We start from the raw sequence: 288,358 nt of genomic DNA, 5'->3' as shown, positions 1-288,358 counted from the left end.
AGTTAAGCCATTTAACAACTCTTCTTTAAAGACCTACTGAAGGAAAGGGTAGTTAAATACAAATATTGCCTTTCTCCAGCCCAATAGTAGGTTTTCCCATATGAATCACCTGATTTTTGCTGTACTTTTCATCTTAAAGTCTTGAGTTTCCTGTTGACTTTGGACCATCCTACAAGCTTTCCCAAGGGTAAGATGGTCTGCACATTAAAGTTTAGCTGCACAGCTTCACATATTCTAATGTAATTTGATATTTGATTTATTTGAAGTAAAATGCTGGCCAGAGCCTTAAAATGAGTTGTACAATTTTGTCTGCTTCTCTCCCAGAGCACGGGACTGCAATATGGGCCCTGCATCTGTCCTGGCAGCTTTTCCCACCTTGACATCCTCAGAGAAGAGTCTAGCATATAAGGGCCATTTAAAGTCTCATGATGAGGAAAATGAGAAGGGAAGGAATTGCAGGTCTTTGGAAACAGTAGCAATGCTCAGCTGTGCAAACTACAAGGATATGAACTTCTCTTGGCTGCTGCCTGCTCGTGAGCAAACATTTATCGCTTGCACACATACATGTCACATGCACAGTGTCCCACGGGCAGCAATGCAGCCCTGCTCATGCAAAAAGAGCAGGTAGAACTGCTCTAAGTCCTCAGTAGAAAGGAACTCAGAGGTCCCTGCAGCAGTGAAGCAACTGGGGATATTATATAAGATGTACAAGATAAATAAGAGACTATTTCCAAACCCACTAGTGATTTGATCCTCTGATGGTCTGAATTACCCCAACTAAGCAAGAGATAGATTGCTACCTTCTCTATACTGCTCATTTAAGCACCTGTCAGAAGAGATTATCATAGACACAAATCTAAAGGATTATATATACTGGTCACCTACAGCTGCACTAGTGGGGTAGCAGGACACACAGTGAGGGATGGCCATTCAAGGAGCATCCTTCCAGCTCCCACAAAGGAGAAGCAGGGATCTGATCCACTCACTTGAAAACCAAAATTTTAAAGCCTGAGCTTTGCTTCAGTGAAATAATAGTGGGGTTGGGATAATAATGGCAAGAAATATATCAGGTTCTTGGGTATCTTACGAGAAACACTGAGCTGAGTGATATACTTCAGCTTTTATTGAACCAACACCCACAAATAAATACACTTGTTCCCATGAATGGAGATTCATTCTTCAGTTGAATGAATCTATAATTTAATCTGTTACACCCCAACCAGAGCCAACATTTTATCTAATCAAGCTATAATTTAGTACTTTAAAATTTCTTTTAAATTGGTTGAAATCCTTTCATTTTTTCTTTTATGAAGGAAAGTTCTCCTTTTTGCCTATGATTGAGTTTGATCTGGCTTTGTTAGAGTCCTCTTAAAATATAGAGTACACATTTTTGTTCTTCTTATCTAAGTTTCCAGGACTTGATCAATAGCAGAGTATATTTTTCTATCCAGGAACTAACCAAATTTATTCAACAGATTATACATTAATTTTACCATTAGAACATAATATGACTAAGATAATCCACAAAAAATGCTTCAGATTTTTTGAAAGTGAATTTAATTATAACTAGTAATGTGCATTTGAGAATTATAATTATGAAAAGTCGTGTTCTATAAATCTGAAATGACAGATTATATTTCAAAGCCTTATTGCAGAGGAATTAGAGTACCGATTTATTAGTTGTAAATGTCTGATTATTGCAGCTTTGCTAAAAAACATGATCACAGCATATTCTATCTGGATTTAACATGTTTAATCCTTCTGACAAGAATCATATTCTGAACAGAAAGCAGCACTGTGTTAATTTGTTTATGAGACAGATTTAGACAACTAATCTTTGTCTTATGATCCCCGAACAGTAATAATTTGAAAACACTTTACAGACTTGTGTTTTTCCAGATGCAGTCTACAGATGATTATGAAATTTACATTCATCTATAAGCACCACAATTTGGCATTAAGAATAGTGTTTCACATTGTTTGCAATTTCTCTGCTACTGAGCAACATCCTATACATCTGAAGCCTGAATCACCTCTGCTAAGGATTCATCTGGTCACATGGAAAAAGCTGTGGAGGGCAATCATGATGTTTGACGTCTCTCTCCTGCCCCACATACAAGCACTACAATTTCTCAGCAAAATCCAGAGGTGACAAGCAAACTTAATGTGTAGGGATCGGCTGAAAGATCAAGTTCTGTGTTTAATTAACCAAACATAATGACTTGTGGTATAGGATGGGTTTCCCTCAAATCCACTAGTGTTACAGTTTCTAGTAAAGTTCCCCCAAGAGGAAGATGTGCTTAATTTTATAGTGAAAATTGACATTTCTGCATCTGTCAAGTAGTAAAGCTTTAAATGAGGCCATTTACCTGTCTAGAATGACTTGCTACTAAACTATTTGAGATAAATTTTCAAAAGTCTTCCTAGGGGACCACTGTAAAAGGATATTTCTTTTCATCACACAGCTGAGCAGGGTGAATCAACTGTTTCTCCAGATGCCCATTATCTGCATTTTTATTATGGATTAGAATTCATCCCAAGAGAAATTTGTTTACTCTTCTTTAAACAAACCCCTCTGGCAGTTATTTCCTCACTAGTGATGTCATGCCAGTTTGAGTACAACATCAATCATTTGTGGGGAGCTCTATCCCTCAGATTATCCAGCAGAAGTCCTTTGGACTGGCTGCACTGTGCAAAGGTTCTTGTTCTCCAAGGCAGAAACTGGTAACTGAATGGCACAGACCTTCCAGGGTTCCCAGAGACTCCCATCACCCACACACCCCTGTGGCCTGGGGAGGTGAGAAGGCCCCTAAAAGCTTTAAATATCCTTGTTAGTATATAGGTAAAACTAGAATAATAAAAAGGAAAGAAACCTCCTTTCTTCAGTTAGAACTGAAAGTTCCCATTACAGCCTTGTCATTCAGCCATCAACCTGTAGTACCCAGCACATGTTCACTTGTTCCTCAGTTTCTAAAAACAGGTGAATAAATAAAGAGAAAAAAAATCTGATGACAGCCTGAACTTCAAAAAAAAAAACCCACCTCACTTCACAGCAAGTATCATGTGGCAGCACTTGGCAATTGTTAATTTTGTTCATTTATTTGTTCTTTGCTCATTTGTTCAGTTTGCTCATAAGTGCTGCAAACTGAATTGCCAGAGGAGTAAGCTGATAGCAGGCTACAAGCACTCCAGCATGTTATTTAAAAACAGTATTGTAATATTTCATCAGCCAGCTGTTTTCAGTGAAAAATCAGAAGCAATAGACCAATTGCTGAAGAGAAAAACGTGAATATTCCTGGAAGCCTTTTCTACAGCATCTTTCCAATCTTGTGTTGCTTATCTCCAGTAGGGTACCTATTTGTTACAGTACTCCACATTTACTTGAGGTGGATTGCAATGTTTAAACCTTTCCATTAAGAACAAGCTGTCATGACAAAAGAAACACATCTCCTACTAGGTTTACAGATCATTGCAACTAATGTAAAAGAAGAAAATCCCATTGTTTACAGAAAAACCCCACACCTAAATCTCCACCTGTACAAAGGACAGGGCTTGGCAATCTGTATATACTTTATGTATACTCATGCACACAAGGTATTTAATTTGTGCTGTAATTAGGTCTGCTCCATCCCTGAGAGGGTTAACAAATGCAAAGGGTTTTCAACAGACCTGCTTGTCATTCATAATGACTGAATGTGTAGAGATATAGCTTGAAGAAACTTTTGCTGCCACAGTTTCACTGAGCCCATCAGGACTGCTCGAGAAGCGTGGTGCTCATGAAGGAGGTTAGCAAGGGTTGGATCCTCATCATCTAATACTCTTTCCTTGAAAAAGTGTTAACTGTACCCTTCACTTAAAGATTAACATATGCAATTAAAATGACAGAAACATCTTTCATGAATATTCCTTGTTATTTTTCTATCTACATATCGAGCCAGAGAGTGAAATCAAAAAGCCTGCATCCTCTTACAGACCAGTATAATCACTCTTCACACTCAAAGGAGAATCTTTTCAGTTTCTCTAATATAGAATAAATCTGAGACAGACCTTTTTTTTTTCCCTTATGATAAAGGTCCTTCAACATCCTTTAGCAAAGACAAAGGATACACACACACCTCAGCCAGCATAACACAGCAAAACCTACCTGAGAAACAGGGAAGTATGTTGTCCCATGCTGAGCTCCATGAGGCTATGCTTACATTTCTGATTGAAAGCTCAGAGGCATCTATATGAACTACAGTCCTGCCTGACTACAAAGCCATAGCCAAAGAAACACACTGAATTCTTTAGAGTCGCCAGTCCAATTCCTCTTAAATCAAGAGGTTTGCTGGCAAAAAAAGGAAGTTTAGAAAGTCTTATAGACCTACTTTTCTGGCAGGTTTAAGGCAAGCGCTCACCTACCGTCATTCAGAATCTGACCTTTTCTCATACTGGGAAGTTTAAAATAATTGGTACATTGTGAAGCAAGTAAAAATGTAGTAAACTGATTTTAACAAGGATTGTATATGATCCATATATTATATTCAGCATCTCTTGGAGCAAAAAAAAAAAATAGGATGGAGAAGCTGTTACAGTTTTTCTCAGTTCATGCAATTGGGTTACTCTGTTTCTCTTCAGAGAATCCAAATGTATGCATGGTAGGCCAAATTGCTCCCTGGGGTTATTTTATTTGCTTGAAGGGACAAACTTGGCCAGAAATATCTTAGGACACATTCCAAGTACTCTAATTCTGCTTGCATTATGTTCCATTTGCTTATTTCTGTGTTCAGTATTCATTTCATCTTTCTCCAGCTTCTTTTTCCAACTCAGCAGTTCTTACACTGAGCTGCCCAGCATTTTGCTGTGGTGCAAATATCCATCCCCTGATATCTTTACACAAGTCAACAGCTGAAAGAAGCAGTGGTGCTACAGCTTTATCCCCTCCTCAAGGGAATTCAAAGAACTAAAGCTGGTTTTGTGTGGGGATAGAAGCTATAGGGAAAGGGATCTTAGGGGCACCTCTTCCAGCCCCCTTGTTTTGTCAAATAAGCACCAATATGATACAAATTCTGGATGCTTTGTTGCCCTTTTTTTGTTCTACCCTTAACAGGCACACACACTTCCCTGTCACCAGGCTGCAGAAATATTTTTAGCAGCATTGTTACAACTGTACTATCCTTAGCTGGTGAGCAAAATAGATTGGAATATATTTGCTATACTATGCCTTACTCCAGGTAAGACAGAGTGGGACACAGTGTGCCCCGTGGGACAGCTTTTCACCTTGTGCAAGTCATCACAGTTCAGCTGAAATTAATGGCATTATCACATTTAATATGTGGTGGGGTGAGGCACCCAGCAAGTTAGCTGGTAAGAATTTCCTGAAAAACAGCATGCAGCTTTCACACAGGTCTCCTGTTTTGGAGGGTTTTTTAATGCACCCAAAGAACAGACAACAATTCAAATACAGTTGAAGGTACGTCTGAGTCTTACCCAAGTTGGTCTGAGGAAGACACATGCTGGTTTGGGAGCTAGCATGAACTCATGTAGATATCATAGAGTTGGTTTTCGAGGGTTTAGGGGAAACCATCTGTGTCCCTTATGCTTACTGCAACTACCAAAGGCACAGAGGTACCAGGGGATCACCAAAGACTGGAGAAACCACTATGAAGAGAAAAATACAGTCTTTTCTAGGAACTGCTTAATAATAAAGATGTTACATTACTGGCAATCCAGCATACATGCCAGGGAATGCCTCTTTTCCCTCTCTAACACTTTTGAGCAAAATCAGGCTCGTCAGCACAGCTAGATCCAAGGACTGCCTTTGGACACGTTTAACATCTTAGTTCAAGAGCAGGTTTGATTATTTGAAGCATAATAAATTATTCAAAAGCAACCTTTGAAGACATACAACCCTTAACACTTTAAAATTAAGACTAAATTCAATTTAGAAAAATTGTAAAACAGTTTCCCTGAAATTAATCTTAAATGAACTTTCTTGCTTGGCCTCTCACTTGCTGCAGATAATCAATCTCGATGCAGCTGTGTGAGAAACAGAAGCTACTGAAAACGAAGTGAAATTAAAGAGAGGAGCTAGGCCAGCAACATGAAAAGTGATATCTAATTATCAGCATTTTATTAGAAACAATTAACTAATATTCAATTAGTTGCCATCCCCAAAGCAAAGGGGCAGTTAGGAAAACAGAAAACAAACCTTGACAAGGTATTCATTTTCTACTAAATGGGAGATGAGGGGAATCATTTATTGGTATTTTACCCCTGGTCAGTGCCTTGGGGCAACTCACACAGCATGAGGCAATGGGACTGGCTGGTTGCCAACATTAACTGTACTTATTACATTCATCCCATGCAGAACACATCCATCTCCTGCTCTGCCTTGACATCCCATTTATTCTGAGATTCATTTGTCATGTCCCCAATCACCAAAATGAATAGAAACTTTCTAACATGATGGATTGTGGTTCTAATTAGGACTAAAGAAAAGATCCACACTCAAGTAAAGCCCTTCTTATTTTTCTTCTTCTCCTAATAAAATAGTTTTCTTAGCCAACTTTCTGACTAATGTGCTTTTGTGGTGATTGTCCACTGTAGGTCACCCAGTCAAAAAGAAACAGTAGTCCTTCCACAATATATTTTTCCTTCCCTAACAACTACACAAATTATTATAGAAAAGCCCAGACACGCTGAAAACCATGCACACAGAGTCTGTTGATGTGTGGCAGATGTGTAGAATACCAAACCTTGCAAAACATTTGTCCCTTGTTTGTCCCAGATTTTCCTTTAACAAAATGCAGATAAACAGAAACACTCAGAATGATGAAAAGGCTACAATTTTGTCAACTATTAAAATCATTGATAAAGAACTCTAACTGCTGTTACACAAGTTAAATTTGATGTGAGCATTTTAAAGTAATGGCATTAAACAAAACCCCGTTGTTTAAAATTCTAGACTACGTTTAACACTTGTTGCCTCTCACTATCAGCACATGTATCAGAAGCACATGTATGCCCTGATATAACAGACTATTTTAAAATGACATCTGAGGTCTTTCTGTTAAGTCATGTATCAGTACTTTCAATAATTTTGTCTTTTAATATGGTAAAAATGCAGTTCCTTTGCAGCACTCGTAGCATACTTTCTGTTCAATTGTATGTCACTGCTGTAGAATACCAAACCATGACAGTTCAAAGGACTCAACAGTATAGAGAGGGCAGCACAAATTATTTTGTTTGAAAAACTTTTAGTTAGGGATAACATCTTAGGCAGGGGTAAATAAAAAATGAGAATGCCACAAGCAGAGGACCTTCACCAAGAAAGAGATTTGCATGCACTGAAAAATCAACTAATTTGCATGTAAAAGTCATTAGAAAGTAGACTACAGTTACAAAACCATTCAGGAATTCAGACACATGAAGAATAATCCAAATCATTAAAATAATCTGATGACTATTTAAAAATATCAAGAAGGTTGTAGCTTTACTTACTACAAGACAGACTGTAAGTATTAAGTACCAACAATCTGCTATAAAATTGCTCTTATTTTGGAAGATGAGCACTCTGGTTTATTGTCTATACTGCCTTTACACAGCAAAACATAACACTTCCATTAGAAACAAAGGAAATGTTTCACAAGCAGTCTGTTTAGATACATGCTATTTAAAGCACAACAATTTTTGGATAGGAAAGAGAACAATTTCCTAACTCAAAACATTTCAGATTATCTTTAAATTTAACTTGGTTGTCTCTGTAAGGTTTAAATGAACTAGATTCCAAAAGAAATTTCAGTGCAAGAAAGCATATGAATTTGGAGAATACTTGATATCAGGGGTCAAATTTCTTTTGGCAGAACTCATGGAAGTACTATGACCTATAATAGGTCCCATTTCTCAGGGCTCTGTCCAGAAGTGCTATGCCCATGCAAATACACCTAGCCAAATAAAAACAGAGCGTATAGTAGCCCCTATACTATCACTGCAGGAGAGATATTGAACTGCTATTTGTAAAAACACGCTCCAATTGATTTTGGAGAGCAAAGCCCTTGTTTCCAGACATTTACCGTGACCAAATTATAGATCTCAAGTTTTTCTCCTAAAGCAAGTATAGCTAACTTGATGTGTTGGATATCCTGTATCTTTTTTTTACCATAAACACTCTTTATAAAGAAAGCCAGAGATGTTTTCCTTTTCCACTGTTAGAAGATAGGCACCAAGTGTGTGCACAAGCATGAAAACCATAGTTTGCTATGGAAAACATTCATCTGATGGGATGGAAAATAGGTAACTACATTATTTACTCTTACTTTATAGCCAAGTGAACTATGAATTTGGTTAAACATTTTCTAAAATGCCTATTCAAAATGCAGGAGTTAGGATAAACACACAGGAAATGAGATGGTTAGATATTGCTAAAATTCCACAAATTTAAGTGATGCTTTCAGTGACATTTGGATGTTTTTTTCTTCCATGCTTGCTTGAGCCTGTGCTCAAGGTACTGTATTGTTTCCCACTCAAGTATCTTCCAAAATGAGGATTTTATCCTTCCTATTTTCTCTCAATTGTTCTACGTAACTTTACAAACACGTGATGGAATTAACAACAATAATCCAGTCTGTAGCTAACTGCTGTATCATTCCATACAACTAAAATATTCCCAGAGACAACAAATAAGTCTAACTTTAAACAGTGCTCAAATAAAAAGCAGAGATTAATAGAATAGTTTAGGTCAGGAAAGATCCTTAAATTCATTCGGTCCAACTGTTAACCTAACACTACCAAGTCCACCACTAAACCACATTATATTGAAGAATTTTATCCAGATAGAATGGGAAAATATCCTCATAGCCCATTGATCTGATCCATCCTGTGTCACAGTTTCTACTTCCAGTGTAATCAGAGAGAGGTACCACCCTTGTCACATCAAGATAAAAAAAGTCAGCCCACATGGAGCATGGCGGCCCCCACAGAAAAATTAAGTGGAAATAATATAAAAGTGTCTATCAGTTGCTAAAGGCATTGGGGTCTTGATGGCTCCTGGGTGGGCTCTAGCAAGTTTCCCAGTATGTACAATCCAGTCTATTCTGAGAATAACACTCCTGCATAATTTAAGTGAGCACTATAAATTTTCATTTAAATTGCATGAGAATCTGTGATAAGGTTGGCAGAAAATCCAGAAAGAGCCCTTGAGTATCAGATTAACACAGCAGGCAAGAGACAAAACCAGGCATTTTCCTCTCTTTTTGACTAAAAAAAAAAATCTTTCCCAGAGAAGCTCAAAGCTTCTGTAATTCCTGACCTTTCATTTCAATGAAGAACAAGCAATCTTCAGTCTTCTGCTGTAATTGATCAGTGTTTAAAATGAACAAACTGTAGATTAATAGAATATACTCAGGCCAGAAAAGCAAGATCTTGAAGAGCACCCTTCGAAGAAGATCCCTCGCTTCCACAAAGATGGATAATTTAATCTTTGTCATTGGCCTGTCTCTGTCAAAGAGAACAATGGATAGTCTATTCACAATTGATGACTATATAGAAATTAATATTAGTAAAAGATGTCCATTTAGTGTCTCACCTTCTGTGCTAAAGGTGACATCCATGATGGATGCATCCCAAGACAATGGATTTATCTTTAAAATGGAGTAATTACACAGTGGATGCATGGGTGACATAATGACATTGTGGGTTTATATTAATAAAAGAAAGAAATATTCCTTCTGAGGAAGGAAAGAAATATGACTAACATGGCCATTTATGAGACTTTGGCAGGTATTTTTTTATTCCAATAAGTACTTTTGAATTGTTCAGTTATAAATTAGAGCCCTGCATAGTTTAAGGAACCAGCTTTCACCTGACAAACCCAGTTTACAAAATTTAAGGTGCTCCTGTACTTGTAACTCTCCCACCTGTGTATGGGGGTCTTTAAAATAAGTGGCCACAAGTTACAGAAATAAGCGGTAAAGCAGATAAAACATGAGGGCAGGAGTAAAGTGATGCCACTTCCAGCTCTATCACTGGCATGTCTTAGGGCTACTATTTTTTCTGTTTACCAAGTGAGTATCTCTGTGCTCCCTCTACTGTCCTGTGAAATCCAGACTTGCCTCAGACACGCACTTGAAAAATTACTGGTCACTGCAGGAACTGAGAATAAACTAATCTGGCACAGATATTCTACAAACATAGGCCTCAGGTTGCCAAGTCAACATTCTACCAGTATTAAAGAGCATCTGTTTACAGTGTTATTTATTACTGTACCGTGCTAATGCTTGGAAGAATGACACCAACTTGGTGAGGTGTGGTTTGTGATCCTGCCCCCGCTTCTCCAATGCATAATTTCTCCAATTAGTAACACAGTTACTAATTAGGAACACAGAAATATCCTGGATCTGATATTTCATTGTGGTCCAGATTACTGTTTCCTAAAACTTCAAAACAGAACTTAAAACATAGTATCTTGTACAGAAAAGTTTGAATTATCTTGTTTTGAAACTTTCTTTAAAACAGAAAACTAAATTTTGAACTAAACCCTGTCTCTCTTTATGATGGCCTCATAAAATATGTAACTTTACCTAAATAAGACTTGTTACTTTCCCCAGCTTCATCATTGAGAACAACCAGCATACTGAAAATAAACTCCCATTATTTGTACAGCCCTCAGTAATCCTGGGACTTCAAGTCCAAAACACAATCTTTGGTAGCTGTTTTCCCCATTGGAATCATTTAGATCCAGGGTTTGGTGTGGAGTTTTTATTTTATAAGACACATAGCAAAACATTCTCAATGTTAGTATTTTTAAACCTTAAAAATCTAAAAGCAAACCAAAATGAGTGTTCTTGTTAGGACTGATTATCATTTTATTCAAGTAGACTATTTATTGAAAAGCTAATTAAACATTCAATTTATACTGAGAAATAAAAATTCTCCCTCTGTAACTTTGCTAGGGTTTCAGTAAAAATTAATAGCAAACTTGAAATGCCAAAAATCATGCAATTCTGAAGAAAAATAAGGTTTATTTTTAATACTATATCATACTTGTTCTTGTTTATACACCAAGCTGTGAGATTTCAAGAATGAATACTAGTACACAAACAAACAATAAATCAATTTAAGTCTTCATTGTTAGGTACACCAGAAAGAAAACATCATCTCTTCTCATGAAAACCCTAAGTTTTGTGCATGCCAATCAAACTGATTGATACTCCTTTAATAAACTGCTGTTCAGTTACAAAGGTTTATCTATGCAGTCAGCCTTTACAACAACCTGTGAAACTGTGTTCTCTGGAGAGCTCCCATTCCCAGCTCCTAAATTCTATTAAAAAGCAGTTAAAAATGTGAAATACTTTCCAACTTTTACTTTTCTATTAATCCAAAGCTAGAGGTACAACAGGGATTATGTGAGTTAGGCAGTGAGATGGGAGTGATATACATTATGATGTACATTCACAGTTTGAAAGCATTTGAAGTCTAAATTTAAGAACAGAACAAATACTGCCTTTGAGTTTAAAGCAAAAATTCAATACTACTTCTCTTTTAATTCGAATTAATTTGCTGAACCATGCTTCATACACCTTCCTTTAAAGGATGACTGTTAATTTAGTAAAGGCACATCTTCAATTGCTCAAAGAGGAAACATTTCCAGCACCAGTTAGTCATTCAACCAACTCTTCCCAGGTCGTCAGGCTGGAAGTTAATGACTAAACCCATCAGCTTACTTGAGTTTTCTGACTTGTTAGGCAGAGGGATTTTCTTACAGGTTTTTCCTAAAATTCAATTCAGGAAGAAAAATATGTAACAAGACCAATAGGAGTTACTTGGTGTTCCTCTGAACAAATTGTCACTTTTTTCATGTGAACAAACTCAAGTAAAATTTGAAATATTATCTAGAGACATCTCTCCTACTTTCAATCCATTAAGTATTCTACTAATGCCAGTTATATAAATGCCAAGCAGTGGTTCAGGCCTTTAAAGGAGACAGTCAACAAGAGTAATTTGGGAACAATTTGCAAAGACAATTTCTGTTAAGATTATGAAGACCATGAACTACAAAATACATGCAAATAAAATGGTTTGTACAGCTGCAAGCAATAACTAAAAAGGCCATATCAAAGGAATACAAGGCATTGAGTTATTTGGAGGAACATATGAAGAGCTTACAAATCCTGGTTAAAATTATGCTGCTGTTATTATGAAAATGGTGCATCATGGCCTAATGATGCAGGAAAAACCACACTGTTGAGTGAGAAGAACAAAGCTTTACAGTAGGGAGAAATCAATTGATTTGAAGGATCAGCCAAAGTTGAACTAGTAGAACTGTAGGAAAACTAAGAGATGAAAGCCAGAAGTGCATTCTTAGCATCTTTTTCCTCACTCCCCAAGTTTCTCTTTCCCCAAACACTGAATAATTTTGCTCCCAAACATGCATCACATGTATTTTCAGAAGCAATCTCCTTCTCAAAGTGATGCCAGAATGTGGAGAGGAACTAGGAACTCCACAAAATTGTTTCTTGTTATCAAGTCTTATATATCCAGTATCAAAGGCAAGATTTTGACATTTAGGAAGTGGAAGCAAGCTTAAGGCTGTGATTTTGAAGGAACTTTAAAGCTTCAGTTCTATTGAGTCAAACTAATTCAATTCACCTACCAGAAAATATAGAAATAGCTGGGAGAAAACTAAGTGGGGTTTAACAATTACTATTATTTAAATGTAATATTCCAGGTTTCAATGCATTAGTCTGTTTATTTACATGACTCATTTAAGTGGTGTGTTTCTGCACATTTCTGGTACAGCTGATAGGATGTTAAGTGTCTACAAGATCCTGCCTTTTTCATTCAACTGGACTATGAAATGTATTACTTTTTCTTCATCTAAATCAATTTTGTTTTATTTGCAAGATAAATCCATTAAATAAATAAAACAGAGCTAAAGATCAGCGATTTTTTACTGGATTTTATTCTGAGCCTGCTTTTTTCTACTGAAGAGGGAAAAATACTGAAATATATATAAAAACAAGGAATAAGGTGACAATGTTGATCCCCTTCTGTGAGTTGTGTTACAAAGCCTGATGTGGTGCAGGGGTTCGCTTACCACTGAAAAAGGCAGCAACTCTGTTCCTGCTTTTGTGCTTCAAGGGTACTGCAGCCCATTTAGACATTAAAGGACCAAATAGTTTGAGGGACCTTCTTGTGCTGGCCAAACACAGACTAGCCACATCTTCCAAATCACAACAGTAAAGGGTCCTGCTTCCACTTGGAGAAACTCCTTGTATGGGGTCAATGCAATTCCTTTAACTTCCAGCAGCCCTCTACACTAAGGTCACTTTACTTGGAGCTTAGGTCTGGTGCACAAACACTCACGGTGCCTGTTGCCAAAGACCTTTAGATCTTTGGCAAAAGTGACAGGACATGTAGCTACTTAAGTCATACAATGGGTTCAAGCTGCCTTAGTATGTTCAAGAGAATATGGGCTGCACCTATTTTGGCTCTGTATCACAGTCCTTTAGAATGGTGATGATTTACACTCACTTTACCCTATTGGAATCAACAAAATGAGGTTTCATGCTATGAAAACACAGATCTTGACTCTTTTTAAATTCTACTTTCAGCCAAAAAGACATTGGAAAAAAATCAATCACTGATGAAGTTCTGCAGTCTCATTTTACTCACTCCTTTAAAAAGTTTTAATAAAGTAGTAGTTATCACAAACATTTGCCCCACAGAGACTTTTCTGCTTTGAAAAACACCAGAGTGCTCCCAGGTTGACTCTTATCCTGGTATTTCATATAAATATACAAAGCACAATCTGTGACACAGCACCAAGGGTCATTTAGAGGTCTTGTGCCATGTTGAACTAATTATTTTTCAATGGACGAGAAAGTAACACTGACAGTTTTATATATTTCAGAAGTACCTACAGAACTCTGAGAAAGAGTCCAAATAAACAAACAAACAAAAATAGATGACATAAGCCTATAAAGAAAATCTACTCTTAGTTTTATTTCTCAAGTTTTCATAATGACTATTTGTTCACTGTTAAGAACATTACCAGACTTTAGGCAGTTTATGATCTAAGCAGCATTATCTATCAGACTGCTATTCCCACTCTGCATTTCTGATGTTCCAGCCACACTGGATATAACTGTACATAATTCCCATTGACCTCACGTTAGCAAAGGTAAAGGTATAAAGAAAAAGCATCATCCTTTCTCATTGCCAAGTATGTTACCTCTCCCCCAGCTGCATTATTAGAGAAGTCAAGTCTGGCATGATTGCTGAAGATAATAGCTTTGTGCTCTGAGTTTTGGTTACTTCCTCCAGAACTAAATATTTTCACACTTTATGGTCATGGGTGGAAAGTTCTTTTTGTCAAAATACTGTTTTACCTGCTCTCTGTTTTACTATCATTTAAAAGCTCTTTGTTTCTTTAAAGCAAGAACCACACATAAAAGCTGCAGTTTAGCTGAGCTGCCTCACTGTCTATTGTGTAAAATACAGACAGTTGTAAACAGACTTTACAATCACCATCAAATGAATTGCCTGGCCCTGATGTCAGGTTTTCTGTTAACATCTTCCTGGACAGATGACCTCTGGGTTTGGACCTACACAGCTCAGATTTGTGGTGTTTCGGTGTCTGAACCAAAGCTTATCCACTTCAAATCCTTCCCCGTGTCAGAAGCAGCCTCCAAAAGGTTGGTTACTACTTGCCATTCACTGTGTCATTGAAGAAAAACTATGCTTTTCCACACAACAGCAAATAGATAAGTTTAATGGTCTCCAACCTTCTGATTCACAAACATCAATGTGTATTTCAGTGGAGATCCAGATCCCAGAAAAATTATGCTTTGAATTTGTTAATTACTTTTTGTGAGCACCCTAGAGATGACTCATACCCGACTGAAATCCACCAACTACATGGTTTATATAAGTATGTGGGTATATATATGGCTGTATCTATAATGTTGTGAGAGAATTAGTGTGTGAGCAAATTAGAGCAAAACCAGTGGGGTTCCACTAGATGGGGTTGGACTAGATGATATTTAGAGGTTCCTTCCAATTCCTACCATTCCAATCCCTACTAATCCCACAGATTCTGTGAAATATTTCAAGAGACTAGAAACTTTCATTGCAAGCAAATCACCAAATCTGTCTCAAAAATAGAGGCAGGGGTAATTAATGTGATCTAAAGACCAGCATTTAAAATTTTGATTCCTAAGAGTCAAAATCTCCCTGGTTTTCAGTGAAAATAAAATACTAATATTTTATTAGCGTATATTATACATTATTATCTTGTGATGTATATTATATGTATATTATATTCATAAACTAATACAGTTTCAATAAATAAAAAAAAGGCTTCAGTCAGAAGTCAAAGAACTAGTGACTTGGGAATATAGAACTCTTAAAAATAGGTTTGAGCTTTTCAACAGATATTCATGAAACAGTAAACGCCTTACCAGTTTTGCAGTTGTACAGGCTGAAATCAGAAAGTGAACATTGTATGACAGAAGGAAAAATAAGGTATTTTATATGGGACACATGTTAAGGTGATGCTTTTTTTTTGTCAATCCTTTCTCCTGTGATCATGTTTGCTTTTATACTGAGTGTAAGGCAAGCCAGCCCTTCTGAATACTGCTCAAAGCCCCTCTTCAGTCTACTGCTACATCTGCCATCCAGAACAGTCAGCATCTCAGAAACTATCCAAGTCATAAAAATTCACATATTTCACATTTTCAATCCCACCAGAACATCCAAGTTACATACAGATGGTTAGAGGAACAGAACAAATGAGACACCCAGGTCAATAAATGATAAAGCAAACACTCTCTCAAGAGAAATGTTTCTTTTCACCACTTCCATAGCAATTTCACTATGTTTGAATCTTCGTATTTTAATGGATGTGATTATATACACAATATGAAGCCATACATAGATAAGCAAAGGAGTAGTTGTAGAAAGACAATACTGGGTTGGTAGAGATGAAGAAATTGGGAGGTATAATGAATGCCCATTTATCTTGATGTTTTATACCTTTGAACTGAATGACATTACTAATAGGTAAAGGGCATATTGAACTCACAGTGAAATACTTATGGGTAGGAACTCAGTGCTGATCAGAGCAGCAATGACCTGTAAACACCCCTCTCAGTTTCCATCAATATTTAGACCCAGACCAGTGTTTGGATACAGTGTGTAAAAAGGATTTTCTCACCAGCAAAATACAGATGTAATCTGCAGAAAGATCAATGACATCACACATACACTAACTTCTCTGATAAACAATGCTAGCAGAGGCAATCCAAAAGGAATGACTGTACATACATTCCAACTGAATTCAGAACAAACATGTGATGACTCAACCATTTTTTTTTTTGGCATTTCTTCTCCATTTTCGCTTGTGTGACCAACAGGAGAGGAAGCTGAAAGTGAGGGAGGTTGCCTATCCCAAGATTGTCTTCCTGCTCCAAGAAGGCTGAAAGGCTACATTTGTTTTTCCTAGTTATACAAATTGCCTGTGAAGCCTTTAGACCTCACAGCTTCATAAGGATCTTAATTATGAAAGATGAAGCAATAATTCAAATGGACCTTACAAACTTTATTTCCACTTTGTTATTACCTATAAAAAGTTTGGATGTACTTGATGGAGACTGCTTGATGGTGTTTGCATCACTCAAAAAGGCCACATCAACAGGTATTTTTATGACATATGTGAAAATCCCGCTAACATGGAAGAGAAAACAAATTGCTTCAATTAAAACTTGAAACTGAGCATCCAACTTCATTTTTTTCTAGTGAACTCCCTTAGCATGCAATACAGAGATACAGCCATCAGGCAGAGTAGAAGAAAGCCATAATCATTTGTGGAAATACAACAGGTGCAAGTAGACTGACAGAAACACTCAGATTTGTAGTGTTTGTGGGAAGCACAGTTTCACTTTAGTGGTTCTGTTTGACTAGACTACCTGCACAGAAACCAAACTTGAGATGAGCTATAGTCCCAAGAAGTCGAGGTTTAACAGTATGGTGGTTTAACCATTGCTTAGTGCCAGATGCCTACCAGCTCATTCTATTACTCCCCCTCCTCAACTAGACAGGGGGAAAAGAAATATAACAGATGGCTCATGAGTCAAAGTAAAGACAGGGACATCCCTAAGCAATTATTGTCATGGGCAAAAGAGATTCAACTTCAAAAGAATTGGTTTGATTTATTAACAAACAATGAAAACAGAACATGGAAATAAGAAAGAAAAACTAAATCTTAAAGCACCTCCTCCCACCTCTCTTCTTCCCAGGACTCTCCCTCCACCCCTCCAGGGTTCAGGGGGATGGGGAATGGGAGTTAGTCAGTTCATTACAGATGGACCTTTCTGCTGCTCAGCTTTGGTCAGTGGCAGGTCCATCTTAGAACTGACTGGCAGTGTCCCAGTCAGATACAGGGGAAGCTTCTAGCAACTCTTTTTTAAAGAAGCCATCCCTGTAGCCCCCTGCTACCAAAACCTGGCCACACAAAACCACTGTAAGCAGTAACTCAGATAATAGTGAAAGCTCCATCATTTGATGAAAAAGTCATTCTGAAGTTGCAATGAAGAAATGAAGGTTTCTCCTCTGAGGACCAGGTGCTTACCCTTAAGTTTTACTTGATAATAAAAGTACTAAAGTCTTCATATAACTATAGTTGTAAGCAAACTGGTTCAGTTAACTTCTTAAATATGAGACATGACCTGAATGTTATCACAGTCAACTCCTATGTTTCCATTTTCATTTAACTTTGATACAAAGTAAAACAGACAAACATATAAAAAGAGAAGTGTACTATTAAAGTCATAAAATAATACACACAGTTTTGGATGGATAACACCATGTGCAAAGCTATAAAAATGGAATTAAGATAAATTTGAAATGGTCTTTTTTTTTCCTGTTGTTTTCATTTCCGTTCCTCATGTTTTTTCCAGAGGCTGGTTTTACTCTATTACACACAATACCTGTTTCTTGGCCTGTCAATCATCTGGCCGAATATTTCACTGTTCATTGATGCTTGCAGATTTTAAGGTTTTGTGTTCTGTAGCAAACAATATGAAATATATTTGTTTATTTTGAACAAAATAAGTCTTTCATAGACGTGTGCTCTAGTTAAATCAGACATACAGGTACTGAAATTTTTGCTGGCTTTGTGCAGCAGGGTACAGCATGGGAGTGTTTCAGATGCTAATGGGAAGCTGGTGGCAAGCCCAGCAACCATTACCCACAGCACATCAAGAGTTTTAAACACATCACTTCTTTTTCAGTCATTAGTGTCTTCTTAAAACAACATTGTGCTTTGTTTCCTTGATCAAAGCCCCAGACTTAGGAGTTAGAAAATAAACTTCACTTTGGTGTTTTCTTTTCAAAACACATCAGTCTCATAAGCAGGCTAATCTTCAGTGATGTATTATGATGGATTGCACTTATCCATGCAAATTGTCTAGATAGTTTGCCACTCATTAAACAGGATTATTCTCTCTCACACGTGCTAACACCACATGTGTGCCTGCTCACAGGTGAGAGCTAGATGGACCTAAGTGTTCACATGTGAGTCTTGAGGAAACACTGCCTTCCTTGTAGATTGATAGCAGGGCTTGGAGGAATAGTTTGACTGGGGCTTAGGAAATGGTCAGTGTATCCTAGGCACCTTATACCTGGGATAACTCCAATGCCTGCAAAACCACAAAATCCATTACCATGAGCAAATTGTGGCTCTGAAGGACTACCTTTGCAAGCCACTGCATCTCTATGACCTTCCCACCCATTTCCTGCCTCAGTAGCTCCATTTATAATGCACTTACACACAGACTATTATTCATTAATTTACTAAAACAATTCTCATTTCTAGGGCATGAACATCTTGGTTCTGGACTTTAATGGGAGTTTTGTTTCAGTAAAGGCACAGTATTATCCTACAACTTCAAGAGCTCAGGTATTTCTCTTCAAACATATTACAGCTCTGACTTAGTTTAAAAAAACTGGAAAGATTTAAACTATCCATATTTTTGCATAACTGAAAAATTCTTTCTTTTCTGTTTGTTTCCTATTTTCTATGGTGTACAAAAGAAAGACTCAACTTTATGTAAATTAGGACACAGTTTGATATCCCAGAAAAATGAAGAATACTTCATCTGGGGAAGGAAAAAAGCTATCAGTGAAATTACTAAACACAGCTGATCTCCTGTTAAATCCCTATGCAGTCATATTAGAACAAATACCCAATTAATTATATTTGTGTGTGCTGTGATCCAGAATACTTTATTTATGGCCTTAAACTGCATCTACAGCAAGACATCTAATGAGCAGTAGCTTTTCCCAGTAATACACATAATCCCTTTGCAGAGAATTAGTTCTTGGAAAGTAGAAATGCACCTTTCCTCAAATTCCATTTTATGCTTTCAATTCCCAGGCGAATGTGGAGTGGATCATAAGGAAGGAAGGGAAGAGGGAAAGACAGATTAAGGATGTTACTGTAATATTCTTTTATTCAACATCTGCATAGCAGAGAGATTACATATTGCACAATCTTCAGCAGATCAGCAAAAGAAGATTTGGAGCGACTAGTGCTAAACCTTCTGTGCAACTGAAGCAGTTCACCACCTCCTTTACCACCCACCTGTCCCAGGTAGAGAGCTAAGATGTATTCCAAATCCCACAAAGCTGTTACAATGTTCTTCCCATCCTTTAAAAACCACTGAGTGTCATACACTTGTGACCTTGGAGTAAACATGATGTTAGCAGCACAGACTCTTGAAAAGATCCAACACCTACTGGGAGAAGAGAAGGGCCCCTGTTCTACCCTCAGCAAGACCAAGTAAAATTCTAGGAAGGGTTTCAAAATTCCAGAAAGCACAACTAGCACGTTTATTTTGCATCATAAAGAGGAATATTTAACACAGTCCATCCAGAAAATGAAAAATGGTTGAGCTTGTGAAATCAAAAGAGGAGCTTTAAGCTTTTTTTTTTTCCCTCCACTATGCAGTGAACGTAGAGACAACAAACACTTTATAGCATCTGAAACAGGAGAAGTACAGATGATGCTGTACAAGAATTGTGGAGTAACACTGACCTGGTAGACATCTATCATGTTAAAACCAGCTTTCTAATGCTATAGAACTCTACAGCTCCCTTTTGCCTGACACTTCCAGGCAGGAGGCCTTTGCTCATACACCAAGATGCACATGAATTAATGTGGGACCTCTCTCCATTGAATCTTACACTGATTTGCTTTTTTTTCCCCCCATATTCTGTTTCTACAGCAACATAACTGGTCTGAATGGCACATGACAGGGCAAGGAGCTCATAACTCATAATCCTCTAATAACTATAAAGCAAGCAAAAAATCTTCAAAGATGGCTGGGCTCAGACCAGTGAAAACACTCTGATGCAATTCCCTTTCCTCCTAGGACCCCTTGCCAGTTTGCAGAGCTGGCTGCACCGGGCAGCAGCCCACCCTGACAGAGATCAATCCATCCCACAGCAGAACACCCGAACGTTACAACACAAGGATATTTTTACTTCTATTACATAGAGAGGTTTTTTAAATGCAAGGAAATCACCGGGAAACAAAAATACAGCATAAGGTATTGCTCAGCCTATGCAAGCCAAAGTACAAGAATGCAACGCTGCTGGGAAGTACTTTGTCATCTTCAGGATGGCAGCGACATAAATATTATATTCCATATGTTCAAACAAAGTCAGACAATGCAAAATCACTGTATGACTGGGATAGAACTTTTTCTTGTTGAGAATCCTGACAAAAGCACGAGTCTCAGCTGAGCACACGGAGGACATGAGCTAACATACGGCTCACCTCTATGCTTAGGCCATAAGGATACCAGTGAAGAAAGAGCAAATTTTTTCTTAAGGCAAAAATGGAGGTTTCATCAATTATCTACCATAATTCCAGACATAATTCAACGCAGTAATCCTGTGGAAGGCTACCCTTGACCTCGGTCAGTCATCCTATTTCCTTCACAGGCTGAGTTTTGGAGCAGGGATCAATACTTTGTGTCGAAATCTCAGTGGATTCAGCTGCAGTGGGACAAACTACTTATGTTCACTGTGGTAGATAAGGCCATAAGACATCAGTGTAGCGACCTCACTTTCTTGAATGCAAACAAAACCTTGAGCCTCCTAAAAGACACACCAAGCATGCCCTAAAGAGTGAGACAAGATTGATTTTACTACTTGCCTCAGAATCCATTGATTATATTCTTAAAGCATATTAATAAAGTATCATTCTACCAGAACAAATTCCCCAAGATTTACCATGCAAATGGCTCTTGCTAAATTTCTTGAGACTTTAATATTTGCCACCTAACATTTCCCATCTGACTAAAAAATAAGAAGTGCTACTTTGACCTGATGCATAGCAATGTGGTGTGAAGCTATGAGAGTCAATTTGCTGGGCATCACTGAGACATAATGTGGAGGAATACAATGTCGATTTGCAGAGTGAATCAAAATGCCTAAGCTTTCTCTTTTGTGCTATCTGCAAATCGCTGAATAATGTGGTTCACTGACCAAGTGAATTATTTTCAAGGAGTCTGGCACATCTTTAATTACAAGATATGTAAAGATGAAATGGAAACATGCTGTGCATATTTCTCTATGGCTGCTGAACTTTCCTTATGGAAAAGCACCTGTTTCTATTAAACTGTCTCTAGAAGGCATAAAATGTACAAGGTGTAGGTTGACAATATTATTTCTCAAAGCATATAACTTAGCAACCTTCTATAGTAGGGATCAACCATGTATACACCTCATACCTATACACACAAAGGTACACATTCATCAAAATACAAATATGTAGAAAATTGATTTCTTCCTCTTACAAATGTCCTTAAATGTAAGCAGAATACCAACAGCATTATAATATTTCTCTTGTAACTTAGGAAGACTCAAAAAAAAACAGAAAATCACATCAGGTCCTCTTTACTAAACATTTATATGCCCTTTATGCTTCAAAAAACCCAAGAATTTGCATGCTGACAATGATTATGTAAATGCCTTGTTTTGAGAATCAGGTCCCTGAGGATTTCCCCAGCTGAAAGTAATTCTCCTTTAAAGATTACATCCTGGTCCAAATGAGTGGTTCTGAAGACACCATTTTCAGTAATGCAATAAATAAGGCATTAAATGATTGCCATTTGCTTTTCTCTCAAGCAGCTAGTGACCTTCTTGCTTTGCAAGAGCAGCCCCCAGTAAAAGGTCCCCGTTGATTTTGAAGGGCTGTGACACATGACATACATGTTTTAAACCTCCATTTTGGGTAAAACGCTGCAGTCCTGACTTAACTGACCAAAATTCATAGCTGACCCTGCTTGGGGCACAGGGTGGGACTAGATGATCTCCTGAGATCAATTTTAACTCAAATTATTGCACAATCCTACAACTCTCACATATCTGAGCCCTCCAGGCTGGGGCAAGCACACTGCAGAAACATGTAACTAATAACAAAGTGACCTCATCCTGGGCAGCTGGACTATTTTGATCCTTTAAGTCAGGGCTGCAAGTTTTTTTCTGAAGTGAAGACTCAAAACCTCCATGCCATTAGTGTTACTGAAGTGTGCCTTAATTTGATAACAGGTATGACAAAGGAAGTGTAGTTTCTTGGCACTTGCTCTTTTAGATGTTCTGTGCTTGGAAATGTCAAAAGCTTATCACCAAGGCTTTATCCTAACCTATATGCTTAGAGTAGAAATAGATAGAGATTCAAAGCTCTGCTGAATTCTGTGTAACTTTGGCAACATACTCAAATTTGCATTCTAAAACATTAGTTTTAAAGAAAAGAAGCTGATGGACTTTTTTTCACACTTACAAGGCCTAATGTGAAAATGTATTTCTGAAATCTAGTTTTCTTTTTGCTGGAGTAGGAGAAGGGACATTAGAATGAATTATGAAGCTATAAACTTGCTCTGTATTAATTTGAGTGACCTATTACAAAATTTCTTTGTTTGATCAGGTAGCCAGAATTTGAAAGGGAAGAACAGCACTAGTCCACCTCAAGTAACAAAGTGAACAAATCGTTGTCTCTTCTTCTTTTATACAACTGTAATATTCTGTATTCCCATGAAAAGATAAGTGATGTGTTTCATTTACTAAAATCATTTTCCCAACATTCCTTTTACTTAAGATATATTTAAAAAGCTCTTTCAAAATTGAAAACTCAAACAAGCAAACCCCCATTCCCCATTATTGAAACACCTCTGAAACATCAAACTCCTGTTTTGAAGTGGTACAGAAAGTACAAACTAAAAAAAGCCCAAACTCGACCAGCTATTCTGTTTCTGCAACTGCTTTCTCTCCCTCCCTCAATGCCCAGTGCTACATGTAGATCCCAGTGCCAACAAGGAACCTTAACTGGCAACAAATGGTCCCATGGGCTTCTGCATTACCACCTGCAGAAAGTGCTCATATAGTGACCATCACTGCACAGAGCCGTTGGTACAGACTGCATGTGACTGCATGGAGCAGCTCAGCATTACCTGTGCCTTCACAGCCTGTCGCTGCTGCAAGCTGAGGAATGCCAAGCCCCAGTAGAACACAAGCTTGTAGCTCTTCATTTAAGAAATTAATAGATGCATACTTTTTTTTTTTAGTTCATTTGCACAAAACCTCTGGGTTTGGGTCCCACCAGCTGTACACTGGACTCTGAGACAGCAGCATTGAAAAAGTAACAGTAGGCACTAAAACTGCAAAAAAAAAAAAAAAATCAGTTCTGTATGTTTCAGTCCACATACACTTCAGGAATTTCTGCAGATGATGATGCAAAAGCAATTTCACACAGGAGAACTATGGAAACCCCTCTGTCTCAGACTCTAGAGTGAGCACCAGTAACAATAAAGATACATCCTCTCCTCACAAACAAACAGTGAACAATTACTGGGCAAAACAATTATTTCATCAACATCAATCTAAGATATATACTTCCTTCTTTCGTTCTTCCTGTCATTCATTTGTAACATTAACAGCACCACATACATAGTCTGCTAGAAAAATAATTGATCCCACTGCCCTGGATAGCAGCCACTTTATTGGCTGCTGGCAATGGTTACAGTTTCATGAGTACTATTTCCCTTTGCAGAAGGCTGACACCAATGCACACATGCCTGGATGTGAGAAGTTCACTGAAAGAATTAAAGAGAAACCAGAAAAATCATCATATGTAAGACTTGTTGATTTCTTTGCCAACTTGTGTGCTAAAGAAAATAAGTAATCGACTTGGTCAACATGTACTGATAAGAAACTAAGAAGCATTCCTCATCAGAATGGGAAAGAAGCCCAAGTTGGCTTCTGACGTTCAAAGTGACTAGCAGGAAGCTACTCAGCCAAGCAGAGATGCAAATCCTGCTTCTATTTCAGAAAGAAGAGGAGAAAAAAAGAAAAAGGTCACACTAGTTTTTCTCTACACAATGCCAGGACCCATAAGAAGGTAAGAGCATTGGTGTGAAAGCAGCATGACACCTCCATTTCTCTGAAACGGATTTCCTTCCCCATGTTGGTGGCTATTATGAAGTGCAAAGAAATAAAAACAACTGTTAATCCAAGGTGTTTTTAAGAGGTTGAAAATATCTACAGATAATATTATTTTTAGTTTTCAATCAGTCTGCCAATCAGCACAAGTGCCCATTGGCTTCAATGCTTTTAAAGCCTGTGCACTTGTAAATGATTCACAGTGAACAAAATCCTCTGGTCCAATAGCCTGGAAGTTGCATAAATCAGTTATGGACAGGTAGAGTAATCCTGTCCTTATTAACTATGCAAAGCTCTTGCCAAAAAACCCTCTAACAAACAAGTACAAGCCATTTAATTAAAATGGTTGTGTCCTATCACCCAGAATCTCAGGTTTATAAAGTAAAGATTAAAATCAAATTAATGGAGTCTTATGGTTGATTTGGGCCCCTACCGTTTGTTAGCACAGCTAACAGGGATCTTCTCTCCTTGCAAGAAAATGCATTTGTCTCAATTCCCACATGTAAACCTTTGGTACAGAAAACTCTGTCATCAGCATTGTGTAAGTCTGTAGTAAAGAGATTCACTATGGTACCAAGTTGTTGCAGGCATTTAGAAAATTTAGTTGGGGCAACTTCTGTTTGTTTGTTCATTTAAAGAGAGAGATGCAAGAATTTCATAAGAAAAGTCTGTTAACATAGATTAGTCACCATCAAATCATTGGGCATCAAAGATCACAGAACCACAGTATCTTAAGGATAGGAAGGGACCTCAAAAGCTCATCCAGTCCAATCCCCCTGCCAGCAGCACCACGTAGAGTAGGTCATACAGGAACTTGTCCAGCTGGGTTTGGAATGTCTCCAGAGAAGGAGACTCCACAGCCCATCTGGGCAGCCCCTGCCAGTGCTCCCTCACCTCAACAGAGAAGAAGTTTTTCCTTGTGTTTCTTTGGAACCTCTTGTGTTCCAGCTTGTACCCATTGCCCCTTGTCCTATCATTGGCCATCACTGAGAACAGCCTGGCTCCACCTCCTGACACCTACCTTTTATGTATTTGTAAACATAACCTTCTCCAAGCTAAAGAGCCCCAGCTCCCTCAGCCTTTCATCACAAGAGAGATGCTCCACTCCATCATCTTGGTGGCCCTGTGCTGAACTACCTCCAGCAGCTCCCTGTCCTTCTTGAACTGAGGGACCCAGAACTGGACACAATACTCTAGATGTGGTCTCATAAGGGCAGAGTAGATGGGGAGGAAAACCTCTCTTGACCTACTGCCCACAGCCCTTGTAATCCACACCAGGATGCTATTGGTCCTCTTGGCCATGAAGGTACGTTGCTGTCTCATGCTCATGCTGCTGCCCACCAGCATCCCCAGGTTCCTTTCGTCTACACTCCTCTCTGAGTTCATTCCCCAACCTGTGCTAGTACATGGGGTTATTCTTTCCTAGATGCAAAACTCCACACTTACCCTTGAATTTCATTAGATTTCTCCCCACTCAACCCTCCAGCCTGTCCAGGTCTCATTGAACAGTAGCACAGCCTTCTGGTGTGTCAGCCACTCCACCCAGTGTAGTACTGTCAACAAACTTGCTGACAGTGCACTCAGTACCCTCATCAAGGTCATTATTTCCTCTGACTTTCAATTAAAAGAAAGCATTAACTCCTCAGATTTGTCTTTATCTCCTAAAATAGTACAACTAACAAAACTGGAACTATCATTCTGGAGTGCAGGAAAGTAAAGTAATATTAAAACCAGCTTCTCTCACAAGGTAATGCATATAACTTAGTTCAAGGGAGGATTAACTTCTTCATGTTAAAAAAATAAACTAGGGCAAGCAGAAATGCAAGCATGGAAATCTAAAAATATTCTCTTAGTCCACAGAAAAGTAATTCTATATGAAATCTGTGAGATGAGTACAACATCTCTAAATGAAAAACTGCACACATTGGAGAGAAGGGAAGAAATATTTCTTTAAAATGGAAGTGTGGCTTGAAATCCACAGCTACATTACCTTAAATAAATAAGTGTTATTTTGGAGAACCCAAGATAGCTTTCCACACCCTACACATAATTAGACACCATCACTCAAGGAATGCATCCAACATGGAGCTGCAGCCTTGAAGACATAAGTCCACAGTGGAGGGAAATGCTAGTGAGCACATTTTTCCAGGGGTTGAAGGAAAAGAGGAGATATAAAATGACATAAATTGAATCTGAGGCAAAGATGCAAAAGCAAAGTTCATAACATTCAAAGACTCACACACGTATCACTCCAGACAGTAGTTGGAAAAGCAACAGACAACAGATTTCTACCTTTCCAGCTGACATACTGGGGAAAATAAACTTCTTGAAAACCAACAATGTCAGACTACACATCTCGTTAAGACTAATAGCATCCCATTCTGAAAAAAAGCCCAAAACAAAACAACCACCCACCAAACAACCAACCACCAAACTCACTTCATCCAACATGTATCTTCCTGTGGATAGGCAGTGATACAAGGTAAAGTGTGCTGGAAAGATAGTTCTTACTACAGACAGAAAACCCAGTTATGATTAACTTGGAATTTTATTCAACTCAAAATTGAGTTTTGTCACAAAGGAAAACAAGGCTCTGGTTTTAACATCTGTCTAATTTCTAGTTTAATCGTTTTCCCCTTGAAATAACTTTTCAGTAGATTCCTGGAGCACTAGTCATCCTCTCCCCCTAAACCTTAAGATAATGTAACTATAATGATTTTCCAAATAAAAAGTGAAAGGCTATCAGGACAAATATCTCAACTTTTATTCCATTGAGATATTATTATGGTGATGGGGGTAATTCCACAGAGGAATTACTTCGAATGCACACTCAGCTCTGACCTGACCCAGCTATAACTCAGATGGTACCTTTCTCAAGTTGAAAGAATTTATTTTCATTTTTAACTGAGCTCATCTAATCAAAATGCTTCATTGTGACAAAGAGTTCATTGTTCCTGTGCAAACTGAAGTTACCACTGAAGCCCAGCTACTAAGAACCAGACACTGCTACAACAAATTTAACCAATAACGAGCTCAACTTTGGAAGAGGATCTTCAGCAAAATAAACTGTAACTTATATTTCACTAAAAGTATACATTTAACACCCTCATTTGGTAATTGCTTGTATTAATTCAACATGAACAGAAACTGTGGACGTACATTAAGAGGATAAGACCACCTACTCCTAAATTCTGCCTGTTGCAAACTGCTGTAACACAGATGGTGAAGTGACCCTAGGCAAGGCTGGTAAAGAAAAGCAATGTGCTTTCTCAAGCCAGAATACAAGGTTTTCCCAAGGTCATGACTTCACAAGTTTTTACATGTCTAAAGACCTGTCTGTCTCTTGCAGCTATCTCAGTTGATTTAACAAAGTACATTATCCCTTCCTGTAGTGGTTTTGTGTGGCCAGCGTTTGGTAGCAGGGGGCTACAGCAGTGGCTTCTTTAAGAGACAGCTCCTAGAAGCTTCCCCTGTATCTGACAGGGCCAGTGCCAGTTGGCTCTGAGATGGATCCACCATTGACCAAGGCCAAGCCAATTAGCAATGGAGGCAACACGTCTGGGTAATGCATTGGAGAAGGCAAAGAGGTTACTTCACAGGTGCAAGACTGCAGCAGCAGCAGAAGAGAGCAAGAATGTGAGAACAACATCTCCACAGACACCAAGGTCAGTGGAGAAGGAGGGAAAGGAGGTGCCCAGGCACTGGAGGAGAGATTCCTCTGTGACTTGTGAAGACCATGGTGAGGTAGGTCATCTCCCTGCTGCCCATGGAGGACCACTGGAGAGCAGAGAACCACTCTCAGCCCGTGGAGGATTCCACATCAGAGTGAGTAGATGCCTGAGGGATGCTATGATCCTGCAAGAAGCCCACGCTGGAGCAAGTTTCTGGCAGGATCTGGCAATACATGGACAGAAGAGACCACATTGAACCAGGTTTGCTGTTCATTAAACCAAACTATTTATGCCCATAACACTAATTGGTGAGTGATCTTCCCTGTCCTCAGCTCACAAGCCCTTTGTTTTATTTCTCTCTTCTCTGTCCACTTGAGGATTGGGGAGTGATAGAATGACTTGGTGGGCATCTGGCACTCAGCAAGGGTTAAGGCACCACAGTTCCTATAAGCACTGTCTTATTTAAGATGTCATCTGTTAGATACTTGGGAAGTGAGGACTCAGTTCTGATCACAGTGTTTTCTATGTAATTTGGGACAAAGCACTTAATACTACTTGTGCATCAAGGGACTATCAGAAGAGAAAAATGTATTTTCCTCCTAGAAATACTGTTTAAGTCACCATCAAGATTAGTCTTAAGGTGAAATTTCACTAGAATCTAACAGCAGCAAGAATAACTCCAGCAACACCTGGCATCAGAAAAAGAATGGCTATTCTGAAAAAGAAAAAGATTATACACATTTTTGATTAGTCCTCAAATATATTGATAGACAATACATAGGGAGCCTAAGATTGATAAAAACTGACCTATTTGCATCCAAGTGAACACAATGGTAGTTGTCTCTGCCATACGTCACATACACAGCTCCTTACAGACATCCACAGTGGAGGCACGTTGCAAACACACAGCAAGAGGCCAGACTAGCAGATAAAGAACGGGGTGTTTTCCCGCTCAAATGGTACATCCGAGTCACATTTCTGCACTACAGAAATTCTTGTAGCACTGAAGTTATGATCTGAGCAAAAGATATCCTTCTACAACACAACCATAGATTTTTAAACCTACCAAAACACCCTCCCCCAACAGTGGCATGCAATTTGGGGGGCAAATTTTACTTTTCCTCTCTTTTGAAGACCAGCCATCCAACTCAAAAGAGTAATAAACTCTAGTAGGAAGAAATAAGGCAAAGCAACATGTCCAAATCTGCAAAACAAGTTAGCAGAAGGGAGTGTACTTCCCATCCTCTGCTTATTCAACCACTGTCATGTAATTGCTAGTTGGGTAGGTCAGAGCTACCATATCCTCATCCAAGAGGAGACAGGATTGTTACTGGGCTGACATCATTCTGATAAGGTGACTCACTCCTCCTTCAGATCTATCAATCCCAATGGACTCCTTTAGACAGTGAGAAAAAAATGATTAGTTCTTGGTATAGATCATGTCCTCTCCAAACAAGGTCCCATTTCAAACAAGGTATGAAAATAGTTTTAAGTTTTGCAGGTCATTTTATAACAAAATAAGGAGAGGAACATATTTTCATTTTCAGTTCTTCCTTGGTATGCCACAATGCCAGAACCAGTAAGTGGTCCCAGCTTTTGGGTGTTGATCCTCAGAACACAGAATATTCCCCAGCTCCAAGAAAACAAGGTCATTTTGTACCCTATACTCCAGCAGATGCACTTATAAATGAACAGTGCTGTGCTTGCTGATCATTTTATGGTTTGTTTACTTCTATAGTATGTAATATTCTCAGGTAATGTTTTTAATTAGTCTGAAGAACTATTGTTTCAGAAGGCTGAATGCGTTTGGCTAGCCAGGGGTCTTTATAAATACAATGAATGTTATTGATTATAACTTTACAGATGGGTATTGACACCTGCCAGCCAGTTCTGCTCATGCTCAGATTTGGACTGGACCCAAGCCAGCACCACTTGAGAAGCCATGTTGGTTGCATTAGCACAACGTTAGGCCCAAAATCCTCTTGGAAACATCTAACCTGAAAAATAGAAGAAAATTATGAAATTCACATTTCCTTCCTCTCAGGTTTATAAATACTTTGACCTAGTTCTTAGAGATGTTGGTCTGAATCTCAGTGCCTGATGTAGTTTACAACAAGAAATCAAGTGACAGGACATTGAAGCATGTGTGTGTTCTTCAGCGTAGCTCATCCTGGTCTGTATGTATTCATAGTAAACTCTCTCATGCATTTGTGGACTCCATTCTCTCTCAGTAAGGAAATAACCCACTGCTGGAGTCCAGACCTTCCTGGCAGCTTGGAAGACATGATAATGCAAGTTCTTTCTAAAGGCAAACATCTGGTACCCTCATATACAAAGTTTATGCTTTACAAAGAACAAGGAGGCATAAATACGTCTCCACATGGGAAAGGAACTATGACTGAGTGCCAGCTCACTCTTTGCGGGTCACAGTATGGGTACTCCATGCCAGGACTAATTCTACAGAACATGTGTTCACTCAGTAAAGGAGAGAGCAGAGAGATCAACAGAAGAGACTCTTGACTTCAGGGAAAATAACGTGGGTGCAACACCATCCTTGGAAACAATTACTACTACACAGAATAAGGTATACATCAGGAGGATTTATGTGGTAGGCTCAAGGTCTCCTCCACATTTTGTTTTCTGTGCAAGTATAAATTACCTTCTATTTCTGGAAAAAAGTTGGTATTTTAAGCACCCAGTTCATGGTGTTTACATCACTTTTGCTGCCCAGGAAACATTACATTATTGTGGGTGGTTGTCTGGAACACGTTTTCAATTTGTCTCTGCTAGAATACTTGTACTGTTATTAAATTCTTGATGTTATATTTCCCCAAATCAGAAAGCTAAGCAGAGATAACACAAAGGCGAGTTTCATGAACACATTCTTTAAGAAAAGCAGTATCCTACAAATCCACAACAAGCCCTTATTGGCACTTCCACTAATGTAAATAAAATCTATCAGGTTCTCAGAAAAACAATCACTTCAGTTTTGTTATCAGAGGGCAGAATCTGGGTCAACAGCTGCGTTTTGGATATGGACCAATTCTTAAATGGTTTAGTATTCTGATCTGTGGATACAAAAAGCAATTCCCAGTACCCTTAGCCCAATGTGCAATTTCATCCTACCACCTACACTGTTGCAATCATTAAATGTTATAAAACATCTCTGATAAAAGAAAAAAAATATTCTGATATATGACTATAATGTAAATCAGTGCTTTGGATTATGGTGTGATACTAGTTCAGTTATTTATATGTGTTTCAACTAAAAACATCCTGCTGGATTTCAACTATCACAAGATTAATCTCACTAATACTTTATATATACAGATGGTCAGACAAGAAAAATTAGACAAATATGAAAAATTAATATATTCTTCTTGTATAATATAAAATATGATTTGTTTCCTAGAAGATTATAGCTGGAGCTTCTAGTATCAAGAATAACTAGACTAACCAATATGGGCCCTCTGCTTTGTGGGAAGTTTTTCATTCTGTCCCAGCTCAAAAGTTACTGTAAGACATAGGAGATGTACAAAGCACACAAATACAATACCAAACACAAAACATAGGTTTGCTTTTGCTTTAATATAGCTTAGTAGCTAATCAGTTATTTAGAGCTGCAGTCTTATTCTCATTCATTCAACAAGCTCCAAAAACAAGAACAGGACAGTTCCATGAACTACATATTTCAGCATTGTAACCTGGTGTCTGAAATGATACTCTGCCCCAACATACTCTGATAACCAAATTTAATTAGCATCATACATCCCATAACATTTGCAGTGCTGAATATAGTCTCATCATTGAGCAGAAGCTCTTCATGTACCATCTATTGTCATGGTTTACAATTAATTCACATGTTTAAAACCAGAAACAGGTGTCTGAGAAACATACAGTCTTAAGCCCATCAAATCAGAAACCTTGATTCTCACTACCTGTGGCAAGATAGTTGATTTGTTAAAAAGGAGCATAGTCAGAGCAAATATTGCTGGCAGCATGGGGATCAAAGAGGCCTCAAATAGCCAGAAAAATAACAAAGGATGCTGACATCAAAATATTGGCAGCTTTCAGTGTTGCTTTTCCTTCCAAATAAAATGGGCAAAGAAAAGGACTAGCATTCCCATCCAAACTCAGTTCTCCAATGAGAAGCATTCTGTAGCTGTAATTATGATCTTGCATTTGTGTGCACACTAACTAATTTCCCAGGAAAGTTACATTTCAGCTTGAACATGTTGGCATGTAGACACCAACCTCGATAGCAAAAATAGCTGCTGAGTTCAGCAACCTGCAGCTTTTTATAGTTGACCTTCCAGCTCAGCAAGATAGTGACTCTGGGCCACTGGGTTATTTCAAAGAAGGAAATGTGGCTCTCAGTTTCATGGGGACTAACAAGACCCAAAAGATAAGTGGTTTCCTGGCTAAGTTCTTTTTGTTTATCTTGGTTGTTCTCATTTCAAAAGTATTTTTGTCCTCTTAATATGCAGCATTCTGTCTGTGATTGGTGGAGCTAACCTTGCTTGAATATTTTCATTTACTCCATGGACTTTTCCTTAGTTTATGCAGCTTATTGTGCAGCTGGTTGCATTTGAACTCTCTTCCATGTTGCACTCTGGCTACAGTAAGTAACCATCAGTGCAACTAATCATATGTCAGTTTGACATCAATCCCCAAAATGGCTATAGCAATAAAATAACATATATAGATTTAGAAGAATAAATGCTAAATAGTTGCATGACAGTCTGATTCTACATATTTTCTTGTGTGACACTGGCTATTAACATACCCAGCTGGCTGCAAATGTGAATGCAAATGGAGTATGTATACACTTTGCTACAGATCCTTCTCATTTGAGTTGCAAGAAAGTTAAAGAGAACTAATCTAACTTTCTACTAAAAGTCTGACTGCAGCAGGAGCTGGAGCTATTTGCTGTTGGCTGCTCCACTGCTTTCCCCTACCTGCCCCCATCAGCAGCAACTCTGGAAAATCATAGATTTCAAAGAGGAACAGGACTTGGGGCACCCACACTCCTGCAGTCACTAATTTACTCATTCCCACCTCCTTTTTCTTCATCATTAAAAAACTCCTTTGAAGCAATAAGAAAAACTGCTTTCCAGTCTGGTGGATGGCAAAAGAAACCACATCCTCAGCCACATAAGTAGAGATATTAGTCATTCATATAAACATCCACACTACAGTGTGCTGATGTTTACAAAAATACTTGCTCCGTCTGGCCACATCATACAGTGAAAAAGGAAAGGAGCAGCCTTTTCACTGCTTTTTTACATAGTTATTACAAAACGTTGCTGATACCAACCCCAGGCTTGCTGGCAAGAGATTAACTGTGGACACAATGCACAAGACATGCAGAGAGCTGACTAAGATGGAAAAATAACATATCTCCATGTTGTCTTAGAGGATTACCATTATGAGAGTCCCATTTAGGAGAAATGTTTATCTAGTGTGCTCTCTGCTTCTAGAAGAGGAGCTTCCCAGCTAGCAGGCCTGTGGAAAGGCGTATTTCCATTGTCCGAGCTCACAATGTTTCATTTGTGTAACACTGAATCCCATCTTAATTAAATAGCTCCAGAGACCAGGCAAATCTCAATATACACAGGCAAGTGGTCGAACAGCCCCATTTATGTGTGTCACAGCTCACTAGGTATCGCTCCAAAAAGCATCTGTCTCAACAGTCTCATCTGATTCTTTACAAACAAGCTACACTTTGCATTTTTGATTTTAACAAAGATCACACAGCTGCCAACATACTATCAAAGCCTAAAGACCAAATAACTGTTTGGCTTGCCTCCAACTGCCCTTGCTGCGGTATTATTACTGACAATGGAGCCAGAGCAGCAAAAGCAATGAGATGGCAAATTTACACATGTGCCGTGTTTTTACACATTGTCTACATTTGCTGCTACAAGACTGTAAGCTGAACACTGGTGAGCATCTTCTGGTTGCAAAACCTGACCTATTTTAGGGGTTTATGAAAAAGCTGCACAAAGTTCTTAATGTAGGAGAAAAATGCAGATGGGCAAAACTCAAGAAAAACAATTCAAAGGTGTTTTGTTTATTTTCCCATGTGGATAGTAGAAATAGATCAGAAATCTATACTCTCAGGGCTGCATTTTGCACTTTTTCAAGAAACAGTGTGATATCCATTAAAACTGGAGGCCAAACAGTTGGTGTTTCCCTTGGCATATGCTCATTCCACTTAAAGACACACTTTCCCTAGTCCTTGCAACAGAAGTAGCAAGTATTCAAGGGTAGAATTTGTATTTCACCTGGGTAGAGAAGCTCTGCTGTATTTTTCAGCTCAGATAGTATCCCAAGCACTCTCTCATCAACAGTCAATTATATCTGCAGATAAGAAGCCCTTCCTATAGGTAGTAATGTAAGTTCTTGATCTGTATTGGATGGTTAGGACAGCAAACAAAGAAAACTTCTCTTTTACTACCTCTCCTATTTGGTGAATTTCCACTGTATATGAAGACTCATAGGAAAAAAAAGTGGTTAGGAGCCAAAGACTAGAGGCAACTCACAGGACTCCTGAACTTCGGGCATGTCAAGCATGTAGCACCTTACTACTCTGCCCATGAACATCTGTGTTTTGGTCTCCTTCCCTTCACTTCAATCTATATATAGAGGTATCATGAAGACAAGGCACAGTTACAGCCCAAGAAGGCAGCAACGTGCTGTCATTCCCACTTGCAATCTCCTATTGCCAACATACAATGAAACAGTGAATTGCATTTACAATTATTAGGCTTTGGTGGCACAGGTTTAGCCATTTGCCACATTGTGCCTTGCTTCAATCCTCCCAGCACATTGTACATCTTCCCTTTCCTAGATTCCATCCCCTCACCCAAGCTGGGCCTGGCATACAGCCCCTGCACCTTCAGGATGGAGGGGTTCCTATTGCTTGACACTGCTCCAATTTCCAGATCTTCCCTTCCTCAGCAATTCTGACTCTCAACCCCCCTCTCCTTGATTTAAAGGCAGCTTGCCCTAGGCTTGGGGGCTGTAAAGACACCTCCTTCCAAAACAGAAAGAAAAAGGAGAAGCAATGGTTTTGCTCACAAGGTTGCATTGCCCCATGCTTTAGACTCACTTCACTGCATTTGGGAGGAGCAGCACTTAGAAAGAGGGTAAAATGGAGTAAAATATTTGTTAAAGAAATCCCATTGCCCCTGTAGATTTTCAAGCTTGGGATTTTTTTTTCCCCCCCTCCAAGGCTTCTTTTAATATATTCTTGCTTCAAAGTTTGTGATATCTGTGTAATTTTTCAATCAGAGATTAGAGAGGATTAAGCCCTTGCTAGCCTGCGTCTCCCAGGGTGTGTTGGCTTTACACGCACCATTTACACATATTTCCAGTGCAAGTGCTCACACTTGGCTCAATAGAGATGAATAGGGGCTTATTTTACCTTACAGAATAAAGGCAGCCCTGCTGTATGTTTAGTTCCTCTCTGGTCTGTCCTTCATGTCCTTTACCTCCTGTGTGGTTTTTTTACATAAAAAAACAATTCACGAAGTAATTGCCTTCATATCGTGCCAGCTGCCTCAGATGCAAGGGTTATTTACAAGCACCACTAAGCTCCAGCTACATAATATAATGAGGTCTCCCAGGTCCATCACATACTTATGCCAGGAGAGCATTCCCTATCTTTTCTAGGCTAGTGGATCCAAAAAGCTGACTTACTCTTGTTTGATTTGGACCATTCCTCCCTTACACATACAGTTTCAAAGAATATTGACAATCCAATACTTTGTCCTACCTTTGTGTATTTCCTCTATTAAATTCACAGGAATCCTTGATTCTGGTTTTAAGCAATACAGAAATAAACAGCAAAGAATATTTATATGGAGAAACTCAATTTCATTTGTGTTCTGTGCTGAACTTCCAAATAAGTGTGCAACTCCGGTAGAGACTTTCACACCAGCTGCATCCAGCCAAAACAGCCAACAGTATTAGTGGCAAGGCAGTCAAAATATCTAGATCAAGCCCACCAGCATTGCTGGAGATACCTTCTAGTCATTAGTTTACATGGAAGCCTGTCCTGCTATATCTACATTGCTCTGGTTAGCCCTGATGTCTAGATTAAAGCCAGCTTATGCTTATCTGCAGACATACCATATTCTCTGTTTCCCTGAGGAAATGTCATATTTCACATACACTGTAATCATACTCATCAGGAGTTTGTTAATTAGGTGCAATTGGTCAACTAAAAATCACATTTATGTATTATTGCCTGGCCCAAGCAGATGAGTGTATATCAATTCCTAGATAGACTGAGTTTGTTCCACATGGAAACATACAACAGTAAATTCAACAAGCAAAATATTTTCTGAAAGCAATCATAAATAATATTAGAATAGCCACATGAATTTCTGAAAGCAACCAGGTATTCATAAAAAGGGTCTGTATTCATCTATAGTGATTGGAAAAGACTAACATACTTAAAAACAACAATCTAAGGAGACTAACAGCAGTGTCAGGAATTAATGCCTGTGAATCTCTTCCAAGCTTCTTCATAACTTAACAAATATTAATTCAGAACCATGATGTTTTTAATAGGGGGGGGGAGGGGGTAGTTTAAATCATGTTAGGGGGGGGAAAAAATCAAGTTGTTCTTGTTGTGTTGCCCAGACTTGAATGCCTTTATCATTTGAGATCCTTATTAAGTCACTTGCATGGTATAGATTACAGTTCAATCCTAAAATTCCTCTACATTTATGTTTCTTATGTTTTTTACTTTGATATCCTGCCTGTTTTAATGAAGAACAGGATGTGCAAAAGCTTGTTACTTACGGCAGTACTTTGACAAGGAACCTGGATCTTAATAAAAAACAGGAAATAAAATCCTTCATATTAAATCAATTCTTTAAAAAATAAGCATGTGAATGTCATATTTAAGATTAAAGGTATTTCTCTTTCCAGGAAAGGATCATAATAAGGTGGGCATGTGGCTATTTCAGAAACTGCACACATTTGGTAAAGAGCTTATAGAAAACAGTGTCAAATCCCATATTGAACCCAGCTGCTGGTACTTACTTTTTGATGTAAGGCTTACTTCCTGCAGATATACATCAAATTAAATTCTTTACTAAGCTCACAATGGTGTTTTCCCTTTAAGGAGAAAGGCAATACTTACCTGAATGAAATATTATCTCTCTTTAATGGGTTTCTACAGTGAAGCCGCATTTTACATTTAAAAAGATGCAGTGACAGTAGGAACGAAGAGAGAAACTTGCTGTATATTAAACCAGTTTATTTTCTCAAAAATAGCTTTAATGAAGCCAATTGGGATTTGATACACTGATGATCTATCTGGTGTCCTAAGAGCAATTTTGATAGGACCATTCCTTTACTGTCACTTGGCCAATACCTCCTATTACAGGCAACTGATGATTTTAAGAGCATTCCTCTGAAGGGAAGCAGGGTGTTGCAATGCCAGATGCACCTAAAAATTAGGGCAATGGACAAGAATACTGAGGCCAAGGAAATGGACAGATTGATACAAGTTATGTGGTTGAACAGACTTTGTTTCAAAGGCTTGAAACATTCATCAGTGGTTTTGATTTCAAGAAAGAATTCCCACTAGATACAAACCAGAAAGGCTTAGCTTCTAATTTTGATTCAGTAACAGCTGCAAATGTTGATCTGGAGTGATAATACAGTGTGTGCTATGAAGAAAACAAATGAGTGAGAAATAATGGAACAGGATCAACTGAGAGGGGCAATATGTTATGTATTAAGCTCCCTTTCGTTTTGTCCATCTCCTTTGCCTCAGTAGATAGGAGATTATTAGTAGACCTCAAAAAGTTGTAAGATTATTCAAATGCTAGTTAAAATGCAGAGCAGAACTCACTCATCATTGCCTTAGTCAATACACACTCTTTCCATGTCCCTCAGTTTCAAGGACAGTCCATTTAAGATATTCATCTAAAATGGTCTTGTGGCGATGTGGAAGGAGGCATGTAAGCAATAAAACAAAGGGCAGGAATAAGTTGAACCATTCTAAGCAAATTATCCACAATTCCCAGCAGACTATTACAGGTGTGGAAGGCACTGGACAGAGGTCCCTCCATTTTACAATAGTACTTGTCTGAATCTTTTTCCAGATGTGTTAGTTGAGATAGAAGATGTCTGGTGGGTGCTGGGAATCCTCAACACTGCTATGTCACGATAAAAAACAGAAATGGTGAGAAAGGCAGTGCATTCCACTGAGAGTCTGTCACTTGCTGAAAGGTTTTAATAGTTTGAAAGGCATGGTCATTCTTAACATAGTGTTGATCATCTATAAAAGGCAACATAAAATCTTTTGGTAGATACATGCCTAGTAGTTTTCTGGGCACTTCTCTCCCTAACAGGCAGGTCTGGATTGAGCAGTGTTAAGAGGGCTCTTCCTAAACCAAAACCTGGCTCAGAAACCTCTCATGAATGCTATTTTTGGGTTCCAAATTCATCAGTTTGCAAACAGATGACCTCACTGTAAAAAATGTTTACTTCTGACATTAAGTCCCCATATCTTAACATTATATCAACCCACATTAAAACTACCTATCAAGGAACATCCACTCACAAGTGACGTCATTCTGCTCATGCTGTCCTTTGGATAAGAGACAGATTGTCATGTACCAAGTTCCTCCTGGAAATTGAGTCAAGTTCTAATACAAGGTCAGCTGATGGGAGTGTTTGACATATCCCATTGAAACTCCTGTTTTCGTGCCTAAAGCCAGTAACCCTCCCAAAGCACTAAGAACAAGCTTTAAACAAAGATACCAGTAAAAGCTACCCATCACTTGTTTGCTCATTTTTATCTACCATTGAGAAAAAAGCCTGCAAGATCAGATCAAAGCAAAAACAAGCATTCTAAAAGGTTCTCATCACTCATATCACTGAAAAGCCAAAAGCAAACCAGAACATCACAGCGATGGCAACTACCAGCTCTGACTTGCAAAGAAGCTTTACCAAACACCATGGCAAAACTGAAAACCTCACAAACTAAAAGATATTACTAAGAATTTCTGTATTTCACACCGAAGATGTCTTCATGGGATTTCAATCCCAGAATTCAACTTGAACTCTCCAAGTCAGAACAAATCGAACCAATCCTCCCAGTTGAGGATGGACTTGTCTCTTTACATGTTAGTTAACTTCACCATTTCTAGAACCAGCTTTCCAGTAGCGTTGGCTTCTAGCTGCACTGGAGACAAATGCCAGCTGGGTATAAGTCTACACGAAGCCAGGCAGATTTAAAAGGGCTTGGGGGCTTTCTGTGGATGAGCAGCTCTTAGCATAACCCAGCATCTCTCCCTCTCTTCCCTGCCCAAATTGCTTTGCTCAGATTGTTGTATGCAGTTGCATTTCTGTACAGTACACTGCTGAGGAGGAGGTTGATATCTGGCAAAACTGAACGTAGGCTTCATTGCACGTTTTTCTTGGGTTAGTTTGATTGATAGAGCAGACTTCTCTTAGCCCTATGGGCGTTTGGCTTCTTTAGCTAGAGGATTTCTGATAAGACTTCTCCAGCCTCTACTTATCTGTTACAGACAGCCATTTTTTATCCTCACAGCTACCTTCTCTTGTTTATTTACTTTGATCAGACCGAGCGTTATGGCTTCTACAATGCCAAAGATGCCTGAGTAATTTTTATCGCCTCTCTCTGTATGTACGGACTAATGCTAAAACAGCAGCCAAGGTCTTTCTCAAGGTGGTACACATAGATCTGGTTCCCCATCTCCAGCCTAACTCACAATGCTTTCTTCCAGGCAAGACCCACTTACTGGAGCTAATCTCATTTCATGTCTTCCAGATAGGCTGCTTGCCATGCACATGTCTGGGCAAAGGCAAAACTTAAGGCTTCTTGTTGCTCACAGGGGTGTATGCAAAACCTAAGCCAGAGCCCCACAGGGCAGTATTAGGCAGAAGCATGATTCATGCAATGGTGCCAAAAAAGCAAGCCCTGGGGAGAATCTGTGGTGAAGTTCACCCCAAAATAAGGAAAAGCATAATTTAGAAAAGGATGGGGCAAAACTGAGCACAAACAGAAGTGGAAGTCTCTGTTAAACCACTGACACACTTGAAAACAGTGGAGATTTAGAATTCTTTTAAAGCTTGACTTGACCAAAGTGGTATCAAGCAGCTCTGGCAAATCTTACTCCTGTTGCACTGTAGTATCACACTAATTTCAGCTGTGTGCTTGCAGCTTTTGTGCCTGTATTTTCTGTGCAATCTCTTGCTCAGAAAAGCTCAGGCTTTAAAGACATCAAGAAGATCCTTAGCACAACAGGACATTCATACCAGTAGACCACATAGAAATCCAGTCATAAATACCCCTTTCCAACACAAGTCATAGCATAGCACCAGCATATGACTGGGATGAAGAAGCCCATGCACAAGAGGTTACTCAGCAAGGACAGGCTGTTTACAAGCTACTTGGATTGCTTCATCATCACATTTCAGGGGGTAGATTGGAAAATTATGTAACCTGATCAGAAACCCCTTACAGTCTGCTCTCCAGTATGGGTAATTCAATTACTTATCTCAATCGACTTCAGACATAACTAAGAGTAAGGAGAGCGTTTTACCCAGAGATAGGATTTTCACAAGGCAGAAGACAGACCAACACTACCTGGTACAGCACTATGAGCTCCTCATCACAGAGTTCAGAGCCCCAAGCTCTGCAGCTCCCAGCCCCATCTCCATCAGTCGCATCCACCCACACACCAGGATTTGCTTGTGAGGCACCACATGGGAAGCTGTTAAGCTCTGGAGTAGAACCGTGTGTGAAACCACTTGTGCATCACAGGGCTGTGCAGAAATGTTTTTCTTTGGTTCCAATGCATTCAATATGGGCTTGACATCCTGATATTTCATGCTGAAATGAATCTAGACATCCAGAGTGGAGCCTTTGACATAAGAGCTCAGCCCAGAGTCACGCAAAGCTGGGACAGTCGTGTAACTCACAGATGTAAGATGTGATGTTTTCATTTATACAGTTAAGTTATTCAGAGCAGGTATTACTACTTTATTGCTCACCAGACAGCACTCTGTATGTGGTGTCCAGGCAACTTGGACATGAAATTGACAAACCAAAAGAGTTGAAACCACAGGAAAAATGAAAAGCCAAACACACACCTTTTTGACCAGACATCCTCACCAATGCTACCATTGAACTTCTCAACCATCATTAAAGAAGCTAAAAAGAAGATATGGTCCCTCAGGAACATTACAACATTACAAATTGTGCCTGCCCTTTATGAATTTGAAACAAAAACTTCTGCTGTCAAGGCAAAGCTGAGCAAAGAGGTTACATTTCATCAGCAGGATATGGCCAGGCCAGCCCAAGGGTATGTGCTATCTGTCAGCTCTTGTGCTGCTTCTGGGCACCTTCAGCTCCCCACAGCAACTCCATAGCCTGGGCAGCAGGAGCAGCAATAGCTACTGAGGTTTGATCACACTGACCTCACTCCTTTTCTCTTTCCCATTAGTCCATATAAAACAACAAATACAGACAAATATCCTCCCCCGTTCTTACTGATGATAGAGAAGTGAACTGGTAAAGGTCTTCATAAAACAGAAAAGAAAACAACAAAATAAAATGTAGGTGAGGTAAACTGAACATTATTTCTGGAAATGTTTCATTTTGATGCTTTGTTATTAATTCAAACTTCTAAGCCAAAAGGAATTGCAAACCCAGGTGAGAATTTTCCAACCTCAGCTGCTTAGAAGCAAGGTTAATCTCATGCAACACTTGATTTTACCTCCTTTAAAAGAATAGGAAACTCATTAAGCACTGTCCTAAAGACTTGTATTTTGGGTCACATGATCCTGTTTGGAAAAATATTCCATGAAGCTATTTCCAGCTGATGGTAACTCGTATTTCTCTCCACAACACAGCTACTGCTCTATCAATCCCAGAAACCTGCTACAGGGGAAAGAACTACTGGCAAAGAGAGTTTTCATCTCTTCTTAGAAAGTATCCTCCACTGAGCTGATCAGAAAATTAGATGGATCAGTAATTACAAAGACAAAACTCCTCCTACCTGTATGAATGCTTCAACACACACCTCGCTGAGCTTTGCAAATGTGACAGCAGCAACTTCCAAGACAAGAATACTTCTCCCACCACTCCATTCCCTAGCCCAAGAAATTAATAGGGGAAAGAACCAAACCTTCTCCCATTCCCAGGGTGCTTTACAAAGATAAAAGCTCACTAAGCTAGACTGCTCTGTACCATGACTGATACATGTTCTCAACAGAAACCAGCATCTTAGAATCTACTTTTCCCTCTTTCTGGCAGAGAAAGAGCAATGTTGGATGTACCTATTTCCTTTTAGCTGAGCTAGGAGCATGAAGTGATCCTGACTGATTTCCTGGGTGTTAATACCACTAGTTTGCAACTGTACAACTAGACTAAGATGAAGTTAATGTTAACTTGAGGAAACAGTCTATTTTATGTCACAAAACCTTTGAAATTTACATATTTCCTTAAAAATCACCCTTCAAAGGAAAGCACTGAAAACAGTGCAGTGTATGTGAAAGGACACAATTAGCATGACTTAAATTTGGCCTCTGGTTTTCTCAAAGAGGAATAAATCCTTTTAAATGATCCAGTTTCCACTGTAACCATAGCTTTATTACCCAGACTGGCCCCAAGATATTCTACATTGTGATAACAGAAATGCTTTGCAATACTTATTATCACAGCAACATGCAGAGTACTCAGGTTTTTTGCAAACTGAATTCAGGACTGTTTCTTACTCAGACAATCTTTAACCACTGACTTCTGTTGTTTATTAGCTAAAAGGTAAATTTGATTTTTGATGTTATCTTTTCTCAAAAAAGAAGAATAAGATACAAACATTAGAAATAAGAGAATGAAGGAGAACTACAATAATTGCTTAATTTGTGAAGCATTTGAAGAGCCTTAGATGAAAAGCACTATTTTATTACTAGTTACAGCAAGAAATAATGGTTACAGATCCTCAATAAATGTACATGAAGTCAAACAGTTGGAGAAAAAAAAAAGCCCTACAGTTTTCCTGTTGTTTCCCCATAATCTCTGTTTTCACAGCTAACTTACATGAAAGTTAACTGCCCTGTTTTCCTTAGGCTGTTACTCTGTATGCTTTGGCACGTGAGCTTCCCTAAGTAACATCTCACAAAACCCATAGGTGATTACATTAACCTAATTCTTATCTGTTTACACTTCAGCAACACTTCTACTCAAAGGTGTCTGATTTCTCACATTGCATGGAGAAGCTCAGCTATTATCATAGACAGGCAGATATAATTCAAACGTGCTTTTAGTATTATCTCTTGGGCAGTATCCCATTTCCAAGTGAGACTTGAACACACTGCAGGATGGTGCCTCTTGGCTTCTCAGAATGCATCCTCCCCACCTTTGACAGTTTGTGGCAAGCACAGCACCCGGTTCTCTACTTGTCTAGATGAGTTTCTCCGGGTACTTAGCAAACAGGAGCTGTGCTGGGCATCCGCGCCGGCGGAGAGCGGTGCCGGAATGAGGGGGAGCGCGGCGCCGGGTCGGGGGGAACCCGGGAGAGTGCTGGAGTGGGGGGTCGGGAAGGGAACTCGGGGGTAACACGAGCGGTGCCCTCCGGAGCATTTGGGTGTCTGTGACCAGCAGATGGCGCAAATGAAATGCAAATAAGAGCCTGGAACGCGCGGCTTAACGCCCGGTACCCTGAGAAAAGCTGTCCCAGGGATGCTTAGCTCTCGTTCTAGCTGATAAACATCATAAATAGTCTAATCATGCATTGCAATACTCTTATTAACGACTTATTCTGAAAACTGTCTTTAAAATAGACTAAATTCTACTATTCCTTCAACGTGAGCATTACAAAGTCTTCTTTTGCTTATTTTTGAGGACCCCATGGAGTAAATACTTCCAGTTGGAGCTTTCAGTATTAAAAGGCAGGTCTCAGAACAGACAGCATACAAGTAGTTCTTAAAGTAAGCACTGCAATACCAGCCCAGTAGCATCTAAGGGAATGGCTAATCCCTGCACCCTATGACTCTGCTCAGGAATTATTCCAAGGGTAAGACATCTCCATCCATGACTGCTAATGGCTCACAATTCACATGAGTCAGTCAGAGCTTCTGCCTCTGCCTTCTTTGGCACAGGTAAACCAGAAAAAATGTCCACCATTCACAAGAATATATGTGTATTTGCTTTGTAAAGTGTCCCAGTATGAATTTTATTGCACTGACAGCTATTATAAGAGGAAAATAGGCCCTTTGACATCCTTTCAATGAAACGTGAGCATGCATTTTATTTTGCTGCTCTCTGATGCTGCTATTTTCCCTATGTGTGTAAACACTGGCTGTAAGCAGAGGACTCACACAAGTAACTCACCTTAAAGATGTACCTCTGAAAACAAGTTATTTGAAATGAAGTAAAAGTCAGAAGGCAAAAAACTTGGAGCACAGTTCTCACATGATCATCCACAGTGGATAACACATTTCTCTCCTCTCCAGTCCATTCAGTTCACCAGTGTAATTTCCCAGGCAAAGAAAACTCATCAGCAATTCTGAAACCACACTTCTCTAACTCCACATAGGCATTGAGGCCCACTCTGAGATGTCTGTGTCAGCACTCCAGCAGCAACACCAGTGGAAAATGTGCTCTAGCTTTAGGCTTACCAGCAGCACCATGCAGCTTTGCAGAAATTTGGGAGCCACTCCACACCTTCCCCATTCTGACATCAAATTTCACATGCTAATCAAAGTAGCACCTTTCTGAACTGCAGCTGAGGAAGTTGACAGCTATAGCTTTTACATGGAAACATCTTCCTTCCTCAGCTGCAGTCAGAACACGGCCATGAGAAACCTTTGTATCGCTAGCTGCTTAGAGTTTCCCTTCTCACTGGATCTATTTACACAAGTTTCTCGTTTTGAGGGTACTTCCTTATATCTGCAAAGGATATATCCCAAAGGAACACCTGTCAAGTATTAGCCCATCCTGACATTGCAAACCTTAGTCCTGGTCTCTGTGCTTCCAGAGCAGTAATTCATATACCAGGGTAATAATGATCTTCGTCATTCTCAGAAGCTGAGCTAACTTGGAAGCTTATTTACCTTCCAACTGGTCTGATTTCATCCAAAATCCCATTCGCCACTAGAGGGCACTTCAAACCAAGCTGTCATTTCGTATTAGCGCAATTTATAAACCTGGAGCCTTAGATCCGGCCTAGAAAGAGTTGCTCTGGCTCCTGGCAAACTTGCACAGCATATCTAATAAAGCTTTTCTAATGTTAGACAAACAGGAATTCTGAAGAAAAGTGTCCTACATCTGCAAAGCCAGGCTGGATGCAGTCCTTGTCTTACAAGTCTAAAATGAAGTTGTAGGTAGTGTAGGTAGTATAAAACAACCTGTTTGATTTAATCTAATTTGCAGAAAAACAAGAACCAAACCTTTTTACTCACTACTGGGTAACAGATTTGGTCTTAAGTAAGATCCAGTCTTAAGTAAGCAGTGCTTTGTCTGTTTGCTTTTAACTTCTAAATCAGAGAGACTAAAAAACATGAGTCCAGAGTGAAAATAGCCTGGAAATAAATCTTACTGAAAGAAAAGCATAGAACCAATCAAAAACTACATGGAACAACACTGATTTGTTCATGTTTAAATAGCTGATGCCCTAATTTAGCACAAGCTACTTGCAGAGTGCTGCCTTCACTTCTTAACAACTGTAAGTGATCTGGTTTTGGTTTATGTATTGGATGTCATATTTGCCAAGTTCTTTAAAAGTCTGGTGTACAAGTGCATGAAAGTCCTGCCCAAGGTGTGTCACAGACAAAAGCTAAGACTTGAAGAAAGTAAAGATCTGTTTCAAAGTCTGTATGACATTTGACTTCTTGTCACTACATAAACAAGTGGTTTATTAATAAGCCAGTGGGATAGATAGATTGCTTGCCAGCCCTAAAGAGGTGGGAGTGACCAGCTCCCCGTGGTTTAGAAACATAAACAGCAGTTACCCAGTAGGCTGGAAATGTTAAGTAGGCTGTCACTTACTTATTGAGGGGGAGGAGAAGGAAAAAAAATGAAAAAGGAGAAAAAAAAGCATTCTTGTTCCTCTTGAAACCGATTTTGCAAGGAGCAGAAGCAGCTTTAGAAGCTCAAGCACACCCTTGATTAGAAGGAACAACTGTAAAATACACTGAAGTGAACTGCTGGTCTGAACACAGATGTAAAGCTGGCAGCTAATATCACGATTATCTGACTGCCTGTTTCTCTATTTATTTTGTAGGGGATCCAGCATATCACTCAATGCCTACACATAGATCTGGGAAGTGTTAAGTCAATGTCTCATCTCAATATTGCAAATTTGGATAAAACATCTTATTTATAATAAGAGGGGGGAAACAAAACTCACAAGAGACTTGAGAATACCGTTTGTGTTTCCATGCTCAATTCAGTCTTGTCCCCTCAAAAGGAAAACAACAAGCTGTTAGATTTGAACAATATGCAGAACATATATGATAGTTTTATCTATAGAAATAGTTTATACATACTGTTAATCTGCTTTAAGCCAAATCAAGTTGATTTTATTTTGAAGGCTTAATCAACATAAAACAATAAACATTCCTATCATTCCAGGTTATTAAAATGTAACTAACTTAAGATCCAGTTTGTGTTTTGCCATGTGCTTTGAAGATGTACTAATCAGCCTCAATAAATTCTAAAATTAAACTGGCCATTCTTATTCATTGGTCTCCCATGCCAGAAAACTGGACTGAGCAAATGGATAATCAATCCTGCAGAAGAATGGTTAACTGAAAATTAAAGTAAGTCCAGTAAATCCAGAAAATTAAAGTAAAAGTTCTGAGACCACATAACTTCATTGTCACTATAGCAATATTTGTTTTCTAAGACCACCTAGCTTCTACCCCTATGTGACTAGGCTCTGGTGTAGCTTTTTCAAGGCAATTAAAATGTCAGGATTTGTCAAAACAATTATTTGGGAATAATTAAAACCCAGAAACCAGTTACAAGATATAAACCCCTACTTTCCCATGATTTTTTGAGGTATTTTTTAAGAATGCCCTGAGTTGGCATTGACTTTATCACGTTTTCACCAACTGCATGATTAGTCCCAGATCCACCTACTGTGGATATACAGGATACTCTCAAACTTTACAACATAATAAAGTCCTTAAGGATATCCAAATGAATGTTCAGTATCAAATTTACAGAATCTGCTTCCTAATACCACTCAGTTACATTCAGATATTATATTCCTATTTGCTTCCACAAAATTGGCTGCCATCTACGTACCTTTCCTCAAACTCAGAAGTAATTTGATTCTGTACTTTCTGACAGTGCCCTTTAAAGTCCTGCCTGATTACAAGTAGGAAACAGTGAGCAAATCCAGACAAGGAGACAGCAGCCTGCTTATCTGATAAGGCCTCATTAGAAAAGGTAGCTGCATTTTGGGGCAGAAAATTCTATTCCAATTCCAAATGAAGTCACTTGAATCAAAAGAAAATAAGTTTAAAAAAAAAATCAAAACCCTAAACATAAGGTTCAGGGGAAGATGAAAATATTTTCAGTATAATATCAAAGAAATACATTGCAATTTTGTGTGAAACTTTGCAACTTGAAGACTGTTGTAAAGTGACAACAAAAAAAATAAACCACTGAGTTTAAATTCCAACTTCTTCACAAAAGTCCTTATTGAAAGATCTTATTGATTTTGAAGCCAAGTTGCAGTTCAAATTTTAGGGAAGATGGTTAATATTTTTTTCTATCAGCTTCACTTTTTGCTTCCCACTTGTCCAGAGCACAGAGCCAGGAACAGCGCTGGGGATCTGGTGATGTGTCAGCCAGGTCCCACCACTGTCTACTAGGGGAGAGCCATACTGCAGCCTCTTCCCCTGAAAGGGGTACAGGGGGGAAATTCTGAAAGGAAACAGATCTTGAGGAAAGAGCAGAAAGCATCTGCTGAAGGAAAACCTGGGAGGCCATACCTTAAGGGAATATTGGGAGGTTTTCAGAAGTAAGAGAAGGCCCTAGGGCAGAGGCAGCTCTGGCTGAGTCACTAGCCCTGTGGCCCTGGAGCACTGTATGTAGGGTTGCAAGCACAAGGAGGTGAGGTCCCCTTCAACTAAGAAAAGCCAGAAACAAAAGTTTCTTTCCCTCTCCACAGAGTAATTCTGGAAAAAACACTTTAGTAAGCCTGCAACATAAAATAGCCCATGAATTCTTGCTTCCTTGCATTTTTCATGCATCCCATCTCACGAGTTGCAAAGCTTGATGGCACCCTGGTTACCACTGCTGGTTAAAGATGTGTTTTAACACCTAGCCTAACCCTTCACATAGCCAGGGGACTCACATTTTTTCTCTATGTGGATGGGATTCTGAGATGGTGCTGTTCATTAGAAAGGTCATCATAACATAACCCAGGTTTTATATTCCCACTTTAGGTGCTGGGATTGCGAGCAGAGGCAAGTGCTCTCACGTCAGTGATGAACTTCAGGACTGGAAGTTAAGTAAGAGCGGCTGGAGTGGCTGCCTGCCAGTACTAATATGTACACAAAGGGTGTTGCTTCAGCTTCATCACATGCAACTTTTACCAGAGATACTGAAACAACAGCACTGCATAGTCCTTCAGAGATTGGGCTAGCCTTGCTGAAATCTTGACAGCAGTAAAAGATACTTAGGGCCAAGAAAAACATCATTGCACACATTTAAAACTTCAGAACATGTTTGTTTCTTGGCCAAAAGCCACAAGCCAATTGTTAAGCACCAAGAAAATTACAGTTTAAGAAAAGATTGAGTCCAAGCTGTGCTCAAGTCTGTCCAACTTCATGAAATCAGAGAAGCAAACAAAAAGATTTCAGCCTAAACACTTCCATTGTCTTTATGAACACAGCATTTAATGAAGGTTTATGGGGAGTGATGTTTCCTCTCTTATTCTTTTTACTTTTGCAATGACATAGCCAGAATATTCCCAGGTCTACCCTATGACCCAAAACAGCACAATGACAGTTAACCATTGCATGTTTTCAAACCCTAGATAGGATGATGGCAAAACTATGTAATCTTGGTTTTCTACTACACAGCAGTATGTGCTTCTGAAGAGCTAGTGAATGGTACACAGACACTTATTTAAAACGTGTGTTAGATGCTCTATGAGCTGTAATTTTGGTCCCGACTGTGAGGAGAAAATAATACATTTGAGAAAGCTGATGTAGCTCACTTAACTGGTTTTTGCTTTGGACTACACCTAAAGGCTCAGGCCTGCCTAAATAAACGCTGTGTGAGTCTTGCACTCAGAAGATCTACAGCACTGGGTCTATGCTTCCAAATAACAGCAGATAGTTTTGGTGAAGCTTTATAAAGAAATTCTGAAATCAACCTGCATAAACATCTAAAATTATTACTCTCTCACATATTCTCTTCCTGTCAAGGACTGATTCTATGACGCCCAAATTTCTCCCTGGTTTTCCTAAATTCAGGAGGAAATTGGATCAGATGCCATATAAATAAACAATAATCTCAAATGCTTGTTATCAATAAATCTGATATTGTCCTGTATTTAGACTAAAACAAAATATTACAATAGCTGAGCACTTTGCAAAAGATGAATCCTTTAAACAGGAAAAAAACCCCACTATAAGCCACACCATGCCTGGCTTTGCAGATACATTTGTGGTCTCATTATGGTTATTTAAGCAGAACATGTACATTACTGAGTCCTTCACTTTAGGAAGGAAATCAAGGAAGAATAAAAATTGATTTAGTGATATAAATAATGGAAGTAATAAAGGCTTCATGTGAAGTTTGACCTCCTGATAAACTGTTCTGCTAAATAATTCTTAGTTTCAGAATAGTGATAGCATGATTTGGTAAGGAAGAGATTGTTTCTATACCATACTCATGATTAAAATATTTTATTCACTGCAGACTTTTGGGAAAGTTCATAGACCAAAAGAGATCAGTCCTACACTTGTTTATCTGAGTCTCCATCCATGCAAAGGATGTAGTGATTGCTCTGATGTGACACAACTATGCAAATTGATAAGTCCAGTTGATTTCATTGCTTGAAAATGTAACTTCATAAAAATCTCTCCTAGTTTTTTTACAACAATCCTATGTTATACATAGTGGTGGAATACAGAAAGATGTTATACAGTCTCGTGCAAAATTGCTTCAACTCTTTATCTTCTACAGACCCTGCAACATTCTTGACAACATACAAAAGAAAAAGGTTACAATTTTCTTGACAAGGAAGGGAAGGTGGATTAAAATAGTAAAAGAATAAAGGCACAATGAGATATAAGTCAGAAAGTAACAAGATAGGATAAATTAGGTGTTCAATAGCACCAGGTCAGAGGAAATAGGGCATAGGATCAGTACTCTAGAGTTGCTTTTCCCCTGAAGATTTATGGGATCAGTAGTTTGTGTTCCCCAGGAGGCCCAAAGTACTGCTTTCAAGTGTGAAAACAGCACCTAGAAAAGGGAATAGTTCAGGAACAAACTTCACTCCTACAACTCAGTGAAACACAGTATGTAAACTTTTAAACAAGCTGGACCCCAAACTAGTTCTCCTGTGCCCACAAATCCTGTTACATAATCTTACTGTGGAACACAACTGCTATACGTGTACATATGGCAACATCTAGTCTGGATAGAAAATTTTCTGACAGAAAATCCCCCCCAATCAAGCACAAGCAGGACTGAGGCCAAACTTCCTCCCTATTCTCAGATTATTTTGAATTCCACCTATTTCAACACATAGATCCTACACTGCCTCATTCCAGCTGGACCCAAATTCTAGTGGATTTCAAACAGGGACTTTCAAAAGAAAACAAAATGTGTCCTCAATGGAAGCAGCAGAAACAATCTTAATAATATCCCTTGAAGATTCTTAAATATTTTCTACTATTCTGAAGGTCATAAAACTAGAGGCAGTGAGGTCTTTACCCTCTTAAAACATCTCTCTAGAGATTGAGCAGATCTGTCAGTTTAGGACTAGTTATTTGAGGGTTTGATAAATGCTTAGTGAAGGCTATAGGGGGCATGCAATGAAGAAAATGGGTTTATATAGAAAGATGTGAAATCTGTGCAATTAACCTTTGATCAAAGGCTGAAAAAGTCCAGTGTCATGATGTTGATTGAGGAATTACAGCACTTGATGTGCACACATTTGGATGACTTTAATACTGAATTTTACAAGCATTCTGAAGACAAAGTTATGCCATGCTTTGAGGTCTCTTTCATAATGATTTCCCTGAATTAATTTAGATGACCTTGATTTCTTTAACCTAAAAAAAGGCCAAAGTTCCATCCTATCTCTTTTTTTTAGCCCTGGCACATCACTGTTTTACATGATGTCATTTCAGTGGAGAACCCTTGGAAGACAAAAAAAACAAACCAAACCAAACAACCCTCATTTACTATTCCACAAATATCCTGACCAATCATTCCTTTATGGTAGGAATCAATTATGCAATATTTTACAGCAAGACTAACCTAGGAAATATCTTAAATCAGAGTTTTCTTCCCTTTTCTTCATAATGCCTTTCCCATAGGGACACACATGGTTTAAAAACTAGTAGGAAGCAACCTCCTTAACCTTTATTTCCATTCATGATAAAGCATTCCAAACTGTAACAAAGCCTTCATCACCGTTCAGGTAGTTAAGGATAAAGCATGAGCCTGATAATGAGGACGGAAAGCTCAGTACTGACATATATGGGAGCAGCCAGCAGAGATTTTTGCCACAGTGAGAGGAAACATAACAGATCTGGTGGAGCTTTTGTTAAGGGTTATGAGTGCTGGTTATATGGAGACTGCTCAACACAAAGGAGCATCTCTTGTGACACCTTTATCCATACAAATGAGCATTGTGATGCTCCTTCACTGTGTGTCCCTGGGCTTTAAATGTCACTCTCTCTCTGTCCCTCCTCGCAGATGGGGTACGCCAGAGTCACATGTCAGCACAGACCCTCATGACAAGTTTACAAGGCTATTAACAATATTAATGGGTTTTTTGCTGGTATGCCACATGGAGACAATTTTAAGAATGAGACAGTCACATTACAAGTTCTGATTTAGGTAAGAAGTAAAATCCCATTGACATCTTTGGGACAAACAAAAGTTTAAGCAATCTTTTACACCACACGTTGATGACTGACTGTCTTCACTCTTGAAATCAAAAGTCCTCCTGAAACTCTGTGGGTTTTCTAGTCAAGCTGTTTACACTTATGGGTGAAGCCTGAAGATAAAAGTGGGAGAGTGAGAGGAGGCTATTCACAGAAGGGTTTCCCTCTCACAGCTGGGGCAAGTGCCCATACAGCAGGGACTGCACCATCCTTCCAGCTGTCCACAGCAGTATCACTGCCTGAGCGAGTCCAAATCCTGCAGTCGTGTGCTAAGTACAGAAATGATCAAACATCACTTAAAATGAGACATCTAAACCTGGACTCAGTTCAAGATTCATGAACGTTTCTATCAGCTGTAGCCAGCTGGCAATATGAAAACCAAGAGAGTTGCTCTTACCCAGAGTTAATCCAGTGCCCAAAGCAATACTGCATCACACTTACTGGGAGTTATGGCTAATTGAGGCTACTAAAGCACTCTCAAAAACAGCCTTTTTCACATTCTTTCAGAATGTTTGTGAAATATAGCCTTGGAGTTGGCTGCAGATATTTGACCTTAGGAAGGACACTTTAGAGCATTTATGATGTGTTAAATAACACTGTACAGACCTGCCAAGCCATAGATTTTCTGTGCCACGCTCATACACAACTTCAAGTCAAATGAAAAGGTCCCAGCACTATTTCTTCCTCTCATTCAGCATTTACCCGCCTGCCTGCATTTTGCATCAAGAAGCTTATGGAACAGAAACGAACCATCATGACAAGAGGAAAGGAGAAAACGTTGCACTACAGTGTTTCAAATACTTAAAAAAAAAGCAAAGTAAAATGTAAGACAACCACAAATGCACACAATGGCTTTTGCTTTTAAAGAGAACGTAAATACACAGAAAGGCTCTTTGAAGGTCTCAGGAAAACACCCTAACAGAAAACAACTTTGGATCATAAATATTTACTGCAACAACTCTGTGGCTATATAATGTCTTTCAGCCTGGGATTTCAAAGTACTGGTTCCAATGGTGAGCATCATACTCTACAGCATTTTTTCATGCTCAACAGCATCCCTTTTTGAGCTCCCCAGTTTATACCAGGGTCAAACCATCATAACCATAAAATATCTTAAGTTTAAAATGCCCTTGTATCTTCTTAAATAGTTTTTCAAACAGACACAGAAGTCACAGGAGTCAATGCAACAAGATGACACTCAGGCACAGATGCCTCTACGTTTTGATTTCCATTAGAATTACTGTGCCAAATATTTTCCTCTGTGCTGCAGTAAAACATTTAAAGATAGCCTGTCCTTAAAGCCAAGGATATGCATAAAATAACCCTGCAGATAAACTAAATCCCTCTATCTAATACGAGTGTTACACCAGAAAAAGTCCCATCTGATTTAAGTTGTCTGATGGGCTGAAATAAAAAATTCCAGACACCCAAATACAAGGTCTAAATCAGAGTTAGGATTTGATGCAAAACAGACCCAAGGTTTAGTGTGTACATTACAGAACCCTGACCCATCAGGCACTGACCTAAATTTCAGAGAAGAGAGAGTTGCAGTTGCACGGGCCAATTACTGAAAATACACAAGTATTAGAAGCCCTCACCATTCCTCTATCCCTTCACACATGAGCAGACATGGATAAGTGCCATTTAATTTCCTTCTCACTTTTTTTTGTTGCTGTTGAAAATACAAACTTTTAACACTTTCCCAGGTTTGCAAGGGTACATTAAATTGCTTTGCAATCCTGGCAAGCATACAGCAATTTACTTAGCTAGACATTTGTCGCACATTATCTGAAAGCTGCTTCCCACTAGGACATTCCTTCTGGATGAAATACTGTCTTATGCCTCCCACCCTAAAAAGCCAAGTGCAACTGCAGGAGAGAGATGCTGCCATCTCATAACTGCAGCTGGTGGAAAGCCAGAAACCACTTCACAGGCTGTGGGACAGTGATCACCAGCATTAACCAGATCCTGGAGGACGTCTTCATGATACAGACTCAGAAAGGTTTAAATTTCTGGTGAACTCTTTGAGTCAAATTAATTTATTGGATTCCCTTTCTCTGATTATATATGTGGGCAGCTATAATCTAGAGTTTAGTTTCACTTGCAGAGAAATGCCCAGACTTTCTTAATGGATATGGCTATTTGACAAATTAACCTTTCCTTCCCCCCTTTTTCCTTGTGAATATAAAATCTTCCATGTTAGAAAGAAAAAAAATATCTACAGGACTTGTCACAGCATGTCATGGCCACTTAAACACCTCTAACATGCATCAGTAATAAAACCACACTACAGTGCACAACAACAGAGTAATTTACATGCAAGTCTAAATGGATTCATATGGAAAAAGCAAAAAAAAAGTTAAGATACAATGCAGAGAAGAGAAATGGCACAAGCTAGTATGCACAATCTGAGAAACACAACTACTAAGGACCCAGCAACAGCAATAAAAGAAGATGCAAAACATCCCAAAGGCCAAGCCAAATGCTTTGATGGACTGAGTTAACTTCCCCACACTATAGTGTCATTCATCTCTGTCCCTGAAAGGCCACAATTAACTCTCTAAAATAAAAATCTAAATATAGACAAGTACTGTAGAAGAGATGGGGTGGGGGTGGATTCCATGTTTTTGTCTGAAGAATGATTTTGAGCATTACTTCTCATGTGATTTCAGTGGACTTTTGATTACTACTTTTAGAAAGCTAATGTAGGGTTACAGGAGATGTAGGGTTTTGAGTTTGACCATTGTGTTCGAGAAATTGTGTGCTAACCTATTTTTGGTAGGCAAAAAGACCAATATATGCTAGGGAAACTATGTTTAGTTGAAATTAAATGTCCACATATGAAGTTGTAAATTAAACACAGCAAGAGAAATAATCCCCAGTAGTTACTAAGTTTCAGATGAGGATATCTGTCACCCCTCTGTGCTGGAGCACACTGGAGCATACCAGATTTGTTCAGGTCTAAGCTACGTATGTCTGCATAGCTCCAGGTACACTCCAGTGTTCAGTGATTCTGTAGCACTGAGAAGTGGAGAGGAGTGGTGACGGTTAACACAAACACACTCCCAAAACCCCAAAACAGTGAGTTAACTGAGTTAATTCACAGTGAAACTAAGAAATCTGTATAGAAATCCACATCTCAAGCTTGGCAGGGCTTAATATATTCTGTAAATTGCAAACTTAATAGTAACACAACAATAATAATGTTCAAGACCATTTCCAAGACAATGCCAGAAGTATTCTCGAGACATTCTGGTTGTCAAACTAAGCATTTCAGTTCCACAACTGTAGATACACAGTTACTGACAGGGGTTTACATAAAGTTTGCTTCATGAACAAGTGTTATCTTCCCTCACATATGTGCAATAAAACTGAAAACACTGTCAGGATTCCTCTCTGGTTTGTTCACATAGCAATGTCCATTTCATTCTGAGAATTCAGTCCCTTACAGTCAGTAGGAAATGTACATTAAATTTGTACTTCCCAAAATTCTGAAGTGATTTATTAGGTCTCTGTTCAGAAAATACTGTAGATCTCAAAAGCCAAGCTAGTTCTTAAAGGGATTTAGGCAGAGGGGTCTAGATTAAGGTTCGAGACAGTGAAAAAGTCACAATACCATAGTATCTTTTAAGTTACCCACATAAGCAGCCTAGTGTTGATACTTTTTATAATTAGAAGTAAATCAAATGAACTGCTTAGAGCAAATGAGGAATCATTGCCAATTAAAACACATGGGTTCAGAATCAGATGCTTTGACTAAAATCTGAACTTCTTTGTGTGGATATTACCTCAATCCCCACCACAAGATATTGTTTTTAAACAGGAACAAAATACTTGAGATACTATATTTCATTAGGAAACATTCCATCCCACATATTTGTTTTCTTACCTTCTCAAATGCTGAGAAGTCAGATACAGTGTCTACAGTCCATCCAGCATCTCCTGGCAGAACTGCAATGCATAATAGTAATAATCAGCCCAAGCTCAATCATAAGTTCATTAAATAAATGCCATGAACGTGGTTTATCTTTAATCAGACTTGCACATCTCAAAAGATTCAATTAACCTAACCAAAAAAACCTGCACATTTTCAGGTTGGCACATCAGAAGACTGGCTTTACATTCTGAGTTCTGTTTAAGTTCACCAGATGGTCAGATTAGTTCACTATTGAGCCATCCAAAAGCACAGAGACCCAGAAATGCACAATTTATCACCTCTTGTCTCTGACCTGTTAGGTAAAAGAAAGATACAAGATGCCTACAAACACAACCCACCAGAAAAAAACACTTCTTGTTGAGAGAGAAAATCATTAGCAAGTTCCTGTGAGCCCCAAAGGTGGCTGATTATTCAGTAGCCTGATACAAATAATTAACTGTCCACAAGTTTTGTCATGTTGATCCATAAAACTTCTTACATCTAAATTAAAGAAAGATGGCTAGTTACTTAATTTCTGTGCTTACTGTATACACTTAAAGCTTTGACTAGCATAAACCAGTAGAGGGCTGCTGCCTGGTGTATTATAACATAGTAATGGTGTGTTAGTTGGGTTTTTTTTCATAACACTTTTCACTACATTGTATTGACTCTCATTATTCCCAAATAAAAACAATTCTTTCTTCCATTAGAAACTGAACCCAACTAGCTATATATACTTAAACCAGAACATGAAGAATACTTCTGTTTGAAATGAGATTTTATATCAAAGATTTGTACAAGGCTTTTTTTCTCTAATGAGACAGGAGCCTGAGGAAAGAAAAAACACTCTAAAAAATTCTACATTACACATATAGCCTTTGAAACACTCAGGAAAAGAGATACTAAAACATATCCATCGTTGAGCAAACAGTGCTTTACCTTGTAGTGGGTAGAGCCTTCAAGAAAGCATCCAGAAAGCATCACTCCAGCATCCAGAAAGACTAACTCCTCTTAAGAGAAAGCAACCTTTGGGAAAACAGGGAGAAGCAACTTTACCTCCACAGCTGATAACCTTCATTTTCAGCTGCTACAAATCTATGTAGCTCAGGTGATTTCAGTTCCCTTTGACTTTAATAGATTTTGAGTTACACCAGCTGAGGACATCACTATAGATATATATACCTGTGGATAGCTAATAGAGTAAATAATTTAGGTAATGATGTTTCTGCCTGAGAGAACTGCAAAGCTGTAAGTCAGATGTCTATAAGTGACTATAGGAACAGGCAGAAGCTGAAGACACTTGTGCAGTTTAGCTCTTAGTCATGTTTGGTTTTCAAATGTCATGCTTAAAAATCAATGCTTTTTTGCCTTGTAAGAAGGTAATAAAGTTGCTTTACTAGTTCTCTAGAGAACAAGGTAGCAAAAAAAGGCACAGAAATAAGCACATCTGCTCCAGTGATTGCTGGATTCCTACGAGGCTCACTGGTCCAGTTTCATGCATCCAGCCAGCATTCATTGCTAGGAATGCTCTAGGCTTCCTAAGATAGAAGTGATTCTGGAAGCCACTGAGTTGCTCCACCAAATGGCTCTGCTATCCTTTACTGAGAAATTAGCTTTATTATTTTCTTAAATGAGTTTAATGATGATCAGACACCTAAATGGTTTTAATCTTCCCACGAAACTCCCCAAATAAAACAAACAGAAAAGATGTTTTGTTACATTTCAATAAACAAAAGACCTCCAAGGCTGAGTGATCAATTCTGCCTCCAATTATCCTGATGTAAATGAAGGAGCAGGGGTATTTGTATGACATGATTAAAAGTTATCCTTGATCTGATCAGATGTAACTGAGAACAGTATTTGGCCTACAGCTACAAAGTGTTTGAGTTTAAAAATCTAGCTTTATCTTCACAAGCAGTCTGCACTGCACAGACAAATGCAATAACATGTAGATTTGGCAAACAACGTACTACTGGAGAGAGAAATGTCCCAGAGCAGCCTGCAATAACAAATTGTCACTGTTCAGCCTAATAAGAACAAGCACTTAGCAAAGTTGATGCAGAGAACCAGACTGATCTTTACATGGTAGCAGGTGACAGCAGCGACAGAGACATTTATGGAATTTGGAACAGTACATGGAACAAGGGGACCGCTGTTCTCCCACTGTGAGAGTGCCTTAGGCTGTACACAGAATCACCAGGCTTTAATCTCCTGCATCCTGCTCAGAACTGAGACCACAATCAGTATTAAAGAGGCATTTTCATATTTATTTATGTTCTGGATGGCAGAGAAATACATGCCATTATTTGAAGCCTTAGAAATCAGATGTGCTGAGAGTTTTGTGCATGTGTCACCAAGCATTAAAGAAAAGGATCTCTCTCTAATTTACTAAAAGCTAAGCTATGCTGTTACAAAACAACTTTATAATCATCTGCTCCTTTTCCTCTTTGATGTTGCACCCCAGATAGTACCCGACAGCAGAATATCTAGTGGGATCATCATTCTACTGTGCACCTAGAGTTCATTTGCTCTCTTATCTCTCACTGCCAGTTACCAGTGTTAAGTCAGGCCTTTGTTTCATTCATTTCTTGCTCATGCTACCTGTCGCTGTCCATTAATTTCACTGAGCTTACATGGCAGAACAGAAGAGTCAAATAGAATATTTCTTACCACAGAAGACCTGTAAAGACTGTCGGTTCTCCATGTCTGAATCAGAAGTTGAGAAAGGAAAAGAATAAGGATGACAATGAGGGATGAGAGAGAAATGTTGTGATCATGGTTAGACAAGCACAAAAGGAACAGCAAGAGGTTATAAATGTTTTCAGTTTTTAATAGGGTACTGAAAGACATTTTGCAGATAAATGCAGCTATAAAGTCTGTGCTTTGAAGTGCTCAGAATCCAAACATTACATTTTGGCCAACGGTTCAGGGCAATGTTGGACTATTTTTCAGGTTTGCCTAAAACAAAAAAATCCTTTTTAATGACTGTTGATATGTACAAAATCTAAGAGCAGATCTCTTCTGTTGTCTCTCTGACCTGCACTAGTGAAAGCAGCAGAATTGTATGCCCATGCTGTAAAACGATAAGGCTGGAAATCTCAGAGTGCCCTCTGTAAGGCTGATCCTGTAAGTCAGCTTGAAGAGGCCCAGCTAGTGCAGAATGCTTCTATCAAACCAACATAGTATATAATACCTATCCTTTCAGTTCTGTTTCTGATTTACTGATTGGTGCAACAGAAAAATGATCTTGAGGTAAAAAGACTAGTCCAGTGGGTTTCTGCAAAGTCTGAGAAATTGAGTCCCTCTTCAAAGTAGTGACATTTCCAATGAAATTCTCCGGGACACACACAAGAACATTCCTGAGTTCATATCAAGAGGCATTTTCTGTTTCCCAACCCTTGCATTCACATCCCTTCTTGGACCTAAAGTTAAGTTTAGTGAGTGCCTTTAGCTTAAGAACGTAAGAAAGGCCATGATGGCTCAAAGAAAAAATCCCATCTAGCTCTGTTGTGGCTGTTGCTGAGGATCAGGAATACACATCTAGGGAAGAACATAAGAGACAATAAGCATGCTTTTTCCTTGCCTAAACTTTATAAGCTTCTAAGAGTTAGTGGCTCCAGGTGCTGCTGCTTTTGACAGCAACTGATTGATCTGTGAACTGGTCATTTTAGGATGAACTCCATGAGTTTAGTACTCGAGTTAGGATCACATCTGGCTTTATTCATCATGATTGTAAGTCTATTAATTGACATTAACATTTCCTACTCACCTGTGGGCTGTGAACACCGACTGTAGAAGTTGTATTTCAGTGCTTAATTCAAGTGAATGACACATAGTTAGCGAGCTTACCCTGGCAACCTCATTTTGAGGTTATACATAATCTTTCTTGCTTGTAACTCAGATCTGTAGTATAAGAGTTTTCACCACTATACATGCTCGTAGTAATGAGCAACTCAAGCACCTGAGAAAATATAGCCATAGCCTACTTGGCAGTTTTAAGCTTCCATCACTCTTAGCTGATCTTGTCGTGATTCAGTGATGTGACATTTGGCACACTCACTGTACACAGTCAAAAGAAGCACAGTTACCAATGGACCACATTGGGTATATGATAGCATTTGAGTGACAAGAAAGCTTGCAAAACTGAGGGGTATTGCTAGTTGCACTCCAAGTGTGTCCCCTTCACTATGTACAGCATATGTATGGGACTCTCATAACATTCTACTGTTGTTATAAGTAGAGTAAAAGTCTTGTTCATCTTGGATTAATTTTAAGTTTGAAATAAGGAGAATAAACTGTATTTTCCTTCTTTCACCCTATTTTGTTGTATCACAGTCCCATGCACACTTACAAAGGCTGATAACACTTCTGCAGAGCAAGAGAGAGAGAGAGGAAGGAATCTTTCCAGAAGAAAACCTAACTCAGATACCTCCAGAGTGGGAGCATTGATACTTTGCAGTTACATACAGTTCCAGGCAATGTGTACTGCACAAGTGTCTGAAAGTCACTCATAGCTGACTGTAACGAACTTTGATAGATCTTTGATAGCATCACTTCAGACATTTATGATGCCTTCATTAGTACTTTCTACCTACAGAGAGAAAACTCCCTTGCATTGGTTGACACAAAGGACACAAAATAGATTATAATGCCAAATCTTTAAGACGTCTATTATTTTTGTCCCTCCAATTAATATAGATGATCTTTAAGTAAATGCAAGTCTGGAAAATACATATTAACTGTCATTTCAGCAGATTCTGTTGTAAGAGAACAGAGAAATTAACTTTCTCTTTTTTTTACTTGCCAACTATCTTCACCCATGTGTTGGAAGTATTTAGATGAGTTTAACATTCTTAAATTATTTGGGCTCTATATGCTTGTAGATATTTATACTCAGTATGAATCCAAGACACTGACTCCATCTAAAAATAGCATTCTGATTTGCAGCTTTGCAAACTTGAGATGAGATGTCAGAGGATTACAAACTACATACAGCAAGGTTGTGTAATTATGCTCATTAAAATACTCTTAAGTGGAAAAATTTTCATTACCCTGGGGTTGAAGAGAAGCAGGGAAAATATTCTCTGGATCCCAGTTGCAAGCATCTTTTACCAAGACCATGTAATCTTGTATTTCTAGCAATTTGCTCAGACTCTCATGGACTTGCTTCTAACCATGAAGCTAGATCTGTCCATGCAGAGTTAGGGCAGATGCACAGCCACTTACTGTGTAAATCCCTGTAAAATTGCTCCATGGGTTTCTCAATGTCTAATGGGAGAACTATAGTGTGGACTTCCAAGTGTTAGAGTTGGAATTTGAAAAATGCCATGGAAAATCTCTAAGCAAGACATTTAGAGTCCTGGTTTTCCAAGATGTTACTGTTTAAAAAGCAATTTGCTTGACTGCAAACTGGATATTTAATGTTGCTACTCAGAGGCATCTGTTTACAAGTGGGATCTTCCAGAAGCAGAAGTATAAATGAAAATATCACCATCCCATAGTTGCCATCTGTCTGATATTCTGCAGCTGTCTTCATTAGAATGATGTTTAATCTTCATCCTACTGCTGTCTGGTTTAGCTTTGAAAGCATAAATCCTCAGTATCCCTCTTCACTCCCACACGTTTACACTTTCTCCTTTTCCCCTCCAAACACCTCACAATGTTTCCCAAAGATCCCAGTATGATTCTGCCCTACAGAAGGAGGGCGACCATGATCCTTTTCACTTCTTCTCTGAATGAAAGCACAGCAGGAAGAACTCTTGTAGTAATGTTTATTCAGCTGTGAAACAGTCTTCCAAAGGAAGTAGCAGAATTGCTAACACCTGAGTCATTTTATTACAGAGACCCAAAGTGCTGTGGAATGTATGTCCTCCACCAGCAGAGCAAAGCTGATCCTCTATTGTCAAAAGCCTCTGACCCCATGCTCCCTTGTTTGAAGAAAGCAAAATAAAATACAAATCAATAAAAGCTGTGCATTGATTCTATTTACTAGGAAATAAATGCTTTGTTAAGCTTGTGATTCTTGCTCCTCTCCCACCCATGTTGCATGCAAGTGTGTTCATTTTGTCTTTCCTCTTGATAGTTGACTGCATAGCTAACAGGAAAAGCACACTCTGGAGGACACACTCACTGAAGATTTAGAATAATGAAGTGACTGGAACTGAACAGTTTTAATCCTCCAACAAACTTTCCCTCCAAGTACTTGGTTATAAACCTGATCTTCTTGGTAAACTACTGTCATTTCTATTGCTCAGGATGTCAGCTACATTTTTAATATATTTACTCACTTCTTTGGCACAGAGGAAACATGACATTTACAATAAGAACAATCATAGTCCTAATACAAAGGTTCATTATATATCTACCATATCACAATTCTTTGACCTGCAGCAGAAGCAGAGATAAAAGATGGCAGATAAGGAAACAAATTCAGATGGCTCCATAATGTCCCTTGACTAACTTTTTCTCATGGTCTCACTCCTTCTCTGCATCTGTATGGTAATAATCCAAAGGAGTGTGCACTTATTGACAGGTCAGCCTGTAAATGAAGGTCCTGTTTGTGGTATGGGATTGCTATCACTGCAATGGAACACATTTTAATGACCTAAATATTAAATTTAAAAATTCATTTCATGTAGGTGTAAGTGCAGAAACTTTATGTCTTATTTTTTTCAATTTGAATCTTCAGAGCAAGACACGTCACCCAATTCTGCACTTGATGAGCCAGTTCAGCTTCCAAATGGTTAACCTCTTTTGGAAAAAAAAATAAGAAAGAGGGGAGTGGGAGGGCATTTTTCCTTCTGGGCTTCCTCACTATAGCTGAAACTGAAACCAGAAGTGCCAGAATACCACAGTAAAGCTGATCTTACTGTATTTTTGAACTGACTAGAAGAGACAGGAACATCAAGAAACCCTTGAGAGATAATAAAAGACAAGTGCTTGAAAACTGAATTGTGATGTGGCCACTAGAAATACCACTCTCAGAAGCAAAAATACTTGCAAGTACATCCCTAGAGAACGGATTGCCAAGCCCTGGCTCAGCAGCTCTGCTCTTTTTTTGAGGCAGATTAAGCAAGAATCTTCTGTGAGCACATGGAAGGAGAAAAGCAGCAATGGCTCTCGTCAGGCATCAAGCTATCATGAAAATCTATAAATTACCATATTAGATTAGGCTATGCCCCCTATCAAGTTCCTCTGAGCAGTCATTAGCCCCAGATGCTCCAGAGGAAGCCAAGACAGTTCTAGTGTATCATATTCCCCAGGAGATCTTCCCCATCCCGTTTCCCATAGTCAGCACTTGGACAAAGCCCCGACTCGTCAGAGCAGGACTGCCTCCCTCTGTGCTTGAAAGAACTCAGAGGAAATACTTATAACTTGGCCTCAAACTAGTAGGTCTCTGGATCTTTTCAGAAGGTTAGCTCTAGTCCAAAGAACATTTAATTTGTAAATGGTTTTAATAAAGCAATGGAAGCCACCCACATTCTTCTGGGACAGTGTGGGTTTGTGCTTCTGAGCTCTTGAAACATTTCAACAAAAAAAATGATGCACACCAGAATCCCTTTAAATGTCATATCAGGCAATAAATGATATTTTGCATAGTGAGCTAATTAATTTTTTAATAAAAAGGAGTCATCCAGCTAAATTTTTGCTATGAACACACACAACTGTGGCCCCAGCTCAAATGTTTATGCAAGATGAGTACACAGCTCAGTTTTTTCCCTATTACCTTTTGAGAGGCAGCTAGTCAGCCTCAAGCAGGCACTCCTTGGGAGTGTCACTGGGGAGCTGTACCACTTCAGATTTCTTCAAAATAGGAAAGCATTTCAAAACCAACAACACACTTTAATTACTGGCAATTAGAAATTCCTGGGTTTGTGTGTTTACAGCTGAAAAATGTTAATGTGTGCCAGTTGTGTCAGAAAGTTTGATTAAGCTCTTTAAACTGAACTTGAGAACACTCCACTCTATGATCAGAGTATCTTGGGGGGCTTTCTGAAGTGACATGTAGAAGTCTGAACTGCTTTAATAGACTCCTCACTATTCCCAGTGGGCTACAGCTTGCCTTGCAAAGATATACACCCAACATAGTTGGCAGAAGAGATTTCCATCTGGCATTTTAACAAAGACTAAGCAGCATCTTAATCACATCTAAGGTCACTATCTGAATGGTAAACTGGAGTTATAACTGAGGTCCAAATGACTATACCTGACGTGCAGGGGGATATATGAGCAGCTATGAAATGAGATAAAAGTGAGGCTGTATGGGTCAGCTTCTTTTTCAACATTCAGCAGAGCTGTGTTAGCATTTTCCTTAGAAAATGAAAGACTGGAAGAAACAGCATCAATAAGAAAGTGATGGTAGACTAAGTTCATAAGCAAAATACAAAGAGAACAAAAGGTACTTTTTCTGGACTACCAGAGATGATATTTCCATAGATATGTAAGGCTGATGATGAATGCTTGCTATAGAGCTCTCCATGTGTCATAAAACATGAGCAATAAAATAAAGTCAAAGAATTGAAAAGATAAATGACAAGCCTCTGTGCATTATTAATGAATGATGAGGGTAGAAAGGCAGAAGATAACCTTCCATGCATATAATAATGATGTCTTTGACTGGTGGTTGTTCTCTCTGCCTGCACCTTTAATAAGATGTGTTAGAAAGAAAAAAATTAAAAATCAAGTTCTCCATAAAATATGAGTAAAAAAGTAACTCTATGCTAAGTTAAGATCTTAGCATAGATCTTATTAAAGAATAAGATGCATTGATTCATGCAAATACTCATAAATGAAGCATGGCAGTATTCTAGTACTGGTCAAACTAGGCCTACAGTCAGTAATTTCACATTTCATTAAGGGAAGAATCTTGATACTTGACAAAGAGTTGGTAGTCTATAGGAAACTACCTGTTACTGCAGCAACTGAAATTTTGTCAGCTGCTTTTTAGCTGCAGCTGCTACAGACACCAGGCTAACTGGTAAGATACTGTATTTTTTCTTGAATATCATGCATTAGAGAGGACACTGTGAGTTCACATTTTATTTGTAACGCTGTCCATTGCAAAGGAACTGAACACACTGTTTAATGAGCAAATCCACATGGTGCAGCCCTTTCAGTATCACTGGCACTTCATAGTGGAGAAATTCAAGCGCTAAGAGTGAAAAACTTCCATTTTGCACATCTTTAGAAAGTGTTTTTATGCTATGCTCTCTATTCCACCAAGTATAACCTAATGAAATCCAATCCATTATACCTTCACTGGGAGTCCAAGATGCATTTCAAACCTTTTCCAGGACTAATGATGTAACAGGATTAATAATGGTCGTACCTGATGATCTTAAAGGTCCTTCTTTTCTCTTTTTTTTTTTTCTTTCTCCCATGTTGCCAGCTCTGCAAATGCAACCTGGAATCAAAAGCCTGATCCTAAGTGCTCAAATACCATCACTGACAATAAAAATCTGGCAACTGGCATTTACCCGAGAGTGATGCTGTTCATGTGCCAGACAGTGCAGAAAACCAGCTCACTTTCCCACAATTATATCATCTCTTCATTTTTAGCAAAAGCTCATTTCCATTAAGTAAGCAGATGTCAGACATATGGGGAGCAGGTCCAAGGGGTGAGTGTCATTGTTTGATAGTAATTTTCTTCACTGTAATGGTATTTAAGAAGTTACTTGCCGCATGTAAGCTAGAAGCAGGATCTACAAGTGGGCATTGTGTGAGATGGACTAAGAAAAGCATCTGGCTTCTATACAACAGAAATCTTAAACCTTAAAGCAATTAAAAGTCTTTAAAGTAAGGGACTCTGTTCTGTTCCCGAGTGTAGTGAATGGCCAGCTTTCCAAGTTTTGCAAGATAAAAGTTCACTATCAAAACTTTCAGGAGGAAAACAGTAGCTATTTGGGTTTGCTACACTTGAAAAGTTCTTGAACAAAATACAAAGGATTTTGTTGCCAAGAACTCATAATATTCAGGTTCTTACTTAAGTATTTTTCCTTAGGATATACAAATTCCAGTTTACTATATAATGAGAACAAACTTATTTTTAGCAGTATACCCTACACAAAAAATACCCCCAAAAAATCCATTCTCATGACTCACAACAGGGAGAGGAGAGGCAGCACCTTCAGCTTGCAGAGTCTGGGACAGGTAGAAGCATCACTGAGGCTGTATGATAAAAGGTTCTGCCCACACTTCAGGGGAGTATATCGCTCATCTTCTAAATACACATTGCTGCAGAGCTCTCAGAATAAGCAAGTAACTGACTTCACACCTAGTACTATTTGCCAGCAGTAGGGGAATGATAGGCTTGCCTGTTCCCATTTCTATTACAGCACTAACGCTGCACAAATTGACTTGGCCAGCCCAAACTTACTGTTTGGAGGAAGCGGAAAGCACAACGAATGCAGTAACATTAAAATCTAAGGCTTGGTGTTGTGGGAGAGAAAAAGGCAAACTTCTTATAAAAGGAAATTGGAGAATGGTGAGTAAGGGCTGTACTGAAATCATATTTTAAAATTATTTTTATCCAGCTGAATGGCAAAGCTTGTCATTCTTATGTAATATAAATGACTGAATAGTTGGGATGAGCAATAATACCATGGCAGATTGAGTCAAGCCGAGATTTGACTCTTCACACTGCTGCCAATTCATGCAGATAAATCATTCAAAGTCTTTGTGCTTTGACTTTCTCATCTTAGAAAGGAGATATTCAGCCTAGTTCACAGAGGTGTTGAAATGTTGATCATTTTTATGCACACAGCAATGTGAACTCATTGGGTGAAAGGTTCTTTGGAACTATTAAATATTCTTCTTGCTATTATGCCTGCCTTCTTCTTCATACTGTTTGTGAGTAGTGCTGTTCTTTTGACCGAACTCCAGCCCATTAGAATTTGACAGTATAGGATTTACGTTCCCTGCAATGATAAATGCATTTGATTATTTTTTCAAGGAAATACTTTCCAATCCAGCATTTAGGCATGTGACTAATCTCCTTTGTTTCACATGACTGTTGTATAAAAACAAGTGCTGAAGTGCTTTGTCAAATTGAGGCCACAAGAAGTTTTGCAAGAAGCAGCAGCAATTGGCAGTTGAATCCTGTGATTTGGAAAAAGTTCTCTTCAAAATCTTAAAGAAACTATCCATAATTTGTTTGCCATCCCAACAGAATGTGTCCTCACAGGTTAAAACAACCCAAATCAAAAACCAACAACCAGAAAATAATATATGAATTCCCCATTGTGGTCTCAACTCTTCCTGTAGAACTGTAATACCTCCTGTTACATCTTACTTCAACTTTGGAGGGGAAAGCAGCAGTAACTGCAGATCTAAGAAGTTTGAGGGAAGAGACAGCTTCTTCCCCTCACCATCCTTACAGAGACCAGGTTTTCTTTCACAGTTTTATCAAGTGTGGTGCATTTCCTAAAACTTTGTGAATCTAATACACTGACAACATCTCTCAGCACTTCTGCTGTCTTCCTGTTTTACACATCAGTAGTAGTTATATTTCTTACACAATCAAAAAAATGATCCAGAGTATAAGGAGGGTTGTGCAACCTCTGAGGTATAAACTCCTGAATTCATCTACAGTACACGCAGTGTAATGAGCTGTACACACACATATGTCATTGATTCAGATCAGTATAGTCACATTAATAACAAACAATTGCTATGAATCCATTCTCACACTCTCCTCAATAAGCCAGAAAGTAATATAGGCTGGTTTTCCTGAGATATTTTATTAGCCCAGAGACTCACTGTGATGAGAGTTGCAGTTTGTAATCTGTAATGTTGCAGATTATTAGGATTTCATCTGACCTTAGTATTAATAGGTTTTCTTGATTGGAATGAAATCCAGAAGGCAGAGGATGACCTTCCCCCTGCTCCTCCCTCCAACAAAACTTGGAAATTGTGAGATTTCAAAGCAACCATAGCCCCAGCTCTGCAGATGGTATTGGGGAACCCTAAAGAGCTTCTTGGAATGATCTCATTGGCTTTTCTTGAAAAGACACACCTGATGAACTTAAATGAAACAAAGGCAGACATTTTTGTGCATATGAGCTAATATACCTGAGAAATACCCTAGCAAAGAACAATATACAGGTAAGTCAGAGTAAGAGAGAAGTAATGAGCAACATACATGCAAATATTTATTGAAATGGTGAATTCAGAGAGGAAAATCTAGGGCTTTTCTTTCTGGAGCTGTAAATTGGAAGAGCTAATGTGTAAAAATCTCCAGTGGACGTGCAATGCAAAACCTAATAAAGCATTTGAGCAGCTGGGACATCTAAAGAGCCCTCCCTCTCTCCCTCCCTCCCTCAAACTCAGGTGTTATTAAGGTAAAGCTAAAACTATAGTCATTAAGAAAAGCATTGGATCAATTCTTGCAGAAATACGGTTAAGATTAATTTACATACAATTGGCAGCAGCAAATGCTGAGCATCACTATGCACAGAAAATGGTAGTGGAGAAGGAGTGGCTCTTGGACAAAGAGCGTGAAAAAGGTTCTTGTCTTAATTTCTGAGATCTCTGTAGATAAAAATAAATGCCAAATTACTTATTTCATACCCCAAAGAAGCTTAAATGTCCCAGCTCCCTCTTGGGAAGACAGAAAGTTGTTTTTTAAGGTTATGGGAAAGATTTGTAGACCTCACATACAAACACCGGAGGAGTGGACAAAAGCTCAGTCAAGTAGCATCCAGAATGAAAACAGTGTTCTGGTTAAAAAAACAGGTCTAAGGTGGCATGTGGACTACCATTCCCAAAGTTAAGCAGGAACTGAAGCAGAAAATACATTTAACTATGGCTGTTGAGGTTGCAAAGACTCTGAATGTGAAGAGTTGAAAGCAAGAGGATTTGTTGCATTTTGAAGTACATCCCCCTCCTGGAAGATGACTCCATCACAGGTGGTAATGCTACAAAAAAGAGAAATGAGACTTAGTAATACCATATAGGTATTGCTGCCCCATAGAAGATGCCATGTTCTGAGCAGTGCCTTTTAACTGTACACAGATGTTCCCATTGCTTTTTTTACTATTGTCAGAAAACATGTATTGATTTGTTTATGATCATAATTCCTGATTCAAATCTTTGTTACATCACAGTGAGGGGCAGGGAGGAGGTCATGGGAGAAGAAATTAAAACATGAAACCAAAGTAAATCTCCATTTAGATTTCAGAGTAAATCCTTCAGCACTTTATTCTTTGAAACGGAGAAAAAAAATGTGATCTGGATTTTGTGTGCAGCAATAGTAATACTACTTAATAACATCCTAAAATCAGGAACAAAAACCAGTATAAAACTTGTGCAAATGGCCCTAGAATCAGTCTTCCTGACAGGAAAATGTGGACATGCTGTATAGCCCATCGAGTTGGCTCTGGAAGTAGTTCAGCCGTTTATTTGCCCTGTATTAACAATGGTTGAGTATGAAAGAAATTAATGGCTCATAAAAGCACAGGAAGAGTAATAAAAATGTTAAAAGACAAAAAGTTGGAATTTAATCCCTTTATAGAAACATCCTCATTGATCATTAAAATGTTGCATTTATTCAGTCCTTCCCATTAACAGCTAACACAGACTGCAGAAGGACAGGCAGGTGGTGCCGCTGGTTCAGGCTTTCTCTCTAATGGAGGTTTTCCTTTGAACTCAATACTTCCTCCCCAGCCACTGAGCACAGCTCAACTCGCCTCACTTCTCCCCTTTGGGATTCCCATGGTGCCCTCAGATTTTTCTCTTTTTTGACATCTGTGAGGTTGTGATTCTGTTCCTGACATCTCCGTGATGGACCAACGACCTCGTGCGTCTTGTTAAAGGAAAAGAAGCTGACCTGGGTACCTAATTATACAAGAAAGGAAGTCACTAAAAAAAACCTGTGAGCCTGATTTACCTAACAGCCATCTCAAACGGGACCTGCTACACATGCAGTGCTAGTAACATGAACAGTCTTGGCATAGACACTGAACATACTTCTTCTGCACATCCCAGTTTGAAAGTAATCCAAAGCTTTTCCAGTATGCTGCTATAACACACAGTTCAACCAGAGGAGAGTCTGCAATTGAGATGACATTTTGGTTGAACATTCTGAAAATGACCCAAGCCCAGTCTCAGCTGCCCTAACAATGGCTGAACCTGCAGTAACAGCCCAGTGCTATGAAGACTCATGTATCTGCAGCCAAACAGCCTTAAATAACGAAATGCAAGTAACACTTTACTGTCACAAATTGACAATAAAAACAAATGAAAAAAATCCCATGATTGTGCCCAGGAATTCAATTTTAACAGTTTACAAATTGTAGTTTTACCAGTTGGTTGAAGTACTATGTGAAAAGTTGGCAATACAGAAACAAAACAGTTTTTGCAATATTACCAAGAGCAACCACTGAAGAAATGAAATAACGATTCCTTTTGGAATGTTATTTTATATTTATAAGATGTATTTATATTTTTATGTTTATAACTAAGAAATTATTGCCACTGTAAAGGTAAAGATGGTAACTACAGATGGCTCAATGACTTTCAAGATTTATCAAACACATTTTTCAGCAACTGTTGAAAAATTGTGGACCATATTTTCTAACCATTAAACCATTTCCATAGCTAGTAAATAAGACATTTCTGACTTTTTGCCAGCTTGCAGTGAGTAATTTATTCAAATGCATTTTTTTCCATTATTCATCTCCCTCTCAAGGCAATTTTTTTGACAAATCTTGATGTGACTTACTGACCAATTTTCTGTAGCTTTATTAAATAGTAAATTTTGTTTAATTTATTGCCTTTTGTATATGTATCAGGTAGTTACTCTTGTTGGCTGGTTTTGCTTGTTTGTTTTGGATGGCATGATCTTTGCTGGCCTCCACCCAGGATGGGGAAAGACAGGCAGACTCCTGTGCTTACCTCTGCCATCAGAGTGGTTCCAAAGAATGTTTATTAATATGGTGATAGGCTCTTTATATCTATAAATATAACCCCAACAATCAACTATTGCCACAGAAAGGAAGAGCCACTCCTTAGTAGACTTTACCAGATGTCAAAACTTAACATACAATCAAAAACTGTAAAATCAAAGCCACAAATGTCCTCTGGATTTTTACCCCGAGAAGGCAGAGTAACCTACTCAGTAAGACTATGAAGTGCAATCAAAGAACTTCATGGAAGTCACTGCAGAAGAGGATAGCAGTATAAGTCCTCTATACAAAAAACATTCTTTATAAAAAATTCAGGTGCATCCAGATGTACAGTAAGACTGAATAAACTGAAACAAATTCAACTGTCTTAAGGAAATCATGTTTCCTGCCCAATAGATTCAATCTACAGCAATATATTCTGCTACTTTTTTTGATTACATCCAGTTATCACAGTGTAGGCCAGAAAGAGATGTAATGGATAAGTGTGCCAGGCTTAACACTTAAAAACATGAATTTCCCCTACATTGTGTGAGTGAAAGCACTGCTTGACTTTCTCTGTATGTGAAATTAGAATACTCCTTCTGCCTTGACAAGAGTCCTGAAATGAGCACCACATACAGCCTTTTATCACACTATCTCTACAAATAATAAATGAGTATATAAGCATCACATGTGTTTCCTTTTTTACCAATGCAGACATTTAAAATATATGAGGATTTTAGAACAAGAAAAGGAGGGTAGGAGAGGGAATCAAATGATTGCAGGCCCCTTGGCCTTACCATTTTTCCAGAGTCTAAAACAACAGGGACCTGTCTGTTTCAAATATAGCCCATTCTGTTCTCTAAATCTGCTATGATGAAATGGAATTTGCATTTAACATCCAGCACTAGTGGTCAGAGGGAATCACTGTCTCCATCAAAGATTGTGCACTTTAAATCCTTTGCTACTTCAACTGCTATATATTTGATTTTAATTAAAGCTCTGTCATGAATTATAAAAGACCAGATCTTCAAAGTCATTAATTAAGGCCCCTTGGTGTCTGAATACTAACACTACAGTGACAAGTGAGATGTACAGTGCCTATCAACGAGTGGCTGCACAGCAGCAGCAGCAGCAAAGCAAGCAGAACTATTATTCTGACAGGTTCAGGATTGTACTTGCTGATTGTTACAGCAAAGAGATCTCCCATGAATACAAAGAGAACTGCAGCGGGGAACAGACAAGCTTTGGCATGGCACTGTTTGTAAGCAGTGTGACTTTTCCTAGAATTTGAGAAGTGGGTCACTCAGTGAGGTATTCTTTAGGCTCTGTCTCTGAAATGTGAAAAGCAGAATTCCCCAGCTCTGTACTATGGGGCTTTGGAGTTGATCACACAAACACAACAACTTACCTCTTGCTCTACTATGTGCGTAGCAGTGGCTCTGTTACTAGCTAAGGGGTAGATCCCATCATCCTTACATCTTTCACTGCAAGTTGCCTTATTACAATCAGCAGCCTCACTGACAAAATGTGATGCAAGCCAAGACCAATATGGATGGCAGGATCTGTCCCCAGTGCTACTAATGACCACACCAAGTTTACTACCTTAAGCAAATACAGCAGCATGGAGACCTCATTCTTCTGCTGAGCCATCAATGATGTGGAGTCTCTTTTAAAGGCAAATTTATTTTATACATTTTATCCACAAGATCCTGTTCAATTTCAAACAGAGAAGCCACTAGCCAGATTGTCCCTCCTTTTCCCTACAAGTAGCCTCACTTATTTATTTTTTTAGACACTTCACAAAGTAAAACACAAAGGAACACAAAACAGCTAGGTGTTTTTCATACATTGAAACCAACTGGGCAAATTCCAGTGGTAAGTGGTAAACTCGTTTGTAGATCACTGCAGAACTGGATGCTTGGAAATAAGGGTAAGACCCAATATGTGAAAAGGGGAAAAAAGGTGAGGTATAAAATCAGATGCTAATAGTGATGATGCTTTTCTTTGAAATAATACAAAGTGATATATTCCTTTATATTTTAAGCAAAGGGCTTGGGTTCACTATAGAAACAAGTGAGGTTTTCTGTGCCCTTTACAGTTGGTACCATCCTCAGAGAATACTGGTAACTCAAAACTAAGAAGTCATAGAATCATAGAATGGTAGGGGTTGGAAGAGACCTTTAGAGATCATCCAGTCCAATCCCCCTGCAGAAGCAGGGTCACCTAGATCAGGTCGCATAAGAACATGTCCAGGTGGGTCTTGAAGACCTCCAAGGAAGGAGACTCCACACCCTCCCTGGGCAGCCTGTGCCAGGGCTCCCTCACCCTCACAGCGAAATCGTTTTTTCTCGTGTTTAAATGGAACTTTTTGTGTTCCAGCTTCATCCCATCACCCCTTGTCCTGTTGCTAGGTATCGTTGAAAAAAGTGCTGATCCAACCTCCTGACATCCACCATTTAGATATTTGTAAATATTAATAAGATCCCCCCTCAGTCTGCTCTTCTCCAGACTAAACAGCCCCAAGTTCCTGCAGCCTTTCTTCATAAGGAAGATGTTCCAGTCCCCCAATCATCTTGGTGGCCCTGTGCTGGACTCTCTCCAGCAGTTCTCTGTCCATCTGTCTTTACTCAAAATCAGCCTGACTCATTTTCCAAACCAAAGTTTTCCCTTACTGTGCTACAGTTGAAAGCTTCACACTAAAACCTTTTTCTTACCTCACTGATGAGGAGCAATTTGAATTTTGTTTTCTCTTGGTGTAGCAGCCAGCCTGGTTGGAGCTGACAAGCAAAGCCCCTGAGAAAATCAGAGCCATCTCCTCACTCAAGCTCTTCTTTCCTTGAGCAGCTTATCTTAACCAATAAACCATCCTGATTTCCCTTAAATTCAACAGCCTTATAAGCTAGAAGGGAGCTCTTCAGACTCATGCTGAAAAACATCAATACACACTTCCACAATATTCCACACTAGTTGTCCAGTTTATGATCACTATTATTAATTGTTCTCGTCAAGAAACGATTTGACTATTTTTGCAGTTTTACCATAACGAACTGCCTTATATTGTGCTCCATTTACAGCCATTTAGGAATATTTCCCCATTCACATCCATTGCAATATTAAACCACATTATTTTAATGAAAGTGCTATACTTTCAATTTTACTGGCATAGTTTTCACTGAAGACACATTCCAATTAGTGACCTTAACAGTTACCAGTTGAAGTCCAAGCTGCATTCTATCTATAATCAGTCTCCAGACATACCTAAAATACTTCTTTTTTAATAAATCAATCTATTCTCTGTTCAGAGGTGACAACCAGGCAATGGCTAAATTCAAACAGAAGTGTTTGAAATTAGTTTCTAACCAAACCCCCATATGCTCAATGTGTCTAGCAGAATGCTCAACAGCAATGAGTGACCAGAACGCTTCAAATTCAAGATACAAGAACTCACCAGATGTCACTTTGTCCTACCAGATATTGGAAGTCAAAATATTTGAAACAGGTATGAATTACATTGTGAACATCAGTAGGGACAAGGAGATTGCATTTTAAACCTTCTCTAGAGTCCTTGGCAGGATTAAGAAGGCACAAAGAAGTTTGTTCTAGTGACACATGTAAACTTGGCCTGGGGTTTTGCCCAAAGTAGTTCCAAGTACTTCCGCTGCACTAATTCACCTAACAGAAGCTTTGCAATGCCAACTAACACCAGCTGAGGACACAGGCAGGAATTTCTGGTTCAGGCAGAAGCAGAATGAACAAATGCAATGGAAAATGCCTTGTCCAGAGTAACAGATTTACTTAAAATTCATTTCTAATTTAGTAGCAAGCTAACAAATGAAATCCATGTGTCAACGGAAGTTCACATCCTCAGGACCTAACTTCCCAAAACAGAAAGGACAAAAGAAACAAAAGCAGAAAAATAATTGCTACCTTAAATGCTGAAAAGTCACATCTGGTACCAACTGTTGACCCTTTGTACATTGTCCCGCTCTCCCCCTTCTGTGCACGCACACACACAAACCGATTTCCAACAGTTTAAAGACTCCCTCATGTGGTGGTCAGATATGGTGAATTAAATCACTGGAGTCTGAGCCAGCTGCTGAGCAGGCAGAGAGCATATCCAGGCAATAAAATGATGTGGATGTTTGAGGCTGTTAGGATCAACCCTTCAACATACATGGATGTCTTAGACGAGCTCACTTGCCTGCAATATGAATGAGGTCTTGCTAAAGTTATTAATCCTTTTAAACTCAAATAGAGACTGCTCTGACTAATCCTTGCTTCCTGGAGACAACTTTACTAAAACAGATAAACTGCCAATATTATGCCTTTTCCTATTGCTACAGGACACATGTCTCCATTAGTCAACTGCGACACCATGAATTTCATTATAGGTACCAGATGGTGGATACATAGATTTTAGTGTCTTGCCAGTGCCACACACCAGGAACAATGTAGAGCCTTAACATATTAATACTATTACTTGCATACATGGTCCATCTGCAGCAGAGGCATCAATAAGAGCGGTGAGTAGATATGCACCAGCACAGGCTGAGGTTGACCTGCTGGAGAGAAGCTCTGAGGAGAGGGACCTGGGAGTGTTGGTTGAAAGCAAATTAAACATGAGTCAATAACGTGCCCTCATGGCCAAGGAGGCCGATGCACCAAGAAAAGTGTGGCCAGCAGGTCAAGAGAGGTTCTGCTCCCTCTCTCCTCTGCCTTAGTGAGACCTCATCTGGAGTCCTGTGTCCAGTTATGGGCTCCTCAGCTCAAGAGGGATGGGGAACTGCTGGAGAGAGGCCAGTGCAGGGGACTGGAGCAACTTCTTTATGAGGAAGTTCTGTGGGAATTGGGGCTGTTCAGTCTGGAGGAGAGAGGGCTGAGGGGGGATCTTATTAATATTTACAGATATCTAAATGGTGGGTGTCAGGAGGTAGGGGCAGCACTTTTTTCTGTTGTATCCAGTGACAGAACAAGCTGGAACACAAAAAGTTCCATTTAAACATAAGGAAAAACTATTTTCACTGTGAATGTGAGGGAGCCCTGGCACAGGCTGCCCAGGGAGGGTGTGGAGTCTCCTTCTCTAGAGGTCTTCAAAATCTGCCTGGATGCATTCCTGTGACCTGATCTAGGTGGACCTGTTTTTAGCAGGGGGGTTTGACTAAATGATCTCTAAAGGTCCCTTCCAATTCCTATGATTCTTTGATTCTATGATTCTATAACATGCATCTCAGGTTCAGTGAGACTTCAATCTGGCACCATGCTATTAGCCTTGCTACTTTCTTACAGTGGTCTACAAGCCAGACCTATCTAAATGCACTAAAATCCCTTTTAGATTAGTCTAGTCCCAAGAAGGCACTGTGATTCTGTGAAATGATCCAGGAGAAGTTACAAAATAGGATCTGAGTCACAAGGCAATCCTGACAAACTGAGAAGAAGCCAAAGGTTGGGATAAACTGGATGTAAAACAGTCCCATAGGTACCTTTCCTGAAGCCCAGGCAAACTCCCCCATCACCTGAGCTTTAGGTTTTTCAGTCATTTAGAAGTTCTGAATGAAACACCCTGCAAATACCACAGTGGCCCTTTCTGACAATTTTAATCTCCTCTTTCTTTGTGAAGAACCCTGAAATCAAGGCAAGTCCATCTACACTAGTCAAATTGTTGATTTGTTTCCTATAGTTAAAGCTATACATTGGCAACTCAGAACCTGCAAGAAGTAGCAAATACAAGAGGAGGTTACATACATGTACCACGATAGTTTACTTGGAGACACACACATCCAGATGTACCCAGTTACAGCCAGCTGACTCTGTAATCAGATGGTCAGCTGCTTTCTTGGGATCTTAATTGCCCTGATGATTATTTATTTCTCTAGCCTAGCAACAGGTTACAATTTAAAACATGAAACCCCACTAAGAATAAATCCATCATTCTCCCATGGCCTCTCCTTACTGACACTCTGCCTAATTTATTCCTCTGGAACCACCAGGAAATCATCAGCTTTTGGAATTACTGACAGTAGGAATCACTACAGTGCATTTCTGGAGGGATGACTACTCTGTCAGCAAATTACCCAGGACAACATCTGAAGCCTAATCCTGAAACTGCTGAGTGCTTCAGAGTCATTTCAAAAATAATATTCTGAAAACAGAAAAATCCTTTGATGAAAACTGCACATTAATACATGCTCATGTGTCTCTTGTCATAGTCAGATCTACAGAGATATGTGGCTTACAGCTCACAAGACATCATGATTCCTGTTTTACTGTTATAACTGAAGTATGTTCTCAAAAGAGATATTTGCCATCTCAGACTGTGGTTTCTGTCATACAGTTGTTATTAATGGATGAAAGCAGGCACATAAAAATCAAATCTGGCATTTGCTCATAAAGTAGATGGTATAAAATTTTCAATATGAAGTGATTCTAGCTTGAAACAAACACAGTAACTAGAGAGGAGTTTTTTATGACTCAAGAGAGATAAACGTATATATCAAATACATGTCTTACCTAATATGGAAGTTATATGCAACATTGAAATGAATTTTTCCCACTAATCATAGAAGCATAGAATGGTAGGGGTTGGAAGGGACCTTTAGAGATCATCCAGTCCAATCCCCCTGCTAAAAACAGGTCCACCTAGATCTGGTCACGCAGGAACATGTCCAGGCAGGTCTTGAAGACCTCCCAAGAAGGAGCCTCCACACCCTCCCTGGGCAGCCTGGGCCAGGGCTCCCTCACCCTTACAGTTTTTCTCATTTTTAAATAAAATTTTTTAAGTTCCAACTTTTTCCCATCACCCCTTGTCCCATCACTGGATACAACAGAAAAAAGTGCTGCCCCAACCTCCTGACACCCACTATTTAGATATTTTGTAAATATTAATGAAGTCTTCCCTCAGTCTCTTCTCCAGACTGAACAGCTCCAGGTCCCACAGCCTTTTCTCATAAAGAAGATGTTCCAGTTCCCTGATGATCTTGGCGGCCGTCCACTGGACTCTCTCCAGCAGTTCCCCATCCCTCTTGAGCTGATTGCTCTATCAGCTCTTCCACAAAGTTGGTAGATGGCCTTATGTTCCCTTCTCAGAGGGACTTTTCCCTCTCTCTCTTTCCCTTGTGTTGCTTCATTCCTTACTTTTTAACTTCCAGGAAACTATTTAAAAGTCACTAATTAATCTTAGATGTAACCTCTTCAGCATATGGAGTGTTAAATGTTTACACACTAAACATTAATAGCAGTTAAACAGTCAATCTGTCAATGTCTAAGTACATCACTTCAAATGTTTGTCTTGTCTCCCTGATTTTAAGCTTATCTAGTCCAAGAACAAAAACCACATCATACCATGTCTTTTCAAATTAAGCATGAGTGGTAGGATCATGGTTGTAACAGAAGTCAACTAGATGATCTTTAAGGTCCCTTACAATACAAATTATTCTATGATTAAGCCCAATCTATGGCTCAAAAGCTGAGGCCTGCTAGCAGCAGAATTTCCCTACTTTCAGGATTTAGCATGCCTTCATTCCTAGCCTGAAAAAGCAGCACCTCTAGCCCACTGAGACTAGGATGATCCTATGGAGCTTAAAGAGAAATAGGAGATAAGAAATATTTTATCCCAAATTTAGTCATAATCTGATAGGACTCCAGCTCTCACAAAGCAATGTCACCAGTGTTTATTTTGCTTTGCTTATCTGAAAGAGGGCACCTCTGCTAGAATCTTGTAAACTGCTACTGATCTCATGTGCTAATGGAAGAGGATGCTTCACTGAATGGTCAGAAACTCAACATATGGGTTCACTCACAAGCCATAAACCAAATATTGCATTATGTGTATTTCCTAATGGAACACACTTAACAGCTCACTAGCTGAAATAGCACCAGCAAAGCAGCAAAACTGCAATCAAAGGTGAGGAATGCTACTTCACTGCAGGTGGGGATGATTTCTGCTACTTGGGGAGTTTTTTTGAGGAAATGTATTTAAGAAGGTGACCTCCACATATTCCCTCTGACAACAAAGAAACAAAATACAGAAAGATTTGAAAACTGCATGGATCTCACAGTCCAATCCTTACACCTCATCCATTTCTGATTCAATGTTCATTAGGATAGACCGAGAATTGAGCATTCATTAGACTTCAATGAGGCTTATGAGTGCAATGGGAATGTGCCAGGACACATTTGTCTTTAAATGGCTTCACTGCAGTATCTTTCTAAATGAAAGCCACTAAGGCATCATAAATTACATTTAAATTCTTATGAAAATGACATGTTTCATACATTTTAAGATTTACAGCAGTCCCCGACCTACTGCAAAGCACGACAATAACTGCAGAATCTTGCAACACAACATCAAATATTTTTACTTGCTTAATTAAGGATAAGTTAAGAGTAACTTGACACATTTAGCAAAGGCTTTCTTAGTCTTTTTTCTCTTACAGCCTCATGTAGCTGGACACAAATATGAGTTGTCATCACAAACAAAGCAAAAGAGTCATTCCCCACTACCAAGTGCAGGGCTGGGGAAAAACTGGAACATATTTTCAGAACTGCCATTTATTAAGGCACCTCTTAGAAATGACTGTGTGTTTTGCTGATAAAGAAAAGCTAAAAGAGATGTCATTTCAAAGCCAAACCATTAGGGGAAAGTGTTTCACTGTAACTCAAGTGCTGTTGGTGTCATACATGAAAGAATGAAAGGGCATAAATGCAAAGCTACTTGCTTACAATGAAAGCTCCATTCAGGTATGAAGCTCCTGTAACTCTTCTGTCTCTCTAGAGGACCAAGTGCTGTTTCCCACAGCTGATTCATCCAGTGGCTCTGCATACAGCTGCTATATTGGGTTGTCATTGGAACTGGATGGGCAGCAAAAGCTCCTGCTAATGCTTTGTCTCTGAAATCCTCAGCCTACTCTCTGAAATCTTTGTCTTTTATTAAGCTTATGGAAATGGGCTGCAGTTAACAAAATAACTTGATATTAGCATAAATCAGTCAATATTTACTATTTACAATCAAATATCAAAATATTATGAGCAAGTACCAAACACCAGCAAAGTATTCCCTTTTCATTAACAGCCCTATTAGGTAACAAGAGTCTAGAAAGTTTTAATTTAACATTCAGTGGAAAGCTGTGACAACCTTTCTGCTGACATACAGCCCAGAGGAACTGTGATGGCTGGACTCATGTTTAATAAAAACTGTTCTGTGACACATGGCTGGCCAGAACACAGTTTGCATTCATGCAGAATTGCCAGCCCCCCATCTTAAAAAGCCATGAGCCAAGCCTCTACTTTAAGGATATTCAGCTAAAAAAAATAATAATATTCTGCTGCTTGTAATTTCTCAAAGCTGGCAACATTATGAATGACAATAAAAAGACTCCCCATAACACTGTGGCCTTATTTATGCCAGAATTTCAGACTATTTTTTACAATTCCCTCAGTGCCAATTATTGAGGTTAATTTCTATTGCTGAATCTGCTTCATGTTCTCTTACCCTGTAGATAAAGGTGATTGTGTCTGTTGGTGGCAAAGTCTCAAGCTGATTCCAAATCCAAACATACCACAAGAACCTCTATACCTTCTGCACAGAGCAAGGAAGGAGAGACACTCAAGCTGAGAGCCCTAAGCACACAGACCTGTAGTTTGTGTAGGCTAAGCAGGAGTGGCACCAGAAGCCTCACTGGGCTGCACTGGGCTATGCAGAGTCTGTCTCAAAATCCATAATCAAAATAGTTACTGTAAGGCATGGTGTAGGAGTGCAATCACATATGACTAAAATACATTATTATGCCTGTGGCAAAAATATAGGCTAAAAAACAATAAAAACACTCAGCCAGGAAAATAATGTTTAGGAATTTGTATCTTTTTAAAAATGTGAAATGTATGTGGGACACTTTTCAAGATTATGTGAGATTTGGGTTTTTCTGCTCTCTGGCATAACTAAACACTTTCATACATGCAAATGAGGCTAAAACGTGGTCTCTTTCAGCAGTAATAAGTATCTGCCTGTTGCTACCTTAAAATCACAGCAATCACATCTGGTAACTGCCCTTTTCTCATGTTTCCACTAGTTCTCAGACTTCCTCTTGTGGTAGCTTGAGACTGCGCATCTGGATGTTTTAAACATACAAAGGAATTGCTAGAGCAAGCAAAAGAGAAAACGGTGCAGAGAGTTAAGATGTGCAGATAAACAACTGGTGTACTGTGCAGCTAAAGTCACGGGCAGGCAGTTGAGGAAAAGCTTTTTCCAAAGAGGAGAGCACAAGTTTAGACAGAATGAAGACTCACACTGTCTGTGGCTTCGTTTTTAAAGTACTGTTATTCCAAGTATATCTTTTTAACAGAACTTTAGCTGCACCGTCACCAATCATTAAGTTTCCTGGAGACAGCACTCCCAAAACAGACAAAGAACTAGCAGTGGTAAGTGTTGGTTTCATCTTTGTTTAAGATTTATATTGTTGTTTCATAAGCAGATGTTTCTTTCTTGTTTCAGCTGAGGCTAAGGAATGACTGTAGCATTCTCTCCCTAGAGTCTCTGGAAGTGCTAGTTAGCTAGCAAAGGTATCAGCTTTCAAAAGTTAAACTAGAGCCAAGTAATGCTTCCCATCTTAAATTTTTTAAAGCCAGCAGAGAAAGGTTTGGGTGGGTTTGGAGTGTTTTTTTCCTTAAGTCTGAACATACAAAATAATGTAATTAAATCATCACAACTCTAATCAAAGGACTGCAATGGTAAAAGGGGAGAAGGGCAAATAAAAGACATCTAACTTTTTTAGTTAAATCAAGTAAAAGTGAGGGCTGTTGAGACTCAATGCATGTAGCACAGCTTTCAGAAGTTTGTTTTCCAGATTGTTTATCATGTGTTGCATAAACACAACTTTAAGGGACAACTGCAATCAAAAGCTGGCTCAAGTTTCAGAAGCTATTGTGATCAGTTTTCACTTTGGAAAAAAAGCTTATCAGAGGATCAAAGTTGTTTTATTTCCAAATTTAACCTGTAACAAAAAAAAGGAGTTTGAATTTTTGTGACATTAGCAAATTATAGCTATAACTCTACAGCATTTTATTCTAACCTTATTTTAGCCCTGTGGACCTTCAAAAATGACATTATGGGGAAGTCCATTTAAGGGAAGATTGAGATGGATTATCCTTATTTTAGCATGTAAATTATAGACATTTCTCTTCCTCAGCAGTAAGTCCATTTTAAGGAAGATTGAGATAAATTATTCTTATTTTAGGACACAGAGATTTGAAAGTTGGTCACTTTTCTTTAGGAGCTGGGAAAGCTTGCCAGGTTGAAGAAGGTCTGGGGGAGGGTAGAGAGAGAATTTCCAGATGGGAGTTGTGGAAAGTTTAGGGAAAACAGACAAACTGACCCAAAAAGGGCACTCCTCAGCCTTCAGCAAAACAAACTCACCCAATGTTTTGCCTTAGCAGCACAGCAGCCAGGGGATGGGGGGATGGGGAGGGGGGAGTGCAGTGCATGTGAGAGGGGAGAGTTGTGGTCACACTTGTCTAATGGTAATTTAACTACTCTTAATCTATTTTCTTAGACACAGTCAGGCTTTTATTCTACAACAGCAATCCACATCTCCCCTCATCTCTATTTCTTTCAAAAAATCTATTTGTTATGTGTTCTCAGAGAAAAATTACAAAGCAGTTTAACACTGTAGTTCTTCTTTGTCTTTCCTGTAGTATTCTTGGGTAACGTTAACTGGCTGCCTTTCCCTCATACCCTCCATCAGAACAGCCCCAACACTCAGCATCAGAACACAAATTGCTGTGTTGCAGCTGGACTCTGTTTCATTAATGGTCTGGATCAAAATTCCAGATCACCACAGCTCCCTGCTGACTCTGGAGAAACTGAATTTTGCAGCCTAGGCCAAGATGTGGTTTACATAGACATTACATTTTCTTCAAGATTCTCTTCTCATAGAACAGCTGGTTATGTCTGGTTATGTTCATTTCTCATCTTGGGTAAAATCTCCATTTTAGGAAAAGCTGAGAAATATTAGCTTTTTACTTAAAATCCTAGCAAGTAAAATTCTTTACCATGCAACATTTTATGGTTTTGGTTGTATATCTTACTCCTAAATCTAAAATGGCAAGAGCAGCACCCTACTTCTTCAGTAACTTCAGTTGTGATGTATAGTCTAAGTTATAGCCTGGTATCCCATTGGTACATTCAAATAGAAGAACAAAATCTATCAAACTACATTAAAATTCATATTGGCATAAGAACACATACTCTAAACAGGCTTGCTTTGATTATGTTCTTACTGCATTTCACATCATTTCCACCAGGCCCCAATAACTATGAGGCTTGGCAATAGTCAAGGTGAAACCATTCTGTGTCCATTGTTTGCCATGTCACAGTCTCCACTGGAGAAATACCCCATCATAAGCTATAAAAATCAAAACTAGGCATAGTCTGTGCTTAGTCAGTGAGATGGAATATCTTCTGAAGAAAATGGTGTAATATTTGAGTACATTCCTTTTCTGAGTAAGCTCTGGACCATTTTCTATGCAGAATAGATGAGGTATGCCTGGACTTAATGAGGAAAGTGGTGAAATCCAGGCTGGACCAACTGCAGTCATCCAAAATCCTTCACTAGAGTTTGCTGATGTAGAGGTCTCATCCCCAGTCTCCTGGGTGAACTTCAGTCAATTAAGTCAATTAAATTACATAAAGTAAGGTTTCCCTCAGGAATACTTCCTGGCACCAGAACTGAAATATGCAATCATTCTGTCAAGCTTCTTGTAATCCTGTTAGAAATAATTCTCCCTGATATTTCTGATACATTTTTGGCAAGTATACCTTCACCTTATTTATGGTGTTTTCCTACCTTAGATTTGTAGGTAATATTTTGGATGCAATACCTGAAGGATGCTTCTTTCTCTTCTACAGACTGTTTTACTGGAAAGATCAGTAATTTGCAACCTTCTTGTCTAATGGCATCATTGACAAGGCCATTTGTCAGCTCTGTGCTGTGCTAAGCACCAGTTTGGGTAGCCTACATATCAGTTTGAGAACACCTGCCATTGGATATGGCTGTAGCTTTTCTTTTAGGAGCTTGGCATAAAGTATTGAAAACCCAGAACTGACTGTGGAGCTCCTGAAATCTCTGCACAAGAGAACCATAAGATTTACTTTATTGGATAAAGTGTACAACTCCAGATAGTTTAGTCAAGCTGATTAGAACCTGTGAATGAAAATAATTAGATCATGATAGGTTATTATCTTATAGAAGTAACCACCTTCATCATAATCCACTTATCTGGTCCTCAATGAGGACAAACTCAACAGTCTAAAGCTGTATGCAATCCAAACAGTGTGACAGCCTAGCTGTGCAACAGCCCAAGCTAAGGCAACAGCTTGAGCTACAGTTTTTCTCCAGTTCAGTCTGGATCCAAACATTGAATTCAAAACCTTTATCTAACCAGCCATATTCATTCATAAAGGGTTTTCTACAGTTGCTGAAGTTGTATCTGGGACTTTTCTCATTTGCTTCTTGTAACTTTTTCATTTGAATGCCTGTGTTTTTATGTCAGGTTACACCACATGCTACAGACGGCCAGGCATTCTCTCACCTGGAGTCTCTACCCCAGGAAACTCACAATTATTCTGCCAGTCAATGGAAACAATCTTAAACACTAAGTTGTTTAGGTGATCTCACTTGTGTATTGTGTAGAAGCTGGAGATCACGATCCTGTACGGACAACTATGACCACAGCTGTTTATCTATAGTTTAACATAAACGTGGAACTTCTCAGCACATATCTGAAAGCCACAGCTGCTTAACTGCAACAATTCTTAGGGAACAGACAAACTCATTGTGACCCCAGGATTAGAGGCAGCAGGAAAGAACAGATTTGGGGTTTTTTTTAACTGTACTACACCTGCTAAATAGGGAATACTGTGCAAAATGGAAAGTGGAGGAGACTGTGGCGTGTATTACTGTATGAATGAAAAGAATGGATTTTTGTTGCCTTTTTGATCCCTTATGACCAATGTTTTTTAAGGAAAGATGATCTGGCGATCTGGTTGTATCAGAAACATCAGCCTAGAATAATCTGCTGGAGCATTCAATGAAGTCTTAAGTATGCAGGTACTGATTGTCTGCAGTGCTCAGGTGACTAAGATGTTACCAAAGATGATCTTCCTCACCTCTTTGAAATGGTTGACACAAAAACAAACTCATACAACATGCAAAAAGCTCTATGCAGTTTGAATAAACAATGTGGGGTTTTTTTCCTTTCAATTTACATGGGCTCATTTGTGTGGTTGCTTTGATACTTTGACAAGTTTCTCAAGAATCCATAGGGTCTTCCAAGAAAACAAAATACACAAAATCTAAAATTTTAAACAGGTTTATACCTCATAAAGAAACCAAAAAAGATAAACTCATTTTCACTTTGTAGTTCTGCATTAAAGCTCTACTTACTAATAAAGCAATTCAATAAGAAAAGGTGATAGCTAATAGTGGCAATGTTTGTTTAATTGGCAACGTGGTGTGATCAAGGATGGTTTTTGTCAATTAAGAAGATTCTGCCGGTCTCTCACTTACTAATAATAGTATTTTGAAAAGAAAACTTGCAAATTACAGAAGGGAAACTAACTTGGAAATAGAGCATTTACTTGTAATGATCAACTATTTCTTTAATGAATTTTAAAGTCTCTGTTTGTGCTTTTTTTTCAAGCAATACCTGAACAAATACTATGGGTGCCCAAAAGACAACTGCAATTTATTTGTCCTGAAAGATACTTTGAAGAAAATGCAGAAATTTTTTGGGCTGCCTGAAACAGGAGATTTGGATCAAAATACTATTGAGACAATGAAGAAACCCCGCTGTGGCAACCCAGATGTAGCCAATTACAACTTCTTTCCAAGAAAGCCAAAATGGGAAAAGAATCATATCACATACAGGTACTGGGTGGTGATGTTGGGGTTTGCTCATACATAACCTTATAAGAACCAATCAAATAAGACACTTAGAAGTAGACTAACTGCTTAGAGGGCTAAACAGGACTTCCTTAGTTTAAGTAACAACTAGATGCTTTAGCAAACACACTTTAGCAAATTTCAATAATAATCATCTAAAGCTCCAATTGATGGTTCTGGTTGAGACTAAAGAGATTTTGGGTTTGTTCTCTGCTCTGCTACAAGCATCCTGAGGAAACTAGAGCAGGAGACCTCACTTGCTCATCTGCTCAGCAAGGACCACAATACTTAGTGACTGCAGGGGTAATGTAGGAGAACAAACTCCTCTGCATTTAGCAGTCAGTCATAAAAATGTAGGTCATCAAATGCATTTTAAAATAAACCAATCATATTTCAGAATCATATAGACATGATTTAAAGCAAATCTATTGCAAAAGGTTTGGCATGCTTCAATTTCTTACCCTTATCTGAATGAGAGTTAGGGGCCAATGTAGCTCTTACTAAAGTCAATAATAATAGTTTAAAAAAAATCTCATCACCTTATGTGGTCCAGAAACAAACTTCTAGCACCAATAAGAACACAAAGCAGAATTTTCATAGCTGCTTGCCTTGTTCTGCTGCTTCCTCACAACCTACGACTCAAAGCAACCCTTATTCTGTAATTAGCCTAATCACCACTGAAAAAAGCCACGGCAGCTCTTACAATCTGCTGCTTGCTGATGTGCTTCCTCTAATTCTTCCTCAGTCTCCTTAGGCAAAAATTAGTTTTCCTCACTATGCACAGCCCCAATAGCAATGAAGTAGAAACTTGTCTTTACATGGAGGTTAGCTGGCTATAATATGAGGCACTAAGAAGGCTGATTCAAATATATGACGGAGGAAGCAATGCACTTCAGAGTTTGTCCCTTCCCGTGTCAGGTCTGTGGCTCTATCTTATGTGCCTTTGTCTCCTCTTTCCCCAAGTATCCCATTGCCAACGTAACTGACACACTGGTAAACGATTATTCAATTGAGATGAAACAATATACAACTCACTACAAAGGTGAGGAAGAAGGGTTGGTTTTCTGATATGATTAACAAGGAAAACAATCCACATTTGAAACTTTCAGAACATTATTGATCTCTTTTTCTGGCAAATCAATCTTAGCAATCAAGGTGTGCTTGTATGTAAAGTGACAACATGACTTGCAAGCTAGGTAGTCTACAAGAATGTAAATCTCAAACCTTACAGAGCAAAAGAACACAAGGTGACGTCTTGCCAGTCCCTCGGCTCTGATGCAAAACCCTGAGTATTTTGTAGAAGGCCCAGGACCATGCAGGCTTTACAGCCTCTGGCTCTATAGTTTTCTTCATGCTGTTGCAGCTATACCAAAGGAAAATAAACAGTACACATCACATCTAAACATATCTCTAAATCAAAGCAAAGCATCTAGATCTCACATGGAGCAATGTTACCTCTTAACCGGTTTATTCAGCATTTTGAGGAGTAAACAAAAGATGGGAGGGGGGTTATGTGTTACTTAACTCTTCCTTTTACCTCTAAGGATTATAGGCTATACCCCAGATTTGGATCCTGAAACAGTAGATGATGCCTTTGCTCGAGCCTTTCAAGTCTGGAGTGATGTCACACCGCTGCGGTTTAACCGGATCAGCGATGGAGAAGCAGATATCATGATTAATTTTGGCCGATGGGGTACATATTTCTATTTTTACATCTTTTCTTTCTTTTATTCCTTTCATTAATTCTTAGAATGATCTACCTTCAATAACTAGTACCCATGAGCCTTTCTGGCAAACCTTGTCCTAGTTTGCACTTGGCTTATATAGGCTAAGATCTAGTTTCACTAAGAATTTTTTCCTTCCTTGCTCATGCATGAGAGAGAGAAATATTTATACAATATCTTTCTACTATATTTGTCTTTCCAAAAGAGAATTGCTAGGGGCAACATTTTATTTTTATATTTTCAAAACTGAAATAGAACTGGGAAATATTGGTATAGATCTTCAGACATGTAAAAGCTGGCTTTCTGCCACGGAGGAGAAGAGAATGCCATCACACTGGTTATTTACAGCCCCATACTCAGATTTCTAGTGATAGCGGTGGAAGTCCTAACTCATTGGAGTTTAACAAAATGGTTTGTGGCATTGAATTTTGGCTCCATAACTGATATCTGTCCTTTAGCAAGCAGAATGCAGGATTTCAACGCTTTCTTTGGTCTTGAGGAGTTAGAAAATAGGGATCATAAGCTGAATTATAGTTTGAGTCCAGCTGGTGATAGGTGACTTGATTCATTTTTGTTATACATGCCTTTTCAATTAATTTTGGTTTCCTCTGAAAGAATGTTCATTGCTTTTCAGTATAAATCTATGGCATCTTAACTTACAGAATTTTTAATACTAATGAAGATACTTGTGCAGCCAGTCACTGGGAGGTAGACTTTGGAAGTGAACAATTCAAATACCCAAGCTCTTTGTGGAAGATTCCATTGCAAGTTGGTTTTCTTTGCTTTAGCTGGTGATGAATTGACCTCGAAAGATTCAGAGATTCTGAAGAGAACTCAGAACTTCAAATCCTTCTGCACACTGGCTTGGTTTGCAGAGAAAAAAAAACAAGTCTTACAAAAGTAGAAGTGTTTCTGCTGGGTTTAGTACTTGCCGGTTCTAGTTAGTTCAGAAATGGTGGGAGAACTTTTTCCATGTTCATTTATTCTTATCCCTTCGCTGCATGTCATTCACAAGAGCTGGGACATCCACAAGGTCTTTCATTTTCAAGCTTTCTTTTAAGCAGAGGATCTACTTTGAAATAAATGGGTGCAAAGTATCAAATCTATGTCAAGGTTTTCTCCTTGACAATCTACACACTAGTTTACTGAAATGCATGAACTGAACTAGTATTAGGAGTGTGAAGTTACCAGCATGAAATCGGTGTAACAAAGTAGAGAATTGGGCCTGTGTATTTAGGGTTTCTGTTACATGGCAAGACATCAGACCAAAAGGCCTTAAATGATGCAACTGGAGAGGCTGGCAGCCAGCTTTGATGCACAGGTCAGTGTGGTGGGAAAACTATGAATACCAGGGTTATGCCCTTGCCAGGCAGCCTTACCCACATGCGGTGTACTTCCAAGAAAAGCCTACAGTGTAATAACAGGAGAGCTACTTAACCTGCTGTTGTCCTGTGAGCTGCCTGAGTCCTTGAGCAGTTGATGTGGAGAAGGAATAGGCTCATACACAGGACTTGGGGCACTGAATAACAGCAAGTTTTCCAGAGGCTCACTGCTGAGACACTCAACTGATTTGCTTTCCTGCTTAAAGTAGTTAGTATCCTGCACAGAGAAAAGAGTATGGCAGTGTGAGATGCAGCAGCAAAGAGCAATCTGCAAAAAGAAATCTGCCTTTACTTTCCAGTCTCTGTGTTGGGGACTGATTCTAGTTATCTGAAAATACCTCTCGATGTTTATTTTACAGCTCCTACCAGTCTCTATTGAGAAACAGCACTGTGTATGCAGTTCAACATCTAATGTACAATACTTTGCTGTTTTTCACTGTCTTTGATTCCTTCCCATTATACTTATGAGACAGAAAAATAACACGCTGTGACAACTGCAATACTGACACAATGTTCTTTGTAAGAACTGGGGTTTTTCCCTCTTTTGATTCAGTCTTGCTAGCACAACCCATACCAATAAAGTCATTCACCAAAGTATTCTGCTGCTGTCTTGGATAGGAAAATACACACTATAATCATTCATGTATAGACTCTGACAGAGTTGAGATCATTAAAAACTGCTCTTTTTTGTCTGCTTCCTCCTGCAGAACACGGTGATGGCTATCCCTTTGATGGCAAAGACGGTCTCCTGGCTCATGCCTTTGCACCAGGGCCAGGAATTGGAGGAGACTCCCATTTTGATGATGATGAACTGTGGACTCTTGGAGAGGGACAAGGTAGAGGGCTTTTTTATGTTTCAGAACACGTGGCTTGCTGGCTGCTACGCTTTAACATTGTTTCAGTCTCTGCACTAAATGTTTTCATTGATATGTCAATAAATGTTAGGGGATGAAAAAATAATTTATATCATTTATATTGTTCTGAACAAAGTGCTTATGTCTTATCTAAATAAATGCTACCTAGAGATTTGCCCTTCTGTTCCTCTATTGTTGTCCCTTGAAAAAGTGAATTAATAATGGACCTGATGCTGCACAACTTTCATAAATTATGGGAAAAGATAAAGCCATGACTGCAATTTTGAATGCTCCAGTTCTCACATACCCAAACTACATCTTTTAGTTTGTTTGTAAGAGGTAGACTGGCCAGTGTTTTTCTGCTGATATCCCTTTTCAAGTTGCCTTAAGCTGTGCCTCCAGTTTTTAAAAATGGAACCATCCACCTGAATAAGGATATATATACTCATAGTATATTTCAAAACCTCATGCTGATGACAAACAAAATCAACGTCAAACAGCAGATTAAGAACATTTCCAAGAATGTTTGACAGGCAGTAGGCCATAAGCTTTAGAAGAAAACAGCTGATGTCCAGGTAATATCATCCCAACTAGACAAACAAGGCCAATTATTTGGAACCTCTTTTTTTCCTTCTTGGACTTTATCATAGTCATGTATTTCTAATTATAATTCTTCTACTGGAAAATAATCTGGAAAACTTAGAATAGGAATTTAAACTTATGTTTGCCTTTCATTTCAAATTCTAGGTTTCTCAACTGTCCTCACATTGAAAAAAATCCCAACCTTTAGAACCTAAACAGTCAATTTCAATCTGTTTGGATTTCTTTTCATTTTAGCAGAAGCACTAACCAGTGCACATAGTTACTGGAGTGGATCCATCCCTGCCTCAGACCAACAATGAACAGAAGGAAACTGTTTTCCATATTAGTGGAAATAGGGCACAAGCATCCAGTTACTATCATTGAAATGCTATGGTTAAGTGAATTAGCTATACATAGGCACATGTTAGAGCCCCAGAACTGTAGCCTTAGGACTACACATGACAAAGTTAAATCAGCTCCAGGATCTGGGTGTGTCTGCACTAACATGCTGTCCCCCAGAGCTATAGCAGATCTCACTCAAGTCAAACTGGAAATATTGAAGTGGCTTATGAGGCACGAGGCCTGTTGAAGCTCATGCCTAACTGGTGCCTGGAACTTTTCAAACTATACTGAACATTTTAGACCATATTACCAAAGAAACTAAATTACTAAATGTATTAACAGCATCTTGGTAAGTTTACATTGCCATAGTAACAACAACATTGGGGTTTTTTCTGGGCTGATTCTAAGGACTGTTCATTCTAACACTTCACCATGTGTAATATCCATGTAACTAATTCAAAGTTACCAGTTATTTCAGCTATGATCATCTTGCCAATATAGAAACTAGCAGCATACTGAATTTCAAAGTGGAAATTCAGACAGCCTTTCTATACCAATGCCATCCAGGAAAAGAAGATGTCGAGAAACTGCTTTTTCTGTGTCAGTTGGTGGCTAATTTCACCTCTACATTTGTTCTCTTTACAGTGGTTAGAGTGAAGTATGGAAATGCAGATGGTGAATACTGCAAATTTCCCTTCTGGTTCAACGGCAAGGAATATAACAGCTGCACAGATGCAGGACGCAACGATGGATTCCTCTGGTGTTCCACAACCCAAGACTTTGATGCAGATGGCAAATATGGCTTTTGTCCCCATGAGTGTAAGTAGATCATTTTCTAAGTAAATTGTTTTGCCCATCCACCTCTCTCTCTCAGTTCCTTTCCGGTAGGTTTAGATTTAACACTCTTCAACATCTCCTGAGTATCTAAGCAGACAAAACTCCTTGGTGTAGGAGAGTTTTTAACTAATGACAACCCAGGCCAAGGCATTTCTCTAAAAACAACACCATATTGAAGATACATCATAAGTAATGTTGGCCCCATATATACATCAAACACACTATAGGTTCAGTTTCATGATCCAGGAAAGTCAACCATTTTTTAGAGTAAGGATAGGGCCAAATCTGGAGATGGAGCACATTCAACAACAGAAACATCTCCCTAAATTGCAGGCTATTCCACCAACAATTACAATTGCATCTCCTTCAAGAGCAGTAACTGACAAAAACTAGCAGTTAAGGATGAATCCTACTAATCCAGTCCTTCACAACTTTACCTACAAATTTTACCATCTGGTGGCACAGGTCCTCTGAGTCTGGGAGTCCTTTTAGTACAACATGGCAATATCATTGACACAAGTCACCCTTTAAATGATCTCATACTGCTTTTCCAAATAAAAAATGATTGAAATTTAAGTACCTACGCTGGGACAGAGTTATTGATATGTGTATACTTTGCAAACTGCTAGCCAGGAGAGAACTCACATTGAATTCTTACTCATAAAATAGTTCCAATAGCTCATTTTAAATGCAAGAATGACACTGTATTTCAGAAATCATAACTGTATCAGTATCTGCACAAAATTTAGAGGGTCTAGAAAAGCTAAGATTGTACTTAATTTCTCACTTTTTTTAAGGGAAACAGCATCTTCTGTTCCACCAGCAATTTATCTCATATTTTAAAGCACTCATTTACAGGTCAAACAACGTGTATAATGCTTTCACACGGCCATAGCTTTTTAAAAATATACACAATATTACTAGCATCTCTCTAATGAAATTATTACAATGTTTCCTGTTAAACATTTGGAATACCTATTTATATGCTTGAATATTTTGATAAGTCTACTTGATATAAGATTTCAGACAATTTATTACTATTATATGAGTGTTAATTTGATCTCCTGTATATCACACAGCAGGAAACCTTTAGAGAAGGAAAAAAGTATAGCTGGCTGTAGCCTACTGTGTTCATTTATTAGCTCTGGGAAGGTAAGGGGCTTCCAGCCACTTGTTCCATGTCCTGTTCACCAGCTCTGCTGCTGGCATCTATATTCACAGATATTCCTGAAACTGCAGGTTCCCATAGTCCTTTACCACCATTGTACAAAAGCAATTGCTATAAGCTACTGGCAGCAGGGAGTGTTTCATCACTCTTGTTACCTATGTCTTAAGCAGCAGATCCACAAGGTCACTTAAACTCCTGCCTGCTACTGCTGTGTCAGAACAAATAATAAGAGAGCTAGGAAGGAGAAAGAAACTCAACACAACAAAGCTTTTGTTGGACATGTGCTAATCCTGTTTGGAACAATAGTACTAAACATATTTATAACATTAGGATGACGTGCAGTCAGTACAAGGAAAGAAAATGCAGTTTGCTGAAAGAAAACTAGTGATGTTTGAGATACAAGCATAGCCCATCAAGCCCCAGGCAAGCCTCAAGAAGTACTGTACAAACACATGTGTGTTAATATGTGTGTGTAAGTTAAAGTACACATACTTTTCAAAAGACTACAGATGTGTCTGTTTAGAAGATGTTCAGATACCCTGTCTTCAAAACTTCTCTGGTATTCTACTGTAGCTAAACTTTAAGTGGATTCCTGTTTGACATATTTTGGGGATTTCTCGAGTTCATTTGCAAGACCATAGAGTTTCCAGTACAAGATTCCAAATTTCCTGCATCTGAATGCTAGTGGTTTGCAAATAGAATCTGTTGTAGAACACACCAGTCTTCTAGCTCTAATGTTATGAAGATATAGTCTTTAATTTTCTTAACTGACCATTAAAGATTCTCATCAGTTACATGGGTTTTGGAACTAGTCTCTTCAGCCTGACATTTCCTTCAGTGGCAACATGTGTGTACACCTGCATACACACATAATCATTATTTTCCTAAAACTTTGCCATTGCCTTCATTCCCCATCTTTCTCAAATCTCCTCTCCCTCAGGTTAATCCATCCAGCTGAAAAAGGGCAACATTGGTCTTATTTCTTTAAAATACCTCAAATGCTCAGATACAGATAAAACAAAGCCTGAATTGTTGGACAAACCAAGATCCATATACCCTGGCTGATACCTTTGTAAAATCCCAAACTCTTACAAAACCAAAAAAGAAAGCAGTAAAGCACTCTCAAGGAGAGCTGGTTCTGGAAGTTGATGTTCCTGAAAATGCTTGTGTCAAGGTTTCTGAAAAAGAACAGAAAGATTTCAGCCCTTTGTTTCTGATGTAATTGTTTCGCAAGACCCTTGAACAGTTATGCACAGATGTTTCTTATTAAATTCACAGCAACATTGTTCACTTATTATTCCAAGACACCATTTTCTAAAACTCAGCTAATAAATTCAATTCAATATGCATAGAGTCTGTGTTGGGGGCAACATTATTAATTGGCAGCATTTGTTTCTCCCCCATTTAACTCACTCAGGTTAGTTTGTTGTTACAGAGCCGTGCTGCATATTTGGAAACATTTTTAAAGCTATGGTACTGCACCATGCTTTTATAAAGTTAACTTCAGATCCGTACCTCAGTTTTGTAGACTGATTGAAAAAGCAGAAAGTTATATATAACTTTAGCAGTTATATCTTCTACAGAAATCTTATGCAGCTGTGCTGAAACTCCCTTTGCCAAATGGGATCAAGGGATCTTGAATCTCTCTCTTTACCAGACTTCACTGACACTACAGGAAGCTTAAGCTCCTTTGGTCTTGCTATCTAATGCTACTGCTACCTGTACTCTGCCTGTATCTCCCTCACACCAACCACAGTTCTAGGCTTAACTGTTCTCCCAGTCAGAGCCCTCATGTAGCTGCAGCTACCTCCACCTTGGATCTGTGCCACAAAGGTTTTAGCAGCCTTCCAGTCTGAGGTTTCCTTACATCACAACTGGCTGAATTTTCTGGGAAGAGCTAACAGTGCAGCACAGCTCACAGATTAGCAATGTCTAGTCTGAATCTGCTCTCACATCAGCCTATGCTTCCTGATTTTCAAATTGCTGAGCTTACCATGATGCAGAACAATAGCCAGGCCCTTTAAGGTCCCCTTACAAGTAAATAAAGCTTTTGTTTTGGGAGAAGTGACTTAGTCTCTGCCTTTTTCATTTACATTAAAGCAAAGAATTTTTTAGTTAAGGCGTATGTGTGTGTTTGGAATAAACCATTGTTGTTACCATCACATGATGTTACCTCAAGCAAAATGAAAAACTGCATTTTGACTGTGACTCAGAAAACCTCTATGCAAAGCAGTAAGGATTGACTTTCCATACAGTTTTTGCAACTTAGCCACATTTAAACCAATAAAAAAGGCTCTTAACATACAGAGTTTGCCAGATCTAGGGCTGGAAGTAGCTCATGTGGTAAATGACTCATCTAAACATCTCCGTTTAACTTTGCCTTCGTAGTCTATCATTTCTTTACAAAAGAAATCAAGTCTTTCACTAGTTACAATAGCCACAGTCCTAGTTAATGCATGTTTCCTAACTTATTACAGCATCTGAGACAAATACAGACATTTACAGCTTGCCCTCTGGGGAGACACAATACGCTGCCGTTACATTTTGCCTAGAGGTATGACTTCTGTGTGGCTGCTTCCATGTCCAGAATGCAGAGGGATACAGATGAGAGCTCAAACACATCAGAAATTCAGCAAACTTTCACATGAGCCCAGTGTGCAAAGCACCAATTCCTTAGCAGGACTGGAACTTACTTCAGCAACTTACTGGTTCATGGCCCTGATACTACAGTCAATTGCTGATTTAAGTGGAAAAGGCAAAATGAATCATCTGTGTCACAATACCCCATCATTAGAACCCTTAAGCCAGAGGTCTTGGGTTTTTATTTATTACTATCCTAAGAAGTGAAGCACACTCATAAACAATGTCTCTTTCCCATCAATGTTTCAGACTAAGCAAAGGAAAAAATCTTAAACCTTACATAAAGACGCTGAGGCTGTGATGTCTTTTTGTCATCAAAACTGAAAACAGTGACATTAGAAATATCTTGCCAAACATTCTCACAAATACATTTGGGTTTTAGCTGTAGCTTTAAACTAGGGGAAGGAGAGTGAAAAAGGTGCCCCTTTGGGCACCTTAAAAATGCCAAATCATGCATACTTTACACTGCAAACTCAGACATGTTTCATTCTGACGCACTGTTCTTAAATCTCAAGGGGAATTAGCCATGGCTTCGTGAAGCTTTTTTTGTCTCTGTTCTGTGCTTAGTTTGTTACCCTCACAGTTTCACCACCACATGGCACCCAAAGACATTGTTCTACCATTGAGGATTCCCACAGATAGAGCAGCCAAGAGATGACACAAGCAGATTCACAAGATGTCAGATGCTCCAAGCCACCTGCATTTTCATGTCATTCAATTTGGACACACGTTTCTTTTTAAATATCACCATGAGAGATTTTTTTCTGTCTTCTAGTTACTCCAAAAGTTTACTCAAATCCTAAAACATATCCCAGAACTCCTGAGTCAGTTTCATCTGAACTCCCTCATGCACGAGAGAGATTTCTTGTTCTCAGGGTTGAGCCATAGGCCCTTGTTTGTGTATGTGGACAGACAATAAACAATCTCTAGAAGGCAAATACTCTACCTTCAGAACATTAATGAAGCAAAAGAGAAGCCTCCAGTGTTCAGCTTTGTCAGAGAAGTCACATTTGTCTTCTTTTGTTTATCTGTTGAGTGCCTGAACCCAAGTGGCAGCAATTCTCTGAAATAAGAAGCAAAGCCTAGAGGAAAAGCCTGTGGGTTATTATCTGGCTTTAACTCTACTGTATGTCAGCATCTTAAAGAAACTGAAAATGTACACAGATGGCCATTAGGAAAAAACAAGCTGACCTGTCTGTACAAAGTTTGCCATCTAGCTAACATTTTTGATGCATTGTAAATGAATCAGCAGAACACTAAAAAAAGTGAGTGATTTACTTTTCTCAATATTGTTTCAAGAAGAGATAGAAATTTCATGTTATGAGGTACATTATAAAGGATATACACATTTCAAACAGGTTGGTAGAATTTTCTTCATTCCCAGTTCATTTATAAAGATCAACCAGTCACTCCTTTCTATACACTTGTGAGATTGCAACATCATTGTTTATCGTGCCAAAGCATTTAATTGCTGGTGTAAAATAGAGATGCTAAGTGTGAACTGCTCTACTGTCTAGTCTCTGTCAAGACCTTCACAAGTTACCATTGGCACACTATGATTCCTTCTTGATACAGAGTATTGTGTATTGATATCTCTCTCTCTTGTTTTCCCTACAGCACTTTTTACAATGGGTGGCAATGGTGATGGGCAGCCATGCAAATTTCCCTTCAAATTCCAAGGCCAATCCTATGACCAGTGCACAACAGAAGGCAGGACAGATGGATACCGATGGTGTGGAACCACTGAAGACTATGACAGAGATAAGAAATACGGATTCTGTCCAGAGACTGGTATGAAAAATGTTGCTTGCATAATACCTAAAATATTACAGTTACCTAAAGGGCAGGTGACAAGAAGATGAGGCCAGTCTTTTTTCTGTAGTGCCCAGTGACAGGACAAGGAGTAACAGGGACAAGCTGGAACACAGGAAGTTCCACTTGAACATGAGGAAAAACTTCTCTCCTGTGAGGGTGAGGGAGTCCTGGCACAGGCTGCCCAGGGATGGTGTGGAATCTCTTTCTCTAGAGGTTTCCAATCCCATCTGGACACATTTGTAAGCAACCTGATCTAGCTGTAAATGTTGGACTAGATGACCTTTAAAGGTCCCTTCCAGCCCAAATTATCTTTGATTCTTTGAACACCATCTAATTTGTTGTTGCTTTAAGCAACAAAAGTCTTTTCAACACAGAGTACACAAAAGTTGATAAATAAGGCACAATTTGAACACAAGTGGACAAGGACGGAACTGGAATGGGAATGATGTATGTAAACAGCAAGGTATGCCACAGGACACCATTGTGTATCAGGGATACACAAATGTCATTGAACCCTAGGACTAAATATCTACCACTGCAGGATAATTACATTTAGATTACAATTTGTTAATAGCTCTGGAAGAGAAGTCTCTTGTGACAGAATAAAGCATGAACAATGTTTTAGCTTAATACTTACCATTTACACTAGAAAAAAGAAATCCTGTTTAGTATGTTAAGCTTGAGTTAATAGACCTTTTCAGCAATTCAAAAGAACCAAGTAGAATGATTTAGTCAGGAAGCTAGGTTTCTCCTTTCTTCACAATATATTATAGCTTTTAACTTGGGTTTTATTATTTAAATGAACAAAAATTAATTTATAGCCTTGTATAACTTGGCAAGTGTTCAATTTTAGGATGCAGACTAGAGCCATAAGTATTTAGACTGTGTAAGTTAACTATGGCAGTTCTAAATATAAATATTAAAATAAAGATACATTTATATAAATATATAAAGATATATTTATATTATTTATATATTTCTATATAAAATATATTCTTTACATTTGATTACACCTTCTTCCCTCTAGAAAATACTTGTAAGTGCACAAACAAATGTTATTTCTTATATGTTACTGCCATATGTAACACAGATAAGAATACAAGGGAAAAATTTTCAAGTTTTTGAAAAATATTGGTTAAAAAAAAATTGAAGTCATCCACATTTGATATCTTTTTTTTTAGAAAATGTTTAAACCAATATGCTTGTAAACTACACCTTGCTTTCAGCATAAATTTATTTGATCTGACTCCTGGGCCCTTTTGGATTTTTTCACTTCAAAGGTTACAGGTCAGTAGGACTCTATTGACCAGGTAGATACTCAACAGTCCTTTAACCTTTCTGATACTAAACCTACCTTTGACCTATTTGAGACAGCCTTTAAAACATTGCCAGGAAAGACCATCAAAAGATACTTGCTCCACAATTCCCTTCCACAAAAGACTGCTAACTCCTGCTTTCTCAGAGCTGGGAATGTAAGTCTGAGGCTCACTTTTCTCCCCACTAAAACTACTGTAATGGCAGTGTCTTCTTTTTTCTGTCAGAAAATTTTCTTTTCAATTATTCCTTCTAATCTTTCTCCTTCTGCTCTCACAGACAATTGCAGGTTTTCTGCTTGCTTTCTGGTTTTAAGATGTAGTTCAGGATAAGTTCCACCACCTTAATCTCACAACAGGGATTCCATTCTCACTGTGTTTTTCTGCCATTTTCCACAGCGATGTCAACAGTTGGTGGAAATTCAGAGGGAGCTCCTTGTGTATTCCCCTTCATCTTCCTTGGGAATAAATACGAGTCCTGTACGAGTGCGGGTCGCAATGATGGCAAGATGTGGTGTGCTTCTACCAGTAGCTATGACGATGACCGCAAGTGGGGCTTTTGTCCAGATCAAGGTAATACAGGGTGTCAGACAATGGTAACAGTATACCAGCCTCACTGATGACATCACTCTTGCCATGATTCTCATGGTTAAAGTAATTCTCCCCAGCCTGAAATCTGAGCAAAACCCCTGCATTTAAAAGTGAGACTAATGTTAAAGAGTCAATCCCAAAACTTACCTGCCTGAAACAGTCAGATTTTCTAAAACTGTAATGATGAAGTATTACAAGGTATAAAAAACCAAAAGTATTTTAAAAATAAGTGAATAAATTCAAGATTTCTCATCACCAGTTTTTCTTTCCAAGGCTAAAAGCCACAAGTACTATAGTATTGCACTAGCATGCAATTATTGTGCTCCTATATTGGCTAAATTAGGAACAAATGCTAAATATGAAAAAATAATACATTTTTCACTGACATTGCTGGAGAATAAAAACAGGTTTAGAAAATAACAGAGACAGAAAATTTCTATGGTGAACATCAGGGTTTATCATTATTTTTGGTTAATCTCTGTAACATGGGTAAAATTAAATATAGTCAATGGCTTTTTAAATGTTTACAAACAAGTACTTGATTCAAGATTTTCTTTTAGGAGGAAAGTAACTGCCACATTTCAGAGACTGTTTGGGCACAATTGATAAACCTATGATGAAAGATTTTTTTTTTAACCTAATAATATTTGGTACAGCAGTACTGATGCTGGCTCTGCTCACAGATACACAAATATACAGACCTGTTTATCACTTGTCATGCCATTTCATGATGAAAAGTAAGATTTGAGGTCTAGATTCTAAGTTTATTTCTGTGCTTAAAAAAAGAAGTCTGATTTAATTTGCCATACTTCCTCTTTTTTACAGAAGTATTAAGACTACAGTCAGTCATTTGCATGTGAGACAGCAGCAAACATCTGCTGCAAAACAGGTTTTAGAATCTCTACTGAAATGTGATTTCTGGCAATAAATATGACATTCAGCACTGGAGGCTGTAAATACTCGTTTTATTATAGGGACATTTGTGATGCCTAGCAAAGAAAACAAAATTATAAGACTATGAATAACCTGTGGGGTACAATTCTATTAGATGCAAACAGCTAATACTGTGTTGCTGTGTTGTTTAGGATACAGTCTCTTCTTGGTTGCTGCTCATGAATTTGGCCATGCTATGGGACTCGAGCACTCTGAGGATCCAGGAGCTCTTATGGCCCCTATCTACACCTACACCAAGAACTTCCGACTTTCTCAGGATGACATTAAAGGGATTCAGGAGCTATATGGTAAAGTTCTCCCTTGTCAGCAGAACTCACCAGAAAAGCAAGCAGCCCAGGTTGACATTTGTGACTTAGAACTTGCAACAAATTACATACTGTATGATAGCACCAATACCAGAAACATTTTCTGTTTACTTCTCCCTGCTTTCCCCATGTTCTTACCAGGGTTCATCCTCAACCAAAGATCACAATTTAAGGATAAAGGGTAATTAAATTTAGTGAATGAACAGGAATCCTAAAACTCCCCATAACGAAACCTTTAGATGAAAATTTCTAATGCCTTTTCTGGGACAATGAAATGCCTTACTCTAGTTCGAAACACCTGACGTGGGTGGTTTTGGGTGTTATTGTCTACAACACTGAGCTTCTCAAATGGCAACTCCTTGGAAGACGGGAAGGACACTGTTTCTTGTCCCAATTTGGACACAGTTCACTTTGCCTTCCCAAAACAATTCAGGCTGTACTGCCACAATAACATTTGCAGAGAGTGTGTGGGAGTTGATATTTGGATGTATTTGGCAAGCTCCTGGAGAAAAAAGTGGATTTAAGTATTTTTATATTGGTAAAGCTTTAAAATTTGTTCTTTTCCTCTTAGTAAAATGCATAAATGTTATTACAATTAAAATTCCTTCTGTGTATATTTTCTGTCATGTAGTCTGCCATGAAGTAGTCATAGAAAATCTATACCATTTCTCTTTCTGTGCTTTTCACTTTTCTACTGGGATATCTTCCTAATTTTAAGTGACTGTATTCTACAGTATTCAACACAGCAGAAATGGTAATAAGAATATACCAAAATGATTACCACAAGACACATTTTTATAAAAAATCTGATGTGAATCTTCATTTTTTTTCCTTGTTCTTCACTTTAATTGAGACTGGGAATTGAGACATAGACAAGGTTAAGCCAATTTTCTAAGCTCACACATCCTGTCTTTGACAGAGTTCAGAATTCAACCCACCTCTCTCAAAGCATACTCCAAAACCTGAGACAAAACTATCTTTCTTGCCTCTTAATAATTGACATAACCTATTACAAACTGCTTTCTATATAAAACAAGTATTCAAAAAAATCCTTTGATGTTTCCACTATTATTTCAAACCAGCTACACTGCACTTTGTTTCATACAGTAAATCAACCTGATGGCTAAGCAAAAAGGCAAATGCTTCATAAGGCAATACAACAGCAGCCAAATAATAAAACCAAATAAAATAAACCAGATGACAAAATGCATGTTCTGAAAAGCACATTTTGATTATTGATGAGAGTGAAAAGATCATTTTGTAACTTGCAAAATATTGGCATTCCTAGAAAGAAAATAAATCCACATTGATACTGACAACTCAGCTGAGCTGTGGATAATTCTTGATTCAATGCATTTCTTGTCTTTTGAGAAGGCAATAAAATAGAAGTTGTAATGCCAACATTTAAAATCAGTCACTTTTGAATCATTTTCAGGTTAAATAAGCAGCTCCACATGGACGGACACTCACATAGGCATAGTGTCTTGAATGAGGCCAACAGCAGAAAAAAGCAGGACTGGAAGCTAAGACCTTCTCAGCTGTACCTGACCACATTTCTTCTGAAAAGATTCTATTATAAGCCTTTTCTTCTTCAAGCATTGCCTCCAAATAACTCCCCTTCTAGAAATTATGATAGTTCATGTTCTCTATGTAACCTGTGCAGCACTCTATTTCAGTGTAACAGATTACCTCTGTTCACTATTACAGAAGTATCAACTGATGTTGAACCTGGACCAGGGCCAGGACCAGGACCAGGCCCACGTCCAACCCTGGGACCTGTCACTCCAGAGCTCTGCAAGCATGACATTGTGTTTGATGGAGTTGCACAAATTAGAGGAGAAACGTTTTTCTTCAAAGATAGGTGAGTGAGATAAATGGCTTACCAATGGGGCTTCATGTGGACAATCTGTCAGACCTATTCACCGAAATCTACCAAAATAACCTGTTTTCTTTATATTCTCTGCTCTAATTTTAAATAGTGGTTAACAAAAATTAACCCTGGTTAATTTTGGTAAAATTACCAGTTAACCTGGTAACTCTGCTGGTTTACAGGCTGAAGTAGCTTGGAGACAAATCCCAACGTCTAAATGCTTATGCAAACCTTTAGAGATTTACCCACCTGTAATGTTAATCACAAAATTAGCAAGGCAACAGAAGTATTAGCTGCCAAAGAAGGATAATTGTAAAATACTATTGTTATTATAAAATACTTCTGGATGCCTTTTGTAGCAAAGCCTATAAGGATTGCAATTCAGCAATGGAAATCCCACCACTTTGGTTGAGTAGCACCCTGGAAGCACTATCCCTCCTGATTTCACTTCAGAGAGTCATCATTCTGGGGGAAAACTTCTAATGTGATTGCAGGAAAATTTCCAATAACACATCAAGGACAATGGTGATTGGGATAGGCTCCATGTGTGCAAGGTTTCCAGGGCAGAAGACACTGTAGGCATTTTTGATGCAAAAGTATAGACATTGCTGATACAATAAGGTGGCCACATAACTGCAGCTCCCACTGCCTTTGCCAGGACCCATATTACCCAGCTGCTCAGCAATGAAGGGCTGTGGTGGTTTAGCCCTGAGTGGCAGATGCCTACCAAGTCATTCTATCACTTCTCCTCCTGAACTGGACAGGGAGAAAGAAATATAACAAGAGGTTCATGAGTTGAAATAAGGACAGGGAGATCACTTGGTAATTAGTGTCATGGGCAAAAGAAACTCAACCTGGGGAGAAAAGGTTTGATTTATTAATGAGCAACCAAACAGAGCAAGGAAAAGGAGAAATAAAACCAAATCTTAAAACACTTGCACCCACCCCTCCCTCTTCCCAGGACTCTCCTTCCTTCCCTCACCAATGGTACAGGGAAAGGGGGTTACAGTCAGTCCATTACAGATGGACTCGGACTCTGCCTCTTCTCAGGGGGAGGCCTCCTCACACTTCCCACTGCTACAGTGTGGAGTCCCTCCCACTGGAGATAGTCTTCCACAGACTTCTCCAACGTAAGTCCTTTCTTGACCACAAAATGGCCTCATAGTACCAACAGATCAGGCTCACAGAAAGCCAGCACTACATCCTCCCACCAACAAGCTGCACAGAGCTGGCTCCACTACCCCAGTTTAACAAGCTTGCCCAAACCGATGCTCACTTTTGCCAGCACAGTCATCAGAGAGCTAAAGTATTCACCTCAGTTCAGTATCTTCAAAAGGAAAAACATACTCTTACAGCAGCAGAAAATCTTTCAAGTTCCTCACTATTCACAGCATAGTGATGTTTGTTTTCTCATTGTGGGCCTTGGTTTGCAGCCAGACCTCCACCTTGCTGCTGTTTTTGAAAACTGGTAACAATCACTCAAGGCCTGATCCAACAATGAACCATTTAAAATCTATTCCTAAATCTATTCTCTATAATCCAAACAAAAGAGAAGTATTTTGCTTTTAGAAAGTCGGTCAAAGAACTATGCAAATACCAACATGATCTGTTCAAACTGACTCATGCTTTGTCTAACGTGTAGCTAAAGCAGACAGTTGTTGAATTGTTTTGCTCTGGAATGGGTTTGCCTGTCAATCTTGTAGCTTTCCAAATATCAGGCAAGCAGCATGACTCACTTTTGGGATTCAAAAAACAAATGTCTATCATGTGTCGTGTGACTTTTATGATTCATGAAAATGACCACAGCATCCAACTGTCATATTACATAGACAATAGGCAAAAGTAGCAAAAACGAGGTCAGATCAGATTAATTCTTTCCAAAAAGTATTTTTCCCTTCCTCCTCCAACCAAAGAAGTAAAAGGGAATTGCTGGAGGTGCTGTTGAACACAAAACATCTGAGCTTTTCCACTGGGCACAGAATCTTCCAAGCAACCAGAATGCCTGAGCATAGCATTTACACACATGTTTTTGTTCTCAAAGTGAACAAATTCAAACTTCTAAAGATTTCCAAGACAATGGAAAAGACCCACTGATTTTGTCCCTTTACATAACTGTGTGTGATAATACTGTAATGAAGAATTAAATCTTTCTATAAATCTAGTATTAAATTTAACCTGAATTAATTAAAATACCTTTGGTTTGGGGCATTCCTTTTTTCAATGGCATCTAGCAACAGGACAAGGGGTGATGGGATGAAGCTGGAACACAACAAGTTCCATTTAAAAATAAGAAAAAACTATTTCACTGTGAGGTGAGGGAGCCCTGGCACAGGCTGCCCAGGGAGGGTGTGGAGGCTCCTTCCTTGGAGGGCTTCAAGACCAGCCTGGACATGTTCCTATGCAATCTGATCTAGCTGGACTTGCTTCTGCAAGAGCGTTGGACCAGACGATCTCTAAAGGTCCCTTCCAATCCCTACCATTCTATGATTTTAACATGTTCAAAGTGAAATAAGAAAGCCAAATAATTAATTTCACTGCTTCCTCAATGAGATGAGTAGAAATAAAAATTCAGCTTTGCCAAAGTTTCCTTTTCCTCACCATTTTAACAAGTCCATGGAAATGTTCTTTAACAAAAACCCAGCACTCAAGTCTCTATTGTCTCTAGAAAGTTCGGAATTCATGCAGATAGTAATTATTAGTGCTGACTCAGCCATAAATCAGGTCCAAATTTGAGAATTTTTAGATTTTTAAAGCACCTGCTTTTATGAATGCAGTGTTAGAAACATATGTTACATAAAACCATTTCACTGTGAGGGTGAGGGAGCCTTGACACAGGCTGCCCAGGGAGGGTGTGGAGGCTTCTTCAAAACCTGCCTGGACACATTCCTGTGTGACCTGATCTAGGTGGACCTGCTTCTGCAGGGGGGTTGGACTAAATGATCTCTAAAGGTCCCTTCCAACCCTCACCATTCTATGATTCCATGATATCACATTGGATCATATTTTTCTGAAAGAGATGCATGAAACAAATGTTATTATCTTTTACAGCATTTTGTATGCATTTAACAGTCAAGGACAAGAGCAATTAGCTAAATGCCTTATTCCTTGCCTCCCTTTTATAATAAAATTATGAGGAGTTGTGCTCAGAGATATTTTTGTACATGTTAAAAATAGATATATGTATGCAAAACGAGTTTAAGTTATCATATTAATTACCCTGTTAATTATTTGTATCGTATGTCAGGTTAAATTAAGAGACAAAAAACCCACTTGCCAGTTGTACTCTCTCATACTAAATACTATAGATTATCATAATTCAGTGTACAGCAACTAAATTTGCAAATTCATTTCAAAGTGTTTTATTTGTCCTAGTTAGCTCTGTTCAGTGAAACTTCTGTTGACAAAGACATAGCAATTTTTTCAATTCATTTAGGAGTGCTGCTCTAGGTTTTAGGCAAAATCAAAACTCCATTTCAGATGCTGGGTTTCTCAAAGGTAGAGTTATTCTAGGTGGAAATGGGTAATGCCTATTTATAGTCTGCAAAAAATAAGATGCCAGTAGCACCTTGAGCTTCAGCAATGTAATAATGGTAAAAGGTGTTTGAGTTGAGAATTTAATAGCTACAGCTTGGTGCAAGAGGGATCCCACCAGCCTGACGACTTTTCATTTTATAACCACGGCAAAACTTTTGTTCTGTTGGAGAAAAAAGGTTGCTTGTGCTCTGGAGGAGGAAAGAAGAATGCCATTTTTAATACCAAGCTCTGCCATTTAAAGGTAATTACAGCTTTTTAAAGCTTAAATCAAATGATGGTCCTTCTTTTACATAAAATAGCCAATAAATTAGCCTTTGCATTTCTCTAACGACCATTTTTAGTGCTAGCAGTTTCTCCAACAGCCAAGCTCACTTCCAAGCAGTTTGATATACTGTTATTAAATTTGAACTTTTAGTCACTACAATAGTAATTGCCAGAGCGATTCACAGCATACAAATCTCTGCTTTTGTCAAAAGCTTATCTATCTGCTCCAGACACAACAGTAGGAGAGCTCTAATAGTTCAGATGCCTTGTAAGTGAGTTTATTCCTACGCTTGAAGCACAGAATACATATTGCCCTGATGCAAAAAAACAACAGGAACTCAATGGCAATCAGTGCAAGCCATTTCACCTGTAGCTAATTGTGCTACTGGTTTAGCAACATCCTTCAAAATGAATTATTTGGCTTTCCAGTCACCTTTAAAGGAACAGTCCAAGTGTGTGCTGCTGCTGTGTGCTTGCGCATGTGTGTATGCACACACGGCTGTGGCCTTTGCCAGAAATGATGAGAAACAGATGTGCTGGTGAATTAGTTCATTGTAAATCTTGTACAATTTTCTGTTCTGCTCAGATTCATGTGGAGGACTGTAAATCCCCGAGGAAAACCCACAGGTCCTCTTCTTGTTGCTACATTCTGGCCTGATCTGCCAGAGAAAATTGATGCTGTCTACGAGGCCCCTCAGGATGAGAAGGCTGTATTTTTTTCAGGTATTCCTTTAAAGTTTTTAAATATCAGTAGCTATTTGCATAATTGTTGCACTTGAGCTCAGTTTCCTCTGAGTTGTAAATGGACCAGGCAATGGCCTGCCTAAGAGCCAGCAAAAATGGGTGATAGAACTCAAACTTCTCATGCTGAGGGTTTTGGGAAAAAGCCTGGATCTGAAAGACTCTGAACAGCATTCAGCCTCCATTACAATGAAGAGGAGCTATAAGCAACTAGACAGATACATTTGACAATAAGCAAGACTAAATAAGAGTCATTACTTCAAAATAAAAAGCAGCAACAGTAAGAGCTCAGTTTCATCTGTTATTGCTCTGTTTTTCTTCTGTTTTCTCTCATTTTAAGCTGTTCTCTCCAAATATGTTGTTTGAGAAGGTCACATCTTTTTAACTCCTTGCTCTTTTCATGTCTTCTCTTTTGCCAAAGGACACCTTTCATTTTCCAAATATCACCTTGGTGGCTCATCAGGCAGAGGATGCAGGTGGCTGAGAGAGCTGCCTCCATGGCAGAGGAGGAGAACAGGAAACACTGCTCTGTCACACATATGGCTCAGTTGTACGGTCCAAATTAGTGGAGCTGGGAGGCTGTTTTCAACATGAAAAACTGAGCCAGCAAAAACTGGGCTCTAGTATCTACTAAAGACATGACTAAACATCTCAATCATGTAAAAACCAATGCTGCTGTACATTTTCTGTACAGGAGGAAAAAAAGTAATGATAAACTATCCCACCTATCTCAAAGGGCCATTTGCTTTAGTTTATTTGGATGGGGAGAAAGAAAAAGCTTAAAAAATAAAAAGCTTAAAGAAGTTTTATTTCAGGAAAGCCAAAATACTTAAAATACTGCATATCTCATCTCTAAATCTCTCTCTCTCTTCTTTATCATTTCCAGGAAAATGTAACTAACCTGCCTTTAAAATCAACAAAACAAACAAGAGACAAAAACTCTATCAAACAAAGATTGATTTGAAAGTTATGTGTAACCTAAATATCTTAAAACACTTACTACTGCTACCCACCCTTTGCTCCTGAATGATTAAACAGGAACTTCTCAGGAACTTAAATATCACACTTTACACTATTTTCATATTATACAGCACTTTCCCACTAGCACAGACCCAGTAAGGGCATTCACTGATTATAATTCTATGTAAAGAATGCAGAATACTAGTACATCTTCCATTAGATGTATTTGGAGAGAGATTTGAAAATGTAATACGACAAAAGACAACATAAAGGAACTCTGGGCAAAAATGTCCTGTTCATCACTCAAAAATCAATCAATAGAAAAAATGCAAGGTGAACACGAGCTTCTGCATTTGACCTTCAGGTGCCTGTGCCTTGTTTCAGACCATCTTCATCATTGCCAATATTAACTATTGGTTTTAACACAACCCCAACTGTACTAAGACAGTATCCACCTCAGACATGAAACAGACAAGAGCTGAAGCAAGAGCATGCTGAGGTGACATCTTTTGCTGAGAGCCAAGCAACACTTAAGAGGCAAAAGAAGAATCTGTAATCACAGTATACTTGCACTCTAATCTAGTGCTTCACGGATGGTACGATACTAGAAAGTCTAGTAGTACAAGTTAGTGCAGTAATAAGTCACACAACAAAGCATACAAGTAGAAATATTCCTTTGTATCTGATTAATTAACAGTGTTTGTTTGCTTTGTTTCCTACTTAGGAAATGAATACTGGGTTTATTCGGCCAGTAACCTGGATAGGGGCTATCCAAAGAAACTCACCAACTTAGGACTACCTCCTGATGTGCAACGTGTTGATGCAGCTTTCAACTGGGGCAGAAACAAGAAGACATACATTTTTGCTGGAGACAGATACTGGAAGTAAGATGCATTGAAGTGGTAGTGGTATGCTCTTAGCCAAGCCATGTCTCTAGGGATGAACACCCACTGAGGTTCAGAAGGCAGGAACCAAATGCAGCTGGTTCACCCTTTGAGAATATAAAATGAGGGCTATCAGGACAGTGCTGACAGCAGTGGTGAGATAGGATGATGGAGCAGGGAGTATATGGCTAGGAAAGCACTTCATTACAGCAGCAGGAAGCCAGCACATATCTGAGAAAACAGCTTGCAATGGAAGAGGATATCTAGGAGTTTCTTTCAGGCTGCTCACCGCTAACAACCCATCCTTCAACACTTATGTACCAGCAACTGCCCCACATCAGTCTCAGGCTCTTGAGGGGCAAGCTATCCATGCTCTCAGCTCACAACTGCTGGGAGAACACTCTAAAAGAAGTTCCTTAAAAATGGGCTGACTTCCAGTCACTTGAAGCCAAAGACTGACTAGATTGCCTGTGAAATTCTTTCACTAAGCCATCAAATTTGGAGGTACTCGATGTAAAAGAAACAGAAGAGTGTTTAGCAAAGCATGCTGAGGATGACTGTAAATCCTTTCAGCACTGATATACCAGTCACTCACACATTTGCTACTAATTAAAGTTGGCACTGAGGGAGACGTGAACAAACCACAAGAAGTCTATCTGTTATTACCTTGAGAAAAAAATCTCAGCTTCAACTCATTCTGACAGTCTGTATAATCCTTTACATGTTTCCTGTACATTCTGAGAGAAGCTTCTGTTACAAAGAAAGAACACCACAAATGTGGTATTCCACAAATGCATGTAACTGGATTTGCACTAAGGTTCCAGTTCCAAAAACTGTATGAGAAGCAAACATGATGCAACATAAGCAACCAAACTCAGGTGACCTGCTACCATGCTCTGTCCAGGAAAGAGCCCGGAGTCTTTGAACATCCTTAAAATGTCTCAAGACTATTACTGTGGTAGAAATACATATCCTACATCACAATTGCTATAGAATCTACTAATTATATTTAATAGAATTTCCTTATCATAACTGGCAGGAAGATCTGGCACAAAAGATCATCTTAAAAAGCAGAGGCACTTTGGTGCTTTGATGAACTTTGAGTTACCACTATGCTGCCTTATAAGAATAGCACAAGAACAAAACAGAGGCACCAGCTGCTTTCAACCATCAGAGATCTCCAAGAAACAGGACTTTACTTGAGGAATGCAGACATTACACAAGAGGCTGAAAGTCAAACTGATCATTCACTGACAGTTTAAAGTTAAATATCAGAAACACCCACCAGTAATCTGAAATATTCTCCAAGCTATAAGGGTTCCTTCTGAGAGATGTTCTATATAAAATATCAAAGGAGGTCTCAATAGAATTGAGTCCATTCTATGTGAACATTAATGTTGTGCTATGATCAAACTGGGTGAGTGTCTTTATTATATCCTAATGGCTGTGGATTCCTTTAAGCTAATAAAATATCCTTTCACAATTGCCACTTGATCATAACTTTCAATTACTTCAAGGATGGTAGTCTTTGCCATTATCTAGAGAAAAAAAAACCTTGAAAGCTAAAGAATGTTACCAAATTTTTAATGTCATATTGTAGAGACCACCTTAAACATTTGCAAGTTGTTCTAATACAGCCATTTACAATACTTCAGATTCCTACATAAACCTAAAGACTATGAGTTCACAAAGCTGCTGGTCTCCTCTGTACCAACTACTGTTTTGATTAACTGTACTCCAAGGCCTTCAAGTAACACATCACAGACAGTATTTCTATCACAGTATCTTTTCAGTTGCAGTCACTGCAGAATGCATATGTTGTTGTTAATGAATCAAAATAAGTTTAAATGATTTCTGTCTGAAAGGAAGCAGTTGACATGTTTCAGGGAAAAAATGTCTTTCTGTTTAACACAGATGCCATAGCCCTTAAATATGCAGCTGTTTCATTTTACACAAGGACTCTGCCACATGGAATCAAAACAGTTACATACCATAGTCCTTTCTGTGCCATTATCACACTTACTTTAAATGGGTTTTTTGGAAGCCTTCCCCTCTCATGCCTTCCAGCCCCAAGCTATTTTAGTGTTATTATAACAAGATTGCTAAGCAAAGCAAAGTTTTGTGAGGGAGAGGAAAAGGAGCTGGCTCAGATTCCACAGCTGAAGTTTTAAAGCTACCCAGAAGGATACAAGATTTTTTTAAGTACTGAAGGGAAAAAAAAAACAGAAGGTAATTTAAAGTTATTTTGAGCAACCTACTTCTCATTTGTACTGGTGTAACTTTGGATAGAATCCAAATAGCTCCATACAGCAATGAGGGAAAAGTAACTTGAAATACATACAGCTGTGGAGAAATACAACCCAAGAACATAAATGCTTCTCTCCACCCAGTACTAGTCAGACAACCTCTCTGAAGTCCATTGCTCCTGAAGAGGTGCTGCTAGGCTGACTGAGACCTCACATGCGTTTGAAGACTGGTTCAAACTATATCCATGTCACTGCTCCTCAGGACATCTCCACTCCTCCTACTCAGCACTGACTTCCATCTATGAATCAGAGAAATGGAGAAGCCAGGCCACAATCTTCCTCCTTTCATCTTCACTCTCAGGGACATCCTTGACACATTTATTCCCTATGTGTGGAAAGGGAGATCCTGGATAACTTGTGGGAATGTAAAACTGGCTTTGTACAAACCTATCTTTGCACTCTACAGTAGAAAAAACACAGAGTAAATGAAACAACTGATCATCTGCAGATCTGGACACAGACAGATCCAGCCTGCTCTGAAGGACACTGTACACTAGATCCAGCTTTCATGGAGTTAGGTGGTCCTTTGAGTTTTACCTCTTTAAAGCACAGATTGTGAAAGCCATTGTGGTTTGGGGGTTTTTCCCCCTCAAAGAGAAACATCTATTTTTAACTTGGCATTTATATGTTGATCATCACTGAGAAAGGAACTGTGTAAATATAACAGGGGTGTTCAATAAAATGTTAGGGAAAGTAATTAGCAATAGCAATCCATCAATTACATGGACTGCAAGCATCTCTCAAGGAAGATGTTAAGGAGATTGCCATTTGACATTAAAATCTGCACTCTTCAGCTATTGACTGGTACCTGAAAAAAGTTCCCGTCCTAGAATTATTTTGGGAACTTTAAAGATACATTTCTACAAAGTGTTTTGCTTAGTAAGCATATTTTCAATTCAGCAAGAATTGCACTTCCAAAAGGAAAAATGTAAGATCTCACAGGGTTTTAAAGGAGTCAGGAATTATTACAGTGAAATAAGAACAATGTCACAATCTCAGTGGGTTTTTGTTTTGTTTTATGTGCTGACATTTGCTGAGGGCTCCCTGAAAAATTATATTGGAGTTTAACATGAAATACAGATTTGTAATGCAGGGATATAATTTCCTTCAGGTACAATGAGGAAAAGAAGAAAATGGAACTTGCATCCCCTAAATTCATTGCTGACTCTTGGAATGGTGTGCCAGATAATCTCGATGCTGTCCTGGGTCTTGGTGACAGTGGTAAGCTGTAATTCTGATTTAAATACTAATAAGCTCTCTTATTTTTCTGCTATGAAACATATTGGAGACTTTAGCTTCATGTGGTTCAGAAGCAGGTGCCAAATTGAGCCAAATTCCCATTCAGCTTTGCAGACATAGTTTGAACAACTTTCCTTTGTCTCTTCATTTTTCCATTGAATATCAGTTGATAAATACCCTACTAATCACAAATTGAACTTTTCATAATTAAATATTTAGGAAATATTACCTCTCTTGAATATTTTTATGCAAACAAATAACAGTGACAGTTATGCTAATTTTTCTCTTCACGAAAGTCATTTCAGTCTGCTACTACTCTCTATCTACTTCCTTGATGCTGAATACTGTCTTGTTTAAGTGTCTTTAAACACTTTTCCAGTGCTGCGTTGTACAGGTCTAGAGACCTGCTACACTGATGTCAGATCAGACATGGAGAAAAGTAATCCAGTCACTTTTATGTCAAGATATCCCTGAGGCTCAGATCTGAGTTCATGTTGGTTTTCTAGTTTGGGCACTGGGAGAATGAGCTCTGTGGAGAATCCTCTTTCTAGTGCAGTTTGAGACAGACTTAAGTGACTCCTGTCACCCCATACCTAATGCAAAGGATATTGTAACAGCAGAAAGCATAACTGGGACAGTCTCTATGGCTTGAAAATTTCCCAGCTCCTTGACAGCTCCATAGATTCCTTGGTAGCAGCATGCAGTCATGGCACTATTTTAGCCCCATCTTGCTCTAACATAGCTCAAGTATAATTATCTCCTTGATAACAGAAACAAATCAGTTGTATTTTGCTCTTTTAAAACTTTCTATCAACTGCAGCCCAGAGCCCATCCCATGGTTTTAAGTAGCCTCATATTTCACACAAATAAACATAAATGTCTGGAAGCATCACTGAAATCACATGAGCCTTGGCTGATTACACTTTCAACATCTATTTTGCCAGCAAAGATTTCATTCCAGAAAATTCTGACTCATAAAATAGCAACCTGACTTTAGGCTCCATTTAACAAGACCTCTCTTCTCCAGGATGGGAATTTGAATGTATTTTTCAAGTAAATCCTGTTTTGTATCTGCAAACATTCTGGGAAATAAGCCTTCTAGTTCATTAGCAGCATGAAATCAAACAAACAGAAAAGTCTTGATCAAGGATTATGTGCTCCATGATCTGAGTATGCTTTTTTTTCATTTCCCTTCACAGGTTACACCTACTTTTTCAAAGATCAGTACTATCTACAAATGGAAGACAAGAGTTTGAAGATTGTTAAAATTGGCAAGATAAATTCTGACTGGTTGGGTTGCTGAGCTGTATGAGATATTAATAACCAAATATTTACTTTTTTGTTATATGCCTTATCTGTAATTAGAAATAGATCTGAAAGCTAATTACTGGACCAGTCTGGTACTGGCACCAAAACATTAAGTACCAGTACTGTATACATCAGATAATTTAAGAGTGTTTGCCTTCTCAGTATACAAAAGATGTTTACGTATATATTCTGGTACAATTTTTCAGTTTTCATGCTAGTCATAGTAATGCCAGTAACAGAACATCCACCATTCTTGATTCCCTTGGTGCTTTTAAACAAAGCATTGAAACCATTGGAGACTGGATCACATCCCCATGTTATACACACCCCAAAGAGGCTCAAATGAGATGTACCAGCAGTGCACTTTGATTTTTTTAATGTTTTTAAATACAATTCTGTTATAAATAGATGCATTGTCTTGATGTTTTTCACCCTTTTGCAGAGTTTGATCATTACTTCCATGTATTTACATAATAATACAGAAAGACTGTCAAAGGCACAGGCTGCCTCAGGATTGATTTGTGTTGATGCATGATGGAATCATGGCAAAAAAACTGTGTTAAAGTATTGTTTTAAAGTACTTTTAATTTTAATACCTTAGTTAAATTTAGCAATTTGCTTCATGCACTTTGTTACTACTATATAACTTGTTTATATGGACAGAATGACTCAGATTTTGGAAGTCAATGAGTTATACATAAAAGTCAAGTATTATTGTTTATCTTGGTTTATTTTTCCGTTCCTTATAATATTGGGGTTTTGTTTGGTTAGGTTTTTTTGCTTATGCATTGGGCAACAGAAAAAATGTTCTTTTCACTATTTGATGGAATGTTTCTCATTAAAAAATAAAACAGAAAAGAATGTCCCACATATGAAGTGCCAACAATACAAATAAAATCAAATTACACTGTCAACACTTCTCACGGCCAGGCTGCTTTGTATCATTTGAAATTAGAAATTCAGTAGCATGTTACAGTGAAATATCTGTCAAAAGAAAGGCAATGTCACTCCAGTGTACAACTGTATACTGGATTTATTTAGACACCTAGGTTATCTTCTTTGTTCTAAGATGTAGCTGCAGCAACTTATATTAAAGGGATGATGTGGTCTCACACCTCATCAAAGCCTGTTGCCTTCTCAGAACAGTTTACGTTCCTTTCCATCATCCACACCCTTTCTCCTTATCAGCACACTACCTCACCACAACCCAGACTGGAAGAGTCAGTATAGACCCATCAGTATACATATCCTATAGGGAACGTGAGCTTGAGATAAAACCTTGCATCTGCCCATGAGATCAGACACCATTTGACCAAGGATCTTACCCAGCTCTATGCATGTGACATACTTGCGAGGGTCTATGGATTGCACCATGCAAGTGGTCAAACCAGATCCTTCTCAACACATCCCTCACTTTAATCCATGATTCATACAACTGCTAAGTAACCAACTAATACCCGAGCCAATGATCAGTCGCTTTCTTCTGATAGAATCACAGAATGGTAGGGTTTGGAAGGGACGTCTGGAGATCATCCAGGCCAACCTCCTACTGAAGCATGTTCCCCTCAATTAGGTCATACAGGAATGCATCCAGGCAGGTTGGAAACCTCCATAGAAGACTCCACAATCTCTCTGGGCATCCTATGCCAGGGCTCCCTCATCCTCACAGTGAACAAATTTCTATTCAAGTGGAACTTCCTATGTTCCAGGTCATGTCCGTTACCCTTTGTCCTGTCACTGAGTGCTACGGACAAAAAGACTCTTCCCATCCTCTCAACCCCTGCCCTTTAAGTATTTATAAGTATTTATTGGCCTTCTTCCAGTCCTCAGGATCCTCACAATTAAGTAAAAATGATGGAAAGTGAAACTACTTCCACAGTTTTTATTAAATGGAAGTCAGGCTCACTTAAGATTTTCTGGTATCAGGGTAGAGTTGCACACACGTTGCAGCAAGAGCTCAGACTTTCTTGCTCTTTGAACTGAAGGAAAATTTGTATTAGTTATGAGCAGGATAGGCTGTGTGCACCCAGCAGGACAGTTCCAATCCAAAAGAGTAAAGTGTAACCACTCTGTCACAAACGTCCCTCGTTCCTCCTTCTCTCCTTGAGTTTATATTGCTGAGCTGATGTCATATAGTATGGAATATCTCTTTGGTCAGTTTGGGTCAGCTGCCCTAGCCATGTCTCCTCCCAGGACCCTGCCTGCTGGTGAAGGTGGGGGGAAGAAATATTGGAGAGACACTTGATACTGTGTGAGTGGTAGCCAAAACACTGATGTGCTATCAAACTCATTTCTAGCTACCAAGAGAACACACAGCACTATAAGAGCTACTACAGAAAATTACCACTACCTTAGTCAGACCCAATACAACCCTAATTGACCTTAACTTGCTTTGCACATCACACCAGCTTTTTCTTCTGCATAAAATATGCCACATGCTGAGAAAAAGACAATATGGTGAGGTAAAAGTGCAAAAAAAGGTGTTCTTCCTTGTAGCACTGGTGGAGGTAATACTCAAGAATTTCAAAATCATTGGTTTTATTGCTCAAATGGTAAGTAATTTCTCCATAGCTTCAATAACTGAATTCAATAGCTCATAGCAGCTTCTACCAACACAATCAGATTGGTCAGCCTAATAAATGACAGGGGGGCTGCATTCACATTACGTGCAGATAGAATATCCAGATCATTCTTTTACCTCTTTTTGCAAATCTCCAAATTCCTGGTATTCTTCTAAAGTTCAGCTTCAATCAGCTTCACCACATGCATGCTCAGACTCTACCAGAGAACCAACCAATCACTCTGAAGGTAAGAATAAAAGGCCTCACATCACTACAAGTCTGCATTTCCCTTGCTAACCCTGCTGTGGATTTTCTGCACAAAGAACCACACTGTGAAGAAGAAAACTAAATGTTGAGCCTTCAGCTGTCTGTTATTGTCCAGTGCTCTCCTTTGGGACTTCTCAGAACTTCTGAGTGACCAACTTACTTTGCTCCTCAGAATTTTCTAGCATTGCCAAAATAAATTGAAAATTATAAGAGCCTAATTGTTTTCATTTACATTTGCATGGAGCTGGGCAGCCTGTTCCTGGAGTTATTTGAAGGTGGTCTCTGCTTCCTAAATAACAGGAATTCACAATATTAAGCTATCCAAGTGAGTTTGGTTTTGTGTCTCTAACCACTCCTCTAGCCTTGAACTTAGTCATAGCTTTATTCTGTCTCCCCTATGCCTATTACAGCACTCACAATGCTGCTGCCAAAAAGGCTGAAGCTAGAAAGCAGCTTCACATTCTGCAGTTGGGTGCCAGGAAACGATGAAGACCCAGCACCTCCACTGCACAAAGTTTCTCACCACCAGTAGCCAAGGAATCGGGAAATTCAACCACAGCTCTCCTGATCCAGCATCACACAATACAGTTAGTTAAGCCACAGAGATGTTATTTCTTCTGCAGTTTCACTTATAATGGACAAATCTGGCTGAGGCCTCTCTCCATTGCTCTCCTTTTCAAGTCCCTTAATCTGACTTAGGCAGAGTCCCACTGCAGCAGAGTTCACGGATACAGGACAGCAGCTGGCTATCCTATTAGACAAACCAAGTTGAAACAATTTACTGAGAGGCAAGCCCTGCATGCAAAAGGAAGACAATCAGTATGCTTTCTCTCTGTGGTCAATGCACTAACTGTTGAACCTCATCCTCTAAAGAGAGAAAGTGATTTCTCACCATTTGAAGCCTTTGCAAGGCTCATTAAATTCTTGCATTTTCATGATTTTCTTTTCCATTAAGAAATATGTACTTTTCAAGAGAACTGACAATTCTTTTGTTCAACAGCTCAAAGGCACAAAGTAAGAAGACATAGCCTGAAAATCTCTTCCCATGTGGTCAAAGATATTTCTATTTATGCCCTTTTAAAATTCACATTTGTAGGACTTTGCAGGATTCTTCTTCATGAATAATGCCTTTCATACGTTCTTACATTTAGATGCCTTCCTATGTAATATTTCATACCAGTGTCTCAATCCTCTATCTCTTCTATCACTGATCAGAAGTGTAGGATTATGGCTCAAGCAGGTAAATTCCAGTTCCTCTCACTTTCATGTAGCACTTTTGATTGTAAGAATATCCTAGAGCTGAAAGGGAATAAGTTTTCAACCCAAAAGGCAGGGCACCTGCCTAACTGGAACTTCAGCTTTCAGGTTTTGCCTTGGTTTTTCCTTCAAGCAAGTCCTTTGAGGGAATGCATAATATATCAAAGCATTCCTGGCCTTTACAGATTTTGTTTTGGTTTCACAGCACCTCTTTACTCTTTTGTTCTTTCAGCTTTGTTTCTCACATGAACAACTAGACACTGAGACCAAAAATAGAAATTGGCAGGGAGGAGTTAGCCATTACCTGTAAATCACCAGTTCAAACCCTCTCTAGGAAACAAGACCATGTCACCTTTCAATGTTTTTGTCTACAGACGTGTTTTATTTTTGGATCCAAATTCTGTAGTATGGGTAGAAAAAAATGGGAATGATCAGACAGCAGAAGTTGCAAGCACATTCTGTGCTTGATTTACTGTATTTGTTTAGTGAAATAAAATAGAGCTTAAATAGAGGTCTCCTATTTAAACCTCAGAACTCACCTGGCTGTTAATACATTTGCTACATATATTCTTATCCTTTCAATTTTGAGTTCAGGATAAGGGAGTTTCATCTGTATGTATACAAGCCAGAGAGGCCACATATGAATTTTAATGCCAACTATTTTATTATATATTTATCTTCATAAATGTGACTAGATATTTATGTCTATCTGCATAAAATACTGTATCACAGGATCTTAAGGATTGGAAGGGACTTCAAATGATCACCCAGTCCAACTCCACTGCCAGAGCAGCACCACCTAGAGGAGGTCACACAGGAACTCATCCAGCTGGGTCTGAATGTCTCCAGAGAAGGAGACTCCACAGCCCATCTGGGCAGCTACTTCCAGTGCTCCCTCACCTCAGCAGGGAAGAAGTTTTACCTTGTGTTTCTTTGGAACCTCTTCTGTTCCAGCTAGTACCCACTGCCCCTTGTCCTATCCTTGGCCATAACTGAGAACACCCTGGCTCCAGCCTCCTGACATCCATTCTTTATGTATTTGTAAACATTAAGCAGAATTTCACATGCTAAAGCTAATAATCAAACCATGCAAAAGCACTTCATCAGTTTCAATAAGACATTATGACAGAAAACACAACTAGATAGGCAGAGTAAAACTATACAAGCAAACTCTTATCCTGACAAAGTGGGAAGTCTGCCTGGCCAGCATGACATGCCTTGGTGATCTTGTCTACAATGTTATTTTACCAACTGCTAGCTCCTTACCTGACACCCTTCAGTGAAGGTGGCAATAAGAGAAGATGTAGGCACACTTTTTTCGGTAGTGCAGTACTAACCTCCCACAACATACAAGATTTCTTTTTTCCTACCAAGAAAATCCTACAAGAGTTCTAAGTTTCCTACCAAGGTATGTCCCTTCATTTGGGACTGGCAGAAGTTCCTTTTTCTGGAAAAGAAAAACCCAAACAACAACAACAAAATAACAAAACCAGAACAAAGAAGAACATGGGCTGCAAAGGTTACCCAGAAAACTGGTCAAGGAAGCCTCTGTAACCTGACAATGCCAACAACCCAAGCACTGTGGGCTCCCCATGCTGCACACTGGCCAAGGACCCCCATCTTGGTAGCTCTGCTGCTTTCAGAGAGAAGGAAACCCACAATTTTTGATAAAAGGATTCCATACACTTTTTCCCAACTGTCCCTAGGAGAACAGTGAGTCTGTGCCACCATCCTTCCAAGCCACACAGAGCAAGCAGGCTCAAAGTTACAGTGCATTAAGCATCCAAGGCTGCTTTGATCCAGCCAGCGGTATGTTGACTAGAGGCAGAGGGACCCACACAGTGGGCAACTCCAAGAAAGAAAAGCTGCATAACTAATTCTGCTGCTGGACCATCATCAGAAAAGCACCTTGAAGGCCAGCTGAGCATAACTGCTGACTGGTACTAAGCAATTAACTTCCCCAATGGTAAACATTTCTCCTGTAATCCACTTGGAAAGCTTACAAGTATAAACATCCCAGTATCATTTGCATATGTGACAAAATACATGGAAGACAGTGCTACAGACAGTGCTACATAAAAGCTATTTGCACCCAACTAAATGAATTCAGAGAACTTACTTGTACTACTTGACAGAATGCACAACTCCAGCATTTAAGCCCGGATTCAATTAGAGGAAAATCCCATAACTAGATTCAAGAATGTGAAAAGTTCTTGAAAACACAGGAAAGAATCCTCCTAAAATTAAAAGCTGTGAGGATTCTGAAACCTTACAGGGCCTCTGTGCATGACAAATGAAAATAGTTCTTTTAAAATAATTCTAGGCCTTGAAAAATTCTGCTCCACAGATTCTAGCCATGCAAAACTGGATGTGGTCTCTGGAAATTAAAACTAATATCATAATAAATATTGTTAAAATATGTTCTGTTTCTAGGGCACACTGGCAGCTCTTAGTGTTCCTGAGAAAACTGTCTATTCAAAGGTTGTTACACACAGGTAGTGCAGCCCTGAATTCACCAGGAAACTCACTTATGAAGTTGAAATGGTCTTGAGTTAAAGGAACACATCGTTTTTCACCTTGTTAAACTTTACAAGTAAACATCAAGCCTAATTCACCTTCCTCATCTCTCTTTGGATTATTTTATCCTTCCTCATCAGTACCTTAATCACTGCTGGAAAAGGCTGTTCTCTATGGAACCTAAAGGGCTTAAGAACACACATATTACAACATCCATTTAGGTCCTCATATTTGAAATTAACTTCAGCTTCTTTTCATCTGTTGAATTGGTTCTCACTTCTTTACTTCAAAAAGTAATGATTTGCACTTTGTCTGTAAGTGTACTGTGAATCCCAACTAAATATTTTGCTATATAAGTGCAAAGATCTCATAAAAGCACCCAGACTCCCAGCTCCACCTCCCTTCCTCAGTAAAATACATCCCCATAAGACAACCACCTTCCTACATTTCCTAATCAACATTTTATGAGAAAAGAGGCTTTTTTGAGTTTCACCCTTTGTGGGAATACACTCTAGTTTTTCAAAAGTGAAAAAAATCACCCAAAATGGACCAACAGGAAATGATCTGCTGTTTGCAGGTGTATCTGGATGTGACCTGCTGTTTGCAAGTAGGTCTGGAATGCCATGATTAGCAAACTATTCAGAACTTCTATTCCATTTGCTCATAGAGGAGATGAGTAAAACTAACTGCAGCAGGTGAAGCAGCTTCCAGAAACAAAGGAACTGTTTTAATAACTGTACCTTCATAGAAGATGTAGCTCTCTTGCTTGCTAATGCTATTTTTTTTAAATCACATTTAAATAATGGAGTATGACTTTAACAACTGTGGCATGAGCTGAGCCACTGTAGACACCACCTGGCATACTGTGAAAATGCCAAAGGAGCCTCTACAGAAATTACAGTGGAAATAATACAACCAAAGTTCATGAGACTTACATAGTCTTACTTTTTTTCTTGGAATTAGACTGCATCTTCACTAGATTCCCACATAAAATCCCAAGATAAGCAGCTTATTCAGAAGCACATTTGGGGACATAAACTTGAAGTGTTCCTGAAGTTCAAGAAGAGAAAAGCCTCTGCAGTGCTAAGAAGTGGCTTTACGATAATTGATGGGTTTAGAGCAAACCGAGCGAGAGTTATTGCAGTTGACACAGCACTGCTTCTAGTTTGATTTTATTTCCAGAGTCAGCAAACAGGCTGTCATAGACAAACAGTTGAAAAGGAAGAGCAATTCTGAAATCCTTCACTTCAGGTAAGGTTTTCAGGGAAACCAGAGTACCGAGGCCGGTAACCGGACAAACAATGCCACTTGCCGGCTAAAATGAATCACTGCACCAGCCACCCTCGAGCTCGTTCAGTGGGAACTCGGGAAAAGTACCCTCACCAAGCCCACGACCACTCCTCCTCCACAGCAAAATCATAGCTCCAGAACAAGCCTGTGCACCAAAGGCAGCACAGAAAACAGCTGCATCCCTCTGAGCTCTCGATGCTGAGCAAGAGGCTGCCAAGCAACAGGCCTGCAGGATTTTGTTCCCTTTATGTCAGTTAGTTTGGGGTAATACCAAGCTATTCAGAAAGAACACATCAAAAGGATGTATTTTGGAGGAAATAATTGCAGATGCATTTACAAAGGCATTTCTTTAAAGAGAGGGAGAACTGTTGTACTGTATTCCACAACTCCCACATATACTCTGCTACATTTATTCAGCTACACATCCTCTGCACTTATTTAGGGGAAGCTTTTTGCTCCAGTTTGTCCCTCCCTCCCTCCTCCCCATGTCCCTTGGGGTCTGCATTTTAGTGACCATCCCTCCAAGTCAAAGGAGGAAAGTCATTCAAAGCCAAATAGCCTTCAGCCAGAAGAGAGTGGGGAGAGATTGAGACTGGTTCAAGGCATTTCCTCCTTGTAGGAGGTAAGTCCCCCACAACAATTCCTGCCAGTCTGAAGAACAAAGATCGTCTTTATAGCAGCACAGTGTCTGCCAGTAAGCCTCTGCTCTAGCCCACATCTCAGCAGTATCTCAGCCATACACTATTTATATTCCAACCCATTATCCGTATTTTTTCCAGACATGCAGATTGTGAAATTCTTTGTTCTTTAATACCACCTGAATGTAATTTTAACTGGTCACCTTAATGCAATTCTCTAGTATATTTCAACATATGAAACTGTTTATTTAGCTCTAAATTTCCTTCTGAAAAGGTCTTTTTTTAGAGATTTTGGCATGTGACTAGCATGCCAACTTCTCAGCCCTGAGAACAGGAAATTAGGCAGGCCTTGCCTCTGCAAATAAAAGATATGGCCCAACTACAACATCACAGTGAAAATACAGTCTGAACTTTTCTTGTGTCCTTGAGAATAGACACAATGAGAAATCCTGCTAATTAGGAGCAACAACTGCTGCACACTCATGTTTCTAACTCATGTCTTTGGAGAATGACAGAGGAGGAAGGGCTGGAAGTCTGATTAATGACAAAAGTACAGAGCTAACAGCCAATAACTTCATAGGATTAACCAAGAGGCGTGAGTGAGGATGACCACAGAAAAATAGCAAAGGAAGTGGTAGACTAAATGGATATCTGAGATAAGCAGCCATGTGGTTCATCTTGACAGAGGTTATGGATCTGTTTCATCCTTGGAAAGTCAGCACAGGTCTTGTCTCGCCCATCTCATCTCTCCCTGTACCTCACCCAGTGTTTGCTGTCAGATCCTCAGCGGCAGCAATGTGAAGCTACACTTTGCATCTAACAATTATTCTTCTCGACCAAACAGCTTTCTGTCACTGCAATTGGGCAAATACTGAAGCTTCAAGCATCATGGAAATATCAGCAAAGTACTAACAGTATGAAATAAATATTCAGGCACCTCAAAACTGAGATGAACTACCTTGTCATTAAAGGGGCAAAGCAGAGCTCCTCCTGCTATTACTTGAGGGTGAGAGGAGTGTGTGTCCCCAGAAGAGGAATAATCATACACAAGGTAACAGATAAATTATCACTATAGACACAACTAGTGAATTCCATTCCAGCATTTGGGCATGTTTCATACAACTATAGAGAGTTACCAGGAAATAAAATCGATTCAAAACATAGACCATGCTCCTGGCAGGCTCTTTACTGCAGCAGATGTTTGTCAATAAACAGAAATTTAACTGTGCCTTGATGGCATTTCATTATCTGGAGCTGAAGAATACCATTAAATATTTCACATTTATATAGATTAATCTATTCTCCCTTACTGTCTAGCATCCATCATGATCTAATCTATATTGGCAAGATCTCTCTGTTTCTCTGATGGGATTGGTGCATGCTATTAACACAAAGGCCTGTTATCTGTATCCCAGCACTAGTGGCTATTTGCAATCACACTTCTAGTTTATCAACATGCAATATTATCTTGTTCATTAGGGTTAAAAGAAAAAAGATTGACCTAGGAGTTAGCATTGCATTATGGATAAAGGAAGAAGGTTCTTTTCTTCAGTCTTCACGCCAACTGTGGGAAGGGAGAGTTAAACTGAAGGACCCTTGTTCTCCCCCTCCGAGTGCTTTAGAAGAGCAGATACCCATTTAATACTCATTTCAACATAAATAGGGTACACAAAATTCTGATTGTGCATATGCTCAGTATCACTTTTGTAGCTTCTCCTCTTGAAGGAACATTCAGCCTGATGTCCTTAAATGTCCCCTCAAATTTCAGCCACTGATAACTTCATTTATTACAGTCAGTTTTAGATAGGCAACAAATCTTTAAAGGCTATAAACAACAGAAAATTTACCACATCCAGTAACCGTCTTTATAAGCAGCTCTGTTTCCACAATGCCATGAATGACAGTTTACTTTTCATCCAACTTGAAGGATATGAGGAAACCACAGGACATGACTGGGTTCCAAATCATGCTGTTTACAAACTATGTTCAAATGTACAAACCCTGGTAGCTGATTGTCTGTCCAAAGCTCTGTATCAGGCCTCCAGAGCTCGAGAAGTATGCTGTTTATACATGTGCACAAGACTTTAAATCAAATCTAGAATATGCTTTCAATGAATTTGTCCATAATGCTCTTTACCCTTCAAGATCATTGATTGCAGATGTGTTTCTCAAAATGTGGTTCACTTTAGTTCACTGATGGCAACTCCATCTTGTAATATTCATCAACTCTGACTACCACTGGTGCCCTGAACAGAACCTGGAACTATGTGGTCTTCCTAGAATCAAAGCATTTGACAAGATCTACTACATATTTTCACAAGTTCAGTTAGAATACATTAAATAACACAGCTATTCATATTGATTCTTTTTTTAAAAAAGTGTTTCCATCATATTACTGTGTCCATCTTTTTAGGCAAAGATATGTATGAAGTCTTGACTTCATTCTCTCCAGTGAGACTCAGAGTCAAGGAAATGATTCCTCATTGAAGGAAGCTCTTGCTTTCATCACCTTGCAGTATTATACGTGACTGAGTGGTAGCAGAATAAATAACTTTAAAATAGATGACTGTTGAGGGAGGTTCTCCTTCCCCTCTACTCTGCCCTGGTGAGGCCTCATCTGGAATCCTGTGTCCAGTTCTGGGCTCCCCAGCTCAAGAGGAACTGCTGGAGAGAGGCCAGTGCAGAACCACCCAGATGATCAGGAGACTGAAGCATCTTCCTTATGAGGAAAGGCTGTGGGAACTAGGGCTGTTTAGTCTAGAGAAGAGGAGACTAAAGGGGGATCTCATTCATATTTACAAATATCTAAATAGTGGCTGTCAGGAGGTTGGGGCAGCACTTTTTTCAGTGGTATCTAGCAAGAGGACAAGGGGTAATGGGATGAAGCTGGAACACAACAAGTTCCATTTAAATGTAAGAAAAAAACTATTTTACTGTGAGGTGAGGGAGCCCTGGCACAGGCTGCCCAGGGAGGGTGTGGAGGCTCCTTCCTTGGAGGTCTTCAAGACCAGCCTGGACATGTACCTGTGTGATGTGATCTGATCTAGCTGGACTTGCTTCTGCAGGGGGGTTGGACTAGATGATCTCTAAAGGTTCCTTCCAACCCCTACCATTCTATGACTCTGTGATTCAATTACTCCATATTAATGCCTGTTCATTTTATCAGTTACATTCTTTGCCCACAGCAAAACCTACTTCTAACTTTTCCAAGACTTCTGATGCAAAGCAATACAGTGAATGAGAAATGATAGAGCATATATGAAAATTAGTTTACACTTTTCTTTCTTCTTTAGATTTACTCTAAAAAAAAAAAACCAAACACCACCACAAAGCTGTTTTCATGAAGTACATTAAAGCCAAGCAACAGAGGCAGACAAGCAATTTCCTGAAGAGTTGAGAACAAATACAAATACAGTCTACTGGCATGGGCTTTGTCAGTCCAAATATTTTCAATCAAAGCAACTCTGTATGCAAGTAAAAATAAAATCAGAATAAATCTAAATATTTTTACATCAGGAAACATCCAGTCTGAAAACAAATAAATAAATAAATGACTTTAAAAATCACATGTTCTCAAAAGTCAACTAGATGGCAACAGGAAACCACAAAGAAAAACTCACTGGAATTCAGACAATGGGATTGTGTTTCCCAATATACATATTTTTTGTAATGAAAATCTATTTTTCTTGCACCTCTACATTGAGGAGTAGCTTAAGAGCTTTATACAGTAATAAGAACACTTTCTACATCAAGGCACTTTATAAACATGAACAAATTAATTCATAGAGCACTTCTGGGAACCGAGGAGTTTACTGTGGAGCTGAGCAGTTTGAGCTGCCACTTTCTCTGAAGAACTGCAGACCAACCACAGGCATCTGCTAGTCAGGCAAGGCAGGGTAGAAAAAACCATGACTGTACTCTCCATAATTTTGGAGCTTCTTAATTTTGGTTTAATTAAAAGCAGCTAGTGGCACATTGCTACTGCTAGCCCAAAAGCCAGTAGCTTTCCAATCCAGCAGCACTACCTACCTCTGCAAAATGTGGAGGAACAACGCAATATAGTCTCCCTTTCAGAAGGACAAGGTCAGAGTTCTTAGCACTCAGAGTTATTAATAGAAATTGTACAATTATTTATTGGACTTCTCCCCAGAAAATTTGATAGTAACTTCTGCACCTGCAGCATTATGTTCTAGTTTATGTACAACGTTCCCAAATGGCCATGGCAATCAAGCCAGCATGCAACAGAATGGCCCAAAAGAGCAATTAGTTTTTTCTTTATTTCAGTAAGACTTCAACCCTAGCTGTACCAAGGATTTGCTCAGTGGCATTTAATTATATGACTGTATCACAGGACATTGGCAACTCTTCACATTGTGCTTCATTAAAGAGAAGCAAGCTGGAATTCTGTTGCACAGCTGTGCATGCTAAAAATCCCTGCCCTTTATTTCAAAGTTCCTTCAATGTGTTTATTCTCTCCTCAGAAGCATTTAAACTCAGCCACAAACTTTGTGCTCAACCACGTTATGACATAGTCTCTTCATTTTAAGCTACCCAAGCACGTTCAGAGGCATTGACACACCATTCAACTTTTTCATGCAAAGACTAAATATTTACTTTGAGATAGAGAACAGGGAGACAAAAATCTCAAAAAATAATCAACTATTTCTCCAATGTTTCCATTCTTCCTTTATTAAACTACTTTCTTCCGTGATGTTATCTCCAAGGAAGATGTGCCTTAGGTCTGTATAAAAGCAAGCAACTTGGCTTTCACGAGTAAGCACTGTGACTGACAGTTTTTACCACAGTGAAACAGATCTCCCAAAGCAGCTTGAGAACTGATTCAACCTCACCGAATAAACCACCAGTAGACTGAAGAACACTGCAACTCTAGCCTTGTTCTAGTCCATGACAAACTAAGCAGTCACCACAACACTCAATATACTACAAGTAGCAATACTGTTATTATACCACTCCCTTGCAACAATCCTCTTTGGAAACAAGGATGAGACAAAGAGAGATCTTCTTGGCCACTAGGGCATGTTGCTGGCTCATGCTCATCCTGGTGCCCACCAGCACCTTCGGGTCCCTTTCCCTTACACTACTCTCCAACAGTTCATTTCCCAATCTGTACTGGTACAAGGGGTTGTTCTTTCCCAGATGGAAGACTCTACACTTCTCCCTGTTGTATTTCAATAGATTTCTCTCTGCCCAGCCCTCCAGCCTGTCCAGGTCTCAATGAATGGCAGCACAGCCTTCTGGTGTGTATTATTATACATACATTTTTAAACTTTCAAGGCTCCAAGTTGGACTTCTTGGTAAACTACAAGTGGTGACTGGGAGGGTTAGTATAGTTCATTGATTAAGATTTCAGGCAAGGACAACACAGACCTTGTATTTAGGAAAGCAAGTCCTTTGACACTAGAGACAGCTAGCACTAAAACAAACTGTCAGCAAAGCATTAACACCTCCAGCATCCAACTTTAATGCATTAATGGTTACACTGACCTTTGCTAACCTCTGGGCAGCATCCTAGGTGATACTTCAGGGATAAAAATGCTAACAAGGAGGAGCTGAATAGAAAGCATTCTTATGGAAAAAATTCAATGCTTTCTACTAAGGAGTGATAAGCACTCAGAAACAAATCTTGTACTACCATTTCTGCCAAGAGAGAAGTTACAAGATCTGGAGCAAGACATAAAACAAGGAAGAGACAAAATGAGCTTATTACCACCCCTGTGAAGGTTTTGGCTTCCTCACTTATTTTCAAAACTTGGATGTACGTAAAAGCATTGTGAAAAACAGTTCTCTAAAGCACTCTTACTCAATGACCACAAGTGGCAATCCAACAAACACAGAGAGAGTTTTCAGAGATTTTATTCTATGTCTCACGGCCTAAACTCTGTTTTAACCTGCTTGTAGACTTTACCATTGTGGCGAGAATATATTTTTTTAAAGAAAAGACAGATAGTGCTATTTCCATAGAAAAAACCTTTCCCTGCCTAGTGAAACACAAGTTCTTGAGAAAAGTGTTTATTGACATTTAAGTGTAATAAATCAGTGGTTCCATAGATTTCAGGTATTCATGGCAGCACATTTTCCTTCACAGGTTCTTTGTTTTGCTTTATCATTCTTGATAGCTCATATAGCACGTTATGAGCTTTTGCAGAGGAATAACACTTTTACCAGAGCAGCAAACTGCAGGGGCAGAGGAGGCTGGTGCTAAATATTTTTAAAAGATCTTCCTTTCCAAAATAAGAAGTTAATGCAAAGGCATAAAATCATCTGGAAGCACAAATCCTTTTGAAGAATGAGGGATATCCTGGTTTTTAACAAGAGGATCACTTGTGCACCTGTCAGTTAGCTCTACTTACTATATAGGTGTTCAATGGTCACATGAAGCACTGCACTGTGATTTAACAGGACTGTACATATAGTTCAGAAAACTTTCCAAATTTCTGTCTTTATATGTCAAAAGACTCCAGCTGACATGGATAGAGCATGGTTTTCCAATACCATTTCCAAGCAGTTCTAAGCCTCCATACCAAAATCAAAATCAGGTTTTATTTAAAACACAGACGTTAACATTCACTTTTGTAACAACACTGAGATTAACATTACCTTTAAATGCTGATAATGGCAGCTTCTGGAAATGATTTGTTGCTCTGTCTCTCTAGCCCCTTTGGTGACTGCTTTGATATATAAATTGTTAGCAGATCTATACACTCAAACACTTCAGAGCAAAAACCATGCTTCTTGTTTGACTTCAGAACTGTCAGAGGCATCTCCCAAACATCAATTCGTTTTAAACTTGATTTATGTTGAGGTAAACCTCCACAAATCCCCACACTGTCTTTTTTTTGTGTGTGTTTTTGTAGAGTTTTTTTCTAGCTATCTTTGTTTCCATTGGTTTCTCCCCATCTGTTGTCACTTCATGATTTCCAACAAGTGGTGTACAGTTGAGGTGGTTTAGCCCCGGCAGACAATAACCAAACCACACAGTTACTCACTCCACCCCACCTCAGCAGGATGGGGATGAGAATCAAGCTTCCTTAAAATTTCAAGTTAATAAAACCCCAAGTAATTCATTGACAAAGTGTCTATTAATTGGACTACCATTGTCTATCATTGCACTACCAAGGTGAGGAAACACACCACATAATTTACCCTTCCAAATGTCCCAGATCCTTAGTTTTGGAAACTCTTGTATTTAGCTAATACTTCCTGATCAAGTGGCCTGATCCTCCTCCAGATGAAATCAATGACAGAACTGCCAGTGTCCTCAATAAGAACAAGATTCCAACACCATTAACCCAAGGCTATATTATTTCTGATTGTTTTGGTACAAATCACAGGCATTAAGAAATGTGTCTCCACCTCAAAATTAAATCCTTTGGGTGTGCAGTAGTAGATAAAACCACTTTGCACTGAGATAGCACTTTCTGTTTCAACACATTTTACAATTGATTATGCCTTTCAATCCCTTCAGTCAGATAACCCCATCATACTACAGGCTGGAAAATCAGCACAGAGTTGCTATCATTTGCCCAGTGAAGCATAAGTGAGATTCCAACACCCAGACCCTGCAGGTCCATGGCCCTCAGCTGCTGAAGAAGTAAGCTCACAAGTCTCTGTAACTAATCACCGTGTCTCTCTGAGAACTGAGCTACAGCTCCATAATCCTTTGTTAACATTTGCATCTGTGATCTGATTCCACAGAAGAAAAAGAGGTTATTGTCTGATTGTTCAAGGCCCAATCCTAGTCTGTTGAACCTGCCTCAAATATTAGTGTCCAAAAGCTTCTCCAAGCCAGCTGGGCAGAGCTTAGGCAGTGTTTCTAACCTTAAAGCATGTGTCCAGACTCAACCCTTCTTTGAAATAAGGACATCCAATGCTCTGGCAAACTACATGCAATCAGCATCTGAAAGTGCCCTGTTACATGTGTGCTCTTCCTCAGAGCTTCCCCTGCTTTTTCACTTGCCATTCACTTTGGCTACAGTCAGCAGAAAAGGCAGAACGTTTATTCTTCAAACCTGACTATCAACAGTTCCCTGAAAACCATCAAGTTGTATCAAGTATTTTTCCTAGTATTCCTTTCTTGCAAGACTCTTACTGTTTCTACTCTTTCTCCCCTTTGCCTCTAAAAAATACATTTCTTTTAACCTGTGCACCAATGTTTACAACACATCTCTGTTATGTGTCTCATAACAAAGTTCTAGGCTCATCCCTATGTTTTATCAACCATATCTATAAATACCTGTGTAGAAAAGATACTGATGTGGTCTTCATTGGTCCTGACTGGCAAATAATAGGAACATCTGGTCTTCCTTTAAATTACTCAGCTTTCTCACCATCAGCAACACACCTGCAGCATTTGCAAGGATGGAAAGTGTTAATTGAGCTCACACACCTGAATTTTGCTGTACTGTTTACAATCTAGCAGCTGCACCTGTCTTAAAGGCATTGGGATGGTTTCAGAGTTAGCATTTTAAAAGGCATCCAGAAAGTTGTTTGAGCAAAGCAGCTGTTAATAATACAGAATAAACAATCTCTGCCTATGACCAGACTTACATCAACACATAAGGTAAAATGAGCTTCATGGTTTGATGCAATCCATGCTGCGTACTGTGCTACCCACTGGGTTTTTTTCAGTCAGTGGAACCGCTGAACCCTCAGCTTTCTGCTGCTAAAGCAAGTTCTTGATGATTTTCTCATCCTACTGACTACTTTAGTAGTTCAACAAAAGTTATACAAAGTTCAACAAAATTATCTAAAGCTAGAGGCCATCTTGCTAGTTACTAGATAAAAAAGGCTTTTCATATCCCTTTGCCTACCTTAATTATAGTTATCTATGTCTTTCTTCAGATACCTGAGTCACAGTTGACTGGAAATGTCTCATTTGCTCTTCCTTTTTCTCTCTTAATTCTTATTTCTTGCAAATATATAAAATGAATTGGCCCATCTGTATTCTTGCTCTCCTACTATGTACTTAAAACTTTAATTTGACAAAAATATGACTTTAATATCCTTCTGATACATTGATGGAGTTCTGGAAGGTGCATAGTGGTGGTAAGAAGAGTGTGTTTTCCTTAGCTGGATACACAAGTCATACATTCCAGTGATTCATATAATATTTACAATTGAATTTGCCCTGTTCAGATTTTCATACTCTCTGAAGCATAGCAGAATTGGGGCTGTATCTACCAAATAAATTTGGAGATGTTAACGAAGCACACAGAATTCTGCTGCTGTCAGGAGGAAAGCTGATGGTAAACCAGAAGACACAGTCACAAGGTTTTGTTATAATTTTAGTCTTAACTAAAATAGCCAAAATACTGTACTAAGATTGTATAGAGAATCTCTGTGAAGGAATTTGTGTTTAAAGTGGAACTTCCAACCTAGGAACTACTGACTGTGGCAAGACACTCATTAAAACCCTTAGGCTTTGAAGCTGAGAAAAAGCAATGAAGAGGCCATAGACCTTATCTGATGATTAGGAAGGGAAAAAGGAAGGCTCTAATTTCACTTAAACACATTAAGTAAGATAAAGCTTTTTCTCTCCAAAATTTCAATCTGCATCTTTCCCAAGCTCCATGTGTTGCCCAGTCACACTCCCATTTGCATTACAGTTGCAGTAGCACAGGAGAACTGATGCTACTCTCAAAGGACAGCTCTGCCCTTATGCTAGCGCTGCCCTTGGAGAAACCAGAGGCGAGGCAAGGGTGGAAGTGAATTTTGAAGGTTGTTACAGGCAAGATAATATCAAAATAAATAAGCTAAGGGTAGCCTGGCTTTCTAGCAGCTCCCTCCTACCATAGGCCTGAGGTAGCTGGAGATTAAGCAAGCAGCCAGGCAAGACTGTAACTCTGCAAACAAAGGCTGCTGACGTTATTGAAAGACAGTATAAATGTAGTTTTGTCTCAGCTGAAACATCCCCAGAACCCCATGCAGATTGCAGACAGAGCCTCAAGAGTCCTAGACTTGTCTTACTATTTAAAGGATATATTGGAAGTCACATCATTTGAGGCTCTTAAACAACTTGAGCAAATGCCTCAGTGCCTTAATGGAGACTTTGAGCATTTACTTACTTTTCATATTAAAACAGAGTGAAAACATTCCTCAGAGACCATACTATACCATAAATTATTAAGAAATTGTTCCAATATTGATAGCTTAAAAATTGCATGGGCTAGGTAGTGGGACATCAGAGCTGGAAGGAATCCAGCTCCTTCCAACACAGGAGCTGGAATGAACTCAGGTAATATCGAGACATGAAATTTAGTATACTGAATCAGTTGTTCTTTTTTCTTTCCCTTTGTCTTTATTCTGTGTAAAACTCCTTAAATTATTCTTACTATATAATGTAAGTAAAAAAACTATTTAAGAGAGACAATGGATGTGAAAGTGAACATATGTGTTTTTAAATATAATAGCATGCTAATAAATTATAGAATTGTCCATAAAAATACTGAAATCATAGTGGTAATGGCAGCTTCCCAAACTGACACTGTCACCAGAAAAAGGCTTAAAGGTGTGGGCTTTGTATTTAGATGAAATAACACTGCATTTAAAGAGGAGGTTCAAGAGGTGAGATAGTTTAGCTGAAGCAAAGGAGTAAAGCTTAGAAATGGAAAAATCTGATAACCAAAGAAATAGTTTCACTATGAGAAAGAAATAAACATACACAACAACCTTTAGGCTATGGGAAATTCTACCAAAGAATATGCTGAAAATCATATTATTTGAGGCACTCGACATTCATTTGAATTCAATACTTGCAGGTGTACATGGAAGAAAACACTTGCACTTATAGTGGAGGGAAATATTATAAATAGCTTTTCTACTTCGAGTTTCTACCAACAACAAGATCTACAGTGGCATGAAATGAACAGAAGTTAGCCTCAACTTCCCATAAAACAAAAGTAGTCATAATATTTTATACAGATCAGTTTATATATATCACTTCTCTGACAGCAAGCTGCTTCTCGTGACGTATCATGTAATAGAGGCCAGATAAAGATGACTAGGAATTTATCGCCCTCTTGTGAAAAAGAAGAAACTTGCAGTTTGTCAGAAAATAAAGGTGCAGTTGTTGTTTCAACTAAAGAATCCTGTAGTAAAAACACACCCGTACAATTAATAAACAAAAACTTGATTAGCAAAGGTAGGACCACTGACTACCGTAATAATCTGTAAGAATTTTATCAGAAAAGGATAAATTGCAAGATTAAAAACCTTTAAATATCAAATCAGACCAAATAAGGTATTTTTTCCACTGAAGCAGGAAAATAGCAATGCAAACTGCACAAAACCACTGCATATATCGCTGATGTCAAATGGCACAGAATAGCTCAAATGTGTGCTAACCCCCTGTGACTGCAGACCCAAAATATCATTCCATTTCAAAGGGAGCAGAAGGGTAAAAACATAGATTTTTGCTACACAGAAGAAGAGGTAGCCTTTCAGATGCAATGATTAACTCATGGGCAGGACTAAATGTTCTCAAAAGAACTTTCCCAGCAGAAACATGTCTGTGATCACTTACTCCCCTCCTGCTTCTCTATGTCCCTTCCCAAGACGAAGTGGCCACTGTCTGCTACCAGTGTCCTCTTAGACTCAGCCTGTCACATAGCTGTAGGCTTTCCCACACAGGCACAGGTTCTTCCTGGGTGCCTGCACAGCATATCCATTGTGTTAACACATATTCATTCTGTTCTTCTGCCACCATATCTAATAACAGGATAGCTTTCTCCTGTACCTCTTCAGCAACGAAACTTCAGCGATACTCTCTCCTGAGCTTATGATCAAGTCATAATACTAAGAAGTCAAGTCCTATTTGATCATGAGTACCAGAGGACTTTCATTATGAGAAGCAACACTATCTTACAGTAATCTGAGAGCTCCCATCTTGGTTATGCTGCCTTCTCTAATTTATAATAAATAAGCCATAAATCCTATCCAAATGAAGGCGTCACAAAGTCCTACTAGCACAACATCATAACCATTGCCAGGAAAAGCTATGTATTAATACCACTTAGCATAATAAATATTTTAAATGGTACTGCAGTAAAGAATACAAATTCACCTATATCTTTCCTGTTCTTCGTAGTGACACTTAATAAACACAGTTTTATAGCTACTATATTTAAATGCAATTAGTTCCATACATTTCCAGCTTAATAAGAAATAATACATATTCATTTCTGCTCATTAACAGTCAGTATATAACTCTTAGCTAATGAACATTCAATTATGTTCCCTGAATACATTGTGGGATAAATTCTCTTTTTGTTGCTTATATCAGTTCACTTCAATTCAGTTGCTTCTAATTAAAATTCTTTTGCCCCATGTAGACAAAACTGGGTTTTTTGGAGTCTCTGGAGACTTCTTTAAGAGTTCTGTTTTATCTTTATGTACAGTCAGCTCCCTAATTAATGCTTTAAATAGGGTAAACTTTACTGAGGCTCCTGGGTTCAGTTCAAAGGAAAAAAAAAAAAAAAAGCAGTTAATTTTATATCTCATTCTCACACAATTCACTGGAGTCTCTCTTTTTCTTGTAAATCTACTTTTTTCTTTTATTTTCAAGTGAATTCAATAATCAGGGAAGGTGCTAGTTTGAGAGCACTGGGAGTTGGAGATCCCCCATCATCAGTCTAGAGCTTTCCTTTCCTAGAGAAACAGATGATAAACTCTTGTCAAGTTGTCCAGTTCTGCAGCCAGCTCAGTTGAGAAAGCAGGATTCTCCAAGGAGACATACCCAAAGGATTCCCTGAGGTAATACTACTTTTATTTTCACACAGAATCAGCAAGACCCAATGCTATTTTTTCCTAATTTGTTAACTGAGCTAGCTCAGCAATCTATCTGCCTCTCTAGGACCTAAAATCTAACACAAGTCCTACGTACTCCACTAGGACTAACAACGTGCAAGCTAAGCATTTACTTAAGTGCTTTCCTTTGCAAAGGTCATTATCAGGCAATACTTGCCAACTGAAGTGTCCAGGTTCTTGCCTCTGATTTACTTGGCTTCTGTCTGTTCAACTGTGTAAAAAGAAAGGAATCCAGCAGAAGTAGCTTCCAGGAACTCCTGGCATGAGGTTTCCCTCTTTGGTGCAGCATCCTAGGACATGTTCTTGGGCTGTTCCATACCTATGGGCTAGACTCTCACACTTAGCAAAGTGAGGACAGTAACTTCCTTCTAGTAACAGCTAGAAATAACTCTCAAATGGAGTGAATCATTTGAAAACATACTAGGCAAACACCGTGTGAACCCTATGTGTAACAATATAAGGGACACAACACTAGCACAGAAAGTTCAACATTTAGGGAAGAAGAGAAAGCGGCAGAAAAAGAAGTTTCTGTAGGAGGAAACATCTAGGAATACCCAAGAGAAAGCTCAGCTTTAGGGGTGTTTCAGTTCTATTTAACATTAAATGAAAACTCCAAGGTGCACATACCTCTACAACTGTCTTAGAAGAAAGCGTGTCTAGGTTTGTGTACACACGCACACGTGTGCCTGCTGGCATGGATACATGTACACCAGCAAGCACATCTTCCAGTACCTAAGCACTATGAAATGAACAGTCCAGAATTGCTCTTCTTGTCTGAAGTCACACTAAGTCAATAAATTCTACCAAGGGACAGGCAGAGCTAGACTCCCAGTAGACTGAAATTGATTGATGGAGCCCTAATGAGCCACACAACATGTTATCCAGCCCACTGAACATTCCCATGGATGACATGTTTTATTCAGTGATAAAAAGATGCTAGTTCTAAAGACTGTGAAGTAATGCTTGTTTCATTACTTTCTGTAATCAGATTTTTCCCCAAAAGGTCTGCCATTTAATTTGCCATTTATCAGTACAGATCTTGAAATAGTAGGAGGCAATTGTAACTCCCTTTCCATAGTATTTTGTCTACTACTGCAGCTGATACTGCCTGCACAACAACCCATGTTTATCCCTGTCAACTTCATCAAGACATGTCTGCACTGCTTAGCCCTGGGCTGGTACCTTCTCAGAGCCTCACACACCTTTCTGATACACCTATCAATGTTTATGGGGTTTTAGTTCAAATCACCCATGGCAGCCTGCCACAGTGCCATTTACACATCATGATACTGAGATTATATGTTGCATAGCCATGGCATGAAGACCTTTGTGGGTACAGGGCTTACCAGGATAACACTGGAAGAGTATCCCAGGTGGAGAAAGACAAATGTTGTGACTTGTGTTACAATGTTTAGCTGCACTGGTCCCTGTGTGGCCCGAAAAGTAGATTTAGGTCCGGTGTGCAGTAAGCCAGTCTACATACAGAGCCAAGATACTGCTTTATTTCGTGACTGCACAGAGCCAAGTGCTGGGCAGTAGCTCCACAAAGCAGCACACTCAACAGTACATCCAGTACATCCATTTATACAAAACCTTATATAACACGTATTCTGTTCCACTTACTGAGTTCTCAACCTGCCATGTAGATTGATTATCCAGCCTCTAGCATCTGGGAAGGCAGGAGGTTCCATCCTTACCAATACAAGTCATGCATATAAAGTAACCAGGCCCACCCCATCAAGTTGTTGATGATGGTCAGAGTACAGTTGTTGGCAAGTCACACACATAACGTGACAGGAGCTACCTCATCCACCTGATTATAACAGGTCTCTTCCCCCTCAGGCAGGCAAACATTATTATTCCAGGACACATGTATACATGTCTGTCCTGAGTCCCTTCATGTTAATTTTGATCAGTACCATCTTAATGTTAGTTCTAACTACAAAGCATCTATGCATTAGATCTAGTACACACTATTTTAATCTATCTCCTATGATCTTTTATCTGGTTACACCTGGAGGGAAGGTGCTGTCAGCTGTACCCAGATGGCTTGGATAACATTAGCTGGCACTGTTCCAGGAGGGAAGCAGAGACTTAAGCAGCATTAGAGAACAGAGAGGAGAGAAGGGAAGTTAAACTGACAATGGAAACACATTAGGAATCTGCTTCTCATACACATTTTGCACACATAATTCACATTTAATGTGGTAGAAAAAGGAAAATCAGAAGGGTATTTTGCGTGAAGAAGTTTTGTTGCTAGTCTTTGAGAAAGGGTGATTGATTTTCTTCTAGGGAGTTAGAGATGCTGCCGTGTTCCGTGCAACTGTATGACATGACTGTGGCCACAAGATGGCAGATTTTGTCAAATGCAAGCAGGGAGCAATTAAAACACGAAGCAGGTTCTCGATTTCCTATCACAAAATGCCTCCGGGAGCAGGTTTCGTGTAAGACAACAGCCCTAATCAGAAGAATGAAATAGGGAAATGCTTAAAAGGGCAATTGCTTTTAGCTTCTGTTTCAGATTGGGAATTACTGATCAAAGATTTTTTTTTTAGATGTTTGCAAGAATTTAATGTTCTGCAGTGTATGATTTTGTCTACTCAATGTTAATAAAATTGATACATACTGGAATTACTTTGAAATTACTATAGCTTTATTAAATCATTATGATAAGAAGGTATGCTTGAGTATATTTTTACAAATACTAGGAAAGAGAGAGTAAACTGTGCCAAAGACAGCTACAAGCATATACAGAAACTATGCTTGTTCCAGAGCCACTTTCCATACAAGTTCTAGGCAGAATCAAGGCAATAAAGAATAAAGCTCTTCAGGCAAAGCATACATCGTCCTAGCGATCTGCAGAACCGAAGCTGTAGCTTCAACCTAGGAAAATGATTAGCAGCAAGCTAATGATGTTGTTCCCTCAGAGGCCATCTCTAGATGCATATGCTCCTTCTGGTGAAGGAAACATATTGAGGTGACTCCAGACAACAGTTTCACAAAAGACTGATGCTGTTTTGTGTTAGTGGACCATTGATCAAGGTTCATTTTACCACAGATTCACAGACTAAAAAGAAACTATTATTCAAAAAAAAGATGCTGGCATAAATGTAGCGAAAGACTCACACGTGATGGTACCTCCTCTCATGTTCTGGACATTTAAACTTCTTTTTGCACTGTGTTTACGTCTTGTTGCCTGCCACATTAAGTCCTTTTGATGATGGCATAGCTAATCAGCCTTAAAACAGTGAAATATTTATGATCGCTATTATTGTATTTAACAAACATACAAACCATCAGAAACATTCTTCTGCCTAATACAAGTGTCATGTGTGTAAAGACAGGTGTTTAAATAGTCTCCACTTCTATAGAGGTAAATTTCTGTAACCATTTGGTAAGAACAAATACAGTGTTTCTTAGGACAGAAATTGATACAAGTGTTGACAAGCATCACAGTGCAAATCACAAGCTCAAGCTAGTCACAAAAAAAAACCCAAATACTATATAGAGATACATAAATATTATGTGTTAGACAAATTAATCCTTCCTGCCCACTCAGTAAGAGTGGTCAGTCCTCCTAGGAAGTAGTAGTTCCTGTTTTGGTAATTCAAGAAATGTATGGACTCACCAAAGGAAACCATTAGGAATACTCAGATATCTAGAAACTGTGATCTGGGAGAGAAACCCTGAAAACACTAGATTGTTTAGTTTAGTGAAAGCTTGACAGAATCGTAACACTACACAAGCATGCAAAAATTAGCTGCAAAGAGGAAAGCCAACAGTTCTCATATACACTGAGAGTGGATATAAATTGCAATGGATATAAAGTGCTCAGACACAGAAAAAAAATCATTTCAAGATATTACCAGAGAAGCAATGGAACAGATCAGCTAAGGAAGTCACAGGGTTTTAAGAAGGGCCTGTACAATCATTTGTCAAGGATGATGGAGGGAGAATTGATCTTTCTGCTTTGGAGTTCTGCCCCCCTCCACCTTTTTCTCCATTACAATTGTGCTGATCTGGTTTGTACACAGCTCTCTGGTTTTACAGAGCTCAGTGCTGGTTGTAAGGACCAGTAATCATAGAGAGACCCTGGAAATCAGCCAAGGGAAATCCTACACTCATCAAGGTTCTATTATGGACAGGCTTCAGTTAGCCCCAATGTGCCATAATGATTACTCCTGAGCCACCTGCAGCTGCAAAACACAAACAATAATTTTATAGTAACTACATTTTATTAACTCTGATGTTATCTTTGTGGAAGCAATCACATCAAACTGGGAACCGAACTATGAGGCATTTCTTTTTGTTAGAGCAATAAACCGTCCAGCAACATACAAACTGATACTATGTTAGGAAGTGTCAATATTTTTATGTGAAGAACAGATGTGAGAAAGAGGAAAGAGCCATAACAAAACAAAGTATCTGAACCAATGTCATGTAAGAGGCCAGGAGGCTGCAGCCATGGACCAGTGCTCTCCGTGCAGACTGGCAGCTCATCCCCCTGTTGAAACAGATTACCGTGAGAACCTACAAGTGTGTTTCCTAAATATGGCCAGGCTGAAACTTCCGTTTGCATTGAAACCAGAAGCAGGGGCAGCGCCTGTGAAGCAGTCGGGCGGTGAGGAACTGTGTGTTTTAACCTGCCCCTGTGCCGGCCCTGCGCAGCGGCTGCTCCCGGCACGGGAAACCAGATCCCATCATCAATATCAGAATCTCCCTATCGGTTTTCCGCAGTGGTAGAAATGCATCCCTCTCCTGGAAACGACCTCAGTTGCACGCTATGATCACCGTAGGCTGTTTTCTAACAGAGCACCCTGAGTACTGCCAGTGCAGGCGATACATGATGATGGCCATCGCGCAGCAGCCGCGGAGGGCGGGCAGGGCTGCCGGGGCTGCCCGGCCATGGCAGCTCCTCCCGCAGTTTCTGCCTGACAGCTCACGCCTCGGCCCGTCCCCTCCAGAAGCCCGCGGCGGGGCGGCGGCGACACCGGCCGCGGCCAAGCGCAGCCCGGCCCGCCCTCACCTGTCCGGAGCGGCGCGCCCGAGGCGGGGCTGCCCGCGCGGGACAGGGCAGGGCGGCCGGAGCCGTGCCGTGCCGGGCCGCCGCGGCCCCCCCGCCTCGGCTCTGCCGGCGGCTCATGCGCAATCGCCCGGGGCGGCGGCGGGAGCATGGCGCGGCGGGTGCTGCCGCTGCCCAGGCAGCAGTCCTTCACCCCGCCATCCGTCCCCAACCCCTTCGTGCACCCGCGGCGCCTGAGCGCCAGGGAGAAGCTGCGGGTAAGGCTGACGGGGCGGGCGTGAGAGGGGCCGGGGCCGGGCTAAGGTGCGGGGCGCGCATCGGTGCGGCCGGGACGCGGCCGGCGGGGCGCTGCGGGGGCTGTGCACTGCCCGCACACAGTGGATGCGCCGCGGCGGGCGCCGGCGCCAGCCCACTTGTCTAAAGCAGCGTTACTTTCGCCGCTCCCTACCGAGGGGCTGTCCGCAATGCGATGTGAAGGTCAACGCTGGCTTTGGAAAGACAGATCTCCGTCCGATAGCAGAATGCGACCGTGTCAGTAAATTTCTGCGGGAAGCTGCCGCTTCCTCCGCCGAAAGCGCTGCGCGTCGGAGCGGAGCGCGGGCGCTGCGAGCCTGCCCTGCAGCCCTGTCCCTGTCCGCTGCCGAGCGGGGAAGGGGCAGGGGCAAGCCTGACGCTCAGTTAAACATCTGTGCCTCCCCTCTTTGCTAGGAAAAAGCATCTAGAAAGACCTTCCTTCACAAGTAACGGCACAGTATTCCTGATCTATTCAAGTGATGAATAGGTGACCTGATCGAGGTGAACCAGTTTTAGCAGGGGGTTGAACTGGATGATCTCTAAGAGATCTCTGAACATCTACCATTCTGTGATCCTATGTTAATGTAAGCAGTCAAAGCAAAGATGCAGAAGTATTCAGTGTTTAAAAAAGTCAATTTTTTTGCAATGAGGTTCTTCAAGCCATTGCTTCTGAGGGTCCACAAACTGCATGCTTGCTCTGCACACACACAGGCTTATAGGCTTCAATCTTAAACTTCTAACACAAGATTTGTAACACGCTTTTGAAAATATTTGCATGATCATTACAGGAAACACATTTTTCCTAGAGAAAACAGGAGTCCTGTTTGACTCCAGTTTGCGTCCTCTTTGAATTGCAAGAGTGCAATACTCTCCTCTCCATCCTGTCAGATGCCTCAGCTCTAGATCAAAGATAATGGTAACTTCTCTCTGATACAATAAGTGAAAACACAGAGTAACTTTTTATGGTGATCCTGTTTCAGACACTTAACTCACTTTAGGCTGATTTAAGCCTGCATTTATGGGGGCAGTTAACCTCTTCATTCCATGTTGTAGCAGGGACAACAGAAAAGGTGTCCCCAGTTCCACTGGGTTGCTACTGACTTGTGTCACTGGGTGAACTGAATTAGGCTTTTAAGCCGAATACTGTCCCAGTACAGCTTGGGTACAAGCTCACACAAGACTTACAGGGTACTTCTACAATCCAGAAAGCAAACAGTACTTATGGGCTTTGATTTTTTAAAACCATTCCCTTTAAAAATTGAGCTGACAAACGAAACCTGAACTGACATCTCTGGACAATGAGGATGTCAGTATGTAGGTGAACTTGCAACATTTTCTGCTGATTGTTATCAATATCTGAGAAGCTGATATGCAACTACATATTTCATGTTTCATATAGCTCTTCCTCAAGTTATAAATAATGTTTGCCCTGAAGGTAGATGGGTGGAGGAAATGTAAGAAAACTGGAAAACCGTTTAAAATCCTTTATCCCCTATGTTTTACTAGAAGCCTGAAATATATTGCAAGTGAACCTGAATCAGTCGCTGTAGGCATGAAGCCCAAGGTAAAGAGACCAGTTTCTTAATAAGGTTCATAAATGGAGAGCTGTCTATGCTGGCTGTTCATTCTAGATAATGCACAGACTACTCTCTCAAAAGCTTGCAGTCATATCCTACTTTTTTCCTTCAGGAAAAATATGGTATCCTCTTAAAGCAAGATACACTTCATACACACCACAATGCATATGGAAGGAGAAGCACTCATCTGGGTCAGGGCCTGGTGCTAGTAAGCCTTGGAGCACAATTGCAGTAGTCACAGATTTTAAAGCAGAAGGAAACAAGACAGATAACTTTTTCTCTTTCCCCTATGGTCATAGAGACTGGGATACTTCCTATTGTCTGCTTTATCCAGTATCAGAGACTTACCAGAGAATGTTACAATAAACTTCAAAAGAGGGAAGTGTCCCTTCTGTTTCCACTGAAATCAAATGTAGTGTACCTCCATTCTGGCATGTTCAAGGATTGTTTTGTTGCAGTCCCTCTATTTTATACTATTCCTTTAATATACTGTGATAAAAACAGGTAAGACTGAAAAACCCTCTCTGGGAGCCCAAAGCTGGATTTTCATATGTTGGTGAACTCCTTGAATGTAAAGGCTGCTGTCCTCTGATGAATGGCACTTGAAAGTGACACAGGCTAGCTGTTTTCATTTCATTCAGCTTCAGATATAAAAATAGGCTGTAGCCAAACTGCAAAGTGGAAGAAGAATTTACAACATGTTGCTAATAATTTACCAGCCAATAAGATTTCTGTCTTTCTTTAGAATGTGCAAAACAAGGATCAGTTGTGCTGTGCTAAAAATCTCTGTGTGCCAAACAATGTTTTTTAAATAGTTGTTTAAATACCTCTGGGTTCGATCCTCAGCCTGGAGCTGGCTGCAATTCATTGTTGGGACGTTTTGTTGGATTTTGTTTTCATCCTGATTGCTCACCTGATCTCCTAACTGCCAAACTACAACTTCAAAGCACAAATAGTAGTTGTCATTACTAGATTTCCCTTTATTTAGAAGAGATGCTTAGTGGGTATATGTAATGGTGAACTATGTAATGTCAGAACCAACATAATGCTGAAAGCATAATTTTTAACTCTATGCCTAGAAGCAAGCAGCTAGACTGCCCATCAGAGCTGTGATATACCCAAATGCTCATGGAAGACCCTGCCTTGCTATGTGTGTGCTGCTTTGGGGGGTAGTCTGTCTGATCACAGTTTCAGATGTCAGGGGAGTTCAGCTGGAGCTGAGCTTCATTCTGGTCCCTATCCCACACTCCTCCACTGCTTCTTAGATAACTTGTCAGCAGCCAAAGTTGAACAAAATGCCAAACTGAACTCTGTGGCTGATAGACCTGCATTTCCTCTCCTTTATTCCTAACATCATTAACAGTATAATCCCATGTATTGCTCAAGGGCCCATAACCTGTGGGAGTGTGACCTGGACTGCAAGGACTACTGCAGGTGCCTGTAACAACTGAATAGCCTGTCACTGCAGTTATTGCAGACACCTTAAATAGAAAGTACACAGGTTATTCCAAATGTGGGAAAAGGTTCTTTGGATGACTCAGAGGAATTCTGTCTTTGTGATTACTGCATACATAACCTGCAGTGGCTCTGATCCTGCCCAGTAGTTACTAAACTTTGAACCTGTATTTTCTTCGGTATGTTTCTCTCCTGTACTACTTCTTTTCGATCCTACCTTAACCTTTCTCTTTTCTGTCCTTTTCTTGCCTTGCTCTGCAGCTGATGGAGCAGAAATCAACTCTGCCTCATTACACAGTGACCTAGAAAGCCAATAGCTTGCATCAGCAAATCAGTACCACCTGCACATCTGCCTAAAATAGATTAATGAATTTATTAAAGCTTTGAGGAAGGGATTGTTTTGCTATTGCATCCTTTATTTTTCATTGTAGGTCAGTGCATATATATTCTTTTTTTCATAAAGAAAAAAAGTTATTTTAAGTGAAAACACACAGATTTATGCTTATGCTGCCCATTCTGAATAACTGAAAGCAGCTGAAGTGTTCAACTGGGACTAGAGATCGTAGAACAAGAGGATACATATTAAGAAAAAAAAGACACATCTGATTTTGAGACAAGCAAGGGGTCTTGGTTGGTTTAATTTGCTACCTGACTTTTTCAGATTCTCCATGACTGGCACCAAAGAGAGTGGGAGCAATAGATCTTGAGGGCCAGATCTCTCATACCTAGCTACTATTTCTGTGATCCAGAGCAGTCCTTTTCCTGTCATCCATGAAGTTATGGTTAAAAATCCACAGCTAGTTATATATAACTGTTATATAAAAGACGGAAATAATCATATATGAATGTTCAAATCTCTCCTGGAAACATGTTATACGGCAGTGCTTACAGAACATAAGCATCAACACCGTGCTTATGGTAATTTACACTGCGCATCCCCTGTTACTTTTGGTCTGTTGTCACTATTCTTTTTATAACCTAGAACCATGTCCAAAGGCCCAAAATTCCTCTTAATCTTTGTCAGTGTCACAGGGTTTAGAGCCAGATGCCAGAGCCTCTCCTGAATACTGACAAGGGGCCATAAGAGGATATTGTGTGAAGATGAAGGAGATTTTGATAAAGAGGGAAAGGACCATGTTGATGAAAGGAAAATTAGAACCAATGTACTATATGAAAGAATTGGATAAATAATACTAAGAAGTGCTTATATTCCAAATGTACTATAAGCATGAGTTTGTTTTTTGAAGAAAAGGGACAAATTATAACTCACTGTATTTCTCACTAATCATAGCACAAGTATGTAAGATGTAAACTTAAAATGACTACTCAAGTTTTGAGGGGCTTTTAGAAATGTAGCCCAAATACAAACAATTCACTATTACAATTCTGTTTGAGTGTGTGTTGTCTTGTGCATAGGTATGCACAGCAAGCTGATCCACATCAGTGAGGAGCTGAGCTGGATTAGGTTCCAAAGGAGCTGAGCCTTTTACTCCCTTACCAGGAATGGTCAGCCATGGCTGCCTCAAGCTAACTCAGTTAACCTGTCTCCCAGACTTGTGCTTGCTCAATCTGCCCAGTGCTGTGTTGCATCATAAGCACCAACCTTCAGGATATCATTTCTAACATAATTTCCTGGTGTAAAACAACTACGAGTTTCTTCCTGCCCTGCCCTGTATCGCAGCTGACTTACCAACCTTGTGCCAATACACTTGTTTCTTGGAGCTGTGCATGAAAAAATGTAAGCTAAAAATTCCTTGGCGGGGCTGGAGATAATATTTGAGGATTATCTGCAGCCAGGTCATGTTAGTTTTTCTACTTCCCTCCACTCCACTTACAAACATGTATGAAGAGCTGAAGAAGCAGTAAAAGGCTCTGATCTGGGTTATACTGGTTTTGTTACCAGCTTGGCTGTCTATGACTGTAGCAGAGCTCTGTCAATTGTTTCATTTGCTTCAAGTGAAACCAAACTAGTAACAGTTTCCTGATTGCAGGGAGGAAAGGGAACTGAGCTTTCTCAATTTATTCTGAAAAAGTCAAGGTTGAAGCATAGAGGGTACTCTCCAAGATGCTTCAAACAGCAGGCAACAAGTTAATCTTTATAATCAGAAGGGTTCTGCTGTATGTGTACAGTGAGCAAACCACTTCCAAAGGCAACGAGCCAAGAGCTGCTACAGCAGCTTTGACAGCAAAGTCTGAAACTTTGCCTGAAACCACAAGTTCAGTTTTACTGAAAACTCCTTTTTGCTGAAGTCCAAACTGGGGGAAATCAAGCTGTTGTTGCATGTGCATTTCTCCAAGCAGCAGTAGTGAGGATCACATGCAGCAGTACTATGACTCAACACAAGATTTGTCATTTTGAAAGGGCAAGAGTACATTTTCATCATCTTAACAATCCCACTTGGGTTCTAGACAGGTAGCTAGTGACAGAAGGCTTTGTATGCGTTAGCTGGGCAGACTCATCCGAGCTGGTTATGTGCTGCAGATCAAGTCTAAGTATAAACCAAAGCCAGCAAACTCTTTACCCTCTCTAACAATATCCAAGCCAAAAACTCATACTTTGATGCTTCAGTTCTACCGAAATTGGGAACCCTAAAGTGCAAATGAAACGTGAATGACTGACTTCCCCATATGAACACTGGAATCATTAACGCTTTCCTTACTAAATCATGTAACAGTAATGTTAGTATCTTGAATTCCATATAATGTAACTACACAGATAGAAGTGTCATTCCTTTTGATACCATTTCTTAAGATTTTCCCCTCCTTTTCTTCCCAGACTGTTCTTCAAGGGATTATTTTGCTACCCCTCCGTGTCATATGCATCACATTCATTTTACTGCTAGCATGGCTGTTTGCATCAATTGCAACTTTCCGTCACCCTGAAAAAGGATCTGTACCACTTAAAGGATGGAGAAGGTAAAAAGTGACTGATATTTGTGAAAACTGTGCCTTTTTTTGTTTTGTAACACAAAGCCAGGATCTAAAACTGTTTTTCTTTCTCCCTCCCTCCTTTCCTCCTTTTGATGAGAGTCCTCAGTCAAATCTTCGTTTCACTCTTATAAGCGAAGCAACTTTGTGATGAATGTCTTTTACAACAGTAGTGGAGCTTTTTAAATGGGTAATTTTCAATTGCCTCAGGCTAAACAGATCTGTATAACAATCTTTATGGACTATTTGTAAGCCAGGACTTATTTTAATACAAATATCAATGGGAATATTTCAGAAAAGAAACTCAGTAAGGAAAGTATTTGGTAACGTTAAATAGGCTGAGTTTCTGTGTAGCCCCTGCATTCTTGCTGTGCTATAGTTTATGACAAAATCAGCTTTGACAGCTCCTCTCTGACCCGAAGGAGTATTTTACAGCTGCCTCTGTGGGTTCTGGGTTTCAGTTGCTCAGCTTCTGGCTTCAGAGTAATGAAGTTCCCTTGTCACTGTGATGCATTGCAGCTGCATGCAGGAGGAGGAGACACAGGAAGTGAATTCTACCAAGAATACAGAGAGCCCCATGAAGGAAACATATTGCCTAGTAAGGAAACGCATTCCAGGAAGGGAACACTGTTGTTTAATCATTTAAAACTGATAGTAAAAAAACAGTCTCAGAGTTACACAAGTTTGCACAAAAAGAACACGGAATCTGCTAATTACCCACCCTGCTCTTGCAGTGGTGTTATGCTACAATGCTGTAAAATGTGGCAAGAGAATAGATATACTTATAAGGAGAATTTAGCAAGGTGCTACATTGTCTTATCTCTAAAATTATAATCTGGTTTCAACATGAAAAAGTGATGTTTCTTTCCCTACTCCTGCTTCTTCCCCTTTAGCTCTGTACCCTTCCAATGAGTAGTATCGCTACCCTGGCCTTGGCTCCAGTGCTAGTGAGAACTTGGAAGCCCCATAAAGGGCTTTACTTTTCTTGTACAATAGATACACTAACTGTAAGATGGATGCTATTTTTGTCTTTCTGTTTACAAGGAGGATGATCCAGACAACCCTCTCATGCCTAACTCGTACCTTGTTCTTCATAATGGGTTTCCAAGTTAAAGTAAAAGGAAAAATCGCAAGTCGACTGGAAGCTCCAATCTTTGTTGCAGCTCCTCATTCCAGCTTTTTCGATGCCATTATTTCTGCCCTAACTGGAATGCCATCAATAGTGTCAAGAGCAGAGAACCTGTCAACTCCAATATTTGGCAGTAAGTATTTATGAAAAAATAAAGTGTTCGAAGCCTGCGATTTGACACAAGGTGAAAAATCTGATCTCTGAAAGAGATTTAGGAGCAGACTTTTAAATATACTTAGATTCCAGAGATATTGACAGATTATTCAGTGAAACCTTTGTTACAATTCATCTTTCTGATTTGGTCAAACTGTCTAAAAGGATGCCAGCTCTTTTCAGCTGTGAAACATAACATTCCTACGCAATCTGATCTAAGTGAACCTGCTTCTGCAGGTGGGTTGGACTAGATGATCTCTAAAGGTCCCTTCCAACCCTACCATCCTATGATTCTGTGATTAATTTTGCTTTATACCAAAAATATGTTTTGGAACTGCTCAGCTTTCTCTTAAAATTCTCACAACAGGTAGCTTGAAAAATCGATTCAGTTGCTGTCTTTTAACAGTGTGGCCCACAAATGTAGAACATGGATTAGTGGAAATTATTTCAAAATAGACCCAAACTACAGCAGTTGAGAAAATACCATATTTATAAGTTTAAACTTCCATCCATTGTTATAGATTTTATGTTTTTAAGTGGGAGTCAAACTGTGAAAGAATAAAAGCAAAGTTCCTCAAAAAGGAAATGCAGAGAACAGAAAGGATCGGGTGACTCATGCTTCTGTTATTTTCTCCTCTTTTTGGCACAAAAAGAATCTCTGCTTGTATTATTACTAGAATCAGCTGTAGACTTTCTGCTGGCCATACAGTAACTCAAAACTAAAGTCAGCAGACAACATATAAAAGTGTATTTGTAGGAAATAAACTAACTGATAATATATTGATCTTCCCTTAGGAGTGGGACATAGAAGATAATTCTTATATGAGTTTCTCGTCACATCTTAACAAGTCCATGTATTCTGATGTAGACTTCTCATTAAATGAGGAGTTTCCTATAAGTTACATGTTTTATAACTAAAAGGGACATCTTTCTTCTTCAGCATAGGCTCAAACTACTTGTTGGTTGCAGTCTCCATGAGTTAGGCCTGAGTTTAGCCCAAGAGCAGAGACCTAATCAGATCTTTTCCTTAGAATTGTGAGGAAATGTTCAGTGAAAACTGACAGCAATAGTACTAGAATGTGCTTGGGAGAATTTTGCACGTTTATAACTACTGTAAAGCTCCTCAGCTGGCAGAATAGATATATCTTCTGTCTTACTTCCTATTCTGCAGAATGAGGACAATGACACTTATCTATTTTATTCTGAAAACTGTTTGTGCAGTCTGTCTCCTAGCATAAGAATAACAAGTTTTTGATACAAGGAAGCCTTGAACCTGTATGCTTTCTAAGCACTAGTATAAGCCAAGAATATTTCTCTTTCTCCCAGCAATTTTAAGTTCCCTTCAGCCTGTATCAGTTTCTCGCCAAGACCCTGATTCACGGAAGAACACGGTCACCGAGATAACGAAGCGGGCATTATCAAGAGGCCAGTGGCCACAGGTAATAAATATACTACCACTCTTCTGTCACATATTCATATTCCATATTCACTGTGCATCATAATAAAGAGTGCCCAGCTCAATAGGATTCTGTTGATGTATGAAGCTGAAGTGATCTCTCAGGTATATGACTGATTTAGGAAAGGAAGACAATGGGCTGATGCCAAGAGAGAGTTTTGTTGCAACTCAAGGTCAGTTAACATCCAGCCAGTACCAACTGTTGTTCTAACTGCATATGCTCTTGACTTTCTCTTTTCCCTGTTCAAGACTCCACATGCACTTTTGAGTGTGGCAGATGATTTGCATTGGTATATGTGAATCTGCTCTCAAGCTAGCTCATGTGTGAGAAGCTGTATAGCAAAGCTGTGTTCACAACAGAGGATGAGCAGCTGATAAGATGGGTTACCCAGGCTGTCCAAACTCCACCATGAGTAGTACTTAAGCTTAGAATATCAATTTCATATGTGGAGAACAGCTGAAGCGAAGCTCAGTTTGCCCATTAGGTTTATAGTGCACTCAAGCCAAGACTATTAGATGTCTACATGATCTAAGATTTTAACATGGAAGCTTTAATTACTGATTCTGCACAGTGTTTCCTGTGGTCATTCCTCAGCAGCAAACTGCTGTTGTGTATCTAGGCCCCAAGTGGCTTTCCATCCTGAAGAGCTAATGGTGCAGGGGTTGCTCAGAAAGGAGAAAAGTACTGAAGCAGCAGTTCTGCTGCTTTTATGACAGGCAGAGGGCTAGGATGAAAATCTGCATCCTTTGCAAGAAGGAAGACCTAGAGCAGTGTGCTGTTATATACCTCATTTGGCAGTGCCTCTGCTTTCTTCCGTTGCGTTGACTCTGGTCTCAGATACTACAAATACAGTGTCATTTCCATGTGCTGCTGAGCAAATACAATCAGTTGTAGAAGACCTTTCTCCAAAGATCCCCAGTGCAGGTTTGTGTATGAACTCATGCTTTGTCTTTTGAACTAATTTTTGACTTGTTTTCTTCAGGGTTAATTTACTTCAAATGAAAACTCAAAGAAGTGACTGGTTCAGTAGCTAAAGCCACAAAATCTCTTTAGTCATAGTTGGGCATCTCCTAAATGACTGAAGAAAGTCAACTTTTTCTTGACTTTTGTTCCAGTGAAGGGCTCTTCACTGTGGAAAGTTAAAAGAGGCAGTGAGAATACAGACTTCAGTAGCGGGTGTCACTATGACAGCTATGCACTTCTCTACAGAATGCACTGCTCTACTTTCTGAATAATCTCTAGAAACAGAGAACATTCAAGTAGGGAAGACCAACACGTTGCCACTTCTTTGGAAATGGCATTATTTTAACTTAGCATGTACCCCATGAAAAGCTTTTTAGTTAGTTAGTGGTTATGCTACTTAAATTTGACCCATAAATTCATTTTTCCAAACTGCTGTAAATATATTTAGAGCCTCCATTGGTTTTTTTTTCAATTTGACAGTTGTATGGAGGATTTACTTTAAATTAGCATAGGTAGTACAACGTGGGGTGTCACTGAGTGATTTCTAGTCCCATGTCCTGGCCATACCTTCCTCCTACTCATTTTTTTCATTTGAGAAAATTGACCACAAGATGATGTCAGTCATATCCTCATCGGAGTGCCTGAGCTGAATTCTCTTGGCATGATAGAAAAGAAAGAGTAGCTGGATTCCCCATTCCCTCCTCCTAAAACCAAAACACTACTGTCTGGGCAGCACTTGTGCTTATCATTCTGATTAGTGCTTCTCCCAACCCTGGACCAAAACAAAGGAGAAGGAAGGAACAATTACTTACTCTTTGGTCAGTCACTAATGTTTTCTGGGGCTTATGACATGCTAAGCAGAAATATACCCATTTTTGTGTCCATAGCACCAGCAAACAATTTCTGAACTGTAAATCAGTATATGCAGCTGTCTCTGCTGTACCTTAGAACAGCCTGTGTCTCTTGGGTGTGATTTAGTGATGCCCTCTTTCATCTACCTGTTCATTTGAACTAAAGTGGAAGCACGCCTTCAACACTCTTTTGATCCAGACCAGTTCTGCTGAGGTTTTCTTGGAATGCTGCTTATGATCCTACAGTGATAAGAGAAACCCAAAGCTTCCTTGTATTGCTTAGGAGGCTGGATTCAGTGTGTCACAGTGCAGCTCTCTGTGCATTCAGAAACCTTCTGGCTATTTGGTGTGTGTCATTCAGGTTCAGAGGCTATGCAGTCATGTGTAAGGCCTTCAGAGCACTGCATCACAGATGCATGTGCTCTCTCTGCCTTTTGCTACTACCCCTCAAGCTGTGATCTTCTCATCACAGCTAGGCTTTTGACTCATGTTGATAGCATCTGTGCCTGTAAACGCTCAAGTATCTTATGCACTTGACTCTTGTTAGCCCAGACCCTTGATGGTTATACACTCAGCAGTTCAATAAGGAGCTGCTGGCAGAGGAACAATCTCGTATTACCAACACTAAACGTTTCAGGAGAAATATTTGAAGGCTTTTGTACCATTTTTCTGAACTGATAAAGGCCTTACCCCAGAACTCCTTTCTTACAAAACATCTTTCTAAATCAAGATGGATCAGGTTAATATTACTGTAAGCATCCTTCACTTATTTGTTCATTTCTTTTTGAAACAGTAATGATGTTCTTGTGATGCATTGTAACATGTCACAGAGCTTGCATAAAAAGTCAGCCTTTATTTAACTGATGCTGAAGGAAAATCTTTTAAATAAAATATGTGTATATATTTATTTCTTTCTCTTTAAACCTAGATACTGATTTTCCCAGAAGGCACCTGCACAAACCGATCTTGCCTGATCACATTTAAACAAGGTGAGAGATTTTGTGCATTGTTGTTGTAAAATAATGCCTTAAAGGCTAATTTAGTAGTTATAGTAAGATCTGTATTTCTGCAGGTACATCACTCACAACAGCACTGTAATAATGTCTTATGTCAATAAAGTTTCAGTGGCATTAAAGCCATTCTTTTTACACTAGTCAGTTTACTTTTGGGTATTTTGTAGGTTGTGAAATATGTATGATGTATACAGTTAGTTGGGTGGGTTTTTCCAGGGTGGTTTTCATCTAATTTATTTACCCGGAAACTTGACTCTGATTATTATGAGATGAACTACCAAAATACACACTACTTGTGTTCTTTTAGCTCAACTTACACTCATGCCATTGACCTCATTAATGTTTACAAATATGTCAAGGGCGAGTGTCAGGAGGCTGGAGCCAGGCTGTTCTCAATGACGGCCAAGGATAGGACAAGGGGCAATGGGTATAAACGGGAACACAAGAGGTTCCAAAGAAATACAAGGAAGAATTTCTTCCCTGTTGAGGTGAAGGAGCACTGGAAAGAGCTGCTCAGATGGGTTGTGGCATCTCCTTCTCTAGAGACATTCAAACCGAGCTGGATGAGTTCCTGTGTGACCTACTCTAGGTGCTGCTGCTCTGGCAGGGGGTTGGACTGGATGAGCTTTCAAGGTCCCTTCCAGCCCTTAAGATTCTGTGATGCCATCTTAGATTCCTGTAAATTTTGCCATGCAAGGCTTTGCAGCAAAGTTATGAAATCTGTTTGTGTAATGCATAGCAAAGCAGGCCAATAGATTTTTGGAAAGGTATTGATAGCATCATTGATCACTACATTGTTGTGCTGTACTTAAAGCCAGGCTGCTCTGCTTTCTGGCTGTTGTACAGTGTCTTGGGTAACAAAGTTGCAACATCAGTACTATGTGCTCAGATAACTTATGACCCTTATGAAGATGACCAGAACAGAGGAGGGGTCAGGAAATGCTCAACAGCCTTGTGAATATGTGAATATCTAATCTTTTGAAATGAATAACAAGCAATGGAGAGATAGTACACAGAAAATGAACAGTCCTGGAATCTTAGGCAGCTTTCTCCTTGAAATGCAGACTAAAACCCTTGTCTGTCCTGACACTTTGTTGGTTTTATTGCTGATTTAAAACAAACAAACCCCAGGGAAAAAAACAAACCACAACTCACAATCAAAAAAACCCAAACCCACAACTAAAAGAACACTTCAAATATTTCTTGCCTTTTGAAAAATTTCTCCTTCCAGATACCATGTCTTACATGAATTATTGAAAACTCCCAACTGCTTTATTAAGTGTTAACAATCAATTGTAATTTGTGGTTGCAGGTGCCTTTGTTCCACGAGTCCCTGTACAACCTGTGTTGCTCCGATACCCTAACAAGCTGGTAAGCAAAACGTTCTTTTGTCACTAACTAGTAATAGGGAAGACAAAATCCTGACTTAAATGGTACCTACATATTTTGCATTGTCATTGAAGAATCTTGTCCTGAGCTTTAGAGTTGCAGTGTTCCTGGAAGCAGCCAGGCTTCCCAAGTGTCACAATGACGTAGTTGCTATTCTGATTGTGGAAAATTTCCTGTTGGGCTTTTTAGCTATGAAGTAAGAGAAAGCATAGGAAAGTATTGCAGCAGAAGTTAGAAACTTCCTGCATAGCCACAGAACCTGTATTTCACACTCTGAAATTCACACAATTTCCATACTAGTCATCATTTTTTAACCTCAGAATACTCTTACTGCAAACAGGTTTGTAGATCACAGAACAAAAGCAAAGCTGAGCCATGCATTATCTCCAATACCCTCTCCTGCAGGTACCTCAGGAGGGCAGCTTTGCAGATGGTTCCTTTCATGCAACTTCCCCTTGTTTTGCTGAGTAAATGGTTACACTTTCATGCATGCATAGGGGTGCAGACATTTGGCTCTGCTTCACTGGCAGCTGGAAGGCTGGGTCATCAGTCTAGCCAGTTAACTTTTTCTTTTATTATTATCTGATTATCCAACAAATCCAGAAAAGACCAAACCCTTCATCCCTAATGGTTTTTAAGATGAAAAACAAGTGTTTGGTGGTGATGCTATTTACAAAGATTCCTTTGTAAAGTCCTTCTACAGGTCAATTTCAAAACTGAAGGGAACCACTGAAGGGGACTGATATTGCATTTCACTGATTTGAGAATCTGCAGTATACCTCATAAAAACCTATACATAAGAAGCAGTAAACTTAGAATAAGAAAAATGAAAGAAAGCAAAAAAAAAAGCCAAGAAAAACCATGATATGCAGATATGTCCTTAAAAACCAACCCAAACATATTTCTGAGAGTGTCTTTCTAAAGGGACTCTGAAAAAGTCTTACTAGATTTTTTTCCTACTTCTATTTTCTACATCAGAATGACTTAAAATATCAAAGTAACTAAAGGTTATTCCCAATTGCTGATATTACCAAAAGTCTGCCATACTTATTTACAACTGTTTAAAGCAAGGAATCCTAGTCTCCTTGACACCTTTATTTATTTGTCACTACAGGACTATAAAACCATCATCTACTTTTACTAAATTTGTGCCTGTTTTATATTGTAACTCAGCTGCTGTCTAACCTTCATCTGTTTTTGTCATACATTTCTGTTTAATTTTTTTCCATAGGACACTGTGACCTGGACATGGCAGGGCTATTCATTGTAAGTTTTGTAGTCTTACTGAAAATTACCTATGGGTTTTTTTTTTCCCCCTCTGTTGCTAAACAGTCTGCCAAACAGATTCATCTAAGCCAAGACACATGTTCTTCTAGATCTGTTTTTATGAGGGGGAAATACTTGGGGATAATACTGTCATGCAGTAGCTTTCATATCTGAATGGCTAGAGAAAGCGTTTGCAAACGTGGAGAGATTCTTTCCAGTTCTGCCACTGTTTTGTTTCATTTTCTCCTACATTTTGCATGTTTAGCCTAGAGCAAAAGAAACATTTGAAATTCTTTTTCTCTGGGAAACAATAACAGTCACCAAAATACAGAGATATTTACAGTTTTCTATGTGGTATACAAACAAGAAAAACTAAATATTATTTTATTCCCTCCATCTCATTTGAAGGAAATGAAGAAAATGGGCAAAACAAGTACTGATTTTCACCATCTTTCCCCATTCAAACATCTAGGATTCTTCTTTAGTTTTTGTAGTTTGTCCTGACTCAACAAAAACAATTGTTTTGAGATCCCAGTGAAGAGGCTACATATATACTGAAAAATATTTCAATAAACCAGTTAGACAAGGATGTTTCCATTTTTAAAACACAGGAAGCCTTCTAATATGCTAAAAGATTTTATTAAAGTATTAAAAACCTTTATAGCTGCACTGAAAATATGCCTGGAAAATACTTTTCACCTTGTAAACATTCATTAAAATGTAGATTTGAAGAAGCCACATATCATGTTTTCCTGTGGAAGATGTAGTGTACCTAAGTACAATAGTATCAATTTAATGACTAAACTTTTTAAGGCAACTGACTTTGAAACGTGTCTTAACTAGTGGAGCAGATCGTAAGCACCTTTTCAGTTATCATTTCTAATCCTAGCCCCTGCATACTTCTAGAATGAACATTGTAAAAGCTGACCTAGATGAAAACGTCCATCTCGATTTCTCAGTGGTGATGGTGCTGTTATTACTGCTGTTACAGTTACCAGCGTACTGAGAGTAATGGACATTCCAAATTCAGTGGCATACTACACATTTCCCCTATGAAGGATTTGTACTGAAAGATTGAAAAGGAGCTGTCTTCAATCCTCCAGAGAGATAATGCAGGAATAAGTGAAGAAAAAATGAAATCAGAGATATTCCTCTAGAAGGGAAGGCGCTGCTTGTTGACTAAACATAGAGAAATGCTCTAAGCCTGGGTGTCTGGATGGCTCAAGTTGAAACAGCCTGCGAGAAGATGAAAGGAACACCTTGGCAAAAATCATAGGAAAAGAAGGGATGGATGGGGTAGAACATCTCCTGCCATAAACCTGCAGATCACAAAATGCAGAACTGTCACAGTTTTTGTAAAACTTCCTGGATATTTCAGCCAGGATGGAACAGTAACAATTTTCTTCTCAGTAACCTCCTGACCTGGTTTCTGCTTTCACTTACTACTTCTTTCTTACTTTTGTGCCTTCCTGAGAGGAATACCTAATGTTATGTGTTAGAAAGCATTAAGAGTCGATTCCTGCAGAAAACAGAAAGGATCCCATAGTTGTTGCCTTTTCCTCTCCTCTTTATTTTTCCCAAACAAGAATAGAAGAAAGACTGTTGGAAAGTTTTCTTTTACAATTTCCCTGATTTAAAGTAAAGAGCTGATGTATGTGCATTTCTGCTTAACAACCATCATGAAAAGAACAAATGGAACTAATGACATTTATCTTTCACAGTTTCTTCCTCCCCTTACCTGTTAATACTAACACTTGTGACTTCTTTGTCATACACTGAAACTTCATTAACACATTTATGTCAACACTGCTATAATTTGAAAAATGGTCAGCAAATAACAACTCCTTGCTTCAGTTCTGCAGAAGGAAGTTACTGGTCCCATTTTGCAGATAAGAATAGGAGATAAAGTTACTTCTCAGAATCAAAGCTCTTAAAGCTTTAAAATCCAGTATGTATTCACCTCTTTAAAGATAAAGTAACATACATATATATATATATAGCTGGCCAAATAACTGTGCAGTATTATTAATGTACATGACATCCAAGTTGTCTGCCCAGTGACCAAGCAGCAGGTATATGCAGAAGCCCTGTAGAAAAAAATGTCAAAAGCAGTATTTCAGGGAACTTCACTACAAGGTAATTAAAAACCTTACCCAATATTGGCTGTGGTTTTGTCAATGTTTTTAAAAGTTTCACCTATTAATATGCAAATACTTTGGTTTTAAGTAAAATGTATCTTTCTTCTTTCTCTTTGCTTGCAGAAAAGAGCTGTGCATTATGACACTATGTCAGCTCTTCACAAGAGTAGAAGTTGAGGTAAGAATTGGAAGTATTTTTGTACTAAGATTCAGCAGGCAAGGAATTTATACTCAAATCTAAATGTATGATTCACCTTGTTAGTTACTGTCAGTGAAAGATAAGTGAATGTCACGGTGAGTAATATATTTAGATTTGTTGATCGTATCTGTGAATCACTTCATCTGATGAGTTCCTAGAAGGAAGCTGTCAGAAGTGTCTTTCTTTTTAAAGCATTGTAAAAATCATTGCTAATTATAACCACATGCATTTTACTCATCACCACATTAAAAGTAGGAAAATACTGAAAGTATAATGCTATAAAAAGTAATATTAAAAGTAAGAAGTCACAGTCTTTTCCACCTTCTCATTTCCCTGCTCCCACCAAAGTATCCTCATCTTCCTCACCATCTTCTGAGACTGAACTCTAAAACGTTTCTATAACTAAGAGCTTACTTAAGGACTCTAATACTTGCACTGAGCCTTGTATAGTGAACTGGTTCCCTTGATCATTAAAATCAGCTGTACAGCACAAAGACAGATGAATGACAACTGAAATAACATAGTGAAACAGCATAGTATCAGTTCATATACTCTTAACTGCTGCCTGTCAAGTAGTCAACATCCAAAACACAATAGTGAGGAGTCAGATAGCTGAAGTGTGATTGTCAGCATGGACTAAGTTGTTTTAGGAGCCTGAGGAGTGGGAGAAATTCAGACAGGTTTTGCAGTTTATTTGCAAAACACAGAATTTAACAAAGTTGTGCAGAACTTTGTGAATACAAGCAGTGTTGTTACTACTGACAATATAGTCTTTGTTGTGAAACAATGGCATTCGGTTTAAGGGAAGACATTTTTCCTGTATAGTAGACATATAAGATGTACTAATGTGCTAATTCCCCTAATGATTTTGAGCAGAAGGACATATGTATGTAATTTATATACATGGGAGACAGAAATAGTTAATGTAGCCCTTCTGGTAGAAGAGAGACTAAGTCAAAAGCAGCTGAGAGGTATTTTTGCTACTGAAATTGCTGGCAAGAATTTTTCTAACACTGCAATTTGACAGGGAAGGTATAGTTTGTAGTCTTCACCAGATAAGCAGCAGTGTGTGTGTGTGAGGTCATGCATGCCACTTCAAGGAAGCCAAGAAACCAAATTCTTCATCCCCAGCTGTGGTTTCTGGCAAACTGGTTTTATGAGTAATTGTAGGTGGGTTTTTTTAAGGGGATGGACATGTTGTTTAACCTGCCAGAAGTTTAGATTGCTGTCTGAGCAAGACCTCAACCTCCCACATTCCAGACCATCACCCATGTTTGCATAGATAAACTTCTCAGAGTCATGACTTCATCTCACAGTTCTCTGTGTCTGTACAGTGTGCCAGTGCTTCTTTGCTTTAAGAGTTACGTGACTTCTGAAGAGGCGTTTTAATAGGCAGGGCCTATGTCAAACCTTGAACAGAGCTGGCAACTGCTTCTAGAAAGAATGAAACCTGAAAGCTTCATGTGCACAGCTGGACCCCTGGTGTCCTTACAGGGGAGAAAACCTTTTAGCTATAAACAGAAAATTGTAATGGCTATTTGACAGATAACTGATCCCATAAATTTACTGGGTTCAATCATAGAAAGGCAGCATTCCTTAAAAACAAATGCAAAAAGGCTGTTCAAGAGAGTGTGGATTTATAGGGGACAGTTAGTACTACAGTAGTGCATCACCAGCAGCTGCAACATAACTGAAGAAACATACTGATACACAATTAACAACCGTGTCTTCCAATGAACCATGAGCAACACCTTAATCTAGGATTGCTCTGTGCTAGGATTTAAGGGCAAGATTGCAGGGTGAGGAGTAGCAGAATTCAGATAAATCATACTTATAATCAAGGAAAAGCACAGTAAAAAGAGCTGCAAGGGAACACTGTGGACTGAAGCAGAAAGAACAAATACTCCTCCACAGACACGACTTTGCAAGCAGACAGACACCGATTCATGCCATGTCAAATAAAGCCAGCTATAGTACATTTTTAGTGTAATTACTTCCAATTTCTTACACAGTAACACTGAATAAATCCTCAACAGTAAATTCCTTGTTATTTAGCTATCTGGGAGTTGCTAGGTTTAGGAGGAGAGGAAGTTATTCTGTTAGACTTTTTTACTCTCTGCTTAGGAGTTCCAAAATATTACAGTATTTGCATCCTGTTAGTGCTCTACAACTAAGATTCCTGAACATTTTTATCATGGAAGAATAACTTACAGGAAACTTTATTGGTCATACGCTGACAGATATAATTCACAGGTACAAGATGAGACTACAGCAGGTATTTTAAAACATTCAAAGCCTTACACAGGCCATTCCAAGATATAACTTCACTCATAAAGGATCTTTGAAAAGCAGTAGATGGCATTTCAGACTCACATTCTTACCAATGTAGCACTTACTTTTCTAACTAAGTATGCATTTATTTTGAGAGTTTGATTTTTCATGTTAAATCAGCTTCTGCCAATTTTTAAGAGGTAAGTTAGGACTAAATCTTTTTGTGTGGCTAAGGCAGAAGAGCCTGAGTGGTTTCTAAAGCAGTTGAGACCTCTAGTGTCCATTTCCTTCATTGCATGGCTGGGTTTTTTTTCTATTTTTCTCCCATTCCAAACAATAACTAAGAAATTGTCCATGTTGCTAATAAAGTGGTGCCTACTGAATTGATTGTTTAACTCATCTCTTTCAGTTTCTGCCTGTTCACATTCCTACTGAGGAAGAAAAGAATGATCCCATTCTTTTTGCCAACAGAGTCCGACAAACCATGGCAACGTATGTAAACAGTCATGAATAAAACCTTTGAGAACTTTTCTAGTCTGCAATTCCATATATATCCCAACCATAAAGCACAATTTCTTCAAGCCCCAGGAACTACATGTTGAAACTGCTTTATTCCTATACTAAAATACCTGGATTGTTTTTACATTAAGCATAAAGTTGTCTTACATTGGAACATAGCATGTTCATGGAAAGCTGGAATAAATTGCTCCCTTATTTGCTTGGCAAGAATAAGTGAGTGGTTTGTTCTCCAAGGTTACTGGGCTCCATTTACAAGACTGTAAATCTTGAAACATCATGGCTCTACCATAATGTAGTTTCATACAATGATATGTTGCTTTATCCTACTTGCAGCAGTGCAAGAACACATTGTTTTGTGTGTTAGTGTAAAGTCAAATGGAGACTGAGAAGAGAAATAGTCAACTAAAGTAATTTTCATATTAGAAACTGATTTTTATTTTTCCTTAATTTTGTTTCAGAGCTTTGAATGTGCCAGTCACTGATCACACGTTTGAAGACTGCAGACTGATGATTTCAGCAGGACAGCTGACATTACCCATGGAAGCTGGGCTGGTGGAGTTCACCAAAATTAGCAAGAAACTGAAGTAAGGGAAGTTTAGCTTTAGCAGCATAATTACTGCAGTGGTGCAGTTGTTGATGGCCACCTCATAAACTTGTAAGAACTAGCCCAAAGTCATTTTGTGTGCGGTGTTACAAGAAGAAAAATGCATTTTTCTAATCTGTTATGGATTAATCTCACTATAAAATAAAACAGGTACTGCTCTACCTTCCTTAAGTACTTAATGTTAAGCTTGAGCCCAATTTAAATTGCTTTTGGGGGGATTCACAGGCAGTACGTGGTAGGAGGTAAAAACTTACTTCCAGCCTGAAGCTTCAGCCAGTGGCTTGCTGTTATTAGGTGTACTGTGCAGCTATGTTTCAGTAGTGGTGTTGACTTTTCTGTCTAGATACAGTGGAATTTAACCACTGAACCACTTAGTCATGCAGTCACTCCATCAAATAACCTGGCATAGCTGTGGTCAAATCTGAAGTATGTGCACAGTGAACCTTGACTTACTACATATGTGCTATGTATCCATTTATAGAACTCTGGAACAATCTTCAGTAGTTGCATGGCAATCCTAATTGCTCTTACTGAGGCACCATGGTGTATTTATGCAGAGATGAGATACTTCTCGGGTTGTAGTGATACTAGCATTTGAGTAGAGTTAGCTAACAGAGCTGAGATCTGTTCCTTTCTGTTAAGGAAATATTCACCCTAGAGCATGATGTGAATTTATGATAATGGAAAGCTCTCTGCTAGACTAGCCTAGCTGCTGGACAGATGATGTTAGGTTTTGGGAAGTTACTCTAGGAAAGTCTGATATATCCAAAAATAGAACTGTCTGCTTTTAATATTAATAACCAGAGAGAAGTCCTTAAATGCTGATTTCATACAAAATGTCCATTTAGAAGTATAGCATTTCTAACGCTGTACACACATGCTTTGTTTGGCTGTTTTTCATCTTTGAACACTGTAATAACTCCCACTGAAATTCCATCTGTCCAAGATCTGCTGTATAGAAACATCTCCTCTCCCTCATGTTTGCCTAGCCTAAAATGGAATCATGTCAGAGAGCAGTTGGATACCTTTGCTGCGATTGCAAGCGCTTCCAAAGGGGGGAGAATTGGAATCGAGGAGTTTGCAGAGTACTTGAAGCTGCCTATTTCAGATGTCCTCAAAGAGCTGTTTCTACTCTTCGACAGGGTAAGTGCATGGTTAACTAGGAGATCTTGTTGACAATGTTTTGCTAACAATCATATCCCAAGGGCATATTTAATTAATTATTTAAAGCTTAATAAATACTTCTTGGTTAGCAATTTCTGGAGGCAAGATACGTGACTCTTACAGTTTCCTTCTTCAGTTTCCATGGGAAAAAGGTTGGTAAGTTTGTAGCTTGTGAGATGACAGCTAACTCTTGGATCAAGTTGCTGCATCACCATCAGATGATAATAATTCTGGTAATGGCTGAATATTTCCTTGTGCCTACCCCAGATATTGTACACTCTGACAGCTTAATTAAACTATCTACTTACAAGTGCATCAGTTAAGGTAGATTGAAGCTGACTAGAAACTGCTGTGTTTAAGGGTGCTATTAGACATTATAAGAATTCCTCTTGCCTATCTGCAGCTGTAGAAGAAGCTATCTGACCATTTAGGCTTTCCTCCATAACCAGGGGTGATCTCTCCCTTTTTCCACTTCTCCCTGAAGATGAGAGAAAGTTGCTCTGTGGATGCATCCCTCTGACTACACCAAAAGTGTCATGGACTAGGGTGTAGCATAGAATCATCTTTCTTACTTCTCAGCATCCACTGTGTGGTTCAGTGCAAGCAGCCTGTTTTATTGCAAGTGCTTATGAACTGGAGTTTGTTTCTTATCTTAGAAGCCTTCTCAACTCAGCATCCACTCTGCTGTGGTTGACTTAGCTTTTAGCAGTATTGCTGTCCTTGGGAGGCCGTTGCATTGTATATACTGATTAAAACTGCTTCAGGACTTTTACAGATAAAAAGGTTTTACAAGGTCTAAAGTAGAGTCAAGGTTATGTCCTTAATTACTGAATGCATTGTTCTAGGAGAGCTAGGTACTCATCCTTTTTTCTTGCCTTTCCACCTTGGAACATGTAGTCCAAGCCCTGAAGCACAATACATAAATAGAAATCTGGTGTGGCAAGTAAAATAATTAAGGGCAATCAAGACTCCTTTCACTTTCCTTATCTGGCACAACAGTTTCAGTGACTAGAATTAGTAGTGTAATGCTCAATTCACTAAAAAAAGCTGGAAGCATGAAAGAATTGCAAAGACAAGACTGTAATAAGCTTTTACTGCACGTATCTTTAAGAAGATCTTATGTGAGGGACAGTCACACTAACGGGGCAGGGCTTGTTTCAAACTGCATCAGTTATGAGCACAGGTATTTTGAGGCTTCTGCTGTATGCCTTTCAGCCTCATCATTAATTGGTTTTCTAAAAAGATTCCTCAAATCACATACAGCTAATTATGCAGAGAAGAAAACAAATAAGAGGCGTATCTACAACTGACAGGAGCTACTGAGATCTGAGGTAACTCTGGCAACTGGAGACATGCACAGGCATGGGGAAGTCTAAGCATGCAGATAAAACCATGTTTTATCCACACCCAGCTCAGAGACAAAACAGCTTCACATAGCGAGAGCAGCACTGGATCTCTGAGCAGCTGCCTTCCCAAAACCTTCACCATGTTCCTCGCTAAAGCTTTGCTGAGTGGAGGAAGTGGTAGTGGTCATGGAGGAAGCCTTGCACGTGGCCTTGGAGGCCTCCTAACTGGAGGTGGACGTGGAGGAAATCTTGGAGGACTTGTTGGAGGTCTCGTCAATCTTATCAGTGAAGCAGCAGCTCAGTATAATCCAGAGCCACCTCCACCTCCTCACCACCATTTGACAAACGTGGAAGCTTATGAGAGTGAGGAGATCAGACACTTCCGTCGCCTTTTTGCCCAGCTGGCTGGAGATGATATGGAAGTGTGTGCCACGGAGCTAAGGGACATCCTGAACAAAGTGGTTTCCAGGCACCAGGATTTGAAGACAGATGGTTTCAGCTTAGACACGTGCCGCAGCATGGTAGCTGTCATGGACAGCGACACAAATGGCAAACTGGGCTTTGAAGAGTTTAAATATCTGTGGAACAACATCAAGAAATGGCAATGCGTGTACAAGCAGTATGACACCGATCAGTCAGGTACTATTGGGAGAGCTCAGCTGCCAGATGCCTTGAAGGCTGCAGGGTTCCACCTGAAGGAAGAACTCTGCCAGGTAGTCGTGCGCAGATACGCCAATGAGGACGGCAGCATGGATTTCAACAACTTCATTAGCTGCTTGGTACGACTGGACAGCATGTTCCGGGCCTTCAAGTCCCTGGATCGAGATGGAAATGGACGCATCAAAGTGACCATTGAAGACTGGCTGCAGCTGACCATGTATTCATGAAGGCATGGCAGAGAAGGAGCTTTGTCTGGAAGATACACATGGAAGACCACAATCCTGTACAATTACACTGTAGCCTTTTCCTTCTTTTAAGGCAGATATAGCTAGTGATAGCTCAGCTTAAAGTGATGTTATTCCTCTTCTGCATTCATTAGTCTGCTCTTCCAAAGGGTTTGTGTAAATTGTGGGTTGGACATCTGCATAAGTCTGTCTCAAAACTCTCTGTAGACTCTGAAGTGAGGGAATGTGTTGAAGGATCAAAGCATAGTTATTTCTTCACATAAAGTGGCTTGTATAGGCATATAACTGTTACATAAAGAGCTTGTAAGTTTGGCACTGATGTTACTGTTCCACTTTGTCAGCATTTGCTAACTGGAATAAAGCTCGTTTGCCTGAAGGCAATCGCTCATAAGGAGTTGTGCACTTATTTCTAACAAGGAGAAAACCACAAGAGTTTCATTGATAGTTATTGCATTTATAGAACCATTTCCTTCCTACTTCTGCTTTTTTCATGCATGTCTGCTGAAGCAAAACTTGAGTGGTATTGTCAGTTCTACCTGCTGGCCAGAACAAAACTGCAGACTTATGTATGGCTACTTTTACAACCTTTTTCTCTTTCCTAGAATTCTGCTAACTAATTTATTCTTTCCTCCAAGCTTTGTAACAGTTAGAATGAAAACAACTTAAAATACTACGTTTCTATTTAGAGAAGCTTGCTGTAATAATGCAGTCGCATAGCAGCCAGCCAGCCAAAATCAGCCTCTGGCTGGCTGAGTCATATTTTACCAGGGTGCAGCGTCTCACTCAAGCCTGGTTGTGCAGTTCTAAGACATCAACTTTTGAGTAAAAGAAAAAGGAGTAACATGAACTATCAAAGGTACATTTCTGTGAATTAAGGATTACACGGTTGATGAGAACAGCTCTTGCACTGCAATGTAACAAGGCTGATTTCTCGGCAGGACTGTGCTGCTTTAAAAGAAAATTGTCTAGGGTGTGTGCTAGCTGACTGGAATGTGAAAAGATGAGTTAAGTAGTGCAGGCTACACACAGTGGAATGGAAGAGTCCACATGCCTCTGCCCCTCCCAGGTAAACATCAGTGACTAATTGAAGAATACCACCCAATACCCGCAGGACATCTGAATGCTAATGGAGTCCTGTGGTACAACATCAGTTGTGGTACCTTTGATTTCTAAATCTTGTAGTTATACTTGGCAAACAATGTTTCCCAGACTGATGAAATCTCCTCCTTGGTATACTTGCAGAAGCCTTTTACTTGCAACTTAAGAAAAAGTCACTTAGAAGTTTCTCTTAGACTCATTTCTTCCTGTACTTTGATTAATCAAAGTCTGGGTGATTGAAATGGGAAAAATAATCTTATTGCCCCTAATTGTGAAGGGAGAGCTCAGTTCCCTCTTAAAGGCTTTCACCTTCCTCCCTGTCAGTCAATGGAGAAGCACAGTTATCTACAGTGACATTTGGGCTTTGAGTAACAGAAAAGTGAGCACAAGGGAAAGTGATACCTCCAGGTGGGCTCCATCCTACCAAGTTTGATTCAGAATTTCCCTAACTAGTTAGGATTTTCATGTAGTAACAGACAGTGGGAGAATGCACATTAACAGGAGAAGTGCATCTGCAGTTCTTCCCTGGCTGGCCCAGTTGTAGCTTCCCTGTGACTCAGGCTTTACTGTGAGTGCTACACACACGTACACACTTGATTTTTCCCATGGTCTTCCATAGAGCGAAAAAAAGGTTTGAGGCAGTGGTACTTCAAACTTTACCAGCTGAATCTGTCTTGCAGCCCTTGTACAACCCTAAGAGGAGGCTACTTATGACAATACAATTTTTCATGTTTCTCAAAGTGTAAGATTTATTGTTACATGAAAAAAAACAATGGAACCCCAGTTCCTCCAGCATGCTATAGTGAAAACAGTAGCAGAAAGTCAACTTCCTTAAACAAAGGTTGTTGAGGCTACACTACACCTTGATTATATGTAACAAATGCAAATATCTAAATATTGATGTTCCACTTTGCTATTTAGAGAATTTGAGCTCAGCTCATGTGTTGTTTCCTTAAAATATTCTTGTGTGCACAGGCTGAGAATACAGCTAGATACGTGGAAAAGGGCTGTTTGCAAGTGCTTCTTTGCAGAGATTCTACACAAACACTGGAGGTTTTCCTGCATTTTTAGTTTAACTCCTATCTCTTTTTCCAGGCAACAATCCTACAGTTTCTCCCTAACAAAAACACCAGAGCATCTGGACCTTAGCCAGCATCCTAAGGTTTAGTAGAACTAGTCACAACATGAGCTTGCAAGTATAGTAAGTTTATTTCCTACTCAGATGGTTGGAGTTCTGTGTATCAGATTGCACTCAGTTTTGATTACTGGGTTTCAGCACTTTCATTAAAGTAGTATGACCCTTTATTAGCTGCTATAGTTTTTCCATGTGCAGCCAAAGCTGTGTTAATGGATTTCAGAGGTTGTTTTTTAATGAAACTATTCCATTTAAAGTTCACTTCCCAATTTATTTTCCTGTGATACTTATTTGTATCTTTAAAAAAATATATAATGGTCTCAACAACACTTTGCTAAGAATACAGTCAATAAAACTGACCAAAAATAGTATTCTATGGAACTTGGAACAACTATTATCTGCACTCAGTTGTTTTAAAGGTTTAGGTTTATGACAGTAACATTTTTAAATTAGAGTTATTATTATGAGAACTATGATGTAGCCAAAATACTTAAAGTCAAACTCTGTAGCACAATGAGAGCACAGATTTGTAAATAGCCTTTATAAAAGAGCACTGTCCTTCTCTAATCATTAAAATCTGTTCAAAGTTACACCCGTAGACACACATGAAAATAACTTAAAGACTATTATTTTTGCTAAAAAATTTCCTGAAAATTCACAGGCCTGTAAAGTAGAGGATGCTGAAAGGTTAAATGTCTCCAAAAAGGATTGGTTAGACCATCGAGATAAAGAAAATAAGTTGCCCGTGCAAAACAGTCCTGAATTGGTTTGGAAGGCTAAATAAAATTGTATGTTAGCAGTATTAAGTCTTGTCAAATATATAGCTTAATAGAGACTAGTTAGTACTGAACACATTATTACACATATTTTGTTAATCAAGGGCTGTCTTGAGACCTAAATCCTATAACAGAAATCCCTCTTTCATAGAGCCCAAGGTTTCCCAAGTGCTCTGCACAGCAGCCTTAGCATTTCTCCATTGGCAAGCTCCATATTCCACCATACAACAGCAGAAAACCAAGAACAGAAAGGGTAAGGTTGGAATGCTCAAGTAGGCATTAGAAGTTGGTAGAAGAGCCAGAAGTAGAATCTAGATGTCTCTTCACTACAGATTTATCCAGGAGACCCATCCCTCTTGCTTGTTTGAAATGTGTTGTACTGTTCTCAGTCCACATTTTCAAAGCTCTTTCTCTTACTAAAATGTACAACACCATCCACAAAAGGAACTCCACTTTACACTTTGCTTTTAAAAAGGTTTTGATGAATGCCCTTATTCTGAGTGTTCTGGACTATGAGCTACTAGTCATCTCTATTGTGCTTTCATTAACTATGCTGTGTGCCTTCATCTAACATTTGTATACCGCTTCTTCCCCAGACTGGATTCCCAAAATCCTCAAGAAACTTGCAATGTGGTCACAGGAACACTACTGACCTAAGCATGTCTTTCAACGAGCCATTTTCCTTATCTGCAAATATAATGTAGCTTACATAGAACTAATCACAAAACACATCAAAGCGAGCTTCAAATGTTTTATTGATGTAGCTTTGTAGTTAACACATTAAAATATTGACTCAGATCAAAACTAAAATGAACAGAGAGGCTGCTGTAATGAATTCAGTGTATTTCTAACTTACACGGTAGGATGGTGTGTTTGCTTCCAAAGAGCACATAGGGCAATGCATTTGCTTCAAAGAAAGGCTGAACACAGACTATGTGGATTTACTGCATCATCAGGCTCTACTTACACTGGTATGAAGGTAATTGCTGAACAACCTTGAGAAGAATTAAGTCCAGGCAATACCCTCACTCTTGGCCTGTTTATTCTGGGAAGTTGCACTTGTCTCTGAACTTTAGCAAATGCCAGTGCTACATGTCCTGTTACAGTTACCTTAAACTCAGACAACTCCAAGTCTTGTTAGAAGCTTTTTGGAGGTCATATACTAAAGAACAACTTGCAAGTTGTTTGAAATATTTCTTGTTTGGATGTTTACAAGATAGAATTTGATACCCAGTTTCTAGCTATTGAAGATACATATCTTGTTACTTCAGCCCTGGTGTTATTTATACTTAGCAAGCTGTTACTGTTCTTTCAAGAAGAACAAGTACCTCCAGTGTTGTAAACTGTCTTAGTGCATGTTTTACAGTTCATTTATACAACAGCTTTTAAAGTGATTTGCAGTATTAACTATAACTCCTGCCATGTGGATTTTGGTTACAGAATGGAGATGGCACCATTGACTTCAGAGAATATGTAATTGGTTTGTCTATTCTTTGTAACCCAGCCAACACAGAAGAGACTATTCGGATGGCATTTAAAGTAAGTTCCATTTAGTGTAAATCTACAAACCTGATAAACCAAAGCTGACTGTAAATCTGTTAGCTTTCCAATCATAAGTTTATAGCTTCAATCTGTAATGCAAATGTGAGTAATAGTCTTAAACCAATTGACATTTATAATGTGAAGGGGAAGGGGAGAAATGCAGGCATCAGCTTCATAGGAAAGGGTTTCAAAAGCCATGTGAAGGCACTAATGAATATGTAAGTTGGCAGGCTAACTCTAAAAATGATTCAGCAGCACTTGCAGGTTTTTTGCCTGAGGTTTTCTTCAGCTGTGATTCTTCAATGTCACAAGTAGACAATAGATGGAGCAATATCCTCCTGTGAGTCAAGCACTCAGTAGAGCTACTGTTGTTAACAAATGGGGGGGGGGGGGGGGGGGGTGGAAATCAAGAAGGGCTATTCAAGACTGACATCCAAAATTAGGCTACATCTAGAATCATCTGTTACCTTGAACTATGGTGTCCTAATAGCACAAGCAGTCAAGGAGCAGTAGCTTCTTTCAGATCTCAGGTACAGGCAGGCACTGTCATCAGAGATGCCCAGGTTGTGAATCTCTCAATGGGAAGATGCTCAAATGACTTCTTTTTTAGTAGATCTTTGACACAGATTCAGTTATTTTACCCACTAATCTGCTCTTATAAAGCATATTGAATATATTGAGATAGGAGTCATGTTCATCTTAAACTGAGTACTTTTTAGGACTGATGCATATTCAGGAAGCACTGTGATTTGTATGGCAATCCATTATATGCCCTGGCTGCTTCACAGATAAGCACCACAGCTGGTCCAAGTGATTTGTGCTTTTTTTAAGGACATTTTCTCAACACAGGCTCCTATGAAGAATCAAGCCTAGCAGCTATTGTTGCTGTTTCATTGTTTTGTTTTGTAGACCATACTCTTCAGTATCTTGACAGTTGTGCTGACCAGTAATGTGTTTCAATTCCCACTTTGAGCAGGAAATGACTAGTTCAGCTGGTAAAAGCTGCTTCAGTCTAAAACAGAACTACAGGGTTCTTTTTACTACCTCTTTTCTCTGCCACTAAATCTACTTTCCTTCCAGTGGGCAAGCTTGCCTGTTGCAAGTACTTCAGAATGGATCCCTTATATTTCTCAAGGGCAGATGTTTACTGTCACTGCTCTGGGAGGGATGGGGTGATCAGTGTACATCTACTGCCTGCATTCCAGTCACCAAAATTCTTTGTTAATTACAACAATTCCTTAAGGGATGACAGAGCAAGATACTCTGATATAAAAATTTCAGTGTAAGTTTAACCTGATGGGACATGTGGCATAACTTAATGAAAATGAAGACTAAAACCTAAGATGTTCCAGTATAAAGCAGCTGAATCCAGTAGACCCTTAACATAGCTCATGGTGCTAATTAACATCAACCTTTGTTTACATTTTGGTTTTATATGAGTTCTATTACTGAAGGAGGGAGGTTTGTTGTTGTTGCAGGTTTGCTACATAATTTTCCTATTAGAGAATATTCTAATCCCAACTGGAGCACGAACATTGCTTTGTTTAGCGTCTGCTTAGTCTTATTCTGGAGGAAAAAAACAACTTTTTCAAGAGAAAGTACCTGAGATGCAACCAGGCTCTTCAAATCCCAAAAGGCACTGTTTGTAGATCACCTCTTGAATACTAGAAACCTACTGTAGGTGGATAATATGCACAGAAGGTTCATAGGCAAAGTGGTGCTTAAGTATTTCTATATGTATTGTCTTTTGCAGCTCTTTGACATGGATGAGGACGGCACTATAACGGAAGATGAGTTTGCTTCTATAATTCAGTCAGCTCTGGGAGTGCCTGAGCTTGATGTTTCTATGCTCTTTAAAGAAATAGATGCAGATGAAACTGGGAAGCTGTCCTATGGTAAGTTATGTCCTTTGGTAACAGAGAGAACTCTGATAGTCACCTTAACACCTGAAATTATCTGATGGTTGTCATACCACGTTACTGAGGACAGCTGTTGGAAGCACAGACCTAGATATTGTGTGATATGCCTGAGATGCTTCAAAGGAAAGTAACTGGAGATCAGCTTCAGTAAAAGGAGCAGGCACTGAAATTTTCTTGGATTCTGTAGCTGCACTATAGTATCCATGTTTTTTGTGTTTTTCAGATGAGTTCAAGAACTTTGCACTCAAGCATCCAGAATATGCCAAGTTGTTTACTACCTACCTAGAGCTACAGAGATACCATTTGCATATGTTGGAGGAGGAAGACATTGAGTCACCTGAAGTCAAACACAGTCCCCGTAGAAAGAGTACGGTCCCAGCCTCAGAAACAACACCAATTGCAAGAAATAAAGTCTGTCCTGAAGGCAATGAAGAGGACAACTCAAGTACCTCTGACAAAAAGGACGACTGAGAAGAGCTAAAGAATTCAGCTCATGAGTTCTACAGATTTTTTTTCCCTAGCTATTCATAAGCACAACTGATATAAAATAGACACAGAAGTTTCAGTTTTGCAGAAAAGTGTGTCTTAATTTTCATATCAGGAGGAATGTAAGGGAAAAACCACTGTAACTATTCTATCCTTGATGTCAGTTTCACTGTACTGGGAATGTTGTTCACTGTCTTCCAATTTCAGGCTTCCACACGAGTAATAGATGTGCTAAGAGGAATAAGAGGATCCAGCACTGCAGTGACCTCTCAGAATGGAGACTGAGGAGTTCACTTGTGTAAAAACAAGTGGAATTTTTTTGTGCTGCTCAATTCCTCTACATCCTTGACATGAATTAAGGGAAAAAAAAAAGGTTGGCAGTATTTTAATTTGCAATATCCCTCAGCCTTTCTCAGTTTTGAGAGACACACAAATGAGTTACAAGAAGCTGAGAGCTGAAGCTGTTATTTTCTTTCAGCTGTCTTTTGATTTCCTTATCTACTTGTCAACTATAAAGCTTAAGCTTCTGAATAAGACATGCAGATTCACTGATGTTAACAGAAAGGGCTTTAGGCTTAAAGGCTAGTTAAAGAAGGAAACCACCACACTTCTAACAACAAAAAAACTGGAATTCCAAGACAGCAGCTCACAGTCTAAGGAAAAACGCAGACAATATGACTTAAGAATTAATGGACTATGTAAAAATAAACAGAATGTGTTTAGAGTAACAACTGTTCAGGATCACATTAAGAGGAACATTTCAAACTTCAGCATATTTTTATTCTAGTAATTATCAACACAGAAACGTGATCTTGCTCTGCAAAACTTAAAAGGCAAATATGCTGTCAAGTCATAGTTCTGATAGTCAGTATCTACTCTAAAGTTGTTTCCTGGAAACCATGTTTGCATTACTGTGCCATTACTCAATGTGTTTTTAAGGTTTGATTCAAAACCAAACTTCATCTAGTCAATGATTTGAGTATGTTTTCCTCAGTCCCCTCTATAGTCCACTGGAAATTGGGCCTTTACTTTTTTCCCCCCATCCTGCTTTTGAATGCACTTTACTCAGTATTTAAGATGTATATCTATTTATGCAAGTACTTCTAAAGAAAAACTCAGGAGTGGAGTGACCAGGTATTTTCAAGTAAAAGATTGGCAAAAGTCTGAATGTCTAGTACCAAAAATAATCAACTTTCAGTATGTTCTCATATATGAAATGGTAACCTCTGCCTCTAAGTTATTGCTTGCATCGCCTGTCTGCAAGCTCATTGCCGTGGTTAATCTTTCTGTATTTATAATTGTGCCTATCCTGATGTTTCCTGTGCTTAAAATAAATCTATATTTTTGAAAGACTTCACTTGAACAGCTAAGGCTTTTTAGGACAGCAGGAATAGTAAGTACTCTGTCTAGCTCAAGGGGCTGGGGGGATTTTCAGGAAACCATCCTTTCAATATTTTATCTTGATAAACACAATGCAACCTGAAGTGACATTTTTAGTTCTGACTTTTCTTTATGGCAAGGCTAGAAAAGTAAGACAGGACTGATGCTCTTACAAAGAGTTACTTCTGTTAATTGCCTCAGCCAAATGAGATATGATATCAAGAAGACTTTCAGTAAGTGGAGAGATACCTCCATTTTCTGATAGAAAATCAGACATCACCATTTACAGGTAAAATGAGTGACCTCAACCACAGCTGAGAAGTAACAATCATGGCTTTGTGTAATACAAACACTGAGAGAACTTTCTTTCCTTCTAGAGAAAGAGAAGCAGGATTCCCCCTAACCTGGCTGAACAGTTAGCTGGAATACATGTTGATTCCTTGGCAAGGGCACTTTTACTTAGCATGTTAACCAAAGTAATCTTTGATGTCAGCCATCAGTAATCTTTTCAAAGATGCCTTCTGTTCCAACTAGTAAGAAAAAGGTGTGTGGTCAAAGGTGACAAAGACAACCACTTTAAGATCTGGGAATGCCAAGGGTGCCTTACACACCAGGTCCTGTTGAATCCAGCCACATTCAACATCCAGAACACTGCTGCCCAGTAGCGTAGCACATGTGGGACTCACGGCTTCATAAAGAACTGCAAGTCATACAAGCATTTTGCAATTAAAGCTAAAAATATTGTGTATATAAATCTACATATCCCAATAGTTTAAGGAGGAAAGGCTACAAATGGGTTTGGTATGTAGCAGTGATTCAACTATGTTCTGAAAAGAGATCAGCTAAACGTTAGAGACACTAACTCAATATACACACATCTGCTTGATGTGCAGGAAGGGAATACATTAATTTCTAGGCATCATTGTGCCTCAGGGAGCTTTTAAAAGGACCAAACTAAAAGCAGCCTGCAATAAACAAGCATTACATTAAGTGGCAGAGCAGGAACTAAACAGAAGGAGAAGGTTACTAAACAGAAAATGATTCTTGATCGGGCATTGAGGGATGACACTTCTCTGCCTGAGACTTCCTAAGGTGTGATTTCTTAAGTCTGCGGGCTGTTAAAGATCACTTAAGAGTCCTCCACAGTAGGGCCAGCAGAAAGGTGTATTTGGCCCTACGTCACCACAGGAAACCTCATTGATTTAGTCAGTACTTCTGTCACGTTATAACATGGATTTGATGATAAAGTCTTCACAGATACCAAAAGGACTGCTCGGAGGAAAGGACTGCTTGGCCATACCTCTCGTCTACCAATTCCCATCTAAAACAGAGCATTCCTTGTGTATCATAAGTCTGAGAAACATCTGTTGAGATATTTTCTTTCTGTGGTGGTCAGCATACCCAGGCCTTAGTCCTGGGTAATTCCTCAGGCATTATGCCAATGCAAATAAATATGCCATTATGCCTGAGCAGGTTTCTGGTGCTGTTTGCATGGGTACTGAGGGTGACTCAGAATGCATGAGTGGAAAACCAAGGCCTCAAACTTAGAGACTAAACATTAAAAATGTCACTACATACACAAACACATCCACACTCCTGTGTGGACAGTCTGCCTGTGAACTGTTTGACCACAGCCTTCAACAAAGAACACAGCCTAAAATTTCATGCTGAGAATTCCATAGCTCTCACTTTGAGAACGCCACAGGAAAATTTAAGGCTTGAGTGCTTTGTAGTTAATACTCTGTATGATTTGCTAGGAAGGTTGGACTCTGGTCAGTGTCCTCTGGATTACTTTTTGCCCATCAGTTTTGCATTCCTTGGAACAGCTTACCTTTCCCTTTACTGTTTCCCACTATGTTTCCACCTAAACCATAGCTCCTGCCGTTGAAAGCTGTATTCTACAATGATTAAAGTTAAGAAATGGTAAGATTAAAACATAAGAATCACTAGATGGGGGGAGATTCAGGTGGCACAGACAGTATTCAGGTAACTACTTTTACTGGTCTGTAATAAGAGCAAACTTGTCAAAGGTTGCAAGGGATTTTAATGACATTTAATTAATTATTTTTAAATCTTTACTCAATGAAATAACATTTATTAGACTGACTAGCAGTAGGGAGACATTTGTCAGCAGTGCTTAAGTTGGCAGACTCTCTGTTACTATACATAGCCAGAGAGGCAGAAAGTAAACATCTTATAGGATTAGCAGCTATGTTCACAGCTGAGATGAAATTTGGACATTTCATTAGTATAAGATTGATTCTGACATTTCATAAAGCCAAAATGCAAACAAAAAAATGTGTCTGATATAAATACAGTATGCGGCTGGTACTCAGATAAAGTTCAAGAAGTGCAGCAGCTTTAGTGCCATGACAAAGGAAATACAGAAGGGTCATTTAAGGACCCAACTTCTGCTGAGCATTTCAGCATCTGCTTAATCCTATAGGCATCAACCAGATACTTTGTACTTATTAAAAGCACACAATAATACTAATCATTAGAAAACAGGACAAATTGCCATGGCTAGTTATTGTTAATGGTGGGAGGAATTACACCATCCTCACCCAGGGAAACAATATCACAACTGATATTTTATGGAAGCTTTCATTCCTTGTGCCATTCTCTTAGTTTAAGCTAACCACAGCTTGGCTGGTGAGACTTGAGACACACATGACATGCCACAGTAGGAAACACTCCATTACCCTATTACTTAATGTTGTTTTCTTTTAACCTCGCCATGCTACAATAGGTTGAAAGTAAATATATGCCCCTCTTCTATTCTCACATCATGGCTACTCTACCTTTTCATGCTACTACATGCTTTAATGTGATTAAAGTGATTCAATGTGATTAAAATGATATTAACTTCTTTCATCAGTTAATTTTTATTAGGCTATCTAGAAAATATTTTACTGAAAAATCTTCTTTTGCATGTTAAAACAAAGTTTAAGCAAGGCTCATCTCTAAAGCTCTGCCTGCATGCACATTGCTATGTTCTGAACTGAGTGTAGGTAAGAACACTTTCCCCTAGTTTCTATAAGTCTCCGTGAGCATGTTCTCTCTTGAGGTTATACAATGGCTGCATGAAACTCAATTTAGTAATGTAAGAGTACAGTGTAACAGGAATCATCCAAACCACTTGCAGTTTTTGTAAAGTAGATTGAGGAATTGGTATTTTCTATTAATTGTGAGCAAAAGTCAGGAATTTTAAGAATGTTACTCAGTTCATTTTTCATTGTGTGCTTGGTATGAGCTACAATAGCCAACAAACATGCACAAAAAAGATTCCTTGCCTACAAACCCAGTAAATATCATTTGTTTGCAGAAGTGAGAATTCATTAGATGAGACCTGATATTAAAGGTCTCTGCAGAGGAAGATTGCACAGCCTTGCCAGACAATCTAGCTCATTGTTGAACTATTTCTACTGTTAAAAAAGTTTTCCTCAGGCTCAGCATGTATACTCCTGCAGCTGAAGTCACTGGACTTTGTGCTCACTTTCTTCAAGGAGAAGTAATTTCTATTTCTCCATAGGGTAACTATTTCTATCCATACATACATATATCCACACCTTATCTTGATGCCCTTTTCAGTCTTTTATCATCCAGCCTCTCTTTCTTAAGCCAAATTCCCTCCTTTCTTCCTTCTCTCCTGTCTTTCCTCCCTCCCAGGTTGCACTTCCTAGCCTACTGATTATTTTCACTTAGGTTCTCCAGAGATAGCACATGAGCTCCAGCCCTTCCATGCCTCAGCAGATTAGGAGGCGTTCTCTCCAAGGTTTGCAGTCAATATTCCTACTCATACACATCTGGCCTAAGGCTTCCCTGTTCCAAAACAACACAACATTACCCATTTAGATATGGCTATGGCCAATCTGTAAGCCCTAGATCCTTTTCTAACTGCTCCTTAACCAGCTTCCTCCTTCCTCTCTTCCTACAACTGCTCATTCCTGCCTACTACTATCTTAGCTTTTTCCTCACTGAATTTAAAAGATCAGTTCATCAAGAACACTTTGGTCAGCTCAGATTATTGTTAAAAAGAGCTTTCTTCTAACTTCCCTTTTGTAAAGGACATTATCTTCCTACAAACTTCACTAAACATCTGACATTGCACTAGTAGTAAAGCACTACAAATCAGAGACATGATGAAAGCTTAGAGGCTATAATTGTTCAAAAAGAATAATTTCCTTTTCAAAGGTAAACATCGGCCTTGCAGACAAAGATAAGGCCAAGTGCACAATTAGATATGCAAGTCTGTGTTTCTGCTCCTATCTCCTGATATCAAAGATTGCAGGAAAATTCAAAATGTTTTCCTAAAATGTTAAAAAGAAATGAACAGGAAAAAGTGTAGGAGACTAGCAGGAGTCACAGCAGAACTGCCAGAGCTTTTAGGAAAGCTGTTTTCCTCAATGCAGGAAGTCTTTGAAACGGGAGATAACCAGCCATGAACTACGGCAGCCATTCAAAGCAGAAACCATCCCAAACGTTTACATTGTGTACACTGCTCTTGCAAATGAAAGCATGCCAACCTCCATCATGGTCTTTAATTACATGTCTTTGGCAGTCTGTCTCTTGTAAGCAGAAAAGTATATTGTCTATATATACTGGAGGGAGAAACAACATTTTCACCTAGGCAGTGAACTATTGCAGGTTTGAACTATCACTAACACAAAGCTACACTAAACCTAGAACAAACTTTGAAATAAATACAAGCAGAAGCCACTCTTTCTACCTTTGCTATTTCTTTTAAAATCAGCAAAGTCTATGCTTTATACAGTGGAAACTTCTCTTTATGTAAAAAAAGGTACACTGTGGACCAAAGAGAATCAGCCCTTGAATGACAAGTAATAGGAAACACCTTTGACAAAACTCTCCGTGATTCATTTTATTACAATGGACCTCACAGCAGCAGAAGTAGCCACGGAACTAAGTATTGTATAAACCACACAATAAGGGTTTCTACCTTTCCTGGATATTTAACAGATTATAAATAGACAAGGCAAAAGGAAAGTGACTACCTTGGCAAAAGTTACACAAGAAGGTCAGCACAGCAGAGATAGAAATGCAAGAGTTCTTATCCCTAATTAACTGAATTACCCATGAGCACTCATGGTGTCCCAAACCCCATGATCAAATTTGACATTCTTTGCTTTAACACTCCCACTAATTCTTTTTTTTTCCAGATGCAAAAAGGTGACCTCAGCATCAGATCACAGCAAGCACAGATTAAACAGAATTGATCATTTAGACTCTTTCAGCATCTTTTTCTCTATCAAAAGATTTCTTATCTTCAGCTACCTCTGACCAGGCATTTTCAGTGATATCAAGTCAGATTCTTTCTGCCATGACTTGGTGCATGCTAAGGTGTAAAAAAAGACATCTCAGGTCTCCATACACACAGGGGTATGTAGGCAAGCTCTGCCCTAGCAGACACCAGCCTGCCAGTACCAGTCAGTGTCTGACGTTCTAGTGGAGTCAGTCAGTCTCAATTTACTCTTCTTCCAGCCTAATGTGAACAATTTTACAGTAGACAAAAAACCCCTCCCCTCCACCTAATCTCTTATTAGTTTCCCAAGTGGAGTCCATCTAGCTTACATCAAAGAAGTGCTCTCGTTAAGCCATTGTTTTATAATCTGCTAATATTTTTCCTGCCCATAATACAGAAGACACTGGTGATAGAAATATGTCAGCAGAAAAACAAAAAGGCAGCATTTGACATGCTATTAGTCCAGGTCTGGGTGGATAAATAAATCATAGATCAAATATTCATACGGGGGGAAACACTGTTTATTTCCACTGGCTTCATTACGCACACATCTGCCATACAGCACAGTGGCAAACATCCCACAAAAAGAACGTCACAATGTACCCAAGAAAGGACTGTTGATGCAAAGGGGACAATGTATTCCCTCCTTAGAAAGTGCCTCAGTCTCTTGGGGATGTATCATAGTGGTCATACAAAATGAAGCCAGCTAGATGCATCCTTTAGCTATATCACAGTGTAAGGCCAGGTAATTCATCAAGACTGAATCATTTCCAGTCTCTGGATGTTTCTCAAAGTCATTTCTGCTGTAAGTGCACTAAGTATTTCATCCCTCTCTTTAAAATATTGAAACCCACACACTACTGTTAGATGAAAACTGTTTTCTAACCCTATTCTGATCCTACTTCAGGCCTACCCATTAGGGTATTCCCATCATCTTCTAGGAAATTATAAAATAAGAACATTAAGTTGGTAGATGTATATATATAGATATATATATAATGTATATGTTTTAGCTCACAAGGCTCTCCATAATAAATTACACCAATGCTGCAAAACTGAACCCAATTTATTTTGATGATGCTCCAAATTAAAAACATCAGTAAAGAAACCACCTTGGCAATTGATTCAGATGCAACCTTAACTACAATGATCACTCTCTCCTAAAAATAGTGCCACTGAAATCAGGTCACCCAGACTCTAAGAAATAAAACACACATAGATATGTGGAGTCTTCAGTTACTAGAACTCTATAGCTTGGGTCTTTAGTAGTGAAATGAACCATTCAACAACAACAAGCATTTTGGGTTAGAAGTCTGCCACTAGGCAGATGCCTGTGACCCACATGTGACAACCCCTTTCAGATGGTGGGGAATGATTAAAAACAAAAATCAAGAGCTCTTTTCTATATCTTCAGAAAGCAGTTAACTCCAGAAGCAGCATCTCAGGATAAAATTCACCTTGGTCTCTAGACAAATGCTGTGTGGAAACACTCAGAGACAGAAGGTCATGTTGTTTAAAGCTCAAAGGTGCCTCTGGTACTCTTAAAGTACCATTTTCCAAAAAACACTTACAGTGTAGAGGACCAAGTGTTGCTAAAATACAGTCTCAGTTTGTTTCTTCAGAAAACACAGCCTAAACAAGCGCTGAGCACAAAGAATGAGAGATAGGAGAGAAAAAATCCCCATCAACTCCATTTTAATTGTGAAAATAAGTTTTCTGGAGGCCCTAAGCACAGGACTGGTAAAAAAAAGTACAAGTTACACTCCCCACATGTCATTCCCGGGGCAAAGAAAGACTAATGAGAAGCCAGGAAGCACTCACAGTACTGGCAGAGGAGCAACTCATGTCCTGGTAATTAAGCAGCTACAACTAGAGGCACAGCAGCAGCATGACACTGTCTCTTTGGCTTATAGCAGTAATCCAAGTCATTTCCAGTCAGCCTTGTTTCGGGGAAAATGGAAGCTGTTTGCCACCCAGTGCAACAAACCCCTTTAATGAAAGCTTCATTTATACACAAGGAAGCTCATCTCATTTTTATGGCACAGTATCACATTGACTTCGTTATTGCTACTGAAAGGCAGTGCTGGCTCACAAGGCACGTGTCTGTATAGAGGCTTTCTTCCCCCTCAACAACAGCAATTTCTATTCAATTGTTTCATTATTCATGGCTGAGCGAGGAAACACTGCCATGGTGCCATATTTTGCTATGGTCTCTTTTTGCTTACAGGCTTATACTACAACTAGTTAATGTTCATCACCATACCCATTACAACTCTGGTATCTCATTAATTGATCAAGAGTTCAAAAGCAAGTGCTTACGTTCTCTGCATCCACTCATCGTGAGAGAGCAACTAAGGAATAGTTGTAACTGAACACCTCCAGCCCTGGGTTACACCACACCATCTTCCACAGCTTCAGCCTTACCACTCCTGCTATCCTGCAATCACATTGTGTGTTCTCTACTACTTGATTGGACAAAAATATTATTAAAAATTCCAAGTTATCCCCAAAAAAGGAAGGGAAAACAAAGATCTAACCTAAACCTCAGCTGTCCAGGAAATACTAATGCTCTTCCCCACAATATTAATGGTAATGCTAAAATCCAGGTAACTTTAGTTACATCATAGTTTCAATTAATGTCTGGCAACTAGCAATCTGAATTTAATTTGTTCCTACACAACACACAAAGCCAAACCATTCTTTTAATCACTGAACACTTCCCAAACAAGTGCCTATTCCTCCCAGACTTAGTCAGCATTTACACTTAAGCCACAAAAACACTTAGATTGTACCACTTACCTCTTCTCTTTTACCTTCATGTTCTCAGTTTCTGTCTCTTCTCTGTACAGAACATTAAACACTAGCAGTAACACAGATACGTTTTCATCTCAAATAACTACACTTACCAACTGGAGACAAAGAGACTATAGAGTCTTAACAAAAAAGCCTGCATTCAAATCACATCTGCATGTTGCAATAGTCTGTGAAAAACAAAAAATGAACCAACAAGAGCTACACCTAAGGTTAAACAAATGAAAATCCACTCTTACCTCTTCCTTGGGCCTTACTAAGTAAGTTTCTGGGAGAAGCAGAGCAGCTGAGGCTTTCTCAGAGACAGATGAAATGAGATGGGCTCACTTCAGGAACAGGTGTCCCTCATTCGCTCCTTTTCACAATCATGGAACAATCCTGAAACAAATTAAGTTCAGCTGCTTCCCTGTAGAGAAACATTAAGGGTGATGTTTTTAGATATTATAGGTAAATGCTCACCATTAAAAACTCACGTGTGGGAAATTCCTACAAAGCTCCATATTAAAGTCATACATGCAATACATTATCAAGGTCATTCCCTTGCTACAGTTCAGTAAAGGATGCATTTCCTACAGGAGATAGCACAGCAGACTTTAACTCCAAGGGACATTCAAAGAATGGCTGCTTCATTCCTGCAAAAGGAACCAATTAAAGACTCAGTGCTAAAAGGAATTTTGAATGTATTGCTCTTGAATGAAACAATGTTTGAAGAAGGAAATGAATTTGTTTATGAGATGCATTGTTGCCTTTGCAGAGTTTTACCACCACAGTTTTCCTCCAAGAGGAAATAACATTATTAAACAAGAAGGAAGAAACTCCATAAATCCCAGTAAGGCAGCTTAACATTACGGTCAACAATGACATGGTAAGGTCCCTACCACAGTTTTATTCATTACTTTTAATTATAAACCCTCCAGAGATGCTAAAGGTCGGTCTAGATCCAAATTCCTTTCAAATGGTTGAGATTTTAACTTGAGCCTGATACATATTGTTACCTGTTTGAATTGTTTTTAAACATGAATCCTTTAGAGCTTGGATTAGCCTTATGTTGGACATTTCACAGAGCCTATCAAAACAGGGCCCCAAACCCCACCTAATACAAATATAATGTATTCAGCACAGCAATCTAACTCTTTAATGTACATTTTTGGAAGCTGCATTATCAGGTAGATCTGCCAAGACAGAACAGGCCCCAGAAAATAGGTTCTCCAAACTGTATACCAGAATCAGGTAATTACATTGTATGATAATGAACCAGCCCAGTTACGGAAGCATCAATACTGCCTTAGTAGTTCCTGAAAGTAAAACAACTGAATTAGTGTGCCATCAGAACTGTGTTATTATACTACACAAACACAGCACAAAGCTTCCAGCATTTCCCTGCTCCTGGCCTCATACTCATTCCAGTAAGAAAATTGTGTCTTGTTGCTGCTTTCTCTGCAGCTCTCATCCATTTTCTCCTCTCTGGAGCTGCACAGACTGACCCAAACAGCAGGGACTGGAACAAAGTTTTGTTGAGACCACCTCAGAAGAAGGGAAAAAAAAGAATGAAGGTATGGAGAAACAAGGAAAAGTATGAGATACATAACATGGGAATCAGTGGCCCATCCTAATGATTAATTCATCACAAGAACACTGAAGTTCTGTTGCTGCATTAAACCCTGCTTATGCCTCTACAGACACGTAGATCAAGTATTGTGAGGATTGAAGCCCATAGGAAATGGGAGATGTTGAAGACAACTGCAGCAATTCTAGAACTGAAAGAAGATGAACAGATGCTAATCTGTATGTAGTAAAATAAAGACAATTTTACCTTCAGCAGCCCTCTCCCTGATAAAGTTATTGACCATATCAACTTAATTTGGTTCTACTTATTTTCTCTTTTCTAGTCCTGTTAAGTCAGAATATCCTGACATAACTAAATACACAACATTCCTTCCAAGTGCAGTTGGCCTTACAAATTTGACCTAGGGTCTCCTAGAGCATAGCTGTGATGGAAAAAAAAAGATGCAGGAAGCTTCAGAGAAGTCACACACTCAAACAACTCATCTTCTTAAGTTCCCATAGTTTCTTCTGTACTTGTTAATTTATTGAAAGGTCTCCTGTGCTAACCAGAGATCAACCTAGCTAGCCTATTCCTTCTTGCAATGGAAAAAAACAAACCAGCCTTTAGCTGCCAGCACAGGCAAGTCCTAACCAAGCAGTATCTATACTGGTCTCTTTTTGGTTTCTTTTATTCTCTCACATAGAAAAAATAGAAGGAAAAAAAAAAAGAGAAACCACATTTCCCAAGTTCCTCTGAAAGCTCTGAGTCCAGCTCAACTCATCTGCATCAGACTGCCTTGGGTCAGAGCCCTTGCTGGAAGGACTCTGAACTCCTGGCTGGAGTGGAATTCAAGGCAAACCACACTGCTTTGTGGCCCAGCAGGAGCCTGAGCCCCCCACAAAGAGGTATGGAAAACATCTGACACTCCCTTCTCCTGAAAATCTACAAACTGCTAATAAGATGCAGAAGCTGGACATGAGACAGGCCAGTATTTCTTGACTTTGCATAATAATATGCTACTTTGCTTTTGCTTTGACATCTTTTCAAATACATTCAGTTTACTCCCTCCTCTCATCTTTATGTTTTACTTTTCATGTGCTCCTTTGAGCAGGAACCTTCTGCACTGTACACTTACAGGACAGCACAACTGAGTAGAACATTATGTAATTAGGGCCTGATCCCATTTGTTTCCCCATCTCTACCTTCCTACTATGGTAGAGCTGCAGAAGGTGAAGTATGCTAGAAAGGTTCTGAGATGTCTCCCTGAAGGCAAAGAGTGGTTTTTCTCTCCTGAAGATATTAAAAAAGCACACTAGAAAACCCTCCCAAATTCATCTTTTCTTCAAAAAAAAATAGTATGGCATTTATTCTGGATTTAAGCCCCTATGGCTCACATTTTCAAGCTTATGAGATAGAAATGTATCTTTATCCTTGAATGGAAGTTGAGTTTCTAACAGAATCACATGAATTCAGGAATGTGGGGCTTTTTGAAAATGCCCTAAATATCATGAGGTATGGACAAACTGGCAGCCCTGGGCCCACCCACAAAGGCAGAGGATCCCTGAGGAGCTGCAGTACCTCAGCCCATCTGCACCCTGCCACACCACCCACCAGCCCTCCCCAGCTCTGTTCCAACTCAATCTTGCTGCCAGGCACACCCTGGGGCTGGCACTCTCTCAGATTCACTTCAGAAAAAGATATTCCCTTCTGTGGGAGATCCTTTCAGAGAATGCACTGCTGTTCCACCTTGTGCTCATTTTTCTGGGTTCCTCTCTATGGCCAGAAGAGTGACTCTGTTTTCATCATCACAGTTCCTTCTCCTCCCAGTTCCTGCAGTGAAGGCAGGTTCCCCATTTCCACTGCACTGTCCTTGGCATGCAAAAGGTGTCACTTAAACCAGGAGTGAATGGTGCCATTTGAGTTCCCATTCTGTACCCAGACTCTGAAAGAACCATGGCCACAGTTCACCACAGGCAAAAGCACAGATGGAGGGTAAACAGGTGTGTAGCACAATGTTGTGCCATGCTTGGAGATAAGCTGTGTAGCAACTTATTTTACCTTTCCAGTGCACAGTCATATTATTTTTGTCTAAATTTGAAAAACCCAAATCACAGACACAAGGAAAGCAGGCAGAATACTCTTCTACTGTGATTACATGGACTCAATAGTTAATAATGATGTCTCATTAGTTAATAATCATGATCTGGGAAGGGATATAAGAGACCATCAGTGGGACAGAGAATGGGAAGGCTGCAAATGTAGGTGTTCTCAAAAAATGAAAAGGAGCATAGCTGCCAGTTCTTCTTAACAGGGCAAGACCTCCTTATACTTCATAATCTGAGCCCCTGTTTAGGTATCTCTTCTCCCCCTCTAATCTGTTGTGTTTGTAATCTTCTGTTCCTATGTAACTGTGCATGAGCACAGGATGAAGTCCACTGCAGACTGCTATTAGAACAGAGTTCTAGACTCTGCTGTCAAACAAATCACAGAATTCTCTCAGAAACATCACAGAAACTGTTAATGACAACACAGAGGTGAGTACATGCAACTTCCCCAGCACAGGTTCCCAACAAATGATAATTTTTGACCTTGACCACAAGGAATGATACACTCATCATAACATGGACATCAAGACAATGCAACATGCAAGTCTTCATGAAGGAGAGATGATTGCATGTTTACCTGCTGGTTACATCTCAGGTCATTAATTTGAAATCTACAAAGAAATGACTGATTCTTCAAATCTACATCTAGCGTCAAAATCAGCATTTCTGTTCCCCTTCCTTTTATGTCGAAGATGCTTGTCTGCTCAGGACATGGAGCAATCAGGCAAAATTTTGTATGAGCTTTAGGAAACCTACATGAAATTGGTAGGTCACACAGGTTTCAATTCCTGGAAATGGCAGAGAGACAGAAGAGCATCTGGTGGGCTTAAAGGGCTGACTGTCAGAGGAACGTCAGGGGCACAGCCATGTTCTAAGATCTAATGTCAGCTCTTCCATTTGATTTTGCCACAGCAAAATCTTAACTAAAATATCATCTTGGCAATATTGCCTAAACTTTGACTACCTGACTTTGCAGCTGGGACTGCCTTTAAACACTGTCGTCCGTAGGTCTCAAGTAGATCCTTTGAATGAGGACGTTTGCTTTGTCATTAAGCAACTCTGTGTCTTCCTTATTTTCAAAGGTGCAGAAAACCTCTGAGTTCTGTTCTTTCCAGAGGTGCTCAGTGTTTGACAGGGGCATGAGTGCCAGCACAGCCCCCATGGTCCTGCTGCCCCACAGACCCCTTCCCCATGGCTCCACTGCCCCACTGCCCCCCTCCCCACAGCCCCCCCTTCCCCACAGCTGCCTTCCCCACAGCCCTACAGCCACCTTCCCCACAGTAACCTTTCCCCATAGCCGCCTTCTCCACAATACCCCTTCCCCACTGCCCCACAGCCGCCTTCCCCACGGCACGGTGCCATCGGCAGCGGAAGCGCTGCGAGGTGCCGGCGCGGCAGCGCTGCCTGTGCCCGCTCCTTCGCTCTCATCAGCAGGAGCCCTGCGAGTGTCTGTACACTCAAAGCAACGGTGCAAGGATTCTTCTCTAGATCTTTCCATTCTTTGCAAAAGAAGGTTAATGCCTACGAAACCATTTGGGCATAGTCTGGAAACGCAGAGAAGGAATTAGAAGTAACAACAGAGAAATCCTGTGTTCTCCTATGCCTTGGTAAATACGTTAAATAAACAGAACAGTTTATTTGAAGCTGCTCTTACTGTGCAAAGTTTGTCTCTGACTTTTCAAAAGAACAGATATAGCTAGAAAATGATCTTTTTTTCTTTGTTCTATAGCCTCCCACAGCCCAATACCACTGCACTTGCTCATGTCCAGGCAGCCTATCTCCACCTACATTACTGGCCAACGATTCAGGTTCACCTGATCCTTTTAAGACCAACAGACACACATCACACATACCTCCTCCCCCACCACCCCCACCAAAAAAACCCTCAACTCCCTTGTATAATAGGGTTGTCACAGTGCAGTCTTTCCTTTTAATCCCTGAGTTGAAATGCAGTGATAGACGTAGATACATCTGTCTGAGAGCTTGAGGGCTGTGGGTCATCTAGGGTTTTCGGTGATGACTGATTTCAGATGCACAAATTAACATTAATAGAGATGGCTAATTACATTTTCTTTTTCCTCACATAGAAAATATGTCCTTTCTGTGAGAATGTGCATTTGGTATCCCCTCCTTTGCTCTCCCCCAACACCCCCCAGTGTTCCTCCTGATTTAGAAACTCATAGTCACTGTACTTCCAGATCTGCTCAAGTGTCCCCAGCCCTGACCACATTTAGGACCTAAAAGTTAGTTTGTTTTATCTAGACTTGCTTTTTCCTAGGTCCACCTTCCTTCAATTCAGCTTCTTGCTTCTAACCTTTCAGCTTATCAGCATTGATTTATTTAATATAAAGTAGTAAGGTTACCTTAGATCAATTATACCTTTTTTTCTGTGCAATTTCCAATGCTTAATACATCTGTTAGTGCTCAGCCGCAGGGACAACTTGTCCAGCTGCATCCTAAATTATTTCAATCCTTAATTCAATTGTATTTTTGTCACAGCCCAGCCAATGAGCATAATTCTTTTATGGCTAAGAAGCCTCTTTAGAAATAATCCAATAGCCCATATTAAAATATTGGTCCTTGTGAAAACTGCCAAGTGCCTGACTTGTCATAACTTTGAAGACAGGCTCTGAGTCTCTTTCGGCATTGCTGATTCTTTGGTGCTTGGAGGCTTAATTTTAAAACAATCAGCTCAACAAAACCAATTTACTTATAACTGTCTGAACTAGTCAATGTTAGCTGGGAAGCTAATTTGCTCTTTGGTGCTGCACTTGGACAAATGCTGCAACTGAGGGCAACTGGAGGTTTCTAAGTACTAAATCAGTTCACAACTTGATGGACCTGTTGCTATAGAATTGCAAAGGCTCTGGACAGTAAAAGTAAAACCCATTCAACCCTATACATGAGGTGACCACATGAAAACACTCTAAGATGAATGCATAAACTTACATTAGGCAAAACATACACAGACGTTCTCAAACGTTGAGAAGACATTATTTTTGGCCCTTCAACTAACACCCATGATGAAACCTGGATCCTTCTGAATGTTTCTATTTACAGATTAACTTTGTTTTTAAAAGAAACAAAGACTTGGTGTTGTCAGTGCTTTAGTGACTATTTTCAATTAGCTACTGGGGTTGGTTTTTTTCTCCTGTCTCAAAGAGATGGAATCACAATATCAAAAGCTTAAGGAAATAGTTGCCTTAGGAACACTGACAGATAGAGTGGTCCATTCTATCAAGCTACCATCAATGGAAAGCTAATTGCTTTTAGTTAGGTAAGGTGAATCTGACTTCTTGCTGTGCTTGTGTCTAGCACAACAGAATTCTGATCTGGATATAACTGCAGTGTAAGCCTTGGGCAACAGCAGTGTGAGCTGCTGCTTGCATGCCTTCCATTATTGAAAAGACAACTTTATTGAGCACAATTCATTTGTTTCTGAGTACTCTTAGAAAAGCCAAAAATTACAAACAGAATTTTGACAAGTGAGGCTTTCATTTCCACATCTCTCCATCTGTGCAGGTCATTCGCACTGGCCACAGAAGGAGTTCTCTTTTCTACACCAAAAGAAATAATTTGGTAGGAAGCACCAACAGCAAATAATTTCAATGTTGTCAGTGTTTAGGCTTTAGTGAAATCAAATGGTTTGTATTTGGAAAACGAATCATTCCTGTTGTGTCTTGAGATACAGGTGCATGACGCCTCTTAAAATTAATAAGGCTCCATAATGATGGGCTTTGAATGTGTTCAATAATAAGTGTAGTAGACAATAAACTTAAGCTCAGAAGCTCACGTTTAGGTGCCTATTTATAATTAAGCAAAATATCAGTGCTCATTCTCAGTCTTTTTTGCAGCCTGCACAATTGGACAGATTTTACTTGCTGTACAAGCAGAGATACCAGCAAGAGACTGGCACCTAGAGAAAGGACAGGTCTTCCCAGCAAGAGAGGACAGATTGCTTCTGGGTTTTTGTTTAGTCTTTCAACAGGAGGAAAATAATATCCATCCAGCACCTTACTGTCAGCAGTGCAGTAAAAAAAATGGTCTTAAGATCATCCAAAATTCCATGAATTTTCATATTGTGATATATTTTGGATCATCTCCCAGTCTACCTTTGGACATCAAGCAAGGTGTCTTGTTCTGGGTCTGCAGGTAACTGAGGTTATGAAGTAGCTTACAAAACCCTTGATTTAAGGAGATGGATATAATCCTATAACTGGATGGAGGTACCAAATTAAAACATGCTTCACGGATTCTACCATAGGCATATAAGCACAGAAGACTGCTAGATGAAAAACAAGCTTCCCAAAGGATGCCAGGTTAATCTAGTACCATATTCTGATAACTGCCTTCCATAAAAGCAAGGAAAAAGTGGTAGATTTTAATCTATCATGACCTCACAAAAGCAGCTGCTACAATGGCTCTTGGAATTGTTAGTCTGAGCAGAAAAGATGTAGATAAATAGGACTGTTAAGACAGGAAAGGAACTGACTAAAGAGAATATAATACTAACTTGTGTTGTAAGGATAATTACAGGCTTAGAGATTACCCATCCTGAAAGATCTGTTACTGGGATTAAACTTATTAAATATTTGCATTAATAATATACATCCAAAAGTTTGTAGTTGCTCGTGAAATTTAGAGATCATGAATTTGGGAGGTAATATTAAATCACTGAATAACAGGACTCAAAGAAAAAAATTCTTACACTAGAATCCCAGAGTAATAGAAATGGGATGGAAGCAAACAGAATAAAATGTTAAACTTGGCCTTTAAGAATTAGAGAAATAACAGAGCAGAATGACTTGGGTGGTTATAACCTGTCTGTGGACAAACATTTAATACAGGTGTGAAAAATGCAAGCGAAATCCCCTTCTCATTAAAGTCTTGTCTGATAATCCTGGGAATTACTACTGTTTCACTAAATGTTGGTAAGACTTCTTCTGAAATCTAGGCTATTTTTGCTCAGGAAAGGTTTATTCCAACTAGAAAAGAGAAAGATTATATGAATACGTGACGTGGTGAACCCAGTGGGCTACAGTGGATCCAAGCGTGTTGGTTCTCTTACTCTTCAAAGTAGGGACTAGGCCAGTGTGTGCCCTTGTTTCCTTCTGGACCCTGCACCTGGATTCTCTCCTGTACAAGCCAAGATGAAGACAGGAGGATGGCGTGCACCTTATGCACAGCCAGACTGGAACTAGGCATGTTCCCAGCTTCACTGCACTTACACACAGAGAGCAAATTACTCTCATACAACTATCTCTGAGACAGAACAAACCTGATGCTAAAGCAGTAGCAAGAGCCAGTTAGCAAGAAAGAATACTGTTCAAGCTAGAACTTAACTACTTCTGGTGTCAAATGTCTCAAAGATTCATAGCCTTTAAAAGATAAGAAGTGCTAGTAAGCTGGAAAGAGGCCAAAGTGAAGAGTGTCTATAGAGAGGAAGCAGTGGCAAAACCATGAGAAATAAAATTCCTGGAATTCAACATCATCCTCTCCACACACACATATTCTGCATGTGATCAAATGAAAAAGACTCCATGAGACAGCTTGCTTGGGCTCCCTTGAACAAGATCACCTGATGCCAGGGGTAGTAGATCCCAGGTAAAATGAAGTGTGTAACTGACAAGCTCAAGCAACTTGATAAAAAAAATACAGATGCTACTACTATCACAGCTTTTAAATGCTAAGTAAACACTATATTTGGAATGGCAATATGATTTTAGAGACACTTTGGCACAAACCTGCCCAACGCACTCATAGCAGTCCAAGAAGCTGGAGCTGATATATCTACCACCTTCAAAGGTGTCTGACACAGTCAATAGCGTGGTATCCTTTACCTGCTAACCTAGAAAGATGGGCATCACTGTCATGTGAAATCACTGTGAAATTGGTTTAACATTGATTCAGTCAGAAGGCTGTTGTCTACTTTGTTCCCACTTCCTGCAGCAACTGGCTGTTCCCCAAGTTTCTTCCATTACAGAATAACCAAACCTAACTTCATTCAGCTTGTGCACTCTGTTTGAAAAATGTTTAGTCTTTCAGTGCCAGTGGACCTCAAGGCCAGAATGAGCTTGGAGTTTCTGTGGATGTACCAGGACCTGAAATATATACATTGGTGTATATATTCTTTACCCCCTTTTACTCTTTTTGTTATATCTTGAATAAGAAAATGATGTTCTGGATCTTCAAGTCCAAATCCTAGCTTTTCCAAGCAACTTCATCATACACCATGACTCATAAAACAATATCTTAAAATCCAGGTCTTCAGTTACCAATGTACTCACCACTTTAATAAAATTATTCTCCTTCTCCAACTAAATTGATCATGATTCTTTTGTACTTTGGTTTAAATGGTAATGGTGGTAGTGGTAGGTTTTTTCTCAGTGACAATTACCTCAATTTATTTATAAAGCAATCATACACCCCCTCAGTCACTGTTTGTTTGATTCAACTGCCAAGGTCTTTCATCAGGGTTATTGGACATAATATGAAGCAAGCCTGTTGTGGTTTAGTGAGGAGCTGCTTTTGCTCAGTAACAGGGGGACGGGGCTGCAGTGCAGGCCCAGAAAGAACTTCTTGGGCTTTCCCCTGGCTCTGAGGTTCAGACCCACCTCCAGCCTGGCTGGGCTAATCTAATGCCTCTGCCAACACTATTTAAGGACAGGAATTTGAAATGCATGGAGGCAGATGGAAGAGAAGGACAAGATGGTAACGACCACGCGGAGCCCGCAGCCAGGAAAAGGCAGAAGGAAGGATGCCAGAGCAGAGACATCCTTGTAGCTCAAGATGAGAAGTAGAGAACCCGTGACACAGGGAGTGAGAGTTGGAGACTCCAGGTCAGAGGGAGTGAGCAGTTTAGACCCCAGCCCAGAGAAGATGAACTGTTGTAGCATCCCATCAGAGTGGCTCAGCGTGTGGGAGTCCCCAAGCTGGAGCAAGGGAGGACTGTTGAGGAGCATCATTCACCCTACTCTGTATTATTTTTCCTTTGACTATTCCTGTTTGTTATGTTTTAATTCAAGGCAGATTAAGTTTCATTTTCTTCCCCAAGCTGAGTAGCCTTGTCTGCTTCGTCCAAGACCATAAGTGGCAATCCTCCCTGTACTTCAGGAGTTCCAAAGTCTGTGGTACTTAAGTCTAATCATGATCTTTTGTCCCTGGATGGGCCTAAACCATGACAAAACCTCTTTCAGATGTCCCAAGTTCTAACATATTTGAACACTGCTAGATAGATCCAAAAGCTGGTTCACAGCAAGGACAGTAACCAGCTCCTGTAGCTTTGTAATACCAGTGGCAAAGGGCTGTGCTGCCGAAGATGGAGAATTCAAACCCTGCTGCCAACAAGCACAGTGAGCCTTCACACCAGTAGTAAATGGAAATCTGGAAGTACACACTAAATTGCTGTTCACTGGGGCTTTTTTTTCTTCATAGACACTAACATGTGACAATCCCAGCTTACTCTTACAGCACACAGTATATTGTCCTATATGTTGCAAAGAGAAAGACAGACAAGAATTCAAACAACTGATGACTAACCCAGTAACACCTGATTTTTCTAAAGTAAATTATAGCCTATTTCCCAGTCAACATTGGAGTACCACCAACACCTTGCCATCTTGCCTGGCTCCATTGAGGTTTCTAAATACAATATTCCTTCCTCTGACTTCAACTCTACCCGCTGTCAGGCTCCATTAGGCATAACAAGATCCAGGCAGATTCAAGGTTAAGCAACTTTTTCATAAAATCCAATTGAGGACTTTCTTACCTTGAGGGTGCAGCAGCTATTACATTAACCTGATTGTGCACATTTTCCATGCAAGAACTAAAGGCATATATGTATATGCACAGTGACTTAATTCTCTTAGGAAATAAGCGGGGGCTTTCTAGATTCCTCCCACCATAGCCATCATGATCTAGCTCAGCTAATTGAGATCTTGTGGGGAAAAAGGGTGTTCCTTAGTAAGGCCTTATTTTTCCAGAAGCAATATAGGAGTGCTGTTGTCTAGCGTAGGAAGTGTGTGCAGATTATTAAGGCTGTAATAGTCACGTGGAGAGAGGGGAACCAGGTTTAAAAAGCTCCTACTGGCTAGACTACAGCTTCAGCTCCCAGAGATACTGCAGTTCCAGAGTGGTGGCATCAAGGAGGAATCCCCTTTCAGTCATCTTTCCTCTCTCCACAGGTACCAGGGAATGGGACAGAGGCATCCCCAGTGCTACTTGGTGAGTCTGTCAGCAAGATGGCTTCAGGGCTCTGCAGGTGGGAGCAGAGGCTCTTCTTACACCCAGAGCAGAACTTTTCTTGTACTTGCTATGAGAGGATGGGTGTTAGGACTCCCTGAAATGCGGGGGGGGGGGGGGGGGGGGGGGAACATATGGGGGGGCACTGCATGTAACATGGGTATGTATTTGATGCATGTGATGGCAATGACTGCTGGATGGTATGAGGAGTAGGCAGTAGTGTAGCTATACATGAATGTAAAGTGTACTGTATGGGCAAAGAACAAGTGTTTACAGGGTACTAGGTAAAGACTGTGTGCAGGGGAAGTATCTGCAGCATATATGGCATGAAGTGTCCAAAAGAATAGAGAAAACGGGGGCAGAAAACGACAGTAGTTGAAAGAGAACATATAAGCTGCATGTTCTATGTGTACAACTGCTTTGAAACAGTATAGCCACTGTTCAATCACTTCACCCAGATAAAGGCTTTAGGATCCAAGTCACAACTGGGATCTTGGAGCTTGAACCAAAATCTTTTTGTGAAGCCAGAAAATCTGCAAATTGTCAATAGCTATCTTACTAGCACCTTGCAGTCTGTGGCCTACAGAGAGAAGGGAAGGATACCAATATGCAAGCTTTAGCTTTAAGCTGGGTTTCCTTTTCACATTCCATGTTAGCAGTGGAAGCTGCTATTCCTTGCAAACTCTGACTATAGCACCTCTTCACATATTTACAGTTACAACACTGTATTATCAGTCCTAGCAGAGCAAATAAGAATGGTAGGCTGTAACACCACTGAGAATCCTCTGTGCTCTGACCTGTTCTCATTGATGGCAGGCAGAAGGGAAGCTATTTAACACTGGGGAGCAGAAGGCAGTTTCTGTCTTTTGTGCTCAATTTTATTCCCTTCACAGACACTGAATGTAGAGTTGCTGCTTACGGCTGTAACAGGAAAAGCCCCCCCAAACCCCTTTCTGCAGCTGTATTTAGCCAACTTTTGGCACCAGTCGTTCTGCCAGCTAACTCACTGTTCATTTTACACATAAGACTCAGGTCCCGTTTGGAATAGCAGCAAATAGTTAATGTCCTGCAAATACTTCAACCTGACAACTGAATCCTACCAGCCCCACACTTGCCAGGACACAAAAAGCCAGGCATTCATCAGTCCTGGCGTAGGAGTATTAGCAGTGTCCAGCTCTGTCATCCAATCTGCACCTCACCAAGTTCTAACGTCAAAAGGCAAATTCTACCGTTTAACTAAAGGCACGCTAGCAGACAGGGGAAAGCTGCCCTTGTCCTGCAGCTCAGCTGCGAAAGCAGGGAAGCAGGCAATCCAAATTAGCTCTACCTGTTGCCCGCGAACGGCACTTTCAGGTCGCTTTGCGGGGGACGCGCATCTCGCCTGGCGAGAAGGAGCAGCTCCGAGCGCCTGGCGCTCCGCGGCACGGCGAGCCGCAGGTGTCCGGCCCGGGGGGACGTGCCGCCGCTGGATGCGGGGCTCCGGCCGGCTCCCCGCAGCCGTGCGCGGTGCGCCCGCGGCTCGGCAGGCTGCGGCGCCCGGCTGCCGGCCGCTTCCCCGCGGAGGAAGGGCGCGGGAAGCCCCGCTCCCCGGGGGCACCCCGGCGGGCGCGGGCGCCGCGGTCCCCCCTCTCCCGCCTCATTTGCATGGCTCTTATTACGGCCGTGCCTCGCTCCTGCCGCGCTGACACCGGCGGGCTGGAGCGCGGACTCGCCTCCAGCGGGAAGTGCACTTCCGTTATCTGCGCTCCCACACCCCGCCTCGCCCGCTCCCCCGCCTTAGCTCGCTCTCTCTGGATGTTTAAGGCAAGGATGAACAAACAGGCAAGGATGAACAAACAGATCCAGCCCGACCGCAAAGTGTCGGTGGTGGCCCCCTTGCCGGAGCGCGCGGGGCCGCCGCCCCCGAGGAAGGACGTGGAGCTGATCCTGGTGAAGGAGCACAACGGGGTGCAATACACCAGCAGCAGCCTCCTGCCCGCCGCCCCCGCGCCGCGCTACGGCACCCAGGACCGGGAGACCTGGGGCAAGAAGATCGACTTCCTCCTCTCCGTCATCGGCTTCGCCGTGGACCTGGCCAACGTCTGGCGATTTCCCTACCTCTGCTACAAAAATGGAGGGGGTAAGAGCACCGCTCGTTTTTCCCCGGCCCCGCACCCCAAAGCCGCACCGCCGCGAGGGCGGGATCCCCTTCTACTTCCCGGAGTTCCAGCGGGAAAGCCGGGAGCCGAGGCTTGCCCCGCGGCTCCCGGGAGCGGTGCCGGACGGCGAAGGGAGGAGCGGCGGCGGTGCCGCTGTGCCCCAGCGGCTGCCCCGCTCCCCGCGCCGCCAGCCGGCCCCGCGCGTCCCGGCCGGTGGCCTCCCGCCCGGCCCCGCCGTGCAGCTCCGGTCCCGCACGGTAAGGATCGCTTGCGCGTCCCTCGGAGTTTAACTTAGTTTTGAGCACAGGCACATTTGCCTTCTGCTGCTACTTCAGCTTGCTTAACGCTTTTTTCGTTCGCAAAAAAATAGCATCAAAAGGGGGGGAAAAACTCGAACCAAAACCATTTGAGCAGAAAAACAGCATCTAGAAAAGTTAGCGCCAGACGACTGAAAGGTTCCTTGGGGGCAGTTTTAACGGGGAATCGGGATTTCTACCCTTTCTTCTGCCGTTTGAGAGTTCTTCCCCCTCCGAAGTAGGTATGAGACGTTATAAACAAAACCTCACCTCCTGCACGGTTTGGCAATGACAGCAGCAACGACAACAAAATTATACACCGTAACTACAGTTAGCTCAGATTGTCTGGGACAGCTTCAGTAAGACCTTAACTCCATCATCCCCTTTCATGTCCTTGAAATACGCTGTGTTGTCAGGGATGACTCCACACTGCGATGGAGTAACACCATCTGCAAGGTGGGCAGGTGCTTTCAAATCACACATGGGAAGCATAGACCCTGCCTTGCAGATGGAGGGCTGTCTGTGTGAACAGGGAACGGCAAAGAGAGAAGAGCTGCTAGATAGAAGGCATGTTCTTTAAGACAGATATGTATGTCTTGATAGTGTGGTTGCCTGGTGATAAAGGCTAATGGTTCACACTTATAGCATGAAATACTTGCTTCCCATGGAAAGAGGAATGCAGGATGGGAAAATCCTTATCAATTAGTATGGAATAACACCCATCCTTGGAACTTCCCAGGATACTAGAAAGGGCTGGTACACTTAGTCTAGTTTGGTACCTCCAAAACTTCTGAGGTGAGTCAGAAAATCTCTCTGCTCACCATCCAGACAGGCTGAAGAAAGCAGCTAGTAGTGAAAAATAACCTCCAGCCTCATTTCATTAGGTCCAAAAATAATTCTGGCAATTCATACTACAGTAGCACAATGCATCACAAACTCAGCAGGGACCCACGGTGTCAAGTGCAGGTGTAGCAGCAGCATTCATGCCACTCAGTACATAGGTACCACTGTCAGATCTCCAGGTTTTTTTAGGGGAAGAGATATATTCCTCTATCTCACATTGCACGAAGTGACACTCAGAGACCTTGACTCCTTTTCTATCAGATTTTGAGTCACAGTTTCCTCACGTGCTTCCTTTAGCATTTGCTGCTAGCTCTGGCACAGTAGGCAGCAGTCTGCAACTCTCTTGCATTTTGCTTAGTCCCTATGTATTACATCAGTTCAGCTGGAGAAATCTGGGTCTTCATTAACATCTTTTAATTCAAATACTTACAAATTGTAGTGGAGAGAAAGCTATTTCATAGCTACAAGGGGCACCTTTCAGTGAGAAGTTTGCACTAGTTATTCCATACTAAGAGAGTGAAATCAGACCTTTACAATAAAAGTAGAGAGGCCCTACACTGTCAAAGTCTATAGAATGACTGAGAACTGCTTACTGATACAGAGAGCATAAACACTCACTTATTGTGCTTTTTAATAGAGAACAAACTGCAGTATGAAACATCTCAATCAACACCTAGGATGCCATTCTTAACACATACTTAATATTAGAACTTCCTTTATTGGTGCTTAAAAGACTTATTTTACCATAAAATGAAAGATGAGATAACCCTGATGGTCACAACCCATCAACAATGGGCTCTTCTAAGGACATGTTCTCATGGAGGACGTCAGCTGGCTAACCTGGACAAAGACACATCAGCTCTGGCTAATGGGGGAGCAAACTAATTTTTACATTTTGGTCATGTTTGGCTTAATGGAGTTCAATCATTAAGATTGGTTTTCTGTGCTGTTTGATGGAGTGTGGCCATCAGGGTATCAGCTGATAGTATTCAGTAGGGCAGAATTTCCAGGATAGACCCTGTGCTGAGAAGCAGGGAATGGAAATGCCACCAAGGACTGGTTAACAGTTCTCTCCCTTCTCTTTCCAACAGTTGTCTCTACAGTATCTTAAAAGTTTTCCACCCATTACCTCCCATGTTGGACAATATACATCAATATCAATATCAATTCTGTTTGGCAGAAACTCCTGTAAGAGAATCAGGCTCAAAAAAATACTTTGCTGACTTTCAAGCCAACTCAGTCTCTTTTGTCTTTCAAACTGGGTTTGGGCTATGGGTAAATTTTCCTACAAGACCAAAGAAAATGAGGCAATAGCAGAGCTCTGGAATATTATTTGATTTCATTGATATCTTTCCAATCTTAAATCACAGATATTCTTAAATGTTTTGTTGGTTGGTTGTTTTTTCCCCACACTGCAACTGCAGGAGAGAATCCTTTTAGCACTAGAGTAATTTTTGCTCCCTCAAAAGAATAACCCAATAGGTTTCATATAGCTGCTGGCTTACCTATCTCCATACAGAAGACGTAATAAAAATGAAGGTATTAATAGACATGGAGAAAATTTTATTTCATTATCTTGGTAGGTTTACTGGACTACCAAGCAAGTGAAAGAGACAAAATCAGGTGGCTTTTCCATAGCATGTTCAGACTTGCTCTTTAAAAACAGTTTTATAAGGTGATCAAAAGACAATAACAGTTTACCTTTTGATATTTATGAGGAGTTAGTAGATTAAGGGGAAAAAACCCAAAACATTTTAAACTTGAATTGGATGTCGTGTATAAAGTAAAGCAGTGGAAGGAAAAAGGTTTCCTTTCCTCTTCCTCCCTCAGTTTCAATTTGTTCTGAGAGCCTCAGCAATTTCACTAGAGCAGACTTTAGACAAAGATAGTCAAATGTAAGTTATGAACTTGTATGTCTGCAACAGATTGATACAAATAGGCAGTGAAAATGAAGCACGTTGCAGTGCTGTAAGTCCTAAGCCACTGAGGTATTTTAACATTTGCTCTCAGCGTAGCTAGTCCCATCTAGCAAAAGAAATTCTGTTATCCTTCTAAAATCTACACCCAGAATGATTCTACAAATGCTCTGAAATGTTGAAGAACTGTGTCAAGAACATGAAAGTAGTTGAAAATGCAATAACTAATGGATTTACGTCTGAAAAAAAGTGGTGTGAGTGACATGTGGACTGTTACATTCCTAGACCAGCTATGATTAATTTAAGATGCCAGCAAAGACACCAAGGGCCTTTCCATGTAAGTAAAAATAGGTGGTTCTCAATAAACCATGAGAACTTACAGGAACTCAGAAATAAAGTATAAATACATACTGTATTCCCTCACTTAAATCTGAATTTTACAAGGATATGTATGCATATACACCCCCATTTTCATACTAGCCAGACTCTTAAGTTTCTTTCTTTTATAAACTCTAGGGAAATTTCCTGATTAAAAACCAGACATACAGGCTTTTGGGTTAGATATTGAAGTCCCACACATACAAAACTCTGGTAGTTTACTTCAATGGGTTTTACTTACGTATGGTACACACCACCCAGCAGTAGATAGATAGACTTTTGTATGTTAGGGAACTGGAGACAGCACTGGTTGCATTAGGAAAAAAAGTGTTTGTATTTTAACAAGCTCCCAGTAACAGAAGGCTGGAGAGTAAGAAGCATCCAGAAGCACTAAAATACTGAATGAATAGCCAGAAACATCTGTGTTTTGGGAGCAGCCTGCTGAGAGACCCCAAAGGGACTTCTGCACAAAGATAGATGGCAGAATGTAACCCTTCTGTGAACAGCTATAATTTTTGGAAACATTCTTCTGCTATTAAAAAAATATAATCCCCAATCTTACATGATATAAAAAGCTAGAGCACTTCCATAGGACTTGCCTGCCTTCCAAGGGCAGAAACAGGTCCAGTAACTGTACTATAATATGAAATGGGCCACAGAAAACTTTCAGGACTATTTAGTGTGAACAGACTCGATGAGATCTTGCCCCCACTGACTACTTGGAAGCAAAATATGCCCACTATGTGCCCTAAACCACTTTGTAAGATGATAAGGAGTCTCTGTAGAGATGGTAAAATTTTGCAAGCTCTCATTAAGCAGATAAGAATACACTCCAGAAGGGGGAATTCTCAACCAGCACCTTGTCAAGTTTGGCTGTTCAATAAACTCCACAATTTACATGTATTTGACAGCTGCTCACAGCACAAGGAAAAGCACAGTTTGCAGCAAACCAAATACTTCTGTGCAGTCCAAATGTTGTGGATGTTTCAAGAAGCAGGGTAAGTCACTGGAGAAATCATCAACTACAGTAATTTCTACTGGCTGTTCTCACATCGTAACACATTTCTGGCAAAAGCTCAGTTTTCTTTCTTGAAAAAAAGAAACTCCCTAGTTGCATGAGTCTCTAAGTGGTCAACATCAAAACAAGCCTTTGGAACACATGCAACCTTTTAAGTCCTCCCCAGTTCTGTAAGAGGCTATGCTGAAGTAAAGAATGAGACAGGTATTAGACTCTAATCAACTTAGGAAAAGATTTACCCTGATATTTGGATTACATCTGAAATTTTACTGATGCCAAATGAAGTTGAGTAATGCCTCGTATGATTAACTGATGTGCTCACAGTGGGAGAGGATGGTGCTGTCTTAGTTAACAAAGCTATTCTAGTTTTTGTACAAGACACTTTTAGTGTTAATGGTCATTTTTATCTTGTTTTCCTGCATCATCACAGGCAAAATTAATATTTTCCATATAAATTTGGGGAAAAAGAATTTATCAACATACTTTTTTTTTGCTGAGAGTATTTGCAAGGTCAGTCATGCTCAGACCACTTACTAGGAAGCATTTAATTGCCAGATTAGTCACTGGAGACTTACTGTATCATAAGAATCAGATTAAGCTTTTAATGAATTTACAAATAGCTACAGATAAATACTTTAACAGTTCTGTAGCTATTGTCATATAGACTTTTAATCTCCTCCGAAATATTATTTTTGAAGTGTTTTTAGACCACATTATTTTGAAATCTGTTTCAAAGAACAGTTCCTCATCACTCAATAAACTTTAGAAGTATTTTACAAATAATCCTAATGCTCCTTTTTCTCTTTGTACTTTCATAAGCTGTAATATAGGTCTGAGCAAACCACAGCACGGGTACCAAAGAAACATACAACTGAACCCAAATATCCCCAAACAGAGCCAGCACAAAGCCAGGAGCCAAGAGCTGTTGCACAATGAAAATGACACCTGTGAAAGTGTCATCTGCCAGAGAGCTGGGAGCCTGACTAGTGCATTGCTTCAGCAAAAGCCAGCTATGATGCTGACCGGCAGCACTTTGCTTTTCTACTAGGCTCTGCACCCTGCATTTCACCAAGTGTTTGCCACCCAATTTTACTACTATTTTGAAAAGGAATATAAGCTGGCAGTTTACACTTCAAAGGTGGATGACCCTATCAGGATTTACATTCCAAAATAGCATTGATGGTGATAATAAGTCAATTTTCAGGTAATTTCACGGCAAAGCCTACGCCAAGAGTTTGACTCATCAGTCAATCAAAGCTCAGATGCAAATCTAGTGATTTTGGTTTCCTAACAAGGGGGTTTAAGTTCCCATTAGCACATTAAATCAGCGACCTCAGACAAGTTAAACTGTTAACACCTATCTCCGCACTGTGGATAATGTTCGGCTGGTCGGTGTGATAGTACCTCTTCCCCAGAATTGGATTCAGAGCCAGCTCACAGTTGCTCTCTTTCCCAAGTAATTTTATCACCTCTCTTTCTTTTCCTTGATCAGCCACTACACATCTGGTGTACACAGCATAGATTCACCCGGTTCACCAGCGCTGTAGCTCATGCGCCAGTTGCCAGCTGTTTCTTTGAAATTCTGCTCTCTCCTACATCTTGTTGGCTCTGTAAAATCTTCAGAACTGTAATGTCTGCAGGGTTATAAGCTATTATGTCAAACATCTGCTACATATGAAGCATTGTGAATAGCTGATAAGGAAGAATTGATTGTTCTCACCCAAACCTTTCATTAATTCTAACACTCTAGTTTCGGATTCTGGTGTAAGATACCATGAAACAGTGTGTAAGTGGTACTCTGTGTGGACTCTCAGCTAAATACCTGGCTGAGCAGATAAGTTATTTGTCCCTGAACAATCCCAGCAACTCTTACACTGACAATTTTACAAAACTTCTAGAGATATACAGCATAGAAAGGTTCTAGACAAGACTCACAGGATTTAGCTTGACATCATACCTAAGAGGAACATCCTATGGTTAATGTGGGGCGAGCATTCAGAACTGATCTGAGGGGTGCTCCAATCAATCACCAAAACTGCCTTTCCACCTTTGCTCCTCTGTGTTACCAAGATGATAAAAAAGCTGGTGGTAACCAAATGAGTTGTTCTGACAAAAGCAAAGACATCCCTTTCTAAGCATGTTGAATTAACACATTTTGATTCCTACTTAGAAGCACTTGATTCTATAGTAACAGGCAGAAAAGACATCAAGTGGTAAACTTCATTCCATTTGGAAATTGAAAATCTCTGCTTAAGGTCTTTCTCCCCTTCATTCCTGTATGCCCTTCTTAGTTCTGCCAAGAAACTGAAGTACTGAAATATCCCTAGAAAACCATTCCATTTGGTTATATATTCCTCCTGGACAAGTCAATTCTGAAAGGCACAATAGGAAGCCTTCTACATTCATATTAACACCTTTTAAAACAGATACAGGAGTTTCTCATAGTTTGGCTAGTGATCTCCAGTTTTGGCTACTTGTTCAAGTTGAAATAGCAGGCACTTAAGCTTTGTCTGTTTCTAGTCTGTTTTCTCACTACTATCTTTTTAAGCTCTTGGTTAAACTCACTGGGAGCAATGGCAAATAGAAAGGCTATACTAGAAGTGTAGCAGCCAACAGCTCTTCTTTACAAAAGAAACCAAAATATCTCTAAGGAAACTGAGACATGGTCTACATGGTTTTGGAACAGAATTTCCTTTTCATCTTCTGTCAAAATATCACAGAGCTCTCTGTCAGTCCAGTGAATTCGTGAATACAGCTTCAGTGGTTTAATGATATTATTTCAAGGCAGATACTTTCCTCCTCATACTTAAACTGATATGAAACAAAACACTAATACAACCACTTTCACATAAGATCAGATGGAACATACAGCTTTAGTGAGTGTTTAGATATGCTGTGACAGAAATGATGATTAAACTCTGTCTACAATTACTGAACCTCCTGCTGTGAATTAAAATGGAAACAAATGGTTGAAAGAATTTTGAGCAGTTATGAGGAGCAACATCCAATAGCTCATGCCTTCATTTTTGCTAGGAAGCACATCAGCAACTCCCAGTTCTAAAGTCTTTGTTCCACCTTAACCAATTGATTAAATAGTTAAGATTTGTAATATGGGTCTCTAGTGTAATTTGCACTGAAAACTCCATAGCTTTTACTTGCATTGTAATTATTAGGTGATGTATCTAACTGCTCTCAGCACTATTACAAAATCATAAACATAACCAAAGACATTTTATACTTGGAGATGTATCTATATTGAAACACTGTAATTCAGAAGGCAGGAGACAAATTTGAATGGAGTGTCTTTGTGATGCAGTTCTAGATCTTTCAGTACTACCTTGACTTTTAGTACTTTCCACTCTCCTTGTATATATTCTTCATATACAATACACAAAACCATGATAATGGATATGGGGGAGTCTTGCAACTGACTCTTCTTGACATGAAACATGACAACAAGACATTATTAGTATATTATTATTGCTATTCTTGTTGTTATTCTTGAAATAAGTTATATACTGGACAACTCCACTGTCCCAATGCAGTTTTAATGTAAAGATTCCAGGAGTATCACACTGATTATAAACATTCAATTTAAATCCTCAGGGCATTTGGAGACAAAAGATTCCTATTAGTAGCCTATTAGCCATGTCTTGGCAACCTGTAATTCCCTCCTCCAGCTATAACTCCTCAGTCTTCTTCTTTACTTCTCCCTGCTTCCAAGTTAAGTCTTGAACCTTTCATGGCAAGATTTCATCCTAACTGTGTAGAACAGAAGTGCCAAGTCAGGACAGTTTCAAATGAAGGGCTTTACTGACACTCAGAATTTCACCAATCATACCTAGACCTTCAGTAATGCTGAATAATCCCTGTGATCGTGGAAATTCTAGAGAGACAACTGTAGTATAATTCAGCATCTTAACTTCTGATACATTCAATGTACTCAATTTTAGCTATACAGATTTTGAAACCTTTAATCCATAAAAAGGAGAGAAGGAGGTGTCGGGAACGAATGGGAAATGGTGAAGTTCCTTGCCTTGTGGCATTCTTCATGAAGACCATAGGAAAAGCTATCAAAGCTATCTTTGTTTTATTTCCACTCATCTTTCTTCTTTCACCTATTCTCTATTTAAACAAGTTTTGCACTTTCTCCCCTGAAGCATGACAAAGGTGACAGCATAGCACACCACTTTCAGAGCTAGGGTCTACAGTTTAGAAACAGCAACTGCCAGCAGGGAGATCTAGCTACATAAGCCACATCCTTCTTTACACTCAGATTCATGCAAAGCACACTAACAACTTTCCAGTGCATGGAATTCCATGATAACTTATTACTAAACAAAACTCAGACATAACTGGGCAGGCAGTTGTCCTTTGCCAGTCCAAAAATGTTTTTTTATGACTAGCATTCTGACTGCTGGTATGCAGGAAGACAAGCTGCCCTCATTATACAATAAGCCTTTTTATAGAAGATGGTAATTCTTCCAGTGATCCTGCTCTTTAAGGCTTTATAAGCACAACTACTCACTTCCAAAAGCACAAGTAATTGCAGAAGCTGTGCTCTTAATGTAGATAATTATCTGGTTGCTGTTGTTTAGCTATTATTACTGCTTAAGAATATACATTAATTTTAGTATCCAGAATAAGATTCAGTGCTGCCAGACTGGTGGTGTTAGACTACACAGATATAAAGCCTTTCTTGGACTGCTTTATTATAAACTGCTTCCCTAGAACAAACCCAACATCAGAAAAGCACAATTGGTCAGATCCCACCCCATTAAATGACACAGGAGTTGCGACTTCAACAACAGAAGAACATTAGTCCTTTACAGTCTTTATTTCAGAGCTGGAGAAAAGTACTGCATGATTTCCAAGCACTGCAATTAGTGACAGAATGAGTAAAAAGACATAACTTGCTATAGCCCTCTTGTTAGTTTAAGAAACAACTTTTGTGGCATTGATGTACAGGAAGGATTGTAGCTGAGAAACTGCATAGCATTCACCTTTACTGAAGTCTGCAGAACTGTGGAAAGCCACTGATTTTCTGGCTCATCAGCAGCATGGAAGGGCACACGCTATCTGATTGCCTCACTGACCATGCAGACAATCTGCTGCCATGGGCCTAGCATATGTACTGAAAAAAAGCAACCAACTAGTGTGTATCTTGGTTTTTTGATAGCTATTTATAATTTATTCTGTGCCTTCTGGACTCTATGTAATGAATAGCACTATTCACTTTTATCCCTCCTTCTCCTCTGTAATCAAACACCTCATGCAGTGTCTATCCTGAAGCACACCAAAGATGACAAGGCATTACTTGCCCTTGAAATCCATATCTCTAGAAGTATGATACTGATTCCGGTCAAATTCCAGCTTAAGAAAAAAAGAGACAGGATGGACTTTTTCTCAGAATATTCTGAAAACTTTTTTCAGACCACAAGGTGGAGCAGTAGATCCTCATAGCTCTCAGTCGCTCTAACAGCAACCCAGTGCACTTACACAAAAAAAGACGTACTGGAGGACCTAACTGGGTGGCTCATGACTTTTAAATAGAGAGCTGCCCAGTAATAGCAAGAACTGCTCCCAAACAGACCTTTCTTGAATTTCCCAAAGAATTTCATTCATTAGGACACTACAGGAGTGACAGTTTTTAGTGATGCCTAATTTGCATCAAGGAGCTCCCTTATCAGCATGGCCACAATGACAGCAAAAAGACAATCCACTGATAACAAGATGTTATCCCCTGAACACACTATTTTTCAAATGAGTGCAATAATATAATGGAGACACAGACTCTTCTGTCCAAGGAATGATACCAGGAGAAAATAATTGCTCAAGTACTAAGTTTAGGAAGTTGTTCTCTGGAGACTCCTCAAAAGATTTACCTTCAAAAAACACAGACTTCCACTACCATTCTACAATAAGAAGACATGCTTTTTATTTTCCTTCTTCAATGTTAATGGGACCCTTCTTCCAGCAGTCTCAGCACCTTACCTTCTTGGCAGAGGCATCATTATTTCGCAACACCAGTAACAGCAAAAAGTTTCACTGAACAGGGACAATTGAGGATATTGTACTAACTATGATATTGTAAAAGTTGAAGGCTAAGTTCTACCAAAACATCAAGTTCACAGGTTAGAAGCTAGTCAAAAGTTCCTTTGCTACGTGACTGTCAGCATGCAGGATTGTATCTGCCTACTGATGACAGAAGAAAGCTCAAAAGCTTATGCCCCCAACTAAGGGATGATTACAGCTGTACATAGGCATCTTATTTATAAGATTTATCACAAAACTAAGGAGTAGCTTGTGCTGTGCAGTGCTTTTGTCTTCTCTTCAAAAAGAAATGCAGATGTGTCAATGAGGTCATGAGCACCAGAGACGTTCCAGGACTTTGTTTTGGGGAAGAGTTTGATTATTTGCTCATTTTCTACTGCTTGTTTCTCATTTATGTATGGCTCTACAGCCTTACTTAAAATCAATAGATTCATAAACCACAAGGGAGAAACCCTGACCCAGCTGAAGTCAATGGGTGGCTTTTTTCCATTGACGTCACCAGAGCCAGGATTTCAACCCAAATAAGAGACGTCTCTCTCTTAAGGACTCCTAAGTAGACAGAATTTCCAGACTGAGAATTATGTGAAAAGAAAAACAGAGTAAAGTAGTAAAAAACTATTCAGACTAAACTGATATAGAAGACTTTCACTGACTAATAACTGATCCTCACTCAGTGTAATAGCTCAGTACTTCACCTAATAAGCAAAGTGTCAGGACTTACATAGGTGATGATTATTAATGCACAAAATTAATTTACTTTGTGAGAATTAGAGTATGATTTTGGCATTCTCCTCTGTAGGGTTCAAGCAAAAAAAAAAAAAAACTATTTTAAGAAGAGATTTTTACTCTCAGTTTTAGGGAGACAAATGACTAGTAAAGAATCTCTTTCTAGCTATCAAGGTTAAAGTGAAAAGTTGGGAAAATACAAAGCAAGTATAAGAATAAAAGCCAGAAAGCAAATAAAAGGTTTGGACTAGAAGATCTTTACATTTTAAGATGTTTTTAAATTATTCTGGGGCCTAAGCCATGGCTTTTGAACTTTTGAAGTTGGTAGTTGTAGGAATATAGCTGACATCTCTTTCTCCCTCAGCTCTTCCCTAAAAGAAAGTGACAGAAAACAGTTACCAGGCTATTTCTAAATTGCAGGTTAATCCTTCATTAAAATATACAGAGACTGACAACACAATAGTCATCTTTAACCCTAAATGAAGGGATTTGGAGATCTTAAAGATCACATACATTTTTTCTTCTAAAGACTGTTTTACAGTCATGAGGTGTTACATGTTTAAAAGGCTGTTCAGAAATAAATAAATAAACAAATAGCTGTGTGAGAAGTTGAAAACAGCAAGCTCAGTCACATTGATTTATCATAGGATTGCAGTAATCAGTGAACAAAATTGACCCACAATCTGCCCTAGCAAAAGTTTGCACTGTGATGAAACAAGAAAGATTTTGCTTCAAACTGTTAACAGGCCTCTGCTTCATCTTGGCAGTGAACTATGATGGGCCATGAGTTCATTTTCACATTCTTCTATGACATTTCAAGCTAGGAGGTCCTGTGCAGAATGGCAGTGATAAAGTATGTACTGGACAGCTTGAACTGAGGGCAAAATTTACTTCATTGCTTTAAGCCCATTAGGAAAATAGTCCCCTAAATAAGAACAAACATAAAGCTTAGGTTTCAAACTTAAACAAAAACTTTTGCCTGTTTAATTCGCATAGAAGAAGGAGAGTGGCTGGACAGAAAATGAAGGATTCTGCTATCCAGTACAGCCAGACTGATGCAGCACTGTTGTGGTTTCATACTGGTCTAGATGAGACTCAGTTTACCCCTTGAAGCAAGAGAATGCCAAAAGAAGTAGTTATTACAGTCTTCCTGTTGCAGGGATGCTAATGAAAAGTTTTCTTGTGTGCCCATGATGCCCAAAATCTCAGAGACCTCACCTGATGGCTCTGCATTGCATACAGAGTATTACCATCACTGCCTGAGGCCAAATACAGGTTCTTTTTCCAAGTGGAAAGGTTTCCTGTGAATGACATTTTTGTGAAATTCTTCTATTCAGTCCTAACAGAAGGGTACAAAGTAAAAAAGCCACAGCCATTGGAAGATACCCCTGCCCAAGCCGGTCATAAGTTTAGCACAATCCAATACCAAGCATAATCTTTGATAAGAGTACAGGGTCTTGCACTGTTTTAGGCAATTATGCAGTAGAAGTTATTGCTGCAATGGTAAATTTGGCTGAACTGTTGCCAACAGCATCACACACAGCCAATAAAGTTTACAAATAAATTTATGCAACATCTATTTTCTGTAAGGAAATAATGTTTATCACTAGATAACATACTATCTCTTTCAAAATATGTATGAAATCTGTACTTTGTGGTTCATATAGCATATCTAAGAAATATTGATGTACCAGAAAACTGTACACATAGAATACTTCCAGTAGTGTTGACAGAAAGCATAGATGGATTTTAACAGAACATAGAGAATGATTTTATAGTGAATGTAACTGCTTTCTACTTTAAAGCCTTGTGTAAACACACACAACTTGTAGTTTACAGCTTCCTTTAGAAAGAACGTTTATTCTGAAGGTTTCACTTGTAACAACTGAGAGTGAAGGTTAGGTTTACTAGAATTCTTATAGATAGGAATGTATAACTGTCTCATACTTCTGTGATAGAACATAACTTTATTGACAGGAAGGATTTAGAGGATTGTTTTGCACGAGAGTTTGTATAGACTGAGATATTACAGAAAGTATTTCAATATTACAAATAAATCTCTAATAAAGCCTGGAAGGAAAAGGGACGTTTTGCTTTGGTCACTGACTTTTGGAGTTAAAATTTATAATTGGATTAATAGCTAAATGGTAAAGCAAGTTTTAAGCATATGTCAGTGTTGATACTTGATTCTTCTCTAGCAGGATTTCAAGGCATTTACCTCCTATTGGTTTATACATTAATCCTCTTGAAAGCTGGCTGGCACTTGTCTAGAGCTGATTTAAGATGTCTTGAGCACTTTGTTTTACTCTGGCACAGTTATGAATCTCATGCTGCCTAAAAAGGATACTGTGTCCTCTCCAGAGGGTGCTTAACTTTGGGTCTATTTTTTATTTTGACAACTTGCAAAAGAAAAGCAGTCTTTAAGAGAAATACTCTCCAGAAATTGAACTGTTATGTGTACAGAACAAAGCACAATTAATGTGCTTTCTCTCACTGTGTACATTAGCTACTACTGTGGCTCGAATTATCTCTGCCAGGGCAGCTGTGTCACATTGTGTTGGGCACCCAATACAGGTGATACAACTAAGAGATGAGTCTCCCCATGTGTACCCCATACAATGTACAAAGGACAGTGAGCAGCTCCCACAAGGGCAATCCTGAGGATGTTAGAAAGAGTCAAAAGACCAAAGCAAGGACTAACACAACCTAAACGATGGTCTGAAATCCGGATGATCCATCCCAGGGCCTTTTCTAGAAAGTTGAACATCTCAGGGTTATAAACTTGGCATTCCTGTAGCATCAAATGTGCAGCTCAAAAAGTGGGTACCACAACTTCATGTAGGTATAAAAAAAATGCCTACATAACTCTTCAGCCTGCCAATATATGAACCTGCTACAGCAAGAAATACCTGTAAGGTGAGATTTTTAAGCAGAAAAGTAGGAATCTGTAATACACTAAATAATTAGATTAGTTCACTTAGTCTTTTCAGATTATAAAAAGCAGGGTGAAAGATTTGATTGCTGAGCTTAAGCATCTTCACAGGAGGGTGATATGAAGTATTGCAGGGTATTTTAATTTATCAGGGAAAGCACTGTCACAATCAAATGTCAGATATATTCCAATTAGAAATAATGACTTTTTTCTTTTAAAAAAACCCCAAACACCAAAGTTATTAAACCTATAAAATAAATTACCAACAAAAGGAAAGGATCTTTCTATTACCTTCAAATTAGGACTGTATGTTCTGTCTGAAGCTGTAGTTTATGTTAGCCAGGAAGTTAGATCAAAGTGTCTGACAATCCATTCTAGCATCAAAATCAGATGGAGCCATGAATTTGGAAAAAAATCATTTTAGTTTACAGCTGAGACAAAATAAAAACAGATGAACATGCAAATTCTCTGAAAAGGTAGAGAAAACTATGAATAACAATCTGTATCTGAATCAAAGTAAAAGTGTAGTCACCAAAATCTCCTTGGCACCAAGCAAAGACTCCCCTACACTTGACAGCTAAAGCTGGTGACAAACTTTGATGTACATGACTGTATTTTGTACATCTTATAAATTAGTTTTTCAGTAGACAAATTTCAAGGAAAACTTGTGACATGAGGTTATGTTATTACGAATTTTCTAGTGCTGGAATCCAGCCAAACCTGCTTGTCTTGATGCACAAGCTCACAGCAAATAACTTCTCGTGTCTTCATTCAAAGATACTTTCAGCCATAGATGTTCTGCCACCAATAAATGGGGTACATTTTGACAGACACTGGTTTTGTACATCTCAAATACAGCCTACACCTTGTGGTGGGTGCTTTTGTTGATACGCAGTTGCAGGTGAATCTAGCCTTGTGTCACCCCTGACAATTGCAAGGTTGGAGGAAAAATACAAAAAACCTCCTATTAATAAAATGACAGAATAGTGTTTGTTTCCTCTTAATTTACCACGTCTTAAGCTTCCAGTCCTGTCTATTGTGAAGCTGCAGCATCTGGCAGCTAGGCATCTGCATGCTGACCTGCTGTTCAGTACTAAGCACTTCCCCACCAGCACCTTCTGCAGAACTTGGGAACTAGAAAGCTTGCTGTTTTCTTCCAAAGAGTGTTAGCTGTTCCAGGAAAGGATACTACCACTCTTACAAACCTTGTCCTAGAGAACATCAGCAAGAGGGATTTCATAAATCACGTAACAACACAGTCTACAAGCTGGCTCCACACTCCAGCTCACTTACTCACACATTTTTTGTTTAAACCAGAAAAGTAGTTAAAAAATAAGGTGGCATGAGATTAACATGATGGATTTGGGCAGGAGTGATAGTAGTTAGATCTTTACATTGTTAAAAACTCCAGGTTATTTACTTATCAAATTACTGCTAAAACTCACTTTGATGCAAATTCCTTTATTCAGAAACAAGGGGACCAGCTGCCATACTACCTCTGCTGTAAGGAGGCACAATGGAAAACCAAAACTATCACTGCAATCTTGTAAAGCAGATTTTTTTACTTTCTGTGGTCACAAGGCAGAAGATGGGAATGACCAAATTCCCTAAGCTAACAGCAGTGGGAGTGTTGTGAAGGTCAGCAGGAGCACTCCCCTTTCAAAGCTCAAGAGCTGCAACTGCCACACTGGCCATCTTGGACCAACTTGATTTATATTGTCTCAAGCCCTTAATTTCTCATTATTTCCTATGAAACAGCCTAGGCCATGGTTCTATGTTCTTTGTTACAGGGTTTATGTTACTATTGTAAATGCAATCATTTTGTTAATTTCTGTAAATAAGACCTTAGCCAATGACTTGGTTGTTATTTATGAATGAAACACACTGAAATGTGTAACTCTTATTTATTTGTTCAAAATAGCTACTAATGGGTTTCTTTAGTGCATTACTCTTGTAACACAAAGCCAAAAAAATGACTGGGTTTGCATAGAAGGGCTTGGGTAACCCTTTTTTGTTATAATCCAATGACCAGTTTATAAATGCACTGCACTTCAATCCCTTCAAGTGATTTCAAGGCAGTAGCAGGTTAATAGCTCAAGACAAAAAGTTCAGGCTTCAATTGTCATCAGCCTTTGAACAGCATTGAATCATTTCTGGAATTATTTGTTTCCACTTTCTTTAGAGTGAAAGGCACAGTATTTAAATAGGAATTCTGGAAAAACTCAAGGCCCTGAGCTCAAATTGAGAGTAGAAGTATAAATAAATTCAAATCTAGCAATAGTTTGTTAAAGGGAATAGATAAATAGAAGTGCTTCAAAAAAACCACTTGTCACCACAGTATAGCTCCACTGGTTTTATGATTCAAAAATACTTTCCATGAAAAAGTTGCATACTTGGAGGCTTTTATATGTGCAAAGTGCTGGTGAAGTTTTTATAGTGAGTCCATGCAATCTGTTTTGCAGAAAAATGTTATTTTTTTACTACTATAATCTGTTGCTGGCTGGCCTCAACTTCATTATACAGCTGCTGTTAAAATCATCGTCTTGGCTTTGACACAGAGGTTGCATCATGCTCCTTCGTATCTCTGGTTACTCTTTGCTGTACCACACAAACCCTTATTGTCTTTCATCTCAGGCTAGAAAAGGTCTACTCTTCCACCTATTCTTCCCAGGAGTCAGCAGCAGGCTCAAGCTTGCCTCATTCAGGGGTGCCCTAAGTGGCTGTGCAAGCCAGCTAGGAGCTAGTCTGCTAAAGAGCCAGAAATACCATTCACATACTGAGAGATGCCTGCCTTTCTGATTACCTAGTTGTACTACCTACGGTGATCTTGTACCATCGAGATTTCAAGATCTCTGCATCAGAGACTTCCTTTTTCATTCATAGGAGTCCAGAAAGATCAGAGTTTCCAACCATTTTCCTAGTTGCCTGTGGATCCATCATTGTATTGATATTGGTTAAAGCACTATTTATTTTGTATGAAAAAAGCAAGCAGTGTTGATCGGATACAGAGAATAGATTGTAGTTCGCCTCACCAATTGGGAGATCTTTGGTTTCAGACTCTTTTGCTTCACAAGTGCTGGAAACACTCCTATCTGAAAATATACTGTAATATTTGCTCAAAGTTTGTTGTTTTAGCAGACATCCCTGCCAGTTAACATTTTGACCAGAACAACCATGGTAACAAACACAGAAGGCCAAGGAGCACAAATAGTTCAAAGCTGTTTCAAATATCCCTGCCCTGGATTGCTTCTTGTATGTGCAAATGCTTTTAGGATAACAGCAGCTGTTTAAGTGATCTTTTTTAAGTCATTAGTAAATTAATGCTTCTTTCTTTCTGGCATTTATAAGTGAGATAAGACCTCCTTGTAGGACGGAGAAGAGTAGTTAGAGCTGTATTCCTCTTTGCTTCCCAGCCCTTAGGATGCTGTGAATTCTGAAGAATGGAGGGAGAAGGCACTCTTTGTGGGGATTATGTTATACCAAAGTGAAGATGTTTTGGTGTTGAACACAGGAATGCAAAGCCTGTTTTGTATTTTTATCCTTCATTTGTGAAATGTAATAGTTCTTAAAAAAAAATCTGTACAAGTTTCCACTTAAAAGTTTTACACAAATGATTCCTGTAGAAGCTGAGGGTCTGACCTAATCTAGTTTTGCATACAACATAAGGCTCTCTTAACTCCATATATACACTGATACCTTAAGGGATATACATGGATCTCATTAAAGCTGTTAACAGAGAGATGTAGCAACTCACAACAGCCCAAGGAAAACCTGTGGCTTTTGAGCTGTGTGTTACTCAGTAGCAAGTCAGGTATGTCTCTTATGTCAGAGTTCTGTTACACATGATAATTACTTCAGATTTTTAGCTGCAAAAGGATATAAGAACTGTTAATGGTTGCTGAAACCAGTATTGCTTTGTGGAATGCAGCTGTGTGCTCAGCCCCATGCCATCACACAGTGGGGGAGTGGAATCCCCTTGAGTGCTATCAGTACATTACTGCCAGTGCATCAATCCCACAGATTACATTCCCTTAGCTCTCTAAGGTAGGTAAATCTTGGCAAGATAGTCTGAAGTGTTAGCCAAACTGTGTGGTCCCTACGAGTTCAGCTGTCTGATACACCTGACTGGATTCATGCAATTACAGCACAGTTTCTGTGGGCAATGGCACAGGCAAAAGTGACACAGCTGGCATCACGTCACTCTTCCTATCACATTTTGATTTCATGTACCAGATAGGCATTAATAGCAAGGCTGCTCCTTTAGAAGTCTGGTATGGTACTCAAATTCACACCAACAGACCCAAAGCAAGAGGCCCACCACCAGGATGTCCATTTAGCCACTCCCTGGCCCACAGGATGTTCACACATGCAGGATAGCATGAAGTCTCCTTCCCAAACACTACCCCTTGTTCATAGGATACTGTATACAACCAATCTTATGATGGAGCCCTTGTGCAATCACAGAGTAAGGCTGATCATATATCACACATGTTACCTATAAGGACTTGTATACCATTCTAGTTTACAGCACTTGGAATGATATTTTGACCATCGTTTATTTTAAATTAGCATTTAATATATATGTCCACTACACATCTCCAGGATTAACTTTCTCAAACATATATTTACCTGTTCACTTTGTGACATCATGGCTCTTGACATTAAAGTTAATCAAACAACATTCTGTGAAAACTCCTTACCTTACCAAATACAAGCCAGGCTCATGAGTCAGCTCTGCACAGTGAAGTACTATCAAAGCAAGACAAGTGTGGCACTTCAAAGGCTGTCATGCACAAGAAATTTGACAGTAAATCCCCCAAATATTTATTTTCTAGATCCTATTTATAGTGAAAGCAATATGTAGTATCCCAGATTAATTTAGCTGAGTATGTGTCAACACTGAGCAAAGCTCAGAACTGCAGGGTATCAAGTATTTGTTGAATAGAAACATTTTTTTCTCAACAATATTCAAACATAGACCTGTCCAACATGACAGTCACAGAAAGTATGAACAATGCTGAAATATAATGAAAACGTGTATCACTGGCACTGCAGTAGCTTATGTAAATGCAGGTTACATTCATAGTACACTCCATTTAAACATCAAGAATAAGAAGATTCTTGCCCCCAGTGATACAAACAATGTATTTCAGCTTTTAGGATACATTCTCAAAGCTTTAAGCCATTCTTTGTTTCCCTTGATAAACTTTGTTTCACTGCAAGATTTCAACTTACACCGGAATGCCGAATGTCCTTTGTATTATGCTACAGCATGTTAGTCTTAGAAGTAGGTTTGTGGTAAGATTAAGAGAACAATCTGGTTTTCCATCAGTAATATTTGTGACAAGTATGAACTCACATGAGAATCCTCAATCAAGTGAAGTTATGTATTCCATAAAAGTGAAAGCAGCCCAACACTGTCCTGATAAAGACATTGCACATGGGTCTAGCAGTGAGACCTACTGCATTGTCCACATTGATAGCAATGAGTATCAATAGGTTAGAAAGGGTTGTGCTAACGCATTTCATAACAATAAGGGAATTTATTCTAGCAAAACCCCAAATATGCCATGGAAGCCTAAATTCCATGACTGCCCAGTAGTGATTCATTTTCAAGCCCAAGGTTTCTGCAGACATCTTACACGATATGATTGAAACTGCACTCATAGGAACTTGCATGACATTTTTTTGTCTCTGTTGCTGGCCTCTAGCTCACATTTGAACATGCTACACTAAAAAAAAAACTTAACACAATTTTTCATATTCCCTTTCACTTTTAGCTCTGCAGGTGCATTCCAAATCATTTCTTCTTCAGTTAGACATTAACATTTAGGGACAAGTGATTTTTTTTTCCCCTTTCAAGCTAAAAATCAGAGGGGAAACATTAGGGGGAAATAGGAGCCATGGTCTACAGCTTTTTTTAGAGGGAGACCTTAAAAAGAGTACGGGAAAGAGACAAGAGAACATGGGTTCTTCCTTCCTGATGTTTCCTTTCTACTTCCCAAAGGCAGTGGCTTTATCTTTAGCCAGTAAAAGTCAGCAACAGAGAAAGTGAAATGTAACTATAACATAGACTCTAATGTCTAATTATTCTCTTTCCAGGTGCTTTTCTTATTCCTTATATCCTCTTCCTAATCATTGCTGGAATGCCTCTATTCTATATGGAATTAGCACTGGGACAGTATAACCGAGAAGGAGCTGCCACTGTGTGGAAAATCTGCCCAGTTTTCAAAGGTAAGTGTCGCTTTGCTCACTCACATGGCACTGTGAGGGTGCCACACACTTGTGATCACAAAGTAAAGGTCTTTCATCTTTCCACAGACAGCATGATATTTTCTGACCTTTCCCCAGCCCTTGAAGTCAGAAGCCTTTTGTTATCACAGGTGAAGCAAAACATGGGAAAAGCCACAGAAATCATCTTCAGAGTGATTGCTGAGGAGTGCAACAGAGATAAATAAGCAGGGGCAGTTCAGCCCTGTCCTCCTAGTCCCCTGCATATTGGAGTGTGGGAGGAATTGGGTGTCTCTAGGTGGAGGGAGGGGTTGGCAGTGCAGACATTTGGAAATACCAAATCCTGTCCAAGTCAGTTCAGCCCTGTCTCCTTCAGTAACTAAAGATGATCACTGACTTAATTCAGTTCATTGTGTGGAGCTTTCTCTGCAGAGCTTAGCCTACCACAGTGCCTAGAACACTAAAATGAAGTTATGAAGACTGTAGTTCAGCCACCAGACTTGTAACATCATATGAGTTATTTGTGGCTGTGTACCATGCTTTTCTTGCCTATGAAATGGAAGCAACAATTCTGATAAACTTTGTAAAGTGGTTTTCAAATCTAGCAATGAAAAGCAATCTTTATAACCTGAACATTACTATTCCTATTAAGTGTTTTCCTCTAGGGCTGACTCTCCATTGTCACTGAATAAAATGCATGGAATGTTGCCTTGAGCACTGAGTTGCTTTCTGCAAGATAAAAATACTCCAGGTTAGGTACTGATACTGATACTGATCAGGATATTTGGCATTGACCAGAGATAAAGGGCTCTCCCTAGGTGAAAGAAGCCATATTCTTTCTGTACATGAAACAAGTATTTGTAAAGAGCCTCAACAATTTTCTTAAGCATGGTTTACCAGCAAAAAAATGTAAATTCCCATATATATATACCAGATTGTATCTAAAATCTTGTGTAAAAGCCTTTTCAACACAGAGCTATCTGAAACGAAAGCAGTCAAGCTTAGCTGATCTTAGAAACTTAAAATTCAGATCACATTCTTCCCATGACTGACAAAAGCTGAGGAGCTTAACAATAACAATCCAAACTCAGTGGATCTGGTGCTTGGATATAGGTTATGCTGAGCAAATGTTAGTCTTCTTTCTCAAAATACAGCATTCCTCTTCAAGGGCTCTAGTACTGCAGAATAAGAAAACTGCAGGGTTTTACTTATCAAACACAAAACTCACAGAAAAAATAGATATATAATAAAATTAAATAAGCAAGCTAATATATGCCATAAAAATCTAAAATTAACTCATATAGATTTAGCTAGCCCTTTGCTGTGGTTTAGGCCCATCTAGGAACAAAGGACCATGATCAGCCATAAGTACCAAGGGCCTTTGGAACCCCTAAGGACAGGAAGGGCTCACTCACCACTTTTGTTCCTGGGCAAAACAGACAAGAGGAGAAAAAGAAAACAAAAATTAATTTAATCCATCACCAACCAAAAACATAACAAACAGAAGACAACACACAGTGGTACAATGATGAAGAGCACAACCAGCCCTTCAAGACCACCTTCCCCCCACTCCTCCCCTCTTCCCGGGCTCAGAGCTCTGATCCGTGTGTCTATCTCATCCCCTCCCCAAGCAGCTCAAGGGACAGTGGGTTTCAGTCAGTTCTTTCCTGATGGCTCCTGGCACTTGTCTTCCTTCCTTAATGGTCCTCCCTGCTCCAGCATGGGGTCAGTCACAGGCTGGGCAGCCCTGCACAGGTTGCTCAGATGTGTGTTCATCCCAAAGGCTGCATCTCCTTTCCACCCCCTGTGTGGGTCTCTGCAGCCCACAGGCACTACTCCAGCACAGCCTGTGCCATGGCCACCTCCTCACACAGTCTCCTGCACATCCAGGCACACTCACCCTTAGCTGGTGGTGGCTCTCAGTCCTACCCTTACCCTCTATGAGCTGCAGGGGCACAGCCTGCATTCTCACCACAGGTTGCAGAGGAGTCTCCGGTCTGATGCTCCTCCTTCCTTCCTCCTTCTCCAACTGTGGGGTCTGCATGGTCGCCTCATCTCGTACCACTCCTTCACCTCTCTTTCCACTGCAGATTTCCCTTCTGAAAAAGTGATAACAGAGGCAACACGTTGGCCTGGCCAGGCTGGAGGTGGGTCCACCTCAGAGCCAGAGATTGTTTCGAGAACTGCTTATGGGGACTAGCATTGCAGCCCACTTCCCCTGTTACCAAACAAACAGCTGCTCCTCACAAACCCATGACACCCTTCTGTAATCCCTTAATGGGAGACAAAACTCATCCCAACACTTAGGAACCTGAAGACTCTTGCTCAACCAAAATTCCTGGCAGTATCAGTTAATACCTTTGGATGGCAATGAGGGTTTTGAAAACCTAACTGCAAAAATTAGACCTTTAGCATCTCAGAGTGTTTGAGGCAAATACCACTGTGCTCTAAGGTACTCTTTATCTGTTGACTTCAGGATTGAAAAGATGATGAGAAAAGAAAATAGCACTTATTTCATGTATAGTCTTGTTGACATTCTAGGTGTGTTTTTAAGCTGACATTTGCAAGGTGGACTAAACATACATTACTGTTGATTTTTAAGCATTCTTATTACTAGGATATAGAATAGCATAAGTTATTTGATTCTCAAAAAGTAATAAGCATCAAGTTGTATTTACACTTCAGCATGAGTGTAAAATAAGTACTTTTAAAGTTTTGCCCAAATCTTCAGATAACATACCAACACATTTTACTGCTAATGCTTTTGAGTTGTTTCTGAGATAGCTCAAATCTCACTCAAAGGAAAAGTACACAGTCTGCACAAATTTATAACAGTTTCTGTAAATGAACAGCGCTATAGTACTGATTTTAACTATGAATATTTTTGTTCTGAACTCTAAGGACTCTGCTTCTAATGAGATGCTCTCATAATGCACACAATTAAAAATATACCCTGTAACCTTTGCAACACAGTCTGTTTTCATCTATGCATTTTCAAGTATCTATTTGAGAGTGTGGGTGGTGCAGTGTTACTTTTTAAGAAAAAAGCTAGACCTAGAAACAGGAGAGCAAATTCATTCCTGAATATTCTTATGATTTCAGAGGAGTGACATTTAAGATATGTTTGATATGGTATTTTTTGATCTTGATATTATCATCCTCCTGAATTGGAGGAATTTCAGAAACACTTTTAAAACCAGAAATCATTCCATTTCAGTGCAACTTATATAATTAATACAGAGTACTTTAGCATTCACATTAATATTTAATAATTAACTCCTTGGGTGATTCCCCTCTCCTCTCCATTCTATTGATCATATTATATCACTAGAGTTTGAGTGTTAATCTGTTGGATTAATTTAAGCATCATGGATTTAAAGATACAGTTTCATCTTTATGTTCACACTCTTCCCTGATGTTTGGGATAAGCAATCTGGTCTGTGAATTAAAAGCCTCTTGAAGAGCAAAGAGTAACTTTGGTATATGCAGCAGTCTTTGAACTGCCAACTCCTTCAGGGTCAGCATGTTTCTTGGGCAATTTTTAAACCAAGGATTAATACTTGTGCTACTTCCTTGCTTTATGAAGAAATTTGAAAGGCAAATCATCTCCAACTACTAGGCCTCCAATGCATTACCTCAAAAAACTGAACTCAAGTAAACCAGAAGTAAAGGTGCACAGTTAGGTGCTGTGACAGTACAGTGATGATAGTGATAAAACAGCTATAGTTTCTACCTGTTCTATGTAATACATACAGCTTTGGGTAGGATTTGGAGATGATGCTACGCATAGAGTGAAGGAAGAATGATGTAAAGCAAGTTGCCTGAACAATTCTGGCAAGAAAACTTTGTTCTGCTCTGACATCAGTACCAAAGCTTCCTCTCAAACCATTCAAAAATGTCCATTTTCATGTGTAGAACATACACTCTCTGTGGCTTCCTCAATAAATGAACCCTCTGAGCATACTTCACAATATGCAAAAATACAAAACAAATATGCAAAGTCAAAAGAGAATGCTTACAGTGAGGATTCTGAAGTTCTAGGGAGATAATGAAATGGTTTGAAGCTACACATTTAGTTCAACCACATGTTTGATATTCACCAATATTTGCTTACATGCCCATGTTTGGACATAGTTATATGTCAACTGAGGCCAATATGGAGAGTAACAATGGGAAAGAAACAGGAGAGAGAACAATATCTGTTCCAGCTCAGGGTTGGAATGTGAGGCATAGGGAAATTTCACTTAAGTTTTGAGCTTTACTTTTCCAAGAAAAGTTGCTAAGGGCTCTGACGTTAAGAAGATGAGGTGGGTTTCACTCCTAACACGAGTGTGTAATCTGCTTTGAAAGCAAATCAGCAACAGACATCTAAAAGAGCAAACTTTGACGTGGCACTGCTTAATTTCTTCCTTTTTTTTCCTGGCAAGCTGGATTTGCCACTAATTTTCCAAAATCATTAATGTAATTTTTTGTTTTAAGGTCAGTGACACTGTATCTCCATGTGTGTACGTCACACCTCTGCACATGTGTATGTCAAAAACTCCTTTTATTGGCTGAAGAGCTAAAATGAATTTGCAACCATGTATGGCTGAGTTTAACTACAGTGTTTGCATATACTGTTGCATGTAAAACAGAATGTATAATCTAGTTTTCCTTTGTCTTTAGGTGTAGGCTATGCAGTGATACTCATAGCTCTTTACGTGGGTTTCTACTACAACGTTATCATAGCTTGGTCTCTGTATTATCTATTTTCATCATTCACATTTGAGCTCCCCTGGACAAACTGTGACAACAGTTGGAACAGCCCAAACTGTACAGATCCCAGACTCTTCAACGCATCAGTGCTTGGCAATGGTACCAAATATTCCAAGTACAAGCTCACTCCTGCAGCTGAATTTTATGAGTAAGTGTTGATTTGACTTTGCTATTTATTCAAAATTCTTCTTCTAAGACTGTTTCCTCTGGAAAGTAAAATAGCTTGGCATTCAGCCTCTAGAATAAGCACCAAAAGACCAAAGTTAAAACACAGTTGTAATGTTCATCTGTATTCCTGTGTGACTGACTCTTGCCTCTGTAAGCTTTGCTTTCTTCTGTACAAATGCAATACTTATCACTGAGCAAAATGGAATTGGACAAAAGACACAGATGTACCACTTTTACTTGCACTAGATTTGCTTGCACTTTTGCTTGCCAGGGCAAGGAAACACAGCAATATTCTGAAAAAGACAACTACATGCCATACTAAGCTGACTTTAAGGCTTTAAAATAATCACTAGCTCAACAGGCTTGTGCTGTTTCTCTTCTTGCAAAATATCTCAGAGGAGACTTCTGTTTGCTCAGCTGCTTCAAGAGTTCAATGGAGTGAGATGAAGCACCAAGCAGAAGCACTGTAGTTGTATTAAGATGGGCTCTTTCTGATTCCTAAGCAAAAGAGCATTCTGCAGTATGGGCCAAGACAGGCAAAGGCACAGTTGGAATGAAAACCAAAAAGCTATATAAATTAAGAACTGAACTATAAAAGATATACATCAATCTGTGTATAAATAATGGCACTATGGACCTCCAGGGGAAAATGGGATTTGATTAGAATAAAAAAAGGAGGATGGGCATCAGCCTAATTGAATCAGCTGTTGAATTAATCTGAATAATCAATATTTCTATGTTGGGAATAGAAGGATATCAGAGTACACACCTGCTGAGCAGTGAATCCAACCCTGTATAAAAAAGGGTCACCACTTTTACCTTAAATAACCTAGTGTATGTTAGACAATGCCTAGCTAGAGTAAGGATCCTGAGGTCTGTGTGTTAATAGTACTGAAACATTTGTGTCTGCTGTTTCTCCTCTGAAAAGGAGGACAGTGAATGTTCTGTAGTGACATGCAAACTGTTGGCAGGGGGTTGGGTAAACTAAACTCAGAGCTTTGAAAACAATAAGGGAGGTTTAAGCTCAGAGGAGCTCACTACAACGTAAATAATGACAGCTTGGAAATCTGTTGCCCTTACAGAGACAATATATGATGTGTTCATAACTCAAATGTAAAGATAGATCGTTCATAGGAAAATGCTATATATACATACAGTCAAGGAACCTGACTTTGAAGTGAACTGTAAAAAACGTGATACATTCAGCATCTTCAGAGAACTGCACTATTACAGAACAACTATTTCAACAGGATTTAAAAATAGGTCATCTTTAAAATTTTCTTGTGCTTAAGCCTTTGTAAAGCAAAATGCAACCCCCATATTCTTGTTTTGCTCCCTCATGATTTAAAGTGGTCCTATGCATTTTCTGTTATCACAGAACGCTTGGGATATGATTTAGACTTTGTAGTAGGTGAGATTGTGATGGAATCTAATCACAATGTTTTGATTTAGTTCCACTGATCTAAGGAACAGCTCCATTTGTGATGCCATCTGTACACTGAAACTTGAAATATTAGGGTTCTTTCCTCACTGTGAAATAGATTCAAGGTGGAGCTTTCAGAAGTTCAGAATAAAAAGGGAACTTAACATTTCATTATGCTTTGATCCCTGAATTTTAGGGATATAATTAAGTCCCTCGGCCCTGTACTTATTAGAAAGTAGATGATATTTCAAAAATTAGAATAATAACCACTCAAGTAACACAATCTATAACATCTGCTTCCCCAGCTGTAAAAACAGGGACTGAGAGGGGCATTACGTTCACTTATCCAGTATTTGTATTAGCTCATCGAGCCCAGCTGTGCAGCTCAGGTGTGCACCCAAACTTGTGCAAAATTTTAGTGTATTCATATCCATCAGTATAGTGGGTTTACAAAATGAAGCACTGTTCTTAGACGTAGTATGTTAAGTAATAGTTTAAGTAAGGGAATTGAGTGGCTATATTCCCTCTGAAAACTCCTTCAACTAAAAGCTGAATATCCCTTTAAGAATATTGGGTTTCTTTATGCCATATTGCATTACTGCTTGAATGACTGTTGAACTTGACCCCGATGTTTTTGTAGGAATCACACCTGGTTCTTCCTGGTAGATAGCCATTATTCACTTTTTGTTCAACAGAGCTTTGCCAGAGAACTACGGTTACTGATGGAACTTAAAGGCCTCTAAATTCAACATAAATGTGTGAATTCTCACCACTAACACTGAGAGAAGGGAAAACTTGCTAAGGATCTAGGCCAAACCTTTCAGCTGTTCAGTATTTGGTGGGGAGGGAACCTCTAAGCCTCAAACTTGGAAGAAATCACTTCAAATTGCAATTTGCTTGCCAGGGCAGTGATGAGCAGACTTCAACATGTTGGGTTTTGTTTTAAAGCCTCTAGGCAATAATTCAAGATGAAGTGGTTTTATACTTAGGATTTCGAGAGTAATTTTATTTAGTCATTCAGGCTTGACTGACATCAATGGAACAGTTGCTTACAACAGGAAGGAATAAGAGCTCTACAATACTTGATTAGAAATTATTAAAGTAAATCAGAAAGTATTTGTGTACTACAAGCTTAACAAAGCAGGCACTCCAAAATCTGAAAGCAACTGATGCCCTTCTGCTAGTCATAGTCAGTCATAAGGGAAATCCAGTTAGGAATAAAATGGCAATTCCACATTTCTTTGGAGACACACATTAATTACTTTCCCCTTCAATGGTTTGGAATTAAACATAAAATGCAAAGGACTTTCTATCCTTTTAACATCTCTTTTTTGGAAGAACAAGTACATAACTGCAAAAAAGGTTCCCCTATCTACTCCACATTGCTCCTATTTAAATACTTCATGTGAATACAGATCTGCTTTATATTTGTTCTCTCCATTCCTGTGTCTGGGAAAAGTTTATTAGCATCTTGCTTTCATTTACACTGACACAAAATACCAATTTGGAGGAACAAAAAGCACTGTTCTCACGAGGTACTGTGCCTGTAAAAAATTATGATCTGTTGTAGGAACAAATACTGGCAATTTTTTCATCAAAAATGAAATTGTCAACAAATGTCTTGAGCTGCGACTATTTTCCTGTGATAGTACTTTTTCTCAGGGCTGTTCTTTTTGTTCAAGTAATAAACCACATTTTTACAGAGAAATTTTGATGACAGATTCAGTAAAGGAAATTCACAGAATTCACAGGTCTGCCCAACTGTGAGGAATTACAAAAAGCTACCTAAGAACTAGGACTAAAAGCAACATTCGGTCACAGCAGCCTATGTCTATCACATTTACAAACAAGTTGGAACACGAGAAGTTCCTTTGCCCAGAGAGGTTATGGAGTCTCCTTCTCTGGAGGTTTTCAAAACCTGCCTGGACATGTTTCTGTGCAACCTGACTGAGTTGAACGTGTTTTAGCAGGGGCTTGGACCAGGCTATGATCTCTAGAAGTCCTTTCCAACCCTGGCCATTCCGTGATAAATTTATAAGGAGTGTGTGAACCAAGACTATCCTGAAAAACCCTCACTGTATACAGCAAAAGTTACTTTTATAAACCAATAGGTTTGTGCTTTAGGGTATAAGTCTTCATTGGAAATACCACCACAGGCCAAAGGGTCCATCCACATCATTCAATATCATGTCATATGGAGTGATCAACAGTATGTGCTCAAAAGGAGTGTGCAGAAACCTATCCTTGTAAAGTGACTGTGAAGCAGCGACTCCCAAAAGAGAAAACATCAAAAGTAAGCATAAGCAATTCTGCCTATAAATGCTTATAAAAACTGAATCAGACAGCAAGAACTAATGAGAGTGGATAGCGCCATATTCTTCTAATTACATCTGGTAAGAAAAAAAATCTAGGCTCATCCTAAACATGATCAGAAGTTCTCAATGATATATCACTTTCCTGGACAGCAAATCTCTAGTGAATAGATCTGAAGCTTCTTTAAGAGTTTTTTCACGCAACGTCCACACCCTATAAACTAATTAGAGAGTTTCTCAGCAATGAGAAATTAAGAACCTCTCTAGACATCTAGACTTACTCATCTTTTGAGTCTTAATTGAAAGGAAAGATGTAAGATGTTTCTAAGAGGTTTGAAGTTGGATAGCAATCATCTGATTACCTTCAATAGAGATGCCACGATCAAAGACTAACAGTAATTCCAGTCAGATTCTGTATATTTGCCCCTACAAAATCCCATGGATATAACTGAAAGACTCCTCTGATTTCAGTGGAGTTAGAATCAGGTATGTTATTAAATACTTTATTTGAGAAATTTATGGCCACATTGCTGACAAAGCACTAAGCAAGCTGCTTTAGATATCAATTCAATATTAACTTCATGGGCATATTTGGGAAGCATTTGGGTGCATTGTTTACACACTAGTAGTCTGAGTAACATTTTTGCATCCCTACACACTGCATTCCTACACATTGTACATTTTTTTTAATATGTTGACTTCTTTAGACTCAACTAAGTAACTCAATCTTTCTCTTTTTAATTAGTATACAGAAATTTCTGATACAAGTACTTATGTGCATAAAATAAAACAGCTATTCCACAAACATTTACACATGCAGCTTTGAAGTTAACTTTTCATGTATGTTCAAATCTTCAGATTTGCTGACCATTTACTTCCACAAAGACAAAAGAAATTAAATGTGAGTACAGTGGAAGTTAATCTATGTAAGTGTGTACATATATTTGTAGGCTTTGGACAGCTTTATGGAAATGATCCCTAAACTACAACACACCTTTGTGTAGCAAGTCTAGAATACTGGAAGAATGACAACTTAAATTTGCAGGGGAGGTTTATGAGATGTTGCTAATGCCAGGACCTGCACATTATGCATTTGACTGGCTTTGTGCTAAATTATAGGAGGAATTCTAACTGTTTATCTTTACATATAGAATGCTATGTAGTTTGGTAGTAGTATCAGGCTCTGAGCAATAATTACAGCAGCTGAGGGTAGTGCTGCAGCCCCTCCCCACTATTACCTCACATTTGAAGCCCTGGCAAGCAGCAGTAAAGCCTTTCTCTATGGAACATCTCTACCTGCACGTATTGCTCAGGGCAAAACCAATAAAAGTGGCACACACAACTAAACACCTAATTATTTGTGTGTGCCCGGTTTTCATCAAATGTTCTCTGTAACATGGCACTGCCATCACCACTAGTGCTTTACGTGCTGCTTTCTGTAGGAGAAACTATTGCATCTAAGCATTAGTCCATGAAAAGGTTATGAACATGCCCTCATTGTGTAAGGGACCCAGCACTGCAACAAATGTCAAACCATAAAGTAAGCATTCACTTGTTTAAATGTGTCAGAAGTCCTCCCTTTGAGGTGCATGGGCCTATTCCTATGTTTGGCTTTCTGGCAACTTTGTGTCTTTCCATGCAGCTTTTCTGAAGTCAGTAAAGCCTCATGAAAGCTCAACAGCTTCTTTGGAGAGGCTGGGTCTCTTCTTTCATTAGTCTTCTTGTCTGAGATCCATTAAGAATGCTGGCTAAAGCATCACTTAACTTGCTAAGGGCTGGAACAGTTGGGAGCATGTGTGTTCTAACTGCTTTGCCATGTATCCTCAAACAATAAACTTTTTTTGGGGAATTCAGCATTCACTAGATCTACAGAGGGATGAAATATCAACATAAAATCATAGAATCATTTCAGTTGGAAAAGACCTTTAGGATCACTGAGTCCAACTACTAACCTAACACTGCCAAGCCCACCACTAAACCATGTCCCTCAGCAGTCTCTCAGACTCAGAGTTTGAATGAGGAATCTGGTAATATCTTTTACTTCACTTTTTTCTTTGTGGCTAGTGTAAGGAAAGTTACTAAGTCATAATCTAAAGGAGCCAGTCAGGGGTTTATCACTCCACTTGCCTCAATACAGACAGACTAAAACCAGCCTCAGCTGTTCCTGAAGTAAGTACTCTTTGATGTGAAATAAGAATAATTGTGGCATAATTGAGCTAACTGGAGTTTCTCTAGTATTGCTGATCTGTGCTAACTTGGATGAATGCAATGAATGCAAAGTTCTTGTCAAATTTGCCCTTCTCCAAAAATGTCTGTTTTTCAAGGAACATAACAGAGCTATATCCTTCAAACTAAGAGGCTTTAGTTTAATACTTTGGCTTCTGCTTGTCTCCTCTATCTCTTCAGATGCTAGTACATCTTAACCTAAATTGCAGTCTAGCACTATGTATTTTATACTTTATGGTGCAACTGGAACAGAAATGTAGAGTCTAGAAGGTAAACATTCATGAACTACTTCCCAGCAACCCTCCAAAAGGTCATCTTTTGGAAAGCTTCTATGAATTAACTTCAGAGGTCACAGAGGAAAAACAAAAAAGCTTCTTCTTGAAGCAAAGCCTGCCAGAATTACAGCTCAGAAATAACAGCTGTTTATGAAGATTCTCTTGCTTAGCTGCCAAGTTACACAGCCATTTTGACTGGTTACAAAAGTATTTTTCTCTTCCTATTTTACAATCCCTTAACCCAATTAAGAGAGCAGACCTCTTGGAATGGAGTTTCTCCTGGAAAACCTGGAAATCCTGCATTTGAAATGGCACTACTGGCAAGTTTTCCAAACATGAGACACATTGCTAGCTGCTTCTTGGAAAGTAAAGACACAAGGAAGAGGGCTTCTTTAAAAACCATAAAGAAAATATTTGGGCAAGAACAATAATAAATGTAAATGGGCACAAAGAATGCAAATTGTAGACATGAACATATCATAATTCAAAAGATATTCTTTACAACATCTAGCTCTGATAGTGACAGCAGTGTAACTCTGATAGCACAGATTGACAAAACCTGCCCAACATCCTGGACAAATGTTCTGATCAGAAAGTTGTGAAACTTTTCCTGGCTATACTTAACACTGTCCAAGCTGGTAAACTTAGAATGGAATCAGGCATCCCTGCCCTGGATTCAGTTAGACCTGTGAATCCTCTGGCAAATTATATTGGCAGAATTACAAGAAGCTTTCATTCACACTCTAAGAAAAACTTGAATGAGACCTACCTGTTTATTTGCCTTTAGTTAAAGATAATAGGTTTTTAGATGAAATACCAAGAAGTCTGCCTCTATATTTTACTGTTTCCACAGGTAACAGCTGTATTATTACATAGCTATATTGTTGTATAACAAGAGTTAAATTCATTTCATATTTTTTACATAGGAACGTTCTTGAATATATGCCACAAGCATGGTCACTACTCTTGTAATGCCTCATAATGCAACAGAAATAGATCAGCTGCTTAATTTAGAAGGATGCTTTCTAAAAGTATCTTTTATCCAATCTGCAATTAATCATAGAAACAGTTAAAAAATACATCATTTCTTATTAAACATGAGAAACTACAGAACAGAACTATTACAATTCTTAGCTGATCATATCTTGATGCTTTAGGGATCAAAAAGGAATGGTATGCAACTCTTTCAAATTAATAGATGGATCATTTTAATGGGCCTTAATTTTCCCAGCATGTTTCTGCATTCTACTTACTACAGAAATGCTTTTCAGTTTTCCCCATTTAAGTTGACACAGGTTTACCCTATCTTGGAATTTATTCAACTATCTGACTCATCTCTGACTTGATAAGACAAGTGCTTAAGATAATTCTGAAGTATCATCTATCCAATAAGAGATTGCACAGGGACAGTCAGTCAGGCTGGAATTAGACTCCTCAGGCGTTAGTCTGCATGTGTGCAGTCATGCAGGGCAAATCACTCAGTGCTTCAGTTTCTCTGAAATGTAGTTATCTTCATAAAACATGTCAAGGTTCTCCAGTGAAAAGAACTTCTTCAAACTGATTTGTTTGTACTGTCAAGTGCTACGAGAAGCCAACATAGATCAATTATTTTACACAAGCAGCATATAGCAAATAAAAGGTGACAGGGAAAGGAGAAGAGACAAGGAATGTTGTGATCATTTTACCTGAATGGGCATTGAAATACTAAGAAAATGGATACCTGAGCCAGCATTGTGCAAATCCGTATCAGAACCAGGAGTTAGCTCTGCAGTCCACCTCTAGTACAGGGCTCCAGACACAGTCCCATTCCTCTTTGCAAATACAGCTTTCAGTAAAGAAAAATATTTCTACAGTTTTTACATTTATAAAAGCAGCAAGAGACACTTCAACAGCATAGAACTGAGTTAAAGGAAGGGAGATCCCCACCTCTCCCATATCCCTGGGCCCATTGCACACAATGTCTGTTGTGAACTCTAATTGTAAATATCTCCAGTCAGAAGGATAAATGCTCTTTCCAACACTTCAACTATTTCACTGTGTAGATCTCAAAAGAATAAGTTAGCCTGCCCTGGTAATCAACAGAATTTCCTCTGCTCTCACTCCACTGTCTCAGTGAAGAACACAAAGTACTGTATCAAATTTAAATTTATCAACTGTTGCTTTTCCTACCCAACCACTTTTTTTGCAGCCTCCAAATAGCCTGTTCAAGAAGAAATTGAAAGTAACTTTGGAACTGCTGAAGTTGCAGGACACCAACTCTTTGCTTATCTAGAACTGTAAGATAATTTAGGCTGAAAGAGGTCTCTGAAGGTCATCTAATAAAACTCCTTACCCAGATGCAAGGCTGACTTCAAGTGTGAATCAGTGTACTCAATGCCTTTACTGGTCATGTTTTAAGATCTCCAAGGATGGAGATTCTGCAGCTTCCCTAGGCATTTGATTGGTGTTCAGTAAATAAATGACACTTCCAAAATCCCCAAACACTTCCAGTAAAGGAGAGAGCGCTATCAGTATGGCACTATGCTGCTAGACAGACACTAATGGTCCAGGGAGACCATCAAAGCATTGTGGGAAGAAGTACAATACATGGCTTCAAAGAACAGATGACACTAACTGCCAGCAATGTCAATAGGGCAACTACAACTGCAGTGCAGCATCCATTTCTGCTGGCCATATGATGAGGCATGTAAAAGCCCCCTTCGCCCAATGACTTCGCTTTGTTTCTGTGTATCTGGTATGTAGGCGAGGAGTTCTGCACCTGCACGAAAGCCGTGGAATCCATGACCTTGGCTTGCCTCGCTGGCAACTTTCCCTCTGCCTCTTGGTGGTGGTAATCATTCTTTTCTTTAGTCTGTGGAAAGGCGTGAAGACTTCAGGAAAGGTAGAGCTAATACTGTCCTTCTATCTCAACTTCATTCTTTCTCTCCTTTAAGAAGGCTCCTAATTATAGAATTTCTGCTTCTGAGGAATCCTCGGGGACCAAACTATGTGAGATGCCTTCCTATATGTACAGCTGAAACACACAGTCCCAATTCAGCCTTGATTTTGTTTACAAGTTTTGCTTGTGTGATGTTCCAACTGGAAACTCTATTAGTGTATTATTTTCATTTCAACATTAGTGGTCTCATCCAGAAAGTATTTCGAAAGACTTTAAATTGCCCTAAATAAGCCTCCTGTTCTTAGCCAAATATACTAGTGTTTTGATGGTTGAAGATGCTTTGTTTTTATTACATAAAATGCATAACAAGAGAAATATCTTATGAAAGTAATTTGATGTTACTGTTTGACAACTCTCAGAGAACAATTTGACACAACTTCTAGGGCTGGACAGATCTGAGAGCTTTTTCACGAAAGTTTTGCCTAGCATCAGGCACCGACTGTGCTTGTTTAGTAAACAAATATCCAGCCAAAGAGCTAATCAGCAGTCTAACACAAGTCTCCTGTTGTTACAACTGTCTCCTACTGGTGGTAAATGTAAACATACACATGTAAAGACTCATAATTCATAACAGCATTTTCCCACAAGACATCCTATAAAGAGCTTTTCCAGCAAACCAAATGGATAAAACCAAGAAAGTGTCAGCTGTATTTTTCAAGACATTCTTAAATCATCTTAAACATCTGATTAACCTTTGGGAATCTCTATTGTCTGCAGGTTGTTTGGATAACAGCCACTTTGCCTTATGTTGTACTATTTGTGTTGTTAATACATGGAATAACCCTGCCTGGTGCATACAATGGAATAAATGCATACCTGCACATAGATTTCAGAAGACTGAAAGAAGCCACGGTAAGTGTGCTCTTCTGCTTCCATCCCCTGGTCATTAAACCTGTGGCCCCTGTTATTAGTGTGGCCACATTTATGCTTTTGTATAGGCACTAGTCTACCCTCCCTGATAGTCTAAGTTTCCAGCTCTCTTCACAACAGGACTATCTCAGCCTGAACCCAATGAACCTGTATGAGGACAGCTTCAGATGTGGTGCTCCCTTAAAAAAATCCATGTTTTGACTGTGCACCCTGTAAATTGCAGCACCTTTTATACATGAAGATTGAGTCATGCAAAAATTTAGTTCCCAAAAGGCTAAGAATTCTCTCAAGAAGCAAATAGTGCTAGGTTAAATGCTGACCTGGTAAACAAAACTTCTGGTCTGTGAAAACCTTGCTGAACATACTAAGTCAGGACTAACTCAGCTAATCAAATTCCTTCATATGAATGAGATTTTCAATAGTATGGTGTTATCTTACTATTGAAAGTTATACATTTCACTATGTCATTTAACAACATTGCAAAACATTCCCAAAAAGTAATGGCCTACAGAGGCCTCTGAGCATCCTGACCAATATCAAGGTCTGCCTCATTTTATAGGGCCACATACTGTGCAGATCCGAATGTATAACCTGTGTAGATCTGTTAGAAAGCTGCTACTGAACAAATACATTGGATCTAATTTTGTATAGATGGATAAAGGTATAATCCAGTCTGATTCTGATCAGGAAACCAGCACTGGGACATCATTCCTGACTGCTGTCTGCAGGTCTTGAGTGGATGTTGGATTGAGGGAGTCAGTTTAGAAAATGTTGTAGCATTAAAAGATCTTAACCAGAGGAGGAGTCCTGTGATAGTCATTTCAAGTGGAAAAGGTGACAGATAACCTTCATGTTTCTGCTCACAGCGTGTCAGTTGTGCTTCAATTTTTGAAACAAGAAAAAGTGTATTAACAGTCCCATGAAGAAAGCTCTCTTATGGGAAAGAAAATGTCCCATAGCTCTTGACCCATTAACTATTTTTACTTTTCTGGTTATACATGCCAAACTAACTTGGAACAAGAACTATTGGAAGTGTATTTCTGTCAACCAGGAGAAAAAACATGTCATCATTTCAGTACTCAGCAAAAGCTCAGAAGTACAGATCCAACTGGTACACCTCACCACGGTGGCAGTGTGCATGCACTGAGAACTCACTCACTTTGGTCCTTACCCTTTTGGATTCAGCCATTGCAGATCATGGCTGCTCCATGTGACATCTCATGGGGACTGGGATGCACTTGCACTCACATAGGCATGAACGCTGACCATTTTTCAAAAGCCATTTGTCTTGCACACTTCTTGCATTTCCCTGATGCAGCTTTTGGACTGATCTGACACTGACAATGTTGGTGTCATTGTGCAGGTATGGATTGATGCAGCTACTCAGATATTTTACTCCTTAGGAGCCGGGTTTGGCGTTTTAATTGCATTTGCCAGTTACAATAAGTTTGACAACAACTGTTACAGGTAAGTCTATTCTTTCACTACTGCTCAGAATACTATTTCACTCTAGTTGCTGCTGGAATAAGTACTAAACTGTATTTTATCTTCAGTCATTTATCAATGATGGTCAGTCTTGTGTAGACATAGCAACCAACCCAAATCTTGAAACAGTCTTTCTTATAGAAATTTTAGTAACAAGAACCTGCCAAGATATTTGCTGCACAGCAAAATAGAACACGAATAGGTTTGGACTCCAGACAGCTGTGTAAACTGTGCTTGCATTTGCTTTTCAAAAGTATCATTAAGTGCAACGATGAACACAGAATTAAGTCTTATTAGTCCAGGAGCTAAAAGCAGAAGCATTCCAGTTTCCAGAGTGTTTCTGTGCCTTGGGATAATATTTCTGATATTTTATGTTGAGCTCCAATTTAGGAATGGAGTTTAAATCAAGTCAGTTGTAGATGTTTTGCTGAATCACCGCCATGGAAATTCAACCAGAACTGTTCTGCACCTTCTGAGAACTTCCAATGTGTAGAAGTTTAGTTAACATTCCATTTGGAAATGAAAACAAGCTCCACTTTAAATTTTCCCATGAAATATAAATTCAGAAAGTACACGTATTATAAATACATTGTGAACTGAAGGATGGAAAAAAAACCCCTTTTAAGTGAAAAGGTACAAGAAAATGTATGGATTTGGACTGCCTTAAACAGATTGAAAGCTGAAATCATGGAATGCTTCTACTGACTTTGTACCTCCACTGACTTTGTACCTAACCCAGAGCAACTTTAGGTTACCAGCTAATTATTTGCACTAAGTAATATTAAGAGGTTTGAGAACCCTTCAGGAGCCTTGAGAACTGCTACCCATAGCAACCCTCCAAAATAACATTTATCATCTTCTGCAAATCATTTTGTATTTATTTCATAGCAGGTCCCTACATAAATGTTTTTCTTCTGTATTCTAATTTTGCTCTGAAATGGAAAAAATCCACTTGAAACTAATAAAACACCACAGACTATATGTGAAATTATATTATTTAGTTCTTAGCTTACTGTATTTGTTTAATGTTGCTTCATACACCTTGCTTTCCCTGTAAGAGTAATCTGTAGTTTCATTAAATACTGTGTTTTAGTTTTAACCACAAAAAGCAAGCTTCAGTTCAGTACCATTTATAACACAAATATCCTTCTTTTGGTCAAATAACTTCATAATGTACTGACATAATTATTCAAAAGGCTTTCTTGAAACAGAACAAATTGAAGATAATACAGTTTCCAAGTGAAGGCCATGCCTCAGCACTATACTATCCAATCTATGCTTCAACATATCCTCCTCCAAGGAGTAGTATCAGTAATGTAACAACACTGAAAAGCAGAGCCAGAAAATATGAACATCTGTACTTAAATTATCATCTAGTTTTACATGCAAAACACTGAGAGCTCAGTCTGGGAGGAGATAAGCATCATATAATCCAGTGATCGACTAAGTGAAAAGAAGCATTATTCACTTGCATAGAATGCTTTTTTAATTGTGGGAAACAATGGCTACTATTGCCATTTATCAGTGAAAAGTACTTAGCCATTTTCTTCTTTAATAACTGAAAAGCATATGAGTTTATGAGTCCAATCCTGTCTGTCTTGATCCTGCAGTCGTTCTCCAATTGATGGAGGACATAAATTTTTCAATGGTATAAAGTAATATAAGGAAGAAGGTAAAGTTTGGTGTATGGCACCCATGTTTTTTAAGTAGTGTAACTGAAAAAAAGGAAATTATAGAACCTTTTTGGTTGGAAAAGACCTTTAAGATCATTAAGTCCAACCGCTCACCTAGCACTGCCAAGGCCACCATTAAACCGTGACCCTGTATGCTGCAGGCCAAGTGAGAGGAGGAGAGGGGTGATTTCCTCCTCTTTTGACCAGGCTGCAAGATATCAGCACAGCGTGCTGGGCTCCTCCAGTGATGGGTATGATGACCAGTAACAGGCTGCAGTCTATGAACTGATGCCTGAACAGACAGAGAGCAAACAGATGGCAAGAAAGCACCCACCAAGTCACATCAACATTAGCAATGTACATAGAGCCACGTCCCCTGTTCTAAAGGTCATATGCAGCAAAAGATTACATACAAGACAGTGTGCAGATTAGGCAGACTTCTAAATATGTATAGTCTACGTACATCTAAGTTGGGTAATTAATACCCAAGGAAAAGCATATGACTACCATAATACCACAGGTGGATTGATTAAACCCAAAGCTTTGTACAGTCATTATTATATGATGCACACTGTATAATATTTAAACTAAATTCACTACTGTAACAATCTGATAAACAAGAGTTACATTTTTTTCAGAGAAACCTAGTTGACTTCATAGATGAGGGGACCTGATTACAGATTAAGGACGGTTATCCAATGCCATCTGAATGACAGCACAGTTTGCTAAAAATGCACTCCTGGAGCTGTCTGAAAATACTTCTGAATATCTGCTCACATGAATTGAATAGTAAGACTGCTTCATTTCAGACCACTCTGTTGCTGTATTGCAGCTGCCATCTAGGAGGATAACATTACTCTTTAATATCTCACTATTTAACATAGCACCGTTGATTTTTTTAACTGAACTCAATTTAGCCAGAAGTAGGTAGTTTCCTAGCAGAGTATGCTGATACAAGCTTTGTATCATTGGGCTAATTGCACAACTTGCATTTTCACAAGCATTTTTCTGTTCCTATAAGACAATCCCCGTGTAGTTCTTAAATTGTGGGTTTTTTTCTCTCGGCTGTTCTTCTCTCCACAATTAGGGATGCTTTGCTGACTAGTACCATTAACTGTGTCACAAGCTTCATCTCAGGATTCGCAATTTTCTCCATATTGGGCTACATGGCTCACGAGCACAAAGTTAAAATTGAAGATGTAGCCACCGAAGGTAGGAATTTTTACCACTTTTTGTCCACCATTTATTTGGGAATGTGTTTATATTTGTTTCAAACAAGAGTGTGAAAATCTCATGCAATTAACTCATTTGGAACTAAAAGTCTGTGTTTAAATGCCTCGCTGAAATGTGAACTCTAAATGTCACTGGTTCATCTTTCCCCTACTGAATTGAGCTTACCCACCACCTTGCCTCTCAAAAGTATAGCCTGGGCAATAAACAGTCATTTAACGCTGCACTGTATCTTGCTGAAGTATTGCTATTCAGTGCCATAGGTTACTGTTTTGGATAGCTTTGGTAAGCTTAGCTATAGAGTCCTTTCACTGGTAACAGGTCACCCATGATTTCAGTTCCTGTGTCTCTCATCACATCCAAGAGATCTCACGCAAAACAGTGGAGTCCAGATCCCCACGGTTCTGTCTCTATTGCATAGTACAAAAACGGTGAATAAGGTTGCAAATCTCAGAAAATATTATTAGAATTGGAAAAGGATGGAATTTTTTCTTTTCAATGTCCTGAGTACATTATTAAAGTATTTTGGATATATTTTTGATATACAGAAAATTTTAACAGCTGCTTAGAGTGTGTTGTGGACTGATGTAAAAGCCAACCTAGTCAGCAGTTTATATTATTAAAATGAACACTTCTTTGAAGCTAAAAAACATCATTTAGTCATACTTTTCTTTTTCTTTTCCATTTCAGGAGCTGGTTTAGTTTTCATCCTGTATCCAGAGGCAATTTCAACTCTTTCAGGATCTACATTTTGGGCTGTAGTATTCTTTATTATGCTCCTCACTCTTGGCATTGACAGTTCTGTGAGTGTTTGCTCCTCCTAGCTTTGACATTTTTCCTTTACTGTAACTGGAGAGGTAGCAGCCTTAAACAAGGAGTTATTACACACATACTAATAACATTACAATATTTAAAAGGCTTAGGAAAAGATCATTTTTTTACAAGGCAGCAAATAATTACTCAGTGCTGCTCTTTGATGACCTTACAGGGAGTCTGCTCATCAACAGTTATTACTGTTTAAAGGTATGACCCAACATTACTGCTATGAACTCTTAGTTCTATGAACCTGCAATAACCTTTTGGAACCCTACTTGCAAAACACAAACCACAGTAAGACATTGAGTAGAGTGGTTTCTAGACAAGATTTTTACATGTGTTGAAATTCATTAATCTGCTTAAGACAGACAATGTCCTAAAGTAGTATGATTTTTTTTTTCTACAAGCTATGATGCAGAATTTCCTGTAAATTTAGCAATATCAGAATATTTCCATAGTGGCTTAATTTTACTGCTATATCACTGTGAAATATCTAGTCTATCGAGTGTATTTACACTGTCCATAATGTGTTGCCTTACTATACTGTGATATTCAGGATCTCAGAAACTTCAGTCCAGAAAATATCCCAAGCCCCCTAACAACTTCTGTACTGCTTTGTTCTTGCCAGAGGCATCAAGACATCCTGTTATATTCAGCTTACAGGTTGATAAATTTCTAGAAAAAACAAACAATCTTTAAGGAATAATGAACGATGAACTTTTCTTTCTTTCATTCACCATTTTTAGCAGAGTAGGCCTTTCCTACTATTCAAAGGATAGAAGTGTCTTTTGTAGTTCTGAATGTACAAAGCTAATCTAGGAACTTCTTGCTGGAAATGGCAAAAAAAAACCCAGTGTTTCCATTGCTTACAACTTCAGGAAACTTCATTCATTTTCAAGGACAAGAAAGAGGAGGAATAGACATGGAGGAAAGCAAAACTGAGAAAAATGAGGTTGCAGCAGGAAGCTTTGATAAGCATTGGCAAATAGCTGAATGAGGTCTTGTGCAGTGAGGTCTGAGCTTTAAATGTCACATTCAAGTCTAAATGTTTCTGAAGTGTTTGAATTTTTCAGATCATATTCAATGACCTTTGTCTTTCTACACCAAGATCTGAATCCTTATTCAACAGTTTGAGGCAAGATTATATCTCAGTTTGTAGCTTGGCCGTTTTTCAACTGTAGGCAAACATGAAGAATGGAAAGGAACAGTTTAGCATACCGTGAGGACATGAATGACCACCAGGAACAGTGCAGAACTAAGAAAATACATGCTTAAAAGGGTTTAGGTACAAAACAGTTAACTTTGCAACAGCAGTAAATTTATGACAATGTAAAGAAATATTTGAGTGACAAAGACACTGGGCTTCAGATTAGAAAAAGTGTGTTCTGGACAAATGCAGAAAGCTTCTGGAGCTAATTAAAATATTCAGAACTATAAACTGTGGCCACATTTAGCTTTTTCTTCCTAAAAGGGGAGGGATTTGCTTCTTTATGTTTTGTTCAGGATTTTTCATTTACCTAAGAAAACTCAGGTCAAGCAGTATTTTTATGGTGGTCTCAACTTTCCCCCCATATTTACCTGATCAAGACCTTGAAGGGAAAATGAAAATTTTTATAGCTACAAATAAAACAGCCCCAAAGTTAAAGAAGAATAATTATACATGAATACTTCTATTCATGCATTTAAGCCTGCACTGGCACAGAAATACAGACATCTGTACAAAAATGGAACTGTTAAATTGTTTAAGCAAAGAGAAATTTGATCATGCATGTTTAAACAAGCAACAATGAAATGGAGAGAAAATGGAACAAATGTTTGCAAACATTTTCTGACATAGGTTTCTAGCTTGACATAGAGAATTAACAAGGGGAAGCAATAGTAACAACTTCTGAGAACATAAAATATTAACCCACTCTCCCCAGAAATTTGTCTGTAGACAGGAATTATTCAAACTTTAGATAATTCTCTTCTACTAATTTCAACCAAAGATATCTGTTTCATTAAATTCTTATAGGAAAGGGACAAGCTCTGTCAACACCTGCTAACCAGCTATTGTACTACACCCAGCACTGCAGGTCTTGCCATGATCTTTCAATACCAGACTCCCCAAAACAGCAAATAAATTTATGTATTATAAGAGGAGACTGTAAATAATTTTCACAGCTTCTTGGTGGAGAGGAGTGGAATGCTTTGATTGGTAGAAAGAAATTAAAATTCATAACCACCTACATAACCCAGCAATTTCAATGAAATTTGGAAAGTACCTTTCATGGACTGCAAAACAATGGCTAATGTTCAGCACTGACTTCTAGAAAACAATATCAAATTATTTCACATTGTCAACAAAAAAATATGGCATCAAGCTTCCTATGTAGTGATTCTTCTAGGTCAGTGAAAACCTTTGTCAAACAGGATTTGGTTAATCAATGGCTAAATGGAATCTTTCATCAGTACATCTGCCCTAGGTGTTTGTTGTGTCTGTCTTGATATCAGAAATCTCTTAAGCAGTTTGGTTACTGAAGTTACCAGCTTTTTCCCCAAAGTTTATTAAAATTAACATTCTTTTTCTCAAAGTACTGTCTACTTACTGTTCTGGTGAGTCAGCAAAGGCCCTGCAGATGATACAGCTACCAGCAAACACAACACTTGATATCCAGTTCCTTGACTCAATTCTCTACCACAGGAAGATAAATCAAACCTCAGAGAGCCAGTCGTTTACAACTGAAGTATCAGAAATCATATGGTGCTTGGGAATTAACTATGCAATCTGTTTTACATTCTTGTAACAGTCAACAGTGTTTAACCAGAGGTCTTGCTTTCCCTCCCTCAGATGGGTGGAATGGAGGCTGTCATCACTGGCTTGGCAGATGACTTCCAAATTCTGAAGCAGCATAGAAAGCTCTTCACATTTGGTGTCTCTTTTGGCACTTTCCTCCTCGCACTGTTTTGCATCACCAATGTAAGTACAACAAAAGCTTCCATGAAAAATCTACTTTAAAACTGCAGTTGACCTCATCAAATAGAAGCATGAATAGGCTATAAAGAATTATTATTAATAATAATTAAACAACTTTAGGGGCAGAACATTGATTTTATTCTTATCTACATGAAGGTTCTCAGCTTTTTTGTGCAAGATCTTTAGCTGTCAACCAAACCTACAAGACTTTGTTCCAAAGAACTGTCAGTGATACTGTTGTTTTTCTTTGGGTTTGTGTGTTTTGGGCTTTTTAAAAATCACATTGAATGGAACTGTTGAGTGCTTACACCTGTATGAGGAGCTAAGAATTTCAAATGATCAGACCCTTGGTTATTTGGCTTCTTGAAATAAAGAAGCAGCATTCATTTCTTGGAGTTCAGAATAACAATCTCCTCTTCCCCATGAAGTTCCTTCATGTTGTTTAATCTTATTTCTTACTCTTAACATTGTAAAAAGCACCTAGATAACTTATTCTGAACAATACCATCATCCTGAATGGTTGCCTCACCAGGCCTTTGACGACTAATGAGAGGGTGAGAATCACAATGGTTTGGGTTTTTTTTTAACAAAATGGCCACAAGTCCTGTAAGGAAAGATGCCAAAAGTCTTAGAAAAAAAACCAAACTTGAGGTAGCCACCGTGAAAGTAGATGTACCTCTCTCCTTCCCTACAAATGGTTTCCAGATCATTATGAAGATTATTGCAATGGCATAAGTTTATAAATAACAAAACATGTTTAGGCTAAAAGAATACACAGATACTTTTACTCTAGTTTCCTCAAACCGGAAAACATTTGAGACAGTAAAAGTAGAGACATAATTTAAAATATCTACCCTTTTAATATTGTACTGTGTCTGTTTAAAGAATTGAACATGCTCCTTCCTAATTCAAAGTTTCAACTGGAAAGTTCCTGAAGTACAAGATCAGAAGAAACTCAGTCATTAAGAACCTGAAGAGGTGCCAGTGCGTGCAAATTCCACTGCCTTCAAGTGAACTAAAACATTTCTAAATAACAAACTAGCTCTAGCTTTTAAATAATGGCACCTATTCAGACTTAAGTTCACCCCATCAGCTGGAATGCACAAAACTGCCTAGACTTGTCCAAATGAATTGGTTCACATAACTGAATCAGAATATTTCTAATGTGTACAAAATACAAGTGATGTTAGCATGATTTTGTCCTTAGACATTTTAAGGCCATATTTTCAAAAGATGTTTCTTACAAAACCATATTTCACTTTCACTTTACACAGCTTGCTAGCAAAGGCACTCATTTAGAGCAGGTGTAGAGCATGATCAAGAGGTCAAACTCAAATGTTACTCAATAACCAACATTTTCTTTCAACACAACAACCAAAGTTCATTCCTTTTCCGGACAAGTCTCCACAGAATTAAAACATCTAGACAAAGTGCTGTTCTCTATTTTTTGTAAATATGCACAGCTGTTTCAGAAAACTATGTTTTTCTAAGAAAAAAAGAAAACTGATCGATTGCAGAGATTAAAATCATACAGAGATCTACACAGTACAAATGCTATTATGCCACTGATAAAAATGTGGAAAATGATTCCTTGGTTCTTTATCTTCTGAACAGGCAGAGTCAGATTAAGTTGGGATGTCAAAAATATTTTACTGAAAATTTGCTGCAACTTCAAACATTTTGATTGTCTACATGTGACAAAAAATGTCCTGAAACACTTTATTCAGGTTCATTATAAAACAACAGTCTTCCATTCCTCATTAGTCCAAACTAAATAACATGAGCAGTAATTTACTGCATTGTAAGATAAAGAAAAAAGTAGTCAAATTGCAGCTAAAAAAAATCCATGAAACAAGACTTTAGTAAATATATTTACTATTATCAGTCATCAGCCACTGAAAAAGAAGATGACCTGCCTTGCTCTGTGCACTGAGCAAAGACTTGCTAACACCACAGCCAAGAAATTCAATGAGGCAAAGCTGCTTCCAGGCTGGGCTGATAACAGTGACTTAACATGCAACTGCTCTCTCTACAATGTCTGGAGAAATGCAGGCAGTGAGGAAAAGTAGAGATCAGTCTAAAAATGCAGGTTCACAGAATTCAGACTACAGAATAATTTGCCTTAGGAGTGGAGTGATAATGGCTTATAGAAACTCTTGTAGCACTCCATTCCTGCCAATGATTTAAGATCTTCATTAAATGGAGACATGCCCTGTCCCACAAGCTGCTGAGCATTCCCCTGAGCAGCCAGTGTCTTCAACTGAACAAGTGCTGGGAGCACTGTTTAACCATGCTAAGCTGAGGCTTTTGTTTCCCAGTTAAGTGAGGACACAAGTGAAAGGAAGCCTCTTCAGAAGAGTTTCAAGTCTGATCTCACTATTTTGTGTGCAAATATAAACCCATGTCTGCAGTATCAGCTTCATATTAAAATATATTTCAAGTAAAGGAGACTTCTGTTAACTAGATACTAAACTACTAAGATGATTCTATTTGTAACTTCATTTTGTTGCATCTTTTAACTCCCCAATGTTAGGGTGGAATTTATGTGCTCACACTCCTGGACACATTTGCAGCTGGGACTTCGATATTGTTTGCTGTTCTAATGGAGGCAATTGGAGTTTCCTGGTTTTATGGTAAGCATTTTGTTTTGAACCAGCAAAATATTTCTAAAATTCCAAGTCCTCATGACAAGCTTACACATTGTTTTAAGGGAAAACAGTATAGCCTTGTATATATGAAACAATGACAAGCCAGGATTCCTACAGTGATATGAATCTGATTTATGAACAGTGACAAGAATGCAGACATTCAGTGGGTCAAGCTTTGAAACCTCCAAAGAAAACTGCCTTGCAAAGGAGCAGGATGGAAATCTTACTACTTTTATCAGTATCTTGCAGCTCGTAACATAACTGATGACTAGCAGAAGCAGGTTTATACTTAGTACTGTCAAAGCAAGTAAATTAGCCTAAATAGAGTCACCTGTTCCTCCTTTCCATCATTTCCCCAGAGCCAATCTCAAGCTTCTCCCATGCAATACAAATAAAAGTAGTTTGTCTTTAAAGAGTTGTAATAATTAGTCCCTTTTGTTTGAGACAACATTCTACTTAACTGTAAAGCAGTAGTGGTTCACAATTCCTCTTATTTCATAGCATGGTATGGAATGCTCAACATCTTAAATACTAGAAATAATATTTCTAGTATTTCATACTAATTTATGCCACAAAAAGGGTGCAATAATTTGCTTCATTCCCAATATGGCAGGCTTTGGGAGACCTCAATTGATCTCTGGCTGGAATCCCTATGTGCCAGCCAGAGTGCAATGATGTACTACAGTACCCTGAAGAAAATACAGCTGACAGTTTTAATTCAGGTCTCAGATGATATGTCAGCTTATTTAATAACATCCCTGGCCTTATTTGGTCTTCACTATTATTCTTCTCCCTAAATTAACAAATAAAAAGACACTTGATACACAAGTTTCATAAGGAAAAATAAAAACATTCTTTTCTTTCTCTCTGTATAAATGACCAAAATGATAGCAAACCATATGAATGTACTTGGATAACCCTAACTGGGAAAACCCCAACAAACTAAAATTACACCTTCTGCTTCAACACTGACTTTGGCAACACAGCAGGACACTGAGTCTGCCTGAGTGGAGTCCTCAATCTGTGGGAACTTCAGTCTTGTGAGGGGTCCTGTGTTGTCTAATTTCAACAAGGAAAAATACAATACTCTGCTACAAGTGACAAAGTTGACTACTACTACTCTTAAAAGTGAAAAAAAAAGGTTAAACAGAATATTGTTTACATTAGCAGTATTTGAATATTTGCTTATATATATAGCCTGCTAAACCTCTGATTCAACACCATTCCATTCCATATCATCATGAGATGGTATCTGGGCCGTGAGTGTTCTTCTCATCTATTAGTCAGCATTTAATAGATGAGATGTTTTCAAATGTCTGAAGTCTGTGTTTCAAATGTTTCCATTTTTCCTCCTCCCTCAAAATCTACTGAAATTCTTTCTATGTTATACCACTGACCCAAAGTTCAATATTTCCCTTACTGTATAGGAAGGTAGGGCCTCAAGCTTATTTACTGGAAAAGATGCTGTCTCCTTAAATTACTTTAAGCCTCCAAATCAAGCAAAATGTAAACCAAGTCATAATTTCATCTGAATTAGGCATATCTTGTTAAAAAAAAAAACAATCAAAGTAGGTTTTTTTTTTCTTCTGGGGAGAGTGCTCTCAGTTTTTTATCTTGTCACAGCCAGTAAAATTATAAGGATTCCCAAATAATATCTCTTTCTACAAATAAAGCAACAGGATTCTGCATCTTAGGTCTAATACAAGTCATCTCACTTCAAGAGTCCAAACTGTATGAAATTGCTGTTTCAATCAAGTTTCTTGAGTTCCTGTTTTTCTTCCTGATCACCTCTTAATTCTTCACTTAGTAAGCACAAGATAGTCTCTGCTACTAATTAAATTGCATTTACTGTATTTTACAATACAAAAGTTTTGTATGCTGTTCAGAGACTAAGCCAAGGTTAGTGAAATTTTCTTTATTTGTTGCACCTTTTGTCCTTCATCATTCTTTCCTTTTTCCCTCCTGCCTCCCCATAGCCAGGAAAATCTCTCTTCATTTGTCTTAAACAGCTGGCAGATGTTTCTACTGACACAGCATGACCTGTTGCTTTATAAAGAACTTATTACAGCCCCAGGTGCTATTTAAACTGATTAAATCTGGCATGATCTTGTCCACCTCTTTTTTCTGATAGACCCCACTTGCCTTAATGACCCAGATGAATATTAAGCCATCCTGAAGGCAAGCACTGACATTTTGGAACAGACCAAAACCATGAAAATTTAGTTCAAATTATAACTATGAGCATTCACTGTGAAGTTTGTTGTTGCAAATGCCAACTGCATATGTAAGAGAAGGGAAAGCTAGTTTGGTTTGCTATATAAATGTATTTAACTTAGGACTGCTAGCTTGTTACCATTTTTCCTCTTGTACAACCCTGATATCATTCCTCTGAAGAAAAGCCAGACACGTCTCCCACTGACATAAAACTCTTCAGTTTCACTTGCAGGAAAATCTCTACTCAGATTTTACTTTGAACATATCCCTGAATGGCTAGAATAAGCTCAGTATGTCCTAGCAGTGACCTTCATCCTCATCTGTAACTTCATTGCTTTCATTTAATTATATAAATTCAAAAAAAGATCACTTAGAGTGACATTTCAGACCAAGTGGTCAACTGTTTGATTTTGCAAAAGAGAAAGAACTTAAACAAGTATTGTCTGTTGGTACTCATCTTTGCTCACAGAGGCTTTTATGTGGATGTGTGCCTGGTATAAAGTATGAATGCACACACTCCCACAGAACGGAAATACAAATGGGGCAAACCAACTTGGAGAGCTTACTGCACTGCCATGATCATAGAATAGCAGGAGTTGGAAGGGACCTTTGGAGATCATCCAGTCCAACCGCCCTGCAGAAGCAGGTCCACCTAGATCAGGTTGCACAGGAACATGTCCAGATGGGTCCTGAAGGCCTCCAAGGAAGGAGCCTCCACACCCTCCCTGGGCAGCCTTAAGTTCCTTAAGTTTATTCCTTAAGTTTAAATGGAATTGGAATACCATGTCCTGTGTTTGCTCCTTAGTAAAAGAACCTGGTGTTAAACTGGAGAGAATCCAGTGGTGAGCTGTTAAGATATTGAGGAGCACATGCCCTGTGAAGAAATTCAGAGAACTGATCTTAATCAGCCTGGAGGAGGCTTAGGGAGGACCTGATAGTGGCCTTCCAATACCTACAAGGAAGTCATCAAATGTGTGAGTCGTTTTTCATTGAGGTGCACAACAGGAGGACAGAGACTGTGATTAAATTTAAAGGATGAAAATAATATTTTTTCCATATAAAGATAATTACACATTGGGACAGTTTGTCTAGAGAGTGTTCCCTGACTCTGTTCTTGAAGGTTATCAAGACCCAACTGGGAAAAATCACGCAAAACTTGTTCTGAATTGTTCTGATCTTGATTTGATCAAGAGACTGAGCTAGAGATATCCCAAGAACTCATCCACAGGAATAATTTGATGGTTCTTTGATTTACTGTAATTCTCAAAGGCTTCCCAAATCCTTACAGGATGGATCACAGAAACAGTATCGCTATAGCTCTTTATTTGCATACAAACTATGTGAGCTCATACACTGCTACACTTACCTCCACAAGTAAAACTCAGTATCAGAGTAACATTCACAGATAAAGGAAACTCAGTGCAAAATAACCTCAAGATTGATTCAACATACCTTTATTCTTACTACTATATTATTTCAGTGTAGTCATATGATTTCTTGGATTCATTTAAACGAAATGTGTGGCATTAAAGGCATTATTACTCATTTTTACTTTCAAAATCAAAAAAATAAAAACCCCATCACATAATATTATACTACACACCACACAGTTAAAGTCAGGAGGGGAAAACAATGCATCCAAAGATGCAGAGATCCCTGTTGGAGATTGTTGGAGCTGTAACACTACTACCACAAATTTCAGCTGTGGCCATTAAGCAGTTTCACCTCAAGGCCAGAACCTGCTCGAGGACTTCTGTGGAAGTGAGTGGTTCTGAAGCCATAGGCTTAATCCATACACCAAAATGACTTGCAAAGCCAGCATGCAGCAAATGCAAGAGGTTCTGGTAACAAGCAGACCTTAATTTTATCCCAACTCTGATCTCTGCATCACTGAGATGAAAGGAACTTGTCCTAATATGAGGAGAGTAACTTCCATTTATAGCCCAATCTACTTTTCACTTTCTTCCTAAGTTGTTCTTTTTTGCATATTGATTTAATTCTCTCTACAACCCAATATTATGTACATGGAAAATGGGTGAAATCCATGCCATTTAATAGACTATTACAGTGGTGACATTCTCAGGTAGCTGCAGTGTTTATTAGTTCAGAAAATACACTGAAATTCTGTTTAGGTTCAGTGTATTTAACCAGGACTTGATCATGAACTGTAAGTACCTCTTTCTTACACTTTCACTGGAAAAGCAAGGTGACTATTTCCATATTCAAATCCAGGTCTCCAGCAAGTGATCTGGAGTTTTGTTTGTGGTGTACCAGTTTCTTCCTGTAACTAACCATGTCATACAGTTTGATTTTATCCTACAGAATCACACAGACAGGCACATAAAAAAGTTAAATGCTTTCAAGAACTGGAAGAAACAAGCCCTGCAGTTACTGTCATCTGTAGCTATAGCTATGTTCTACTTTACAGGCTTAGAACAGTTATTTGTAGACATATGGTATTGAAAAAGCAGCCTGAGAGCATGACCTACTTCTGCCCGTTTTCAGTAGAAATTGAACACTAAGCTCTCTTTGAGCTCTGGATACATCTGTCTGGAAACCTATGAATAAAACTTTTGGGCGATATATGGTTCTTGTCTTGACCTTCTACACAATGATAAATTTCACTCGGTATTCATAGCAGCTGAAATTTAGACACTTTAAAGTTCACAGAAGGCACTGCAAATAGAATAAAATTAAAGAGCATTTGCAGATCCTTTTGGCTACCTTTTTTTTTCACCTGTACATAATACTGGCAGGAGGGATGTGGAAATCAAAGAGAAGTTTATACTCAAATGTCAAGATATAAATATGTTATATCCAGGCTGCATGTAAAGGACTAACTCAAGCTTTCACAATTAATTACATTAAATACATTAATTAAATCCTACTGAACTGATACACATAAAAAGAAACAATTATTATGCTAAATTATACATCTTTTCTAATGAACAAATATTAATGGCAAAAAGCTGCACTTCGGCTATTTACCTAATGGAATTCAGTAGGTAAAGTAAACCTTCCAAACACATCGGGTATAATAAATTACAAACTAGTGGTCTGACAGGATACTAGAAAAAATTACTTCTCTGTAAACCAGTGTCTCTAAAGCATAAAATCAGAGACTGTTTCTAAAGAAAACTGAAAAGTGCATTTTCCCCCCCATATTTATATCAGAGATAATCATCCCATTCTAAATTTCAGTGTGGAAAATAGCATGAATTTTTGCAGGATACTGTATACTGGCAAGTACAGCCAGAACAGACTTAAATCCCCCCCACAAAAAAAAATCAGGAGGGAAGAAGCTACCATTCATATAGATGTTTTACAGTCACTACAAAAGACAAAGGTGTGTTCCAACAGATACTGAAAATGTAAAATTTCCCACTGAAGACCAAAGCATGTGAGTTGACATGAATTCATATTACAGAGTAAAAAAAAAACACCCAAACATTTCTCACATAGAGACAGCTCAATATCCTTGTAGATGATTCAAAATGTTTACCTAGATCTGGTTAGTGCCACTTCCATAAAGCAAATTATACTTGTGCTTCTAAAGGTATTCAGGCACAGAATTCATAACACTTAAATGTGTAAACCTCACAAGGAATTAAAAGGCATTGACTGAAATGCCATTTCCTTATAAACTGTTAAAGAATTTGGCATATCCTGAGGAACCCAGGACAGCAGGCTTTTTTGTTTTCATCTTGGCCTGCAAAACATGATATTTTTTGATTTTGAAGTCATGGTCTGGGGGAATCAATAATGTCAGAGGATTTTCCTTTCTACATTGGCTGTGGGAAGAGGTTTCTACTGGAACTATTTACACTGTTTTTATAGCTATTAATACTTCAACTGACGTAAGTACTAAATACACACACATGTATCAACACACACATGCAGAATCTCAGACTGGATGGATTCAAGGGATATTAAAGACTGAGAACTGGCTATTTTCAGCCCTTCTACCTTCTGACCATTATGTCACTTGCTAAACACTTTGTTCTGATACCTCAATTTCTCTGCACTGCAGTGACTCTTATAGCAGATAGATAGCTAACTTCTGAGTGATTTTGTATGGAACAATGTTATATAGTTTTTCCTGACAAAAGAAATCATCTACATTACTTCTTGCATATTAATACAAAGTCTTATATGGAAATATTGTATGTTATGTTCAAGGTTTCGATAACAGTCAAGCAACAAGCCATCTATATTTCTAAACCCATCTTCTATATTCCTGGTACAATTAGCAGGACTTATATTTAATCTATGTCTTAATTAAATGATTTTCATGTTATCCTCTGCTGTCTTAATCACTGCAGCAGGTAAAGTTTCTGACTACTCCTCATTTTAACTCACATGAGCAGATAATGTGTGCAAGGTATCTGCGACAGCTGCATTACTGGATAAAGACATACAGAGGTTTCTATTTTAGAAAATTCTAGTTGGTATTGTAATTTTGAAAACCACACAGGATACTTTAAAAAAATCCTACTTGTTCCTGGCTGATGCAGTTTTGTACATATTTACACTGAACAGAAGGAGTATTTCCCTGGTTCCTTGGAAAGGTGATAAAAGATGAAATTACATTTGTCATAACAAACATTCTATGTTATTCAGCGAAACACTAAAAGATAAGTAAAGTATGCCATCAAGTGGAACAAATGAGCCTCTTTTGGTAAGTTGTCATATGAATCTACCTCATTGTCAGTAAGCAGCTTGTGTGAATAAGAGTCTGGGTTTTCCTTCAGTGTACTCATAACAGTGTTGAGTAATTAAGTTACAACAGACTACAATGATTTCTTAAAAATGTCTGTCCCATTCACAGCTTAAATTCACATAACTGTGAGGTGCCACTTTTCAATGATAATATGTTTGCAGCAGACCTTAAATCTCCACAGGCATTTAAGTCTTGGATATAGTGATGTCAGAGGAGATCAATATTGTTATCTTATATGACTTCTTATTTGGAAATCATTTAATGTCTCCTTTCCAAAGAAGCAGATCTTTTGGGGTATGCCAGGATGTCACCAGTTTAGATTTATGCCAATCTGATGTTCACATCCCATCTAGGTGTAGACAGATTCAGTGAAGATATCCAACAAATGATGGGCTTCAAACCAGGCCTTTACTGGAGACTGTGCTGGAAATTTGTTAGCCCTGCTTTTTTATTGGTAAGTGTTGATAATTATTTCATAGTGGAAGGAATGCTAGTATTTTGCTTTCTAGAATATACAAGAGGTACCAAGAGCAAGGTACCCATTACTATGCTGGATATTGTCAGGATGAACAGAATTCCAAGTTAATTCATTTTTCTCCTTAAAGGCAATGGTTATATTTTGTGTAATACATTTCAACGGTGAAAGAAAAGTTAATTGTGGCTGTAATCATGTTCTGTTCCCTCAGTTGAGCAGAATTTAAAGAAAGCTGTTTTTCTTAGGGAACACTGAGGCAGTGTCCTCCCTGTCCTACGAGCATCTACGCCTGTTAAACATAAATCATTCTGCTGGGAAAATAAAGTAGCCAGGGATAAGAGATTGTGTTAGCAAGAGTTTCTTTTTCATTGAAGGATACCAAGATCTCAAATTTGCAGAACACCTTAGGAAAACTAATATCAACTACACCTAGTAATTTGCTATCTGAAACACTGAAGTAATGTACAAAATATACCTTGTAAGATGTTTCATGTGAAAAACAAGTGTACCATTACATTTGTTCAAAAAAAAAAATCCCCAAGCATGAAATTGGTTGCTTTGTGTAAAGGTTAGACTCAGAACTAAACTACAGTGGATATTAGGATCTTTTCCTATCCATATTTGTAAATCAAAAGGTCAGGGTGAATAATAATCAAATTTGACTTCACTATGATTTTAAGAGACTATTACTTGATTAAAGCTGTGCATTCTTAAAGCAGTACTGCTATTCCAAAAATACACTGGTTGGCTTTTATGATAGCATTCAGGTCTACCCACTTTGACGTTTTTTTAAATATGAAAGCTTCTAGCCTCAATTCATCAGTAAGCACATACCAGGCATGTGTTAATTATCTTTTTCAACACCGTTCTGTAAAGAAGCTTATATGGAACTATATCCTGTCCCCACAACCAATTAATAGGTTTAACCTAATACTTTATAAGTGAAAAACATAAAGATGGTCACTAGCCTAAAAAAGATAGTCCATCGTTAGCATACATGACTAAAAACTACAAATTCTAGAAATTTGGTCACTTGATCTAAGAGGATTTTTATTCCACCTGTATGAAGCATCCAGACTGCCTCAACAGAAGAAACTGAGACCATAAGCATAGTAAATACAATTTTTAAAAATCAGATAAAGTTTCTTTGATAGAGATATTGAAAAGGTTATAAAACTTTCAAACCAGTGTATTTCTTGCTTTAACAATCTCGTACATGCTTAGTGGAAGGTGGCCTCTGTTTGGGACTGGTAATGTATTATAACAGTTCCTAACAATAAACACAATGCTTTATAAGAAAAGGTAAATTTGAGTTGGTCAGATATCCAATATTAGGAAGCATGTCCTTGAAACTTTTTTTCTCCATATTCTCTGCAGCTGTGTACATCATCCCAAGAAAAATTATCACAATGCAATTAGTATTTCTCTACCCATTTCTCTATACTATCAGCTTCCATTACATACCATTGCTCTCTTTGTGTAGTTTTTGAAACCCTGAGCTCAAAATACTCTAATTTGCAATTGCTTTATGGAGCAGAATGTATAGGCCCAGAGAACCAAATCAAGGAATTCTGAACGTTACACTATCCATATTGATTTAACAGGGGGAAAATAGGGTTACAACCTACTACTTCCTTCTTGCATCTATTACTGGACAGGGTAAAACCAGCAGGATAAACAATAATTTGTTTTCCAGGCCTTAAGGCTGCTTTACCTTTCCTCATTAAATGGATCATGCTGGAGTTTACATTATACCTTTCATTGAAAAATGAATACAAAACTTCTAAATGAAGCCAAATGCCTCTGGGAAACAAAGAATGGGAAAAAAATGGACCCTGTAAAAGTTTTTCCTGACTATGGAGTTCTTTTTTTGTATCTGTAAGACTAGTTTGAATGAGGCAGTATCAGACAACCACCTGATCTTCCCAACAACAAATAACCTGTGTCCAGGGTAACTAAAATGAATTGTTAATACTAATAAACACATAAGAACTTCACCATTTTTAGCAGTGAGAGGCACAAAGTAAATAGGGTGGAGATAAACAGTAAAGTTGCATTGAAATATACCTTAGCGTGGCTGTCTTATAGAACACATGAAATCAGCTTTTCACTAAGTTTCTTCATCTCAAAAGCATGATTCATTTTATTCTTCCCTAGTTTGTCGTGATAGTCAGCATAATAAATTTCAAACCTCTGACCTACGATGACTACACCTTCCCTCTCTGGGCAAATCGCATTGGCTGGGGAATAGCACTGTCTTCAATGATACTTGTGCCTGCTTATATTATCTATAAATTTATGAACGTGCGTGGGACCTTTAAAGAAGTAAGTAGCACACTAACAAAATATCATAAAATGTTACTATGAAATGAAATGGCTGGATCTAAGTTGGCAGTTTGTTTCTCTTGCTCTTGAAACTTATTACTTACGCGTGACCTTTTGGATCCGACTGTCAGATGAACTGGATGTTGAGGTAGGGTTTCATCATGCTGTTTGAGTTTCTAGATAGAAATTGGCTTTCCAGACAGCACCATAATTATTAAAAAAACAGTTTTGATGCATTCATTAATCCAATTGATGGGATTTTTTTTCATATTAAGAAAAAACATGCAAAATATAATATCTTCATATTCAGCTCTGAGGTGTGGTCTTCACACAGTTTTCCCTACACAGTTAACAAAGTTAACTCAGACTTCTATTTTAGCATAGTAAAAGTCTCTAAACATATATTCACATACTTGGAAGATGGGATATACCCCTAAAGTAGCCCTGTGCTCAGGATGGCCTTGTTCATTTAGTGAGCATCCAGGAAGAACAGAACAATTGTCTTACTGGGTCACAGCAATAGATCAGTTTAGCCTAGCATTCTGTCTGCAACACCAGCCACTTTGTATATAATTTTCTCTGTCAAACAGGTATCCTTAACCTCTCTTTACTGGAAATTATTCAACATTCTGTCAAGGTTAGAATTAATGCAGATCTTTCTATGGTGTTCATCACTAATATCAGAATTTGAAGAAACTTTACATTTAAGATAGATCAAGGTCCTGAAATAGACCTGCAAATGAAGAAAATTCTGATACAGGCACTGTGGTCTCATCCAGCCTCTTGCTTTTTATCTACATCAGGAAAAGAAGCAGAGTTCTTGACAGCAGCCTCTTGCACTACATAAACCCACTTCATGCATAATATGCTTGATCTGTGCCCTGAATAAAGCAGAAACTGAGGGAGAAACAATTTGATACCATCTTATTCTAATCATTTGCCTAATGGCAATAAGTTTAATATTGCAACCTTAATAGTGTTCTTTTTACTTCATCTATATGTTTAATATTTTGGTATTAATTTTGCTTAAAAGAACCTGTTTCAATGGGAAAAAATGCCTCCATGTTTCCAGACAGTTCACTAGCCTGTACTTATTTATCAGTTCAAAATGGCACAGGATTTTCTCATTCATTTTTTGGTATTAGCAAGTTATTGACTTTTACAGCTCCTGTAGACAACAACTCTGCATTTCCCCATGAGAAATATAGAAAAAGGCTAGTATATGACATCTTCATATCTATCATAAGATATGATGCCCTAAATTGTGCATCTTAGAAGTATGGGGAAAGACATGCTTTTAGTCTAATGGGAACTCCTTAAATTGGTTGAAGGTTAATGATAAACCATAACCTACATGTGATCCCAAATAGCATGGCAAAAGATAGACAGAAGAGATGAGCGCCTCCTTCTTCTGTCACTGGAACTGGTCAACCCCATTACAGCACTAACAGAAAAGTGTGAATGTAGAGGATGTAAGGCTTGCAATACTGACTTTTTCATGATGTTCTTTTCCATATGCACCTGCTAAATATTTGGACTTAGCATTTGCATGAATTTTTGCTGTTGTTTCTCATATTAAAGGCTAATACCAAGGGGCTTATAATAAGCTGCTTCTCTCAGTGACTAAGTTAAAAGGCACAAGATGCAGTGACGTTAAACTGTTTTAAACAAAGTTCACGCTACTTCCCCATTATAAATTGGGGATTATAGGCATAATCTCACTTCATATGGCTCACTTTTTCCTCTTCCTCTCATCTGATCTAGAGACTAGCATACTGCATCACACCTGAAAATGAGCACCAACTCGTGGCCCAAGGAAATGTCAGACAGTTTAAGGTTTGTACTCCTTTCACTATGCTTCCTCTCCTGTTATCAACCCTTACCTGTCTTTAGCAACAATTTTGCAGCATTGGAGACCTTTGCAGATCTGTGGTCATTTCTACCAGCATGATAAGATGCAGGAGGCTCAGTAGTATACACATTAAATCTGTTGGAAGGCTTTTGGTACCTTCCTTCTTTGACTAAGCAGGACACTAATTTTTTCAGGCATTGTATCTGAATACAGTCAGATCGCATCTAGAGACAAAGATACTTCCAAACTGTGATGTGCATTTAACAGGTCCAAGCTTCTCCTTCAGTTACAGCACAGCAATGTGAAGTCATGTTTCCTAAACTCCAGTTACACACCACAACATATGGTACACAGCAAAACAAATATCCCATGTCAGAACTTAGACATAATGGCCATGATGAAATAATGTGCTGGGTTATGTGAAATAGACTTTCCCCACAGGCCTACATTCGATTGCAAACACTGCTGGAGACTTCTTAAGCAGCCATGAAAAATATGCTATAGGTTTCCAAATACTGCTTTCCTTTTAGCAAATAAAATGAGCTTACTGAAAGTCCTTTTTGTAGAAGATAAAAAGGATGCAAATATGAAGCTTGTTACACTTATCAGCATTCAAGCTGGACCACTTTCTGTCTTCAAAGTCAAAAGCAACTAGAATTATGCACACCACCTCAAAACATGACCCAGATTTTATAGTAACTGGTTTGTATGTTGGTATTGGGGGAAAAAAAGCCTTGTGCTTAGTCCAAAAAATACTATTTGAAGTATAATTGTGAATTTTAAAGGAAATAATCCAAGTGGAGATTTATAGGATGTAAGATGGAAGCAGGAAGAAAAGGCTTCCTGCTTCATGACCATAGTTTATTTGACATGGCCAAGAGTATGCAGTGGCACAACAGCTCTTCCTGCCTTCTCTTTCCCCTATTCCTACCCTCACTTGTCTGAAGATTTAATGTTCCAGCTGCAAGCAATAACTTGATTTTTTCCAGAGAGATGTTCCTGTGCAAATAGGCTATAAACAGCCATTCCCACACATTACTGGCCTTCTGAACCCAAATGTATTCACTGCAAAGAAGCAAATGAATTTCACAGAAATTAGAAAATATTGTACTCAGAAGTAAATTCCTGATGATTCCTCAAACCATGCCAAATACCAAGGCATTTCAATTTCTTGCTGTTCAACAAACAACTAAGAATACCTTTGTTATTGCTAAAGCATGTTTAGTGCTTTGGTGATGATGTTTAAGTTTGTAAACAAAACTAACTACTGTAATCAAAGAAATATAACAATTTTCTTATCATACATATTCAGCAGTTCTGCTTTTTAAAACTAAACTGAAGGTTGAGTAAATAGCTTTTATATATAATATGTTTCTCACTGCAAACTGGAAACTACGGAAACGTAGTTAGGATCTATCCATTCTTTTGAAACCTCTTTGTAACTCTACATTTATATTTAAATCATATTTCACTATTGCCATTTAAGTAAATAACTACTTCTGTTCTCTTACAGCTTCAACACTGGCTAACAATATGACAGTCAACAGATTGAGGAAAAAGCCAAGATGCTGAGCTAAACTGAGAATACAGAAAAGTCAATTTCAAAGCTCCCTCGATTGTGCTTGGACCAGGCTGAATTAGAGCCTATCTACTGACTCTTTGAGGGAAGATATCTGCTCTCTCTGTTCTCAATGCCTCCCTTCTATTACTTGGCTTCAAATGATCTTTAAAGACTCTTTAATTTTTCTTACATCCTTTGGTGCCATGAGATCCCCATATGACCAAAACTTGTGAGTTTTGCTATTGGCAGAAGTGGAGGAGGGGTGAGCAGATGAAAAAGTAAATCGACATAAGTAAAATGCTCTTTTACTGTGAAGTGAATTAAATTTTTCTGACAGTAATAATTACTTCAGATATTCATGCCACAAACTGTTTTAAACCAACAACAGCTGAACATTCTTAGATCTAAGGAAAGAATACATCTAAATTATGAGGAAAGAGCAATTTTTAACTATGTAACTAACGTTATTAGCTTTCTTGCCATACTATCCTTTGGGATATGAGTTTGCATCCTTCTGAAGACTGAGTGCTTCATTTTCAGTGGTTTATTTGTTTCTTCTCTTGGTGAAGAAAGTTATCTTTGTTGTGTATGTCCATGCCATTTTCCATCCAGTTTAATTATACAAGCTTAAGAGCCAGAGGAACAGAATTCCTGTTATAGCTACTAAATACAGAATATAGTTTAATACCACACTGTAATGAATGAAAAATAGATTCTATTCTATCAACAATTGAAATGGCTTTATTAGATGATCCATGCTGCACAGACTTTTTCAGCTAAGTGTGAAAGTTACATGCAAATAGACAGAATGATATCTTTTTGTGGTATTTTGTTCCAAATAAAAAACATAAATTATATAGGAAGAGAGAATAATTTTTAGAATTACATAATGTACCCAGAGGCACCAAAATATCAAACTGCAGCTTTGTTCTCCTGCTGTGAACATGCAATTATTATAATTTAACCTAGATGCACCTACCAAAACATAAAAGGATTGTGTTGAATAATTTAGAAGGATATTTTAGGTGTAGTCAATTCTCTCAGCCTATTCTAGCTCTTTTCTCTGGTAGTATTATGAAATGTAGAAGACACAGAACAAACTGCATTTGTTCTTACTCTGTGGTTGCTTATTGCTGTAGTATCTTCCCAGTGATCACAATCAGTAGCTTGGAGGTTTTTTCTTGTACTTACTTATCTCTAGATCTACAATAATTTTCAGAGGCGGTAGCTTCTCACCTGAATCCAGCTCCGAGCTTACCTCTGGACCTTACCTCTGAATGTTTTTGCCTCTATACATTCAATTCATCTTTTCTTTTAAATATATGTAGTCCTTCCTCTTTTTAAAAAGAACATTTCAAAGCTTTTTATTTATGGAACTTTTTTTGTTGATTTTTCCCCCTCTCTTTTTAAAATAACCTAGTTTAAAAGTAGCAAGTGATTTTGGCATTTTCCATTTAGCATTGATTTCTGTTCAAAATAATGGAAGTGAAACTTCTCTCCTCGGTGATTCTTTCCCTCCAACATAATCACTACTTTGGAATAAATCAAGTATTAACCTTTCCTTAAAGAATCTCTGTGACAGACAGTAGTTTTATTTAAACAGGGTTTTAAAACCAAAGGATATTTTCTTCTAATTATAAAGGAAATAATATTTTCTGGCCCAGCTGATGGCCAATAGCCATTTAAAACCTGTTATTAAGTGTATTTCAATAATAAAGGAATTTCAAATGTTACTGTTCTAGTTCTGTGACTACAAAAGAGGCCCAACAGTAAGAATATGTTGAGGGCTTCAAAAAAGCCATCCTACCAACTTCATAGTTACTCCTTTTTTATTGTTTGCAAAACTACAGGAGCATCTTTTCATTGTTATAAAGCTTACATTTTTATAATAGAATTGCTTTCATCACCAGCTTGACACAGCTCAAAAGCTTCTTAGCACAGATATAACTAAGTCTTGAAACTCTTGGGCACTGTAATGTGAAGGTTTAATAACTTGTCACATTATATATTATCTGTTTTCATTATGATTGGTAAGATAACAATGTACATCAATCTTCACTTGTGACACACCCTGTCACCATTATCTGTATAGCAAAACCCATGCAAGAAAAGTTCTGTTTTGTCACTGCCCAGATCTGAAATATGAGCAAAACTAACTTAACATGAGAATGAACTCAGCTTTACCCAGCATGCTAGGGTTTGATTATATTTTTACTACCAATTCCAAAAGCAATTATCCGCTACATTATTTTTATTTCTATTACTGTATAACCTTTTAGGTTTAATATAGTACTTACAGCTCAGGACTTCATTGAACTATTGCCATCTTGTTCTGATGTTTCATAGACAAAGAACTTGCAATCTATACAGAAAACAATAGGCAAATCAGAGAAAGCAGGAATTCTATTATCAGGAATAGCCCAAATGATAAAGAAAGATAAAATTCATTGCATGACTGCACAGCTAGACTTTCAGTTTATCTCATTCAAAGGAAATGTCCCTCAAAATAATACAACTGTGTCCCTGAGATAAAGAACAATTTCTTCAATTCTCCACAGAATAGGATGCTGTACTACCTCATATCTCTTGGATGATAAGTGATGCCTTTAGACATAACGTAGCATCCATTCAAATGACAAATAACTTAGTGAAGACCAGATTATATTCTTTTCCTCCTCTTGGTAATGTAGGATAGACAGTCTAATAAGAAGCCACAACTCTGGCACTCAGCTCCCCTTAGGCATCTACTTTGAGCTATCAAATACATTTTCGATATAGAAAATACCAAATGCCACCAAGATACTCATCTCCCTTCACTTCAACCACCTGTAGTTTAAAAAACAAAAAATAATCACCCAGTCAGGTTCTTACCACTCATGTGGTTTAACTGTAAGTCTTCCTCTAACTCAGTCTTGAATTTTCAGCCAAGCAGCTCACTCTTTCCCTCAGCTATGCCTATTGTGGGAAAAAGCCTGCTCTGGGGAATCATGCTCCCCCAGATATGACTGTGGGGTGGCACGTACATGCTGATGGAGTAGTCAGCCCGCTTCCAAAAGAAGAAAATTTTTAATACAAGCTTATTCAAGTAGCATTATCATCTGCTTGCTAATTATGGTGGGTGCTTTGGTAAAAAAACAGTGGGACAGTGAAGCAATTAAAAAGCTAATTTGACAGCTCTAGAAAATATTTTCTTGAAAGCTTTTTTTAATCTGATAAAGGAAGCAGCTATCATACATTAACATCTCTTCTGACCTTCCTTTCCACCACTGAAGAAGACCTGCCTGTGATTGTTTCGTCAAGGCACAGAAAATTAGCATCAAGAACCTCAGTTTTCTTTGTACCCTCCGCTGCCCTTCAGCAGGATAATTCTTCATATACTTGGTACTGTTCTAAAGCTATATTATTACACCTCCATAGATTTATATTTCTAGTAGAAAGAGTAGGGCTTTCATGGGCAATAGTACAGAAAGCACTAGTGCTATTAAGTGTTCAGCCCGTTTGAACTATATCTTTTTTGTCAGTCCTCCTTGTGTTTGTTATGTCCTGAGGCATAGTCCCTGGCAACAATTGAAAGACATTTTACCCTAGTGAGGGATTTTGCAGGAAATCCAGGATCAAACGTGATATTTTAAATATAGAATGTAGGAGAGCAACTTGGCTGGTAGCATTGTACATGTTCCATGACTGCACGTGTAATGTATGTTTTATGTTATTTTCCCAGAGGAAATCCCTCCTAATTGGTCATTTCTTCTCAGCAAAACACCATTTAAATGCTATTATTTAAAAAGATCAAGCCTAAACATTTTCTGTGTATCTGTATACATCCACTTCTTATGCTATTGTTTTGACATGAATTAAGTTTTCTTTTGTACTGTTAGGCTGTAGAAGGCCATGTAGAAAGTTCTTGTGCTTTTAATATCTTTTGCAGTTCTTCTGATTCATACAGCATTAATTAGCAGATACTTGCTTTTATGACAGTAGATAATGGAATGGTTTAGGATATGAATGACAGTGGAGTTTCATGAGGCATTGGCAAACATTTAAGAGTTTGTTTCCTAACATGCCAATTTAAACTGCAGATCAGCAATTTCAAGAGATAAGACTTACAAATGTTTTAATTGCAGTGCCCTGTTAAACCATTTTAAAATGGAGCTCAATAACTTAGACATGACAGTTACCACAGCTCCACAAATGACATATCTACCATCTACCTACAGAAACTGTGTGCACTCAGCCTCTCAGAGCTGTAAAATAGAGTTACGTTTGTTCTAATAAACTTTATTTTCTCAGGGATAAGAATATTTATGATCCACAGATCAGCCTATGTGCAAGAACTCAATCTCCTTAATTTAAAGGCCACAATGTTTCAGATTAGATCCCTGAACAAGTTTAGAGTCTTAGCTATAAGTAAAGGGAGCCAGGTATTTTCAAAACACCTCCACAAAGTCTTCTCAAAAGGAAAACACTTTTTCAATCTACCATCTGAACTCATACTTGTGTTCCTGCTGGTGACTGTGGGCTGATCTAGTTAATCAGTAGAAAGTTAAGATGTTAGAACAGTGAACTAAACTGATTATACTACATCAGAGAAATCAGAAGCAGAACCTTGAAGTGACCTTACTAGGTTCATACCTACATACAAGCTGAAAGTAGCACATGGATTATTTTAAGCAATGCTGTCCAGAAGTTACCATACAGGACTGAATTGGTGAGCTGCTCAGACACCTTAGTCACTACAGATCTTCATTTACTAAACTAATATTACTGATATAAGAGAAAGTCCCATTCTGGCTTCCTTTAGGAAAAAGGTACACTAGTACAAGATACTGCACATCAGTCTGAAAATCACAAACTGAATTTACAGAATATAAGGCTTAAATTAAACCCTGTTACATCTGTGACCTTGCATCACAGTGTTTCAGAGAGGATCACATATACACAGAATAGTTGTATCTCAAAATATCCACGTTTGAGTGTTTCTGTGCTGTGGAAAATAGATTTTTGTTCATCCATTTCAGTCTGTTGGAACTCAGAGTTCAATTGGAACATTTCACCAAGCATTTCACCCCCTCTAATCCACATTCTCAAAGGATATTTTTTGCTGATGATCAGTGCAGACTACTCAGACTGACTGAGCACACAGGCACATGTTCCTTAGTTGTGATTTGATGTACAATTACTTGATTTTGGCTGCATAAACTGAGTCACAGAATGACAAGATTTGTAAGCCATGCATGCACAGAGAGCATTTTCCAGGCCAAAAAAAAAAAACCCATCAGATTTTTGCACATTACTCCTAATAAATGTTAAATCAATATAGAATCAAGGTCCTCAGCTGCTGATCAATATTTATAGAGGTACCGTTCACTGCCTGAGACTGAATCTAGATGCATTCACATCCAGAAACCCTTACGGAGAACTAGAGAGCCAATAGAGACATTTCAACCAGCAGAACACCTCAGTGTGATATAGTTGTTTTTAAGTACAGAATTTTATCAGTTTTCCTTCACCATTTAAAACCAGAATGTTTAGGCAAATTGCTATCACTGTATGACCAAACTAGAAGTAGCACACAGAAAAACAGAAGACAGTGAGAAGATTATTAGTAACACATTTATCCTGATTGCATTCCATGAAACAATACTCCTAAGATGAACATGTGTCTAGATGCAAATGACTGGGTGGGAAGCCAAGAAGGGGAGAAACTGATAAGCTTATGCTTCAGTTCAGCAGTACAGCCTTCCTGTAAGTTAACCATTACTGCCATTAATTTTCCTGTTAAGAACAGTGAGCCTTTTTGCCTAAGCACTGACAGCACGATTGGGCCACCTGTGGGCTTTGCTTTCCTCCTTTCTAAAGGTGTTTCTTTAGCTTCAATACTAAATGAAAGTTACTTAATTTCTTTAATAAGGGAACAAAATAAATCCAGTGAACTAAGAAAATTACCAAGCCTTAAGCTGGCTGTTTTAAAGGTGTCATGTTTATTCTTGATCACTGTCAAGAGGCCTCAAACTTGCAGGTGACCTGCATTTGTAATTTATGTTGCACTCTCTGTGAACCTATCTGCAAGACTCAGCTTTTGTTTGCTATGAGTAATATCAGTCTCAAAGGGAGAATCTCCAAATAGTACATCTTGAAAATTACTTTTAATAGGTCCGATGAAGTTTTGCCTTACAAATAAAAGCTTTATAGTGAGCATTTACTTGGTTTACACACCAGTGTTTTACTTAACTTTTAATGCCTTTTTATAGCAGTGACTAGACTTTCTCTTAGATAAGGGTACCTCTGTATAGGAAATATTTTAATATTTTTACTAGTTTTTTTAATTTTCATAGAATATAAGTGTATCTTGTAAGGCGAGAAAGTCAGCTTTCATGTTAACAAGGTTATCACACAAGACCTATTTCTCCGTAATGAGATTTTATAGTCAGCCAGTCTAGTTCAATCATATGTTGGCCTTTGATTATAAATGTAAAAATGTCATAAAGGAGAATAGAAGATTATCTACAGCTAATGCACATTGTAGCACAATATTCTCCATCGCTGCCTTAATCTCCTAAAAGGAAGTTGTGGGTTTTTAATTTATATTCTAAAAAACAAACAAACAAATCCAGAGCATCCTTTGGCTGCAACTTTGTGTTGTTAGATGGCTTAACATTAAACCAAATGTATTAGTGTCCAGTAGATCTACTTCCAAAGCAAGAGCTCACACTGCAGTTTTCACATATAAGTTTTCATAGAAGTTCAAAAATTGCCACAAGTAAAAAGAGTCTCCAAAGTGCCCCGGTGACCAAAAATGTCCAAACATAGTCACCACGCTTCTCTGCCCAATTCTATTAATTGTTTAATCTGCAGGTACATCTGTCTTTTTTTTTTTTAAGTCTTTGGTTATCTCGGGGAAGTGGCATTTAATTCCTTTTTATTTTGAAAGGGGAGACACCTACACACTAATGTGTATCATTAGAAACAGCTACATTTCTTATAAATATGGATATGGATGTGTGTGATGTGTGCTGGTTAACTATACTTAAAATGCTGATAAAGATGGTGAGTGTAAAGTATTTGTCCTCATTCCTCTGTCTTTCTGTGATCAGTGTAAATAAGAACTGTTTTAAGCTTTTAAGCTGTGTATTAATGTAACAGATTATTCCAATATTGTGTATAAAAATATTTAAATAAAATATGACAAATATGCACATAAAAAAGAGTATAAAGAAAAGTTTCATGTACCAAGAATTTACTTACAACACTTGATTAAAAGCTGAACTGAAAGTTTTACATGACATTGCCAGCTCAAGCTTCACAGTGACAGCCAGTCCTTGGTTCTGCAGCAATCTCCTCAGTGCTGGCACTTTTGCCTCCTAGGGACAGGTATTTCTGGAGCAGGACCACTCAACAGCAGTCTAAAGAGCCTGTAGGAGCCAATTTTGAGCTAACTCTAAGGACTAACAGGAAAATGAAAAAACAAAAGCCCAAAAGCAAGAGCCTTGTGTAGCTCTCAACCTTCATGAGATAGTTGTACAGCCTTTTGGAGTCCAGTGGATGCAGTTAACAGATTGATCTCTACGTTTGAACTCCTTTCAGGAATGGAATTATAGTAATACAATGAAGCTTTCACATCCACATGTCAAAAGGAAATAATCAAAACCTTTTAAGAACATGAATTAAACTGCATAGCATAACAACTGTAATTCCCCAAGGCTACATTGTTTGGTTTTTTTGTGAGCAGTTACTTTTCTCATTAACTTTGCCATAAGTAGTAATACCCATAAAAGCATTATTCTTACTCTTGGATGAAACAGGAAAGGGCTACTCTTATGACATGATGGAAGAATAGATAACTATGAGGGCTTTTTTCCTAAAGCTTAAATCATTTTCTTATATTTCCACATGGAATATCACAAATTTATGAAAAGCCCTATTTCCAAAGGTACATTTTGTTAGGTTCAGTTATTTACATACAGATTTCATACTTAGCATGTACAAAGACTCATCTACTTCTCTCAGTGCTTTTTTAAACTTCTCAATATTATTAAGTCACATTTAGATACTACTACAATTGTTTTCTTACATCAACACAATCTTTCCCTATGCTATCACAACTTATTGTCTGACATTGTTCATAAAATCATCTTTATGGTCTTGCTACCATATTAATAGTTCTTTGGCACAGCAGAATAAGTCAGTCCCCAATACATTTCTGCAGAATACAAGCATAACAGCATATCATAAGTTAATATGCCCATCAAGCATGTACATCCAAATGTTATTTTCCACTGAATTATTCTAGATATAAGATTATGTTTAACATTTGCATTCTAAAGTACATTTCCCTCAAATTTGGTAGTAACAGGACAAGGAACCAATCTTCTAGTCTTATAAGCAGCTCATTACATATAACAATTGACTTCAATTAACAATGAAAATCAAGCCAGGATGTACCCAGTTAAAGGAGCAATATCATTTACATAAGATTACATAAGCTAAAGGGAACATCCAGCATACTTTCCACTTTCACATTTACAACACATTTACACATTCTACAGCTGTATGAACATGATATCTACTTGAAAGAACCACCCCATTATGCCAAATGTAATCATAATCTGCATGGCTGCATTTACTTCAGATAGGGAAAACATCAGTTGTGGGCACATGTACAAACAGAACATGATGAGATGTGACACACACAGCTGGTGCCATGACCAAATAAATTCTGATAAATTGTGATAATTATATTTAGCCGGGAGAAGACTGAGGTGGTACCTTGTCAATGTTTATAAATACCTGAAGGGTGAGTGTCAAGAGAACAAGACCAGTCTTTTTTCTGTGGTACACAGTGACAGGACAAGGGGCACAAGCTGGAACACAGGAAAGTTCCACTTGAACATGAGGAGAAACTTCTTTCCTGTGAGGGTGAGGGAGCCCTGGCACAGGCTGCCCAGGGAGGATGTGGAGGCTCCTTCTCTGAAGGTTTTCAAAACCTGCTTGGACGCGTTCCTATGTGACTTGATTGGGGTCAAACTGCTTTAGGAAGCACCTGGACTACATGATCTCTAGAGGTCTCTTCAAACTCCCACCAATCTAGAACTCTGTGATTGTTTTCAGAATCACTTTTACAGGACAGTCTTGCTAGATAATAATTCATTTTCTTCTGACTTAAACATCAAGTTTTAAATGTCTTAAAAACACACAGAAATTATCATATCCAGACATTACCATCCTAAAGGCTTGAAATATATCAGAAAAGAAAACCTGAGGCTAAAAATATGGAAATGTTCCATCCTGGAGGGACAGAATTATGTATTCATATCATTGAAATAATGTAGAAAATATGGAAAACTAATGTTAAACCCAAAAATTTCTAAAGGAAAATGAACATTTTTCAAAAAACAAAAAATAAAAGTACAATGAACAGAATTTCTAGTTTGATCACTTGGCAATAGAAGCAGAGGCGAAGGAACAAAACAGAAAAGAACAAAACCAAAATAGTCAGTATAAGAACTAAAGTGTTTTCCTTTTAGTCAGATTAAAAATATATGAGTGGCAAAAATAAATCAGATTTTAAGTCTACCTATCAACTTTAGATCAGTCTGTATAAGATGTATGCTGCCCTCTCCTTGCTTATTAAAGTGAAGTCCTTGAAAAGAACTTAAGAAATTACAAGAGATAACAACTGGGATACTATAGAGACTTTCTCAAGAAGTTCTCACAGAACTGAAATAACCACATATAGCTTCAATTTTCAAATAGAACCACTGATTCTATAGCTAATAGGTCCCGGTCTATCCTGAAACCCTGAAAATGTTTTGCAAGTGGAAATGAACAGTTAGGTCAGGACAGATCTGTATCAACTATTTCAGCAATTCAGAAGCTTGGCACACCTTGCAAATTCAACAAGCAATAATAGCAAATATGTTTTCATACCTCTAAAGAATTAAAAGGGCAAGACACCAGAGCCCAACAAAAGCAACAAAACAATTCTATACAGGCATATACTCTATCAATTCATGTTTCAACAGAATGGCTAATCAGGGTAAGGGAATCAATTTCTTGTAAAATACTTCAAAATTAGTGGATGAAAAGTGCTTTGTAAAAGCTAGGTATTATCCTGACTGTACATGTTTAGATCTTCATAATATTGGCTGATCTTTTTCAAATCATTACAGTTTACAGAATGTCAATTTATATTGGCTTGGGCCAGTTCAGCCAAATAGATCAAAACCCACTTGACATTCAAAATGTAGCTAGCCAGTAACAAGAAAAAATTATTGGCCAGAGAAAGACAGGTATGTTATGTACACCTTTAGGCTTCAAGAATTCTTGTGGTTTTTGTCTTGACAAAAATCAATTCTATTTGAAATTCTTTGCAGATAAACTGATCTTTTTCCTTTGTTTTTTACTGTTATGCAAAAAAAAAAAAATCAAATATAGTGAGAACACTTAAAACAGTGATTTTTTTCAATGAATTTGAAAATTGATTATTTTTACAGATGCACAATCACGTTTCCATTAGATGACAGAAAAGTCTGGTGCTTCAAATCTCAAACAGCAGACAGATTTTCAGTGAGATGAAGCTTGCAACTTCTTGTGACAGCCTGGGGTATCCACACAAGCAAGCATTGTTATTTGGTGCTCATTACACTTCTGCCATCTCTATTGAGACTCACAAAAGGAAATTCTCTGGAAAATGTTTGCCAGATAGTTTACTCCTATAACTCTCACCTACCACTTGTCAAGCTTTTGTAGTAACATCACCTCTAAAGGACAACCAGAGCAACTTATTCCAAAATCAAATATGGTGACACACTAACTGCAGAACTTTCTCAAGGTTTCAAAAGATACCAGGAATAAAACCTAGTTCCTCTCATGCAGCCTTAAGTAAAAATTCCACGTCTACCCAAATTTTGATGTCTCATGGTCTCAAGAAACTTTCAAAATTACAATAAGAGACCACTTAAATGTAATATTCCATACAGTAATAACTTTGCACCTTAAGTCATGTACTACTAGTATTTATAATATTAGTAAGCATGTTAGAAAAGGAGAAGCCGCACACTCCTGTGCTAATACTGTTAAAACTCTCCCTTCCCTTCTGATGGAAGCACACTGGATGTCCCACAAGACTGCTTCTAACACTATAGCCAGAGGAGACAATTTTGCCCAACATCATAAGACATATGGTGTTACCTGTCATTAATGCAACATTAATCATCAATAACTCATGTACTATTATTTAACTGGTAAGCCTATTCAAAGAGTGGGAATGTTTTTATAGCAAAGAACAAAAATCCACACATGCTGGAACTTTTAAAGGGGCCTGAAGTACCCTAACTCCACAGGCAAAGCTCTTTGACTGCTGCTGACCATATTTAATGTTAATTACCTATTATTCACAGTTTATCTGCAAATAAAATCCCTGCTAGAACAGCTGAAGGGCCCAATCTGTAGATTGATATATGTGCCAAAAGCATTCTTTTTCATTCCAAGTTATCTTTTCTCATTAGTGCTTGCAGCTGATCAACTGTTGCTTATGGACAATAGGGCACATTTAAAATACAGACTCATCTTGCTTTACCTTAATGAAATTTTACAATTAGGAAAGCTATCCTACACATCCTTCTAAGCTTGATCATATACTGCTCTGGGTATTTCACTTTTGATTTTTTTGCCACAGACGTTCTAATAGGGAGCGCGTAGGTATAAATGTAGCAGAGATTAGGGATATTTTCTTTCTGAAAAACATGTTATTTTCCTTAAAATAGTAAATCTATTCTTTGATACATGAAAAAATGACAACAAAACATGTATCTTGCAAAAGATGTTTCGTATCAGTAGGATAAAACGTAAGCTATTGACAAAGACAATTACACCTACTGCCCAGTGCATGTCAACACACACATGTATATACAGACATACAGAAAGAACTGAAAGACAAAAAAGTCTCTACTAGATCAAAACATAAAGGGATGTCATTCTGATCATTAATCACTTCCAAGTGAATCAATAACTAAGGAACAAAAAACCCTATACTGACATTTCCCTGCAAGAGCAGGCAAGAAGATTGGATATAAAGCTACGGCTTTGACAAAGCTGCCACAGGTTGTTAAGTGTGAGAGTCCATGAACCAGAATACAGCAGCCACCTGACAGAAGATCAGCTTGCTCATGAAGAAAGTTTGTGACAAATCCAGCACATAACAGACAAGCTTTACTCACCACTGTAATTGGTACCTCACACACAGACAGTGACCATCATAAAACTACCAGGGTACCCAGTGCTTCACCAAGCAACACATGCAAGTGAAAAACCACTTAAAGAAAATCGAGTTAGTACAAAGAGGGGTGTTTCATTCTTATGTTTATATGGGAAAAGCCAGAAAAAATCTAAAATACAGGACCAATGATTTCATTATGACTGTTAACTACTGTGCATGAGTTAATCCTGGGAGATGGAAAAAACTTCCTACAGAAAACCTATTCTGTTCAAAAGTCACCAAAACAGAGAGAGAATTAATGGTGCTCTTAGAATTCCTGACTCAAAGGATTTTCTAACTGCAGGTGGCCCAATTAAACAGAAAGTTAATGTTCTTTCTCCAAGTGCAATATAAGGAATGAAAAAGTGGAGTCTGCTCTACATAAACTAAGGCTAATTCCTCCCTCCTTGAGAAGGGAAGCTTATCTTGAATCAAGGCTTAAAGTAAATATAGGTGATTTGTCTTCAATGAAATACACATGTTCCTAAACCATTTCCTGACTTCTTTCCAGAACACACATTAAAAAGAACCACAGACCAGAATTTTTGAGCCTGAGGTGAAACAGACACGACTTCAAGATAACGGCGCTTGTCCTGGTTTTAGTCCCTTGAACTGATTGATTTTTCTCCCAACTACTGTCTTCACTAGAACTTCAGTCCTGAAAACTGACAACAGTCTTCCAGTTCTGCTGAGAGATCACTGACAGTTTCCCTTAAGTTTCTCCTTTCAAGACCTGAAGTTAATTAAACCTGATTGTAAGGAGTATATTAACTTTACAGCCAATTTTTAATTCTATTGTCTCTAAGTTTTCACCAGCAGAAATGAAAATTCTGAAGGGGCCAAAGGCATTGTAGGGCTGCGTGGTAAAAAACACAAATCACCAAGAGTTTCACATAGTGAAAGGAGAGAACTTCAAACAAACATACAGCATGAATGGTATAAGGCCATGCCACACATTGACTGGCAACAGCTCTGCTAGCTGACGCTGTCACCCAGCTGCACTGCACCATGCTACATATCACAGCCTTGCCTCCAGCTCTGCAACCTGTGCACTGCTGTCCTAATTCTCTTTACTCAAAAGGATTCAAGACAGCTATGTTATTTAAACCATTTGTAGCACATTTGGTCTAGGACAAGTAATAGCAGTTGTACAAGAGAAAGGTAACTTGCCATTCCTTTGAAACAAAATGTAACATTAAGTTTTCCACAAAACATTCCATAACTAAGAAAACATGGATGAGTGTCTGCATTGGAGAACTGTGAAGTTCAAAAGAGCTGATCTGTAGTATTTATTATGTAAATACTACATTTTTCAGCAGCTTGTTCCAGTAAGCTTCAATGGCCCTCATTCCTATCATGATAGTAAATAAGTCTGAGAATTGACTGTACAAAAACTTTGTTTTTCCATTTCATGAAAAGAACAAACTGTTTTTCAATTTCTAATTATCTCATTCAAAAGAATAGCGAGAAAACCTTGGGCAGTGAGTGCCAGTGCACCTACCTAGAAAGGCCAGAAGGCCACAACTCCTTGTTCTGCTTGGAAACACTGAAATAACCTAGGAATTTCAAACTCTATCTGTAAAAGGCAATTGCTCTTTTGCATTTTCTTAAGTGTCTGACAAAGCAAATAATTGAATGCACTTACTGATCTGACTCCAAATCCCTTGAACTAGTTTGTTCTTTTTTAAAAAAATCTGTTTTATTTAAAAGTGAAGCCTTAAATATTAATGTCCCTCCTAGGCATGTAGAATATTCTGTGTTATCAAAGAATAGAATGAGCTGCTTTCTACTCATCTGATTTAATATTTTTGTCCTTGCAATATGTCAGTTCAGTAGTTCACATTTTCCACTGACTTTTCAATGCTTTCCAAAAACTCAAATGACATTACCCTTTAAGTACATGAGGTTGTTGTCATCAAGAAAAAGGCAGCAAAGAAAAGTCAAAGTATACAAAGTTAAGATACAATTAAGCAACTGGAAAGAAAAAAGAATAATGATCAACAATTTCTGCTCCCATTCACCCCTTCTATGTTGAGCTCTGTTGGAGATAAATCGGCTGTGACATTCCTCACAATACAAATGAGGGTAGCAGGCAAGTTCAGGTCAGAGTTCTCAGTTAAGGCTCTATTCTGTGGATTCATTTAGGGTTTGGGTTTTTTTCCCAGATACAGAAGTCCAACATGTGACCTTACCACATCTTCTAGATGTTTTGCTTTAAGTAATAGCCCTTGAAACATCTTTTTAGAAATTACATGGGGCCTGTCCCAAAGACTTGAGATATTTCCCTGGGTTTTGAGTCCTAGTCTATGACAAATGAGTTATCACTGCTATGTTTCATTAGCTGTCATTAGCAGCTATCTATCAGCAATATCAACTGTATTTCCAGGAATATCTTCAACCGAGCTACATTTCCTGCATATACACCAGAACAGACTTGATTATTTTGTTAGCGACCTCCATCTCCATAAGACTGAAATAAGAATTGATCAAATGACAGCCTTAGTCGAACAAAAATAGTTCATGAGCTAAATATTTCTGTAAAAATGCATATAGACTGCACTTTAGGCAAGAAGTTAAAGCTTCCATGAAAACTAAGCTAGTCCTCTCAAAATTGTTTCAGAACATTTTTCTTTACAAAGCAGGGGAGACATTTATTGCTTTGCCCTACATAATGTTTTGCTAGAATTTCAGCAAAAGTAGTCCTTTTCTATATATTGAATAGCTCACTTGTCCTCATCTATTTAGCATGACCAGAATATGTAATATAGAATAAATAAAGATGATAAAATTACATGACTTGAACTGGATTCTAAATTGCTTTAACTTATTCTACATTCACATTTCTGACCCAAATATGAAACAACAGCCTACAAGGATGTTTATTAGTTGGCACATATATAAAAACTATTCCATATAGATTTTGATCCTGTACACTGAAAAATCAGGAGAAATTTATTGCTATTGACTTCACTGATTTCTCTGCTGCTCGTATTGGGTTTGAAACAACTCTGTAGTCACAACTCAGGTTTTTATAATCCTTATTTAAAACTGTACTTGCCAACTTCCATTTTGAGTCAAATGATAAGTAAGAATTCCATAGAGATTGTCAGACATTCCCAGGGCTTTTCTTCCTTTATTTCTGGAGGATGTTATTTAACAGGTGCTGTATGCAAGCAGAATGAGCAGTTATTACCTAGTACAAATGAGGAGGGTATCAAAGCATTTGGAATAGCTATTACCACCTGGTATTACTTAATTTCCAAGGCTTCATTTCCAACATAGCAATAAAGAAAAACTGATGTGAAGTGAACACTAAACACTAGGAAAATATCCCTTAGGACTATTTGAGAAGTTTCAAAGTTCTTCTGCAGTTTTAAAAGGATTCCTCTTCCTTTTTTTGAGAAAATCTGACTTTTCAACAGTTTTTTAGCCAGTTGGTTTCCTTCCAAACTCCTGCTGCTATCTTATGTTACAAAAGGTCAAAATTACAGAATTCCTGAAAATTTATTTGAATAATAAAAGCCAGTAAACTGCCCACAAGCCACAGCACAATTGCTGTGACTACAACAGCTTAATCCAATTCAAGAAGAAAAAAATTTTGGGTAGCTGTCTGGTATCAAACCCATTCAGACAATTTCAACTCTAATTTAATTCACAAGACATTAATCTGTCTGGTTCCTAATCTAAAAGCTACTATTCTCAAAAACTTGCTTCTGATCTTATTTTAATGTTTTCAAGCTGTATAAAAACATACCGAACATCTTTCAGATGAAAAAAGTACAGACAAGGACACTATTTTGATTCCTGTACAAGCCTCCGGAAAAAAACTCTTTCCATGATTTATAAATATTGAACATTAAATACTATCCCAAATTTAAGGTAGTTCAGAAATACCCAAGCAAAGTAATACCTGAAGCTAAAGGTCCTGTATATAACTGATCTTAATACAGTTTGTGCATATTCGTACAAAATACAACAGAAAAGCCTGACGATAAGCAATGCAACATGCTAATTTACAAAAAGCTGCTTTACTGGAGAATTTCACAAGAAAAGAACTTTGGGAAAAAACTCTCAGCTGCTGTTCCAGCTTTCTCCAAATCTCAGAACACATTTCAATCCTGTCCCCATTATGATTCACTGTTTGAAGGCATATTTTCTGATATAGACAGCCTGAGAACACAAGTTCTTCTGAGTGATACAGAGAAATAAGCACACCTTTGCATAAAATCCCAGAAAAAATGTTTCCAGGATTACACAAGCAGCAGGTTATTGACATACAATGTAGTAACAAGCAGAAGAAAATTTTTCATTAGTTGTTGACAAAATATTTATTTATTTAATCGTGGAACAGCATTACTAGAATTCTAGAAGGAAACTTTTCTTTCCTCATCTGGTCTTAGTAATATTAGATTGCATTCTCTAAGACAACAGCCTCAACCATTTATAAGCAATGTTTACCATGCAATACAATCCCTGTAAATGGCACTTTTCTTGACAAATATCTATCAAAATGCACTATCAAAACATTATTAATTGTTTCCAAGTCACCAGATTAAAATGTTTAAAGTATTTGGAAATGCAGAAAGAAACTGTACTGCTAAGAATTTCAAGCCTTTAACCTGGCAAGCAAAGAATTTCAAGCCTTTAACCTGGCAAGCAAATCTGAAGCACAAGAAAAGCTATAACCTGTAAACCGAATGGGTTAGGTTCTGACTGCTTCCGTCTGAATAAATAAATCTTGCATGTAGACATGAAGACAACTGAGCTACCAAGAACTATGTTGAGCTACAGAATGGTTTTACTGCCCCAAAAAGGAGCACTGGCAATAATCTTGTCTTTGAAATCAGTCATCATCATGAGCTCTTGTGGAGTATAAGTGACATGGCTAAAGCAGTAACATCAGACTTGCTATTAAAACCAGTCTCACAACACAAACATATTGCTTTCTGTTGACATGCAAAATAGACAAGCTTCATGACTTTTGTCTCCTCTCTTCTGACACAGCATCACAGATGCCTAAAACATATCCACATGGCAACAAAAACACAATACACAATTTTACATCAACTCATACATCCTTTTCCCCTTTTCATCCTTTGCCAGCTCTAAGGAAGCCAGGTTACATGACATTTCCTATGACATGTTTTCAAAGTTGCTGTTCCACCACAGAGTAGGGTTCCCAAATGAAAAATTGTTGCTGGAGAAGTTGATATTTATCCTAGGAGTAAGCTGGGACACACATGCCTTTGGTGCAGGATCACTCATTTTCAGAGTTTCTTAGCACCATAAGGCTCCCACAGCTTCTTTGCAACACTGAATGGCTTTTATAAAAGTAACACTGAAGAAACTGTAGGACTAATGATAATAAAAAACCTGACATGACATACTGGGGCTTTTTATTACAAAAAACTATTTAGACAACAACATCTAGAACAAGAGAAGAGCTCTTCAGCAAAAATAAACTTTTATCCTCAGGAAGCTTTTATCCTCAGGTGGTTGGGACATCCCTTTTTTCTGTAGTTGCTAGCAACAGAACAAGGGGTAATAGGATGAAGCTGGAACACAAAAAGTTCCACTTAAATATAAGAAAAAACTATTTCACTGTGAGGTGAGGAAGCCCTGGCACAGGCTGCACAGAGGGGTTGTGGAGTCTCCTTCCTTGGAGGTCTTCAAGACCCGCCTGGACATGTTCCTGTGCGACCTGATAGACACAACAGATAAAATGGGAGAGTAGAAACTAAGTAACAGCTATGACCCATCTCATCTCATTCTTTTTCCTGCAGTGTTGAGGAAGAGCCACAACAGGCAAGTCTCTAAAGCAAGAGAGAATCAAAGGCTGGATTGTGAAGTCATTGTCTGCTCTCTTTTCTACTCTATCAATCTATTCACTGCCAGGGCAAATACTGTTAAGAAAAATACCAGACAACTATCAACATAACTGACAGAGGACAGATGTGACAGGACATCAACAAGCAAAGAAACTTCTCAGATTTCAGAGATATTGCTATAAGAATTTCCTCCTACCCTCAACATTTTGAAGCCTGCACAGCTGAGCATGTACTCTAACTATCAGGCAACACCTCATACATTTTTACTATCGGGAAAAGTAGTCACAGCACCAGTCACACATATATGATTTAGTTCCGAAAATAACTTTTAACACTATATTTCTAAAGACAGACAAAATCTAATCAAGTGATGTCATAAGATTCGTAAAGACACATGATATTTAAAAATGGACAATACATACCCTTCAAATATTTTGTAATTTTTTGTTAATCAATTAAAAAAGTCAAGTCTTTCTTACTCTTGCTGGTTTTAATATGGAAATGTGCACTTTTGTTATGTTGACTATAAAAAATGCTTATAAAACTAAGCAAAAACGTTGCTACTGCAGGCTGGTTTTGTTCAAACTGAAGTCAAAAGAATATACCAAGCAAAAAGATAGAGCTTTTAACAAGTCAAAAGTGTCCTCTGAAATTGAACTATTTTTCAACATTCTGTTCCCTCATATCGAAATTTTCCTCACTTTTATGAGTCTTTATAAGCAGAACCTGCTAAAGCTGTAACTGGCACCTTCTAAAGACACAACGTGATTTATAGTGTCATATCCTAAACCCACAAAGTGTAAATAGTTCTGCTGGGGAAAGCCATTCTGGAACAGTTTAAAACAGAAATATTTGTAACTAGCTCTCCAAACTCTTTCTTTCCCACTCCTTCTCTAAGACAACAAATGGAGGCTAAATAAGCAAAGAAAACTATCAATGGTGTATCACCTGCAGAAGGGCTTCATTAGCATACCATAAGGATCTTCCAAAGGAAAAGCTGCTTTTTCCTTCCCTTCTAGTCAAGGATGAATATCCAAAGCTTCAGAGCTTTGTCTGGGGAGGGTTTGGTCTGGATCAGGCTTTCTGAAAATATAAGTAAGAAGAATTAGTTACAGCTGCTGTATTCATTTTTTTTCTGGCTGGAGGAATACTCTGACATTCCCTTTTCCCTGTTATTAGTAGGTCATGTAGGTGCTTAATACCATCAGAAACTTTGCTGCAAGTCTTTTTGTAATTCTAGATTTCATAAGCACAGAAAAAAAAAAGGAACTTGCCTGTAACAATACTGTACAATAACCTTCCAGCATTAACTGCTTACTGAAAATTGCATTACATTTAAGAGATTACCATAAAAGGACATTTCCCCTACACATTATGGGGAAACCATTGCACTACTTGAAGGATCCTGCAGGAAGATAATAGCTCATTAAGAGCAGGAGAGCTGGAGAATAACCTCATCTACCAATTCCAAAATTCATCATGGGGCATATGAGGTCAGCTTATACCCTATGTCATGTCTTGTAGCATTAATCTTCCCATGACACAAGAGAGCTACTGGTAAAACCTACAGGCACCACAGCGTCTCCAGCAGCATTTCAAGACCATTGACACAGCACAATTAATCAGCATGTGCAAAAGTGTGTTCCATAAAAGTTACTCAATTCACTCTATCTCTTCTCATTGTAACCACAGGGCATTCACATCCACAGAGCACTACAGCTGTGTTGGCTTCCAAACAATTTAAAAAGTTGAGGGATAGTGGTATGGAGGGAGTAACAGTGTAAGGTAGAGATTCAGTTACAGCTTTTTCTTTGAGAAATGGGCCTGAATGACCTTTCTCCCATGACATACTACACACACAGACTTCCCTCGCTCATGCATGAATGTCTCTGTCAGGTCCTCTTCTCACTGCAGTCTGTGTAGAAGGCATGCTACAAGCTGTCTGGGATTTTTCCCTTTAAGAAAGAGACAAACTAATTGAGCTTTCCAGAAAGATACACAAAGTTACACAGCTTTCACTTCAGGGATGCTATGGCCAGATATGTACTACTTCAGACACAATGTGGCATCAGAATGTTGCTGTATCTATAGATTTTTCAGATGACTTCAGAGGCCATAGTACTTATTGTGCTTGTTGTTGTATAAAGGCAGATGGAAAGTACAAATCCAACTCCCTTTCTCTTCCAAAGATATGATAGATGTCAAGATTTACTTCTGATCTCTTCCACTACTTCAGCTTGGACAGAGATGGCCCACCTTCATTGTGTATTTTACCCTGCATATCCAGATGGCCAATTCAGTCATCTGCCTTTCTTATCTATCACTCACATAAATCCTCCTAACATTCTCTTCTGAAGAAGCCAGGACACTGTTTCACTTCAGTTTTTATCTCACTTTCCTCAGCCTATTCAAGATATGTGCATGAATATCAATTATTTGCCCACTGTTATACTCATTTTGTTTTCCCATTCACATCTTTCCACTACAATTTTCTTCTTATCTAACATATTCTACTGCATATAGACTCTTCTGTTTTGACATCACCTTCAGCACACTTGAATATTCCAGGACTTTGTATCACAACTTTGATAGATTCGTGTGCTCTGCATGTCCTCTGACTCGACACAATTCTCACAAGAGAGCACTCATTCAATGGAACCGTTTATCAGGACCTATAGGACATACCCACTTCTGACTCCAGTTACATCAGTGGCCAATCTCTTATTATTAAACATAGGATTTTGGTCACCAAACACATTTCATACTGAACTTGATATAACAGGAAGTCTAAGATGTTTTTATATAGTTAGAACCACCTACATGCCCATTCGTAACAGCACAGCTTCCTGTCCCAAAAACAGCAAAGAAACCATGCCAAGGCAAATGATTTTAAACTCTCATCTTGTAACTTAGCAGGCAAAACAAAGTTATAAAAACATGGCTATCAATCTAGGGATGAAAGCCTGGTAATGCTGCTTCAAAAATATCATCACAGATGAGTCAGAGATGCCAGGCTTTCTTGTGGTGTCTCAACCCATAAAAGATTATTTGAAGCACTGGCTATAAATTTGTGGGGTTTTTTTATTTAAAAAAAAACACTTAATACATTTACTTCAGCAGAATGGGAAAAAATGGAAATAAAACATCAAACTGGGTTTTGGTGAGGTATCACTATAGATAACAGTGTTCTCTGTCAGGATAAGACACTGCTAAAGCACACCAAACTCTTGCCTTTCTCAGAGTCCTCACACACAGGAATACAGTTATTATTCTGCAGAAGCAAAACTCTCAGAAATTAATTTTATTAAACATTCTGCCATAGGCTATGCCTTTGAGTTCAGTGTTCACCTCAAAGAAAAAAGAATCTCAACTTCTATTTCACGGGGTGTTTCCTTCTGAAGACTGAAATTTTGCAAGATCCAATATAAACTCATCAGTTGAGCAGAGTTAAAGAATCTTAGACTCATCTTTGCAGGTGCAGATGCCAGAGGATCCACATCACACATTTTACTTTAGTGAAGCAAATTGGTTAGTTTAGTAGTTACAAGGATTATATTTCCCCTGTAGTTTCTGTGTATATTGTGCTTTCATTAGTAAACCTGGCATCTTTTTGTTCTCTTAACTTGTCATAAGAGGATGTCTCCTGCACAGGAGATGTAGGGATATGTCCAAGGGGAAAGTTTCCCTTAGTATAGGCATAAAAGTTCTCTAATGTGCTGAACATCCCAGAAAGATCTGTAACTGTTTCACTGTAGTTTGTTCAGAAAATCTCAGGGCTATTTTGCTGTACGTTATTTGGTACTTCTCTAATCTGTCCATTGCATAATAGTCCCCAAAATTTTACTAGGGCCCTGTGTTTTCTTTAGATTAACTTCCTAACCTTGGCCTTGTAAATGTGCTGTCATCAATTCAGCAGCTGTTTAAATTTCTGGCTTTGAGTCAGACATAATCGATAGATCATCAATATAACGGTAAACAGTGACAGTACCAGACCATAGTGCTACATCAGCTGCTGTCATTTGCTGACAGCTGGAAAGACTGTGTTTATAGCCATGAGACAATACATGAAACTATATTGCTTTTGTTGCCAGGTAAAGACAAACTGGTCTTGGCTTTCTGAAGCAATTATAGAAAAGACAGGATTAGTAAGATCTATCACCACCTCTGTAGGCACGTGCAGTACAACCAGATCCCACTTCAGAAATCCATTCAGGACAGTTATGGATTGAGTGGCAACCACTCCTTGAGAAGTCCAAAACAAAAGTGACTAATATTTAAAGTTTCAACCATGTCTCCTGACAACACATTAATACTCAAGACACATCCCTTAACTGCAGCAATTAACACTGCAGTGGTAAATGGCATAGCATTTCCTATTGTTAAGGCAACCTCAGCTTGGAGGGTGGGAGTCAAACATCCCTCCAATACACATATCTGTGATACAGCTTTTTATTATCAAAATCACTATGCAACACAGTCACTTCAGCTTCAGTATCGAGGAGAGCTAAAATCCCATCAGCCTGCCACTCCATAGTTAAAGGAACACAGTCACCCTCAGGGCACAATTTTGGGGGGCCTGCCCAGCATTTGTTTCTGTTGTTTTGGCATTTGCAATATAGCCTCATGGATCGAGGTGGTAAGTGGGGTGAAGGGTGGGCACAGAATCAGTAGTGGGGATAGGAATGGTTGGTATTTTCATACAAAAGCTAATTTTTGCCATTGACAAATCATTTCTGATGTTGTGATCCCATCTATTTCTGATCCTGGGATACCAATTTGTACAATATCATTCTACGTTTGTTTCCTCATCACTCACAGTGTAAATTCTTTTGGTTTTGCTGGTTTTCCTTCATTCACCACTCAAATAGATTACCCTGAAACCACAGCCCTAATTTCCCTCAAGGTATCTGCTAGGGCGCCTGTTATACCAGCAGTGACAAATGCTATAGGTAATAATCAAGGAGTTCTGTGAGGCAGGCACACCTTTCAAAACCCATGCCAGTATGCTTTATACACTCCTGCGCTGATAAATCTCTAAACACTTCCTTAACTCTTTCAGGGTGTAAGCATACACAATTTGTACTCCCCTGTCTGCTTGCTCCTGCTGCCCCATCATTCTCATGTGGGGTCTGTTACCAGCACCTCCCTGCTTTTTGAATCTAGATCAAACTCAGTCTGTAAGGATTCACTCTGAATATTTCCATTCCATTCCTCAGGATCCCATGACTGTTTTGCAAACTTGGGAAACTGAAACCTTACTTTTCCTATATTTCTCTCTTTGCTTATTAGCAATACAACACTACCAACTGCTATGCATTATCTTGCAATGCATAGCTCTGCCCTGCCTGAACAGTCAATCACTTCTTGCATGATCTTTGCATCTTGCAGAGTCCCAACTTCCTTTTCCAATTCTCTCATTTTACTCTGTAAAGCAACAACTTCACGATGAAGAGCTCTAAGACCAGTAGCTAACAAACATCCCAATCTTCTTGCTATTTTGTGAGAAGAATCCTACGCTGCTTTCCATGGCAACTTGTTCAAAGCAGTTTCAGTTGTCTGGGGGGGCTAAACACCACCCTGTTGTCTAGTTCATGCCATGCTTCTGGTGCAGACAATTTAGCCAGGAAAGCAGTCACAGAGGTCTAGTCCTCAGTACTGGGCCACCCTGGAATACAAGGAGTCATCATCATGGCCTCCCCAGTCCCCAACTTCTTCCTAAACCATGGCATGGCTGCTCCTGGATCCTGCCAACTACACAACATGTGTGAGTTGACACAGGCAGGACACAGAACCACAGATAAAATGACAAGAGTAATTTTCTTCTCATTTCCTCATGGTCCAAAGGCTCTCCAAAACTGCACTCAGGTAGAGGCACATGAGCAGAGACACAGTGCTACTGAGATTGGTCCTGCTAGCAGCAAAGCAAAAAGCAATGACCTCAAATCCACTGCTTTTCTCCTATAAATCAGGGATTGCTTTTTAGGCATAATTTTCAACTGTGCTTTGATGCTTCTCGTAGCAAAGCAGGAATCTCAAGAATGTCTGATAGGTGCCTCTGAGCCCATCACAGGCCTGTGTTATCTAAACATATGTGTTCTACTTGCCAAGCACATAAGGCTAAGCAACAATTACCACTGTTGATATAGGAGGTTTTCGACACTCCACCTGCAGGTCACTTGAGGGTATTTACAATCCTCCTTACCAATTTCTTGTACACCCTTCATTGCTGGCCATAATCAATACTCAGTTACTCAATGGTTTAAGTTCTCAGTAGGGAAGCCACAGATACCATCTGCTGAAATAGTTTGAGAAGCCTCTGTAGCCTCTGCAAATACCATAAAACAAAAGTTTTCTTAACACTAACTTCTATGTACCTTTTCAAGTAAAGATCATTACAATTTAACTTTTTATATATTGAAAGCTAGAGCACAGAGTGGGAAGGGGTTTGCAAAACCTAGCCAAGAAGCCAAATTCAAGGAAGAAGTCCTAAGACTCTGCTTATTACTTTGGACCATGAAAAAAAGGTTTTAATACACGTTGCATTTTTAGGAAAAGAAAAGAAAGAAAAGAGAAAAAACACTACCTCTTGTTGAGTTTTTCTTCCTACCAAGAGCAATGTGCAAGAAATGCCCACTTTTATATGGCTACCCTTATTTCACTCACTGTAACAAAACTTAAGAGCATTTACCCAATAGTTGTAGTCCCAAAAGAGGATGCTGCTTCTTAAGGATGACTAGATAGCCAATAATTTGCTAAAAGAATTTAAGTGAGGCATTTAAAACAACTAGAAGCTCCAATGGTCACTATTAAAATGTCAGAACTGAACAGTAAATGCTGAAAGTACTGACATTTAAAATATCAACTAGTTTATACTCTCAGTACTACAGCAGAAGGCCTTTATCAGGCTCTGTATATTTCCCCTAAACTTCATATTTGTGGGATTGCTTTCTAATTTTCATCAGTTCATTCAAGGAAGGCAACACAAGTATAGATCTATTCTTTTATATACCTCTAAGGAAATACCCTTGAACATCTTTGAGACTAACTGGTTTCCCTTACAGACAAATGCAGAATTTGAATATTTTGCATGTTCTTTTTGACAAATTTAAATGTTCCTTAACTAGTAAAATTTCAATAATGACTTTTGGTTTAAGTCAAGCAAGGGAACAACATGCATGCCTTCATTATTTAAGGATTTGTATTGTTTGTTTGCAATAGAATCAGTCATCTCAACTGTCACCACCTCTAGGGATCATGAAATGCTGCAGTTTCAAATGAAATATAACAGGAATCTCAAATGGAGATGAAATGTACAGTCTGACTACATCTGGTACTGGATATGACAAGGTTTAAGGTGAGTGAAGGGTGTCTTCAAGCTTGCAGTGCTGGACTGGGCAGCACTTGCAGACATCATGTCACCTTCTCCCCTTATGACCTTGGAATGACTATAAAAGGCAAGATTTCCAGTAAGCTAGGTTCCATACAGAAGCTTCCTTTGTAGGAGGACAGATTCTCAACAGATCTTAAACACGATAAGATGCTGACTCCAGATCTTGGGTTGTTGATCTGCATGCATAACATTAAAATTTCAACTCACTGCCAGGTCTGCTCTGTCACAACACTCTATGCAGTGAACTTCAGAGGCTCCCTTACACATTTGTAGCTCTGCATAGCACAATGGAACTAAGATTTGTTAGGGCTTCTAGTCATAACACAGAAAACTAAGTTTCCAAATAAAATCTCTTTCCACCTTTCAAATGTCTCTTACTTCACTCACTCACAATACAACCCCAGGAGAGAGGCAACAGGCAAAGGAAAATAAACGCACAAAAATATTTGCCTTTCTCTTTCAAAGCAGTAACCAGTGTCCCACTGCTTTCATAATCTTTGCTATGTCAAAGGCCATTTACGTTTAACTAATTAAAAACAAAGCCAAGAAAGAACAAACCAGCAGGGTAAAAGAAAATGAGAAAAATAAAATAGATTTGAAAAGTACAAATAGAATGGACTAAATGTGAAAAAGGGAAGGGCTAACATGGCACAACAGTACAACTCCCAGATGGTCTAAAGACCATTTTGAAATAAATATATGAATGAAATTGCATTAAATAAATACTATCCTTGATATTTTCATGACATTTTCCACAGCAGCTACATTTCAGTTTGCAGTCCACCAGCAATTTGAAAACATTTGAATTTTTTTAGTAGTAAAATATGCTCCTGTTGAGAGTGAATAATTGCCCAGTTTATTTGCTTTAGTAATGTTATTTCTAACTAACTGTCATTTCTACATGTCCAATATGAATTTGACGCAAACATTTAAAAGAAATCCTTAGAAAATAATTGAAAGTTTAGAAGACACTTAAAGAACCACCAACTCCTTGGCTGGATCATGATCAATATTAGATAAGCTATTGCTGTCTACATAAACTATTGATACCACTTAAGGAGAGTGAGTTGAGAAAGCAAAAGATGCATTCATTCTAACAGAAAACAAGCTGCTTTTCAGTTGAACTGTTGACAGAGGGGTCAAAACAGTAAGTAGTGTAATAGACCAATGCATAGCAGCCTGAAATGGTAATACACAAAAAGAAAACCTCACTGTAACTGGGTACAGGCTAGAGGTCAACTTGCTGGAGAGCAGCTCTGGAGAGGCACCTGGGAGTTCTGGTGAACAACAAATTAAACGTGAGCCAACAATGTGCTCTCATGGCCAATAAGACCAATGGCATTCTGGGGTGCATTAAGAAAAGTGTGGCCAGCAGGTCAAGGGAGGTTTACCCTTTACCTCTACTTGCACTGATAAGGCCATATCTGGAGTACTGTGTCCAGTTTGGGGTTCTCTGGTTCAAAAGAGACAAGGACCTGCTGGAGAGAGCCCAATGGAGGGTTTCCAGATATGATGAGGGGTTTGGAACATCTCTCTTGTGAGGAAAAGCTGCAGGATCTGGGGCTGTTTAGCCTGGACAACAGAAGACTGAAAGGGACCTTATCAATGCTTATAAATATACAAAGGGCAGATGTCAAGAGGATGGGGCCTGTCTATTTTCTGTAGTACCCAGTGACAGGACAAGGAGTAACGGGCACAAGCTGGAATACCAGAAGTTCCACTTGAACTCAAGGAAAACTTTCCTGTGACTGAGAGCTCTGGCACAGGCTGCCCAGAGAAACTGCAGTCTCCTTCTCTGGAGGTTTTCAAAACCCATCTGGATATGTCCCTGCACAACCCCATTGAGTGGAATCTGCTTTAGCAGGGGGTTGGACTAGATGATCTCTAGAGATCCTTTCCAACCCCCAACATTCTGTGATTCTGTGATCTCAGTACTCCTCCTCAATCAAGATACCCCAGCAGTCTGATCAATGGCAAAAATTTCAGGAGTCATCACATAGGCTGTGATGGGATTTATTTCTTCCCACTAACCTCTATGATCTACTCATTTCTTTTTGCTGTAGTTTTTTAATTAATTCATATGGCCCTGAGCACAACAATTCAGAGGAACGTTTACCCCTAAACCAGACAAACTTCACCTTATTGCTTTGAGTTCTACGAATTGTAAATTAAAATATTTGTTTGTTTGGATACAGAACACAAGTAATACCCTGTAGCTATGCCTTCTTACTATAGCTGCAGTTAGGATAACCTTATTTAGTGCTGTAGAACAGATGAAAAAAACTGTACTGTAAACATCTCCATCAGTATACAGAGGGAAATCTAGGCCACAGTCCAGGATTTGCTATTTCTGTAAAGCAGGCTTTCAGGTCATTGTCTCACATATCCTCCACAGATTGCAGTCCTCCAAAAATTACATTTTTGTTTAACTCTGATGATTTGAGTGATCTCCAAAGCTAGGGCAGTGGTAGTGAAAGAGAAGGAGGAAAAGAAAAAAAGCAGCAACTTCTCTTACAGTATTTCACAGCTATGGATTTCAAGCCTGGATGAAACCTAGAAGCAAACAATAGCACTTGTTACAATAAAAGAATAAAAATAACACTTAAAAACTGGAAGCCTGGCCAGAAAATAAGAATTCCTCTAAGCAAAAGTACTGCAGTTTCTACAGGTTTTCTCAGGATCCAGACAAAAATCAAAAACTCTAAAAATAAATTTTAAAAGACAGCAGAACTAAAGTCAAAACTAAATGAGCAACTACAGCCAGCACTAGGGCACTCCTTACAGTTACATATCTCTTTGTTCCAAATCTAGAAAAGCAGAAATTCAAATCCATGTTCACAGTAAATATTCTGTAGTCATTAATTAAAACCTTTGTCTCTCTCTACATTCTTAGGTAAAGCAGACAATTTTTATTTGATTTCTGCCTAGCTATATAAGTAATGAATACAGGCTCTTACACAGATTTAAAACACTCCCCACCTACACCAGCATTATCATTTGTCTTCTTTTACTTACACATTTACTTAACAGATATCATAGAATCACAGAATGGTAGGGGTTGGAAGGGACCTCTAAAGATCATCCAGTCCAACCATTCTATGTGCTCCTCTTTAACAGGATGATTACTTGAACACAGAACTATGGGATCTACTGACTGAAATTGAAGCCGGATTTTTGTTGCCACTGTCTGTTTGGTTTTCAATGGTAATACAAGCACTATGAAGAACCATGTGTTTGTGCTAGTAAATAACGTTTTCAGATGTAATTCTGATGAGGAGTTGAACAAAAAACTCTAGCTTATCCTTTGCCTTAAAAGTATCTGGACTTCTGTAAAGGTTTTGTTTGTTTGTTTTATTTGTGGTACAACTAACCTGTGGCAACACCCTCAGCCTGCAAAATTTTCATCTAAATTACAATTTATTCCAGTACTTCAGACTCATAGTATTGAATTTGGAGTAATTTCTGATTTTAAACTGAACATCAAGTGTTTATTTTAAAGTAAAAACTGTAACTGAAAAATTGGCCAGACTAGCATGATGACATCTGATATCTTCCTTCCTGAGGAGTTCAACAGCTCCTGTGAACTCTACTATTAGCAATAAATTTACAGATATCATAGGCCAGGTACCCTAATGCAGCAGGTTTGGAGACTCTTTACAAGCATTGGATATGCATTTCTTTGATGATGACAGTATATAAAATTACTTGGACATCTGGGGTTTAGCCATATCTAATTATTTAGTCATGAAGGTAAGACTGATTTCTTGGTCAGTTTTTATATCTGTGGGACACACCTTAAAGCAAAAGAAATGTCAGCATCAAGAGAAGGTCAACTTTGCTAATACGGGTAGACTTTTTCCTCTAAAGCTTTTATCTGTAGTACTATCGACTTCCAAATTTTTTTCTAAGTTGCCTTCTCCACTTCTTAGAGAATTTGCCATTGTATGCCAAATTTAAAGACTTTATTGAGTTTCTCCAAAAATACTGACAGGCAGTCCTGTAGTACTCAGAATTTGGTTCTGGACACAAGCTTAGCAATGACAATTTAATCAGATTTTGATACTTAAGCCTGATGTGAGAAGAGTCAGACTTTTAATCATGTTAGACTTTGATGAGGTTAGAGGAGTGACTTTTTCCTCCTTACAGACTACGCTAAGAGCTGCTTCTCTCTAACTAGATTGTGACACTAAATGTAACATGAAAAATGTTTTGCACTGAATTGCAATATGAAAAAGGAGACTCCACATGGATACTAATCCTACTGGAATAAACTCTTGCCATAATCACAAATGTCCAATTAAACAAGCACTGTGAATCCTGTGGGAACTGCTTGGGTGGACTCTGGTGGAGGACATGAAAGGAGCCAACTAAAATACATTCAGTCTTGATTGTAGCCAGTTTATTTTCATCTTTAAGGGTTCTGTGCTGAATTTCTTTTTTTTTTTTTAAGCTTCAGAAACTGACTCCTTAATAACTGCTTTTTAATCTAATAGAAATTCCATCAAGGTATTTAATCATAGCTGCAAATTTAAAAGGGGAATGAAATTAATAGTTACATTTAGGAAACTGTTTCAAATGTGTAACAAGAAAATTCTGTGTTTCAGATATATAAAGCAGCTATATAAAGTACTACATTGATACAACTTTCTACCTTGTTACCTATATTAAGTCTTGAATTTAGAATTTATGCCTCTCAATTTTAAGATATCATTTCTATTGTTACTTGCTTGCAGATTGAGAACAGTTCTTCTGTAGTCCAACCTAAACCAGACCATAAGAAACTGAGGAGCAATAATTGAGATCAGTTCTTGACTTTGAGTTCTCCTTGTCCTATTTCTAGAGACTATTTTTTTTTGTTCCCACTCGACAGGCTGCTGGTTTTGCCTCACTGACACACAATGCAAAGGACTGAGTTGTCAGAGAAAGAGACAGACCATATATCTTTTTCATTCACATCATATACAACTTCATGCACAACTGCTCAATGTAAGTCACAGTCAGTATTATAGGTATAGAGTTTCTGTGACAATATAAAGTCACAGAAAAATGCATTTGTTGAGGAGCTCACCACAGTTCTTGCATTTCATGTTGCTAAAGAGAGCTTCTCAAAGGTTTCACTTTTTGAAACGTAAATATCTGGGTTGGGTTGGTGTCTGACATGGCAAATCACCAGCAGTTCCCCTGTGAGGAAAGTGGCACTTTGTGTTGGTAGCGTCTGCCTACAGATCTGGACCAGCAACTGTGCAGGAGGATAATTATTCCAGAAGAGAATGAGAACTTTTGACGTCCAGAGCAGGAGGCAGGTTTTTTCCCATCCCAAGGGAACTACCGAAGAAGGAGCACATGAGAAATGGGGAGAGGGGAAATTGTTTTGTTATCACGTTTTGTTTCCTCTCAGCACATGCAGAAGCCAAAGCGGCACCGTCTAGATGAACTGCCTGACACACTGCTCCTCACCGCCAGGCCCCGTCCCACCCGGGCACCGGCTGAGGCGGCTCGTCAGGCGCGCCCGGCCCGCCGGGGCGGCAGCCTGGTGCCCCCTGCTGGCCGGCGGGGAGCGGCACACGGCAGCCGGCCCCCGACACAGAGCTGTGCTGCAAGTGACAGGGAGAGCCCAGCGACAACTTTGTGCTACCCTAGGCTTTAATAACTCACTAATACAAAAACTACACCGCAGATGTTGTATTTGTCCCAATGTTCTCATCTCCTTACCAAAAAAATTGTTTTAGAGTAGGGACACGACAATAAGTTACACTGACAGAGGCCGACAACCATAAATTACCCGTTCTCCTTCATGTTTTTCTTACATGTTCTTTTCCACATTACTAGTTTTTACTGACATGCACCCCTAGAATTATGTTTATATGTTCACATGTTTTATGTTTTTATGGCCATTACAGAAGTCATGGGATACTAACTTGTACTCCATAAGAAATTTTATCCACCTCACAAAGGGATTTCAGTGTCACCTCTTGCGTGACCCAAGTAATCTCTTTCTGGCTTTAGTATGTTCACTATGTGGAGTGTGTTTATATGTTCGTAGGTTTTTTAATAAAACATGTAAACACACAAATACAAACACACAAATACAAACACACAAATACAAACACACAAATACAAACACACAAATACAAACACACAAATACAAACACACAAACACACACAAACACAAACACACACAAACACACACAAACACACACAAACACACACAAACACACACAAACACACACAAACACACACAAACACACACTTTTAAGAATGCATGTCAGTAAAACCAGTAGTGTGGTAGATCATGTAAGAAAAACATCAAGGAAAACAGGTAATTTATAGTTGAGTCAGCCCTCTCTGTCCTTGGGGATTTCCAATGACCCTCAACTTTTCTCTGAGAGTGACTCCCTGATTCTTTATTCCTGGATGGGCCTAAAGCATGACACCTGCTACTATTCAGTCCTTTGAAGAATTAATAACATTCACTCTAAAAATAGCACATTATTTAAGAATGAAGAAGTTTTACTCTTTCCATTGGTTTTTAAATGGGAGTGAAATGAATTTGGTTTTCAAAACAAAAAAAGCAAAGATTGCTGTTAAGAAAAAAAAATAAAAATCAGCAACAGCTGACTGACACTCAATCACTTTTTTTCTATAAAAGCCAAGTTCCATCTCAGTTGAAGAGAAGATGCCTACAGAGTATGTCTGCAAAGTCCTCCCTCCAGAGGGAGAATCACCCACTGTCATCGATATAAGTAATATCATTCTCTACAAAACAATACTGTTAAATCAATTAACAGTAAGTAGAAGCTACAGTACCACGTAGTAAATGTTCCTCTAACACATTGCCTACTTATAGAGGAAACCTGTGGTTTTATCCTGATCAAGACTGTATATAATCCCAATTCCAGTCATATCATTATTTGTGCAAAAGTTAAATTTGTGTTTTGCTGTACTTTCGGAGTTTGACATCATTAACCTGAGGGTGGGAGAGAACTTGCCAAAGCATCTGCATATCTCAGCTACATCCTGGCTTTTTCAGTCTCAGATGTGCAGACCAACTGCAGTTACCTTGAGATTGGTCCCAAATCAAAATGGTTAGGAAGGCAGAACTTTGCTAGCTCACAGCCTACTCTGTGACTTCAGGAAATGGCCAGCAAACATAGGGCTGGGCACTTTCCAGTGTCCACCTTTCACTGAATCCGTCTTGGCTGTACTCTAGCTTATTCAGTCTCAGCTGAGCAGACCAACTGCCTATGTCTTGAGATCACTCCCAAACCAAAAGTGTTAGGAAGGCAGATCATTGCTGACTGACAGGCTACCTTAAGATCTCTTGAAAATGCCAATGAACCTGAATCTAGGTGTTTGTCTGTGTCAGTAAATGACCAGTGATCACTGAATATCTCTGCTGCACACTGGCTTTTACAGTCTCAGCTGAGGAGATCAACTGCAATCATCTTGAGATTGCTTCCCAACTGGAAGGGCTAGGAAAGCATACATGGCCAACACACCTGCAGCTGAGCACTTTCACATGTCAGGAAGTGTCCAATATTCACTGAATCTGTCTCAGCTAGGTCCTGCCTTTTTCAGGCTTGTCTGAGCAGACTAAGTGCAAACATCTTGAGATTGCTCACAAACTGAAAGAGCTAAGAAGGTAGAATTTTTGCTGGCTGAAAGATTGCCTAAGGGCATTCTGATTTAGGCAAGATGCGGGGGTCTGAGCTTTCTGGCCTCTGAGTGTCTGACATGCTCCCTCTGTCTGTCAGCTAAGCCCTCCCATTTTTCAGCCTCAGCTCCCCCAGCAGCAAAGTACAAATGTCTGGAGATTTCTCCCAAACAACATGTCCTAGAAAAGAAAGCATTTGGTGGATGGAAGCTTGCCTGTGGACACTCTAAACTGGGCAGGACTTGAGCTTTCTGGCCTCCACGTGTGTCAAACCTACTTGATGTCTCTGTTGGCTTAGCCCTCTAATTTCTCAGTCTCATTTCTCTGACAAAAGTGCAAACATCTAAAGAATTCTCCCACACTTCAGCCTAGAAAGGCAAACCATTCCTGAGTGAGAACTTGCATGGGGACATGTAGGAATCCGGGCTTTCTGGCCTCCATGACTGTCAAATGTTCATTGTCTGTTGGTTGAGCCCTCTGATTTCTCAGGCTCAACCAGTAAGCTGATGAGACACTAAAAGCATGGTCTACAGTGACAGAAACAGAAATCAGAGCAACACAGGCTACCTACCCTTTTAGAGAAGTCCCAAGGTAGCCTGTGAGCCAGCAAAGTTCTAAATTCATAGAGCTTTTGGTGAGGGAGCAATATTCATCCGTATGCATTTTGCCTGCTCAACTCTGAAAAATCCAGGGTGCTGCTCAGAGACATACAATTCAGATTGAGAGTTACAGGAAAGCCCACAGCCCCAGCTTTCATACTAAGTTACAGAGGTTCCAACGTAGCCTGTCAGTCAGCACAGTGCTACCTTCCTAGCAGTTTACTTACCTTTCCAGGCTACTTGGGGACCTCTCTAACTTGGTAGGAAACCTGGGGCAGTGGGCCTTCCTCTAACTCTCAGTGAACTGTATGTCTGAGCAGAACTCTGGCTTCTTCAGTCTGAGCTGAGCAGACAAAACGCATACATACAATTGAAAGTAGCTCCCATCTGTAAACTGCCAGCATGGTAGCACTGTGCTACCCTCTGCTGGCTGGTAGGCTACCCTGGCATCTCTCTAACTTGGTAGAAAACCTGGGGCTACAGGCTTTCCTGTATCACTCAGTGTGAACCATATGTCTCCAAGTAGCACTCTGCCTTTTTCAGCCAACAAAGTTCTATCCTTAGATGGGGGAGCTATCTTCAACCGAGTCACCAGACAGTGGCAAGACTCAGTTTTTGCAATTGAGTAGCCAATCTGAGCAAACAAGTATCTCCACCAAACCTAGGGCTCACCATTTTCCTTGGTACCTGTGCTCTTACCTCAGACAGAGTCCTCCGCATCTCTCAAAATCAAAATACAGCCACACATAACTTATACAGTTCCAAAACTGCCATCGACCCAAACAACAGAGCAGTAACTCCAAAGAAACCCGGGAACAGAATGAGCTGCCTGAACTATGACTCATCTAGGCTGGGTCCCACTCAAGCCTTATCACCCACACCTGGGAAAGGAGAAGGGCCAGTCACCAGTTAAGCAGTTAAAGGGAAAAGCCACCCTGACTAGAAAGACCTACATTTCCTTTTTTACTGCAGCTCTTTCATCTGTAATTTGGACAGAGATGTAATTGAACTGAGCTTTCCTGGGCTGTGGACAGAAGATTTATGTCCTACTGAACTATGTCACAAAGTACTTGGTTAAATGTAATAATATTATTATCACGAGCTACTTGATTTTGTGCCTTATATGAAAACCAAAACACCCTAGAGTTATACTTAATTTCTAGCAAGAGCATGTATATTACCTAACTTCTACCAGGACTACATTCTGGATAGGGCCTTAATGTGCAAACTTGAGATG

General features: G+C 38.9%; 4 protein-coding genes across 4 annotated transcripts; all 4 read left to right on the top strand.

Annotated features, from left to right (window-relative positions):
• Positions 1-81,224: 81,224 nt before the first annotated feature.
• Positions 81,225-114,546, top strand: MMP2 (matrix metallopeptidase 2). Its single transcript, XM_062007283.1, has 13 exons — positions 81,225-81,506; positions 85,785-86,011; positions 87,571-87,719; positions 89,840-89,968; positions 91,556-91,729; positions 97,173-97,346; positions 99,083-99,256; positions 100,360-100,515; positions 102,241-102,394; positions 106,788-106,924; positions 108,627-108,786; positions 112,204-112,313; positions 113,531-114,546. The coding sequence occupies exons 1-13, from the start codon at positions 81,363-81,365 to the stop codon at positions 113,632-113,634; spliced, it is 1,992 nt and encodes a 663-aa protein (XP_061863267.1). The 5' UTR covers positions 81,225-81,362; the 3' UTR covers positions 113,635-114,546.
• Positions 114,547-140,138: 25,592 nt separating this feature from the next.
• LPCAT2 (lysophosphatidylcholine acyltransferase 2) lies at positions 140,139-171,947 on the top strand. The gene is made up of 14 exons (XM_062007698.1): positions 140,139-140,274; positions 146,120-146,259; positions 147,316-147,533; positions 148,880-148,992; positions 151,753-151,813; positions 153,150-153,208; positions 154,458-154,492; positions 156,754-156,808; positions 159,510-159,592; positions 160,078-160,203; positions 161,213-161,366; positions 168,088-168,186; positions 169,943-170,084; positions 170,332-171,947. Exons 1-14 carry the CDS (start codon positions 140,167-140,169, stop codon positions 170,577-170,579), a joined length of 1,641 nt encoding a protein of 546 aa, XP_061863682.1. The 5' UTR covers positions 140,139-140,166; the 3' UTR covers positions 170,580-171,947.
• Positions 162,672-163,910, top strand: CAPNS2 (calpain small subunit 2). Its single transcript, XM_010202799.2, is given in 2 exon segments — positions 162,672-162,779; positions 162,781-163,910. Coding segments are annotated over 2 exon segments (870 nt in total). The 5' UTR covers positions 162,672-162,749; the 3' UTR covers positions 163,621-163,910.
• Positions 171,948-191,892: 19,945 nt separating the features above from the next.
• SLC6A2 (solute carrier family 6 member 2) lies at positions 191,893-253,370 on the top strand. The gene is made up of 15 exons (XM_062007305.1): positions 191,893-191,922; positions 193,762-194,059; positions 214,344-214,475; positions 219,138-219,375; positions 228,374-228,512; positions 229,287-229,421; positions 230,803-230,906; positions 233,685-233,809; positions 234,518-234,630; positions 237,474-237,602; positions 240,133-240,232; positions 247,535-247,635; positions 249,814-249,981; positions 251,746-251,817; positions 253,347-253,370. The coding sequence occupies exons 1-15, from the start codon at positions 191,893-191,895 to the stop codon at positions 253,368-253,370; spliced, it is 1,908 nt and encodes a 635-aa protein (XP_061863289.1).
• The last annotated feature ends 34,988 nt before the right edge of the window (positions 253,371-288,358 follow it).

Source organism: Colius striatus, chromosome 14 (genome assembly GCF_028858725.1).
Source record: "Colius striatus isolate bColStr4 chromosome 14, bColStr4.1.hap1, whole genome shotgun sequence".
Classification (NCBI taxonomy): Eukaryota; Metazoa; Chordata; class Aves; order Coliiformes; family Coliidae; genus Colius; species Colius striatus.
This window is presented reverse-complemented; position numbering and strand designations above follow the sequence as displayed.

Coding starts and splice junctions, on each gene's coding strand:
- MMP2 (XM_062007283.1), top strand. CDS start 81,363: ATGAAGACTCACACTGTCTGTGGCTTCGTTTTTAAAGTACTGTTATTC. Junction 81,507..85,784: donor CAGACAAAGAACTAGCAGTG/GTAAGTGTTGGT, acceptor TTTTTTTTCAAG/CAATACCTGAACAAATACTA. Junction 99,257..100,359: donor GGGCTTTTGTCCAGATCAAG/GTAATACAGGGT, acceptor TGTGTTGTTTAG/GATACAGTCTCTTCTTGGTT.
- SLC6A2 (XM_062007305.1), top strand. CDS start 191,893: ATGGGACAGAGGCATCCCCAGTGCTACTTG. Junction 194,060..214,343: donor CTGCTACAAAAATGGAGGGG/GTAAGAGCACCG, acceptor TTCTCTTTCCAG/GTGCTTTTCTTATTCCTTAT. Junction 228,513..229,286: donor GCGTGAAGACTTCAGGAAAG/GTAGAGCTAATA, acceptor TATTGTCTGCAG/GTTGTTTGGATAACAGCCAC.
- LPCAT2 (XM_062007698.1), top strand. CDS start 140,167: ATGGCGCGGCGGGTGCTGCCGCTGCCCAGGCAGCAGTCCTTCACCCCG. Junction 153,209..154,457: donor TCCGATACCCTAACAAGCTG/GTAAGCAAAACG, acceptor TTTTTTCCATAG/GACACTGTGACCTGGACATG. Junction 154,493..156,753: donor ACATGGCAGGGCTATTCATT/GTAAGTTTTGTA, acceptor CTTTGCTTGCAG/AAAAGAGCTGTGCATTATGA.